This window comes from Podarcis filfolensis, assembly GCF_964270895.1.
Source record: "Podarcis filfolensis genome assembly, chromosome: 15".
Classification (NCBI taxonomy): domain Eukaryota; kingdom Metazoa; phylum Chordata; class Lepidosauria; order Squamata; family Lacertidae; genus Podarcis; species Podarcis filfolensis.
The window spans coordinates 21624839-21853855 of NC_139618.1; the positions used below are offsets into that span (position 1 = coordinate 21624839).

Here is a 229017-nt window from a genome sequence, read left to right on the forward strand (position 1 = left end):
TTATTATTATTATTATTACTACTATTTTTAAAAAATAATGCACAGTCTTTCTGACTCCAAATGCAAATATCTTCTGCTATCCAATAGAAATAAACTTTATTTATTTTTTAAAAATATTTTTATTAAGCAATTTCAACATAACAAATTATCAAATCATATAATCACATACATTATTTATCCCCTTTTCCCCCATCCCCTCTTCCATCCATTCTTCCCCCCCCCCCAAACCAGCGACTTCCCTCAGCTCCTCTCTCTGATTTCTCTGCACATATTATTCTCTGCATGTTATAAAATTATACATATCCTTGCATTGTCTATCTATCATGTTATCAACCAATAAATTTGTGTATGTTTATTCAAAACCTGCCAAGGAGTCCAGTTCATTTTGTTGTCCTTTTAGATAATTTGTAAAAAGTTCCCTTTCTTCCTTAAAGTAACAGTTGTCCTTGTCCCACAGTTTATATGTCAATTTAGCCAGTTCTGCCTAACTCATCAATTTTACTTGCCACTGTTCTTTTGTTGGGGTTTCCTCATTCTTCCATCCTTGTGCTATCAAGACTCTTGCAGCTGTTGTAGCATACATAAATAAATTCTTTGATTTTCTTGGTAGGTCTTGTCCTACAACGCCTAACAAAAACGCTTCTGGGTTTTTTTTACAAATGTCATTTTAAACTTTTTTTCAATTCATTATATATCATTTCCCAGAATTTTTAAACTTCTCTACATTCAGGAAGAAATAAACTTTAAAAATGCAAGAACGCCCTGAGCCCTGAGTTAGAAACTCTCTTCAGAATGAGTTTCAGAATGAGGGCTGCATTCCCTTCTAGGTAACCTTCTGAGGACCATATGCCAGTGGTGGCAGGGGTCGGAGACATAAAGTAGGTGGAACAGCAAATGTGAAATGTATCTTAGTACAGTAGGCTGCCTTCTATGCACACTAGCACACTCCTCTGTATCACCTTCCTAGGCAAGTGGGAGGCATCTTGAGAGCTCAGGGGCACATTCCAAAAACATTTGTGGGATGTATTCCACTGGGAGCAGTCAAGTACAACATTCCTTGTAATGCTAGAAAAGACATGCGAGGGAATGTTTGGTCCAGCCAGTCGAAAGCTCCTGTTCCTCCTGGTTGGAGCATCCTTCCTTTTGCATGTGATAGAAAGTGGCGTGACCTAACCTGTCCAGGTAACAAAAGGATGAGTCACGCAGCACCCCCCTCTCTTTTTCGCTTCCTTCTTCGTTTGACCAGCTTCCAGCTAGGACTGCTCTGCTAGCTCTCAGCTAGCAGAAGCACTGGAATTATTCCCCCATATGGGGTAGATCCACATGTACACATTTGTAACGAAGTCTGCCTCCAGGGGTCCAACTGTGAACTGATGTAAGTAAAGTTCTTTTATCGACTTTGAATAAAATTGTGGCGTCTTTATTCTTTTAAGAGGGATTCAAGGGAACTTACCAGGAACGTACAATTCAATCTGAGACCGATTGAATTGTATAATGGTCAGACGCTCACACGAGCCTGCAACTAGTTATCTGCTGTGCATGTAAAAAGGGGAATGTAAACTCTGCTGAGTAAAGGAACTTGCTAGCGCAAGTTAGGAAGGATATTAATAAACGATATATCATCTCCTTCCACCCTGAACATTCCCACATTTTTGAAGCAGAGCGAGTGAGGGGGGTGACCTGGGAAGACAGGCTTAGACAGCTGCATTTGGTCCCCAGTCCTAAGGTTCTCCATTCCTAACTTAGAGGCATCCTTTCTCTGCAGAGATATTTGTTATCACTAATAGACGTTAATATCCTCCATTGACTGTACTTCATACTGTTCAGAAAGCCTTATATATTGTTGCTGGGTCTTGTGACAGTGAGTTCCGTGAGTCAATTGTGCAAGTTCAGATTAGCTCTTGGATTCACTGAACAGACTGCAGTATTTACATTTCAGTTAAACATATCTCAGGGATTTGAAAAATATTGTTTAATTTGCATGAAGGAGCTGGTCATCATGTTTTTTAAAAAAGCTAGTATAAACTTCGCAAAATATTTGCTTCTAGTATGGATGGCGCTGTGGGTAAAACCTCAGTGCCTAGGACTTGCCGGTTGCATGGTCGGCGGTTCGAATCCCCGCGGCGGGGTGCGCTCCCGTCGTTCGGTCCCAGCGCCTGCCAACCTAGCAGTTCGAAAGCACCCCCGGGTGCAAGTAGATAAATAGGGACCGCTTACCAGCGGGAAGGTAAACGGCGTTCCGTTTGCTGCGCTGGCTCGCCAGATGCAGCTTGTCACGCTGGCCACGTGACCCGGAAGTGTCTGCGGACAGCGCTGGCTCCCGGCCTATAGAGTGAGATGAGCGCACAACCCTAGAGTCTGGCAAGACTGGCCCGTACGGGCAGGGGTACCTTTACCTTTTAGTATGGAAAATCATATGTTTTCTTTTTAAAAGAGCAAAAGTGTGACTCAGCATTTCAATTTTCTAGACTGGATGCAGGAATGTTAATAGGGCAATTAAGGAGATGATTTTCTGTATCACATCGTTGCCAAATATTTGCATGCCTGGAATATGGATCGATCAATCACCCTGCTTAGTTATTAAGCCATTTTATAATATTGCATTATTTAGAGCTGTATTCTGCATTTCTGACTGGAATTCATTCATTGCAGTGATATATTTTCATTTAGCATTATTTGTGACTCAGATATAGTGCACTTAATTTTTGTTTTTATGTTTTTAATCAAATACAAGATGGAGGAGAAAGAAAATAATTCATATTTCCCTGACTTTGCTGATTACTAATAGAAAGTGAAGCAGGACAATCACCCCTTACTGTGCTTCCATATCTTCACGCACACACTCTCTCTCACACACAAAACTATCACTGCACAGCCCCCATTGGTGGATCTGCAGTGCCTCCTCACAATCTTGGATTCGCATGAAGTCAGGGTGGGGAAAGGGCGCAAAAGAGAAGACAGGTTTTAAAATGGCAGGCACAAACAACAGAAGACGTTTGAATAAAAGAAACTAAGAGGGGGAAAGTGGTCAGGGACGGGCTTTGACCTTTCAAATTTCAGCAGTGCCCTGTGCGAGGCCAAAATTGGCACCCCTCCCCATCTCTTGTCTTCCGTTCTGCTCAATTCTCTATGCCATAGTTGCAATAATAATAATAATAATAATAATAATTTCTTTATATCCTGCCCATCTGGCTGGGCTTCCCTAGCCCATAGCTGTCAAAGTTTCCCGTTTTTTAAAGGGAAATTTCCTTATTCTGAATAGGATTCCTCACAAGAAAAGGGAAAAGTTGGCAGCTATGCCCCAGCCACTCTGGGCTGCTTCCAACAAAATCCTAAAATACAGTAATCCATCAAACATTAAAAGCTTTCCTAAACAGGGCTGCCTTCAGATGTCTTCTAAAAGTCTGGTAGTTGTTGTTCTCTTTGACATCTGGTGGGAGGGCGTTCCACAGGGCGGGCACCACTACCGAGAAGGCCCTCTGTCTGTCTCCCTGTAACTTCACTTCTCGCAGTGAGGGAACCGCCAGAAGGCCTTCGGCGCTGGACCTCAGTGTCCGGGCTGAATGATGGGGTTGGAGACGCTCTTTCAGGTATACTGGGAAGATGAAACAAGATAAGACTTGCAGGACAATATGGTTAAAAGTGCTGTAGAAATTGTGAATAATAATAATAGACTTCAGTGAGACCATAAATATCAACACAACTGATTTGTGGGTTTGGGTTTAAACAGAAAAATGAACTGCCCAGTGAGGACTACTGGGGAGGGAACAAGGTCCACTCAGAAGAACCTTAAGTCTTATATGTGTGTTGTGGGCGAAGCAGAGTAGATTGAAAAGCGTCAGAAGAAAGTGCCACATGCGACTCTTAACGCTAGAAGGAAACATTTGTGTTCCACAGTCCATTACTGGAAATGCATATTGACGTTTTGTTTTGATGCACTCAAAAGGGTCTTCGCATCCTGCCAGAGGTCAGTTATTTGGAGGTGTTATTAAAAAGTTGTTACCCTGATTGGAATAAATACTTAAATATGAAATAAATAAAAACAAAACGAAGGCTGTGGGCCTTAATGGATGGAGGCAAGGAAGGGCTGAACAGCGCGTAAGTGAACTCAGGCGTCCACTCTTGTCTACTGCATTAGATAGTCACAGCGACCGCCCCCCCTCTGCACTTTCCAATCACAACAGCTAAATTAGAAAAGATGGTCGCCCTTAATTCCCCCAAACAATCACTTAATGGGAGCCGCATTATTCCATGAAATAGGCGAATGGCGTACTGATCCATTTTATGGGCCATCAATAAGCGAAACCTTGCCTGCTTTTAAGATTAAGCCAAAAAGAGACATGGTAAAGTGTGTGTTGGTGGGGGTGGGGGGAGGAGATGGAAGGAAAGTGGAAGCAGGGAGGGGGAAGGGAAGGAGTATTTATCTTTACACAAAATTTGTGCGCCAGCAAAGTGCAGGCAGTGAGAGGAATTTCAATTATTTAATCAGAAGGAAAATGGAAGCGCCTTTAAGTGTTGTGATTGGAGCCAGAGAAATCTAATGTGGGCTGACACCGAATATGAGGGAAATGGGAAAGAAATTAAAGCTGCTCCTACTTAAATCATGGGGCTACAAATGATAAATTAGTTTCTCGATGCTTTCATTTAAGTGTTTAAGTGGAAGGTTTTATTCTTAATGTAGTGTTGTCACACGAAATAAAGCCCTTATCCGCCTCTGGGGCTGGCTGCTTTTCTCGCTCCCTCCTCTCTCTCTCTCTCTCTCTCTCTCTCTCTCTCTCTCTCTCTCTCTCTCTCTCTCTCTCTCTCCCTCCCTCTCCACACACACATACACACACTTTCCCCTCTGTGTTTGCTTGATTTGGAAGCCGGCGGGGAGCTGGGGTGGGGGGCGCAGTTGAAGAGCCACAGTAACATTTAGTATTCTTTTGTCGAAGCAACCCCTGCAATATGCTTTCACCACACGCTCATTAAGGTAATAGATGAATAATGACTATTAAAATGCACTAGGCTAAATGAATTTAATGTGCGGGTTGGGAAGGAGGGGGGGTTATTGAGGAGCACATGGGCAAAGCTCATTTGGAGACGATACGATATGCATTTCTAAATCAAAGCTGTGTTTTTGGGAGGTGCGTGTGCAGAAAAATAAAACCCAGGCAAGGTGGGCCTGTATGTTCAACCTGGTAGAGGAAACAAGTGGCAGTGTGCGAATTACCGTAAATCCAAGATCAGTTTTGTGTGAAAAATCCTTTGGTATACATGTTTCGCAGGTTCTACTTTTTACACTTGCTCAGCCAATCGATCAATCAATCACCCATCTTTGTTTAGTTACAGGGCTGAACCGACTTTAACAAGTGGCACACCTCTAGCGAAACAGCCTGTGCATTTGATATACAAGCAGTAAAAGAGCTTTTAATTTAGTATTCCAATAGAGTTTTTAGGCTACCCTTCAGAGGGGGAAAAACCACATTGAGTTAGATGATCTGACTCATTATATGGCAACTTCCAATGTCCCATGTATAACTATGGAAGGACCAGAGTTCAGTGGTACAGCATGTTCCTTGCTTGCAGAAGGCTCGTGATTCAACCCCTGGCATCTTCAGTTAGGACTGGATGAGACCGCAGCCCGACTCCTTAGAGACCCACTGCCAGTCAGGGTAGATGACACTGAACTAGGACCAATGACCTGACCAATAAGGCAGCTTTCCACTGGGGGTTGATCTGCTGGTGTCAGAGGAGAACCATTAGTGGGTTTTTTTTTGGGGGGTCCACTTTCTCGACCTGACCCTGGCATTAAGTAGAACCTTTGAGAGGATGCCATTTCAATCCGGGGAAATTTTGGAGGGGAAAGTGTTAACTCAAAGACACTTCCCTATTCAAGGTGTGAATTCCCACCTGTGGCTGCTTTAGTGATGCATCTCCTGGGTCAAACATGGGTCACTGCCCCAAATCAAGACAAGCAACAGTTCCCTCCCCCTTTTCTTTTACAACTCTCTTAAAAAACGCTTCAATCTCATTGTTTGCTGAGACTTGGGCAGAGAGAGTCTCTCAGTTTAACATATGGAGTATGTTGAAGTGATATTGGCTTAGATCAGAGGCCGTTTTTTTAAATGTCATGCAAGGTAATATTCCCGCCTTCCTCCCCATCTGGAGTACCTCCTCTTTGGAAATGTACAAAATGGCATTTGCCAAATGTAATCTCCAGTTTAAAAGCAGCATTTGAAGATCCATTTACCTGATGCAGAGGAGAAACCTGCCTTTCCACCCCGAAGACCTGTCATCCACTTCTGGAGTGCTTAAAACTGAGTGCCCAGATATGGAGCAAGTTGAAACAGTCAAGAAGCAATCTGAAACAAAAACAAAAACAAAAAGCCATGTGGGTAATGCAGGTTACTTAGATCTTTCTAAAATACATGCCTCCTGTAGCCTGCCCCCCCCCCCATTTCATTCTGAAGGTCATGGTACAGAAAAGTCCAGCTAATGGAACCTATATTTTGCTTTGATCCTCAAAATAAAGCTCACTCTTTTTCTTTTTAAAAGTAGCCTTGGTGCAGCCTAGATGGAGAAAACCAGATACCAAAGTGAGCTTTAATTGTTTGTTTGCTGATAAAAGAGCATCCCTTTCCCATTTTGGTGGGGAATAAATTGGTTAAAATTGCATAAAGCCTTGACCAGTTCTTTGTGACTGTGCATTATGATGGATAGATTGCAAAACAGTTTAATGCCCTTGAAAAACCACATAAAGGAGAGGAGAGCCATGATCCAAAGGGTCTGGGCATACCCAGTAGGAGTTCTGCCTCCTCTGTCTTGAACAGCCAGCCATCATGCCATAGAATAAACTGTTTTTTGAAAGTCTCCTATGTGGGAAAAGATGCTAATGGCACAGTCTTAGTCCACAGTTGAGTCCATGCCAGTTGAGTAGGCAGGATGAAGCAGTTGTTTATGGGTTTTTATTTATGCATTTTCACAGACTTAATATATACACCTTACAGTTTCTTTTGCTAATCTCATGTCAAAAGACTTCCACATTCACCCCATCATGGTTCCTTATTTATTTGGGTTTGTTTGCTGCATAGCCTTTTAGTACCATTTAGATAAATAGGTACCACTCTGGTGGGAAGGTAAATAGCATTTCTGTGCGCTGCTCTGGTTCGCCAGAAGCAGCTTAGTCATGCTGGCCACATGACCCGGAAGCTGTCTGCTGACAAACGCTGGCTCCCTCAGGCAGTAAAGCGAGATGAGCATCGCAACCCCAGAGTTGTCCGCGACTGGACCTAATGGTCAGGGGTCCCTTTACCTTTTTGTGGGTTTTTAAAACTGCATTTCCTCCAAGGAGCTCAACATGGCTTATGTGCTTCTCTTCCTTCCCATTTTATCCTCACAACAACCCTGTGAGGTAGGTTGGACTGAGAGACTGTGGCTGGCCCAGGGTCACCCAGGGAGATTCATGGCTGTGTGGGGATCTGAACCCTGGTCTCCCAGGTCTTAGTCCAAAACACTAACCATTACACCACCCTGGCTTTCAGATGTTCCATTGGCTTATCTGTTGCATATCTGCAACCCAGGGTAAATGTGACAGAAGGGATAGTCTGTCCCAACTTTGATATAACTGTGCACGGATATCTAATGTGTGCATAGAATTACAGTGGTACCTTGGGTTAAGTACTTAATTCATTCTGGAGGTCTGTTCTTAACCTGAAACTGTTCTTAACCTGGAGCACCACTTTAGCTAATGGGGCCTCCTGCTGCTGCCATGCCGCTGGAGCACAATTTCTGTTCTCATCCTGAAGCAAAGTTCTTAACCCAAGGTACTATTTCTGGGTTAGCAGAGTCTGTAACCTGAAGCGTATGTAACCCGAGGTACCAATGTATAGGTAACTGTTTTGCTGTTCCACTCATCAAAATACTTGGAATTTAAGTCATTCAGAGATAACATTCTGAATCCTTTTTTTTTCGCAGGAGATGGGATGGTGGATTTTTTCTTATATTTTAAAAGAAACTGGACATTTTTGGTGTTGTTGTTTGGACAGTGGATGGAGAAGAGAGAGCATGTCCTCTCTGGTTCTAACATCACACCCAGAAACTTCGGTAATAGAGCAAATACTTGGCTGTTGGTGAACTTGGTCAAACCACTTGAACTCTCTGTGTGCTTTCATTTCTTCCATTATATGAGGGAGGAGGATAATTCAATTTCTTCCTCTCATTTGAAAAGCATTTTGAGATCTTGAGTGCATTGATTTATTACATCACCCTGTTTGTGGACAACGTCTAATGTTTCTTTTACTCAGAGTACAAATTGAGCAGCAGTGACGGGGGAAGATATGTGGAAATGTAAGAAGACCTGAATTATTGTGTTGACACGAAGGTTGAAAGCGATCGCTCTTTCACACATTGCATATTACTAAGCCTGAGTTTGCTTCTGCACACAAACTAGAACCTCATGAGTGCTCTGAGTGCTCATGCGATGCTCATAATGAGTGCCTGAAGAAGTGAATTGGAATGATTAGGAAATGTGTTTTATGTGAGTTACATTCGCACATTACATGTTGTGGATATGCCTGAAATGCCGTAGGAATGCTCCCCTGACCTGCAACATGTGAATGTAAAATGTCTGCAAGATTCACAGAGGCTTATTAATTACTTACTGGGTTCCTGAGCCTGAAAAGCATTGCAGTCCCCAGCAGCAACCTATGAAGATAGCCAGGTCCAATATGGCAAATCACTTGAGGTAAGTGCAGAGGAACTTGTTGTGCAAAGTAGATTAAAGATTTGACTATGCTCTGATACAGAAAAATGTCAGAAAGAAAAGAAAGTATTTTTGTCCCCCACTCTTTGCATTGAGGATTAGAAAGGAATCAATTGGCTTATAATGCACTTCTAGAGCTTCTGATGTCATGTCCTGACCACAAGTGGAACTGGTAAGGGAAGATTTTTAAAGTTTTGTTTTGTTTATTATTACATTTCCTGTTGTCTTTGTCCATGAAGTGAAAGCTGGACCATAAAGAAGGCTGATCGCTGAAGAATGGATGCTTTTGAATTATGGTGCTGGAGGAGACTCTTGAGAGTCCCATGGACTGCAAGAAAATCAAACCTATCCATTCTTAAGGAAATCAGCCCTGAGTGCTCACTGGAAGGAAGCTGAGACGCCAATACTTTGGCCACCTCATGATAAGAGAAGACTCCCTGGAAAAGACCCTGATGTTGGGAAAGATGGAGGGCACAAGGAGAAGGGGACGACAGAGGACGAGATGGTTGGACAGTGTTCTCGAAGCTACCAGCATGAGTTTGACCAAACTGCGGGAGGCAGTGGAAGACAGAAGTGCCTGGCGTGCTCTGGTCCATGGGGTCACGAAGAGTCGGACATGACTAAACGACTAAACAACAACAACATTATTACATTTCAACCACACCTTTCTCCAAGGATCTCAGGGTGGTGTGCATGGTTCTCCCCCTCCCTTTCAACCTCACAACAACCCTGTGAGGTAGGCCAGGCTGCAAGACTGTGACTGGCCCAAGCATCGCCCAGTAAACTTCCAGGCAAGTGGAAATTTGGACCCTGGTCTCCCAGGTCCTAGTCCAACTCACACAGCAGTACTACTTAAACTATCTGATGTGGTGAATTGGCAAGTCTCTCCCCGCCCCCCAGTGTGCCATTGTCCAGTACCATATTTGGTCTCTGAAGTGTGGGAATGTTGAGGATAGTAGGAGAGGATATATTGATTAAATATTATCCTTCCTCACTCACGCTAGTGAGCTAGTAGCAGAGCACATTCCCTTGTACATTGCAGGAAGCTAGTTGATGGATTCATGAGAATCATTTCAATTAAGCGATCCAGTCTGGCTTGTCCAGATTGGATTGTTCCTGGTAAATCCCCTTTAGTTCCCTCTTGAAAACAATAATGACACAACAGTCTTCTTTTAAAAGGAATGATAAGGTTTACTTACGTTCAGTTCACAGGCAGACTTTAGCTTGTAGTTACAGTTACAGAGAAAAGCGTGGCTTCATCCTCTGTGAGGGATGAGCCCATGTGCTGCTGGCTGAGAGCCAACAGACAGCAAAAGAGCAGTAGCAAAAGAGAGGAAGATGGCTGCCTGACTAGCCCCTTTATAGGGTCTGCTAGGGTCACGCCCATCTACCTGGTCACACAAAGTGGGAGGATGCTCCAGACCAGGTGTGACAGGAAGTCCTCCTGGCTGGAGCAACATTCCCCTGTGTGTCCACTCTGGGCAAACAGGAAATGTTGTATTTGACTGTTTCAGTGATGCATCCCCACCCAATCTGGGCTGTGGTGGAGTTGCCGTGGACCAGTCATATAGGACCAAGCAGAGACCCAAAGGCTAATATCTTGCTCCAGCAAGTTCCAGAATCCAGCTCCTTCCATCCACCCACCTTTGAGGTGCAGAGAACTTAAAAAACAAAAGGGAGCAATCTCTCCTGGTCGCTTGCACATTATCGCCCTCCTGGTGCTTCCAGATGGGTTCATTGGCATCTTTGATGAGCACAGACAGGAGATTGCAAGACTCTCTGTGGAAGCTGCAGTACTGTGGTTTCTCAGCGGGTTCAGATGTTTGGATTCTAATTGTTGGGTTGGGGGGAGTCTGTCTACTATGCCCTGGGTCAGTACCATGGCCAGCTCCACTGCAGTCTGAGGTGTACAACCATAGAGGACTGCTAGGTAATGCTGGCTTGAAGGTATATAAAGTATCTTGTGGTTGCATTATTTGACCTTTCACTCTTTTTTCTGCTCCTGGTATCTTACTGTTAGATCTCTTTATGATGAACTGTTGAATGAATCACTTAATTTAGTCTCCATTTTATATTGACAACAATCCTGTAAGGTAGGCTAAGCTGAGGGATAGTTACTGATTTAGGGTCACCCAGTCAGAGATTAGAAAATGGAGGGTCAATGACTCTGGCACAGACAAAACTTCAGACACTCCTTCCCAAGAAACAGACATCTTATCAAAACCTGGGCTAATGTTCAGTTCCTTAAGGACTTGAGGCTCAGGACCACAGCACAAATTTGCATAGCATTTGCATATGCTAATAGATGCATAATTGGGTCTCTGAGCAAATTAAGACAGTGCGTGTTTAGTGCCTCATGGGTCCTGTGCTTTGCAGCTCTGTAAGATAAATAAAACTTTGTTTTAATAATGGGTGAGGAGATCTGGAGCCAGTGCAAAAGACTTCAGGTTCAAACTTCCAAGGTCACCCTCTAATATAGCCCCTGTACCTCAAATTCCTCATTTTGGCTCATTTAAAGCACCGTGCTATTACTTTAAATAGTCATGGCTTCCCCCAAAGAATTCTGGGAGCTGTAGTTTGTTCAGGGTGCTGAAAGTTGCTAGGAGACCCCAATTCCCCTTCAAGAGCTCCCGTTTTCAGAGTTCCTCATGATGAAGGATTGATTGTTAAACCGCTCTTGGAGGGGAGGAAACAGGGTCTCCTAAAAACTCTCTTTGAAGCGGTGTCATTGTGCTATGTTTAATATGGTGTGCATGAGGCCTGGAAGAGCGACATGGGACACTAGGGGGCTATCGAGTGCTGTCAGAGTGTGCAGCTGGAAGGCAGAGAGAAGATCCCTGCAGCTAGCAGCTGTGAATGAGGTTAGAGGTGTTGTTAGTGACCAGGTATTGTTAGTGACCACAGCAGTCTCTAAGGCAGAGGTCAGCAACAGAGCACCCACAGGTGCCAATGTGCCCATCTGGTACTTCTCACGGCACCCACAAAAGGTCTCAGAAAACATTCCTTCCAAAGTAGAAACCAAAGAGTCAAAAGAAAAGACACCTGTCTAAGATGTAATGGGAGGGAGCATTCCAAAGGGCAAGTGCCACAACACTAAAGACCCAAATCCTATATTGTGCGTAACAGACCTCCTGATAAGGCAGTATCTCCATCTGGTACGCAGGCTGAGACCCTATCTGCCCGCAGACTGTCTCACCAGTGTGGTGCATGCTCTGGTTATCTCCCGCTTGGACTACTGCAATGCACTCTACGTGGGACTACCTTTGAAGACGACCCGGAAACTACAACTAATCCAGAATGCGGCATCCAGACTGGCGACTGGGAGTGGCTGCCGACACCATATTACACTGGTCCTTAAAGACCTACATTGGCTCCCAGTACGTTTCCGAGCACAATTCGAAGTGTTGGTGATGACCTTTAAAGCCCTAAACGGCCTTGGTCCTGTATACCTGAAGGAGCGTCTCCACCCCCATTGTTCAGCCCGGACACTGAGGTCCAGCACCAAGGGCCTTCTGGCGGTTCCCTCACTGCGAGAAGCAAAGTTACAGGGAACCAGGCAGAGGGCCTTCTTGGTAGTGGCACCCACCCTGTGGAACACTCTCCCATCAAATGTCAAGGAAATAAACAACTATCTGACTTTTAGAAGACATCTGAAGGCAGCCCTGTTCAGGGAAGTTTTTTAATGTTTGAAGTTTCATTCTGTTTTTAGTTTTCTGTTGGGAGCCACCCAGAGTGGCTGGGTATAAATAAAATGATGATGATGATGATAAAATCATCATCATCATCTGCAGGAGGAACTCACCTGCAGAGTGCACTGATCAACTGGGAATATTTGGGCTGGAAAAATCTTTCAGGTATTCTGGTCCCAGATCATATATTCTAAAGCAGGGGTGTCCAGCTTCCAAGAGACTGTGATCTACTCCCACTATAATTAAACTGGCAGTGATCTACCCATTGGATTGCCCGGAGTTGTTGAGCTAGGACACGATCAGCCAAAGTGGGGGGGCAGGGCATCAGGGTCCCATGATCAGGGCCTTGCAGAGCCAGGCAGAGGCCCGGGCCAGGTAGATAATATGCCCCCCTTTTTTTACCCTGCGGATAACTGAAGTCTTATAAAGTAAGTGTGTGTGTGTGTGTGTGTGTGTGTGTGTGTGTGTGTGTGTGTGGCCCCCCCCTCTGTCTGGGCCTGCCCACAATTGATGAGGATCGACCAGGAACATCCATTGATTGACAGGTAGATTGCAACTGACCTGTTGGACACCCCTGTTCTAAAGTATGAATGAGGATCCTGTGGTCCCATCAGTCCCAGACATCATGTTCAATTGTTAGAGATTGTACTCCAAAACCTTTTGGAGGACCACAGGTTCCCCATCCCTATTCTAAAGAAAGTGCAGGTAGATATCCACTGGTTTAGACCTTTGGAGTTGCAATGGATGACTTTAAAATATATATATATCTTTCATTGCACCAGCATGTAACCCATCCCAGCACAGATGCAGGGCACAATGCCGAACGAAGGCAAAGAACAAAAGCTGGAGAAAGCCTGGAGAAGAGTTGCAATCAGCTACCGAAGTTGCAAACAATGACATGATTCTGTACGTCATTGAATGGAAGCTGGGAGGGTGCAAACAAAAAGCCCCGAGATGTGAATGAAGATGCGGGATGATGGCAAAATGACCTGAATGAAGGAAAATTAACCAAGTTAATGGGCTATGGCAACAATAGAATGGATCTATAAGAGAAGGGGGGATTAACCAGGATCTCAGCGCACACAGATGGGGTTTGGTTTAATAATTACATTGGTCTCCAGGGTACAACTGAGACCCACATGCATACCATGGTTGCTCCGGGATAATTAGTATGTGACCAAGTGAAGAAGAAACTTAATTGAAAAACAGGATTCCACGGAAACATCTGAGCTTCCCAATTCTGCCTCGACCAGCATCCTGTCTGAGGTGAACAATGAGGCACGTGTGACACAGTGAGGGTGGCCAGGTGATCTTGCTGCAACAGCAAGCATTTGGTATGGACAGTTCCCTTTCTTAGAAAGCCTTGAAAGAGCTCTGCCTTCCTCGCCATCTGATTTTCCGTGAAGCACCACCAGACAATATTCCTGATAATGTGGACGTTAGCCCCCCTCCAAGGAAAGGAAAAGTATAATTAAGGATTGGCCAAGTGGCATCAATGGCAAAGGACAATTAGTGCAGTTGAGCAGGAAAGGCAAGTGCCACCACTTATTTTGTTGATCCTGACACACTTTTAGTTATTTATTGACTTATTGATTCACTTATATCCCATTTTTATTCCCAGAAGCTCAAGGTGGTGTCAGTGGTTCTCCACCTCCTCAATATATCTCCACAACAACCCTGTGAGGTAAGTTAGGCTGAGAGTGAGAGGTCAGCTCAAAGTGCGCTTCATGACCCATTGGGGATTTGAACCCTGATCTCCCAGATCCTAGTCCAGGCATAGGCAAACTAGGCAAACAGGTCCTAGTCCAGGCATAGGCAAACCCTCCAGATGTTTCGAGACTACAATTCCCATCATCCCTGACCACTGGTCCTGTTAGCTAGGGATTATGGGAGTTGTAGTCCCAAAGCATCTGGAGGGGCAAGTTTGTCTACGCCTATCCTAGTTGAATGCTCTAGCCACTACAGCAAACTGACTCTATTTGCCAACCCTCTGCATGTGAAACAAATAAGCTTCTCCACCATCGCCACCAAATAAGCTGAGCACAGGAAGAGATTGGTTCCATTATTTATCACTTATTTAATTTAGAGCAGGCTTCCTCAAACTCGGCCCTCCAGATGTTTTGAGACTACAGTTCCCATCATCCCTGAACACCAGTCCTGCTAGCTAGGGATCATGGGAGTTGTAGGCCAAAAACATATGGAGGGCCGAGTTTGAGGAAGCCTGATTTAGAGCATTTGTACTCCACTTTTCAGCTAAAAAAATCTCCCATGGCATGCAATTAAGTAAAACAAGGCAGTTCCTTCCCAAAGGCTAACAAACTTAAAAAGAAAAAAGGCCATGACACACAAGGGGAAAGAGACAGGGTGGGAAGAGGGGAAAAACAAACTCAGGCACTGGTTCTTGAACAGCTGTTCTTATAATAACCAGCTGGCGCAGTTCAAAAGCAGGAGGTGGCTGGTGGAGCTGATCTTTTGGCCAAGCTGGTAGAATGAGCTCTGCATGAGCGTGAGTGGCAAAAGGTTAAGGAACCACTTCAATTTGAAAAATCCCAGCTTCTTTATTACAGGAGTGGGGATCCTTGGGTTTAAGGCTGGTATGGAGAACCTCAGGTCTGGGTGCCCTTATCTGGCCCTTAGGATTCTCCCCTGGCCACACCCCACACTAGCCACACCCCCTTGGCCCAGGACACGCCCCTTTCCACCCCTGCTTTGCTGAGTGCTTTTGCCTGGGAGAAATGTGTCCTTGAAGTCTCTGATACTTCTTGCTTTTTTGCCTGGATGGAGGATCTACAGAGCAGTGTGCGAGTGCTTTATAATCTGAAAAAAGAAGTTCTGAGCATCTCCCCATATATTATTATTGTCTTCTTGAACTAATCTTCACAAGGAGGACCAGAAACATGATTCTTATTTAAAGTGTGATTCTCGGGGGGGGGGGGATATTGACACAACAGTGCTACAAAGGCTTACTTTAAAAAAATCAACAGGCCTGTGATACAAGCTCTTTCCCATTCTCCCAATGCCTTCACTTTTCTGCTTCCCAGGCTACAAAAAAGGAAGTCCTTCCTTTCCTTTCCCCCTTTTCTGGACACAGGATTGATCTTTGAGCACTCACTGCCTTGTTCCTTTTAACCTTAGTCCTTCTGCTGTACATGCTTTCTCCTGCCCCACCCCCACCCTCCCCTCCAGCTTCTCTCCCACAACCCTCTAGGATTTGCTGAAGTCCCATTTCTTTAATCTTTGAATCTTCTTTGAAAAAGAAATATCGCTGATAGCTAAAAGAGGAGCTCCCTCCCTCCCTGAGAAGTAATTGCATTAGATGAAATGGGGAGGCAAGCCGCTTAGCTCTCTCTCCCTACCATGGCTGGCTCCATTAATAAGTTGGGTTTGTAAGCCTGTTCCATCACTATTAATTCATTTGCCTCCCCCGTTTGCTCCTAAGAGAACACTTGTTAGCCTGTTGGCTTTCTAACACATTGAGCCAAATCCTAAAGTGATGGAGGAGCTAGTTTTTCAAGGAAGGGGCAAAGATGGAAGAACTCCTCTCCTATTTGTTCTGTGGGCACAGGTGCCTATAGAATTCCACCCCAAATGAGACCAACTCTCTATGCATGGCTGGGTGGATAAAATACTTAACCATTTCTAATATTCAAAATATTGGTGCCTTCATCCTATTGCACTACAATGTATTTGCTTTTAGATTTTATGGGCTTAGATACTGTGATGATAGCCAAGTTGTTTGCTGGTGTTTGTTGTTTTCTGAAAAATAAGGGGGGATTCATACAGGGTCTTTTTTATAATCATTATCCATTATAGTTTGTGTGTCTGGTTTATCGGTGGCACTTTTCACTGCAGAATTTGCTCAGAAGTAGACCTATAATGTATGGCTGTATCCAACACTCTCTGTCCACTAGTGCAGCGACTCCTTCACTAGTAGGTGAGTGGGCTTTAATGTGCAATTTGTGGAATCTGGTGCAATAGCGTCTCCACTCCCATTGTTCAGCCCGGACACTGAGATCCAGCGCCAAGGGCCTTCTGGTGGTTCCCTCATTGTGAGAAGTGAGGTTACAGGGGACCAGGCAGAGGGCCTTCTCAGTAGTGGCACCTGCCCTGTGGAAGGCCCTCCCATCAGATGTCAAGGAAATAAATAACTAACTTTTAGAAGACATCTGAGGGCAACCCTGTTTAGGAAAGTTTTAATGTTTGACGTTTCATTCTGTTTTATCGTGTTTTTAATATTCTTTTGGGAGCTGCCCAGAGTGGCTGGGGAAACCCAGCCAGATGGGCAGGGTATAAATAATAAATTGTTGTTGTTGTTGTTGTTGTTGTTGTTGTTGTTGTTGTTATAGTATACAGAATCAATTGCACAACAAGTTACCAGTAACCTGCTCATTCATCGCTTGCATAATAATGTTTGATTGGCACAAAACATTTCACCAGCGGAGAAAGTATGCTGCTAAGTGATGTTAGCTTAGCTCTATACTTGATACAACCCATAATCTGTCTAGGACACTGTCACTTGCACACTACTAAACCATGTTCCCAGATTTCAGCTACTTACCATTTTTAATTTCCTTTCAGTACACTTAAAGCACCTGTGACCAAAAATCCCTAAGAAATGTATTGATTTTTGCCCCAATCAATGCTAATATATTGGGGTGGGGGGGAATCCCATGTGGTTTGTCAAACAACAACAAAAAAATGAATCAGAGAAGCAGACATATGTGGCCTTATTTGGACACAACACATGTTATTTGGGACATTTTACTACTCCAAGATGCATTGGATTTGCCTTAGGACAGTAAAATGTACCCCCCCCCAAAAAAGATCTATGTCAGTTTCTTAGTTCCCAAGAAGGGTTAGCTACCGTAAATGTAATTATATCCAATTGCAAGGTGTTGTGCCTGATTAAATAATATTAAGTCAAAGTGAGTTCTTATATCTCAGGAGGAGATATCAGCCATAGTCATAAAACTCACTGATACATGGAGTCATATAATTCCAGAGCAGGAAGGGAACCTTAAGAGTTCATCTCATTCAACCTCTGCTCAGTACAACCACCACATCTGTCAAAGATGGCTGTCCACTGTCTGCTGAAATGCCTCCATTGGAGGCCCATCATCTCCTGAGGTAGTCTGCTCCACTGACAAACAGTGAGGGTGGATTGGAGCTTCCCCATTGGGTGGAAGAGCATCTGCTTTGCATGCAGAAGGTCCCAGGTAAGGTCCAACTCCATCATCTCCAAGTAGGGCTGGAAGAAAACCCTGCCTGAAATCCTGGACAGCTCCTACCAGTCCGTGCAGAGGACACTGGACCAATGGTCTGGCTCAGTTAAAGGCAGCTTTCTATGTACCATTAAGAGGTTCTTCTTATTGTTTAGCCAACATTTGCTTCACAATATCTGCTCATTAGTTCTAGAGAAGCAGAGAACAAGTCTGCTCACTTTTCTATGAGTCAGCCCTTCAGATACTTGAAGGCTGTCATTGTGTCTCCCCTTAAACTTATTTTTGCCAGGTGAAACATGCACAGTCGTCCCCCCCCCCATCCTTTTTCATGGGACTTGGTTTTCTGACCCCTCACCAGCCTGGCTGTTCTTTGTACATGCTCCAGTTTGTAAACAACCTTCTAAAAAGGTGGTCTGAGAACAGGACAGATTATTCCAGGTCTATGTGTACAGAGGAAGGCATTGTCCCAGTGATAAACATGGAAGAGGCAACTACTATTAAAACCAAGGGGAGTATTACAACTAGGTCTGACTAGGGCAGGCATCCCCAAACTCAGCCCTCCAGATGTTTTGGGACTACAATTCCCATCATCCCTGACCACTGGTCTGTTAGCTAGGGATGATGGGAGTTGTAGTCCCAAAACATGTGGAGGGCCGAGTTTGGGGATGCCTCAACTAGGGGAACTGTTCCCCCTCCAGATGTTGCTGAACCAGAAATCCCATCAACCCCAGCAAGCATGGCCGATGGCTGGGGATGATGGGAGTTGTAGTTCAGCAGCATCTGGTGTACCAAAGTTCCCCCACACTTGGCCTGGGGACTAGGACCAATATATATTCTGCAGCTGAAATCCAAAAAGAGCTGCTTTAGGTGTCTCCAAAGGGTGTGTTTTGTTGTATTTATTTTACAGATAGATATCAAGTCCTTCCTCCAAAATGACTTGAGCATGCCCAGTGGGGTTTTCTTCACCTGCTGAACAGCAGACAAACCTATATGCAACCCCTTTCAGTGGAGGGTAGTGCATTAGGGCAAATGGGGCACTGCCCCACCAACCTCATCCTGCCCTCAGCCACCCCCACCCCCATCTGAAACCACAGAGCCTAGGACTTGCCGATCAGAAGGTCGGCAGTTCCAATCCCCGCGATGGGGTGAGCTCCTGTTGCTCAGTCCCTGCTCCTGACAACCTAGCAGTTCGAAAGCACATCAAAGTGCAAGTAGATAAATAGGTACCACTCCGGCGGGAAGGTAAATGGCGTTTCCGTGCGCTGTTCTGGTTCGTCAGAAGCGGCTTAGTCATGCTGGCCATATGACCCGGAAGCTGTACGCCGGCTCCCTCTGCCAATAAAGCGAGATGAGCCCCACAACCCCAGAATTGGCCACGACTGGACCTAATGGTCAGGGATCCCTTTACTTTTACCTTTACCATTAGGGCAAATGTGGCACTGCCCCACCAAACTCAGCCTGCCCTCAGCCACCCCCCCATCTGCCTGTCTTCTGACTTACAACCAGTCCAAGGAGTAGCCAAGCCTAACAGGTTCCTCCTCTTTGGCCTCAAGTGTTTCCTCTTGTGGAACTCAGCACGGAGCAGGGGTGTGTGTGTGTGGAACAGGAATTTGTCAGCTCTGCTCTGTCTCTCCCTCCTGTTGGGGTCCCTGCCTTGTGCTCTACCTGTTCCAATGGGCACCAACCACCAGTGACCCCATCTAAAATGAAAAGATGCACCTATCCAGTTTGGTGGAGCTGTGATGAGCATCCCAGGAAGGATGCACACCCAGATGATTTCTACTGCATCATCTTCCACAAACAGCAGCTCTCACTTGTTGGACCAGGGGAGACTGACTTTCTCACAAGCTTCTGGGCCCTCTTGTTTTTCTTTAGTTTTCGTTGCAGCAAAAGGAACATTAACAATCCAATAAAGCAGAGTGATGAAGTGATCTCTGGAACACCGAGACATGCTGCGGCCGTTATCTTCCCGAGGCCATTTTCATTATCCAGCAGACAAACATGTGGGAGTTAGGGTAACATTAACTCATGTTCTCTGAGTTGCAGGTTCATTAAACTATCATGATTGCCGTTTCTATTATTTTCGGGGTTTTGCCATTTATTTACCATTTACAAGCTCATCCATATGTATGGCATGGTTTACACTTCCTGGAGAACTGTACTTTTCAGCCTAATTGATTCTGGTAATTAATTTGTTCTACCTGCTAGATCAGATGGAGCTGCTGTCTGTGTGCCCAAGGATTACCACTTGTCTTTCTAACATCCCTCCTAATTATCTAATAGCATGGGTTGCGAGAATTCTGGCTCTATTAAAACATTTTGACTATTAACAGCCCCTGACTGGAATTGTGATGACAACTCGATTTTGACAAATTAGAGCTTAAAATCAGGAGATGAAGGAGGAGTGCCTTCTTTTAATTTCCCCGAATTTAACATCAATAATTAGAGCAATTTTCTGAGATGCGAGCCGAAATTATCTCGGCTATGATGTGGTGTATCACCCTAATTTTAGCAAATTGACTCTGGGGAAATGAATGTTACAGATAAGGAGGGGGTAAAAAAACAACATAACAAGCAGAGGGAGAGGCGAGGAAAAGCAGGGGAAGGTAATAAGGGGTGAGACATAAGATTAGAAGGCAAATGAGCTGGAGGAAAATCCCAACAGGATAATGTCTGGGAGGGGCAGAAGGAAGAAGTCAGAAAGAAAGATGTGATGGGAAAAAAATTGGTGGCCCTGCAATAATTCAACTTTGCGGGGAAGGAGAAGAGGGGAGGGAAGCTTCAGCTACAAGTTCCTTGTTTTGCTCTGAACATTTTTGGCTTAAAAAACACCTATTGCTCACAACCATTGTTGGAACACATCAGGGCAGTAGAACTAATGGAGCACAGCAGAGTAGACATCAAAGTTTACCTCCCTGCTCAGTTATGCTGCCCCCAAGCAAATTATATTGGTCTTGCCTACCTCACAGAGCCGCTGTGCAAAGAGATTTAAATTATGGTGGTTATCAGAATCACCACTGATTGATTGATTGATTGATTGATTGACTGACTGACTTCTAAATCACAATCTCAGGGTGATTTATACACAAGAGAATTAAAAACAGTTAAAAACAGCAAATAGCGTACTTTTCCATGTATAAGACCAGGGTTTTTTTTACTCAAAAATAATGTTTAAAAACATGGCTCATCTTATACACAGATAGTGAATGAAGGGGGGGGGATTTGGGAATTTGAGTCCCCCAAAATACATGGGGGCGTCTTATACATGGAAAATTATGGTACATTTAAAACAAGAGTAAAATGTGAACATGGGGGTACTCGTGGTAAAGACACATTTATCCAGCTGGGAAATCCTGTCAGAACAAAAAGAAAACTTCAGTTGTTTCTAGAAAGTGTAGGTAGCTTGTCGGATCTTGACAGAAATGGTTTCCTACAGAACAGGGGCAGCCGCCCTTAAAGCCCTGCTCTGAGTGACTGTGGAGCGGACTTCTTAGATCTTTGGAACTCATAGGAGAAACTCTCCCACAGACCACAGTGATCTACTGGGTTTATAAGGGGCAAGGCAGTCTCTCAAGTAAGCATCTCCAAAATATGACCGTCAGGCCTCTGCTTGAAAACCTTCAGCAAGGGAGCTTGGGTGTAGCCACAAGGGGGGCAGCTGACCCCACAATCAAGCAAATAAATAAAACATATTTAACTAAAAGTAGAAATAATCAGAATATTTGAAACTCAAAAGCTATCAATAGACTATGCTTATTGAGTATGCACACAAAAAAGTGCATCCAGCAAATCCAGGAAAACTTGTTTTAGCTTAGATTTTTTTAAAAAAATAAGATGGGAAAAGGTGTGTTCTTTATAATTTTGCAAAAATTGTTCTTTATAATTTTGCAAAATATACTTGTTAACCACATGAAAGGTACTCCCCGATGCTTTTTAAAAAAATTATCTTCCTAGCTTTCAAACAACTGAAGATTTTGACTTGGAGTCAAAAGAAAGTGATTTAAAACAACTGTTCTTGAGACATTTCATTCTGAATCTGCTAGACAGAGCCAGACAGAGGATGATGAGAGGTGGGTGTCCCCAACGTAAATCCTGGCTACGCCCATGCAAGGGAGAGCTCAGCCCCCCCCAAGGGAATTGATTCCATTGTCAATTGTCAAATTCTTCTTACCATCAAGAAGATTCTACTAAGGTTCCATCATGGAGGGCTATATCAGTGGCTTCTAACTTTGATGGCTATGTTCTACCTCCACTGTCACAGGCAAGATGCTTCCAGTTAATGGAAACCACAGGAGGGGAGAGTGCTCTCTTGTGCTCATGATGTCCTGCTTGCAGGCTTCCCGCAGAGATCTGTTAGGTCACTGGGAGAACAGGATGCTGAACTAGATGTGCCATTGGCCTGATCCAGCAGGTCCTTCTTATGTTCTTAAAATTTACTGACTTAGAACTTAAGCCCAATAGATTGAGTCCTTCCCACTAGGGCATCAGAGAATCAATCTTTGCCCTCTTCTGTGTGACAGCCCTTCAGGTGTTCTGAGAGTGCTGTCATATCCCCACATGATATCATCTTCTCTTTGCTAAACATACCCAGTTCCTTCAACCTTTCCTTCTAGGTTCCCTCCCCACTCACTACCCCCAATATCCCTGAGCATTTTTGATGCTTTCCTTTGACCCATTCTCAGTTTTTCTACATTCTGGAACCTGGAACTGGATACAGTGTTCCGGATGAGCCCTGACTAGTGCAGAATAAAGTGGAGAAACAAAGTTAAGACAGAAAGACCTCCTAAATGTGCATGCAGTCAAAGGCTGTTTGAACATCATTAGCTGAAAGCCACTCCTTTAAACTCATTTCCAGTTTCCATCAGATGCCATTTGGACATTTCTGTTGTTGTTAGATACATCACCACTTATATGACTTGTTGTTTTTGCTGGGAGATTAAGGTGCCGTTAAGTTACTCCTGTTGAAACCAATAGAACATAGAACCTGATTCTGGGTAAGTGAAGTCAGAAGTGATCCCCACTGGATTTAGCAAGGTTTGCTCCCGAGGAACTATGCATGGGATCACAGTTTTAGGCCTTAGGAATATTTGACTTTGGCCGACCAGGTCTCTTCTGCTGCTTCCAACACTGTTAATGATGCATTCTTAAGCACCCTTAGTAGGAAGCAAGTCCTATTGCATTCATGGGCAAATGTGCATAGGATTGGGCTGTTAGTGGCTTGGGACATTGTCCTAACCTAAACCATCATATAATCCCTCTCTGTGCCAGTGCAAACATGCAACTGTATCTCAGACAACCTGCACTTCTTTTTCACACAGAGGGATTCTTTCAGTTGTGATTTCTGATCATTTCTACCACACTTTATTGGTTTCAAGCATCTATATACTGCTTCGTGCCATACTTTCCAAGGCTCACTTTTAAAATGTACAAAGCATATTGCGTTCCTCAACTTGTTGGTTCTGGCTCTCACAGATGGAGAACTGAGACTGGGAGATTGTAGGGCCACCCCCCTCGGGCTCTGCAGCTGAGCTATCATTCCACCTCCTATTTTCCCAAGCCATCCCTCAAACCACAGAGCCACGCGGTCGACCAGGGATGCTCAAATAACCACCTTGAATTTGACACTGAAAGTACTTCTGTGTCTGAGAAAAAGAGTATGTGTTGTCCTGCATGATGATCACACATGCCTCGATTGCAGTGCATGTGCTCATGATGTGGCCACAGCAGGGGGCATCTATGGCCAATTGTGGCTTCTTGTTGCACCCAGGACGAAAACATTCCTGGCAGTCTAGAAAGTACACAGTGCCTGCATTTTCCATGGGAAGGTGTGGTGGCGCAGGTGGTAGGAGGGGCCTATCCCTCTGTATCCCCTGTCCCAAAGTGGACACCAATCCCTTCCCACGCCATCCCTTGGCGCTCCTGCTCACTGCCCCGCAAGCAGCGTCCCCTGCGCTCTTTTCAGCACCGCGGACAGCGTCTCCCTCCGTCGCCTACATTCGCCACTCCTGTGGGTGACATCGGGCAAAGCCGGTTTTTCCCTCCGCCCTGCTAACCCGCGATTGGCTCGCTGGAGATCCCCCTTCGGAGCGGCCCTCAAAGGCGCAAATCCTCTCCCTCCCCCCCACCCCCAGCTTCCGAAAGCCCTTGAAGGATCCACCTTGCTCTTCTCTCTTGGCTCCCTCCAAACCGTGAAGGGAGGAGGAGGAAGAGGAAGAAGGCGACTGAGAGAGAACCCTACTCCTGGTTGGCTTCAAAAGCAACAAAAAGACCCGGAGAGACAGAGGACAAGAGCCAGGGAGTTCCTTCGGCGCCTCCCAGCCCGGATCCGCGTCTCCAGAAGCGGGGAGATGAACCTCAACTTCACCTCGCACGCGGTGGCCCACTCGGTGTCTTCCCACAGGCCAACTTCCTTCTTCATCGAGGACATCCTGCTCCACAAGCCCAAGCCCCTTCGGGAAGTGGCCCCCGAGCACTTCCACAGCCCCCTGGCCTCTCGGGTCCCTCTGCTGGACTATGGGTACCCCCTGATGCCCCCGCCGACCATCCTGGCGCCTCACCCGCACCACCCGCTCCATAAGCCGGATCACCACCACCCTTATTTCTTGACCACTTCGGGTAAGCGCTCCTTCGCCGTCGCCTCTCTGCCTTTGGCTTGAGGAACCGCGCGAGTCTCTGTCGTGTGCGTTGCCTGGTACCCAAACTCGTGCCCGTGTGTGTCCGGTGCCACAGGTTGGCTATTGTTGGTGGGTGGGCTTTTTTCGGGGAGGGGAGGCTTTAAAAAGGAGAGGAAGCTGCCCCCTTTGCTGTCCAAGAAAAGGCAAAGCAAAAGTCCAATCAAGTCTAGCCGCGCTGCTGATGCGAACGGTTTAGTCGAAAACTCCCCAAATCCGATTTCATCCAGGTGGTTGCCAAACTTTCTTCTTTACGCACAAAATGACAAGACGCGGGTTGAGGCTTTTAAAAAAATTCAGAGCAGCGAGGGCATCGTTCGTCCCTGCTCTCTTTGATGAAAGAAAGGAGAGGTTTAATCAAAGAAGCGGGGAAAAGGCGCTGGAAGTTTGGGAATCAGCCTCTTGACGCAGAGATCCTCCGCTTGCGTCGAGGGCACGAAAATCCCTCAGTCTATATGAGTTTCAGTTCGTCCTTAAAAGAATCGGAAGCCCTTGGAAGTAAAGTCATATTGGTCTCTAACTTCCAAGGTTTCTGACTTCCGATGCTCAAAAATAAATCAAGCCAAACCTTAATAACTTTTCAGCAATGTCACGATTGAATCTGAAATTATAAAATAAAACGCGGTAGGGAACTTCTTTCCCACTGAATACAAATAAATAAATGAACTCACGAGGTTGCTGTTTTCCTTCAGACTTTTAAAGGGGCTTCTCTCGAAGAGGAAGAGAAGACAGATTAATATTTTGTGGAGCGACCAGTAGTTGAAACTATAATTTAATCATGAATCATTCTCAGTTTATAAACGAAAACGAATATTGGATTTATCTTCGAACCGAATTTATCCCACTATTTAGACTCCAGTATTTAGAATCTGTTAAAAAAAGGACGCTAATTAATTTAGAATAGAGACGGAACTAACTGTCCTTTTAACCAAAAGAAAAAGCATCAACCCGTTATCTTTTAGAATGTATAAGACTTATATATTTACAAAGGGATAGAAAAGGAAAGGGAAGAAAAGGCAAAATGTCAGACGAAAACTTAAAATTTATTTCCTTAAAATTTATTTAATTAGAAATTATAAGTAATATAAGGAAACGTTGCTTGAAATTGCACAGGATTGCAACCCAAAAGACTGGAAAGCTTTTCAAGAGTTGCCAAGCGCACAAGAATGTTTCCTTGATATGGTTTTATTCAACCCCGTTTTTCCAGTCATGAAAATGCAAAATCAAACAAAAATAATTTTTTTTAAAAAAAAAGTCGATAAAGGAAAACATCTTAGAAATAGGAAAACAGTTGTCGTGAAAAGAAACACACGAACCTTGCATCTTGCCTATGAGGAATGTAAACGACACTTAACGGTTATACGATTTAAAACGGGGAAGGTAACCCGTACAGAGTATCGCATATAGAAATAAGGAGCCGCAGTGAGCGCGTGTTTTTAAAGGCTGCAACTTAATCAGATGCATAGGTGTCGACTCCCTGCGGCCCTGGGTGCCCGAGCACCCACAAAATTCCCCATGAAGGGGCCGCGCACCCACAAATTTTGGCGCCAGGGCCATGCACGCTGCAGGGCACCCACGACCCCGGGCACCCACGGCCGCGGCCAAGCTGGCATTCCTGATCAGATGTGAAGTTAGGCTGGCGGGTGCAGACGGTCGCTCTTCCACATTCTGCTCCCACCCGCAGATCCACCTGAGATGTGATCAAATAAAATTCTCCTTAGGTCTCAGCAGGATGATAGGGAAATAAGTCTGTTTTGCCGGCCACCAGGGTGAACTGACACCCGGTAAAAGAATCTTCTGCAATGCATCCACTCTGGGACGTGGAATTACAGTCGCACGCCCAGAGGGTTTCTTTTTAAATGACGAACTTTTGCAGAGTCTCAAAAGCCAGAAAACAAAGGAGAAAAACTAGGATGGAAGCGGAAAGGGGCAATAGCTGCGGAGTTGGTCACAAATACTTAATGACCCATTTGGACTCACATTTGCATTTGGGAGATTGGGTGGAGGGTAGATCAACTCTAGGAAACCTTAGCAATGAAAGATGTCAGAGGAAGCGGTTGATACTGCCCTTAATGGCCTCCGGACTTGCAGGCTCCCTTTATTTTTCCAGGAAGGCAGAAATTCAGCAGGAAAACTCTTCCCGCCGCTGTGTTGGGGGTGGGGAAAGCTTCACCGACAGATTTTCTGCCTGTTACGAGGCAAAGTCAGAGGAGCTCTGCCATGGCTAAAGAAAAGTCCTCCTGAAATCCTCCCCACCCCCACCCCAACTGATGTAGTAGCTGACAGCGAAGAAGTCCTGAGTTCAAATTCTAGCTTGCGGGGTGAGGGTTAGGACTGCTGGCAGGATCCTGGCAGGGACACGCACGCAATTTTCTCCTAACGCAACCTTCTGCTTGTCCACTCAGAAGTCGGTCCTATTGACTTCAATCTACGAAAACGTGTAAATGTGTGAGGTTGTAGTCTTTCAGCTCTGCCTCTGAAGCCACCGCTACACTGAGCTGTTTTGGTCGGTAGACCTTTAGCAGAGACTGTTCCTTCCTTTACCCTGGAAGAAAGGGGAGGGGAGCTTTGTGTTTTCCAGGGAACTGGGGAAAGGAGGGGGGGGCTGGAAGAAGAACGTCCCACTTCTGTCATGATCGACGGGGGAGATTTTGGACCGGGCGCAGGAACTGGCTCAGGTGCTGAGCTAAGAAGACACCACCTCCCAGTTCCTTGAAAAAGCGCCCCGCAGCGTCCAGACTCCAAGCACTCCAGACCACGGAATGAGTTGCTCCGGGGCTCTTCAACCACCGTTTGTTTCTCTTAGAAACCCGCCCCAATTTTGAACCGTGCTCACTCACGTGCGTAAAAGAGAGGTTTGGGAACAGAAAAGCAGACCTCGCGCTTAATCCGTTTTAATTAATCCGGGCCAAACGGCAGAGGATTCTCTACCCTTTCGGGTGGCTGCCTCATGATCTGAATTCAAAGAAAGTGGAGTGCGGGGGTGGGAGGGAGACGGAGCCCCGGACTGGGTGGGAAAGGACACGTATTAAAACGAAGTCTAGTGAATAGGGGAAATAAGAGGTAAGTAGCCCCTGTCCAAAGATTAAGCGGGGAATATAGAATTCGGGAGCTCAGTGCTACTCCTAAGAGGCAGTGTGGTGGTGCTAGGTGTTGGGAATGGCAAAACAACAGCAACCACAACAACAACCCTACTCTGGCGGTTGCAATGCTACCTTTTTGGCCGCGGCTTCCCCATCCCGGGCTGCGTTCACATAAACGAGGCCGCACGGTGCTTTGCAGTCGATTTACTGTTGGGGCCTCTCGGCGGTTAGGCGCTGCGATGGCTACATGGAGCTTCCACGGGCAGGGGCAGTCTACCCCTGTTTGGCGGAGACCATGGCGCCTCCATTCCCAGTGCCTGGACTTCTTAGAGGGCATTGGCCTGGGACTGCGCGGACCTTTATCTCCCCTCTCCCACCAAGAATCCATATCTATCGATCTCTCCTTAAAGGTGGGCTGTGGGTTGTCGGTGGGGCGCCTGGCAGGCCCGCCACGGATCCGCTCGTGTCTTCCTTGCAGGGGTGCCGGTGCCCGCTCTCTTCCAGCCTCACCCGCACGCCGAGCTGCCGGGCAAGCACTGCCGCCGTCGGAAGGCCCGCACCGTCTTCTCGGACTCGCAGCTCTCCGGCCTGGAAAAGCGCTTCGAGATCCAGCGCTACCTTTCCACTCCTGAGCGCGTCGAACTGGCCACAGCGCTCAGCCTCTCGGAGACCCAGGTAGGGCCGGGCTGGAAGGATGCGGAGGAACGAAGCGCGGTGGGTGGGTGGGTGATTGGGTGCAGTCAGGCACCCCACAAAAGACCCCGGCCCCCAATGGGGGGGAGGAGAAAGCAGCTGTCTTAAAGGGAAGTGAGCCCCGGAACGTTTTCCTCCCTCTCTGGAGAGCCTTGGGAGGCCGGGTGACCGAGGCTGCGGTCCTCCTGCCTACGGCCTTACTCGAGAGTCGGTCCCATGGAGGACACGGGGGGGGGGGGCTTACTTCTCAGGAAACATGCGCAGGATGTTGCTTGCAGCTGTCATAAGACCTGGCTCAGTGTGTTGAGAGCCTTTCTGTGTGGTGGAGGCGAAAGGAGGAATTCAGGCGGCACAGAACGAATTTAAACAGTAACAGTAAAGCAAAATGGTCGTGTCGAATTACTTTTAATTGATTTGAGTTCTCGTCCTTTGAGTAACAGCCCTGGCCCACGGGGCAGCTTATGATATTTCAGTAAAACCAGAACAGTAAAATAATAGTAGTGGTAGTAGTAGAAGAATTAATAATAATAATAATAATAATAATAATAATAATAATAATAATAATATATTGTAGTGTTGGAAGGGATCCCGAGGGTCATCTAGTCCAACCCCCTACAATGCAGGAATAATAATAATAATAATAATAATATGATGCAATTGGGACAGAATTTAAAATCATAAATCAGCCCTCCCATAAATTCACCAGAGAGATGTCGGTTCTCAAATCTGCCACTCCGAGGAGCAAATGGAGCTTAGTCTGTGGTCTGAACCATCGCAAGTGAAGTGACCCAGAATTAACACAGAAGCTCAAAAGACCTGCCCTGAGACCCTACAGTTTGCATGCCAATAATGGGAGGGCAACGGTGAAGCTAGTGGGGCATGGAGATGAGCCGATGAAGTTTTGCTACAAAGTCGTGCAATGAAGCTAGCTTGTGCATGTTTACTCGGAATTAAGCCTTAAGAATCCCAGTAGGGTTTACTAGCAAATTAAGCCTACGTAGGATTGCAGCCTTAGGTTTCCTTTCCCTTGCGCAACTCCATGCACGCTTTACCTGGGAGTAAAACCCCGCTGAATTTATTTGCGAATAAAGAATGAGGCATCTGGCTTGAACCCAATCTGAAACCTACGGTGAATGGGGAGGGCAGTTTTTCTCTCCTCATTACGAAATCGCGCGCGCGCGCGCGCCCGCCCGCCGGTGTGTATGTCTCTCTCTGTCTGTGTGTGCAAGTGTAAGAGAAGGATGAGCTGACATTGCGGGGTGTTGAACAAGCCCCCCTTACACAACCACAGTTTCCCACCTGTCTAAGGCGCCCGCTTCTTCTCGGGAGTTATGGGCAGAACACTTTGCAAGCTTCCGTGAACCTTGGAGCGGCCACATGCTGTGTTTAATGGCAGCCGTGCGCTAGGATCCCCGTGAAACAGTCTAAGAAACCCAAAGAAAACTGGGCTCCTAAATAGTTGTCCAACGTGTTCACAATGCAGATGTGGACACACGGAGGCATTTCAAGTCCTCCCCGGACTTTCCACTTGCCCTAGAAAATGTAAACCGGTTCCGAATCCGGATCATCATTTCCCCGCTTTCTTTTTCTTTCAAACAAGGGAACTTTTGTCCACTCGGCAAATGTGCCTTTGCCATTCGGTCCCCTCCCTTCCACCCTTTTCCAGTGCCATCCCACCCACTCCTCAGGGATGGCGTTTGGGAGGAAGGGGTTCCGAATATCTCTCCCTTCTGACGTGCGCCCGAGCCAACCCTCGCCGCTTCTCCTTGCAGGTGAAAACGTGGTTCCAGAACCGTCGGATGAAGCACAAAAAGCAGCTGCGGAAGAGCCAGGACGACCCCAAGGCCCCCGGCGCGGAGGACAGCGCGGAGCAGGGGGCCAGCAGCGAGCCGGAGCAGGCGCAGCCAGACAAAACGGCGCCCGGCGCTTCTTCGGCCTCCTCCTCGGCCGAGCCCCGCAAGGGCGGCCACCCGCCGCCCTTCCTGCTAGAGGAGACCGAGGACGAGGTGGACATAATCGAAGGGGCGGAGCTTTGTGGCCCTCAGCACCTCATCTAGGGCGAGCTCGGACTCTGGGACTCAGCCAAGATGGGCTGGGGTGGGACTGGCCTGACGCGGGGAGGAGTGGGGTGGGCGGTCCGCTGCTAAAAGACTCCTGGGTCCACTTGAGGACAGGTGGCCGATGGATCTGACCCCAGACTCTGATCCGAGAAGACCAAACCCTGGACAGATGTGAGAGCACCCCACTGACCCATTCATCCATCCTCCTCCTCCCCGCTCCTTTTTAGGACTGGAAATCTCCACCAACATTTCCCCGCCCCGTCGAGTTAGGCAAAGGTTGTGGGAACAGGGCGGAGGAAACTGAGCGAGGCTCAGAATCCGGATCAGATCCATGCAGGTGATTTCAGCTGGAGGAGGGATTTGGACCATGGCATTTTTAAACAGCTGTATTTTTGCGCGCGGGGCTGAGTGGATTCCATCCCCCGCCCCCACCCCCAATTCCTAAGGTAAATGCAGAAATTAAATTGAAGTCGGGGGAATGAATGGCAGTTTCTCTGAATGCAAATATAAACCACGAACTCTTTGATCTCTGTTACGTGGAAGATGCAAAGAAGGTAACGTCAGTAAGGCCATTTAATAATACGCGTGAAAAACATATCATTTCTAGGAAATTTAATTCTCAGAATGCTTGAGATTCTATCTCCAAACAGCCCGATCCTATGGCGCGTGTTTGCTCAGAAGTAAATCTCTCCGCCTCCACTAAGACTTGCTCCCGAGTGAGCGTGCACAGCGTTGCTAACTTAGTAAGACCGTTGCAAGTAAAGGCCACGATCCATGCAAAGTTAGAAGCACTTTGCAGTCCCATTAGTTTCAAAATGGGAGTTAAAGCGCGCTTAGATCTTTCTCCTTGGGATAAATGGACTTTTAGGGTGCTTAATTATAAAGGGATTGTGTCTGAAATTTATTCCATGCTGTACATAGGATTTTTTTAAAAAGTCATTTTCTCTAGAAAGTTGGGCGTCTGCTCTCAAAAAGATTGCTATAATACAAATATAGCTATGGATTTTTTAAAAATGTGGACAAATTTAGCACTGGAAATTTTAAGAGACAATAGTCAGAATTAGGCATTTGCCTTCAATCGCTGTACTGAAAGGCGTGGAGCGGGGGAACGTTACCTCTACAGAAAGGTAAGGCATTTTCCTACCTGAAAAAAGGTAAGATTTGTACTTAGCCAGGCTGGATGCCCTCTGGAATGTTGTTGTCGCTGTGGACATTCTGCGAGGGCAAGGAGGCTGGACTAAATGACCTCTGAGGTCCTCTCCAGCTCTGAGAACCTAATGAAAAATAATACCCTCCCAAAGTATCCAGGAGGATTGATGGCTTGAAGAAGCCAATAAATAAAATCCGTTCCAAAGAGAGGGAAGACAGATGAAGCCGCAAAGATTCTCAAGCTATTTAAGCGTCTGGCTGTGTGGAAATTCTACCCTTTCGCCTTCTGCTGCTGCAAAACAACAGTCTGACGGGTCTTTAAAGACTGCAATCCTATGCTCACTTTCTTGGGACACTGTTACTTGGGAGGAAGCGCCGTTGAGTTCAACGGGAGGGACTTCTGAGCAAACACGCACAGGACAGTCGTGGGTATGTCTACTCGGAAGTAAGTCCTCCTGATTTCAGGCCGGTCTGCACAGAATCGCGCAATTCGTTGCGTGCTCATCCTCTAGAAGTAAGGCCTGTGGCATCCCATGTTACCCACCCAATAAGTGCGCGCAGGACTGAAGCCACAAACCCTGTTGTTCTTTGTAAAGTGCCTGAGAGCCCTCTCAGAAGAATCTCACCTCTTGAAGAAGAAAAAACTCACCCTGTGTAACGCAAAAGCTCTCAAGCTCATGACATTGTTGTTTTCCTGTCCTTATTAAACGCCCCCCCTCCAATAAACAGCTTTTAGGGTGGTTAGAAAAGAAGTCTGGTTGCAAGGACAGAGCAGAGCGCAGCGCCTTCCAAGAAAACTTTTTTTTGGAGGGGGAGGCGCGCGTAATTGACCAATTTGCAATTGGCAAGAGTAAAGAAGTATGTGTGAGAGAGACAGAGAGAGACACTCCTCTTAATTTCATCCTGCTATCCCCTATAACCGTGTCCAAATTCCAGTTAATTTCCTGCTTATTCTCTTCCACTAAGCTTTCTCCCATCGCCATTTGAGCAAGCCACACATTCCTCATACCATGTTAGAAAAGAAAACCTCCCTAGAATTGAACCCTTACAAAAGACCCTGGTGATGGATGTCTGCTGCCTGTAAGGAAAGGATTTTTCAATTACACCGTAGGACTAAAATTCCCTTCGGGTCTAGTTTACTTAGATCTTGCCTAAGCCTTCTGCAGAACGGGAGCATTTCGGGGTGCGTTTGAAAGAGAGACACAGCCCTTGTCTACTTTGCAGTGTGGAAGGACCCCTAAAGTCAAACTTCCCGCCCCTCGGAGCCTGTGGCCAGATTACAGCTTTGATCCTGTGTTTCGCTCGCCACTGTTTCCTTGTCCCTTTGGCCTTTCGAGGTCCCGATTTTTCATCCCCCCGATCTGATCCTTTCTCGAGTTTTCCCCAGCCAACATCGGACTTGTTCACTCATGTATACAAAAGTTAAACGCTTGAAATAATGTATGTTTCCCCCGTTTTCGTGGGTTTGGAGAATATTAGCGAAAATATACTACTACTACTAAAAATATAATTTTTACAAATCGCACGCAGGGAAACAAAATAAACATTCGAAGAATGGATGATTGTCATCTTGCGACTCTCTTGCGGTAACGAAACCAACCCAGATAAAAGATTCATCCATGCATATTTACTCCGAAGTAAGACCCTCGTGCTACGTTCGAGGAGACAGTCTTACTCCCAAGTAAGTGGTTGCAGCAGCCTTAATGGGTTGATGTGTAAGGAAGGATGGGGTTTATTTTCCCTATCCCTCCGTCCTCTCCAAAGTTAGCTCCCTGCCAGGATCTTGCAGAACTGTTCCGGCCACAGCAAAACGGGCCATTCCCTCTTAGTTCACCCCATAGAGTGAAATGGGAGCAAATGCATCGGCTCCTTCTGCTCTGAGGCTGCCGTCGAAACATGCAAGACTTGATTGAATGCCCCACTGAAATCACTGGGTCTCGCTTCTGGGCAAAGGATCAGTTTGCAGATGTGGCATTCAGAAAAGAAAGGATTTTTTTTTTAATTAAAAGAAAAGTGGGGTAGTGTTTCTCAAATTATAAAATATTTGTATCACGTCAAAAGGAGTAGCGTAGCCATTTGCAAGACCTAATAGGCAGCCTGCCTTTGCTGATTCGTGCTGCTGATTCAAATCAGCCTTTTTAAAAACCCATGGTTAGATAGTTTCAGAGAAATAACCCTGCTCTTTTGGAAGCAGTGGCGTAGCGTCGGTTGTCAGCACCCGGGGCAAGGCAAGTAATTTGCGCCCCCTAACCCGTGGATTTGCGCCCCCTAACCCGTGGATTTGCGCCCCCTAACCCATGGATTTGCCCTAACCCCAGATGTTGCGCCCGGTGCGGCCCGCCCCCCCTGCACCCCCCACGCTACGCCACTGTTTGGAAGGAATGCCAAGAGAAAAGTAGAAAGAAAGAAAGAAAGAAAGAAAGAAAGAAAGAAAGAAAGAAAGAAAGAAAGAAAGGAAGGAAGGAAGGAAGGAAGGAAGGAAGGAAGGAAGGAAGGAAGGAAACATCTCAGTCATTTTAACAGCTATGCTAATCTTATGACAAAGTCAGTAATTCAAATGGGGATTCCCCTTTCCCCAGTTAAGGACTGCAACCCAATCAATTGATTACAAACATTCACCGTGTAATCCTATATATGTCTATTCAGAACTAAATCTCACAGAGTTCAAAGGGACCCACTCTCAGGTAAAGGGGCACAAGAGTACAACCTTACTTGACTAAAATGGGGCCCTGATATATTGGCCAGATTTATTTATTTTTAAAATGTATTTTAATACCAATACATAGGGAAAGAGAGGATAGCCAGCACCGTTTTGGCAGAGGCACCACCCACTTCTCACACCCAGGATGGGAATATTTCCTTTATGGGGGACCTGTGACTTGCTGTATGTTCTTAGACTACAACCACCATCAGCTCTGCCCATTGGCCATGCTGGCTGAGGCTGATGGGAGCTAGAGTCCTATGTGCCTGCAGCAAGACAGACGTGTACTATCTGAAAATGAACAAAGTATGTTTCTTGATTCAGAACTACTGTGTTTACTCATATGAAAGTGTAAGCAAATGTAATCAGCAGCTTGATCAACTAATCAAATTAAACCTATATGATTACCGATAATCAATGGACATAACTTGAAGTGGCAGTGAGGGGGGGGCTGCCCAACTTCAGTCAAAGGAACATAGGGATGCATAGACAGATGGATGTTTGTGGGGGTAGAGGGATTAAAATCACACACTCTAAATGAATCAGAGTGGAATGTCCCCAAAGCACTATGTATTTATTTATTTTCCAAAATTTATATGCCACTGACTCCAGAACAACAGTCTAAAATAGTCATTAAAATTCCAATAAAAAGGCAAAATATTAGAAACAAGTTACATAAACATTTGAAAACATGAAATGAAATCAGTACATCAATTTTAAATCACTTACACTTCCTAAAACCACGTTGACAAAATTACGTGCCAAAATTCTATGGCTTGAACAAAGTGTTTTGCAGAGACCAAAAACAATACACTGAAGGCACCTGATTAAGGCAAATCTTAAAAAATGTAGTATAAACACCAACAATTGAGAAACACTGGCCTGCAAGTGCTCCAAGTGGAGAACAGCCTTTATCAAAGGTGTCACGGGCTTTGAAGACACTTGAACTCAGGGTTCTAGGGAGAAACATGCTAGGAGGAAGGCACTCTTGGCAAACCCTCACCATGATCAACTCCTCCCCAGAAATCTATGTCCCCACTGTGGAAGGACGTGTGGATCCAGAATTGGCCTCCACAGTCACTTACGGACTCACTGTTAAGACCGTGTTTATGGAAGACAATCTTACTCAGCTATGAGTGATCGCCCAAGATGTTAAACATACAATATCTTAGGAATTTCTAAAATGAACCTGTAAGGTAGGCCAGTATGTTTGTCCCCATATTACAGGTGGTGTATGTTTGTGTGCACTTATTTTGCAAGTATTGCATAAACAGCAGGGCTGAGCTTTGCGTCAGAGACTTCTGCTTAATAGTGCTGTGCCACTGACAGCTCCTTTTAGTGGGCCCACTTGTGGGAATGTTCAGTGTCACAGGAGAGGATATATTGTTTATTAATATCCTTCCTAACTTGCGCTAGCAAGTTTCTTTACTTAGCAGAGTTTACATTCCTCTTTTACATGCACAGCAGATAGCTGGTTGCAGGCTCGTGTGAGCTTCTCACTATTATACAATTCAGTCTGTCTCAGATTGAATTGTACGTTCCTGGTAAGTTCCCTTGAATCCCTCTTTAAAGAATAAAGACGCCACAATCTTAATCAAAGTTAATAAAAGAAGTTTACTTACATCAGTTCACAGTTGGATTCCTGAAGGCAGACTTAGTTTCAAATATGTACATGTGGATCTACCCCATACGGGGGAATAATCTCAGTGTTTCTGCTAGCTGAGAGCTAGCAGAACAGTCCTAGCTGGAAGCTGGTCAGATGAAGAAGGAGGTCAAAAAGGGAGCTGTGCTGCGTGACTCATCCTTTTGTAACCTGGACAGGTTTGGTCACACCCACCTTCTATCACATGCAAAAGGAAGGATGCTCCAGCCAGGAGGAACAGGAAGTTTCGACTGGCTGGACCAAACATTCCCTCGCATGTCTTCTCTAGCATTACAAGGAATGTTGTACTTGACTGCCTCTCATGGATCACATCTCATACCACTAAGATGGTTAAGGGTAGGCCCCACTTCTCCAAATCACTTCACCCCGTGATTTGTACCTATTGAAATGGGCTCAAGGCTGACACTGTTAGATGCAACCAAATGCTGAAAGACTGGGGGCTCTGGCTGTGTGATGAAGAGATCACACATTGGTTATCCCATTCTCTCTGAGGAGAAACAACCCACCCCCTTGACAGAAATCCAGTTTTCATTTGAGCCTCATCTCAACCCCCTTGTAAATGGGCTGGTGAACTTGCTGTAAAGATAAATGATGGTGGATTTCAAGCTTTCTGTCATCATGGAACACACTCAGTTTGCACAGGGACACCGCACCCCCCCAGTCACATGCTGCAGGAACACTGCTGATAGCCTAGTGCACACACTCAGTTCATAAACAGTTCTGGCCAAAACTCTGTTTGAACTGAGGCTACACACAAATGACCCACAAATTAGAATTGTGGGTTTGTTCCAGTCTTAGTCATCCTTTGGCTCATTGAGATCAATGGAACCCTAACAAGTACAGTATGACTAGGGCTGTACCCATAACCATGTCTGCTCAGAAAACAAGACCTATCTAATTCAATGAGGCTTACTCCCAGGTAAGCAGAGTTAGGATTGCAGCCTAAAGCTTCATATATATAATGCATTTAGGGCACTTGGGTTTCCCTAAAGAATCCTGGGAACTCTAGTTTGCCCTTCACAGGGGTACAATTCCCAGCACCCTTAAACTACAACTCCCAGGATTCTTTGGGGGAAGTCAGGTGCTTTGAATGTACAATGTGCACACAACCAGTGTCTTGATTCTATGGTTTCCCCCACTTCTGAGTCTGGATCTCCCCCCCACACTCCACTTCACATCTTTGCCCTATATTTGACAGATGTACTGGCCAGCCATTTGAATGTAGATCTTGTTCATTTGATCTGCACTTGCCCCTGTGCTTCAGACAAACTGCCTGCCTTTAAAGAAATATTCCCAAGGACTGAATGCATCCAATCAAACATGCACGGGTCTCTTAATCCTTAATAAGAGTACAACAATGTTGTCTAAATGCTGAAAAACTGCTCATTGATACAGAAAAAAGGCACACTGATATGAACGTTCAAAAAGGGCTTGTGGTGAGTTCATTGCGTCACTGGTTCTAGCCAACTGATGCTGTGTACAGACAGGTTCTGCTGAAAACATGCATAACTGTCTCTCCTCGAGCTTGATCCACAAGAGGACTGGTGATTGTACATTTGAACACACAGCAGTGGGTACATTTCCACATTGACTCCATCCGTCAAGTGCTGTACATAATGTAGAACATGATGTGCATTTCTCTGCAGCTATTCCATTGGTCTGACATGGTCGCTTGTGTGCTGTGATGGATAATTTCACCGAGTTACTCAAGATCTGTTTCTGAGGAACCCCTCAAGGTTCTCTGGAGCACAGTTTGAAAAACAACGTCTGCTGATTAATGCAAGCTTGAAGGTTAAACCATAAAGACTGTGCCTTTTAACCAAGGGAAACTCCTTTTCCTGACTGCACAGAAAGAAAATATTGTTGATCTGGAAGTTTAAAAGGGCAGTCTGACCTGTTCTTTTGGATAACAAGCTAAATTGAGCGCCCTCCACATTTCATTCTAATGACAGGATAGCAAAAAGCTATCATTCCGAAACAGGGGATCATGTTGTCTAGGATATAATATAAACACAGTCATTAAACATGGTTAGGAAGGTAAAATATTTGTATTCCAGAGTAGTCTACCTCTTGACACAAAGACAACACTTTATTTCTAATTTTACAACCCTCTTTTAAAAATCAAAATCCTCAAAGTGGTTGACAACCTAAGTAAAAACAAACATTTCCCCTTACTTGCTAGCATTTGCATTAAATCACTTCTGCTTGTCCTCTTCTTGCGACCATCTACTTATTAATTTTATTTTTCTCATGCCAGCCTGGCTAATATTCCTGTAAGACAGGGATCAGTGTTGTGACCTTCTACTTATTAATTTTATTTTTCTCATGCCAGCCTGACTAATATTCCTGCAAGAATATTATTCCAGTGGGGAAGCTTTGACCCTCCAGATGTTGCCATACTCCAACTCCCATCAGCCCCAGACAGCACAGCCAATGGTCAGTGATGATGTGAGCTGGCATCCAGAAACATCTGGAAGACCACAGACTCCCTATCCTTGATGTAAGGCAGTGTTTCCCAATCTTGGGTCTCCAGCTGTTGTTGGAACACAACTCCTAGCATCCCTAGCTAGCAGGACCAGTGGTAAGGGATGCTGGGAACTGTAGTCCAAAACCAGCTGGAGACCCAAGTTTGAGAAACCATGGAGGCTTAGAGCCCAAGCATGCTTACTAGAGAGTAAGCCCCATTGATCACCATGGGACTTGCATGCACTGTGCATCTTTCTCAAGCTGGGGACATGGTTACTTCTCAAGAACTCCTGGAATTTCAAAGCAACCCCATACAAGGAAGACATTACAGACATGCGTTGACTGACAAAAGTATTGCAAGGCCTCCCTGTCTTTTAATCACTGCTGTAAATAAATAATAAAAAAAAAAGCAACAGCCTCTAAATGTCTGGCCTCAAAGGATTCAAAAAAGAGAAGTCAGCACTCTTCAATGACCCTTTGGTAAGTTTTAGCCGCTCAACCTTTAGAGGACATTCACAACAAAGGAAGCTACCACCAAGTCAGACCACCTGGGTCCATACAGCTCAGTAGGTCAACACTGGCAGCAGCTCTCCACGGTTTCAGGCAGCTCTACCTAGAGATACCATTTGCATAGACTGCTCTATGCTCCACCACCCAACAATGGCTCTCTCCCCTTTTCCAACCATCCTGGCCAACAACAATTGAAACGTTGTTGTTGTTGTTTAGTCGTGTCCGACTCTTTGTGACCCCATGGACCAGAGCATGCCAGGCACTCCTGTCTTCCACTGCCTCCCGCAGTTTGGTCAAACTCATGCTGATAGCTTCGAGAACACTATCCAACCATCTCGCCCAACAATTGAAATACCACTCTGCAAAGAGAATAAGCTAAATATCCTAAGACGAAGATGGAGTTCTTCAAGGGAATTGAAAATGAAAGTATAAATATCTTCATTGATTGCCCAAGTTCACTGTTAAAAGAAGCGACAGAGCATTGTTAAAAGTTAAAGTGCTGTGCGTGTGTTTAGGGGATTAATGGGTACAATTTAGGGGTTTAATGGGTGCAATTTGAATGTCCCTAAAAGCTGAGGTTGTACCTGCCTTTCTCAATGGCGTCCTCATTTCCAGGTGATGTGGAAGATGTAAGGAAGGCGCAGACAGTACAGAAGGTGATCAATTAAGACATTAAGCATTTCCTAACACATGGCCTCATTTGCATTTTATCCTAATAACAAGGCCATCAGCTCATTTTCAAGGGAGCACGGGCTACTTCAGCTAAATCCTTGGATCAAAGCAAAAATGCCCGCTTGCATTTTCTAATCGGAAAAGGGAATGCTAATTTAGAGCCCTTAATGTGTGGTGGTAAGAGACTCCTTCAATTAACCAAATTCTATGGGCTCAGGAAAAAAATAATAATACTAATAAAAAATAGATACAAAGAGAGTCAGACTGGAAAGGCAGAAATGCTTATTAAATCAAAGAGGTCCAGCATTCATTACCTCCAGCATCTGGGGCCAAACACTAGGCGTGCAGCTCATCAAAGCAGTGTGTGTGTGTAATGGGTTAAATTGAGAATATAATCTAATTAAAATATTAGATGCGAGTAAATAGTTCTTTGATATCCCTCTGAAGCTTTCATTAAAAAATAGGTTCTCAAGCTTTGTATTTAGGGGGATTATCACATCTAATCAGAGAAACAAGTTTTGGGCCCTACTAAGAGATGCTTCAAAGTGTTACCATTTTGGGGTGGGATGATTATTATTTGTAGATAAGCAGTTCTTATGCAGTATGGAAATGTTACTCTGTCGCAGCATTATTTGGGAGACCTAAGTCAGGGCCAGTGCTATAATGAGGCTTGCTGAGGCAGCTGTCTCAGTGGCACTCTGGGGGAGAACGAACCTCCAGAACCTCCAGAACGAATTAAGTTCTTAACCAGAGGTACCACTGTATAAGGCAGCTTCCTAGGTGTGAAGGGGTCCAGAAACTGAGCCGCTTTCAAAATATGGGCCTGCTAAATGCTTTCTAGTTTGGCTTTCCAAAGGAGCAGTAGAGCCACATTCTTGGGCTGTGCAAGGTTCCACACTTTGCACAAGGTATGTAAGATTATTTATTATCTTATTTGTTAAAAAAAGGCCACTTCTGCATCTCAGCTTCGCAAAAAAGAAAATCAGAGCTGTTTACAATTGCACAATGAAGACCACATGCAAATTTACAGATCACCTGCTGACTGTTACAGGAAATATGTGGTCTGGGTAAGTCTGGCAGCACAGAAAGGTTTTCAGCAAACATTTAAAGGTTAATGTAGAAGATGCCTGCTGGATCTCCTTAGGAAGAGCATTCCACAGGACTGGTCCAAATGACACTGTTCACAATGCACCAGACCCCTGGAATTTGCCATGGCTTCTGAGTATTCACTTGAGGTTCTGTCAGACAGCCTTTGCATTGTGCATTCATGATGATTTGTGCTCAGGATGGTATCGGGGTGGTTATATTCATTTCCACTTTCAATACTATTTGTGCCTGCAAGCATTTTGGAGTGGATATGCTGCTCCATTTCCATACAGTGCATGTCCTATAGCTTCCCACTGAAATCCTGTAAATTTTCATACTGGGATCCCCCCCCCCTTGATTTTTCTTTTGTTGTGCTATCATGCAAGAGTTGCCCCTCCAGACAGCAATATTGTGGATAAGCTTGGGGAAGCATTACAGAATCCCTACTAAAGTGGTAGGATGTGTGGACTAGATACAGTATGAATCCACCACTGGTGTGCTATTTTTGTGTCAGTGATATGCTGCAGAGTATTTCTTCTTTCCTTCCATATGATGGTATACTGCTTAACTCTAAGGCAGTCTCTAAGCCATTTTCAAAATAAAAAGCACAATATGGGGATACACACACACACAATGAAACTGGAGAAACGTTGATTTGGGAATCGTTTCACACTGTGTAGAGTAAGGGCTAAGGAAGCCATATTGCTCACTTTGATTCCTGAATGTAATTTGTGGAGTCCTAGAAGGCACAGAAGGGACGTGGGTGGCGCTGTGGGTTAAACCACAGAGCCTAGGACTTGCCGATCCGAATGTCGGTGGTTCAAATCCCTGCGACGGGGTGAGCTCCTGTTGCTCGGTCCCTGCTCCTGCCAACCTAGCAGTTCGAAAGCACTCAGTGCAAGTAGATAAATAGGTACCGCTCCGGCGGGAAGGTAAACGGCGTTTCCGTGCGCTGCTCTGGTTTGCCAGAAGCTGTCTGCGGACAAACGCCAGCTCCCTCGGCCAATAAAGCGAAATGAGCGCCGGAACCCCAGAGTCGGTCATGACTGGACCTAATGGTCAGGGGTCCCTTTACCTTTTAGAAGGCACAGAAGGGTGACTTTTCCATGCCACTGTTTCTGCAAAATGAACGCCCAAGTAACTGAAACCATGATTTAGTTCAGTACAGGCAGCCCCCATTTACGTGCATTCAATATGTGCACATATGCGTCATGCTGAATCTGGAAGTGACCTGGAAATGTCATAAAGATGTCACTGAAACATCACTAAAAGGGTGGAATGGGGTGTTTGCAGGCTTTTTCATGGGTTTCAATTACACGTGATTTCACCAACACGTGAGCAGAGCTGGATTTAGGTTTGATGAGGCTCTAAGCTACTGAAGGGAATGGGGCCCTTTATATGTCCAGCTGTCCTTTGTCAACAACAAATTGTCACTGTTTTTCGTGTTGGATATATGCTATATAGTAATTCATAGACCTCATAGGTATCTAAAGCCACTTGCACATAACAAATAGGAGCCTACACAACACAAAACACTATTGCTGTATGTAGCTTTTATTTTATTTATTTTTTATCTTATATTTTGGAAATGTACATCGAGTTTTTTTCCTCTTTAGATTTTTTTGGGGGCCCCAAGAGAGTGGGGCCCTAAGGTATAGCTTCTTTAGCTTATATGTAAATCCGGCACTGCACGTGAGGTGCCTTGGGATGTAACTCCCACATAAACAGGTCTGGGCTGGGTGGGCTGCCTGTAGTTCATTAAGCTTTTAGTAGTTCAAGTTCCTGATCAAGTGTCATCTGCGACCCCTGGGGAAGGCACCAAAATTACACCTTGGCATAACTGTTGCTTGCAGTTTTTCTTTGAAACAAGCCACCCCAGAGCATTTCCAAAGGTACTTCAAGTCAGCTTGAGCATCTGACAGCATTTCAACACACATCATTAGCATAAAATCATATACAGTGGTACCTCGGGTTACATACGCTTCAGGTTACAGACTCCACTAACCCAGAAATAGTGCTTCAGGTTAAGAACTTTGCTTCAGGATAAGAACAGAAATCGTGCTCTGGCAGCACGGCGGCGGCAGGAGGCCCCATTAGCTAAAGTGGTGCTTCAGGTTAAGAACAGTTTCAGGTTAAGAACGGACCTCCGGAACGAATTAAGTACTTAACCTGAGGTACCACTGTATTTACTTTAGCTGACTTCTGCCTGACTGGAAAATAACAGTGTTCATACCACCCAACCACCCTCCAAAAACACAACCCCTCACCAACCTGTAGTGGCCCTAGGTGTAATATGACATTGGCCCAGCGAAGGATTTGGCAAGGAAATAATAAAAGGGGGAAAGGTGGTGTAAATAAATTAAGACCGTTCTAGAACATTACCTATCCAACTCTTTAATTAGCAACAATAAAATCTGACATAAAAAAAAATAAAAACAAGGGAGGGAGGGTGAATAAGGAGAGAAAAATACTTCACATCTTCAAAGTTCATTTTGTGATAGCAGAAACTCATAATTCAATGCCAGTCCTTGGGCATTTGGGGCGACCATCAAAAGAGCAGAGCAAAACGGTCCAGTTCTCTGCTGCCTCAGAAGGCCTGCAGTCCCTGTGACTTTGGGCTCAGTCTCATACAATATGAAGGGTTTTGAAAGCTGCAACGACTTGCTTCTCCTTTTCGTGCCTGTTCTGCAGGGATTCGAGAGATGAAATGGGAGGAAGATTCTCTCCGTTTAAGGTGCGCGCCAGGTTCTTTTCGTCCTTGGGCTCTTGTTCTGACGGCCTCGACACATATAGCTTGGGCTTGGGAATGGTCTTGGCGTACTCTAGGGCCTGAAGGAAGCAAATGAAAAAATGAATGAACACAGCAAGGGGGAACACTGCGCTTCCCAGGAAAGGGCACAGTTACACATCCAGCATCTACTTCTCACCTGGCAGTGCCAGTGGCTGGGTTCCGTTTTCAAGTGGAAAGCCATAGGCTGGAGGAGGGATGCTTAACCCTCCCCCTGGCTTCTGTTTCCACACAATGACCCCTCACCCACATCCCTCACACACTGTCCCTCCTCCCCAGCTGGGATTCCACATGCAAGTTTGGAATATGGGAGAAAAGTAACTAGGGTTGGGGAAATCTAAAAAATTGAGAAGTGGGTGGTGGACGGGTTAAGGATGCTTTACCATGCCTGCCATCTTCCCAGCCACTGGTCTGCTGAAATCACCTTCATGCTGCTTTAAGGGAGAAGCAGCAGGTGAACAGAGATAACCATTCATTAAGTGGTAATTTACCATGCGAACTGCATGTTTTACAGCACAGAGAGCCTCTGTGGGCATGTCCAAGTGGCAGTTTATCGACTTGGCGTTCCTCATGCGTAAAAGCTTTGCTTAGTGCCTGCACCACACCGTCTTTTCATCAAAAGGCCACCTCAAACCGTCTCCCCGCTTAATCTGGATTCAAAGTTTCCAGTGGAAAATCCATTATGTAAATAAAATCCTAGAGAAATGGCAAAAGTGGATTGAGCTGAGGTGCGAGAAGTGGGATGGCCTTTTGATGAGAATGGTGTTGCATGGATGATGCAAAAAACACACAAACCAACTGCATGTGATCAGTGGCGTAGCATGGGGGGTGCAGGGGGGGCCGGCCGCACCGGGCGCAACATCTGGGGGTTAGGGTTAGGGTGCGCAAATCCACGGGTTAGGGGGCGCAAATCCATGGGTTAGGGGGCACAAATTACTTGCCTTGCCCCGGGTGCTGAAAACCCACGCTACGCCACTGCATGTGATGCATGAGCAATAAACTGCCACATGGAAGCATCCTATATGCTGTTGACTCAAGGAAAGGGGCTGAGCCATCCAGTGCCTCTTATCCCTCTACTTGCTGAGTTTCTCTTTCTGGGAGCTGACTCACCTTCTGCCTGGACAGGGACGATTTGTTGTCGTGCCTTGGCTGCGGTTTCCGAGCGCTCGAGATGTTCTTCATGTTGTGTTCCTTAACCTGCTTGGCATATTCCTTCTGTTGCTTCATCTTTTCGGACTGTCAGGAGACAAATGGCAGTAGTGGAAGGACTGTTTAACAAGTCTGGGGCGGATACTGTAAGGATGCGGTGTGATGGTCGGTGATAAATTTCGAGACGAGAGCAGGGACTGTTGTTGGACTCCCAACTCCCCCGCCAAGCATGGCCAATGATCTGGGATGATGGGAGCTGTGGTTCAGAAATATCTGGAGGGCACTGTGTCAGCTGCTTCTGGAAGAGGATAGAGTGCTGGACTTCTTAATCCCAGGAGTACAAAGATCAGTGGGTGGTATTTGTCAAAGCATGGCCTCTCGCCCTAGCCTACATCACAGGAATGTTGTGAAGATGAAATGGGGTTTATGCCACCATAAACATCTTGAGGAACACACAGGATACAAACATGACTAATGACTTAAATTATCTTCTGTTCTCTTTTGTGTTTCTGATTGCGTGGTCAGCTCACCCAGCTTACTTTGAGGGTGTGGATAGGACACTTAAAGAGAAACCACTGAAAGTTTAGCTCACTTTTGGCTTCATAAATGACATGACATGGATATTCTATCAAGTTGAACAGGACTACCAGTGACCATTCCTGCCCCTCCTCTCATGTTCCAGGCAGGTTGTTCATCTTTTATGTTTTCAAAACAACAGAAACAGTTATACAGTGGTACCTCCGGTTACGAACTTAATCCATTCTGGAGATCCATTTGTAACCCAAAACCGCTCATAACATGAGGTGCGCTTTCGCTAATGCTGCCTCCCACTGCTGCCATGCTGCTGGCGCGCGACTTCCGCTCGCATCCCAGGGAAAAGGTCGCAACTGGGAGCATCTACTTCCGGGTTAGCGGAGCTCATAACCCACAGTTTTTGCAAGGGGGAAGGTACATAACACGAGGTTCCACTGTATATCCATCTGCCTTATTTCAACAATGGAGATATGTTCAAACTCAAGTTTATTTATGCATTAAATTTTTATAGCTACCCATCAATAAATAGCCCCTGGGTGGCTTACAAGCAATACAATATTAAAAATTTCAATATTTAACTACTGAAATTTATAGTAAGTGGGTGGGAATTTCCTTAGAAATGATTTTTCATCTTAGACGCCACTCGTGCCATTCCAGACATGTGTGGCGATGGATTAACCATGGTCTGGAGAAGCATGTGCTTAAATCTTTAAATCTTTATTTTATGGTTTAATATATTTTTTTATTTAAAAAATAAACTGGGAACAGTTGTGGACCACCGGTATGAAGTTTACGGCATGTAATGCCCTAAAGGAGAATATAATGAAAATGATTTACAGGTGGTACATGACCCCAGTTAAGCTTGCAAAAATTTATCACCTGCCTGATAATAAGTGTTGGAAATGCAAAGAAGCTTAGGGAACATTCTTTCATCTTTGGTGGACGTGCCCAAAGGTTAAGGCTTACTGGGAAATGATCTACAATGAATTAAAGAAAGTATTTAAATTTACCTTCCCTAAGAAACCAGAGGCCTTCCTTTTGGGCATAGTCGGCCAATTGGTGCCAAAGAAAGACAAAACATTTTTTATGTACGCAACAACAGCAGCAAGAATACTTCTCGCCAAATATTGGAAGACACAAGATTTGCCCACCGTGGAAGAATGGCAGATGCAAGTGATAGACTATATGGAGATGGCAGAAATGACCGGCAGAATCCGAGACCTGGGAGAAGAAATGATGGAAGAGGACTGGAAAAAGTTCAAAGATTATCTACAGAAACATTGTAAATTGTTTGAATGTTAAAATGATGTGGGATGTAAAGGTAACATGGCATTTGGGATATGGTTAAAGGAGATAGGAAAAAAAGGAGTTAAAAAAGAGGGGAAACTAGAGATTTAATAAGTGGGAGCCTATAATTATAAATGAAATTTGAAAGAGGGTTAGAATTTGCTGAATTTGACGGAATAAAGAGGAACACAAAAAAGGGAGATGTGAGGAGGTCAGGAAAGAGGAATACGAAATCTTGAAAGTTAAAAGTGGATTTTTTTTTCTTTTTTCTTTTTCTGTATTATGTGTGAATGTTTTTGTTTTTTGTTTTTTTCTGTGTTGGTATATGTAGTGTTTGATTTTTATGTTTTGTAAAACCCTAATAAACATTTATTAAAAAAAATAAAATAATAAAAAATCATATTGGGGCGAGCATATAACCTTTTCATTGCTGAGGGCTAACAACAACAACCACCACCACAACAAAAAATATTAAAAACACGATAAAACATCATTGTGGCCCTAGTCATACCAGAATGGCATGTTATGCTTGACACATAATTTTATGGAGAAACAAAACCTCATGGTTTCACAAAGGCTGTATGTGTAGCTATGGATCTCTGCATTTATTCCCATTTCAGCTGTACAATCTGCTTCATTTCACACACAAGGCCAAAGGAATCAAAGCAGCTTTTAAAGTACTCTGGACTGGTGCTGTCTGCTGAATTATTTCCCCCACTGCAACACCCCGCGGTGCTCTCCTAGACTGCAAATGCTATATGACTGTTGTCTTATCAGTAGGGTGGAAGGGCAGCCAGGATTATGTTCTCCCATCTATCTGCTCAGAGCATCTTGCAAAATCATCCACGGTAAAGGGGGAGAAAAGAGGCTTCTTTCAGGCCCTTTCTTGGATGATTGGCTCCATCTTCTTCTTTGGTCCAGCAACACCTGATGTTTCTTAACAGGGCCTAATGTGCATTCAGCTACTCTACGGCTGCATTTGCTCTGCTGTGTTTACTTTCATTTTCCTCCCTTCTGCAATAAAGCCAGGCCATCTGAATTCGCAAGGGCAGCTCAATTGCATTAAAGTAATGCACACTTGAACCAGCCGGAAGAGAATAAACTTGGGTGTACTTATCTGCAATTGGAATTCTCCGCAGGTGAGTATCGACTAATGGATACCTTTGCCAAAGGGCAAAGAAAACGGCAGATTGAAAATATGATCTATTTTGAATGCGCCTGGGTTTGGAGGACACAGTGTCCGCCCCTGCCCCCACCTCTGTTTCTTTGGGAGCAGATCATCTAGTCTAGATTCCCTCAGGCTGCACCCACCAAGATGTTTTGGGGACTCCAGTCCGCATCAGCCCCAGACATAATTGCCATTGATGAGGGGTTGATGGGAGTCCAAGTCTCCACACCATTCCCGACTTAAAAAACCTCCACTGCCCCCAATTTCAAATTCATTGTCCCTTAGGGATGCTGCTACATAACACAAAGAATTCATTTGGGGAACAGCCCCACACCACAAATTTGTGTACCATTTGCAGGTGCTAATTTAAAGGTATAGATGCCTCCAGGAAAATGAAGACAGTGGGGGTGGCTGGGGTCTCACCAGGACAGTGCTTCCTTGAAGGAAAAAAAAATGGGAAAGGGACAGCAGGCTCAGGCCCCTTAGGCCACCCCCCATCCCAATTTTTCTGATTGTAAATTGATTTAACTGATTTTAATACTGCATTTTTACATTGTTGTGACTTGCCCTGGGAGCAATAATTAATAATAATAATAATAATAATAATAATAATAATAATAATAATAATAATAATAATAATAATTTATTATTTATACCCCGCCCATCTGGTTGGGTCCCCCCAGCCACTCTGGGTGGCTTCCAACAAAACACTAAAATACAATAACCTATTAAACATTAAAAGCTTCCCTAAACAGGGCTGCCTTCAGATGTCTTCTAAAAGTTTGGTAGTTATTTTTCTCTTTGACATCTGGTGGGAGGGCGTTCCACAGGGCGGGCGCCACTACCGAGAAGGCCCTCTGCCTGGTTCCCTGTAACTTGGCTTCTCCCAGCGAGGGAACCGCCAGAAGGCCCTCGGCGCTGGACCTCAGTGTCAGGGCAGAACGATGGAGGAGCTAGTGGTGAAGCGCAGGTAACAAATCTAATAAATTAACAAATCAATTAAAAATATAGTAGTAGTAGTATCAGTAACAACAACAACAGCCTGTATCCAAAGTAGCACTGGTGGAGTTCTGCTGGCCCAGTAGCATTCGTGTTTCCTTTCGTCCCTCCAGAGCCGATTTTGGAAGCACACCAGAGGCTTCAGGGGAGAGGAGAGGCCCATTCTGATAGTGTACATCACTTGTTCTAGTGGAAGGGGAGCATTGGATACTGCCCAATATTAAATATATTAATATTAACAACAATAATATTGCACCTGTTGTTGTCCCCACTGCAGGGCAGTTGCAAGATGTGCAAAAGATTTTTTTAGTTTTTTAATTGCCATGCATGCTGCTTACTTTCTCTTTGATGGTTTCATAGTCAGGTCCAAGGCCTCCAAGCTTGAGGTCCATCTTCATGTAGCCTTTTGTCCTGGAACCCTAAGCAGAGAGTTGGGATGTTGGGATGAAGTTTTGCTTTCAGAGCAAAAGGCAAAGACCTCCACCATTCATTGTTAGAATACTTATTTAACCAGGACTGCAAGGATCAATAATGACCACAAGAAGAGCAGGAAAAACAACAACAACTGGAGAGGGGCCTTGAAGATATTCCCCATGACATTCAAACTCGTAAACTGTGGTTGGTTGAAACTCGAGTTAGTGAACAAGTGAGCACCTGAAACTTTGCTTTGATCCTGGTTTGCTTTCACTAACTAGAGCATAAACAAGCCGCAGTTCCTTGAGTTTGGGAACATCAAGAGAAACTGTGGTTTGTTCAGAACTGGAATAAAGCTTTCGATTTCCTCTGGCATGCACAAGAGGAGGACAAAGCATGACACATGAGCTCCTTGCCATAACTTGCTCCTGTATGGGAAACAGTGGCTTCCTGTGACAACTCAGCTGAGCCAAAGACAACACAAGCGTTGACAGGAAGGCTCTGAATTTGCTGCACAGGCCCAATTGCAAACTCAGGAACTGCAATAGGAATGGGGATCTTATTTTTAAGTTTTTTGGTGAGTGTGCCTGGGCTCTCACTTGCCCCACACAGCTTTAACCGCCGAGATACAAATTTCTGTTTGCTCTGAAGCATCCAGCATAATATCCCCAGAGAATTTGGCTGTGAGAGTCCCACCCACAGGCTGGGGGAAAAGGAAGACTTGGGCCAGCAGCTTGATAAGGAAAACTAGAATTAGAAACTGATATCCCTTTCTGTCAAGGATCATTCTCACAACTTGGTGTTGTTGTGGCTGTCTTTGAGAAAAATGTAAACATTTCCAGCAAGCAAGCAAAGAGAACTTCTCAAAAGTTGGGGGCCAGGTTGTATTATAAATGGCAACCCTCTGTGAAATTCTTCAGAAGCCTGTGTGCCTGTGTGTTAAGACCGTTATCCAAAAAAGGGAACAAAAGATGATAGTCTGGATATGGAGGAAGAGAAAGGGAAGGAAATCTGCCCTGCAGTTATGGTTCTAATCCAGCTAACCCCCTTCTTAGGGGCAGTGAAGCAGCAATCCACAAAGAGCCATCTGAGTCATCACTCATGGACAATTATTTCGGCTTAGCCTGTCTGCTCTGGGGCCAGAAGCCAGCTTCTTAAACATTACAATTTGTCATGGGTGCATGACGATATTTTTCAAAATCGTCCTGTCCCAGTTTCAGGATGTAATTGTTACTGCATGGAGTCTGGACATGCTGTTGAGAAAAGGAACCACAAAATCAAAGCTGTAGTGAACTGGGACCCTGGTTAAGTTTGTTGTGAGAATATCTGAGCTTCAGGAATCCTGTAGCATCCAATGGGTTTCGGTTTATTTTCCTTGGGAAGCGGGGTGGGTATATTGAGGAGCAAAATGGGCATGGCAAGGGTAATGGTTCCCTCTCGGACTTGCAGCCTGGCTTCCTGCTGATGTATATAAATGGCTGTGTTTGAAACCATTTTACGGATGCAACAGCTTAAAGGTGAAACTGCCCCCTGCATCCTTCCGTATGACAGATCTCATAATGCGGCGGCAGGAAGAAGTGGCAAATGGATTGGTAAGCACAGTGGTTTCCAAAGTTTTTTGGGGCCGCTGTCCCTTTGCGTCCATAAACTCCTCCTCAGTGCCTTCCACTAAGGAAGATACTAACTCAAAATTCAAAACAGTAATAATTTCCAATTAAAACTACCGTAGATTCTGGCGTATAAGACGACTTTTTAACCCCGGAAAACAGGTTAAAAAGTCAGGGGTCGTCTTATACACCGGGAGCCTGCTTTGGAAGCAGCAGCAGTGGGCGGTGGCCTCCGCGCCGGGAGGAAGCTGCCTGGCAAAGCTGCCCAGCAATGCTAAGCTGTCTTCACTGGGCGGCTTCCTCCTGGCGCGGAGCTGCCCAGCGTATTAGGCGACTGGGCTTATAAGACGAACCCCCAAATTGGCAGCTGCCAATTTGGGGGGTCGTCTAATACGCCCAGTCACCTAATACGCCGGAATCTACGGTATTTAGCTTTATGAATTAAACAAACAAACAACTGGTGTACTTGCTTTGGTAAAACCAGCTTCTCAACGCCTGGTAGTCATATATACATCCTGTGCTCCGCTAGGTAACTGCCTGCCCTCCACAGGGGTGCTACCACCTACTTAGGGAACCACTGATTAATTTATTTTGGGTAAGATTTTATTACAGCTTTTTTTTTCTTTTGGTAATGCAATAAGACAGAAGAAAGTAATCTAAATTAAAACAAAAACGGAGAAACAAAGAGAAAAGGAAACACAGAGTCCTCTCTTAAAGGTGGGAACCACTGATTTAGAAGGAGGTGATCGGGATCTTTTTCATTGTTGCTCAAGGAACTGAGAGCCAGAATTCCTTGCAGATCTATCACAAAACACTAGGAGACCACAGGCCTGCTTCCACCCACCCCTGCTCTGCTTGATGCTCTTCCTAGCTTACCTTCCTGTTCTCCTTCCTCTCCTTTTGCTTTTCCATCTGAATCAAGTAGCCTTCGGAATTGCTGCGGCTCAGAATGGGCTGGCGGGTCTGTTCACAGCTCTCCATGTTGAGTTGCGAGTCGCTCTCTCCCCTCTGTATAATGGGAGGAAACATGGCCGTGAACTGGCTCACAGCGAGGTGATCATCTGCCAGCTGAGAGATTTCTCGGTGATGCCGCTCTGCCGCCTGGATGAGCCGGGTGGCTGGGGAAAGGGCTCTTACAGGGGTGTGAGCAGGTGGATGGGACGGCCTCAAGGAAGAAGAGCAGGAAAAGGGAAGCAAAAGGAAACAAAGTAAAAAGGAAGAGCATGGAAAACAGCAGCGGGGTGAGAATCATTTTTAGACCTATCTAGGTAGTCATATAGGGATGTGGGTGGTGCTGTGGTCTAAACCACAGAACCTAGGGCTTGCTGATCAGAAGGTCGGCGGTTTGAATCCCCACGATGGGGTGAGCTCCCATTGTTTGGTCCCAGCTCCTGCCCACCTAGCAGTTTGAAAGCACATCAAAGTGCAAGTAGATAAATAGGTACCGCTCCGGCGGGAAGGTAAACGGTGTTTCCGTGCGCTGCTCTGGTTCACCAGAAGTGGCTTAGTCATGCTGGCCACATGACCCGTAAAAAACTGTCTGTGGATGAACGCTGGCTCCCTCGGCCTATAGAGCAAGATGAGCGTCACAACCCCAGAGTAGTCCGCGACTGGACCTAATGGTCAGGGGTACCTTTACCTTTACCTAGGTAGTCATATGCGTTGGGAGTTGGGTAAGGTATAGCAACAGTACCACCCTATTTTGCCTTTGTCAGACCCCATGCAGGGTACCTTGTCTAGTTCTGGGCACCACAGATTAAGAAATATATTGACAAGCTGGAACACGGGCAGAGGAGGGCAACCAAGATGACCAAGGGTCTGGAAACCAAGCCTTATGAGGAACAGTTGAGGGACTTGGGTATGTTTCGCCTGGAAAAGAGGAGTCTAAGAGAAGATATGATAACCATCTTCAACTATTTAAAGGCCTGTCATATGGAAGAACTTCCTGACAGTAAGAGCTGTTTGACAGTGAAACAGACTTCTTTAGAAGGTGGTGGACTCTCCTTCAATGGAGATTTTAAGACAGAGGTTGGATGGCCACCTGTCATGGATGCTTGAGTTAAGATTCCTGCACTGAAGGAGGTTGGACAAGGTGACCTCTGGGGTCCCTTCCAGCTCTAGGATTCTATGATTCCATGATATATATTGCAGTGGAGTGTGGAAATAAGCAGTCTGTTAAGACGACAGCTGGTTGGAAAAACAAAAAACTGCTATGAGTTGGGAGGTCAGTCTGGATGGAATCCCTTTCAGAACCTGCAATCCTGTATTTGGTGGGGTAGAATGTATAAGATCAAGCTTGCCAAACCAGTTCCTTTGTCAAGGTGACGGCTTTGGCTGGCTAGTTAAGTACCATGAGATAGCATAACCAAATAAGTTTCTCTGTGCTGTAAAACAAATGAGTGAGCCTTCCCCGCTACTCCACTCACTCCACTGGCTGCTAAGTGGGATAACAAAGCCTGTGTGTGTGTGTATGTGTGAAAGAGAGATGAAGATGCATGCTGAATGCTAGAAGCAGCACAACAAAATATATATTTTTTTAAAATGCTCTTACAGCGGATGAGAGGTATTGCAAGACAATTGTATAGGTAAAAACATGGGCAATACTGTGGAAAAGTTAGTATCTGTTATGTGCTAATTGGGGACCACAGTCCGTATTCATGGCAATTTCAGGCCCAAATCAAGAGAAAACGAGCGAGTACTAGCTATATATCCAGAGCCGTCTTTCCCATTGTTGTTAGGGGTTCGTTGCGCCAGGGCGCCAGCCTCTCAGGGGTGCCCTAGCGAGTGGGGGAGCTGCGCAGCTTTACCGGCAGCCTCCCCTTTCCCTGCATGCCCTCCAGCTGCGCCCTGCCAACTATATGGCTGGCGGGCATGCAGCTTCGTTCCCAAGCCTCCGCAGGAGGAGAGCGACCCCTGTAGGCTTAGGATGGAAGCTGTCTGCAGCTTCCCTCCCAAGCCTCTGCATCTGCTAAAGACTGCCCTGCTCCCTGTCGTGGTCCTCCTCCTGCTTCCTGGCAAAAGGTGGCGCACAGCCTTCCCGGGCTGCCTTCTCGGGTGCCCCAAAGCCAGAGAGCATGTCTGCCAGCACATTTTCCTGCTTAATCGCCGCTGCCACGGCAGGGATCGGGGCGGTGGGGAAGGCAGAGGACATTTTCTACCACCCCATCCCTTGTTTTGGAGTTGCCGGGGGGGGGGGGCACCAGAGGGATCTTTGCACCATGGTGCCAGATATGCTTAAGACGGCCCTGTATATATCTACAATGCTCTCCTGATTCTCTGACTCTTTTAATAATATTGATTATCCTGCATCCTTACTCTGAGTTACCAGAAACATAGCTGCCGAGGGTCTTCTTTGTATAAATCTGTCTGGGGTTCCAGGACAAAACTTCTCCGTTTACAGGCTGTTGAAGACCAGCATTGTAGGCATCCGAAAAGCTCTTGTGCCCTACGAGGTTCCAACACTTGCCATGTCTGGCGGTAGACCGAGGCTCTGAAACTGTACGCCTATAGGGATACTGGTGGCGGGACCCAGAAGCGTTTTCAGGATCACATTGGTATTTCTTCTTCTTTTCACCAGTACATGGTGAAGGAAACCCTGTGAGGTTCTGGTAGGAGCTCGGCTGAAGAGGATTCCTAGCAAAGGTCAAGTTCATGGAATTTTGCTTGCCATCCTGATGAACAACATAGGCCGAGTCTGGAGAGAACGGGCTGTCCTGACCAGACCTCTTGGCAGCTGAAGGAGCGGCAAATGGATTTGGATGCAACCTGTGATGCAACGGACGTCTGGTGTCCTGCTCCAAATCAGGCACTTCTCTATAAGAGCTGGAATCTGCACAAGCGTTCTCAAATTCTAACAGATTGTGACATCCACCATACTGGCTTCTTAGTTCTACTTGGGCTCCCAATGGATGCTGGAGAGAGCTTTCTTTTGGGGGTGCAGCTTGGCTCGGGTCTGTTCTGCCCGTCTCGGGCCATTGGTATGAGTGAGCCTAAAACAAGCAAACAAAGTTATCATGAAACTCAAGATATCCATCTTGCATTCATGAAGAATCACGTTTTGAAAATGCGGACAAGCAACACAAGCGACGCTTCTTTATTATGACATCTTTATCCCAGCCTCTCCAAGGGAGGGATTGCGATGTGAGTTAGGCTTAGAGAGCATGACTGATCCAGTGAAAACACCACAGCATAGTGGGGATTTGGAACCCAGTGCTAGTCCAACACACTAACTGCTATACCATGCAGGCTACCACACTATATGCAACACCTGCCCTAAACCTGGATGGCGATGGGTCCTTTTTGTGCATGTACCTATCAAATAAAATTTGATACCAATGTGTCGTAGTGGAGAGAGTTTTGGAATTGAGTCAGGGAGACCCGGGTCCAAATCTCTGGTCAGCTGAGAGGCTATTTGGATGGCTTTAGGGCAATCTACCATCTCTCAGGTTGTAGTAATGAAATGGGAGAAGCTCTTGAAGAGGATAAGTGAATAAAAAGAAATAGAATACAAATACAATGGTACCTCAGGTTAAGTACTTAATTCGTTCCGGAGGTCCGTTCTTAACCTGAAACTGTTCTTAACCTGAAGCACCACTTTAGCTAATGGGGTCTCCTGCTGCTGCCGTGCCGCCGGAGCACGATTTTTGTTCTCATCCTGAAGCAAAGTTCTTAACCTGAGGTACTATTTCTGGGTTAGTGGAGTCTGTAACCTGAAGTGTCTGTAACCAGAAGCGTCTGTAACCCGAGGTACCACTGTAGACGAAGACTCATATAAAACCATGCCTACCTGCTAGGATATGGGCAAAGAGGCTGTAATTGAATCCAAACAGGAATGAGGGGAAGGCTCATAGACCTTGTGACTGAGGTAGATAGGGAGAGTGGAATTCTATGACCTTAAACAAAGTTGAGGTGCTCAAGGACTCATTGCTTTGAAACATCAGGTCAAGAGCAGGCTTGGCCAACTTTACTACTGCCTGTTAAAATTTGGAATTGTGATAATACTGATGAACCCTCTCGCCCTAATATTCCTTGGTGCCTCAATCTTCAAAAGAGTTAGCATCATAGCTTATCAAGAATGCATGCTTTGCTCATGACCTTGGCTGCATCTGATCCAGAGTCAAAATGAAGGCATCCGCCTTCCCTCCAAGTACCATGTAAACAAGCTTTAACCGCTGTGTATACCTCAAGTATTACACAAGTAGTAAGCAATCAATGCATGGCATTTTTGCATCTAATGGTTCTGCACAGGAACATTTGCAAGATTATCAGTTCATGCGAACTACATATGTTACAAGCAGAAAACGATTACTTCATGAAAAAGAAGCAAATTAGATTTTGTTTGACCAGGACAAATTAAGTGTATGTGTGGTAAGTGGTCATCTTCTTAAAGTTCAAGGACTGCTCCCTTCCTGCCTGCCTTCCAGCGCAGTGCTTGCAGGATCAGGAAAAAATGTGAAATTGAAAAATAATAATAATTCAATTTCAGAAGAGTTTTATATTTTTTCTGCATCAGTCAATTGTGCTCTACTGCATCCTAAAATAAACAAGGCAGCAATGTGTTGGTACAATCTTCCGTAGAAACAAACACCCTCCTCCCTAAGGAGGCCTGACACTAAAATGAAGAAGACTTGGGTATAATTGTAAGTGCAAAAACACCAGTGTTAAAAAAATGAAGTCTTGGGGCACCCTGAAAAGTAACAAATCTATTATGCCAAAATTACCAAACAGCAACATTAGACCAAACAATGTTAGACTAATAAACTATTTTACTTCTTTCAAACTTAATTAATTAATCAGTCAGCAGATTCTTAATCCCCCTTTTTAGTAAATAATAATAATAATAATAATAATAATAATAATAATAATAATAATTTATTTATATCCTGCCATCCCCAGCCAAAGCCAGGCTCAGAGCAGCTAACAACAATAAAAATAGCAGAGTTTACATAAAATCACAGTCAATTAATTGAAATACATTCTAAAATCAATTCAGAATCAAATTAATGGCAACCATTATTAAATTAATGGCTAGAGTTCTATGAGGATTACAGAAGGAGGGGGGTCAGACTGTGCCTTGGCCAAAGGCCTGGTGGAACAGCTCTGTCTTGCAGGCCCTGCGGAAAGATGTCAAGTCCTGCAGGGCCCTAGTCTCTTGTGACAGAGCGTTCCACCAGATCGGGGCCACAGCAGAAAAAGCCCTGGCTCTGGTTGAGGCCAGCCTAACCTCCCTGTGGCCCAGGATCTCCAAGATGTTTTTATTTGAAGACCGTAATGTCCTCTGTGGGACATACCAGGAGAGGCAGTCCCGTAGGTATGAGGGTCCTAGGCTGTATAGGGCTTTAAAGGTTAAAACCAGCATCTTAAACCTGATCCTGTACTCCACCGTGAGCCAGTGCAGCTGGTATAGCACCGGGTGAATGTGCTCCCACGGCAAGGACCCCATGAAGAGTCTCACTGCGGCATTCTGCACCCGCTGGAGTTTCTGGGTCAGTCTCAAGGGCAGCCCCACGTAGAGTGAGTTACAATAATCAAGCCTGGAGGTGACCGTCGTGTGGATCACAGTGGTTAGGTCAGGGCGACCTAGCAGTTGTAAAACTGACAGATGGTCAGTGCCATGTTAAAAGGCAAATCTTTTTTTCTCAGAGATTTTTATTAAAGTTTTTCATCATACAATAAAATAGGAGCTACAAAAAATGCAAATAGAAAAAGTAAAGTACAGACTCCTCTTAGTAATTCTTAGCCCTTACCATCCACAGAGGGATAGCAGCTCCTCCCAGTTCTCAGCTGGGATCTTTCCTTTCCCTTCCCAGCCTCTCACCCTGGAAGATGTACTTTCCCCTGTCTTCTACCCAGGGCCCTCCATTAACCATCTAACACCCCCAGGAGTATGCAATCCCTGGACCTTAATAGAGGCTCCAGATAGAGGACTCCAAAGAAAAAGAAAAAGAGGGAAATTCTTCATATTCATCCATAAAAGAGAACACGCCTCTTTGAAGATGATGCTTACTAAATGACACATATGTGATCATCTAAAAATACGGCAGCAAGAATACTTATAGCAAAGCACTGGAAGACGCAAGATCTACCCACTCTGGAAGAATGGCAGATGAAGTTGATTGACTGTATGGGACTGGCAGAAATGACTGGCAGAATCCGCGACCAGGGAGAAGAGTCGGCAGAAGAAGATTGGAAGAAATTTAAGGACTATTTACAGAAACATTGCAAAATTAATGAACCTTGAAAGATGCTGGATTGAATTTATGTGGTCTCTAGCTGTTATGGTAAAAAGAATTGGTATAAATATTGTTTAAGTTACAAAATTTAAGAAGTTGATTGGAAAATAAGGTGTTAGTTAAATGGAATGTTAAGAGATTAGGATTTGCTGGATAAACAATTTGAACTAGAAAACAAGAAGGGGAGGCATGAAGAAGTCAAGGAAATATGTTATTGAAAATTGATATTGAAATTGATTTGTTTTTAATATTTTTTTTCTTTTTCTTTTTTGTTTGTATAAAATTGAAAACTCTAATAAATATTTATAAAAAAAGATCATTTAAAAATAAAGAAGGAAGCTGTTTCAGAACTCTTCATTTTGTCCATGTGCAAATTTAATCAGAGGAACATAGGGATTTGCCTTATAGTGAGTGAGACCAGTGGCCCACGCAGCTCAATATTGTCCACACTGACTGGCAGCCTTTCCCTGCCCTACCCTGAGATCTCACTGGTTGAATCTGGGACTTTCTGTATACAAGCGAATGCCTTACTACTGAGCTACAACCTGCCCTGGTATAACTGATGAGCCAAAGTTCCTTTAATTCTCCAACAGAAGAGATGTAACACTTGTGTTTAGAAAAGGCAACAAGATGAAGCAAATCGAGGACTGGCCTGAGGCATCGGGAGGAGGGCATGCTGCTTCTGCCACTGTGCCATGAAAATTAACGTGTGTTCTGTGTGTTCTTCATGCAAACGTCCACATTGGAAGAGTCTGAATCATATCAGCATTGTGCCTCCTCTGTCAAAGGCAGGATGCCTCTGAATATCAGCTGTTGCGCTCATGCCCCGTTTTCAGGTTCCCCACAGGCATCTGGTTGGCCACCAAGAGGACAGGATGCCTAGATGGGCCAGTGGCCTGATCCCGCAAGCTCACATTGTGTTCCTATCTTAAGCTCACCTTTTCCCCCCTAGGGGTAGAACTGCCTGATTTGGCCTTTGGGGGAATGGGCGTCTGTTCTGTGCCCACATCAAACATTGCTTTAGGTTTGTGGTGATGAGGGCGAAAGATCGATCGGCTACTTCTGGGGCTTGTCCAAGGTGTTTTGCTCCTCCATGTAAAGGACAGGATGGCACCTTCCCCCGTTTCCATGTACAAAAGCCAACCAGGCTGATTGGCAGATGAAGATGATGGACTTTTCGGAGCTAGCTGACCTGACTGGAAGAATCCGTGGACCAGAAAGAAGAGGAGTTCCAAGAGGACTGGAGGAAATTTAAGGACTATTTGAATAAATATTGTAACATAAAAAACTAGAAATTACTTGAAAGAAAACAACTAGGCCTAGGATTAAATTAAGCTATAATTAAATAAATGGGATTTAGAATGTTAAGAAAAGTGAATAAGATGGACTATAATTGGATATTGTTTTAGTTTAATAATGATATTGGAAAGCTGTTACTTTTAACTACAAGGAAACTCAGAAGGGAGGGACTTGAGGAAGTCAACTAAAATGCTTAAAAGGTTGGATTTGTGAAGAATTAAGTTTGTTGTTATTGTTTATCTGTTTATTGTTTTTTCCCCTTTTTTCTTTTTTCTGTTTTTGTATACCACTCTGCTTTGTGGTTTTTGCTACCATTGTGGAAAATCTAAAATAAATTTATATATATATATATATATATATATATATATATATATATATATATATATCTCCAACCAGGCTGGCAGGTGAATCTGACTTTGACAGTGGCAATAAAAGAGGGCCTCATTCAAGGGCAACAGGCAAGCGAAGGTAGACCGCAGGCAGGCTATGTAGCACACAAACAGCTCTCTTCACTCGCTGCCCCCTCTGCAACTGCCACCTGAGGCGCCTGACTCACTTTGCCTAATGGCAGCGCTGACCCTGGCTGAGTCAATGTCTGAATAGGAGCTAAGAGGTCTCCCTCGCCATTTTAAAGAACCATCAAACTCAAAATGGATTGCGGGGGGAAAAGTTAAAGCTTCATCAAGTTCCAGTTAAGGCCTCAGGTGCCACTCCTCATGAGGTGAGATGCTGGACTCCCCAGAGGTAACGCACAAAGCCCTTCTCAATCCATTTAATCTTTGTCTGCACTGAACTCCTCCATTTCATCCTCCAGCCTCCCCAGGGTTCCTTTGTGTCCAACACTTGCATTGGAGACAGAGTGTATGCACTCAGAATAACTGCTTAATGGTAGGTATTAAGTCACATATAGAGCAGAATGTTTTAGTGAAAGCTTTAGCACTAGGGAATCCCAGCTCCCGGTGACAAGACGATAACCTGTTAGCCAGACCTTTTCTCTAGTGATTAGTGTTTATATGCAGAGCCAAATCTTGCTTATAGCCCTACAGTCTCGGCGTGAGACGGAGGCAAGCGGTGAGCTGGCCATCGCTTTCCTGCTTGGGTGCATTGAGTGGCGTTGTAAAAAGAAAAAATTGGGGGAAATTAAAAATTCACTTTTCAGCAAAGAAAAACTTGCATCGCTTTACTGTCGCAGCGTAACATTCCTCCTTGGCTTGTCTCCTAAAGAGCGGGCAGCTGGAAACTCAAAACAGTATGTTCAAGAGGTTACAGCATAATCTCAAGCACACAATCCAACTAAAAAAAAAGAAAGAGAGAGAAATGGCCTTTCTCAAAGCCATCATATGAGGAGAGTCTTTGCCAGATACAGCTATACGTACAAGGGCTCTTGAAATACTGTTTTAAAAAATGTGGACAGATTAGGGGCAGAGCTCCCCTATACAATACCACTTGCCCCTATTGTATCCATCAGAACACTCACAGACCCTCCAAGTGTCCCTATTTTCCAATGGGTAAAACAACAACAACAGCAGCAGTAACAGCAGCAACAACATGTCCCTATTTTCATTGGAGAAATGTTGGAGGGTATGCACTCTGAAGAGACTTTCATGGGTGAAACTGACCCAGTTGAAAAGTACTGAATTTGAATGTTGATTCAAGAGTCAACAATTGCATGACCGCCTCTTCCCATATGAACCTACGCGGTCCCTGAGATCATTTTCTGAGGCCCTCCTTTGTGTGCCTCCTCCTTGAGAGGTTCAGAGGGTGGCAACATGAGAACGGGCCTTCTCTGCAGTGGCTCCCCCTCTACGGAATGCTCTCCCCAGGGAAGTTCGCCAGGCGCCTTCATTACACTCCTTTAGGTGGCAGGCAAAAAATTTCCTTTTTAACCAGGCCTTTGGTTGATCTTATTGACATCCAAACACCCTTTTAAAATGTGGCTTTTGGGGGGGGCAGTTATTGGGTTATTGCTTTTGGTTTGATTTTTATATGTTGTGGTCTTGTTGTGAACTGCCCTGAGACCTCCGCATATAGTGCGGTATATAAGTTGAATTAATAATAATAATATTCATAGAATCATAGAGTTGGAAGGAAAACTGAGAATCATCTAGTCCAATCCCCTGCAATTCAGGCATCTCAACTAAAGCATCCATGACAGATGACCAATCCTGTGATAGCTCTCCTTCACACATTCAACGTTTGCCCAAATATATGCATTTTTATACACGTTGTTTGGTTGGAGAACAGTGTTACAAAATTCAGTGAAGGGTGAACTGCAGAGGATAGCAGAGTTTCAGTCTGGGTACGGCTTCAGAAAGCGAGAATGATGCGGGTTTACCTCTGAAAGAGAACTGAACTGAATTTCTCCCCCATCTCTGATCTTAACTCCCTGCTTCCAAGGCTCTGTGCTGCATCTGCAAAATGGCCACTTAACAGTGGTAGGGATAGAGTCTGGGGCAGGCAGATGGATCCTGATCCCTGAGCCATCTCCATGCTGGCACAGTGCAGAGGTGGATTCAGGGGAGCACGGCTGGGTTGGTTGCACTGGGCACTGAGTCTCAGAGGTGCCACGGGGGGGGGGGCGCACAACTATGATGTAGAATGGAAGGAGAGAGGCAGCAGGGCACTGAATTTTAGCTTCGTACAGGGGGCCACTGAAATTTGAGACCCCCAAGGTCCACCGCTGCACAGTGATCAGGCCATAGCTGTCAACTTTCAGATTTGAAAATAAGGAATCAGCAGCCTCGAAAATAAGGGATCAGCAGCCTCACCTGCCCTGGAAACAGTCTACGGGATATCTAACAATCCGGGATAGCAGCAGGGAAACAGCGCTGGAATAAGGGAATTTCCCGTAAAAAAAAGGGAAGGTTGACAGCTATGGATCAGGCCCGGACTGTGTCTGATACTGGCCAGTGCCAGTTGTGAGACCAGCTCAGGACCCATCGGATTCTGAGCTGATGCAGTCCCATGCTAAGAACCCTCCATTTCAGGGCCTTCTGCCGGACTCCGCTGGCAGAGGTACTGCAAGCATGCCTCCTGCCCGTTCAAAAGCCAGCTGAGCTGGCAGAAGCAAGGGAAGGGATACTGTAAGGGGAAAGTGGTACAGCATCTGCTTTGCATGTAGAACTCATAGGCAGAAGTTATACGTGCTTCATTTATTTTTCGCTACTGCTGATACCAATCATATTTTGAAAATTTCCCAAACCGTTTTGTTTTTTTTAAAAAAATTAACTTTTACCAATAATTTTTAATGTTTTCTTTTATATTGTTGTAAACTGCTTAGAGGTTTGTTTGCTTTTTACAATCAGGCAATATATACATTTTGTTAAAAATAAAATAAACAGGTCTGGGAGAGACTCCTATCTGAAACCCTAAAAAGCAGCTGCCGGCTAGTGTAGACAATACTGAGCTTGGCCAATGGGCTTGGCTCAGTATAAAGGAGCTTCCTATTTTCCTATCCTGCCTCACAGCCCAGAAAAAGGGGGTGGGGTGGATTTCAACCTAAGAAGCAGCCCTTGTTTGCCCCCTTCTCCCTCCCGAGTCGCTTTTCCTTTTATGTCATGACTTTTAGGTTGTAAGGCTAAAGGTCAAGACTATTTCATCAGTGACATCTGTAAGCCTTTTTTTTTTGGCTGAAGAACAGGATGAAGATGCTTTAAACAAACAAACAATGCATGGGGAACAGACATTTGCCCCTTCTCTCCCCCCCCTTGTGAGGTGGTTTGGGCCACAATCTGTTTATCTACAGCATGAGTTGGCTGCTCCTTTAAACGTGCCCCTAATTATTAATCTTGCAAATCCTTACTCCTCTTTCAACTGCAGGCATTACCACTGCATTTCTCTTTTATTTTAAGAGCACGAGACCAAATGAGCCCTTTAAGCCTCGTATTGTTCCAATCCCTTTTTGCATTACACTCTAAGGAGGAGGCTAAATTAATTACAGTCCCCTGCCCCCCACCTCTCATTTAGGTCCTGCCTGAACTGTAGCTGTACAGTAATTATCGTGTTTGTGTCTGGATAAATAAGGAAGCTAGGTACAGCAAAACGCCCTTCCATGGTGCTGCCCTGAGAGAGTTCCATCCTCCAGATGTTGTCGGACTACAACCGCTGTTAACCCCTGACCCCTGGGCCAGGCTGGCTGGGGGCTGATGGGAGTTGCAGTTTGGCAATATCTGGAGGGCGCCCTGTTGGCTATTCCTGATATAAAGCATGCTCAGTGAGGTCCTGCTATGGGTAGAAATAATGTGCTGAGCAAACATAGCATGCAGCTGAGAATGACCCAAAAGGAGCAATGGCGCAGCCATTGGTGGCCTGACCCAGGAAGGCAGATAGCACTTTGCAGCTGGGTAGCCATATCAAACCAAGGGAAATTCAGAACCATAACTTTCAGGGGTCTTCAGCTCATGTAATTAATCCTCTCGCTGAGTCACATTGATCCAAGTACTAATTAATGGCTGAGCCTATCAGCCCTCACAGCACCACAGGGCAGTTTGGAAATATTGAGAAGCCACCCGAGAGCTCAGCTCTTCCAGAACAAACGGAGACAGACAGATTTTTGCCGCTGGGAGAAAAAATGTTTTGGTAGCGCCACAAGCCGCACGGTGCGCCGGGCAGGTAAGAGCATGCTTCTGCATCATCTCTTTGAAAGAAGAACAGGACAGAACTTCGACCCACTCTCCTTCCTTCTTCTTTTTTTTTTGGAAGCGAACTGTTCTATTAATGCCAATCAAATTGAGAAAATGATCAAATGAAATTGCATTTTGAGCATCATAAGCTGTGTAATGTCTATTCTGTTAAATTGAGGCCCGTAATTGCTTCTCTGCTGAAAAGATACAACAAAGGCAGCAATCACGAGATGTCATTATCCCGGACTAGAAAACCGGCCTTTGCAGGGAGGACTTCAAAGGCTTGTGGTTCTCGAATTGCATTTGGCTGCTATTGTTGGAGCGCAGGCAATCTTGATTAGGTGTTTACACGGAGGTAAGGCACAGTGCACAGAGAGTCTGAGTGCCTTGGTCTAGAGCCATTAAAAAATCGTACATTATGTTCCTCGCTTTGAAGTAAGGGGTTTACAGGGAGGAAAAGAAACTCGGTATGAGCACAGCTCAGCTAGATAGGCCCCGCTACTTCGCTCTCGTGCTCAAAGAAACTCATCATCGGGTTCTTAGGGAATCAGGCAGCACTGCAAAAGAAGTTGATGCTTTAGAAAATACGATCTGAACGAGGGAAACATTCACTTCAGCCCAGATTTGTATAGCCTGGCGCAGATGTATACCCATTTAACAACAACGGGAGTAGCAACAATAATTATAATTAGCATTTATATAGCTTTCCCCGCTAACTGTTCCAAGATAACCTAATCTTAAGGCTGCTTTGCACATTACATTCTTTTAGATGTGCATCTTTCAGGCGGACACTCAAGGTCAAATTACATGTGGTTTAATGTTGTGTTTATCTGCCCCCTCCCTGATGTAGATAGCAGCTGATGAAAGCCCAGATTTGGAGCAGAAGATGGATTAACCCTTTCCTCCCAGCAGGTCCAAAAGCAAGCAAGCAAACAAAAAACCCGCCCCCGCTCTGCAGCTGCAATTAACAAATTAAATAAGTTCCCATGAGTGTCGCCTTGGAAATAAGCCCCCAAAGGTTACTAAGGGTAGGATTTAATGTTGCGCCATGACAAACATTCCACCTGTGCAAGCATTTTGGCTTGCCAGTTAGGACAATTCCACCCTCTTCTCCCTGCCCACTGCTCTGGACACTCTCCCGACTCCCCCTAAAACCAATTTTGGGGGGTGCACAGGCAGAGGAAAGCCCGATTGCACAAGCGGAAGTCCTTGCGTAGGGCCTCTGCTTGATGGGGCTTGTTAGGAGAATCCTGCCCAACCCCCCCGCCCCCCCAAAATTGGTTCTAGTCTGCTAAGAGGCTAAATAGCCTTTGTTTTCAGGCTGGATGCAGAGGAGAGGGTGCGCAGGCTATTAACTTCTTAGAAGGCTAGTAAAATAAATTTATGCTAGCCTTTTACCAAGTTGGCTGAGGAGGGACCAAGCAATTTATATGTTCTCTGCTACCTATGCTCACTTTTCCATACGGAGTTCCAGGAGAGTGGTTAGAGGCAAAGATGTGTTAGTGCTATTGGAAGTATCCCTCGCAATGCAAATGGTAGGAGCTGAAGGCGGGTGGAGTTGTCTACTACAGTGGTCAGCAAACATTTTCAGAAGGGGGCTGGTCCACTGTCCCTCAGACCTTGTGGGGGGCCAGACTATATTTTGGCAAAAAAAATGAATGAATTCCTATGCCCCACAAATAATCCAGAGATGCATTTGAATTAAAAGGACACATTCTACTCATGTAAAAACAGACCGTCTGCGGGCCATATTTAGAAGGCAATTGGGCCGGATCCGGGCCCCGGGCGTTAGTTTGCCTACCCATGGTCTACTGTTTATAGTGTTCACAAAGGCAAGACCACAGACAACATCCATGGGACCCATAAACACCGAAAGAGGGAGTCAGTGCTGTTAATAGAAAGATCAGTGCAAAATATTTCAGCAAAATAGGACATAAAAATGCACCTGAAACTGAGTCGGGAAGAAACATGTGTGAAATAGACTCATATTGTAGCCAGATTACTATGAAAGAGGTTGAAAATACAAAATTCCCTTGTGAAGCTAATCTAAGATTTTATTTTAATTGTTTACATGTGTATTTATATTGTTTCATAAGGTAATACTTTTCTTAAGGGACACATAAGCTGCCAAGCATGAGAAATCCCTTATTTTTAAGTTGGCTTCGACAAACCGGTGAATCAAGATACAATCTGGAGATCTCGTCAACTGCTCTGCAGTAAATTCTTCTTAGATTCAGCTGTTTACGGGTTCTGCTGACTTTGTCTGCAGTTTGAGGGCTGCACAGAAACATGCCAAAGGAAAGCTCATTCTTTTAACTGCTACCTTTAACCAGCAAACAACAAATGTATTTCTTTAGAGTAGGTTTTGATGAAACTCTGTGCCAATTAAGGTGGTATTATGTTATGCCAAGGTTTAACTTCCAGAGGCTAACAGCATTAATCGCTTTGACATGCCAAGAAACATAGCTCCATTGAGTTGATTGCTAAATACGTACAAACCACAAAGTATTCAAGTGAAATCTGTTGGTGGGTAATTTCTCTCTCCCCACACCAACGCTTATCATCATTCCACATTGCCAGTTATTTACTTCTGGGTGATTTTCCCTCTGCATTAGATCAATAATTCAATTAACGCAGAAGAATTCAACCTACTCCTCCGTTTAAACCTCTGGAAGTATTTTAACCAAGAACTATTGAGAACGGGTGTAGGATGATGATGATGATGATGATGATTTATTACAAATCATTATAATGCAAAAGGAAGTGGGAAAGGAAGAAAGAAACCATAGCAATTTCACACCCTAATTCAATGATGGAGAACCTGTGGCCCTCCAGATAGAGGGACTACAACTCCCTTCAGTCTCAGCCAACATGGCCAGTGGCCCGGGATCATGGGAGTTGTAATCCAGAATCACCCACCCTGTCCTAATGCTTCATAAGCATAAAGAAACATTTGCACGCTTACTTGGCAGTATGGCTTACTGAATTCTGTGAGACTTACTTTAAAGTAAGCATGCATAGGATGGGGGCCATGAAAGACCAAATTACAAATGAAGTGGTCCCCGGGTTTGAATCCTGCCTCTGTTGTGAATTCACTAGGTGCCCTCAGGCAAGTCATTCTCACAGCCTCAGCTTCTCCCATCTGCAAAATGGCAATATTAATAATGGCCTACTAGGAGGTGCACCAATGAGAGCAAAAATAGTGGTGTTTCAAATGTGGGTCCTTCTTGCTATGGGAGATTATTCAGAAAAAGTGTTTTGTACATTTGAAATTTGCTGTGTAATTGCTCAAGCTGCAGCCCTAAACAGACTGAACCATATATCATAATCACTTTTCACATTTCAAAAATAAAGACCTGCTATACTGGAAACAGTGGCACATTCTTAAAGAAAAGATGGTGCTTAAAGTTAAAATCTGCGGGGTGGCATGACTTTAGGCTACAGCACACATATTCCTAATTCTGCAGCAGTGGCAAATATAGAAAAATCAACATATCAACACATCCTTTATCTTCCTTCATTCGAAGTGAGCAATATTTGCCACAGATGAATTCCATATGCAAAATCTGCATGTCCAAATACAGTGGTACCTCGGGTTACATACGCTTCAGGTTACAGACTCCCCTAACCCAGAAATATTACCTCGGGTTAAGAACTTTGCTTCAGGATGAGAACAGAAATCGTGCTCCGGCGGTGCAGTGGCAGCGGGAGGCCCTATTAGCTAAAGTGGTGCTTCAGGTTAAGAACAGTTTCAGGTTAAGAACAGACCTCCAGAACGAATTAAGTTCTTAACCCGAGGTACCACTGTATTGCTGTCAGGGAAAGGAATTGCCAGGACTCCAACTATCATTAAAGCATTCATTCAGTGCCCCCTAGTGTGTGAAGAAGTTTATGTCAAGCTCTGGAGATTAGGACTGATGTAATGTAGAGCATCCTTCAAGGAAATGTCTGATTTGGGAGTGGGTAGGGTAGAAGCATCGTCTGTGAAAAGGATTTCATTTTGTCTAGATTGTACCTTGATTTGTCAAATCCTTTTCACAGTCAATGGATGTTTTTTATATGCAAGCATATCTATGTCATCTGCCACATAAATCAAAACTGTGCCATCCTATACATGTCTACTCAAGAGCAAGTCACAATGAGTTCAACCGGATTTACTCCCAGGTAACCCCCATCTTAAAAATATGTTCATAACCCTGCACCCCATCTGGTGGAAGTCCTGGTGCTAATTTATTTATTGTATTTCTGTCTCACGTTTCTCCCAAGCTGGGACTCCAGGAGGCTTACAACATTCTAAAAACATTGTTTGAAACTCAGCCAGATGGGAAGGGTACAAATAAATTATTATTATTATTATTATTATTATTATTATTATTATTATTATTATTAAATACAAAGTGATAAAAATAAGCTGCTTAATGGGGCAACTTCATGGAACGCAAACCCTCGTTTTATTGGATGGTTTGCAAATATTGCATTGCACACAGCACAAATGAAAGAAAATAAAATCTGAGACATGAAGTGTTTTGAACACACTGACATGTAAATAATTGCTAAGTGCTGTCAGAATGTTCTGAGCAGAGGTCATTCACCTACCTCTTCTTCATGGTCTTCCCTTTGCTTTTTACCATGGCGCTGAAGATAAGAATTGTTCTCTTGGATCGCTAGTCCCAAAGTGAGCTTGTTCTTTTCGACAAAGTCCTTCTCAGGCCTTGGTTTAAACTCTTTCATCTGAGTAGAAGAACTGTCGCTGTGTATACTAGAACAGCTGTTATAATGGCAAAGAACTACTACTTCCTGTTCCTTGTTGTACAAACCACAAGATCCATTGCTGACCTTTGCAGGCTGATCGCAAGAGTTCAAGAGCTCCCTGTCAAACACAGGTGGTCTGTTTTGTGGTCTTTCTTGGTGCTGACGATGCCTGTATACGAATCTGAACTGGGAAGGGCTGCCATTTGAATCGAGGGTGAGAACGGGCAAGTCTTCGTCTCCCTCTGGGGGAGAGCCATCTAATTCGACAAAGCCTACTGCCTTTTTATTATTCTTCCAGTTGGGATTATATCTCAGCTCTGAATACCTGTCCACTGTTTCCTTTTCGTTACTAAAAGGAACAAACAAAAAGGAAGTTTTGATCAAGAAAAGCATCATTTTCAAAGGCTTCTTATTTTACAATCCCAGTCATGGGCCCTAACTATTACAGTGGTACCTTGGGTTACATACGCTTCAGGTTACATATGCTTTAGGTTACAGACCCCGCTAACCCAGAAATAGTACCTCGGGTTAAGAACTTTGCTTCAGTATGAGAACAGAAATTGTGCTCTGGCGGCGTGGCAGCAGCGGGAGGCCCCATTAGCTAAAGTGGTGCTTCAGGTTAAGAACGGACCTCCGGAACAAATTAAGTACTTAACCCGAGGTACCACTGTATAAGAATTTTAAGGTTCAGATGCAAGGAATATACCTGGGTGTTTTAGAGCTTACAATGGCAGGTTATGGTTTTTGTGACAACCAGAAAGCAACTTATCTACAGTCACTTGAAACAATTGCTCCATTTTTGTTAAACAGCAGACGGTGACCAGCAGACACTAAAAATTCACTTATTAGAAGGCACCGGTGATCTGTGTACATCTCAAATCTGTTGGTTTCTGCTTTCCTTCACTGTGCAGCGAAAGGGTTTGTCACGAGACAGGTGTTTACATTCCACAGTCTGTACTGTTGGAGTTTCTCACGGGAAAGGGAGACTGGATGTGACGTACACTGGTTTCCTGTTTTTCACTGTTCTTTGCAGTTTCATTTTGGTGATTCTCTCCGAGCTGTCGAGGAGAGAGGATGCATTTCTCTGCTCCGGCAGAGGCAAGATGTCTTTCTGTAATATAATCGCTTTGAACTTTAAATAAAGCAATATAGAGTATGCAGCACGTACTCCTCATCCTTCTGCTGTGCACGGGACTCTGCTTTAAACTAACACGTGGTTATGGGCCCAGAAGTCGAATCGGAGTGCCGGCAAGGGATCGGAATGCAGAGGGACAGATCGGATCAGAATCTGCTCTGCGTGTCAAGATGATTGATGAGGTATGTGCTACTGCTCCGGGCAGCCTGCCAGCTTCTAGAAAATGGCCTTATGGCTGGACTTTTAACTTTAAAGCCGTTTTGCTGGGAAGAGGCAAAAGGCTCCCAGGCACAAGTTACTATGCTGGGGAAATCGAAAGTAACTTTTAAGTGCGCTTTTGGAATAAGGCAGCTGCAGCAGTGACGCAGCAAGATTTAAAGCAGCATATATGACGCTGAAGGCTAATGCCAGAGTCATGATGGCCCTTCAGGATGCTTGTGGGATTCCAAAGCTCAATAAGAAGAATTACGCGGACTGGGTTCTGTATGCAGAGGCAATTCTGCGGAAAGAGGGTTTGTTTGAGGTGATTACAGACAACCCCCCAGCTCCAGTTACAGATGTATGGGCAGCTAAGGATTCCAAAGCAAGGGGAACTCTTACATTGATAGTATCCCCGGAAGAGCTCTGTCTGTTGCGTGATAAGACCTCAGCCAGAGAAATTTGGGACGCTTTGAGAGAGGCTCACTTAAGGACAGAAGCTGGATCCACTATGTTTTACTTCAACAAGCTGCATAATATGGCTCTTGCTGAAGGTGGAGATGTGCGTTTACATCTGATGGAGATGCAAAATCTGAGACATGAGCTGCAACAGAGAGGACTCAACTTTCCAGAGGCTGTGTATTCTTTCATGATACTACAATCTTTGGGTTCAGGTTGGGAGTCTGTTGCAACCCAGATTGCTGTGCAACCAACAGCTCAGCTAACAGTGGATTATGTTACTGCCGTGATTTTAAATGAAGCAGATCGCCGGGGTGCTAGCTGCATGGGCAAGGGGGAGTCTTCACAGACGACGTCCCATAGTGCAGTGGAACCACCAGATGGCGCCAAAGCTTTGAAGGCAGTGAAATGCTACTCGTGTGGACGTCTAGGCCATATGAAGAGGGAATGCAGATATCCCAGGGCCAAGACAGAGCAGCGCAGCGAAAGCTCATCGCGCGGAAAAGGCCGAGGCAAAGGCAAAGGTCCGGTGTCAAGGACAACGCAGCACAAGGCTATGGTTTCACGCTTCACTCCAAAGGTTGCAGAGGTCCAGAAGACGTCTAGATCTTTCTTCGTTGTTGATTCAGCGGCGACCCACCACATGTGCAACGATAAGAGACTGTTTGTGTCTTTTACACCGCAGGAAGGTGCGATTCACCAGGCGGATGACCACACAATTCCCAGTAAAGGCTACGGAACTGTTGTTCTTCACAGTTTGGACTTATCGATACAGAATGTATTCATGATTTTCATAGAAAATTTGGTCATTTGCATTTTGAGGCAGTATCTAAAATGCCTGCCTTGGTTGAAGGTATGACTATTAAACCCTGCAGGTACCACATGAAGTGCAAAGCATGCGCAGCAAACAAGGTAAGAATGGACTTGCGGAAAGGGCAAATCAGACATTGCTTCAAGGGTTAAAAACCTTGCTGCATGATGCCAATCTTCCAGAGAGTTATTGGGCCGAATCTCTCTCGTGTTTTGTTTACAGTTACAATCGCAGGTTATCTTCAGCGATTGGTTGTACCCCCTATGAGAAGATGTTTGGCAAGAAGCCATACATTAAACACATGAAAATTTTTGGTTCTGACATGTGGGTTCATTCACCACAAAATTCCAAGTTAGACAAGCGTGGATTGCATGGTATCTTTCTAGGTTATCAGAAAGGGTCTTACAGAATAATGATGACTGACTCTAAGGCAATTAAGCTCACGAGAAGTGTTGAGTACAATGCAAAGTGGGGGGAGAATGTGGGAATTTTCCAAAGTTATCCTGATGACGGTGATGAGACTGAGGAAAGTCAAAAGCAGCCACAACAACCCACACCCACTGATGAAGGTTCTGAGTCTGAATCTGAAACTGAATCGGGTGATTCAGAGGATTTCAAGAGTGCGAAAGCCTCTATGCGACCCTCTGAAAGCTCTGATCAAGAATTGGAGGAACCATTGTTCACAATAGGTCGTTTTTCTCCTAAGAAGGAAGAGGAGAGTGTTGAAGACTTAAGGCTAATTCGTAGGTCACAGAGAGCCACAAAAGGCAGACCTCCAAAGAGATTTGCTGATGAATTTGCTACGATAGCAGTAACAGCTGTTAAAAGCTCCAAGAAGGTATTTGAACCTTCTAGTTTCCAAGAAATCCAGGGTTTGGATTCAAAGGAAGCTGAGCCATGGTTAAATGCCATGAAGGCTGAACTTGATTCCTTAGAAAGGAACAAAACATGGGAGCTAGTTCCAGTAGTTCCAGGAATGAAACTGCTTGGAAGCAAATGGGTCTTCAAAGCGAAGACAGATCAAAATGGCAAGATAGTCAGACACAAAGCCAGATTGGTAGCCAGAGGTTTTGCACAGGTACCAGGTGAAGACTATCACGAGACCTACTCACCCACAGTGAGGTATGAAAGCATAAGGCTTATGCTCAAGCTAGCTGCAGAGGAAAATCTACACATTAGTCACCATGATATTAATACAGCTTTTCTGTACGGATCTCTAGATGAATCACTTTATATGCTTCCACCTGATGGCGTACAGGTAAAACAGGGATTTGTTTGTGCTCTGAAGAAATCCCTTTATGGTCTCAAACAAAGTGCACGGTGTTGGCACACAAAACTCACTGAAGTATTGTTTTCTCTAGGTTTTCAGCAAGGGAAAGCTGATCCATGTGTATTTGTCAAAGAGGAGGGGCAAAAGAAACTGTACTGTTTGTTTTATGTTGATGATTTATTATTCTTTTGGAAAGATGTCGCAATGTACAATAACGCCCTAGCTCAACTGAAAGAGCACTTTGACATGAAAGATCTTGGTGAGGTAAACAACTACCTATCTCTGGAAATAGAGAGAGATCAAGATGGTAACATTCTAGTACACCAGTCACGGAAAATTGCTGATGTGTTAAGCAAACTTAATCTGATGGATGCTAACCCTGTAGACACACCAATGACAACAGGTTATCAGATAGATGACACTGAAGAAGCATTTTCTGACACTACATTGTACAGAAGTGTGCTAGGCAAGCTAAACTTCATTGCCAGATGTTCAAGACCAGACATTGCTGTTAGCTGTAATTTGCTGAGCAGACAAGTCAACAATCCTAGTATCAAGGATTGGAAAGCTCTGAAACGCATAGCGCGGTATTTGAAAGGCACTATGCATTACAGACTGAGATTTAACAATCGAAAGTCTGGTGGTCTTGAGATATTTGCAGATGCAAGTTTTGGAAGTGACACTACAGACAAGAAAAGTACGTCTGGAGTTTGCTACATGTACAATCAGGGTCTGTTTGATTGGTCATGCAAGAAGCAAACAACAGTTAGCTTAAGTTCTTGTGAAGCCGAACTGAATGCACTGTCTTATTCACTTAAGGATTGTGAATGGTTAATACAATTGTGCAAAGATATGAAAATTCCTGTCAAATGTCCAATCCGGGTTTACCAGGACAACAAAGCATGTTTAGCTTTGCTGAAGTCTGAAGGTTGTAAGCAAAGCACAAAGCACTTGCAATTAAAGTTGCAGCATGCTAGGGAATGTATTCAGAAGGGACTCGTAACGGTGTCCTATATGCCAGGTAATGAAATTCCTGCTGATGTATTGTCCAAGATTGTATCCAGGGATCAACACTGTACCTATGTGCAAAAGTGGGGTTTGTACTGATATTGTACGAACACGCTGCCCAGTGATGTTCACAGAAAGGGGGAGGATGTTGGTTTCTGCTTTCCTTCACTGTGCAGCGAAAGGGTTTGTCACGAGACAGGTGTTTACATTCCACAGTCTGTACTGTTGGAGTTTCTCACGGGAAAGGGAGACTGGATGTGACGTACACTGGTTTCCTGTTTTTCACTGTTCTTTGCAGTTTCATTTTGGTGATTCTCTCCGAGCTGTCGAGGAGAGAGGATGCATATCTCTGCTCCGGCAGAGGCAAGATGTCTTTCTGTAATATAATCGCTTTGAACTTTAAATAAAGCAATATAGAGTATGCAGCACGTACTCCTCATCCTTCAGCTGTGCACGGGACTCTGCTTTAAACAAACTTAGAGCTTACAATGGCAGGTTATGGTTTTTGTGACAACCAGAAAGCAACTTATCTACAGTCACTTGAAACAATTGCTCCATTTTTGTTAAACAGCAGACGGTGACCAGCAGACACTAAAAATTCACTTATTAGAAGGCACCGGTGATCTGTGTACATCTCAAATCAAGGTCTCTGGCAGCTGGTCTCCAGTACCTTATGTCCTGTGCAGCTAGTACTGCTTTGAAGTTTTTAGGAAAGGAGACAGAAACTTAAGAAAGCTCTGCTGGATAAGAAAAGCTCTGCTGGATCAAGCCAACCATTGATGTAGAGCACAACCACCCTGGCTAGCAGCCTTTGATTTCCTTCCAAGTTGGTGACCATCACTACCTCTTGTGGAGAGAATTCCAAATTTTAATCATGTGCTGTGTGAAGCAGTATACTTTCTTTTGACTGTTCTGAAACTTAAACACAAATTAAAAAAATCCATATTACTGAGCGAGGGTGAGAAAAGGCTTGTGTATGGTCGCACAACTTCATGGCAGAGGTAAAATTTGAACCAGGAGCTTTCAGTGTCTGTTACCCAGGGATGTAGCCAGAGTTGGTCATACTCAGAGCAGACTCTCTGACACTAATCAGAGATGTGGCGTGGCATGGACAATGCAGAAGAGCTGAAGGCTGCTATTGAAGCTTCCTGGTCTTCCATAACACCTCAGCAGTCCCACAGGCTGATAGCATCCATGCCACGCTGTATTGAGGCAGTAAAAGGTAAAGGGACCCTTGACCATTAGGTCAAGTCGTGCCCAACTCTGGGGTTGCGGCGCTCATCTCGCTTTATTGGCCGAGGGAGCCGGCGTACAGCTTCCGGGTCATGTGGCCAGCATGACTAAGCTGCTTCTGGCAAACCAGAGCAGCGCATGGAAACACTGTTTACCTTCCCGCCAGAGAGGTACCTATTTATCTACTTGCACTTTGAAGTGCTTTTGAACTGCTAGGTGGGCAGGAGTGATTGATGCAAAAGGGGCCCAAACCAAGTACTAAGTACATGTGCATGCTTCTATTTCTCAGAGGTCCAATATTTCTCTATTTGCAGTCCTTGTTTTGTTGATTTTATTTAATATTCTAATTTTCTGAGATTGTTAATTCGGGGTTTTCATCAGCTATACGCCATGATCATCACAATTATAACAAATAAAGGCTTGACATATCTCGCTTTGCATGTCATGAGTTTATCTCATATATTAGTTTCACCTTTTAAGTTGAATTACTGAAATAAATGAACTTTTCCACGATGTTCTAATTTTCCGAGTTTCACCTGTATGTGGCACTGGCTTTCCAAATAAGAACCTGGGGTGGTGGATGTGAGACAATTTTTCAAACTGAAATGGGAGCTGGATGTCTTTCAGGAGGGAGTAAAATCAAAGCTACTTTGGCCAATGTCTATACAGGCCAAAAGCTTAACCCTAGGATCAACTGCAATCAGGGCTGGTGCCAAGGATTGGCATGGATGGGCCTCTGTCAAGGGTCCACATCTCAACAGGTGGCCCATGACAGAAGCCTCCCCTGGGTCTGCTCCTCTTTTTCACCATTACAACCTGAACGCCATTTGTCATTCGACCTCTTGCTCTGGCGACCACTAGGAGGAGGAGCTGCCACTTCCTGCTTGCTCAGTGGCTCCCCCTACCTGGGAAGCAAGTAGGTGGCAATGGGAGTGAGGAAGTAAACTCACTGAGGGTGGCCCATGGAGAGTGTCTTGCTTGGCCAGGAGCCCTCGAAAGCCTGGAGACACCAACCATGTACAGTGGTACCTCGGGTTAAGTACTTAATTCGTTCTGGAGGTCCGTACTTAACCTGAAACTGTTCTTAACCTGAAGCACCATTTTAGCTAATGGGGCCTCTTGCTGCCACCGCACCGCTGGAGCCCGATTTCTGTTCTTATCCTGAAGCAAAGTTCTTAACCTGAAGCACTATTTCTAGGTTAGTGGAGTCTGTAACCTGAAGCGTATGTAACCTGAAGCATATGTAACCCGAGGTACCACTGTAAATTATCCAGTGAACTGTAAATTATCCAGTGAGAGCTAGTGTGGTGTAGTGATTAAGAGCGGTAGTCTCATAATCTGGGGAACCGGGTTCGCGTCCCCGCTCCTCCACATGCAGCTGCTGGGTGACCTTGGGCCAGTCACACTTCTCTGAAGTCTCTCAGCCCCACTCACCTCACAGAGTGTTTGTTGTGGGGGAGGAAGGGAAAGGAGAATGTTAGCTGCTTTGAGACTCCTTCGGGTAGTGATAAAGTGGGATATCAAATCCAAAATCCAAACTTCAGCCATAGGAGCCAATTCCATACAATATTTCAGAGGGATGGGCCCCTCCAAAGTTGATGGGGATTGCCATTCAAATTGTGTGTGCACTGTGTCATTTCATCAATTATGTGGGGCGGGGCTTACCTGCCCCCCCCCATATTTTATTCAAGTTGGCACCCCTGACTTCAGCTAATGCCTGCAGCTGGCTAGGCTAGGGACCGGAACACATTATTAATGTCCCTGCAGGTTTATCCGGAGGGTGGTCCAAAACCAGCCATGATTATTCATGAATGCAAATGATATGCACACAGGAGAGCTTTTCTGAAGTGGCATAAGCCCAGAAATATGTCACACTGGGCTTAAAACAATGGAAATGCTTCTAACAACAGAGTGTGATCCTTGCCAAGGCTCATTGTACTGAAATCCAAGAGCATGAGCTCTGCTGCGCCGTGCTGTCTAGGGTCAACCTGGTGAATCCAAACGGGGGTGAATAGATTCATCTTCAAAACAAGACAAAAAGAGGGTCTCTGTCTCTGCCACTCTCTCTCTCAGTAATCCTGTGCCCTGCTTTCTCTGCTGAATAAGGGTTATATGGACTCTCTCTGGAACAACAGATGTAGGGGTTCCACTTCAAATTCCGAGCTCAGAATAGAGGCAGATAGGAAGCATCGCAGGCACAGGGAATGATATTTGTCTCCATTAATGGACTCCATCTGAGCACGTACTGCGATAATTTGGAAGAACATCACATCAAATTTCCATTGAATGAAGAGCTTTGTGCTCTGTCAGAATCCCCCTCCCCACAAAGGCTGGAGCATGTTTCCTACACAATTAACATCCTTTCCCACTTGCAATAAAATGTTCAATAACTAGCCACTTTGCCCATTGAGGAGGTGCATGAAAGCGCACTGTTAATAATTTAACCCTCTTTCCTTTTTGCCATGTTTGTTTCTAAGCGGAGCATGAAAATGGATTGTGTTTATCGTTTTTTGATTCAGGCTTAATTTAATCCTTTTAAACAACAATTATTTTGCATTTACGCAGCATTAAGCCTTCAGTGCACGCAACAAATCCAATTTCTATTTGCACAGAATGGGGAAGTTAATGCACCTCTCAAGGTAAGCAGGGAAAACAAATAACCACTCTGGAATTTTTTAATTTGGCATTTATGCAGTTATTGAATAAAAAAGGCAACTATTTCATTGGCACATCCTCAAAAGTCCTTTAAAATTTATAGAGCCTTCTAGCATAAGCAGATACATTTAAAAATGTGATTGAAGGACTGTATACACACTTGAAACCAATAGAATTTATGCCCATTTTACAGCTGGTAACTTGCCAGTGAGTGCAAGTAGTCTTGTAAGCAGACTGTTTGCATTGCCCAGCCAAGAGATGACCAGAATGTGATTTAAAAATATAAAGGAGGGCAGCACAAGTCTTCAGGCCAGAGAAATAAAATAAGAATGTTGTATGTATTTGCAGAACAAGTTTCCAATACAGCAGGGTCTTTGTCAAGCACAGCTAAAAATCAATTCAATACATCATGCAAACAAATGTATTATGGGAAAGAAACTCAGGATCCTCCTTGTGTTGTTGAAATTCAACTCAACTCCCATCAGCCCTAGACAGAATGGCTAATAGTCAGGGATGATGGGAGTTGTAGTCCAACAACATCTGGAAGGCCACAGGTTAGGGACCCCTGTGATAAAGATTGTGACACACTGTGTTGTTTAGGCTACAATCCTCTACATGTTTACCTGGGAGGAAGACTTATCATTGACTTCAATAAACTTAATTCTTATGTCATAGGACTGCACTGTTAAAAGCATTGTTTTGAAGATAGCACTGTGATCTTAAAGTTAACAAATATGTAGAACAATATTCTTAAAAAAATATTTAAATCTCACTGTTCTATTAGTATCTACAGTTACTGGATTATGATAAGAAATAAGTGTGTCAACTCTGTTTCTATTACAGTCATACCTTGGATCCTGAACGCCTTGGTACTTGGACGTTTTGGCTCCTGAATGCCGCAAACTGTTCCCGTTTGCAAACGTTATTTGGAACCCAAACGTCTGACAGGGCTTCCACAGCTTCCGATTGGTTGCAGGAGCTTTGTGCAGCCAATTGGAAGCCGCGTTTTGGTTTCCGCATGTTTTGGAAGTTGAACGGACTTCCAGAATGGATTCCATTCGACTTGCAAGGTACGACTATATTTGATAACACAAGAGAATGTTCTACTTAGAACATATTGGTCACTAGAAGAAAGTGGAATGCTTCTGCAAACAAATACAGCAATTTTCTTCAGCACTTTTAATTTCCTGGAAGTATTTGTATACCACTGTTTAGGTTCCTAGGCTGATCCCCGTTAAAATAAAATGGGAATAAAATAAACAAAAAATCAAGTTCATATGTAAAACAAAGGACCAGGTAAATGAAAACTGGCAGATTAAAGGTAATCAAAACTTTGAGGTTCATCTCTATGGGTGCTTTTAGACCATCACTATTTTTGTGTGGAATTTAGTCACATGCCAGCAAAATTCAGGCTGTGCAATTAAAGCTGATTTGGAGCTCTTGCGCAACAAATTCTCTTTCCCCTCCCCAAATTGGACCTTTTATGAAGAAGAGAAGTGACAGAAAATTGTACTGGAAAGTATAGCATAACATTTGCTTGACTGCATTGCCTAACTTTGATCCTGCAAAGAAATCAGGATCAATGCACAATAAATAGATGATATAATCTAACTTCCCCGCAAACTTTGAGCAAACAAACCAGGCTAAATGTTCAACGAACAGTAATCAAGAAGCAATCTTTGATTTTTCACTTCTGCACGTAAACAGAATTGCATGCAAGCAGTAGAATCATCTCCACCACTTAGCAAGAAAACAACAACCAGCTTACCAAGAAATCACATGTATACCGTGATAACTTATTACTTGGTAAATGACCGTCTTGTCATTCACTCTTCTCAGTATATGTGATTAAAATCAGGCTGAGACAAATAAAGGAGAATAGGTCTCTGCAGCCACTAGCCATGAAAGCTAAATGGAACGTCCACATAAAAACAGAGTATACCTCAGGAGACAGGAGGGTTGCTACCTTCATGGTCTGCTTGTAGTCAATACCAGATACAGGTCTCTGGACTAGACAGATCTTTGCCTGATCCTGTAGGGCACAATTAGGTTTGTCCTTATATTTTTAACATGTCCTGACCGAAAACAGAAGTGCAGGAATGCCTGTATATTAAAATGCAAATGCTTTACCTTGCATGGCTGCAGTTTTCCTTTCCAGAACCGCTTCTGCTTGGAACTTGTGTTTCTTCTCCATCAGAGACTTCTTCTCCTCCTCCACTCAGACATTTTTCCTCCAGGCTGTCTTCATCTAAGCTGTTTTCGTCTAAGCTGTCTTCTTCCAGCTCACCACCAGACTGGCCCACCAGCACTTCACTTTTGTGGATCCGCTTCTGAAGTTCAAGCTGATACTGAATCTCCTGAGCAAGGCTTTCAGAATCAGAGTCACTCTGTGACAATCCTTCAGATGCCGTTTCCAAAAAGGAGTAATGGACGTGCGGCCGAACTAAACCATTTTGGGATAATGGGCTCTTTGCGTTCATGGTGCAGCGGGGAAAAAAAGTTCAGAATGAGCAGAAAAATCCACTTCACGTGTGTGACCCTTCTGTAAAACAAAGTAAGCAATATCCTAATTATTGCTGTCTGCTCTGTTTCTGAGATGGCTTACAATTATATGGAAAAGAGGTGTGTGTGGACCATATGATCCCCAAAGACCATTTCAACTCTTCAAATTTCCAATGAAAGAAAAGCCAGCATTTAAAAATAAGTAAGTTTAGCGTTTTCAAGATTTTACATTGAAAGCTCAGAACCCCCTGGAATCCTCAAGGTTAAAAACACACACCCAAGAATAGCCATTTTTAATTTTTTAAAAATGTTTTCAAGCTTAAATGTGGAAGGTCTGAAAATCTGAAAGTTGCATGAAAAATGATCAAGCCTTCTAACGCAACTTGCAATAACAATTAAATCATTGTGTATATTCAAGTCATGTAAACACTGCATGTAAAAAAGGGCATTACAGTCTTGATCTGTGTTTTGTGTTTGCAGCAATGGGCCTGAACTGTTTTTGTGGGCAAAGACTCCTCAGCAATCCCAATGGCCTTAAGCACAAGTGATAAAATGTTACTATTGCTTTATCTAAGGCTGTCTATAACCCCCTCTGCATCCATTACATGTTCCATCACTGGTTTTGGAAGCATCATACACATCAGGGGTGCCATCTCACCCTCAGGATTGTGGGTGCTCACGTGTGGGTGATGTCTCATGTCCACGGTGTTGTAGCGACTCCTCTGCCTTCTCCTCCTTTCTGCAGCCACCGAGGCACCCTTTTCTGTGGGGAGGGGCTCAGGCTCAAAAAAAGGGTGCCTCCCCCTGACAGGATGGCTCAGTTGGTTAGAGTGTGGTGCTGATAATGCCAAGGTTGCAGGTTTGATCCCTGTACGGGACATCTGCGTATTCCTGCATTGCAGAGGGTTGGACTAGATGATCTGCAGGGTCCCTTCCAATTCTATGATTCTATGGCTTGCTGGCTGCAGAGGGCGGAGCTGGACCGCTTCTGTCTCGGAGGCAGCGCCACTCCCGCCTGCCAGCTTTTTCCATTGACTTTGTGGGTTCCCGGCCCCCACAATTATATGATTGTGGGTGCCCAAGCACCCACAGCCCCCTGGAGTTGGCTCCTACTGTACACGTCTTAGCCGCAATCCATATCTATCCCGCATCTATCCTGTTGTTCCTTGTGAAATTCTGCCTTCTGATGCATTTCCGCCCAAACCAGCTTCAATTAGAATTGAGAAAAGAATGACCTGGCTGAACTTTAAGCTAGTAATATGCAAACAGCCTAAGGCTGGCACACCTAGGCCTATGTACGTAATCCCCATTCTGCAACATAGGAGTTAGTATTCCTGCATAAGGACCACTCTGTACTTTCTGGAGTGTAAACAAAAGGAAAGCAGTATGTGGTTCTGACCACATTCTTCTCTTTTTCGATGTGGGGCGGGGGAGCAATACCATTAGATCAGAAGCAGCCGTGTAAATTGATCAACCTAATTGAGCAACCTAAGGCCCAATCGCCTTCGAAATCCAGCCCGCGGATGGTCCGGGAATCAGCGTGTTTTTACATGAGTAGAATGTGTCTTTTTATTTAAAATGCATCTCTGGGTTATTTATGGGGCATAAGAATTCGTTCATCCCCCCCCCCAAAAAAATATAGTCCAGCCCACCACATGCTCTGAGGGACGGTGGACCGGCCCATGGCTGAAAAACGTTGCTGACCCCTGTCGTAAGGTCTCCTTGCCTGGAAAAAGGGTACTAAAGATCTATTTGGTCTCAGGGCACAACACAAATGGAATAAAGAAGACATCTCATATGTGGGGTCAGGATGAGAAGGGGTAGTCTATAGCCAAGCCTTTGCTTATTGCAACCATTTAGGCAGCTGGTATCATAAGTTATAACAACAAATTTAAATATATTGATATCTATTTATTACTACTAACTGTGTGCCTTAAGCACACCAGTCTTCCAGGGCAGCTAGCTCAACAAGGCAAAACAGCAATAGCCCAATACAAGCCACCACTGCAAAACCATAAGCACAGACAAACTTTTATACACACATTTTTCTCCCTGCGGATCTGTGATAAACCCTTTGAGTCAAGCTGGTCCCTCCAAACTTGGAGGGGTGGGTGTCCTCTGAGCTGCTCATCGCCCTCCTCCCACCTCTAGGTTCATTTTATAGCTGCATGACTGGCAGAAATTCAACCGGGGAAGCGTTTTCCGCCGCTGCATCCAGGAGAAGCTGCTGCACCTGTTGGACTCTCTGCACCTCCGGCAGCTGGCCAAAGGGAGCAGGACTTCGGAAGAGGTGCAGCTCTTGTTCCCCACTGGCATCATGATGAAAAATGCCCACCCCCCCTTTCCTTCCTGTCTTCTCTCAAGTGATACCTGCTTGCTTCCCCCCACCCCACCCGAACCCCTTTCCCTTTCTGCTCCCCAACTACCTTTCAGCCGCGACGCCGCAGGCTATTCACAGAGCTACTCTCCGCAGCTCCCGCTGCGCCACTAGCGCCACGTCTCCATAGCAACGGTACACAGATACACAGACCTTCGCCGCCCCGCCCTCTCTGCTCTTTCTGGGAAGCTACCAATCCTCCGTAACGGGGGGGGGGGGGGAGAGACCAACGTGGTCGGGGCGGAATGGTACCTTCCGGCCCAAGACTGCGGAGGACGCTCAGCTGGCTATTGGGCGACTTTTTTCTCTGCGGATCAAGATAAGCTGATGGCAGCGGAGAATTTTAAACACCTGGCTACTGAAAATTGAAATAAGCACCCACGATGATGCATTCTATGTTTTAAATTGGATAGTTTTTAATTTTCGTCTGCTTGTGATTATATATATATGTATGCGTTTTGTGCACAAACCCTTATAGTTGGCAGCGGATACAGATATCTGTCTTGACAGAAATGGAAATGGCAGGAGCGGTTCCCTTTCCTCTCTCACAATAGGGAAAAGCCTCGTTTAAAACCCGCGTGGTGCACGGCAGACTGGGCTAGTCCAAGATATTTTGCTGCCTGAGGCAGAACAGCAAACGGTGCCCCTTTTCCAAGTCAAAGCGTTCTCCCACCCAGATTTAGCAGCTGAGAACAGAAAACCCTGCAAGTGCCTCTCGTTGGGGTTAAAAAGAAAATAGCAATACATTAAATAGCTTAGCAATTTTTGCCCCTTCATGACACCCAATGTCAGCTACCTTTGTCACCCACCTCATTCTGCCTAACAATAGTGCTGGCCCCAGAGGCAATGTACAATGCTTTTGTAGTGGGCTGTGTTCCCGCCACAACCCATTGGGCTCGGAGGGGGAGTGACTGGCCCAAGGTCACCCAGGGCTTCCAACAAACTCAAACCACAGCCAGACACCAGATAAGTCACTTCAGGTCTTCCCATCTGCAATATGGGGATAATTATTCTGACCTGTACTGCATTGTTGGGAGGGTTTACTGGGGAAATGTGTGAACTGGCAGCTTGTATGCTCCAAAGTGCTAAGTATTGTATTTATTGAGATGCTGCCTTCGTCATAACATATACAAGCTGCAGATTCTCAACAGCTTTTGCGGTATGGTTGTCTTTTTATTTACAACACAATTAGCCCAGCTTGAACCCCGCGTTTATGAATCAGTTGTTTCCGCTGGTTTGAAATCCTGTTGAAAATGTTGATTTTGAAGTGTTTTTCACAGAAAGGTGAATATTTAGCCACAGGCTAAATAAAGTGAATGCCGTCCTGCGCCATTGTACATAGTCCAATACTGTCAGTAGGGAGTGATGCTCACAGGTCAGTTTCCTTAACGGAAGGCAAATGTTTTTCAAAGACTGATGAATCTTGACTCCCCTCTGAATTCTTCACTGTCCTTGTGCACGATCCTCCAATTACATATTTCTTACTGATCTTCCAAGGGATAACTGGATAAAAAAATAAAACAAATATGTATTGCTCTTGCCCATCATACAGAGTGCTTATTTTGCCATGTAATATGACATGACGTTATCTCTGTCAGCCATTACTGAAATCAGAACCTATTCATATATTTTGAAGCAATCTGGGACCTAAAATTGTATTTATTATTATTTCTTGCAGTTACGTCCCAACTTTTTCTCCGAGCAGCTGAAGGTGGTGGATAAGGCTTTCTCCATTCTCATTTAATCCTTGCAACAACAACCCTGTAAGGTAGATTAGACTGGCCCAAGGTCACCCGGTCAGTTTATTGGCTCCGTTGGAGATTCAAACCCTGGTTTCCCAGGTCCCAGTCCAACACTGTGACCACTACACTGACCTTGCCACATGAGTTGTCAGGTGCCAAGGACCTTTTCACATCAGGAAGATTCCCTCCCTTGAGAATGCCATTTCGTCCCCTCTCTCTTGCTGCCTTCAGATGAACCCTCCCCCTTTTTTATTCTTTTAAACTTTTGTTGATTTTACTGATGGCTGTACTGATGCTGTTTTAAAAATACAGTCGTACCTTGGAAGTCGAACAGAATCCTTTCTGGAAGTCCGTTTGACTTCCAAAACTCCTGCAGCCAATCGGAAGCCACAGAAGCAGCGCCGGATGTTCGGCTTCTGAAAATCGTTCAAAAACCGGAACATTCACTCCCGGGTTTTGATCGTTTGGGAGCCAATTTGTTTGGGAGCCAAGGCGTTCAGGATCCAAGGTATGACTGTATTGGAATTTATTTCATCGTATCATTTATTCCATCTCCCTTTTAAAATTGTAACCCCTTTTTGTACACACTTTCTTTGTGTCCTTTCTGGACATAGGCCTTGAATTGTGGGGTTTGTGGTACAACTTTGTTTTCATGGATCCATTGCTTTGGAACACTTGTATAAACTGAGAACAAAAATACGATTAGACTTTAATCCCTAGTTGATCCATCAGCTATTACCTTGGTTGCATTTCTTAATTCAGATCATTCCCTCTGCCCCCATCCACACAAACACAAAAAATTTCCATGCTTACCATTTCTATTCTTCTCCTGCCCACGGTTCTCTTCATTTGGCCGAGATTTGTTACTTTCAAGCGTCTGATCCGAAACTTCAGTTTCTACATAGGTGACATTTGGAAAGGAAAATAATGAGCAGCAGCAGTGTGTGGGGTGTGTGTGTGTGTGTGTGTGTGTGTGTGACATTTCTTCACAAAGAGGCAGGGGTCAATTGCAATCTGAAGCCCCACTGAATTCATTGGGATTTACTACCAGGTAAGTGTGCATAAAGGGACGCGGGTGGCACTGTGAGTTAAACCACAGAGCCTAGGGCTTCCTGATCAGAAGGTTGGCGGTTCAAATTCCCGCAACTGGGTGAGCTCCCATTGCTCAGTCCCTGCTCCTGCCAACTTAGCAGTTCAAAAGCACGAAGTGCAAGTAGATAAATAGGTACCACTGCGACGGGAAGGTAAATGGTGTTTCCGTGCACTGCTCTGGTTTCGCCAGAAGCGGCTTAGTCATGCTGGCCACGCTGTACGCCGGCTCCCTCGGCCAGTAAAGCGAGATGAGCGCTGCAACCCCAGAGTCATCCACAACTGGACCTAATGGTCAGGGGTCCCTTTACCTTAAGTGTGCATAATGACAGTCCTACCCCCTGCACTGCTTTTGGGAGGGGAGGGGTTGTCAAAGCATCCAAAATGCACACTCTGTTCATTTGTTTGTCCTCTCTAACCTTTTTTCCATTCTCTGTGTGCCTTCCACAGTTTCACCACAAAAAGCAGGACAATGATGAAGAGAGCAGAAAGTAACACCGTCACAAGGATGGGAAGCAAAAGGCTTGCTCGTTTCACAATTCCTTCATGTGTAAGGTTTGTTCCTGTTAACAAACAAACAAAAGAAAACAAAAGAAAAAATGTGAGCTTTCATGCCTTTGGTACATTGTCCTCTGAGTGTTGTGGAAACATCATATTTCTGTAACAGCCATGGTTCCTTTAGGGGCAATATCTGATGGATCCCCACCAGCAAACAAATTAACAACAGTGCACTGGGTTGGTTGCAAAGTTTCTCTTCAGCAGGTAGAATGAGTTTTTGGTCACTTCCAGATGACCCGTCTATTGAGTGTTTCCAAAAAGTTTAGATGTTTTTATTGAGCATTCATTCCAGATGTTGGACTACAACTCCCATAATTCCTGACCATTGGCCATGCTGGATTGGGTGATGGGAACCGGAGTCCAAAACATATGTAGGGCACCACACTGACTACCTGTACATCAGGATGTTAACTTTTCACTAACTTACCAATTGTTCTCTGAGAAGTCAGAGTTGCTGGGTCAGAACCTGGATACGGTGTTTGTGTACTAGAATTTCCTTCTGTCACATTGGATATTTTATCTGATCCTGCTGAATTGAAAAAAAGAAGGTTTATTCCTTTCACATCCTGAGAGGAGTGAATATAGCAATGCTGACATTACAGTGAATAGCTTGAAATAACCTGTATATTTAAGGATTAGCAGCAGAAGTTAATTCCATTTTTCCATTTGGAAACGATTATTTTAATATTATTTCAGCATACCTTTAGTGGCATAAGAATTCAGGGTTGCTGCTCCCCCAGTTGGAGACAGAGTTGGTATACTAAGGTTTTCTTCTGTCGCATTTAATATTTTTTCTGAACCTGGAGAAAATGAAAAGAGAAGTGTTGTTCCTTTAATTCCCAAGCAAAAATTTAAGAACTCATAAAGAATCCTACTAGCTCAGCCTCAGACCAGTGCTCCAGCTAGGTCAGCATCCTGTTACCATGATGGCCACTGGATGCCTCTGGAAATAATAGAATTGTAGAGTTGGAAGGGACCACAAGGGTCATCTATGCCAACCCCCTGCAATGCAGGAAACTTTTGCCTAACATGGGACTCAAACCCACAACCCTGAGATTAAGAACCTCATGCCCACAAGCAGGTCATAAAGGCTTCTCCTGCTGTTGCTTTGTGCTGGTATACTGCCTCTGAACTGGGAGGTTCTATTTAACTATCTGAACAAATAGGCACCAATAGCTTCAGCCTCCATGAATTTGCCTAATCCACTTTTCAAGACGTCTAGACTGGTAACTATCACCACATCTAAAAGCAACGAACTATCCAATGTTCGGACACGGGTGGCGCTGTGGATTAAACCACAGAGCCTAGGACTTGCCGATCAGAAGGTCGGCGGTTTGAATCCCCCCCCCCAACGGGGTGAGCTCCCGTTGCTCGGTCCCTGCTCCTGCCAACCTAGCAGTTCGAAAGCACGTCAAAGTGCAAGTAGATAAATAGGTACCGCTCCGGCAGGAAGGTAAACGGCGTTTCTGTGCGCTGCTCTGGTTCTCCAGAAGCGGCTTAGTCATGCTGGCCACATGACCTGGAAGCTGTACGCCGGCTCCTTCAGCCAATAAAGCGAGATGAGAGCCGCAACCCCAGAGTCGGCCACGACTGGACCTAATGGTCAGGGGTCCCTTTACCCTTTACCTTTACCCAATGTTCTGCATCAAGCAAAAGAGTCATTTCTTTTGGTGACCCGAATGTAAAATGCTGCAATACTGATATTCCAGGAGATGAAGTAAGCTGCATGTGGTTGGGTTATCATCGGAAATCAACTTCATTTTTTAACGTCAGGAAATAATTGTTAAACTGCTTCATCATACCATTGGTAGCAATAGAATTCAGAGTTGCTGCTGCAGCGCTTGTGTGTGGTGTTTGTGTCCCAGGGCTTCCTTCTGTAATATTTAATGCTTCGCCTGGCCCTGTTGAAATAATAAAAAAGAATTTTTAAAAAGTCTTCTTCCCCCTTTTCTTACCCCAGGACCATGGGGGGGGGGGCTGGTGCCCATTGGGACTGGTTGGGCAGAAGGCTGGGAGGCTGACAGTAGGGGGAGCCAGAGCTAATGACAGTCACAGCAAACCCATTCTAGCTTTGTCCCAAACCTCCTCCTTACTGAGTTTTATATGGTCAGTAGTAAGACTAAGGGCTTCTCCATACTGCCTCTTGTCCCACTGCTTCCCCCCAGGGAATAGCGCTCTTTAGTGCTCAGTCGGAGCAAACAGCAATTCAGGTTTTCTCTGATTTAGCTCTAAGGTGTGGGCTTTTCCTATGAAAGGAGGGAGGCAAGGGGAAAACCACTCAGACCTGTGCTTTCTAGGCTTGGGACAAGCAGAAGAGTGGGTGAATCCTAAGGAGGAGGAAGTGGATGTCCAGTGCCACCCTCTAGACTGGTTGAATCATTGGAAATCCTAATAACATCTCTGAATGAGTTTTCAAAACAACAATTCACAGTGTGAAAACAACCCAGGGAGCCCTTTGCTGCAACCTGGTTTCATAAGGAATGCAGAGATCTCAAAGCACACATCTGGAATATCTTCCACCCACACCGTAAGGAAGAAGCCACCGCCCAGAATATTTCAGGTCCCAAAACTTACTGCAGCACCTTATTTTTTAAAAAGACGAAGATCTGAACATACCAACAAACAACAGGAACAACTCCACTACATATGCCATAACCTCAAACGATAAAAGGAGATTCTGGCCCTTAGTTTCTGGGGCATTTAACACTAATGACTTATCCTCTCCACCTGTTCCACCTAATGGTTGGTACCACCACTTTTCAAGTGTTTTGCATGAGGATCATTCCAATGGGACAGCTTGTTATCATTCTATGCAAATCGATGCCCCCAAGTGGCCCCCAGTTTCATCAGATGAAATAAAAATCTTAATAGGCCAGCAACAGAAAGTCACTGGCCCAGATGGCATAGGTCCCAATGTTCTTAAACTAGACCCTGACTGGTGGGCTCCCTTGCTGGCCAACCTATTCACAAGGGTAGATAGGACTGGACTTTTTATGCCAGAGGCATGGACAGGCGTAATCATTCCAATATACAAAAAGGAAGAGCGCACATTACCATCCAACTACGGACCAATAAGCCTCCTCTCCATAGTGGGGAAGCTATGTGCTAAACATCTTCTGGGAAAGCTTACCCAGGGGATGATTGATTGATTGATTGATTGATTGATTAACTGGTTGCAAATAAGAAGTCAGGTAGTTGGGGGCAGACTGAAGTTGGTGGGGCACCCTAACAGACCAGCCTCCACTGTGCAGGATGAATGTCAGAAAAGCCCTGACAGATCAGATCAGAAGTTCCACCTAAGCCAGAACCCTCTTTTGCACAGTGACGCACTGGACCCTCCATGGGGACCACAGGCAAAGCTTGAAGAAGCAATGGCCTCCCCCTCCTCCTTTTGTTTCCCATTGGCTAATGCAGCCATCGACAGACCTATCCCCTTCAAATTGCCCAATGCCCTTTGAAAGCCACCAGTTCCCTCTAATAATGAACACAAGTAGTGAGCACCTATAGGATTAGGACTAAAATGGAGCCATGGGAAAAGGAGTTGGCTGTATCAGCATGCTCTGGAGAACCCCGACATTTGCAGAAGTATAAAAAGCAAAGTTTAAAAAACCAAGCTCTCAAAATAAAACAACTCATTGCAGACTGAACAGATCCGATTGTCCATGTACAGTGGTACTTCAGTTCTCAAACGTAATCTGTTCCGGAAGACTGTTCAACTTCCGAAACGTTCGAAAACCAAGGCGCAAAGGGCTGGCTGCAAGTTCAATTGAGAAAATTGAAAAACATACAGCGGAAGCCGTTCAACTTCTGAAAATGGAAAATGGAAGCATTTACTTCTGGGTTTTCAGCGTTCGAAAACCAAAACATTCAGCTTCCAAGATGCCCGAAAACCAAGGTACCACTCCAGGTGGAAAAATCAAAACTGGAGACAGAACTATTAGAATCCAAAACTAAGAATTTGTCAAAAATGTATAACTTGCTGCTGGAATGGAATACACAGGATGAAATAGTTAAATCAGCTATGATCAAGTGGGCACAAGATATTGGTCATAACATTATGTTTGAGGGCTGGGAACGGTTGTGGACCACCGGTATGAAATTTACGGCATGTAACGCCTTGAAAGAAAATATTATGAAAATGATTTATAGGTGGTACATGACTCCAGTCAAGCTCGCAAAAATTTACCACTTGCCTGATAATAAGTCTTGGAAATGTAAAGAGACTGAAGGTACATTCTTTCACCTTTGGTGGACTTGCGCAAGGATTAAGGCTTTCTGGGAAATGATTTATAATGAAATGAAAAAGGTATTTAAATATACCTTCCTGAAGAAACCAGAGGCCTTTCTCCTGGGTATGGTCGGCCAATTGGTGCCAAAGAAGGACAGAACATTTTTTATGTATGCTACAACAGCAGCAAGAATACTCATTGCAAAGTATTGGAAGACACAAGATCTACCCACCGTGGAAGAATGGCAGATGAAAGTGATAGACTATATGGGACTGGCAGAAATGACCGGCAGAGTCCGAGACCAGGGAAAAGAGACGGCGGAAGAAGATTGGAAGAAATTTAAGGACTATCTTAAGAAACATTGCAAAATTATTGAAGGCTAGAACGATGTTGATTCAGAAATTAAGGAGTTAAAAGCTGTAATGATTATGTGATTAAGAAAAGAAAGGTTAAAAAGTATATAGAAATTAGGGAAAGGATTTGCTGAATTGACTTAATTAGAGAATGGAATACAGAAAGGGGAGGTATGAGGAGGTCGGGAAAGTAAGTTTTATGAATATAAGGGATGGAAACTATACCTGTTTTGTATGTGTGTTCTTTCTTATTGTTTTTGTTTTTATTGTTCTGTTTATTCTGTTTTATATAAATTCCTAAACTTTAATAAATATAAAAAAAGAAAAGAAAACCAAGGTACCACTGCACTGGATTTGGGTGGGAAGGCAGGAAGTAGCATTGGATGACAAGAATGTAGTGAGTACATCACACCCCACAAAATGGTGGCGGCGTATTTTACCTTTATAATGGGGAAGGTTTTCTGGAGTTATCGTACTAACTGCAAGTGTTGTTGGGGTGAAGTCTGTGGTAGGCTCTGGAAAAGAGAAACATAATCATTCAGAATTTTCCTCATTTCCTCCATGTATGGTTGTGGTGCATATATTGTCGGATTCCCAACTGCCACCAGCATGGTTGAGGATTAGAAGTCATGATGGGAGCTGCAGTCCAACAAAGTCTGGAGGGACGCAGATTCCCCATCCCTGATGCACGGCATCAGAGCATCAACTGTACCTCCAATGGTGAAGGACACAGAACAAGGCCACCCCTCTTCTGCTCTCACATAATATTCAAACTCAGGGTCATTTATAGAACTCACTTTCACAAGAAATGGCAAGGGCACTTTCGTTGCCTTTAAAAGAGGGTTAGCAGAGATTAGGAATGGCACAACCTTCACTAGCTATTGCGTGGCAAGTCCCCTCCCCCCATGAGAAATGAAGACACTGGACACATTATTTAAGGTTAATGGGCATAAAAAGGCCACAACTTTATTGATTACAGAATTGAAAGGTATTGGCCTTAGGCATTGGCTCCTATCGTCTACCCGGCATGGAGACCGGGAAGGGTTGTCCACAAGCCGTGGGAGTCCTGTTGAAGTACGCCAACTAGGATCCCACGGGTGTCACCGCTCGGGGGCGTGCCGGGGGCCCTTACCTCCCTAGGTTTCGGACAAGGCAACGCCCCCCGGAGTCCTCTACCGGACTACCCTTTCCATTGGGGAAGGTGATGGCGCTTCCTTCCCCCCATTCATTTGCATAACAATTAACCCCTGCCAATGCCTAACCGCCAATACCATGGAAGTTGTGACGTTTGCTACGAGGTAGGCGAAAAAACCAAAAGGCTTGAAGTGTGCCAACTTGGAAAAATTCCTACCAGGCCCCTTGCGGCGACCAACCAAAGTCCATAGCAAGGTCATAGCTAGCTAATCCTAAAGGGTGGGTGGGATGGGAAAACCGCTCGGCTGGGAAAGGGAAAAGAGGGCAGTCCCCGGGCGTGCCTGGCCTTAAATGGGCGAGGCCCCGCCTCCCCGGCCCGCCGATTGGCAGACGGGGTGGAAGGCACGCCCGGGGATTCCCTGTCCACGCGGGGGCAAGATCCCGCCCCCGCGTGTGTGGGTGGAGGGTTTAGCCCGCAACCCCCTCTCCTCCCAGGAGGAAATGGCTTTGCGTGGCAAGTCCCCTCCCCCCATGAGAAATGAAGACACTGGACACATTATTTAAGGTTAATGGGCATAAAAAGGCCACAACTTTATTGATTACAGAATTGAAAGGTATTGGCCTTAGGCATTGGCTCCTATCGTCTACCTGGCATGGAGACCGGGAAGGGTTGTCCACAAGCCGTGGGAGTCCTGTTGAAGTACGCCAACTAGGATCCCACGGGTGTCACCGCTCGGGGGCGTGCCGGGGGCCCTTACCTCCCTAGGTTTCGGACAAGGCAACGCCCCCCGGAGTCCTCTACCGGACTACCCTTTCCATTGGGGAAGGTGATGGCGCTTCCTTCCCCCCATTCATTTGCATAACAATTAACCCCTGCCAATGCCTAACCGCCACTCGAGCAAGGCTCGCCGCCAATACCTTCAAACCTGCAACCAATTCCTAATCCCTGCTATGATTCTGCACAATAGCTAAATGGAGACTCTAGTTTCGCTGGTTGTCTAGCTCCTTGCACCTAGGCTAGGGAGCAAAAATGGAAGAAGGGCTATTTTCTTCACAACTTCCTGGAGTTATCCTGGAGGTTTCTGGTTGGCTATAGAAAGAAATAGAATGCTGGAAAAGTTGGGCCTTTGGTTTGAGATTCAGCTGAGCTATTATTACGCTCTCATGTTCTTCTGTTCTTAGTAAGCAACGAGGTTAGCATGGGGCCTGGCAAAATTCTGCCCTGGTTTTACTAATCTAGATTAATAGAATTGTAGAATTGGAAGGGATCCTGAGCACCATCTAGTCCAATAGCAGGAATATGCAGCTGTCCCGTATGAGGATCGAACCTGCAAGTTGGGCATTATCAGCACCCTGCTCTAACCAACTGAGCTAACTTGCTGCCATAATGTGGCAGCCCTTCCTTTTTAAAGCAGACTGCCACAATCTGTGCTATTGATTTGCCATTGAATGTATTTTGATGTGAAGAGGACAGAATTTGTGCCTTCTCTCCTCTCGGTATTGCTCGGTCTTGAACACTGATGCACAGAGCCATCTCAGCAACACTGCACATTTGGCACTTACCATTGTGCCCAAGGTGTAAATTTGCTGTTAAATTTCCTCCTCGGAGAGCTTTGTGATGAATAACACAAGTAACGCCAGACTTCTGGGTGTAGGTGTGGACTGTGAGGGTGCTAGTTGAATTCCATTTCTTCTCTTCCAGCTGGTGTTTAGTATCACCTAAAATGCATTTGGGATTACAAGGAAGGAAATAATTCCTATGGATGGTTTTAAGAAAAGGAACGGCAAGCAATTAAAACTTTTTGAACTTTAGTTGACAGCTAGAGACCTGCCAATTCTCTGTTTTCCTTTCTCCCTCCAACTCCTTCCTGTTGCCTTTTCTCCCCCTCCTTCTTCTCTCAGAACACTCCTGTCTCCAAGCTTGCTTTATTTGGAGCCCCTTATAATTTGATCCCTCCTTTGCTGGGTTCTTCCCGCGTTGCCCTTTCGGAGAATCACCATAACGAAAACAATCACTGCCAGAAAGCCCTTTCAAATTGGCCATCTGTAACAGGCAGGCAGGCAAGCCAGTCACTCTGTGTCAGGGAACTGTCATCTGAGACGAAGGAGGTGAAAGGGCTCATGGAGGGTGAGAGAGACCACTCAGCGGAGGAGGGGACCAGCAGGGGGAGAAGTGGAGTTACAAGGGAAAGTGAGTCGGAGGGAGAGCTCAGAGATACTTCAAGCGGGAACAGTGGAGAGGTTTCAGGACCTCCCGTAGGCACACCCACTCCTCGGCGGAAACTGTCACGCCGAGAGTCCAGAAGACGCGTTTCCGTCAAGGAGCTTTTATGCTGGAAGAAGTTCCGTAAACGCCCACTGTCCGATGCAACGAGCGATTGATGGAGCCATGCTTAAGGAGCTCCATCACAGACAGAGGTTTGGGAACTTAGCCAAGCTCTGAGGGATCAGGATTTTACGCACAAGCAGCTCACCATCCCATCACACTCTGAGAGTCTCTGGTCCTGACTGGACCACCACAAAATCCCTTATAGTGCCTTACCATATTGATCTATTCAGAATGAATGGGACATTTGAAATTCTAAACCTGTCTCAGGCACAGTATCTAGAACAGGGACGGGGAACATTTTTTAGCCCAAGGGTCACACTCCCTTGTGGGTATCCCTTCAGGGGCAGCATCACAGTAGTGTGTAGGGGCAGTGCCAAAAGTGGGGGAACCACTTGGTACACAGTAGGCTACATTCCGGCTGTGCAAAAGGTGGCATTATCCAGAGTTCGAGGACATATTCCATCCAGGCAGAAGCATCAGAAAAAACAGGAAGAACTGTTTGACAGTGGAATGTTCTCCCTCAGAAGGTTGTGGACTCTCCTTCCTTGGAGGTTTTTAAGCAGAGGTTGGATGGCCATCTGTCATGGATGCTTTAGCTGAGATTTCTGCATTGCAGGGGGTGGGTGGGCTAGGTGATCCATGAGGTCCTTTCCAACTCTACAATTCCATGATTCTATGATTCACTCAAGAGAGGGGTGGTGTGAAGTGAGCCCAGGGACAGTGCATGGCCTGAGGGAGTGCTGAGGGCCAGACACAGATGCCTACACAACCACATTTGGCCCCAAATCCAGATGATCCTTATCCTTGATCTGGATTGTTAATTTCAACACAAACTCTACCAGCATTTGCTTCTAAAAAAATTATGAAGACCTGGGAGGAAAGTCTTTAAAAATGTATTTGGAAGAGAAAGGGAAACCAGAAAGGGGGAAAAGATTCCTGCATTGCAGGGGGTTAGATTAGATGACCCTCGTGGTCCCATCCAAATCTACAATTCTATGATTAGTGTATCCGAACGCAGTTACTAAAAGGTGATTTTATGGAATAAAATTTGGTTATTGTGCATGCAAATTTGCTTCAGCGAGACAAGGGCCAACCCATCATTCCTGACCAATGGAACCATCTGGTTCTAGAACGGCTTTTAAAAGACAAAATATACTCCACAAAGAAAGCAAGTGGAAAGCAAGTTCATACCAAAGAGTTCCATCCCATTGTCCAGCAGCCACGTAATTTGAGGAGAGGGTTTAGCACCCCAGGTGGAGCACCTTAACACCATCTTTTCCTCTTGATCGTGAACTCTGACCCTTGATGCTTCCAGCAGAGGTCTGGAAGGAGCAGCTGTAAGAAGACAGAATCAGATTTGAAGGTGACAGTCTCCCCACCACAACTTCATTATGGCAAAGAATGAAGGGTTTGCTTCAAATTTTTCAACATCTGCAGATAAGAGATGTTTTCCTAGGGAACAAGCCAAGGATCACAAGTCAACAACAAGCCATGGTTTCTGACTGGCTGGCAATCCTGATTATGAGGGTGCAACAAACCATAACCCCCAGCAACAGAAAGCCAAGCTTAATTTCAGCTTCCTGGTTAGTTTCTTAATTGACATTGTAAGAGAACTAGGGAGGTGTTCATGTTGAGTTCTGACACCTCTTTTTCTAGAAAAATAGCACTGCTTAGAGGTTTTCTGAAAACTGTGTTATTTAGACAGGCCTTTGAAGTGTGAATTTTCTTTCAACCAAGCCAAATTTATGGGTTTTAATACTGATGTTTTCTAGATGCTTTTCATACCACTGCAACTTGCGTGTGCAGCCACACTGCCTTGTTGCATTTCTTATGAGTGTGAGCTGTATAAACATTTAAACAAAGAAACAAATACATTTTAAACTTTTTGCTATTACTTTTAATTTGGCTGTTTTAACCTTTCTTTATCTCTTACTGTTAATTTCAATTAGCTTTTGATGTTTTCAGTTGCTTTTTAACGGATAATATCAATATTCCTTGTAAACTGGTTTCACTACAAACAAGTGGCATACAATTTTTGTCAAATAAATGAAATGCTGCTCATGCAAAATGAACCGGGATCAGCCAGCAACTCTGGCATCTTTGGAAGTGCAAATGCAGCCTCTGGTTTTCAGCTCCTGTCTTTGATCCCGAGATAGACAAGGAGTTCGTGGCTCCTGCTCAGCAGCTGTTGGCGGTTCCACTCTGACATCCCCCTTCCCATCACTGCGTCATCCACTGAAAGCCTGGAGGCTCACCTAAGACATTGACGTTCACCTGCTTCCTTCCGGTTGGTACCATGTAGTGGAGGCATGTATAGACTCCTTCATCGCGCACCGTGACGTTGGAGAGACGGACAGAGAAGTCAGCTCCTGAATGATGGACAAGTGTATACCTTGGATCTCTTATGCCTGCAAGAGAGATAAACAATGGGGGCAAGTCAGTAAAAGATTGCATAGCAGTGCATTAGGTTCTGCCTCATTATGAAGGGGAGTAATGGGCTGTGTTGCAGGGATAAGGGGGCAGAGGGAAGCATGCCTCCACTTTTAATCCAGGAAACCCTGTGCCCCAAGAATCAAAAGTATAGGCAAAACACTCCTGTAAAGTGGCATCTTTAAATACCTACCTATTGATTGATTGACTGCATTTACCGTACATTTTCTCCAAGGTGCTCAGGATGGTAGACATGGTTCTCCCTCTCCTCATTTAATCCTCAAAACAACCCTGTAAGGTAGGCTAAGCCAGGAGGCAGTGACTGGCCCAAGGTGAGCTTCATGGCCCAGTGGGAATCTGAACCCTGGTCTCCCAGGTCCTAGTTCAGCGCTCTAACCACTGCACCACACTTGTGGCACATGTTAGAGCCCACCTGAATGAACCGATCGTTGGAAAGAGTGGTGGGCTTTTTTTCCGTTCCTTTTGCAAATGTAGGGGTGGCATAATCAACCCGTTGGAAGGAATTGCTGTATTCACACATCCTAACCACTGCAAAGGGGGCCTTCATTGCATTGACTTCCTGCAGGAGTGTGGCTGTGAGTGAACCTGTCAAAACTGACTTGTGTTGGTGTGTGTGACTCATATCGCTGTTCCACGGGAAATCTCACTTGTTTCCTCTTTCCAGTGGAAATGTTATGGGGTCCCTGCCTTCCCCCAGCACCTACCTCGCTGGGTGTTCCTGAAGAAAATCACAAACCCACGTGGGTTTTTCCACTCCACGGCAGATCCGATGTCCCCAGCAACAGCGCAGCGTAGATCCAGATTTCCCCCCTCCACTACAGTTACGTTTTCAATGGGAGCTTCTTGAAAAGACCCTGCAAAAGGAAATGGATTTGTGAAGGGTCACTCCGAGCCGACAGCTCACTTTGGAGTGAGATAGAACAGCCCTCTCCTGTTTTAAAGAGCTGATATTTCACTTCAGCCACACACCTTTAAACAGGTGTTTATTTTCCACATCTGTGCACACAGCACAATGGCGAACTCAGGTGGTGAGTGCCACCAGCATTATAGCCAAACTGGGCCAAATGATTATGCTCAGGGGGGACTCTGAGGTTAAGTGCAATGAAAACAAAAAAACACACTCAAGAACCACCACCACAATTGCAGTGTAATGAGGGGAGAGCCTGTTTATTTGCCACAGAAAAATGAGTTGCAGCTGTAAAACAAAAAAACCCTGAAATAAGTGGTGAGCCCTATGTTGCAATTCACCATTTCAAGCCTTCTGTGACAAAGGTACACAACTTAGGTTGGGTTAGATAAAGGAGCATGCTTTATTTGCACTGAATTAGCCAGGCTGTCTCCTGACCAACACAACCAACGAACATCAGTTCTGCACTGTCTGGGTTAAGTCTGATTCTCAACCTGATTTATCTCACATGGTTGTGGTGACTACTAAAGGAGGCTGCCTTGAGGGATATGATATCTGACAGGGAAACAAGTAGGACTGCAACAAAATGGTGCAGCATTGAATGTTCCTGTTCAGAGTTCTAACCTTCTATGCTCCTTCCAGGATACTCCTCCTGTCCTCTCCCTACCCCAGCCATTCATTGCATTTATGTGGCACCTCCAGGCAATTTTCATAGATAAGAAAATGCAAAATACAATTAAAATGCAAGCCCTTAAGACAATAAATAAATAAACCACACAGCAGAAACTTAGCATGAAACTTAGCAGCTCAAACCATTAGCTAGTGTCCCATGAGCAGAGCAGACCACAAACCTTGCTCAATTCCTCACTGGACTGTTGTGTGTGTGTGGGGGGGGTGTTTCTTACCATTATTATGTTTTTTCTTTCTCTAAAGATTGCTTGTGCTTCTGCAAACCTTGGTGCTTTCCCCAAGCCTGCTGATTCCTCCCCCGCTTTGTGAGGAAGGTCCTGTTTTGGATGCATAAGGATTGCCGCTCATATAATTAAATTGTTAGGGTACATGAGAACCTTCTGAAGCTCTGACTTTAAAGGAAAACATTGCAAAGTTCACTGTATCAAGGCGGAGAAAGCTGTGCTTGTGGTTTTCTATGGGACCTTTCTATAACTTCACTGCTTCCTGCCACTAGCACCAGTGGGGGCAAAAATATATGCGTTCAAAAGCTTGAAACTAAAAGACAAAGGAAGCTTATGTGTGAGTGCACACAGCTTAGATTCATTGGTGCAAAAAACCCCAAAACTTTCCCATGTGAGGCATTAGAAAATCCAGGGTTACGACAGGCAACCCTAAGTGCCGTGTATATGGCCTAGACCATCAGGGTGCCATCAGTCTTCAGCTGGCTGGTTTGAAGGAACCTGCAGCTTGGTCGTAGCTTGATCTAAAGTGGATCACAGCAGTACTACCATACCAATGCATGGTAAAAAAAAAACTTGAGAAGTGGGGTCCCCAAGGTTTGTTTGGGTTCAAGGCAGTTCCAGTTAACACCCATGTAGTCATGTTTTTGTCTTTGTAGAAACACCCAGAGCAATGACAAACCTAGACAGCAATTTGAAAAGCAGAGACATCACCTTGTCAACAAAGGTCCGTATAGTTAAAGCTATGGTTTTCCCGTGGAAGTGAGAGCTGGACCATAAAGAAGGCTGATTGCCAAAGAATTGATGCTTTTGAATTATGGTGCTGGAGGAGACTCTTGAGAGTCCCATGGACTGCAAGAAGATCAAACCTATCCATTCTTAAGGAAATCAGCCCTGAGTGCTCACTGGAAGGACAGATCGTGAAGTTGAGGCTCCAATACTTTGGCCACCTCATGAGAAGAGAAGACTCCCTGGAAAAGACCCTGATGTTGGGAAAGATGGAGGGCACAAGGAGAAGGGGATGACAGAGGATGAGATGGGTGGACAGTGTTCTCGAAGATACCAGTATGAGTTTGACCAAACTGTGGGAGGCAGTGGAAGACAGGAGTGCCTGGCGTGCTCTGGTCCATGGGGTCATGAAGAGTCGGACACGACTAAACAGCAACAACAACAGAAACACCCAGAGCTGCTTCACAGCCCATTCCCCACCACAAACCGAGCTAGGTTCTGCATAGGCTTGGGAGAATAAGAGGTGGCAGTTGTCGGTTCGGCTCCCCAATTGGAAGCCTTTTGGTGATGCCTGGATCCTGTCCTCACACATCCAGCCATACCAGACTTACTGGAAAGACAATGCCTTCCCACCCCATTTCCTGAAAGGAGTGTGACTTGCCAAGCTGTTCAGCCTGGGGATCTAGTGTTTCCCTGTACAAGCTAATAGGAGGATAAAGCAAGGCTACTATGGGGAAGGTAGAGATGGCTTCTAACAAGCAGTCCAGGCACACAGTGAGGGAGGCAAGTGAGGGGCTATCCCAGCATGGCCTCGCCTGGTCCTCTTCTCTGCAGGCATCAGTGGGATACGCCTGGCAAGGGCCATGTCAGCTGACTGGGCTCCTCCCTGTGCGGGTGGGCAGGTGGTGCAGTGCAATCCTGCTTGGGTCCAGTGAGGGCGGGAGCGCTCCAGTGGCATCAGCAGCTTGCCTGCCCTGGGTACAAGCAACCCACGCTATGCCACTACAGGCAGGTGAGGCCAGGCTGAGATTGGTGGGGCAGTGGGACTACACACGTGAAATGGATTCTGTATTTATAAGATGTAACAGAGCCGCTGTTTGTAAGGATGAAAAAAGCAGTCAGCTGGAAGAACACTTTAACGGCAAGTGAAGGACGACAAGTGGACACTAAATAAGAAATGATGCAGTTATGGGAGGAAATGATCATTGTTTGCAACAGGAGCGGGAAACCTGATTTGAAGAAATTGTATTGAATTGAAGTAATTTGGTTTGATTTGTAATCATTTGGAAAATTAATAAAAATAATAATTTGAGATTGGTGGGGCAGGGCACTGTTTGCCCTGATGCACCAGACTCTGCTGCTCAAATTATCTTTGGGTAAAGGTGAGTATGGGTCTGAAAAAGTTGAAGTGTGTCACCCTAGACCATTTCCCAGAATCTTCTGGGTGTCCCGGTGCAGGGATGGCTCTCCCTGAACTTGGCAAGTTTGAACATCACCCAAATGAGCTCAGAGAGCTATTGGTGGTGTAGTGGTTAGAGCACTGGACCAGGACCTGGGAGACCTCAGCCATGAAGCTCACTGGATGACCGTAGGCCAGCCTCTCGCTCTCAGCCTACCTCACAGGGTTCTTGTGAGGATAAGATGGGGAGAACTACGTACATCACTTGGAGCTGCCCAGAAGAAAAGTGGGATACAAATGCAGTAAATAATAATAAATAGCTGTTGTGACCTACCTTGTAGCAGCTGCAGCAGCAAAGCCAGCTCAAAGAGTGCCGGGACGAGGGACATGTTGAGATGGTGACTGTTTCAAAGGCAGCCCCCAAGTTGCTACCAAAGAAACTTCCTCTTTGCTTCTGAAGTCAGGGGCCTGCAGCTGGCTCCTCCTTTTCAACAGGCTACCAAGTGCATGTGCCATGACCTCAGCAGTGACAGGATCTGCCCCATTTCCTCTCTCCCTTCACATCTTTCAGACGGGGGACACTTTCCTCTGCGGCTGAAGTCAAGAAAAGTTGTAGCCACTTGTTAGGCTGCTCTAAAATTAACTTTCTATGTGGGCAGTGCTGACATCAGACACCTCTGCTGATTCGTCTCTGAAGGCCAACATGTACTTCATCTTTCCTTGCTGCTTCATGTATGGAAAAGGCAAAACTATCTCACGCAATTTCCAGTTCAGCTTGTTCATTAAGGTGGTTGTGCATACTTGTGTTTACAGCGGTACTTCGGGTTACATATGCTTCAGGTTACATATGCTTCAGGTTACAGACTCTGCTAACCCAGAAATAGTGCTTCAGGTTAAGAACTTTGCTTCAGGACAAGAACAGAAATTGGGCTCCGGTGGTGCAGCAGCAGTGGGAGGCCCCATTAGCTAAAGTGGTGCTTCAGGTTAAGAACAGTTTCAGGTTAAGAACGGACCTCCAGAACGAATTAAGTACTTAACCCGAGGTACCACTCTATTTACCAAGCTGTGTTGGCCCGTTGGGATTCCCCCCCCCCAAGCTGCTTTATCAGAACTCCATATGGTAGGGTATCTCACAGAAAAGGGATGGTGAGAAATTAGGTTTGGATTTTCACAGGAGGAACCCCTCTCGTTTGCACTTCCTGAAATAACATGTGAATCGGAGAAAAAAGCACCGTCCTTTGAAACCCACGCTTCTCCAAATTTTGTGGTGCAGTTCCTCAGCCAAAAAGGGTGAGCAAAAATGCATCTAGTAAGAGGAAGCATGCTTAAAAATGCACATGTTCATGAAAATAACACACAAACAATGCATAATGCTGCAGAAATGTGACAAACAAGACGGGAGAAAAAGGGAAACCAAGAGAAACGGAAAGGAATAGATGCATTTGGCCATCCCAAGTTATGTAATGAAATACACTGGAGAGACAGTGTGGTGTAGTGGTTAGTGTCAGACTAGGACCTGGCAGAACAGAGTTCCAATCTCCACCCAGCCATGAAACTCTCTTGGTGACTTTGGCCAGTCACCAACTCTAGTCTACCTCACAGGATTGTTGTGAGGATAAAAATGGTGAGGAACAGAACCATGGACACCACTTTGAGCTCCTTGGAGGAAAGGTAAGATAGGAAACGTCATGATGTATAAATGACTAATGCCCTGCCTGTCTTGATCCTGCTACCAGTCAACACTACTGGCTGACTCACAGCAAAATCCTGAACATGCTTGCACAGAAGTAAAGTCCTACAGAGCTCAAGGGGGCTTTACACTCCAGTATGCGCACTTAAGATTGCAACTCCATAGTTTGGATATTATGAGAGGGGTTGAAGAATGTGTCTGTGTCTTGCACTTCCATCTTTTCCACAAAAATGTATCAAGCCTCCCTTAGTTTTAAGAACATAAAAGAACAGCCCTCTTAGATCAGGACAAAGATTAATCTAGTCCAGCATCCTGTTCTCACAGAACTCAACCAGACCCCATATGGGAAGCCCGAAAGAAGGGCCTGAATGCAAGAACACTCTCCCCACTTGTGATTCCCAGGCAAATGTCATTCCGAGGCACACCGCCTCCGACATTTCTCTAAATTGGAAGGTTTCCAATTTAGAGAAGTTTGGGAAAGTTTTTAATATTTAATGCTGTACTGTTTTTAACATTTGAATGGGAGCCGCCCAGAGTGGCTGGGGAAACTCAGCCAGATGGGTGGAGTATAAATAATAATAATAATAATAATAATAATAATAATAATAATAATAATAATAATAATTCCAGTGCTTCTATTTTTCCTTGCAGGGAAGGTTCTGCTCCACCTTTTGTCAACACACTCACCCCCTTTTCTGCAATCTTCCTGCCACCTGCTCCAAAACAGAAATTTGGTGGGAGAACACAACACTTTTGCAGAAGAAACAGCATGATTCAACACTTTCAAGCTTTGTGATTGTGAGAAACTCAGACGGAATACTTTTTATTATTATTGAAATCAATAATTTTCTAGTGGCAAAAACATGGAAGATGAGCAGTAACACAAAACATAAGCAGCAATTTTCCCTCTTCTTGTTTTTTTTTTTAAAGCATCCTAATGAAATCTTCTGGAGGAGGCAAAAGGTTTTCCCTTGGTATTGTAAAGCGCTTCTATAATTGGAAGTGTGTTGCCTTATTAGCACCAATTCCTCTAATGCAAAATCTTTCTCCACTCTGAAAATACTGGAAGTGCCAGTGGTATGGGTGTTATTTTTTTTTTTAGAAACCCAACATCTGAGAAGGAAAAGAAAAATCTTTAACATCCAAAAATATACTTTTGTACTGTACAATAGTCTTCCTCCCTCTTTGTCCATTTTCTGGAATTGAATTGGCTTTTTAAAATACACACTCTTCTGCATGCTTTCCCCAGAAGTAAATCCTATGATTTTCAGAGGTGCCTACTCCCATGTTAAGTGTGCATAGGACTGCAACCTAAATAGCCAAGAGAGCAAAAATGTGCACTGATCCAATCATTCCACAGGGAATGGGTCTCGTTTGATGTTATCAATAACATTCCGACAAGACCAGGGAACAAAATGTTCCGTTCGCGGCAGCATCTTGATGCATTTTGGACCATTGTATGCTGTTCAAACATACTTTTGTACAGTACATAATTAAGAGTTAACGACTCGCAAGCTATCAGTGCAAAGAACAACAACTGTCCCACCCTGGCAAGCTATCCCGCCCCCAGAATGAAATATACACCAGTAACCAACATTTTGGTCATGATTGTCATTCAGTTCATTAAAACTCTTCCTCAGAAAGCAGATCTGAAGAAGCCACAAACCAATTCATCCTCAGAATGTCTGTACATAGCCAAAAATAGTTTAAATTACATATGCATATATAGATATATAGATATATGTATTCCCAAAAATACCAGCAGCTAATAACAACTGCAAACAACACAGTTTGCTTTCCTGCTGTCATGTAACTTTTATCTCCCCGACTTTTCACTATACATCCCTGGTAAAAAATAATGCATTTGAGAATGTCCTGTGGCATTTTACATGTTAAATGTACACGTTGCGAGTTAAGGAAATATACATATTGCACTCAAACAGCATTCTGCCAACTCTGGTTTCAGTTTAGCGCCTTCTGTTCACTCTTTGAAAAAGCTCCCTATGGGAGCGGATTCTGTCCTGTATGTAAGATCAAATGCGACTTGAATTAATCCCAGCTGAAGCTGGCTGTGTGGCAAAGCTGTTGGCTGATTGGTCTGCCACTCATTCAGATCACCCAATCAGTATACACGGGGGGGTGTAGTTTTTTTTTTAAAAAAGCAAGTATGCATGGGTGGCAAGCTGAGGGAATGAAAGAAAGCAAACAGCTTGGTTAAAAAAGATCAGCAAATGTAGGGGGGACCTGTGGCCTTTCGGATGGGAGGTATGACTGACTATAACTTCCATTGTTCCTGAGCACTGGCTGTGTTGGGCAGAGCTAATGAGAACTGTGGTCCAAGGTGACACCAGGTTGGGAAAGTCTGCTTTAAATTATCATAGGAATGGAGATCTTGGGGCTCAGGGATGAAGCAAGTTGCAGTCTAAAACTACCAGAGCCCTACAGGTTCTCCACCATTGCCTTGAGCCACCTGCATCAAAGAAGGTTTTAAATGACATTAGTGGTTCCTCAAAGAAATAATTTGGTCAACAAATCTCAATGACACATCCGTCACTTCAGGGTAATACTCCAGGTAGCATTTGACAAACAGAGCTTTCATTATCCGAATTTGTTACTCAGTTTTTTTCCTATGTACTTGGGTTTGTCTTCCAGGAGAACTTATGGTAATGTTACCTCATGTAAACAGCAGGCCTATTTCACAGAGTTTCTGGTTCCCATAATGTTTTGGGTGCTCCTTAGAGATCACTGCATGTGGTAATCACATTATGAGGTGTAGCTACAGGCTTGTCAAGGCTCCAGGTTTGAGGGGATCCTTTAAGGCGCACTCTGGTAGGCCCCCTGCTGGGGTTACCTGGCAATGGCAGCAAATGAGGGCAGTGGCTGTAATGGTCCAATAGCTTTCCGGCAACATCTGGGTGTCTGGAAGCCACCATTTTAATTTCCCATAATGCTTTGGAATGTTTCTACAACGGGAGCATTGTGGAACATAAAAATGGTGGCCTGGAACTGGGCAAAAAAAGGTCTAATAGTTTCCCATGGCAGGTGTCAGTAGTGGGCCTTGTGGGGCACTGGGCCTCCAGAAGCTTCCCAGGGTTGCCAAATGGTGCCACTGGGCTTGACGACATGTACACAACAGCTCCCTCTTCCACACTTGCCAGGGCACATCTGATGAAACCAATGACTAACTCAGATTAATGTGATTTGCTGACTTGACTAAAGCACCCCAGTGGTCCTTTTGAAGACAGAGCTCACTTGCCAAGAGTGTTTTCTTACACTGCAAGTTTGGGAGTGCAAACTTCACAAAAATATAGGCTACGGTAATGTGAGAGTGTGCCCTGAGCAATAACGATAACAACAAACTCTCGGCTAATACTGGTCATTACTTTAAAAACTGGTTGTCTGCTAGGGTGGCCCTTTGTTCCTACTTTACGGAGTGTAGTCTTCTGTTTGAAGGGCTGTCCAGTCCAAATCCATTTTAATGATAAAAAATGCTAAGAAGGGAGAGCAGCTGAGGGGCCTTGAAGTTGCCCATCTACTGATAGCACCCGGACAGGAGATGGAAGAGGCACCCAGATCCCCTGGTCACAGTCTTCCCCATCATGGTGAGATGTACTTAATTTCTATTTCTCAACGTGCATCTATACATATAAATAAACAGATGCAAAGATTATGCAAATCAGTGCCCACTTTTGTCCTCTCTCCTTTTTTGGGGGGGGTGTGTGTCATGCATTTCTACTTTTTTTTGGCTCTATGAGTCCGAAAGGTGGCTTCTCTGGAATGGCGTGGCATTTGGATTCGGGCCTATTACAGAAAGGAATCGTCATATTGCAAGTAAAAAATGCAAATGGGGGAGAGGCATGCCCTTAACAGCCCTTGTCCAAGGGACTGGTCATCGTGCAAAAGACAAGGAAACATGGAAATAACCTGTAAACATGGGAAGCTGTCAGACCTATTGGGGTTACAGAAAGGTAGCCGTGTTGGTCTGCCATAGTCAAAACAAAAAAAATTTTTTTCTTTCCAGTAGCACCTTAAAGACCAACTAAGTTAGTTCTTGGTATGAGCTTTCGTGTGCATGCACACTTCGTCAGATACACGAAGTATCTGACGAAGTGTGCATGCACACGAAAGCTCATACCAAGAACTAACTTAGTTGGTCTTTAAGGTGCTACTGGAAAGAAAAAAAATTTTTTTGTTTAGACCTATTGGGGGAATGCCAACAGAGTTCGCACCACCAGCCTTGGCCGGCACTGCTGAGCATGCATGTTCGTCACAAGAGACACTTTACCTGTGTGAGAAAGCCATCAATGTTTAAACACCAGAGATGAAACTTCCATATGACCTCTAAACACGATGCTCAAAACAGAAGGCCGCCTTGTTGAGAGTCACCTAGAACTGGGAGACCAAAGCGATGTGAGAATGAGCCCTTCCTCATAACAGTTCTGTCCCCACCAAGATCCCTTGGGCTCATTTCAAAGATATCTGAAATATTTACAATGCTCCAATGGTGGCAGTAAACTAGCTATGCTATGGTGTTTTTTTTTAAAAAAACAGATCCTCCAATTGCACAAATCCCCATCAGACACCCCACGTTAAAAAAGCGAGCACAACGGATACTTGGCTCTTTGCGGTCACCCTGTATCAGTGGTGGTTTCTCCACACAGGTTTCTGAATCTATTCTGATATTTTCAGGTCTGCTGAACTCTCAACAGATCTACTGAAATGTATACTGATCTACAGATTGTCAGAAAAAACACACACCTTCAAACAAGACATGGCTACTGACGTTTGGGCTTTTAACATGAATTCCACAATGGAGAATCCATAAACCCTGCAGAAGTTGCTCCTTCAAGCCAGGCAACTCAGTGGATTAAAAGCAGAGTCAAATTGGCAGCTGTGTTTAGCAAACGGCAGGATGGTCCACTCGGCCCCCTCTGCCAGAATATTTTGTATTGTCTGCAGAATCAAGTTGCTAACCAATGAAGCTTTTTCCGAGGGTTTCTGGGTGGTCCGTTTCAGACTCAGTCCAGTCCTTTGACTGGTCTGGCCAATCTGAAAGACCTGATTAGGAGATGGAGGGGTTTAGTGAGCTGAGCCAAAAGCAATCAATAAGTTAGTAGTTCTCTGGACTGGCTCAGTAAGTGGATCTCGTCAGCATCTCACACCCATCTGAAGTTCTCTCTCTGTCTCTTGTGTTGGGGGTGGGGTGGGGGAAGGGAAATTGTGTGCAGCTTTCCTCCAAGAAAGCAAAAAGCAAAACTATTTTCGCCGATTCGATATTGGGCATTAAGTGTGTGGACAGCATGCTCTCCAAGGCTTTGAGGGACAAGGTCAAATTCTCTGCAGGGTCGCCAAATTACAAGAGCGCTGCTCCGATCCTTGCCTGCCAGATTTCATAATGCCAATGTTGAGGGGCTCGTACGTGCAAGTGCTGTGTTCAAAAGGAAAAGCAGGGCCTGACCATCTGTGGAAACAGAAAACTTATACCTACATTCATTATAGTAAGCCACCGTTGGCTGAGTGGGACACCAGACTAGCTATTTTGCATTAGGTGCAGAAGAAGGAACATAGGGTGCGAGACAGGCCTAAGGTGCAAAACCAGGAATACCTTAAGGGCATTTACAACAAAGTGTTACCTGCCTGAAGATGAAGTAGAGGAGCTTCTGGCCCAAATGATGAAAATGTAATGTGGTTTGGGCAGTTTAAGAACAGAAACTGAGCACATTCTACCCTTAAGTAATTTGTGCGCACACACTTTCCTTGACAGCGCCTGTCATTCAAATGCTTAAGAAACACATACACCTAATGTGTCCCGCTTTCACCCCATTTTCCAAGTACACATCATCAGCTTTCCAACTACACATTTTTCATTCAACTGCACGTTTTTTTTAAACACACACAAAAAAACCAAACCCCTGAGGCACATAATTCTACACTAGTTCTGATCGGGGGAGCCATTCCACTTCCTTCTGTCAAATGTTTTGGGGGGAATCTTGTGGAATGTAGATGTGGCACATAGAATAACTTAGCAAAATACGGTGTGGGGTGTACTTTACCCGAAATGGCTTGGAATGAAACGGCAAAGGTCAATCCTGTGAAAAATTAAAAATCTAACAAACAACAAAACAGAGAAGTCCACAATTTAGAACACAGTCCTAATTGTCACTAACGTTATACAGAAGGCAGTGAAAACTGGTTCTCCTCCCTGGAGCTTAATTCTTTTTTTTTTTTTAAAAAATTATATATTAAAGCTCAGTAGCTTACGTCACAAAGACATTTCTGCTGGACAGAAGCCTGAAGAGAGAACGAGAGAGTGTTTGAGTACACATATATTGTTCCACAATCCAAGCATACGTCTATATTGAGCTATTTTTCTAGACGCACGAATGCCACTCTGTGGAAGATATGCTAGAGTGTTATTTTTTAAAATCCATCTAAAAGGTTATGAGTAATTTTCTCCATCATCAGTAATTAGAAGGGGGAGAGGGTGAGGAGTTCCAATATATGAGACATTCTCCAGTCTTTTGAAAGGCCAGCTCTTATTCTTGTAGCAAAGTTTCTCTCCAGTTAAAGCCGCCGGTTGGTCCATGAGTGAGAGGGAGGATGGGTGGGTCAGTAAGTTGCCAGAGACCCGTCTCTCCAAGTTCTTCACAGCAACAGAAACCCAAGTATGGAATCTGCGGTTCATAAAAGAGATGGATTAAAAACCAGAAGGAGTGGGAGAGAGGAGAGGGAAACTACAGCGGAATAATTATTATAGTGCAGCATTTCTCAACCTGTGGGTCCCCAGATGTTGTTGAACTACAACTCCCATCAGCCCTAGCTAGCAAGGCCAGAGCTCAGGGATGATGGGAGTTGTAGTCAAACAACATCTGGGGACCCACAGGTTGAGAACCACTGTATGCAGCACGGAATTAGCACTCAATTCCGTATTATTTGCAAACAGATTCTTTTTCTGGAAGCAAATAACTCAGAAATGAGCATTAAACTTGCAGAAGTGTCTTTTATGCCATGCAGAAGCTCAAATATACATATACAGCTAGGGGAAAAGTCACAAAAATGGAACAGAGCCATTAATTCTCTGGCTTTCTGGAGCTCAGACAATAGGATACGATGATCTTTGTACAGTCGTACCTTGGATCTCAAACGCCTTGGCTCCCGAACAAATTGGATCCCGAATGATCAAAACCTGGAAGTGAGTGTTCCGGTTTTCAAACGTTCTTTTGGGAGTCGGATGTCCGACAGGGCTTCTGCAGCTTCTGATTGGCTGCAGGAGCTTCCTGCAGTCAATCGGAAGCTGCACTTTGGTTTCTGAATGCTTTGGAAGTCGAACGAACTTCTGGAACGGATTCCATTCGACTTCCAGAGTACAACTGTACTTGGAAGATTTTTCACTTGGGGGCAACAGAGGGTCCACCTCGCTATACATCTAAAGATCTTTCCATTACTGGTGGGTTCCCATTACCTTTCTGACCATCTGTACAAAGTCCTTGGAATTCTGAGGAGACAGTCCTTGCAGTTGGCAAGTACAGGCTTCCAGGGAGGATGCATGGGCCACTATCAAAATGTTATTCCCTGCAGGGAGAGAACATAAAGAAATTGACACATCACAGCCACCTGTTTGTGATGAAGTTTATAATGCAAAACCAACCTCAGGAGCCTCTGATTTCGAGTGGGGAAGTGGTGGGAAGGGTAGAGTGCTTAACCCTCCCCCCTTCCGACTATTTTCACTCCTTGAAGTCACCTTCTAAATGGGGTTCCTAATTGGACAAGGAGCCCCCGTGAGCCAAGGGGGCTTCCTGCTTTCAGAGGTTGACCCTCTCACTTGTGGAGGGTTGTAAGTAAAGGGGGGGTCATGTATTTGAGGGGGCAGGGCTTCCTCCCCATACCTCCTCACATGACCTCCACTCAGTTATGTGCTTCTGCAGTGATGTGCCTCCAACTTGGGTGGCCATCGTGTCTAGTAGGCAAATTCATGGAGGAGAAAGCTCTTGATGGCTACTAGACATGATGGCTATGCTCTGCCTCCACATTCAGAGTTCTAGTTACAGGTAGGTAGCCATGTTGGTCTGCTGTAGTCGAAACAAAAATTTAAAAATCCTTCCAGTAGCACCTTAGGTAAAGGGACCCCTGACCATTAGGTCCAGTCATGGCTGACTCTGGGGTTGCGGCGCTCATCTCGCTTTATTGGCCGAGGGAGCCGGCGTACAGCTTCCGGGTCATGTGGCCAGCATGACTAAGCTGCTTCTGGTGAACCAGAGCAGCGCACGGAAACGCCGTTTACCTTCCTGCCGGAGCGGTACCTATTTATCTACTTGAACTTTGACATGCTTTCGAACTGCTAGGTTGGCAGGAGCAGGGACCGAGCAACGGAAGCTCACCCCGTTGCGGGGATTCGAACCGTCGACCTTCTGATCGGCAAGTCCTAGGCTCTGTGGTTTAACCCACAGCGCCACCCGTGTCCAATTTCGTGCATGCACACAAAAGCTCATACCAATAACAAACTTAGTTGATCTCTAAGGTGCTACTGGAAGGATTTTTTTTATTTTGTTTTGTCCACATTCAGAGGCAGCAAAGCTTCTGAATACCAGTTGCTGGATGTCATAGGAGGGGAGAATGCTCTTGTGCTTGGGTCCTGAGTGTATCTGGCAAGCATCTGGTTAGCCACTGTGAAAACTGGACGCTGGACGAAATGGGTCACTGGCCTGATCCAGCACGACTCTTCTGTTCTTAAATGTGTGAAGGGCAAAAAGGCCTGAGCAGGGCTAGCAAAAAGGCCAATTTACACATGAACATTCATCATTAGGTAGCTGCAAAAATGCTCTTGGGATTACTTTTAATACAGACAATTGGGCTCCTCAACAAAATGCTGCTGTGATTCCATTCTATTCTATTCCATTCCATTCCCTGTCCCTTTTCAATTTCCCCAGTCTGCCAGTCAGGGAGCATTCCATGCTCAGTCATCACTGGGCTAGCTTTTTTTGGGTCCCTTTGAATTTTTCTTACGATGTATATATATATATTTTTGGTACTACTACAAATCTTGCTGATCACCAAAAGCAGCTTATTGTTGTGCATGAATGCTGCAATTTGGTTACATGAGCAATGATGCTCTGACCATTGGAATTAGATAGAATGATCTCTCACTCCACCTTGGGGACACTCCCTGCTGCTTTCTGTGGTTTAGCTGCACGATCCTTTCAACCTCCCTTAGATGTATACGTGACACTACAAAGCGACTTCTTGAGGATGCAATTCTGTACACCCCTGGCTTGGGAGTTAGCCCAACTTAACTAAGCAAATCCTTGACTGCAAGGTGGGGTTTTACTTGCCTTTGGCTTTGCATTCACTTAGGATCTCTTTTGTTACTTGGTAGCTTCTGCTGATGTATGTATCATATGACTCTGAAATGCCTAATTTGCTCACCGGTATATGAGGTCTGTGGACAGAAAAATAGAAGTGTAGAAGAAAAGCAGGAGCGGGAGAGGAGAAGCAGCAGAAGAGGAGGTGGTGGTCCACCTGTAATAATGCCTTGTGGGGTTGGGGGAGGCCAGGATCCAACCTTCCACCTCCGCATGAATTCAACAAACCCAACGACAATCCCAGGGATCCTCCCACTCAGCCTCCACTTCTTCAAATGCAAGATGGTTGGGATGAGAAGAAAAGCTAGAAGGAAGCCGAACTCTTTGCCAGAATAAAAATGGCTAGGCTTCTACCATGTGTTCATGGAGTGCAAACACACACACACACACACAGACACACACACAGTGGAAGGGTCTCCCTCGGAAGGTGGTGGACTCTCCTTCCTTGGAGGTTTTTAAGCAGAGGTTGGAGGGACATCTGTCATGGGTGCTTTAGCTGAGTTTCCTACATTGCAGGGGGTTGGACTAGATGACCCGGGGGTCTCTTCCAGCTCCATGATTCTATGTTCCTATTTTAAAAATGTGTCTGTGGTCTAAAACATTTTACATAAATACATCTAGCATTCTACAGTTCAACATGGCTACTAGTCACGGCGGCTATGCTCTTCCATCACAGATGGAATCAGTCATGCTTCTGAATACCAGTTATCAATGCCAGTTATCAATTAATACCAGTTATCATCTGAAGGCAGCCCTGTTTAGGGAAGTTTTTTAATGTTTGATCGCATTCTTCTTCTTCTTCTTTTCCTTTTCCCCCAAATAGCCACAAACTACAGTTCATAACTCATCTGGCTCCTAACACGAGGAGCTTGCTCTCCGCCTTTTACTTCAGGCATCATGCCTCCCCCCTCCTCTTGCAAAACATCTGTCTGGCTCCCTAACCCTCCATCTTCATTCTCCAGATGCAGAGATGCTTACAGAGCATCACCTTCCACGCTTCAATTCAGCTCCCTGGCAGTCGGCTCTTTCCTGCCGTAAATCCCATTGGCCTGAGTAGGCTGCTGATGAAATGCACCACGGATGAGCTGGTTGGGCTTTTCAGCGTGCAGAACCATTACCCTCAACCTGTTGCCCTCCTCCAGAAGTTTTGAACTACAGAGGAAACCGCCCTATACTCCGACAGATTATTGGCCGACCATGCCAGCACTATGTCTACCCTGACTGGTAGTGGCTTGTCAGGATTTCAGATGGGAGCTTGTCCATCCCTACTTGGAGATGCCCAGGATTGAACTGTGGATCTTCTTCATTCAAAGCATGCACACTGCTACCACTGGGCCACGATCCTTTCCCATCAAAAGGGGAGAATTTCTCCAGATCACCTCTCATCAACCCCCGCCAGAATGGGCCATGGTCTGGGATGATGGGAGATGTAGCCCAAAACATTTGGAAGGCATTAGTCTGGGTAAGGGTGGGGTAGAGGAACACAAGCTCCCTGTGTTCCAGCTTCACAAGGTCCCAAACAAACAAAAAATGCACCACATTGGCTTCTCTTACCTATAAGTTGTATCCACACTCAAACTGGCTGCCGCTAAGTCCACTGGAGGTATCCAGGCAGGCAGGGAGCTCCCAGCGACCCATTTCGTCCACTCGAATAAGCCCGGCTCTACACGAATCTTCAGATTATTTTCCTGCTGCAAGCCTGGGAGTTGAACAGTAAAAAATAGGGCGCTCTGAATAAGAAACACATTACAAGTCCGGGACAGGGACATAAATAGGACACTCCAAGGCATTTTCTCATTCCTGATTTTGCAAATATTTTGGGAGCCCTTAACTAAAAATCCACTATTTTTCATCCCCTTTGGGGGATGGAGCATCAGAAGCTGCAGGTATGCAAAGTAACCGTAGGTTTTGTCCCGCTATGGGTTTTTTGGGGGGAGGGAATTTTCACTCCAGGACATCTGTGCCTCCCCTTGCATATAAATTCCTCCACCCACCCCCCTCAGTTATAGCTATCAAAATGAGACATCACCCCTGTTTGCAGAAAGGACCATCAGAGTTTCAAAGGAAGGAAGGAAGGAAGGAAGGAAGGAAGGAAGGAAGGAAGGAAGGAAGGAAGACAATATGAACAAAGCATGAAGGCAGCCCTGTATCAGGAAGTTTTTAAGGTTTGATGTTTTAGTATGCTCTTATATATATGCCCAGAGTGGCTGGGGACACCCAATCGGATGAGTGGGGGTATAAATAATAATAATAATAAATTATGATTATTATTTAATCCAGCTACCTTGCTGCCATCTTCTTACCTTTCAAAATATAGTGTGCAGTCTGTACGCAGCGCAGTGACGGCGAACAGTAGATGTGGTGGATGACTGTGTTACTTTCAAGGAGGGCCTCACCTGTTTGAAGACACATGCTCAAAATAAGAGTGCATTCAGACCTGGGGAATATTGCATCAGTTTTCCTGAATGCTACAGATTCTTTCTAATTATCCCACCTTCTTTCTCCCAAACTCAAGGTGGTGTACATAGTTCTCTTCCTTCCCATTTTACCCGCACAACAACCCTGTGGAGTAGGTTAGCTTGAGAGGTCATGGTGAGCTTCATGGCAAGAGTGGGGATTTGAACCTTGTTCTCCCAGCTCCTACTCCAGCTCTCTAACCACTACCCCATACTGTCCCGGCTCCTGCTTGCTGGTTTCCTATGGCCATCTGGCTGGCCACTGTGAGAACAGGAGGCTGCATGAGATGGGTCATCGGCTTGATCCAGCAGGCTCGTCTTTTGTTCATATATTCTTAAAGGTAAAGGTAAAGGGACCCCTGACCATTAGGTCCAGTCGTGACCAACTCTGGGGTTGCGGTGCGCATCTCGCTTTATTGGCCGAAGGAGCTGGCGTTTGTCCACAGACAGTTTGTCATGTGGCCAGCATGACTAAGCAGCTTCTGGCAAACCAGAGCAGCGCACAGAAACGCCATTTACCTTCCCGCTGGAGCGGTACCTATTTATCTACTTGCACTTTGACGTGCTTTCGAACTGCTAGGTTGGCAGGAGGAAGAACCGAGCAACGGGAGCTCACCCCGTTGCGGGGATTCGAACCGCCGACCTTCTGATCGGCAAGTCCTAGGCTCTGTGGTTTAACCCACAGCACTACCCAAGTCCCATCTTCATATATTCTTAGCCAGCTATTATTATTATTGCTCTGGGTCGGTTTGCTCCCGATCAATAGTCATTTCCTGTTTAAAGCAGGGCTTTTGCCGCTGGGGCCACAGCAGTTCCTTCGATATCTGGCAGATAACCATTCCAGTCTTAAAACAAACACAGCACAGTTTGGTGGCAAAGCTAGACTCATTTTCCACCTGCAGGGGGCAGCCACATTGCATTTGCCAACTCTTACAATCCTGGTAGAAAAAACTGACAGATTTCACTGTGACTTCCCATCTGCTTTGAGCAAAGAATCTTGCACTCTGTATGAATACAGGGCAGACATTATTTGAGCATCCCAGGTGATCCGTTCTGCTGTAAGCTGGGAACACTTCTGGCTGTAATTGTCCTCTTCCTGCAGCCCACCGAAACTAACAAAACAATGGGGTAGGCTTCAGGGAGACTACCCCTTCATTATTTTAAGGACTGCTTGTGTTCAGAGAACACTTAATAAAATAGGAAAATCGTTTGTCCATATAGTGCTGTTGTTGCAACCAGTTATTTCTCTTATAAGAAAGAAAGATTGTAGCTCAGTGGTAGAACACATCCTTTGCACGCAGAAGGTCCAAAGTTGAATTCCCAGCACCGCCAGTTAAAAAATATTAGGTAGTGGGTTAGAATCATGGAGCTGGAAGGGACACCCCAGGTCATCTAGTCCAACCCCCCGTAATGCATGAATCACAGCTAAAGCATCCATGACAGATGGCCATCCAACCCCTGCTTAAAAACCTCAAAGGAAGGAGAACCAACCACCTTCCAAGGGAGTCAGGTCTGTGTCAGGACTATGCCAGAGATGACAATAATGAACTAAATGGACAAACCTGTCTGGTCTGGTATAAGGCAACTTTGTACTTTTGGTCAATTAAATCAATTGATTCATCCTCTCTCAATCTAAGGCAGGGCACTCCAACACATGCTTGAGGGCTTCTTTGGAGGCCCTTGGAAACATTTGATGCCCCCTGCAGCCCTTGCCCTGCCTTCCCAAAGCTAGGTAAGCAAGGTGCTGGGCTTTGGGAAGGAGGGGTGAGGGTTCTGACATGGTCCTGGAGTCCTCCTACCTCCTTCCCAAAGCCTAGTTTGCACTTTCCCAGCTTCGGGAAGGAGGTGGGAGGGCTCTAGGACCCTGCCAGCCTCACGCCTCCATCCCAAAGCCTGGTGCCTCGCTTAGCTGCCTTTGGGAACATGGGAAGGGGGTGCCAAATCCTGGTCTTGTGCCTCATCCTGCGCGACAAGGCAGTGTGTGGCCCTCTTGGTATGAAAAGTAGGACCGTCCTGATCCAAGCCATAAGGATTCCTAACTGGTGCCAAATCTACTGCCTTGATTTTTCTCCCCACAACTTCTGATTGCCAACCCACAGATAAAGGAGAGGTCCTCTAGCAACATGAAGACTCCCTAGCAGGCCAGTTTAGAGGGGCATGGCTGGAGCCTGCCCCCTTCCTACCTTCTCAAGAGACTCCCTCCTGAACACACACCCTCCTATTGCAAATGCAGCACAACTTATATCAACATCATGCCACTTAAATCAAACATTTCTAGACAGGAACATTTCTTTCTGCATCTAATTATTACCCTGACCTTTGACACCTGAGATGCACATTTTCAGGGTATCACCCTCTTCCTGAAACTGTAATCGGTTTTAACTGTTTTATAAGACTGAATTTCAAATGGTCGTAACCTGATGGTGAAAGGCGGAACAATGAATTTAATAATAATGATACCAGAGCAACAATTCTATTGTGCTCACAATAAGGTCCTGAGGCTTCTACACACAGAGATGGGTAACTGGACTGCCCACAGTTTGCTGGGCGAGAAAGCAGGCAACTCTCAGGGTTGTGAGTGATTGTTACAGCCAACAATTCCACACGTGCTAAAATAATGCTTTGTCCCCTGCTGTATGACTAGGTGTCGAATGTCTTGCTTCCCTGAGATATTTTGCACGGAAGAAGCAAGGAGCCGGCCTTCTCACGCAGTGCTTGGAGAATCTCAGCATTGGGAAGCTTCCCTAGCGACTCGTTCCATTTCTCAAACAGGCACTCAAATCGATGTGTCACTACAGCAGCTCATGGATTTGCAGCCAAATGTGTTTTCGCTGCTGAGCTGACAGTTATGTGCAAATAGAGATCACAGCTTAAGTCGTCACCTCCAAAGTCACCCCGACAATGGCTGCTGCTCGTCTCGCACAGGAACTGGCACAAATGGCAGCACAGAAGGGCAGCAGGGCCACCAGGCAAGCCTTGGAAACTGCTGTGCTCATGCAGAATGTAGGAAAATTGCAACAGCTCTCTGTCTAAACCAGCCTTTGCCAACCTGGTGCCCTCTAAATATGCTTGACTACGTGCTGGCTGGGGCTGAGGCGTTTGAAGCCCAAAACCTCTTTAGAGCACCAGGGTTGCAAAGCCTGGCTTAAACCAACCAACCAAAGAGACTTGCAACAATCCTAGGCTCAAGGTCCATTCAGGGGCGTAGCTAGCTGCTCCGGAACCAGAGTGGTGGGGGCGGGGCGATTCGCCCATGGGGCTGCGATGGTAATCCGCGCACAGGGGTGCCGCCAATGGGGGGTGTGCCACGGCGAGCTGCCCACGGAGTCCGCCTGGCGGACACAAGCCCCACGCTGCTGTTTCGGGCAGTGCGGGGCCGCGAGCCACCGTGTCACTCCCAGGAGAGACAGATGGCTTGGGTGGGCTGCAGGCCAGGCCCCGCGGTAAGTGCCGCCCCCCACGGTGTGCCATTTTGTCACCCCCTCAAGGATGACACCCAGGGCGGACTGCACACCCCGCACACACCCTTTCTACGCCCCTGGGTCCATTCTCCCAATGGCTGCCGCTGCTGAATAAGATTAACCCTTGGCAGTAATAGCCGTGTTTTCCACCTCTTTCTCTTCTCTCCCCTTCACCACACTTGGAGTATTTGGTTCAGAGCCAATACAAAATTGGTTCCCTGCCAGTTAATGACTTACAACAATAGACAGGGCGCCCAAGTGCAAACGATGTCAGTGTAAAGGAAATAATTTCTCTGAACATAAGAGCATGTGGAGAGCCTCATCTAGTTCTTACAGCGGCCAACCAGATGCCTGTGGGAAACCTGCAAAAAGGACCAAAGCACAGGAGCCCTTTCCCCTCTTGTGGTTTCCAGCAACTGCTTTTTCAGAACCATTACTGCCTCTGGAAGCAGAGAGCATAGCCGTTGTGGCTCGTAGCCACTGATAGCCCTTCTCCTCCATGACTTTGCCCAATCCTCTTTTAAATCCATCCACATTATTGGCCATCACTGCCTCCTGTGGCAGTGAGTTCCACAGTTTAACTATATGTTGCGTAAAGAACTTCAGCTTGTATAGCAAGCTGCACCAGCTGAAATCCCAGCTTCCGCTGCTAGTGCGTCTAGATGCAAAAACAAAGGGCAGGTCACCTGCACATTTAATGGAAGAGGGCATTTCGCCAAATGTAGTTTGTCATCTAAGCTGAAATTATCTTTTTTTAAAAGTCTTTTATCTTCTCTTGGTATTTCTTCACCTATTAAACCTAAAAGAAGGACTTTTTATCTATGTAATGATGGCAGCGAGAATGCTACTAACTCAAAAATGGAAAGAAGAAGAACTACCAACAAAGGAAAAATGGCAGACAAAATTGATGAAATATGCGGAAAGTGTGAAACTGACGGGGAAGATCAGAAACCAAGAGGATCAAGTATTTGCTAGAGACTGGAGTAAAATTGTGGTTTATTTTTTAAAAAAAACACTTTAAAAAGTTAAAATCATTGGTAGCGTAATGACATTTGTAATGTGAAATTGATTATGATAATCAGAGATATAGAATAGTTGGACAAAGCATAAGATGCAGAAAACTTAACCTTTTAATATAACAATCAATGGATCAATGGGAGGGAGGGGAGGGAGTCTGAAGGTTCAGAGAACCTTGTAATCTAATGTTTGAATTAGAGATAAAGTGTATAAAAATGTGAAAATCTAATTTAAAAAATATGTTTTAAAAATGAAATTCTCTTTTTTTACAAAGCTATTAAAAGTGCAGGAGCCCCCCCCCCCTTTGCACCCAGGCACTCTAGCAGTCAAGCACAACTAACGGGGTGGTCCTCCAGATCTTGTTGGGTCTCCACTCCTAGTCGGCATGGCCGACAGCCAGGGATAATGGGAGTCATAGTGCAGCAACACCTGCAAGGCGCCACACTGGCTACCCCAGGAGTAGAGGATCATGGGAAGAGGTGAGCAGGAGGGACATGGTGAGGAATGGGGTTTTTCTTTCACTGAGAATGAAATCTGAGCCAGAAGAAGAATTGGGAAGTTGTAATTTGAGGTGAGCATGACCAGCCCCTGAGGCTCATATTTCTTAACCTAGAAAATCTAGACTCTGAGACATCTCTGATTTCCAGCTCATAACGGCTTCTTTGCAGTGGGCCTAATGCACTTTAATTCAAGGTGATGGCAAGTAGGAAAAGCCACCCCTCCATTGGTACCTCTCGTCCCCTAATGCCCAAGAGCCAGAGTAGTTTTGGAAGAGTTGCAAGACAGAGCAAGCAGGCCTGATTTTATTATTATTACTATCGTGGTCGATGTGCTATAACTGTTCATGTTGTGGTTGGATGTTTGACAGACAAGGATCCGTTAAGAGAGCAAGAGAGACTAGGACCCAAAACTCTCAAGGCGAAACCAAAGCAGCGCACGGAAACGCCGTTTACCTTCCCGCCGGAGCAGTACCTATCTATCTACTTCCACTCTGACGTGCTTTCAAACTGCTAGGTTGGCAGGAGCTGGGACTGAGAAACGGGAGCTCACCCCCTTGCGGGGATTCGAACCGCCGACCTTCTAATCGGCAAGCCCAAGAGGCTCAGTGGTTTAGACCACAGCGCCACCTCTAATAGAAAAAGAAAAATACTGTTCCCCAAGTGGGGAGCTTACCCACAAGCCGTGCTTGAGTGCAGCCAAACACGGTGATGGGGGCATCCTTTTCATAATCCCTGAAACCACCACTCCGTTGAGGTAGGCTGTGAGGCATATTCAGGTTTGTCCGCATGTACCTTCCTGTCAGGAGACACAGAGAGCAAGGAGGCAAAAATTTAGGTGATTCCCCCAGGTGTATGTCCTTCAGGTAGCAGTCCTCAAATTGTAATGTGAGTTCCCCCAGCCACCCAAGAGAGGCAACAAAACATTTGGAAGATTATGTGACGTTCCAGAGAGGGAGAAGATCCTGCAGTAGGGAGTCCCAAGGTGTTTACTTGAGGGCAGCTAGATCCCCACCCCAATATAGTTCCTCCTAAGAGTGAGAGAATGTCAATACATCTTGTCGTTCCCAAGCAGAGCTGCTCTCCATGCATTCAAAGTGTGCAGAGGTCAAAAGCCCTATGCAACAGCCACTTGGGTTGGGGGGCAACTGAAAAGCAAACACCCTACTCTACAACTTTAAAAGAAAAAAATATGGGTGTGGGGAATGGAGGCAGCGTGCATCCCTTGAACTTGTAATGGAATCTACCAGACGGTAGATTCTGAAGACGAAGATTGGTCTGACTGGATCTGTGGAGTCCACTTTGAAATTTCAGTAGTGGAGGAGGAGTTTGGATTTGATATCCTGCTTTATCACTACCCTGAGGAGTTTCAAAGTGGCTAACAATCTCCTTTCCCTTCCTCCACCACAACAAACACTCTGTGAGGTGAGTGAGGCTGAGAGACTTCAGAGAAGCGTGACTAGCCCAAGGTCACCCAGCAGCTGCATGTGGAGGAGCGGGGAAGCGAACCCAGTTCACCAGATTATGAATCCACCGCTCTTAACCACTACACCACGCTGTGCAGATTCCTCCTCTATTCCCAGTGAACTAATGTCTGCTCTGATGGCATTGGATGTCTCCCAATAAAAAAAGTAAAACACTGTGATAGAAACAAACTCACCTTTGGCATCAAAACACTGTGAGAGCCAGTATTTTCCAAACACAACGTCCATCCTTTCGCCATGTCGGCAAACGAAAAGGCACCTCTTCTGTGGCCCAGGTGAGTTGGCGATCCTTAAGGGCTGAGGATGAGGTTAAAAAAGCAACACCTTAGTATAATAAATAAACAGCCTTCCTTTCCCCCCTTCTGGTGTTTCAGCCTGCCTTGGAGGCAGGTAAAGGTGCAGATGAACCTTACCTGCATGCTCTGGCAGAAGATTGTGAGGGGCCCAGTATCCCCTGGTCCTTGGTCTTCCTGCAACCTTCGATCCATCACTCCGTCAGTGAACATCAGGAGGGAGGGGGACGGAGTGGCGTTCAGAATGGAATATGACCTGCCAAAACAGGCACAGGTGGTTTGTGGATGCTGACGCACATTTCATCTATTTAATGATGTACAGCCCACTTTCCCCCATAATAAAGTATGTACAAGGCATCTTACAAAAGGACTGGGCAGGCTCTGAGTGAGATGATCAGCCAGGATTAATGGGTTGCAGTTTACTAATTTCTTTTTTTTTCTTTGGAAATAATTTTTATTAAATATTTTCTTGAATTACAAAAGAATGCGCAATGTCTCTTTCTCTCTCTCTTTTTGAGATCATAGAGTCTCTGAGTTATGTTCAACGTTAGACAATTCTCTATCTAGTACAGGATTGAAGGGAAAGAGAGGTGGGAGGAGAGAGTGGCTCGTAAATTTACATATTATTTTTCCTTTTTTCAAAATTGGTTTATGTGTGAGGTTTTTGTGGCAGCGTCACTTGAGCAGGTTCTCTTTCTATTCGTTCGCTGGTTTACATTGGCAGTGAGAGAAGACCCATTTAAATGAATGAACCATCGTTAGATAGGTGCATGAATGTCAAAGGACTGAATCTGACTAGGGAGATATAAATAAATACAGTAACCATAATCATAGTCAATAATTGATGCCCGAACCAAAAATGACTTGTTTCTTCCTCATCCATGAGTCAGCTTGAGCTTCCCTACCACCACGCTGTGACCTTCTAGTGGCAGACTCATCCACAATAAAAGCCCTTGCCACCCATGCAAGCAGGATCAGACCTCTTACCCATGGAACACCCATGTGCCGCACTCGTCTGCTTTGGTGATGTAATTCTCGGGCAGCAGCCCAGAGCACCCTGTTGCCAGCGAAGTGCCGTAAATCCAGCCTTCGCTGGTGGTGACTTGCTCCACGGGAGACATGAAGATGAAGTCCCCCGGGACCAGCTCCAGCTCGTCATCGTTCTGTGGGGTGTATGGGTAGATCACCTGGAGGGTCTGCAAGGGGTGGAGAAGGAGAAAGCCTTAAGCCAACGGTGAATGAGCAGAAGAACATCAGAAACTGCCTTGTTGCAAGTCACTGGTCTATCCAGCTCAGATTGCCCACAATGCCTAGAAGTGGACCTCCAGATTTTCAGAAAGGGGACATCTGCAGCCCGACCTGGAGATGTTCGGGACTGAACTAGGAGACCTTGTTTATGAAGAGCACATGCTAAGCAATGGCTCCTCCCCAACCAACCAACCAAAAATAAATCTCTTTCCCCAGTAGCAACTGCCCTCCCTACCCTAGTGCTCCTACATCTTATGTGGATGGGCACTGGGTTGAGACAGAACAGACCTTGTGATCTGGATTAAACCCTTGGAGCCACAACTTGCCTGTGCCTTCTTTATATTAAAGCAGACATGGATCTTCCTGCAAGAAGCCTGGGAGCCTACCCTCACTGCGTGTTTTGAATCAAACGCAGCAACCGCCTTCATTTCCCCTAAGGGGAACAAGGAGTCCCACGCTTACCTCATGATTGGCAAATCTAATATCCCGGGAGAATATTGCAGCCACCCAGTCGCAGCCCAGCTTGACGTCTATGCTCTGAGCTAACTTCTCGAGCATCGGCAAGTGGCTGGCTTGGAAGTGATAGGCCAGGGTGACGTGGAGCTGCTTCTTGTGGGGTTCCACGTGGACATCTGCAAATTGGAAATCTGTGGTCAGTTGGGAGCCACTGGGACGATGGGTGAATTGGATATCAGCCAGGTTAGCCTAGCTCAGAGCTGGTGAGTCAGGTGCTTCTGGGATGTTTTTGTTGTCTTTTCAACCCCTATTGAAGACATTCCTTATTTTTTTATGTAAAAAATAAGGCTTGTAAGAGATGATTAAGGCCCCATTTGCACTATGCATTTAGTACAATATCATGTCCCCTCAAACAGTCATGGCTACCCCACAAGGAATCCTGGGAAGTGTTATCTGTTGGGAGTTTTCTGGAAACTTCCATTCCCCTCACAGACCTGAGAGGCCAGATTCCTACTCGGCCATGAAGCTCAGGGGGCTATTGACTGCTTCTCAGTCTACCCCCACCTCACAGGGTTGTTGTGGGGATTCGATAGATAAATAAAAATCTCTCTACACAGGGGACTATGGGAATGGTAATTCTGTGTGCAATTCACCAGCATTTTAGCGCAAATCTCTCCTAATGTACACATTTGCACATCCCACTCCCCCCCCCCCAGCATACACATTTTGCAAAGCAATTTTCCCTAATAGTGAATATGAAATACAAAAATGCATTCTAATATATATATATGCATTTTAATGTATATTTTAGGCTGTGCATTTCTGGATGCATGGCTATACTGAAGAGCTGCGTTGCAAAATTTCAGGAATGTGCAAATTCCAAAGCATGGCTGAGTTTCGGTCTGCCTGTTGTTTCAGAAGGTGCTAATGAGAGAACTTTGCCTTTCAATGCAAACTTTCATCATTCTGCCCGGACACTGAGGTCCAGTGCCGAGGGCCTTCTGGCAGTTCCCTCGCTACGAGAAGCCAAGTTACAGGGAACCAGGCAGAGGGCCTTCTCGGTAGTGGCGCCCTCCCTGTGGAACGCCCTCCCACCAGATGTCAAAGAGAAAAATAACTACCAGACTTTTAGAAGACATCTGAAGGCAGCCCTGTTTAGGGAAGCTTTTAATGTTTAATAGGTTATTGTATTTTAGTGTTTTGTTGGAAGTCGCCCAGAGTGGCTGGGGAAACCCAGCCAGATGGGTGGGGTATAAATAATAATAAATTATTATTATTATTATTATTATTATTATTATTATTATTATTATTATTATTAAACTGAATGGTGCTTCTCCCCCATCTCTTGCCCATCAACGAAAAGGTTTTGTTTACAGGCATCTTGAGACACCGAGAGGATGCAGGAAACACCAGCACTGCAAGCACAGAACAAACACGCATCTGTCAGAAAGGTTAAAGAACTGCCGAAATGTCAGCTTCCTTCTCAGGAGATAATGAATCAGAGGAAGTATAGATTCTGTTTTTCTTTTGAAGCAATGAGAGTGGGAGGGCTGAGGTAGAACACAGTGGGGCACCTCTCTCTTAGCTCAAGAACGAAAGTTCAGATCTCCAGGAGCTCAAAAAAAGAGAAGGAAAAAGGGTCTGTTCTCTCAGGACTGACTCTTGATATTTTGCATCGCAAAGTGTTGGAAAATAGAAAGAGCCACACAAGGCACGTCCAGAGACTGGAAGCCCCATTGTACAATCTGTTTATTTTTTTGGATTGTGAATATTATTTATTTTTGTGTAGCTGAAGCAATTACAGAAATGGAAAAAAAACCCCGCCAAAAAAATACAGTGCATAAAACAGAATATATATATATTAAACAGTTAAAATATCTTGTGCTCCTACATAATCTCAGCAAATGCAGAAACTTCACTGCATGTAAACCACCCTAGGCAATCTACAGAGCAAATGAACTGCCAGAAGTGGAGGAAGTGGGGGATTGGATCCAGCAGAGGGCTCCAGCAAGTGAGCCAAACTGCATATTGAAAACATGGTGAAGGTGGGAATAATGGCAAACTGGTCATATGTCAGGAAGATAAAAAGCCCTTTACTTGTGTTACGAATGGCATATTATACAGCATGGAGTCTGGAGCCTCTGTAACTAAAAGACTGCCACCCACTATAAGAAGCTGCCCTCCACCAGGTGTCCTTGCACCTTCAGAAAGTTAGGCAAGCACTTCCAAAGACAGGGCCTTTTTTGTGGTGGCATCCTGGTGGTCAGACTTTATTCCAATACCTCACCTGGCACCATGGATCTCTCGGCACCAGCGTTGGCTACAGTGTTCTGGGACAGCATGAGGACAGCAGCAAAGTCAGGATAGTCTAGTAGACACACCATTGAGAGCACTGGTATATTGCTGTCAGCAGGCCAGGTCTGCAGTTCTGCCCCTCCCTACCAGCCACTCTTGCAACAAACTGAGTTTAAAGACCTGGATATGTAAAACATTTCAGCCTGGTGCAGAAAGATCGTAAGTGTGAGCAACCAGCTTACAGAACTAAGAATGTTCTATGAGTGGGTGCCAACACAGAAAAGGCCCCGCTCTCTGTTCACTACCCATCTGCTCTTAACACCGAACGATCACTGAATGATCTTAGAAGTAAGTAGGTGGTGGGAAACTTTAGTCTTCCAGATGTTGCTGAACTACAACTCCCATCAGCCCCAGCAACTATGCTCAATGACCAGGGGTGGTGGGAATTGTAGTTCAGCGACTTCTGGAGGGTTAAAAGTGCCCCACACCAGTCTTAAGAGCATGGAGAGGTTCATATGGGAGCAAGCAGTCCTTGAGATACCTTGGCCCCAAACTTTATAGGGGCTTTCCCAACTTTGTAAAAAACCCTGGGAGGCTTTTAAAATCATAAATACAAAGAAGTCTACATGGTGGAACAGAAACATCTTGCATTAAAGAAATAAAATATAAAAGTTAAAGAAGTTGCATCCTGTCCTGAGCACCCACCGGCTTTAGAAGTGGCTTCCATAGCAAAGTCCGCGGCAAATTTCTTGAGGACCTCGGCGCTGTCCTCCTTGACAAAGAGCCCAATGAAGTTGGACGAGGTGTAGAGCTCCAGGGGCAAAGGGACGGGGAACTTGCACCGCCACCGGGTCACAGTAGCATGGAGAGCTTCACAGAGTGCCTCGACTTTGCTGTCTTCGCACTGCCAAGAGACTGTGGTCAGTTTAGAGGCCATGATCCGATGCACCATGAGCACTGGAAACGTGTACCTTTTAAACCCCCAAATCAGTTGGATTGTCCCAAGATTCTGTAGCCCAAGGGTAGCCGACACAGTTTCCTCCAGATGTTGTTGGACTAGAGCTCCTGTTACACTTGCCTTATTTCCCCACATATCTTTCAGTTAGCAACCCACTCACTGCATCGCCACGGCATGCAAACCAAAATGCAGTGGTCTACCAGGTGAAGTTTCCATAGTTGTTACTTTCATACCGACACCCGGACGTGCATGAGAACAATACCAAAAAAAAAGTATAAAGTTCAGAGAACTTTATCTAGGTTGTGTTTTTCAATATTTCCTGTAGGTGGAAGGTAATTAAAAGATGCACAAAGAAGCAAGTCCTATTTGCCCTACCCATTTCTTCTAGAGATGCAAAATGTCCTTTCTTGGTGGAAAGTCAGGGAAACCTATTCAGATGACAGCTCAGTGTGGACTAACCAATTGCTGTCGCAAGCAACTGGAGTCTTCAAAAGCTGAATGTTCCACTTTGGCCAAGATCTGCCAGCTACTTTGTAAACTGGACAGTAGCATCGTCTCAGAAAGCCTGCCTTAAGCAGTTTGGTACAACTTATTGTAGCTTTAAGAACATAAGGAGAGTCTGCTTGATCAGGCCAATGGCCCATCTAGTCCACCGTCCTGTTCTCACAGTGGCCAAGCAGATGCCTGCGAGAAACCCTCAAGACGACGCAGGGACACCCTGCAAAGAAATCAGGAGGAATACTCATTGTTGTATAACCTCCTTGGGAAGAACAAAGGCTCAGTGAAGACCAGGCGTGGTCTAACCTCCTCAGAAGCTTTGTGTAAGTCAGTGAGGATGAGTGCTCCATAAACAGGACATCTGGAAGTACTTTGGCCAACAGATCAATGCAGGCTGAGTGGCTTCATCCCTTCACAGCATCACGGGTCAGTTTCGCCCTTAGAATTCAACCAGATGCAGAAGAGGATGGAGACAGCAAAGAAGGGGAAAGGACCAACTCACCATAAAGAACTGGCAGAGCGTGATGTGGGGGAAGATATTGTGAGCTTTGTTCTTCCCGCACAGCTGCTTCGACTGCTGCCAGAAGTCGGAGAGCTTCTGCGCTAAGGGGCCGGTGGGACGCAGGTAGAGGACGTACTCCCGAGGCAGGGGGTCATCGAGAAAGGGGTCGCATACGTGTGAAAACAGCCTGTAAGGGAAAACAGGGGGAAATGAACAGCTGTTGCAAGAGAGGAGAAGAGAACAAACAAGTCTGGCAAATGAATGCAGTCAGAAAGGATGACCAATACAGAGGCCGTGATGCAAAAAATATCAGTCTGTAGCGAGAAAGAAACAGTCAAGAATCTAAGAGTCTTGCATGCCTTCCTGGGAAGAAAGGAGGATGCTTTATACAAGGTCAGACTAAGGATCCATTTAAAGGGAAAGCTGTCTGCGGAGAAACACCGGTTCCCTTGGCCTGAAGAGCAAGATGAGCACCAAAATGCCACAGTCGCCTTTGGCTGGCCTTCACCATCCAGGGGTCCCTTACCTTTTTAATAAATAATAATATATGGCTCCATTTACTTTAGTTTTGGCCACACTGGCTTGCTGCAATGACTCTCCAGGATTTCAGTCATGTAAGTTAGCAAAAGCTTTATGGGAAATGATGTATAATGAGTTGAAAAAAATGCTGAAGATAACTTTTGTGATAAAACCAAAAGCTTTTCTTCTAGGTATAACTGGTGGAGAGGTACCCAATGAACAGAAAAAATCTGTTTATGTACACTACCACAGCTGTCCAAATGATTTATGCTGAAAGATGGAAAGAACAAACAGTTCCAACAAAAGGGGATTGGCAACTAAAATTGATGGAGTACATAGAAATGACAAAGCTTACTGGAAGAATAAGAAATCAAGATGAGAGACTTTTTAAAAGCAGAATGGGGAAAATTTATTGATTATTTGAAGATACATTATAAACAAATTAAAACGTTAGCAGGGTTGATATAAGCATGTGCGGTAAGAGATAATTAAAGGGGAAGACGAAGGAAAATTAGTAAACAGGTTTGAATTGGATATGCAGTAATAAAAAGATATAAATTAAACAACCACAGAAAGGAGGGGAGGGAAGTTGTGGGAAATGCAAATTAAATTTGTAAAGGTTCTGTTTTTCTTGTTAAACGTGGTAAAATGTGAAAATGGAAAATAAAATTAATTTTTTTGAAAGGATTTCAGGCAGGGATCTCTCCCAGCTCTGCTTGGAGATGCTGGGAATTAAACCTAGGACTTTCTGCCTGCAAAGGAAATGTTCAACCACTGAGCTCCAGCCTTTCATAGAGCACCAGAGCTCTCCAGACTCTTTGTCCTGAGGACAGCTCTTGGTGATATTTCAGAAGTTCTCCTTGCCAGCTTTCTAGAACAGATTTCAGGGGGTGCAGTGGGAAAGGTGGTGGTGGTTCAGGAGCTCTGGGTTGTGGGTGAAAATCTCCCATACCCAGATGGAAACTCTGCCCACGGCTGTTTGGCTGCAGCTCTTGATGTGGGGGCAGACCATGCGCCTCCATGTATGGAAACAGCATTCCAATTGCCATGACTGACAGCGCTGCAGTGCAAGGGCAGCACACCATATGCTCCCCAGTGTGCCTGTTTACAAGGGATAGGACACCCCCCGCCCCCAGTTTCTGGAACATGACCCCGGGAAAATGCCATCTCCTAGTCTGTCCCTCCTGTTTGCCCTTGTGAAATGCCTTGTGAAAACTGGGTTACAGTGAGATCTAGGCTGCATCAACAGAAGTATACCGTCCAGATCAAGGGAAGTAATGGTAACTCTATTCTGCCTTCGTCAGGCCCACACCTGGAGGGCTGTGTCCAGTTCTAGGCACCACAACTTAAGGAGGATATTGACAAGCTGGAACGTGTGCAGAGGAGGGTGACCAATTTGCACTGGGAGCTCCTGTAGTTCAGCAGCAGAGCATGCAGGGCACCCCAGGATCAACCCCCAGCATCGCCAGGTAGGATGGGGTGGGGGAAAAGAAAACAAAAAGGGTCCCTTCTGGAGACACTGGATAACTGCTGATGGTCAGTGTGAGCAATGATGAAGCCCACAGTCTGATACAAGGCATCTTAAAGGTAAAGGTAAAGGGACCCCTGACCATTAGGTCCAGTCGTGACCGACTCTGGGGTTGTGGCGCTCATCTCGCTTTATTGGCCGAGGGAGCTGGCGTACAGCTTCCGGGTCATGTGGCCAGCATGACTAAGCTGCTTCTGGCGAACCAGAGCAGTGCACGGAAACGCCGTTTACCTTCCCGCCGGAGCGGTACCTATTTATCTACTTTCACTTTGACGTGCTTTCGAACTGCTAGGTGGGCAAGAGCAGGGACCGAGCAACGGGAGCTCACCCCGTTGCGGGGATTCGAACCGCCGACCTTCTGATCGGCAAGCCCTAGGCTCTGTGGTTTAACCCACAGTGCCACCCATGTCCCTTGATGTGCACTCCTATTCCATGTACTTTCTCCTGATACGGATATCAAAAATTAGATTTTGCAAGAGTGTAGAAGGTCATAATTCATACCAACCAGTCACAAGCCGCCTGGACGCTTCGGCCTCCTGTAGATGCCAGAGCTTTCTGCCTGCAGGAAAGGAAGGAAAGAAAGAAAGAAAGACCCGCTGTCAGCGCTCTCGGCTAGCACTAGATGGCAATCGCAGGGTGAAGTTGCTGCCGTTCCTTTGAACAAGTTAGCAACGGCTAGGGGTGAAAGTTTGCCACCCTGATCCATTTCTTGCACCGAGATTCTCCCTCGGATTATTTAAAATTTACCATCTTCAACCTATTTTCATTCCCTGATAAAGCAGAAGGAAAAAAAAGAGACATTTACGCTGCTTTCAACGGAATGTCCACTCTCCCTTGGAAACTTTCGCTTGCGCTGAGATTCCTGACTGATTAACTGGGGAAGGCGAGTCCAGAAAGACTGAGAAACAGCTCGTGCAGAAGTCTGCAGCTGCAGTTTAATGGCAGCACAGAGTTTTCGCTGGCTGGACTGTCACAACGCCAGCAACTCTTACGGGAGGGGTAAGGGTAAAAAGGCAGCAGCGGGCGGCGTGTGGAGAACTCTGAGACCAATTTCCATTTTCCCAATTATTTTCCAGCTGCTGACTTTCTCTAAAAACAAAAACGGCCTTTGTTTTTGTTTTGTTTTTGTTTTTGCAGTCAACACCGCAGGCCGTTTCAGAACTATTTTGCTGGCTGGTAATAGCAGCCATTTACTCTTTTATAGGGTCTCGCCTGAAGCCTGAACTAGCTGCGGTTGATTTATAAGACCACCTTTCCTTGAAGGAGCTCAAGGTGGTGTGCATTGTCATATTCCAACCACCGCCCCTGCAATTTGTATCCTTGCAAGAGTGAAACAAATATCTCAAATTCCTGCTCAGCCATAGGTGGCCTTAGGACCAACACTCTCTCAGCCTAAGCTAGATACCAGAGTTGTTGTGAAGTTAAAATGAGACAAAGGCAATAACTACACGTACTGCCTCAGCACTGAGCTCCTTGGAGGAACAGGAGAATATAAAAAGTATAACAACAAAGAAACAAACAGCCCCAAACACTTGCAGCTGTGTGTATGTGTATTTCAGTCAAGAATGAAAATGGAAAGGGATTAATCTTCCCTTGCTCTCTTTATCACAGTCCTGATCTAAATCTAAATCAAACCCCCAGATTCTATTTAATTTAAGGAAGAAAAAACCGTAGAAGATCATGGATTGAATTCAAGTAGGTTCTACTCAGAGTAAAGGTAAAGGTAAAGGTAAAGGGACCCCTGACCATTAGGTCCAGCCATGGCTGACTCTGGGGTTGTGGCGCTCATCTCACTTTATTGGCCGAGGGAGCCGGCGTACAGCTTCCAGGTCATGTGGCCAGCATGACTAAGCTGCTTCTGGCGAACCAGAGCAGCGCACGGAAACGCCGTTTACCTTCCCGCCGGAGTGGTACCTATTTATCTACTTGTAGTCTGACGTGCTTTCGAACTGCTAGGTTGGCAGGAGCTGGGACCGAGCAACGGGAGCTCACCCTGTCACAGGGATTCGAACCGCCAACCTTCTGATCCGCAAGCCCTAGGCTCTGTGGTTTAACCCACAGCGCCACCTGCGTCCCTCTACTCAGAGTAGGCTCACTGAAATTAATGAACCTACTACACACGGTACTTCTATTTTGCATCTAGTTGGGCCCTCAATGATGGCACCGTGGTGTGAACACAAAGGCCACATTCACACCATGCATTTAAAGTGCTATGACACCACTTTTGGCAGGTATGGCTTCCCCCCAACAAATTCTAAGAAGTGTAGTTTGTTCAGGGTCCTGACAGCTGTTAGGAGACCCCTCCCCATTCCCCCACCCCACCCCACTCCAGAGCTGCAATTCTCCAAGTGGTTTAAGAGTCAAATCCCTCTTCCCAGGCAACTCTGGGAGTTGTAGCTCTGCGACAGTAGCAGGGGTCTCCTAAGAACTTTCAGCACCCTCAACACAACTACAGCTCCCTGGGTTATTTGGGGGAAGCTGTGACTGTTCAAAGTGTTATCATACTGCTTTAAATTTATGGTGTGAAGGTGAGCAATCTCTCTCTCTCTCCAAAGAGAGATGCAGCAACCCCCCCTCTAAGATTTGCAAGTTATAGGCCTCTTCTTAGCCTCCACACTGACGTCCTTTGCATTTATTTATTCGTAAGATCTTTCCATATCTCCACACACACACCCTTTTTTATAGCTTACACATATGTAAGGCAAACCCCACCCACTCTCTCCAGCAAACAATGCTCCCTCTCTCTCTGTGGCATTGAGCATCTATTTGCATTAAAATTTTATTTCCGCCGAAGACCTTCCTGGCTTTAGCACATGCCAGTAATAGCATCACTAGGCGCAAACTAAGGGGAGTCAGGTAGGAGTTGGCTGCTTATTCTTTTTGACAGCCACCAGCCGCTAACCAGCCCCCTCCCGTCTCCCAGCACTGAGTTGTACATGACAGAGCAGGAAAGACCTGCCACCTCCACTCACCCACACTTTTTGCTGACTCACTCCATTGAAAAAGAGAAAATTCCTTGGGGAAACCCTGCCTTGCGCTCCCTGCTTTCCAGAGCAGTGGGAACATGCGACGGGTAGCAGTTTACTAAGCCTGCTTTCTTGCCAGGAAACAGTATGGGAGCTAGGTAGCGCCTATTATAATTGTTTATATAAATTATTTGGTTATATAAATTATTTATATAATTTTATATCATATACATTATTTATATAATATAAATTGTGTATATAAATTATTATTGTTTATTAAATTTTTATTGCACTCTTGCTCCGAGGATCACAGGGCGGTACACTGTACGAAACCACAAAAATACATAACAATACAAACAAACCAATAATCCCCACCCCTCACCGAAACCACACACAGTTTAAAAGGCCATAAATTGTTTAAGTAACCAAAGGTCTGGGAGAAGAGGGTTTTTTTCTTTTCACCTGGCACCTAAAGATATGTAATGATATCTTTTCCAATACATGTGTCATTATCAGATACCCAAACTCTTGTTTAGGCTTTTTTTTGCCCTCAAAATAGTAGACACACACACACAAAACAGCAGATACATGAAGATACAGTCATGGTTCCCTCCCCATAATTCTGGGAGCTGTTGTTTTGTTGGGGTGCTGAGAGTTCCTAAGAGACTCTTGCTCCCCTCCCAGAGTGGTTTTGACATTCAATTCCTCTTACAGGGAACTCTGGAAGGGGAATGGGGGTCTCTCCTAAAAGCTCTCAGCACCCTTAACAAACTACAACTCCCAAACTCTTCGCAGGAAACCATGGCTGTTTAAAGTAGCAACATAGTTCTTTAAATGCATGGTGTGAATGTGGCCGCTCTCTGTTTTTAATTTTCTTAACATTGAATACAGTGGTACCTTGGGTTACAGACGCTTCAGGTTACAGACTCCGCTAACCCAGAAATAATACCTCAGGTTAAGAACTTTGCTTCAGGATGAGAACAGAAATCGTGCTCCGGCGGTGTGGCGGCAGCGGGAGGCCCCATTAGCTAAAGTGGTGCTTCAGGTTAAGAACAGTTTCAGGTTAAGAATGGACCTCCGGAACGAATTAAGTTCTTAACCAGAGGTACCACTGTATATCAAACCATTTCATACACCAGGTTTGCTTTTGCTGGTTTGGAATAATTTATTTTATTTTCAGCTCAATCTTTTCCCCCATCACTTCTTTGGTATGTTGGGAGTTAAGGGATACAGGAAACACTGACTCCTTGCTCAGCAAAAGCTGTAATGCAGTTCGCATCATTGATATGAGAGAGAGAGAGAGAGAGAGAGAGAGAGAGAGAGAGAGAGAGAAAGAAATGGCTTCACTTGAGGCTTCTTGGCCCTAACCAATACTTGGGTGGGTGGGAGGCAACCTGCATACTCTGATCTCCCTGGAGAAAAGGGCAAGGCACACCCACAAACCCTCTGGCGTTGGGCACCCCCCATTCCTTGCAAACCCACTTGCTCCTAAGGCAGGTGCCAGACGCTTCCAGCTCTCTGCATAAACCTCCAATGGAAAAAGCACATCCCCCTCGCACTATGTAATGTTCACGGCCACATAAAGGTTTTAGCTTCCCATACAGTCCATTACGGAGAGTAAGCAGTAACCGCAAAGGATGTCCATTCAATACAGAGGTGCATGTCAATAAATGTGAAGGTATAATGGCGACATTTCCATTTACTTGAGAGGAAGCTATTGCAATAGGAAATGAGGCATTAGCTCTTAAGAAAAGCAACCAGACTGAATAGCTTCTCTGAATAAGTGGCATGACTCTTTACTGGAATGGTTATTAGTCTATTAGAATAACATGAATGAATGTGTGTGTGTATATATACACATAGACACATACACACATGCATAAGTACGCAAATTTGTAGAATTTCTCATGTTATTTCCCCTAATGCATGCACACTTTCCCTTTTATATATGCATTATTATATACGTATTTTGTTTGGAGAACTGCATTTCCAAATCTGGAGAAGTGGCAAATATTGAAGGATAACTTCTTTTTGGGCTATATATTGCTTGGGGGGGGGAGAGGACGCGAAGTCCTCCAAATGTTGATAGACTACAACTCCCATCATTGCTTGCCAGTGGCCATGCTGACTGGGTCTGATGGGAGTTGGAGTCCAAAATATCTGGAAGGCATCAGGTTGGGGAAAGCCAGAGGAGACTAACTTAGTTAATAACTAAAGCAATAAAAACATAAGAAGAGCCCTGCTGGATAAAGCAAATTAAGTTGTTAACCAGGTGCCTTTGGAAGGAGTGAGCAAAAGAGCCCTCTTCCCTCCTGTGTTTTCCAGCAACTGGTATTGAGAAGAATTACTCCATCTGCCTCCATCTGTGGTGGAAGAACATCGCTATTGTGGCTGGAGAACCCACTCATGGTCTTTACCTCCATGGATTTGTATAATCAACTTAAGTTTCAATAGGTCTAATCTAAGCACGACTGAATCTGGATCCAACCTGCTATGTGTGGTGATGGATGCCTTTTTAATTTTTGTTTGCATTTTATTGTTTTCAAATATCCATAAAGAAAACAACAACAACCAACTCTCCCACCCGCCCCTGACAGAAGCACCGAGTTTCAGCACATCAATCATTTCAAGTCATTCCATGAAATAAAACTACTGTTCCACAAGTCACCGTGTGCCGCCGGAGGCCTATAAGAACATAAGCAGAGCCTGCTGGATCAGGCCAATGGCCATCTAGTTCTGCATCCTGTTCTCACTGTGGCCAACCGGATGCATTTGGAAAACGCACAAGCACGATTCAAGCACAAGAGCTCTTTCCCCTCCTACGGTTTCCAGCAACTGGTATTAAGAAACATTGCTTCCTCCGACCACGGAGGCAGAGTATAGCCTTCATGACTAGCAGAGACTGATAGCTTTCTCCTCCATGAGTTTGTCTAATCCTCTTTTAAAGCCACCAGTTTGGTGTTCCTCACTGGTTCCTGCAGGAGTGACTTCCATAGTTTAACTACCTCCTTGTTTCTGTCCTGAATTTGCTGACGTCAAGCTTCGTTGGGTGTATTCTATCATGCCACCTTTTACTCACCTCTTTTCTAAAAGATAAAGTCCCAAATGTGACCAGCTTTCCTCATAAGGGAGTCATTCCAGCCCCTTAATCACTTTGGTTGCCCTTTGCTGAACATTTTCAAATTCTATGGTAGCCTATAGTCATGTTCTATTGATGCTACATATAAAATAAAGTTATGCCGAGCTGAATGAGAAGCATTAGATCTCTTGCCCAGTTCTCAGGAACATGCGTCGTCAACTTGTCCCCTGATATTAAATCCCACAGTTGTGAAATACAGACTTCAAATAGATCTGGATGTAAAGTCCTCCAAAGTCTTGCACTGGTAAGCCTTGCCACAGTCATTAGTTAAGCAATAAGATCTTTACGAGAAAGGTCTTGAGCAATAGCTGTGTGGTACAATAAAAGTTTGGGGCCTGAGTGTGCTTTGCAGGCACTCACCCCAGCATATCAAAAACCCTTGTCCATGGTTCTGCAGATGCTGTCAGCCTGCACGAAACTGGCTTGTACATGAGGCACTGTAAACATCACATGACATACTGGAGGCAGTAAGGAGGATTGCCCCAAAGGCATTCCTATGCATCTCTGGACCATGTCCAAACATAGCAGCCAGTGTGGTGTAGTGGTTAGGATGTTGGACTACGATCTGGGAGACAAGGGTTCAAATCCCTGCTTGGCCATGAAGCTCAATGGGTGACCTTGAGTCAGTCAATGCCAATCAGCCTAACCTACAACACAGGGTTGTTGTGGGGATTAAACAAGGAGGGGGAGAACCGTATATGCCGCCTTGAGCTCCTTGGAGGAAAAGGTGGGATATAAATACAACAAAGAAATCAATAAACAAACAAGCTGTGAAAGGCTGAATTTTACACACTCTAGAAAAGGCTGAATTTTACACACTCTAGAACAGCGGTTCTCAACCTGTGGGTCCCCAGATGTTGTTGGACTACAACTCCCATCATCCCTGAGCTCTGGCCTTGCTAACTAGGGGTGATGGGAGTTGTAGTTCAACAACATCTGGGGACCCACAGGTTGAGAAAGGCTGCTCTAGAAACTGCATTTAATGGTGTTGTGGGTTGCCTTATGATGGAAGGTACTTGAGTTCCCTACTCAGCCATGAAAGCAATTGGGTGACCTGGGGTAGTTTCCCTCTCTCCCCCTCTCTTTCAGCCTAGCTGAGGATCTACTGAAGGGTAGAAGAACAGCCACATACACTGCCTTGGAGGAAAAGCACAATAAATTAGGCTTTGTTCCCAGGATATGGTCTGAAGACGCACGGGGTGTATTGCACAAGGATTTCTGTTTGCACAATGGGACCATCTCCTCCCCCTGTGCGCAACCTGTATCCTCCCCTACAACTGTTCCAGAGGGTTGAGGGAATTCATGGAACAGATTTAGAGGGCGCATGGAAGGAGGAAGAGGGGGAGAATGTTCCATTGTGCAAGCAGAACTCCTTATGCTGACAGTCATGTGCCACTACAATGCCTGCAATCCATGACGTCACAACTTTGCTGCAGTTAAGCAGGTCTGGGGTTTAGTGAGTGCCTGGGAGGGAGACCATGTGGTGCTGCTTTGAAGATAGGTGGGACAGACCATGGAAGTGGAACGGGGAAGTGTTTCCTCTTGCAGCTTTCAGAGGCTACTACCCTCTTTCTTAATTATTATTTTTTTAAAAAGCAAGATTTGCAAATATAGCAACAAAAACAAAACAAAACCCCAAACTAAAACACATAATAAGAATGCCATATGTGCAAGAAGACTAAAAAATACAAGGTAAAAAAGAAGCATAAGAAAGAATGAATAGTGTAAGACATATTCCATGGTGGGATACAAAGTTTGTATTTATACAAAATATATCAAGTATTCATAAACACTGCCATGAAAAAAACCCATATTTAATAGGAATGCACCAACCATGAGATTGTAAATCACAAACAGTCCCCAAACAGATGCAAAATCTGAGAGGTCTGCATGGCCCCTGGCGGCACGTATATTATGGATCAGTTTTTCAGAGATTGCAATAAAATGACTTTTTAAACCACAGAATGCATCCCTTCCATCCTTGAGCAATCACAAAATGACTGGCGATGAGCAGATATGTAATTAATCACTGACAAATAAGATCAGCATTAGCACCCACCACAAATGGGTAGACGTCATAACTTGGGGTCTAACGTGACCTATTTCAAGAGACACAAACCCACACCCAAGAAAGAGAAAAAACAAACAAACATGGAGCTCTCTTCTTCGCCAAAGATGCTCCAGCAGCAATGCACAAGCTGGAGAAGCAATGGAAAGAGAGAGAGAGAGATGTTGGGGGAGGACTATAGGATATGTTGACTCTGCTGGGCACTCAATATTTCGGTTACGTAACCTCTTGCAGGCTGAAGATCGCTGTGTCTGCTGCAGAGGCTCCCTGTCTCCTCCGCACATGTGTGCCAGCCTTTAATCTCCTGCTTGGCTGGCTCCTTAAATCAAAAGCGTGGATGGGAAGCACAGCGGTCTCATTTAAAGGAGAAAAATGCAATGGGAAAGATAACCAGAAAAATGTGCTGTCTGGTTTGCCCCGCCGCCCGCCCCCCTCTCAAAGGGGTCTGTTGCTGCTGCCTGACATGAGATCATTAACCCACATGGCCTTGAGGAACAGGCAGGGGACATTCTAAGAATACAGATAATCAGAAGTTTGGATAAAACTAGAAGGCTGCTTTGAGAGCTTCAAGGACACGGAATTACAGGGGCAGGGGAAATGCGCCATCAATTAGCACAGAGATGGATAAACTCACTCCCCTTCCCCCAGCTCAGGTCTCAGAAGTGCCGATTTGCTACAGACCACATGGAATCCATGTGGGTCATGGCATAGGGGCTGTTCCAAGGGGGACAGCAGCCATTTGGGCTCCCTGTGTGAGGCACATGCTGACTTCTTTAAAATGATCTCAGCGTGTTTTTTTAAACCAACATTAATATTGCATATATATTACATATATATTTGAATTCACAGACTGCATTGTTAGGAGCACACTTATAAACAGAAGACAGAATATGCTGAGGGGCTCCTCACTTCCATTGCAGGGATGTAAGGCAAAGAAGGGGCCACTAGGAAGGCGCTGTTTTTGTAATTAAAATAAAACGAAAGGAAAATAAAGAAAGGAGAGAGTGGGAATGCAGTTGGAGGTTTCAAATACGCCTGCAAATGCACCATCTGGAGCTGCAGTGATAGCCAGGAAAGGAAAGGAAATGGCTGTCGTGTTGATTTGAAATAAATAAGTTTCTCTCCCCATGTTGGAAGACAAATAGGATATGCACACGCCCTGCTCCCCTCCTGTTTTCTACGCAAAAGCGGGAGGGAGGCTGGAATCAAAACCTCTCTTTCTGTTCTGTGAAGCCACAAATGGTGGGAAGTTCTCAAAAAAAATTCTCATTAAGGTCTCTTTTGGGTCACGGGTAGTGATGGGGCACTTGCTCACTCCTGAGTAAGATGAACAATGGATCAATCATCCACCATAAGGGGAACCCCGCTGGATGAGGCCAATGCCCCACCTAGTCCAACATCCTGTTCTCAAAGTGGCCCACCGTATACCTGTGGGAAACCTGTAAGCAGGACCTGAGCAGAAGAGGAGCACTCTGCCCTTCTGTTGCTTCCTGCAGCTGATACTCAGAAGCGACTATGGAAGAGACCATGACAGATCAGGCTCCTCCCTACCACATTCCTCCTTTAACTGTCTACATAAGAAGAGCCCAGCTGGACCAGACCAATGACACACCCAATACAACACCCTGTTTTCACAGTGGCCAAGCAGATGCGCAATAGGAAGATCCAAAGAGGACTATTTCAGTTCTGTTTCTGATATCTCCAGTCAAGATTGTTATTTCTTTTCTTTTTTCAAAAAAAACTTCTTCAATACAAACACATCACATCAACCCAATAAGGGACACGTTTCGTCCTAAAAATGGTGGTGTTAAGATTTTCTCCCCTCTCGTGGTTTTAAAAATGGATGTCTGGGGGCTGGTACTGGTTGCCCAACAAGCCAGAGACCTGCCGTTCTGGGGAACTTGGTTGCACGGCTCTCCTTGGGTCATTCTCCCAAATTATAAGCAGAGATCTTGACACACTGTATGGCTGCACCAAGCAGCAGCCCAGTGGCTTCAGTGAGGTCTGAACCATCCTGCCCAACACGTTTCTGAGACTCTACCTTCAGTTCATACAAGGAGGAAGAGGCTGCCATGGCTTAAAGGGGAAGGTGCTGGTGGCGATAAAAAGAGACTGCTCACATTTCATCCACACATCACTTTAAACCAGGCCCATCCAACTCCCAAGAGACTGCGATCTACTCCCAGTATATATATATATAAAAAACTGGCAGTGATCTGTCATTGAGGATTGACCAGACTTGTTGAGCTTTTTTGGGGGGGGAGGGATTGAGCAAAGCTGTTTTTAAGGGGGGATGGCAAAAGCGCTCACCTAAAACTCCATCGCTAACAAACACACACAGCGCTAAAGCCAACCATCATATTCCCAATCGCCAACATGAAATGCCAAACACCGCCCACTTGATGCGTCGGAGGGACAGAGAGAGGGGAGCATTGATTTAATCCCACGATTGATAAGGATCCCAAGATCGACCAGGATCACCCGGGGTCTACCTGTCAATCGTGGTCGACCTGTTGAACATGTCTGCTTTAAACCTTAGGTAAGGCAAACCATGGTTTAAATGCAGCAGGATAGTGCACGCTGCTGAAACCATGGGGCCTGGGCTCCAGCCTTGCTATTAGCTGCAGTGAACCTCAGAAAACCAGTTGCTGGGAATTGCAGCAGGGCAGTGTGTTGGTTGTGCTCATGTCCTGCTTGTGGTCTCCCCACAGGGATCTGGTTGGCCAATCTGAGAACAGGAAGCTGGACAAGATGGCCACTGGCCTCATCCTGCAGCCTCTTCTTTATTTATGAGTTAAGCCATGGTTTGGTTTAGTGCAGGGGTCCCATGGACCCCAGTGGCCCACTTGGTCAGTTCCTGTGCACCATGCTAAACCGGTGCGGAGCAAAGCGGGGACCGCCTTCTGCAACACTGGCCGGCTTCCCATTGGCTGCAGGAAGCTCCTGCAGCCAATAGGAAGCTGCACATGCCTCCTCCGCACCAGAAGGAGCGGCAGAAATAACATTTGCGCATGCGTGCATGCACACGCGCACACACACTCCGGCCCACCGCGGCGTCTGCCAGACCGTAAACCAGCCCAAGCCACAAAAGACTGCTGACCCCTGGTTTAGTGCAATGTCCAAACCTGGGCTTGTAGTTTGTTTCTCTCTCTATAAAACAAAAAATGAAACATCACAAGCTGTAACCAAGGTTCATTCTTGGTTTTCTGCTCATGGTTGGCATGGAGAAAAACAAACCACGAGCCTAGGTTCAGGTGTAATGCTAAGCTCATCCATAGCTAAACTCCCAGCAGCAGGAGCAGGGGAGGAGCGCAATGCCCACAATTTCAGCTGGGTGCACAACCACGCACCTTTAAACCATTGTTTGGTTTAGTTATTGTTTAAAGTGCCATGCGAACAAGGCCTTTAAACGTCTTGGCACTATGGACTGTGAATGGCAGGTGTGAGTGCTTAAGCAGAGGCCCACTCATTCAAGAACATGCATATCCTGCCTCCCCAACCATTTGATGCCATTTACAAAACACTCTTAACATTCATAAAAGTAAAAGCGGGGCAGTGGAAGCTGGGTGAGAAAAGGCATATTTCGGGTTATAATGACAGCTCAGATTGCAACAGCTTGCCTAAACAAAGAGTCAAACTGCAAGGGTGGAGAAAGGGGGTGTGGGGAAGAGATCTCTATCTTTTCCTCTTACACAAATGTGTGTGGGGAGGAGGGGGGAGTGATTTTGAAAGGGAAAATCCCAAGCTTCCGCCATTCCTCTTTACAGCCTCCAATGGCTGTTTATTCAGTACGTGCCTTTTTGTATCACCATCATATTGTACTGAGTTGTATCCTGCCTCTTCCCCAGACAAGGACTCAAGGCAGCTTACACAAATTAAGACAACACAGATGAAAACACAAGATAGCTAAAAACATAAAAAGGCAATAGCTTAAAAGTAATCAAACTATAATAGAATTAAAACAATACAGTGGTACCTCGGGTTAAGAACTTAATTCGTTCCGGAGGTCTGTTCTTAACCTAAAACTGTTCTTTTTTTTTTTTTTATAAAATTTTTATTAGATTTTAAACACATAATAAAAGACAATACAAGACAATACATAGACAAACAAACATATAAACACGTATACTTTCTTAACATTTTTTCCTTGGCCTTCTTTCGGCGACTTCCCCATACCTCCCCTTTCTGCATCCCTGTTATCAATCTTTTCAGCATCCCCTAATTTCCATATAAGACTTTCTTTAGATCTTGTTTCTCATATCCAATTGCTAGTCGCTGCAATTCTGTTTTGCATTACCCAAAACATTTTAGCATTCATTAATTTTACAACAGTTCTTAAGATAGATTTTAAACTTCTTCCAATCTTCTTCCGCCGTCTCTTTCCCTTGGTCACGGATTCTGCCGGTCATCTCAGCCAGTCCCATATAGTCTATTACCTTAGTCTGCCATTCTTCCAGTGTGGGTAGTTCTTGTGTCTTCCAATACTTTGCTAATAATACTCTTGCTGCTGTTGTAGCGTACATAAAAAACGTCCTGTCTTTCCTTGACACCAATTGGCCTACCATACCCAGGAGGAAGGCTTCTGGTTTCTTCACGAACGTGCATTTAAGCACCTTTTTCATTTCATTATAAATCATTTCCCAGAAGACCTTGATCCTTGGGCACGTCCACCAAAGGTGGTAGAAAGTACCTTCCGTTTCCTTACATTTCCAACATTTATTATTGGGCATATGATAGATTTTTGCAAGCTTGACTGGGGTCATGTACCACCTGTAGATCATTTTCATAATGTTCTCTCTTAAGGCATTACATGCCGTAAACTTTATACCGGTGGTCCATAACTGTTCCCAGTCAGCAAACATAATGTTATGACCAATGTCTTGTGCCCATTTAATCATAACTGATTTGACCGTCTCATCCTGTGTATTCCATTTCAACAGCAAGTTATACATTCTTGACAGATTCTTAGTATTGGGTTCCAAAAGCTCTGTTTCTAATTTTGACCTCTCCACCTGGAAGCCAATTTTCCTGTCCTGTTTGAAAACTTCATTTATCTGGTGGTAATGTAGCCAGTCTCTTACTTTAGACTTCAACTTCTCATAACTCTGCAATTTCACTTTCCCCTCCTCATGTTCTATAATTTCCCAATACTTTGGCCATTTGGATTCCATATTAAGTTTTTTCACTTCCTTAGCTTCCATTGGTGACAACCACCTGGGGGTTTTGTTTTCCAGCAAATCTTTGTATCGAGTCCAAACCTTATACAATGCTTTCCTAACAATATGGTTCTTAAAACCTTGATGGATTTTTACCTTGTCATACCATATGTATGCATGCCAGCCAAATCTGTTGTTAAACCCTTCCAAATCCAAAATGTCTGTGTTTTCAAGAAGCAGCCAACTTTTCAGCCAGCAAAACGCCGCTGATTCATAGTACAGCTTTAAGTCCGGCAGGGCAAACCCCCCTCTTTCTTTTGCATCAGTTAATATCTTAAACTTTATTCTGGGCTTTTTGCCCTGCCAGACAAATCTAGATATGTCTTTTTGCCACTTCTTGAAACAATCCATTTTGTCTAAAATCTGCAATGTTTGAAACAAAAACAACATTCTAGGCAGGACATTCATCTTAATAACAGCAATACGGCCTAACAAGGAAAGTCTCAAATTTGACCATACTTCTAGGTCTTTCTTAATTTCTGTCCAGCATTTCTCATAGTTATCTTTAAATAGATTCACATTCTTAGATGTCAAATTAATCCCCAGGTATTTCACCTTCTTTGCTATCATTAAACCAGTTTCACTCTGGAACTTTTCCCTTTCAACAGCTGTTAGATTTTTGTCCAGTACTTTCGTTTTCTGTTTGTTCAACTTAAAACCTGCTACTTGACCAAATACTTGTATTAGTTCTAAAACTCTTTTCGTACTAGTGTCTGGCTCTTGTAAAGTTAAAACTAAGTCATCTGCAAATGCTCTCAGTTTGTACTGTTTAGCTCCGACCTGAATCCCTTTAACCAGCTGATCCTCTCTAATCATATTTAATAGAACCTCCAGGACAGATATGAAAAGTAGTGGGGATATTGGGCATCCCTGTCGTGTCCCTTTTTCAATAGCAAATTCTTCAGTAACCACATTATTTACAATCAGTTTTGCTTTTTGCTCAGAATAAATTGCACTTATACCATTTTCAAAACCTTGGCCTACCCCCATCCCTTGGAGATTCTTTTTCATAAAACTCCAAGAAATGTTGTCAAAGGCTTTCTCCGCATCCACAAATATTAATACTGCCTTAGTATTGATATTAACTTCCAATAACTCCATAATGTCTATTATATTTCTCACATTATCTGACAAATGTCTTCCTGGAAGAAAGCCCGCTTGGTCTTTATGAATCTCCCCCACCAAAACTCTTTTCAGTCTTTTTGCCAAAATGTCTGCAAAGATTTTGTAATCCACATTGAGTAATGATATAGGGCGGTAGTTCTTGACCTGGTTCTTCTCAGTCTCTGTCTTTGGTATAAGCGTAATATATGCTTCTTTCCACGAATCAGGTGCCTTTTTCCCCTCCAAAATTTCGTTACAGACCTCCTTCAACGGTTGCATAAGCCATTCTTTCAAAGCTTTGTAGTATCTGGAGGTCAGTCCATCCGGTCCTGGAGATTTTCCCAATTGCATATTTTGAATGGCTCCCTCAATTTCTTGGTCAGTTATCTTCTGATTCAAAATCACTTTATCTTGTTCCGAAATTTTTTGTAATCCATATTTTTTAAGAAATTCTTCAATTTCTTTGTCGTTCACTGGCCCTTGTGCATAAAGTCTCCTGAAATAGCTCTGAAAACAGTTTCTAATCTCATTAGGTTTATAAATGTTTTTTCCCTCAACTTCTAAGTTGGTAACCGTATTCTGCTTTTGTCTCTTCTTCAGCTGCCATGCCAAAAGTTTCCCACATTTGTCTGCCGATTCGAATGTCTTTTGTCTCATTTGTTTTATTTTCCATTCTATCTCTTGATTCATCAATTCCATATATTGTCTCTGATAAAACTTGATTTCCCTCAGGATTTCATGAGACTTTGGTTTAGATCTCAGTCTTTTTTCTCCTTCTTTTATCTTATCCATGATCTTGTCCTTTCTCTCATTCTGTCTCTTCCTTTTTACGGCATTCTGTTGTATTAAAAATCCTCTCATGACAGCTTTACTTGCGTCCCAAACCACTCTTTTTTCCACTTCTGTTCTCAGATTTATCTCAAAGTAGTCTTTAACTGCCTTCTGGGCCTTTTTATATACCTCTTCATCTCTAAATAGGGAGTCATTCATCCTCCATCTAAAGGAACCAGCTGTTGTTGAGTTCATTTCCATCTTTACAGCGTTATGGTCGGAGCAAGTCTTTGGGCAGATTTCCACTTTCTTGACCTTTGATGCCATCCCACTAGTTATCCATATTTGGTCGATTCTTGTCCATGTCATTTTTGCTTCAGAGAAGAAGGTTCCCTCTCTCTCTAGAGGGTTCCTTGTTCTCCAAATGTCAATCAGATTTATATTGTCAGTCATTTCAAAGAATGTCTTAGGTAATCTCCCGTCCTTGGAGATCACCTGTTTTTGTGCTTTGTCCATATTTGTAGAGACCACTCCATTCATATCTCCCATTAAAATTACATTGTAATCCAGAAAGTCTGTTAATGTCTCATGCAGTTTCTTAAAAAATTCCGACTTCCCTTCGTTTGGTGCATAGACTCCTATTATCAATAATTTTTCTCCTTGTACTCGGATTTCAATTGCTATATACCTTCCTTGTTCATCTTTGAATATTAATTTCGGGGCCAACTTCTCCTTTGCATAAATCACCACTCCTCTTTTCTTCACTTTATCCGATGAGATAAATTCTTGTCCTAATCTTTTGTTGATAAGTAATTTTCGGTGTAACCTAGTCACATGGGTTTCCTGTAAACAAATCAAGTCCAATTGTTCTTTTTTCAGAATGTGGAAGACTTCTCGTCTCTTCCTAGGAAGGTTCAAACCATTACAATTCCAACTTAAGAATTTCAAAGACATCTTGTTATTTATTCAGTTGCCCCTCCAACGGCTCCAAGGAGATCTTCTGTTGATTTTCTAGCTCCAAAAGATAAATTCGAAATGTCTGGTAGGTTTTCTAGGTCCGTAGGTTCCGCCGTTTCCTTAAGAAGGTCCTCCTCGTTTCTTGTCAGGAACTGTTCTTTGTCTTGCACTGTCTTTATCTTAATTTTCTTTCCTTTGTAGTTAAAAGACAGACCTTGTGGGAACTCCCATCTAAATAGTATGGTGTTCTTTCTCAATAGGGTGACCAAGTCCTTATAGTGGGTCCTCGCTTCCAAAATATTTTTAGGAATGTCTTTAAAAATCTGCACACGTGAGTCTCCAATTTCAAGGGCTGTATGGAAATGCAAATTCAATATCTTATCTCTCTCCTCCTGAGATCTCAGAGTTATAAGGCAATCTCTTGGGCTCTTTCTGTTCTGTCTCCTTCCCAGTCTGAAAGCAGTTGTTATCTTAAATTCCTCCTCTTTCAAGCTGTCCTGCCAAAATTCCAGAAATTCTTTTGTCAAATATTCTATCAAGTTATCCTTTTCATTTTCTGGAATCGATCTCAGTCTTAAATTTTTATTTTTTCTCTGTAGTTCCAGTAGAGACAGAGCAGCCTCATGTTCTTCCAGCTTTTTACAGACTGGTACTATCTGTTCCTGTGTATTTCCTGCAGAAAGTTTTGCTTCCTCTGCCGAAACTTTTGCCTCCTCTGCAATCTTTCTAGTTATCTCGTTCTCTTGAACTAATTTATTTATAGTCTCTGTATTCAAATCCAATTTTGTTGATAATTGATTCAGCTGTTTGGAGTTTTCAGTGCTCTGCTTTGTTAGCACTTCTAGGGTTTCATTTATTTTGACTAATGCTTTGGTTATTGTTACTGTATCCATGGAAGGAGCTGCAGGTGGTACAATTGAGCCTCTTCTTTTTTGTTCAGCTTTGCTTTTGGCCCTTGTTGTTCTCTCCTCTATTGGGCCACTCATATCCCAAGGTCTTTCCCACGGGAATCACTTTCAGGTGGAAAATTCCACAAGTCTGTTTCTTACAGTAAATAGTAGTAGTTATTTCCCTTTAGCCTCTAGATGGAGCAGTTCAGAATTTCCAGTGCAAAGTAACAAAGTTCCCTTCCCAAGCAAACAAAGGTAGCAACCAAATGTCCTATATTCTTCTGAGTAGCCAAGTTGTATCTTTCCAAAGTATCTTTCCAAAATTCCAAACTTCTGTCAAATCAAGTCTTTAGTTGTAATCCAGCAGAACACCTACTTTGTAGCAAGTCTCAAATGACAGCTCTCAGTCCCGGTAGCTCACTCCCAGGCAGTCCTCCCCAAGGGTTTAAAGCGGCAGAACTTTCCCTTCCAAGCCTCTTTCGTGCAGGCAAAACAGTTCATAAATCTTCCCCCCCTGCCCCTGCTTGCTAAGGGGGGAGCTGGGTCCGATGCCTGGGTCCTTCACTTTTAAAGCCTTTCTGACAATTGCAGCTTCCTATTTCGATGCTTTATTTACATGCAGTCCGGAGAAGGCAGACTTCCTTATTTTAAACCTTCTCCGCTTTCAGCCAATTTACGATTATTTCCTTGTAAATTTGTTGCTCAGTCTTACTCACGGTAGTCCAATTTGTAATCCAAATGTCAGGAAGAAGTCGGCGCTCTCCGTCAATGGCGACGCGGCTTCACTTCACGGGCTGGGTAGCGGCTCTCAGCCCAGCGCTCCCCCGCTGCCACTCCGGAGCCTTTAAAAAGGCTCCCTTGCGATAAAGAGGGGCGCTTTAGGTGCCCACCGAGCCTCCTTGCTCTCAGGCTCTGTGCCTGAGATTTTAGGGGTCCCCGCTTCGCCGTAGCGGTCGGACCCGAACCCGTGAAGAGCCTCCCCGAGCGGAGCTCAGCGAGAGGCGGCCATTAGCGCTGGCGCCAACCGGAAGTCCAACCTAAAACTGTTCTTAACCTGAAGCACCACTTTAGCTAATGGGGCCTCCCGCTGCCGCCACGCCACCGGAGCACAATTTCTGTTCTCATCCTGAAGCAAAGTTTTTAACCTGAAGCACTATTTCTGGGTTAGCAGAATCTGTAACCTGAAGAGTCTGTAACTGAAGCGTCTTGTAACCCGAGGTACCACTGTATAAGAAACAGATCTATTAATATACAGGTAGTAAAAACAGCACAGCGCTATTTAAAAGCCCATTCCTTTAAAAAAGCAAAAACAAACAAACCAATCCCCAAAGTCCTGTCGGAATAAAATAGGCGTCACCTACGAGAAGAAGGTCAATGAGGAGGAAGCCAGTCCAGCTTCTCTACAGAGAGAATTTCAAAGTCTGGGAGCAGCCACCAAGAAGTGAGCCTTTAAATTTATTGTTTAAAGGGGGGCGGGTTTAAGCTGCCACATCTCTTCTGGAATCTGAATCTACAGTCCTGGGGGTGCTATGGAAGAGACCCTGTTTCTTCACACCATCCTCCTGATCTCCCTGGATGATGGAGTTCTGAACATCTACCTGATGTCTTCATTAGATACAGTGGGGTGTTCAAGCAAAGAGCAGCATCATCTAGTCACATCAGCTGGTCATGTAAACTCATGCACACCATGCACAGTTGGTGCATACGATTCTCTCACTGCTTAAACTGAGATACAGTTTCGTACCGTGTTTATAGCAAAGCATGGAGTTTCAGCTGGAGATATAAAACCGGAGGATTAAAAACAAAGGATCAGTGCACTCTGCCTGGAAGCAGAAGACCAGAGTGGAATTTGGGTGAGAGAAGCCCCTGCTGATGAGCCACTCCCAACAGGTGGTAGAGGGAGAAGGACCATGCCCACAGGCCCTGATCCCAACACCTCTGCCCCACTGGATATGCGGTATTGCAGACCGCATGGAAGCCCCCATCCCAGAAGTGCCATCTTCTTAAGGGGATTGAGGGGGCCCATGTGGGCCAAAACTGCCTCAGCCCCTAGGAGATGGTGTACCTGCCCCATCCACAGAGACTCCCTTCAGCAAACATGCAGATGTGGTACCCAATAGATTCAAGAGACATAAGAAGGCCTCATCTACACAGCCCCCAAGAGATTACAGAACTCGTCTTAATCAAAAGAATTCCAGTCAAAATCCTTGACACTGATGTGCAGTCAGATTGAGTCTAGGGTGACCACATTTGGTAAAAATGTCCCAGAGGGAAGTTAGAGATCGGCTGCTGAAAAGGCAAAGCTGAGAGACTGGGTGGGTGGGAAAGGGAAGTGTTCACACAGCAAGAAGGAAGTAGAAGATCTGAGGAATGAGGAAGGAAGGTAATTGTACAAATGTTGCTATGACCAAGAGTAATACATGGTTTGTCCTGGTGGAACCTTTCAGCTTCATGGTGCTTTTGGTTCCCCCAGATCTCCTATTCATGAAGCTGTCATCTGTGCATGTGCAACGACTGAACAGCACCATTTGAATTGACATGGACTGTGGCTAATGTGGTATTGAATGTGGCTTCGAAAAGTAGAAGTGGAGAACGCTGGATGCAGAGGAAGCAGTAATGGGAACAAACCCTGACTTAGGACGCTCTTGGGTGACCTTGCGGATGAAGCCACCTTAATGCCAAGGCAGCCCACCTGTTCATACGGTTCAGGAATGGGGAACCTGTGGTCCTCCAGTTGGTGGTGGACTCCAACTCCCATCAGCCCTGGCCAGCATGACCAAGAGTCAGGAACTTGTAGTCCAATGCCACCAGGAGAGCCACAAGTCCTCCATCTCTGATCCAGTTGCTCCTGGAAGCAGGTCTCTGGGGTCTCTAGTAGATGTCCTGTTAGCCAAGACCACTGTAGCTGGAGATGACAAAGAGTGGTCCCAGGGTCACACATACCACCACACCAGCACTGCAGACCCTCCCCAGGAGAGACTCTCTCAGACTGTGCAAGCTAACAGCAGGCTAGCCAGGCTGGCATATGGAACAGAGCACTTTGAAGCAATGGTGGTGCAGGAAGTGGTCTGGGGATGATTCAGTGTCGAGCCTAATTCTTACCCTGACTCACAGCTGAATCGTTTGCCCCTGTTATAAAGATTCAAGGTGGGGGGCAGAATCAGGAACTATCTTGCTAGGAGGAAGTTCTGTTCTCTGGAAGAGTCACAAAAGCAAGGCCAAAATGATTACACATCATGCTTTTCTGGAACTTATTTAAAGGACTTGGCATCACAGCAGGGATGGGGAGCCTGTGGTCCTCCAGATACTGCTGTGAAATGAGGCACATGGTCACCCAAACAGTCAGCCAGCCAAGATCCAAAGGATGGAAAAGAAGAAGAAGAAGAAGAGGAGGAGGAGGAGGAGTTTGGATTTGATATCCCGCTTTACAGACCCGAAGGAGTCTCAAAGCGGCTAACATTCTCCTTTCCCTTCCTCACCCACAACAAACACTCTGTGAGGTGAGTGGGGCTGAGAGACTTCAGAGAAGTGTGACTAGCCCAAGGTCACCCAGCAGCTGCATGTAGAAGAGCAGAGACGCAAACCCAGTTCACCAGATTACGAGTCTACTGCTCTTAACCACTACACCACACCACACCACACCACACTGGCTCTCTTAGTTAGCGGGACAGCCATGCTGAAGCCATTCAGACCAGACTGAATTCAAATAACAGCAAACAAATAACAGCAAAAGAATGATGTTAGGGAAAACTGGGGGGTGTATTAAAGGAGAAATGCGCACAAAACTATGCAGGAATTGTCATGCCTATTATTATTTTTTTAAAAAAGATGCAAACTATGCAGAAATGGGGATGAACTGAATTAAACATTGGAAAAATGCGGAACTGAAACTGACATCCATCGATCTCAAATTGCAAGATGAGTGAAGATGTTCAGTCCTTAGCTGTACTAGGCAGATTAAATGGCCATAGTTGCAAACAGCTCAAACTTGCAGACAATGAGGGAGGGCAGACCTGCACCATATATTTAAATTCAGGTAGCAGCCATGTTGGTCTGACGCAGTCAAAATATATATAAAAAATTGTCCAGTAGCACCTTAGAGACCAACTAAGTTTGTTCTTGGTATAAGCCTTTGTGTGCATGCACATACCATGCACACGAAAGCTTATACCAAGAACAAACTTAGTTGGTCTCTAAGGTGCTACTGGACAATATATCGACCATATAGTTAAAGTACATTCAGTGCATATCTAAAGCACATGATTTCCCCAAAGATTGCTGTGAACTGTAGTTTCCCCCTCACAGAGCCCCAATTCCTAGCACTGGTAACAAACTACACTTCCCAGAATAAGGGCTGAGCTTCTGCACTCATCTGTTATTAACATTCCATGTAGTTTTAATTGTATGGTTTTATGTACTGTCATTGTAAACAGCTTTGGGGGCTTTTTTCCCTACGAAAAGTGAAAGATAGACATTTTTTAATAAATAAATAAAAGGAATAAGAATCTTTCAATGAGAGATGGGCGGCTGTCAATTTCAGTTCCTCATCCCCCCCCCCTGCAATCTTAAATTGATGTGCAGATCAGGCTTCCTGCAGAAAACCAGAGATTTCCCAAACATACTGCATGCCACTTAATTCACAGTTCTGCGGCTGCATCCTATAGTCCTCCTACTTGGGCCTTATTTATACAAGTCCTTTCACAAACACTGTAAAGACACACTTAATATGATTTCACTTCCCACTGATAATGCTGCAAATGAATTATATATTTTAAGAAAGAAAGCTGTGGGGGAATCTAAAAGCAAAGTAAAGAAATGAGAACAGGAGGTGAACCTTGAAAAACACTGAGATGGAGCAAAGATTGCCATAAGAAAGGTCACTGAGCGATGCATTCTCAGCCAAGTGCTTTTCTGGTCTCATTAAAACCAGGAGGCGAGACTTAAATTGGGAGGGATGTGCTAATTGCTTACTCACGTGTCATCTTGTTGATATGAGAAGGGATGACTCACCCAGTAGTAAGGACTGTTCCAGGAGTCAGCAAAAAGCAGACAAAGTCAAGCTCTGATTCAGAAGCAGGTTCTTCATTCACCAAGAGCATGGGTAGGCAAACTAAGGCCCGGGGCCTGGATCCGGCCCAATCGCCTTCTAAATCAGGCCCACGGACGGTCCAGGAACCAGTGTGTTTTTACATGAGCAGAATGTGTCCTTTTATTTAAAATGCATCTCTGGGGTATTTGTGGGGCATAGGAATTTGTTCATCCCCCCCCAAATAGTTCACCCCCCCAAGTTCTGAGGGACAGTGGACCGGCCCCCTGTTGAAAAAGTTTGCTGACCCCTGACCAAGAGGGCTTGGATGAAATAATGGACAACAGAGCCTCGTCCATATGAATGTGAAAGCTTTAAGGAGGGCAAATCCAGAAGCAACTCACCCTCTGGGTCAGAACCACACTGCTAGCCTCCTGGTGTGCTTGCGCCGAACTGATCTCCCCACCACCTTACCCCCCCCTTCCCGATAAGCGACAGTGACCCACCTGCTGAGAAGCTAGCTAGCAGCTTCACCCCATCCAGAGAGCATCTCTTTGCACCATCCTAACTGCAAGGGGACGCGGGTGGCGCTGTGGTCTAAACCACTGAGCCTCTTGGGCTTGCCAACCGGAAGGTCGGTGGTTCGAATCCCCACGACGGGGTGAGCTCCTGTTGCTCAGTCCCTGCTCCTGCCAACCTAGCAGTTTGAAAGCACGTCAAACTGCAAGTAGATAAATAGGTACCGCTACGGCGGGAAGGTAAACGACGTTTCCATGCGCTGCTCTGGTTTTGCCAGAAGCGGCTTAGTCATGCTGGCCACATGACCCGGAAAAACCGTCTGCGGACAAACGTCGGCTCCCTCGGCCTGTAAAGAGAGATGAGCGCCACAACCCCAGAGTCGTTCACGACTGGACTTAACTGTCAGGGGTCTTTTACCTTTACCTTTTTAACTGCATCCACAGAAGGGAGTGGAGCAGACAAATGGCTGTGCCAGCCTGGAGCTGGCAGAGTGATCAGGCTCAGTGCTGTCATATTGACAGTGGTGGTGCTGATTTTGGATGCAATGGATCCAGGGCCAGTTCAGCCCCTCAGCCTCGCTGCCCTGTAATGCTCAGTGTTGGAGCATCTGCCACCCACACATTCAGCGGCCAGAAAGGAGAGCTTTATACCAGCAGGATGATACTGGCATCATTCCACAGGTGTGAAGTAACTCATTATTGTTAACTATACGGCCTCGGGTCCTGTATACCTGAAGGAGCGTCTCCACCCCCATCGTTCAGCCCGGACACTGAGATCCAGCGCCGAGGGCCTTCTGGCGGTTCCCTCATTGCGAGAAGTGAGGTTACAGGGAACCAGACAGAGGGCCTTCTCAGTGGTGGCACCCACCCTGTGGAACACCCTCCCTTCAGATGTGAAGGAAATAAGCAGCTATCCATCCTATCTTTAAAAGACATCTGAAGACAGCCCTGTTCAGGGAAGTTTTTAATATTTAACGCTGTACTGTTTTTAACATTTGATTGGGAGCCACCCAGAGTGGCTGGGGAAACTCAGCCAGATGGGCGGGGTATAAATAATAAATTATTTATTATTATTATTATTATTATTATTATTATTATTATTATTATTACTACTACTAAATGAAACGCCTGCCGTTACTACTGGTAATACAATACTGAAACAGTTAAAATAAGTTACAGTCCAAAGAACTAAGTGGGGCTTAATATATTTCTCTCTCTCAGGTGTTTCTCAGCATACCATGCAAACTACAAAATGTAGGTGCCAGACACAGCTCTGTGGGGCGGGAATTCCACAGCCTGGGGGGCTGTCCTAATAATGTGTTGGAAAGAAGTATTTGTTTCCTTCAATTCATTTCCTAATTTCAATAGATTTGTATCCTACTTTGCTAAACAAAGCAGCTCGTTGAAATTAGAAGCAGTAAAATGCAACACACCCACTCACCCCCATGATATCCAAACACAGAAACAAACACAGCATTGATAGATTATTATTTTAAAAATCCAGCAACAGAGGCCAAGTGCTTGCTGTAAAAAGCAGGCAGTAACTGCCTGCCAACCAAGCAAGCAACCAAGCAACCAACCAACCATCCATCAAAGAAGGAACCTGGGAGGCATCTGCACATGCTCCGTGGCCACCACAAAAAAGGCCCTGTCCATTTGCACCCATCTAACGCAGCCTTCCCCAACTGAGTGCCCTCAGGGTGTTTTGGACCACGACTGCCAACAGCCCCGTAAAGGGTTCTAATGTTGATCTTAATGCTCAGGCATGTTCAGATAAGACATTTCTTAAGGTCCTTTGCACCTATCCATTTTTAGTAATTTATTTATTGCTTTTTGCAGCTCACTACGGGATTGAGCTACAAATTTGTATTTGGCAAGTAAACCTTGGGCATTACTGGGGGCTATGCAATTGCCACACATCCCCTCTCTTTTTCAGAATAAAATATGTGAATGAATGAATCAGTGTGCATGCTGCAGGAGCGAAGCAATTAATGCAGACATTTCCACAGAAATAGATTCATTTTTATTTTTTTAAGGAAAGAGAGATAAGCCCTCAAACGGCAGGGTATGTAATAACGCATTCTGAATCAGGCATGTTTTTTAAAAAATAAAAAGCAGTACCTTTAGGGATACAGGCAGAGGGAGATGTAATTTGGTTGTCATAGTACACTTCCTTTTTGCTCTGCAACAGAGGATGATGGCAGAAAGGTTTTTCTGTCTAAAATTATTCATGATGCAGACGGCTTTATGGAGCAAATCAGAACTTGTTTCCATGTAGCCTTGAGATGTCACCATCTACAGCTCTCTAAGAAGTGTAATTTCTTCCTTGTGTGGAAATGCAGGCTCTGAGGAAATACACACAAAGAATCCTGTGCTATGCCTACTCATCATTTCCTGTACATGCAAACCAAGGTTTCTAATCTATAGGTATTTGGATCAGATAAGTGCAGGTATTCTGGCTCAGTTTACACACAGTTCTAAATAAAAACCATGGCTCAGTGTGAAGCAGGAAATAAACCAACCATGGTTTAGTGCAGACAAGGAAATGTGTGGGCTCCTGAAGAAGAGATCACAGCTGCATTGCTCCTCTCTGGTTATTTTGCTGCTGGGCTGTACTGAGATAAACCATGGCTTGGCTTAGTCTGTCGTCTAAACCTTGGCTCATGATTTAGCTCTCCCAAACAAACCAGGAGTTGCGAACCATAGATGAAACCTTGGTAACCGCTCATGGTTTGTCTGAAGAGAGAATGGCCTATGAGCCTAGATGTGGATGACATGCTAATCAAAAATGTGGCTTAGTTCAGTGTGACACAGCAGCAGAACGACCAGGGAGGAGAAAAGTGGCCCTAATACTCTCCAGCAGACCAAACCTTTGCTTGTGCACACTAAACCATGGTTTGGTTTCATGTGGGTAAGAATCAATTAGAAGGAGAGAGATCATGAATATCTTAGCATAGCCAATCCTCAGGTTATGAGTGCTGTGAGTTGTTAGGAGACTCTTCCAGAGCTACAATTCCCAGCACAAAACTATAGTTCCCGTGACTCTTCTGGGGAAGCCACAACTGTGATGTAGGAGCGTTTGACATGTATGGTGTGCATGTGCCCAATATCCTCTGCAACCATCTCAAGAGTCAAAATATTTAAGTCAACGAACACTAGTAAACACATGCAAACTGAATCAATGAAAAAGTTTCTCCTCCTACCAAATAGGCTTTTAAAAGTTATTATTATTTAAAGTCTGCTTCTTCTTTTTTAAATGCAAACTAGGGAAGCCAACTCAACAGGGTCAAAAGCTGGAGAAGGAGGAGAAGGAAGCATTTGCATTGTATGCACGGAAACTTGTTGCTCTGGAGAAACTTGTGTGGTGGAGATAAGAATGCTTGCTTGACGCGATAAATCTGGAGGACTGTCTCAAATTTGGCATGAAGCAGCAGGAAGGCAGCGCTGGTGGAGAGGAGAAAACAAGAGCCCCATTCAGGGTGCCACTCAACACCATATCCTTAAACAAGATTCATGTCCTTCCCAAACGTTCTGCCAACAAACACACCTCTTCTTCCCTGGCGGTAAATCTGTTTGGGGTGCCCAGGTGGCAGACAGTAAGCGCTGGTGATGTTAACCCAACTAATTACTGCCAACATTATTTCATCGGCACTTTGAGCCCAGCCTTGCGCATGCAAGTGCGCGATATTCAGCCGGGCTGCTGGGCCAGTGGAATTTCGAATTTGCAAGGCGTTATCAGTGAGGATGAACTTTAGGAATGGGGCCATCAGCAGTTCCATATTTAAAGAGGTGGCGGCAGCAGGAATCTAGTCTATTCAAGGATACTTTGGTGTTAACGTCGAAGCGCTGAATCTGAAAGCGGAGTCTGGGAGGTAGATGGCGAAGAAACCTCCCTATAGCCAAGCAGGTTCAAGTCCAGTCAATGCCTGAAGGGGACTCCACCAAGAAATCCTATGCAAGTGAACCTTTGATTCATGCCAGGAAATCCTAAATACTAACCTTCCCTAACCTGGGGCTCTCTGGATGTTTTGGGGAACAACTCCCGCCACCCCCAAACAGCAGGGCCAATGGTTAAGTGTGATGGGAGATGTCCAAAACATCTGGAAGGATCCAGGAAGATTTATTCTCAAAGTACGGATCCTCATGTAGCCCCTTAGAACATTATCCTGGAATGCGAGGAGTGTGTTCAGCCTCATTTGCAGAAATGCAAAATCCCCGCAACCCTAAACATCTCCACGAAGGCTGGGCATGCTTAGCAGGCACAATGAGCATTTGAAATTTGCCAGGCGCATTTTGCACTGGGGGTCCTTGGATCTTGACTGTTTTCACAGACTATCAACACATTCTGTAGAATTCTTTCTGTTATATTCTATCTGCACAAGCAGAATGAATTTCAGGAACCAAAAAAACTGTGCCGAAAAATAGGACGTTAGAGCTGTCTGGCCCCCAAACGGCAACAAGGCATTCTGTTTTGGCAACTGAAACCATGGCTCCTTAAACCAGGGTTACAGTTGCCAAAATGGTGTGAAAGCTATATTTTTCAGTACGGCATTTTGGTTCCTGAAATTCATTCCAATTGTGCAGATAGACTATCAAAGGCAGAATTCTACAGGATGTGTTGAAAGCAGTCAAGATCCAAAGATCCCCAGGCAAGCAGCTCCAGATGGTGGAAGCGTCAGGTGCCATCCTGGCTCCTGAGCATCTTCACTTGGTCGCAAGTGACTGATAGACAGGTGCAAAATGTGCCTGGCACCTGGTGAATTTTGAATGCTGCTCCCAGCCCTGCTCCCAGAGGTTCATCCCACATGTGAGCTTTGCAGTCAGGGACACTGCAATGTGGGGCACCTGATCACATGATCCCAAGCTGCCTGCCAATTCAGTTAAACAGTTGAGAAAAGGTTCGGTATCCCATCCAAGTACTAACCAGGCCCGACCCTGCTTAACTTCCGAGATCGGACGGGATCGGGTGCATTCAGGGTGGTGTGGCATTTCCTCTCATCTAAGTCCACATTCGACATTCAGCAATGGAAATAAACATGTCTCAAGGAAAGGAAGGGGGGGGGAACCAAAGGAAAAACAAGCTTCTGTTAAATTTCATCACTTCCGTAATAAACAAAACATTATTCTCTTTCAGTCTTTGCTTGGGTGCCAAGTTCTGCTTTTGCAACACAATAGCTACATTGTTCTTCTAAACCGGCAGCCTGGTATGTATTTTGGTTACGGCAGCTCTTTGTCGTGCCATTCTCCAGTGACAATTATTTTAGTGTATCGTTAACTCATTACGAGAGCTGCTTTGCCCGGGTACAATACCTCTGGATAGGAACATAGGGCTGTACCTGATGTTCTCTGTCTGCTAGCACAAGAGTGGGTGAGTTTGAACGTAGCACAACAGAGGAGTCCAGTGCAACAGATGTGCTTGTGGAAACTCGCTGCACAACAGATCGTGCAATCTACTGCACAACAGAGTAACTAGCGAACTGCTTATGCATTCTCTCCTGCAACAATGTCCTCTTGGCGCAAAACCATTTTGCTAGTGAAATAACCCTAAGTGACTTTCACTCGGTGCTGCATTGGATCTTAATGGAGCTACAACGGATATTGTGTACTTTAATATGCAGTTCAGTTCATAATGCATATTTTCAAGTGCTGAGTTTAATAATATTTTGAATTCCTTTTAAGCCAATTCGTTTTTAACAACCAAGAGGTTTTTGTTAACCCTCTGCCTTTGTCTCCCTGCTTACTTAGCAGTGGCTGGTGCCTGTTGGGGGGAAAGGCAGGGAGGCCAACAGTAGGCGGTGCCAGAGCTAATGACAGGCAGAAGAGCCAACTAACTCTACTTTTGTCCTCATCCACTTCCTCCCTGCTGAGTTCTATAAGGACAACACTGAGACAGATAGGACTCAGATAACAAGTGCTGCATGCTGGACTGGAGGTAAGTAAGAATATGGGCTGGTTGATGGAAGACTGACATTGGTGGGGCAGGGCCCCATTTACCCTTAATGGACTATCTATAGAAGAAATGTTTCTCTCTCTTTCTGTGTGTGAGAATGTGAGTGAGAGAGAGAGACTGAGTGCATGTGTGAGAGATCCCCCCCCCAACAATAAAAAGCTGTAACAAAAAACCAAACCAAACAAATGACAAAGCAAAGGCCTCTCTGTAAGCAGCAACTTTGGCTCCCGTCCACCTCCCACACACAGCTGGAAATAACTTAGTTTCAGTAATTTACCCAAATACATGTATATTGCAATTAAGCACTGAACAGACTAAGAAAGGGCAGCATTCCAAAACCTGGGGCAGCCTGTCAACCGGTTTTCTTTCTTTCTTTTCTTTGTCTTTTAATTCCTCCAGGTTCATAGCAACTGTGGAGGTTTCATCTTTGTGGGCGCCTCTCAATCATCCCACAGACTGGACTGAGTTCAGAAGAGCAAGACGGATACAGCCCAAAGACTGAGCAGTGGGAGAGGCTGCCGGCAGCTACAAGTCCCATCATCACTGGCCATCCTTGCTGGGGGATGATGGGAGCAACATCTGAAGGGCCACATGTTCTCCACCTCTACAAACGGGAATTATTGGAAAGTGGTAGATCACACATGTTTTGCATGCAGGATGACACAAGTTCAGTCCTTGATATATCCAGGGTTTATATTATTTAAAGGCTCAGGTAGCAAATATTGCAAAATGATTCTGTCCCAGAACCTGGATAATTGATGCCAGTTCAGGGTAGACAAATTTTGAGCTAGATGGACAATATAAGGCATTTTTTTACGTCCCTTTACGCATTTTAGCTACTTTCTTCTAAGGCAGGATACAGCCAAATGTTCTCTAGGGTCCCTTTTGATGAGGACGGTGATGGATGCCGTCAGAATGGCTCAGTGGTAGAGCATCTCCTTCTCCTGGAGAAGATGAAGTGGGAGGATCACAGTTATTGATCCCCAGCCCTCTACCAATTGCAGTTTCCCTGTGATAAGGAAGCGGCCCTAGGAACCTGGAAGAGTGTGTGTTTTGTTTCCATTCTGGATGGCTTTTGGAGCCTATAAAGACCTAGGCAAGCACTGAGGAGTGGGACCCCAAGGGTGATGATGCCAGGGAGACACAGCCAGAGGACCCTGCTACTTGGGCAAGCCTCTTTGGCAAAGAGTAAGGCTGTGAAGAAGGGTGGTTTGTCGCCCATTTTGCTGACATCGTTCTTCACTGTGACCACTTAAGGCAGTGAACCTTCATTTAAATTCAGCACCTATTAATATCAATCCATATTGAACTGGTTTGCATCTCCTAAACCAACAGGTAGGCCTTCCTTTGGAATGTGGACGTCTCAGAATTTTGCAATACAGCTAAAAAGATTATCGAAGTGTGTTAAAAAAATATTTTTTAAAGATAACATGCATTTAAGAATCCGTGCACTGAGATAAAAATGCTTACAGTTGTACCTCTGGTTACGTACTTAATTCGTTCCGGAGGTCCGTTCTTAACCTGAAACTGTTCTTTACCTGAAGCACCACTTTAGCTAATGGGGCTTCCCAATGCAGCTGTGCCGCCGCCATGTGATTTCTGTTCTCATCCTGAAGCAAAGTTCTTAACCCAAGGTACTATTTCTAGGTTAGCAGAGTCTGTAACTTGAAGCGTATGTAACCCGAGGTACCACTGTATTTAAATTTGTTTTCTGTGACAAAATACATTATCCACATGTGAATTTTTATTTTTTATTTATTGCATTGATATCCCACCTCTTTCTCCAAGGAGCTCAAGGTGCCATACATGGTTCTCCCCCTCACATAATCCTCACAATAAGCCTGTGAGGTAGGTTAAGCTGAGAGAGTTCACTCAGTGAGCTTCATGGCCGAGTGAGGATTTGAACCCTGGTCTCCTAGGTTCTAGTCTGATACTCTTAAATGCTACACCCCACGGGCTCACTTGGGGAAAAGAGACAGAATGGACTTAGCATCGAACACGTACAAAATGGATGTGGGCCAGAGACTGACTGATTTGACCATTCCAAGCATAAGTACAGTCCAGCCTTACCTCTTTCCCAGTTCATACAAACCAGACCCATCACAGAAAGTCCTCAGGGGGAGGTTTGCTAAAGCACGCGCCATCTTCTCCTGCAATTTAGTGAACAACAAAAGCCACCCAATCTTTTAAAGACAATTTTCCCTCTTTGATAAACACACATGCTAATTATAGCCTCCTTCCCTTGAGGCTGACAATTACCAATGACACAAAATAACCCCCAATGACAGGCAACTGCTGCTGCTCATTATCAAGGGGTTCTAAGCCACATTTCCTTTCTTCCTTTGACGGCTTCGCTGGCCCAAAAAAATACACAGGCACTGCCACACTGAATCAATTCATTTCTGGGACGAACCAATCTTGTTATGGGTGGTATGGAGAAACCATCCCCAACACATTCTCAAATAGTACTAGAGCTTAGGATCTTCCGATGAAACTGGTTGGCAGGTTGGTTGCCTATTCGCCCTTCTTTATAGAGGACAGTCCTCTGTTTGAATGGTCATCTGGTCTACGTTAAGTCTAATAATAAGATGGAAGAAATGGAGAGGTTTAGAAATTGCCCATTGATGGCCAGCACCTGCATAGAGGAATGAGGAGACCTGCAGGTCAACTGTTCCTAGTACTCGCCATTATGGGGAGAATGAACATAAGAACATAACAGCAGCCCTGTTGGGTCAGGTCAATGGCCCATCTAGTCCAGGATCCTGTTCTCATAGTTGCCAACCAGATGCCCCTAATAGGAAACCCTCCAGCAGGATCTGAGCACAAGAGAACTCTCCCCTCCAGCGGTCTCTAGGAACTGGTTTTCAGAAGCATTCCTGCCTCCATTTGTGGAGGCGAAGCACAACTTTCACGGCTAGCAGCCAATGAGAGCCTTCTTCTCCATGGCAATAGCCTTCTTCTCCAGGTATTACATCTCTATTTGAATAGCTATTTCTAAAGTTGTATCTATGCGTCCAAATTAACATTAGGAGGAAGGGTCGTTGCGAAGGCTTGGAGCATCTGCTGTGCCTGCACATTCAATCCCTGGCACCTCCAGGCAGGGCTCGGAGAGAAACTTCTCTGAAATCCTGGAGCACCACTGCCAGCCAGTGTAGATAGAGCTGAGCTAGATGAAACAACGGTCTGACTTATTTTAAGGCAACATCTTATGTTCAAATGTAAAGGTAAAGGGACCCCTGACCATTAGGTCCAGTCGTGACCGACTCTGGGGTTGCGGCGCTCATCTTGCTTTATTGGCCGAGGGAACCGGTGTACAGCTTCTGGGTCATGTGGCCAGCATGACTAAGCCACTTCTGGCGAACCAGAGCAGCACACGGAAACACCGTTTACCTTCTCGCTGGAGCGGTACCTATTTATCTACTTGCACTTTGACATGCTTTTGAACTGCTAGGTTGGTAGGAGCAGGGACTGAGCAACAGGAGCTCACCCCATTGTGGGGATTCGAACCGCCAACCTTCTGATCGGCAAGCCCTAGGCTCTGTGGTTTAACCCACAGCACCACCCACATCCCTTCAATGTTCAAATGTAACTGATGCCAATCTTACACAAATCTGTGTCCCCTTTGTTTGGTGAAGTGCAAGCGGTCATGAGGACAGCACACAATTTACCTATGCATGTTGCTGCCACGTGATGTGGGCATGGACATTGAGAGCTTTAAAAGATAATTTGGCAAGTTCATGGAGGGGGGAAAGCCCTATAGCTGCTCCTCCCCCCAATGATGTCTGCATGCACTGCTATGGGTTTGGGGGCAGCATGACACTGACTGCTACTCGCTGGAGAGTCAGGGCAGGTTAGGGATCATTATGCCCAGTTTGTGGGTGTCCCAGAAACATCTGGTTGGCCACTGTAGGAACAGGATGCTGGACCCGATAGGCCTTTGCTTGGATCCAGCAAGGTCCTTCTTACTAGTGGCATGCAGTCAGTGGACTAGCGGGACTAGGCTATTCCCCTAAATGTTCCCAGTAAAGCAGAGTATTAAAGTATTAAAGCCTGAGGCCTCCTTCCCAAAGCTTGGGAAACTTCTGCTCGGCTTAGGATGCTCACATGCCCCCCACATTGCCCTCACAAGCTGGCACCTCTGGCCCTAACTGTTCCCCTATGAAAATATTCACTGCACGCCACTGACTTCTTATGTTTTTATGTCAACCTCCAAGATGGTTGTATGAATGGAAGGATTTAAAATGTACTTGTTTTTAGAACATGTAACTGTTTTAGAGTGTTTTTGCTTTGTTTTTAAATTGTATCTATGCTTGCCCCTTTAGGCTGCTTAGAGATGAAGGGTAGGATATAAATTCAATTAAATAATAAAATAATAATAATAATAATAATAATAATAATAATAATAATAATAATAAATGGGTTCACACCTCTGCTGCAAATTGCTGGGAAAGAGCATAAATCAACCCTGTCTCTGTAGCAACACCAACCTTTCAGCTCCTTATTTTACTCCCTGCACCACATAAACAGCCCTGGGCCTCTACGCAGAAGTGTTTGGCTGCAAGGCAAGCCAGCCAGGATATTAATGCTGATTCTGAATAATCTGCACATTAAATGCAGGGATCTGGGCACACCCCACTGGAAAACACTCAGATGGGTGGGGGAAGGAGCCTAAAGCTCTAATTAGCAAGCCCAGAAAGCTCTAATTAACAACCCCAGATGTAAACCTATCTGGCTAGAAGATAAGGTTGTGTACACTTCCTGCGAATTCAAGGAGCCACAAAGCACATAACAAATATTTATTGGTGCAATTAATCTTTGAAAAAAACGAGAGTGGGGTTATCAAAGACAGGAAGATCACTCCCTGCACTGTGTTGGCTTCTTTTGCACAGCAACCATATTTGCACATGGAGTGATCAAGATTCGGCAAATCTTTTGGATGCCGAAGGTCCCAGGTTCCTCTACGTCTCTTAGTAGGGATTGGAAGAGAGATGGGCGAGAAATCTGCCAAAATCACATTCCTAAGTAGACTCACATGATTTAATCCAGGCAGATTGCTACCCAGATTGAATCATGGGACCAGTTCAGTACACACAGCCCTGGGGATTCCTTTGGGAGAGGGTCCGAAGGCTGCAGCAGAACTGCCTCTGTTTCCTGGAAATATATTTTATTTGAACACACATTTGTTTTCAGGATTTCCCATTAAAAGTCCTTGCAGGGATGGGATGGGGCAGATTTAGTTCTGCCTCCTTGCAGAACTGGGATGGATTGGACAAATAAAATTAGCTATCCTGTCTTGGTATAGTGCAACTTCCTATGCTGCTATCTGGCCTGCCAAGCAACTCAAACATTATGCTATCTACCTTTAACACGGTAAAGTTTAGATGTGCATATCAGTGAAACCTCAAAAAGGATGCCCTTTGAACACTGAAAAAAGCCCAAGTAGCTTACAATTTAAATAAACAAAAAAGGCAGACCATTTTTGGAAGGAAAGCTCACCTTAAATATGTTCATTTTGCCTGCCATTATAAAAGCACACCAGAAAACCTCCCCTACACAAATGCACCCAAAACTAATTAATATTGCTGCCACGGATTAATCGGCAACATCTTAGTACATTATTCTACCAGTTTAAATGTTTGTGGTCTTCCTGAGCCAGGCTGGGGTTGTGGGTGGATCTCCATCTTTGACTCGCTCAGATGAAGGCAAGAAATCCTTTGCACCAGAATTCTTCCTCCCTCAAATGTCAACTGAAATATGGGCCAGTCGCTTTCAGGAGAACTTCGCTGAAAAGGGCAAAAGAGGAAGCGGGGCAGACAGTCAGCGCTGACTACTGCTCTCCTAACCAGGAAAGAGAGTGTCACACCAAAAAACAGGTGAGTCAAAACCTACACATGCAGGAGTGGTCTACCTCTGACATGGAAGGCCCTCCCTTGTCTCCATTATCACCCATCTGTGGTCCTCTGAAGGCCATCTATCTGGTAACTCGCGGGCAGGGAAGACTACTGAAGTAGATGGGGTCCTGGCCCAACCCAGGCATCTCCTTGTGCTCTTTTAAGCACCATCTCTGCCCAATTAGGCACAGAAGGGTCCAGAGAACAAGTTCCACCTGTGGAACCAGAGTAGGAGCTGTCACAGCCAGACACCAGTGGGAAACCTGCAAGCAAAACCCAAGCACAAGAGCCCTCTCCCCTCCTGCAATTTCTAGAAACTGGTAAAGGTAAAGGGACACCTGACAATTAAGTCCAGTCGCGAACGACTCTGGGATTGCGGCGCTCATCTCGCTTTAAAGGCCGAGGGAGCTGGTGTTTGTCCACTTCCACAGACAGTTTTTCCGGGTCATGTGGCCAGCATGACGAAGCCGCTTCTGGCAAAACTAGAGCAGCGCACGGAAACGCCGTTTACCTTCCCGCCGGAGCAGTACCTATCTATCTACTTGCACTTTGATGTGCTTTCGAACTGCTAGGTTGGCAGGAGCTGGGACCGAGCAACAGGAGCTCACTCCATTGTGGGGATTTGAACCGCCAACCTTTCGATCGGCAAGCCCAAGCGGCACAGTGGTAATCAAAAACATTACTGCCTCTGACCATGGAGACTGAGCATAGCCCTTGTAGCTAGTAGCGATTTGCAGACTTATCCTCCACAAATTTGTCCAATCCTCTTTTAAAGTCATCCAAGTTGGTGGCCACCACTGCCTTTTGGGGCGAGCAAGTTTGCAGTGTAAATGAGACCAACACGGCTACCTATCTGTAAGTGTAAATGAGTACTACTACTACTACTACTACTACTACTACTACTACTTTATTATTTATACCCCACCCATCTGGCTGGGTTTCCCCAGCCACTCTGGGTGGCTTTCAACAGAATATTAAAATACAATCGTCTATTAAACATTAAAAGCTTCCCTAAACAGGGCTGCCTTCATATGTCTTCTAAAAGTGTGGTAGTTGTTTTTCTCTTTGACGTCTGATGGGAGGGCGTTCCACAGGGCGGGTGCCACTACCGAGAAGGCCCTCTGCCTGGTTCCCTGTAACTTGGCTTCTCACAGCAAGGGAACCGCCAGAAGGCCCTCAACACTGGACCTCAGTGTCCGGGCAGAACGATGGGGGTGGAGACGTTTCTTCTACTACTTTCTTGTATCTGTCCCAAACCTTTCAACATTTTGCTTCATTGGATGTCCATAGGCTTCCTGTGTTGTGAGAGAGGGAGATAAACTTCTCTAGATCCACTTTCACCATGCCAAGCTTATTTTTTTATATATAAACTTCTTTTGTGTCACCTTTTATTTGCCTTTTCTCTGAACTAAGAAGTCCCAAATGCTGCAACCTTTCCTCATTGGGGAGTCACTCCATTTCTTTGATCGTTTTGGTTTCTCCTCTTTGAACATTAATGCAGATCTAAATTATCTTGGACAGAGTTAGATGCCAAGTAGTTTGTAGGTATTAACCAGTCCTATTGGGACAAAGAGATGGCAATAGCTGCTCCCCTATGAACTTAATTCATTTTAAAGAAAATGTGTATATTCCATCCCACAGTTCCAAAATAAAAATATAATAAATAATAATAATAAACAAACAAACCTTAGTAAAAGAGCTGGCAGCTAATGAACTGTTTGTGATGATAATGAAAAATGAATGCTGCACTATCAATTTTCCAAAAGTCACAAGAGTCAGCAATGATGGACCTTAGCAAATGACCTTCAGTAAGAATTTGCTCTTTTCAAATCTATACTGACAAACCAGCCAAGGTCCATCACAGTTTCCGCTGGCCTACTCACATCCATTGTACGAGAGGCTAAATTTGGATCTCTGGTGGATTCAAGACTCTTTCGTTTCGTTTCCTCCCCTCGTTTCTGCTCGACAAGGGACTGCTTTGGTATGCACCCTGCATCCTGTTCTTTAGAAAAATCTCCCCAATTTCGGTTATTTGTTTGCTGTACTATTTACAGTAGCAATCATCTGCTCAGTGGCAACTCCCTTTTGCTGGGGTGCAGGCAGTGACCCTCCAGATATTGTGGAACTCCCAACTTCCATCAGTCCTGGCCAGCAAGGCCCATAGCCAGGGATGATGAGAGGCATCTAGAGGTCTCTCCATCCGAGTTTCTCAGGCCAAGTTGGGGAAGCCAGTGAGTAAAATGGTATCTCATCACTTGGACAAGGAAGCATGCAGCTGGAAGCTGGCAGGTTAAGTTAGGCTCAATGAATTTATGCATTGCTTCTCACAAAAAAGCGATTTATAATGAGAATAGAGTGCAATTAAAAATACCGTACATAAACTATAAACATAGTTAGAATAAAAGCATGCCCAGAAAACAAATGTCTGGGGCTGCCTGACACCGTAGTGATGACAAAGGCCTCCTCCACACTGTATATTAAAGCAGCAACAGCTGTTACCTGCATTAATAAACTCCAGTTCCCAGGATTCTTTGGGGGAAGCCCTGACTGCTTAAAGTGGTAGGATACTGCCAAAGCTGGTGGCCAGTGGGAGAATATTCCTCAGACAAGGAGCTATTACAGAAAGTGCTACTTGAAATGTGCAATGCCTTGGGATATTTCTCAAAGCCCTGTAGAGAAGATTCTGCTCACCATTAGTGGATTTCAGACACACTTCCTTTGACGTCACATTCCCCCACTACTCACAAGGCAGCCTGATGGGGGAAAACATGGAATCATGCACTGGAATACATAGAGCTGGGCTGTGTTTGTGCCGGGGCCCCATCACTGGGTGGAGACTCTATACTAGCTTCCTGGAAGGCAGATCCCTCTTCCTTAGTGGGAGGGAGATGAGGAGGGGTAAGACAGCAGGGAGGTCGATGAAGTTCAAATGCACTGGCAGGAGTGCCAAACTGGCTCCACAGCAACCTCCACACCACCTCGTCCTTCCCCAGCGGTGCATAAGCTTGGGGTTGGAGACCGGTTTTGGCAGCAAGGTGCCTGTCTCCAGCATCCTAGAGTCGCCCAATCAGCAGGAAAGAAGAGCTTTTGAACCACTGCGAAGAAGTATTTTCACCTTTTTCTGCTGACAGCAGCCAATCAGAGTGAAAAGAGGCGAGTCAGCCAACGAGGATCACTCTGGAGAAGGCACTTGGGAAACATACCAAGTTGTCCTGTATTCTCCAAAGCTAAGTTTTGGGAGACATTGAAAACACAAGGCGCTCCAGTTTCAAGAGAACGGTGCATATGCTTTGTTACATACAACAGCACTGCACAGACAACATAACCTACGACGATACCAGGTCACTCCAAAACACCCACCCATCTACGTGCACAGAAAACAGCAGGTGAAAGGCAACACATGGAGATCTGCATAGTTCATTGCAATACATCCCCAGTTGTGATGATGATATAATCATACAATGACTGCATTATTAGAATGCGGTATAAACTTAGAAGGGGGCATGGCTGAGAGGGTGTGTGGCTGCAACTGTCATGAAGGGGCCCTGCACTTCTGAATTTGCCACTACACTACTATGCCCTCCTGATACACAATGGCGATCCAACTGCCAGGAAGCCAGCACAGTGGCTCCATCCCAGCTGGCAAGCTGCTTCTGGACCAGAGAGCCATGAAAGGGCAGAAGGGACACACCTGGCCCACAGCCAGACAACATTCACTCAGAGGTACAGCATCTAAGATCTAGCACCTCTCTGCCCATGGCTGTACACAGAACAGTCGGCATGGTGGAACTGTATTATTTACAACAAATCGTTGCCTAATAAACCTAGTCCTCTAGGCAATGCAACACAGAAATCTAATAATACAATAAAACATCAAAAGTTAACACCTGCACACAAAGGCCTCTGTCAACGCACAAAGAGGGCGACATTAATCCTGCAAGGATAAAAATAAAACGCTTCTTTCAAGCTTCTGTGATTCTGCAAATGAGTTATATAATTTGGGGCAGTTGCCGAGATACAGAGATAAATGAATAAATCACACTTATTTATTTAGCATTGCCATCCTGCCTTTCTGCCGCCAGAACACCACTTGAAGCTGTGTGTACAAGCTACAAACAAAATAAAAACATATTTTTGTTAACTTTTAGAAACACACACACACACACACACACACACACGAGTAAAGCTCAAAATGCAGTGGGGGTGGAGGCGGTGCTAACTGATGGAATCCACAGTCACAGGATGTGGTGATGGCAACTAGTCTCAACGGCTGGGCAAATCAATGGAAGAGGCAGAGATGCTCATCAGCAGCTGTTAGTCACAGCAGCTATGTAGGACCCCTAAATATAAAACGTCAGGAAACAACTTTGAGGCAGGACAATGGTGTCCAAACCTTGCCTCTCAGAAGCATCTGGCTTGGCCACTGGGAAGCGGAATGCTGGATGAGAAGATGGACCCTTTCCAGCTAGGTCCAGCAGGGCTTTTCCTATCTTCTTAAAACACCATTTGCACCATATTGCAGTCAACAACTGAGATCTGGGGGAGCACTGTTAGTGGTCCGCCATGACTCAGATTAATCAATGAGAAGTAGTGTCTTCAGTGCTTTGGGCCCAACTCTGCCAAACTCCCAGACAATAGAAGTCAGACAGGCATTGTCCCTGCTAAATTTCAGGTGCCTGGTTTGAAACCGTTTTTATTTCATGAGGCTTTTGCATCACGAATGCTTCCCTTGAAAATGTTCTGGTGCTCTATGTTTACATTTCTGAGGTTTCATTTAGGTTCTAAATTTTGTATAGCATAGACTTTTGACTGTTGCCAGCTGCTTTGAGACCTAGACGGCTAAAAGTGGGATTTACATTTCAATCAATCCATCAGCATGAAACCAAATCAAGGAACCTTCCATCAGCACTAAAATCCCTCTTCCTCTGGCTGCTAAAAACCAAAGAGAGATAACTTATGGTAATTTGGGCAGAGTGAGTATCACCACATAGCTACATCCCTGTGCATTTAATAGGGGTGATCACTAAAGACAAGGATCCCTGTGGTTGAGCAGAAAGGCAGCAAATGGAGGTGAGGGAGATGCAGGAGGGAGGGTAATGGAGATGAGAAGGTTTCTCTCTCTTAAGCAGTCTACTTCACCTGTCTTAATGGCTCGCTGCCTCTTCCTTTACTAATGCAATTACGTGCAACCTAATCAACCAGTTTCACAGGAGGAAAACCCCAACAACAATCACTCAAACATTTTTTAGAAAACCATTTTAAAGGAAATAGATTGCACGAGAAGCACAATATTCAGCACAAGCTCCTAATTTTCGTTTTCTGTTCCAATGTGAATAGCCCATGCGATGCGTCACTCCCCATAGACACACACAAAATCACCGCTACTTCTGGACTTCGGGAGAACTTTGGGTCATTTTTATTACTTCAAGCTTCCTGCAATCTGCAATTTGGAGCTCAGTGGAAAAAATCACTGATCAAGGACCCGTTTTCCCCACCAAGTTGTCACAAAAGCAACAGAGGCTTGCAGAACCTGAAATGCTGAAGGTGTCCACTTTGGTACAACAGACCAGCAGCACAACTTACAACGTTATGAGTTCTTACAAATTCTCAATTATCTCAATGGTAGCCTCTTGCTTGCAAAAAGATCTCCAGCTTCACAAAGGACAGCACTTCCATCTCATTGTTTATGAAACAAGGAAATGTTACTGAAGGTTTCATTTTAGAGGACACAGGGCAAAAAGCAGGGTGCTGTCCAGGACGAAGTGGGTGGATATTTACATCAAGGGCCTGGCTACCTGCTTGATTATTGGGATGCCCTGGCGCAGAAAAGGAACTTTCAGCAAATGCTAGGGCTGGGCGATACATCGGCCAAAACTGGTTTGAAGTCCATACCGTGATATTGGTTTCCTAATTTTTGACCTGGCAATATACTGCAAATCATGATGTGTGTGTGCCATGCAAAAATCACAATGTGGGAAAAACCGTGAAGCCAGGCAACACCTCTCTCGATTCCTGCAGCCCCTGATAACTTTGCCTGCTCAGCTGTCGCCTGCCTCATGCAAGGGGCAGCAAATCACAATAGAAGGCACCAGCAAAAATCACGATAAAGGGAAAAACCATGAAGCCAGCCAATGCTTCTACATAGCTCCATTCTTATTTCAGACATTTTGATATTCAGTGGTACCTCGGGTTACATACGCTTCAGGTTACATATGCTTCAGGTTACAGACTCCACTAACCCAGAAATAGTACCACGGGTTAAGAACTTTGCTTTAGGATGAGAACAGAAATCGCACGGTGGCGCCGCGGCAGCAGCGGGAGGCCCCATTAGCTAAAGTGGTGCTTCAGGTTAAGAACAGTTTCAGGTTAAGAATGGACCTCCAGAACGAATTAAGTACGTAACCAGAGGTACCACTGTATCAGTATATCGCAATGTTTAACTGCCGATATATCATGATGTTGAAAACCAGGTATCACCCAGCCCCAGCAAACGCTGTAGTCAGATGCACTAGATGGCATTGTAAGTGGGAATGCAGAGGATGAGATCAGGAGGGTGAGTTTTCAGGAGCAACCCAGAGGTAGCAACAGAGAAGGAAGTTATCAGTCAGTTTCAAAACCTGGCATGCTCCTAACTTGTGAAAAGGGCTGAGTGAGCCTGTCAATTTCAGTTTCACTTCATTTCTCATTTTCCCCAGTCTTAAGTTCAGTCAGCCACATTCCATATTAGTTTCCTTTTCTATTTTAAGTCCTCATGAAAGTTCACCAGCAGTTTAATGCAAACTTTTCCTAACACACTCTTTTTGGTAGGCAATTTCCCTTAACACGCGTATCTTCTCTTGCAAAGCATCTTTTCCTAATTATAATGCCTTTGATATAGTTATTTTCACTTACATATGCATTTTTATGCACACTTTACCCTAACAGATGCGTTTTTGTACTCATTACTTGACAGGAGAACTGCACTGCAAAATTTGGGAGATGTGCAAATTTCAAAAGATGCGTTTAAGGTTGAGTACTGTTTCGGAAAGTATGAATTAGGTAGGTTTGCCTTTAAATGGGAGCCAAACTGAGTTCCTCCCACATGAATGAAATCCAGAAAGCCTGGATGTGCTGCAAGCTCCTTCTGCTACCCAAAGGGGCTTCTTCGCTGGAAAATAAGGAGTGTATCCAATGCAGCGCTGGGGAGCACATTCCTTTAGTTCAAGGATTTGTGTTTGAGCAACGGAACCTCCTTCTGCATGCCCCTAAAACCTGTTTTGGCAGCTTCTCCAGAACAGATTTGGGAAGGGTGCAAGGCATGCAGAGGGGAAGTTCTGTTGTGCAAACAAAAATCCACACACTATTGTAATGAGTGCATCGAGTACCTTCCTGAAGTTTGGCAAGTCAACCAAAGCAAACCTCCCACTCCATGCTGAGGGTTAAGGAGGCCTGATGCAGTCGGAGAACCGCTGACAAAGGGAGCTAAAGGGGAGGGGTGTGTGCCCCTGGATGTATCCTGGGCTGCCAAACCCGGAAAAGAGGCTGTGACTAAGACCTGTGAGGTGTAGCAACATCCTCTGCCAGCCCTTTTCTCCTACCCTTGCTATGTCACTCTGCTTCCCAGAGGTGGCTGTACTGCGCACGGAGTCTGTAATTTGTAAATCATTCTGGTCTGAAGCACCCTCTAATACACAAGATATTCTTGGAAACACTCCCTTACCCTGTAATCTGTGGTCAGGAGGACACATTAGAGGTCAGCCCAAGCCTGCAATGTTGTAAGACAAATTGGGCTTGTAAAACCAGAACCTTCCCACACATTCCTTCAGTTGTATCAATCACTAAATACCACTTAGGGTCACCCCTTATGTACCGTTCCAAAAGAGAAAATGCATCATCATCATTTTCAGAAAAAGAAAAAGAGGATCCAGATTTGTATATGTGAAATTTATATGTAATAGATGCAAATTTAGAAATAATGACTATAATTTCAAACGGAAACGCAATGTAACTCACCAAAGGGGTGAAGACAGTCCAACTGTGTCTGCTTGGGAAAATGCGTATTTTAGGTAAAATGACACATAGGAGTGTGTCTGTTAGGAGAGATGAACACTAAACTGCTGACCAATTTTTGTAAGGACCTAAAATAAATAAAACGAATTTGCAAGTTGATTTGAAAATGTGGTGAGCTAGGCTTCAGATTGCAAAAATGAGAAATGAAAACTGACCAAGTCATCCACCGCTGCCCCCTGAACACAACCAACTCACAAAGCGAAGGGCCCCTTTTGCTGGTAAATAATCACACAGAGATAGCCATCTCTTGTGCAGCTGACTAGGAATCCTTTAACACTCTCCGGCTCGGAGACATCTGGCCACGTTTCTTGGAGTTTCATGCGATGTGACACTCGTTAGAAGGTCAGTGGAAAAAAACTGTCAGACAGGAAGTCAGCCTGTCAGTGTCAGCACACCAGGCGCTGTGTAAGAAGTAACGGGAGCATGCCGCAAGCCCTGGTCTCAAACCACCAGGCATTTGCCAATCAGGACTATGTGATGCCAAAGGACAAAACTCGCAATGCAAAAAACACACGCTCCTGAAATATTCTTTAGCTGGGCCTTTTATTGCAGCGGGGGTCTCCTTCCTTGCCAAGAAAAAAAAACACAAGGCTTATCAAACGGGGAAAGCAGGCATCGCCACCGCACAGAAACAGCGGGCAATGCTCAGTCTTGCTGGAGTATCATGTTTTCATTTCATATATCCGTATCTCTCATCTGTGTGGCTGAGTCTACAGTTCCTGCAGGACATGAGAAAAGCCCTGCTGCATCAGACCAAAGGCCCATCTGGGCCAAGGTCCTGTTTCCCACAGTGGCCATCAGAAAACTCTGGAGAAACCCACAGCCAGGACATGAGCGCAACAGAACTCTCCCATTGTTCCGCTCCAGCAAATGACAGTCAGTGAAACATTGGCTCTGAACCTGAAGGTCCCATCTATCTGTCGTCCCATCTATCTAAACCTCTCGTGGTCTTCCACCACCAATTTGTCCTAGCCTCTCTTAAAGCCATCTCGGCTGGTTTCCATCATCACAGCTTGGGGCAATGAGTCCCACAGATTAAAGTGTTGTATGAAGAATTCGTTCTCTCACTTGTCCTGAATCTCTTGCTAGTTGGCTCCACTGGGTGTCCCAGACTCTTTGACTGAGGGACCACTATCTCCACACTGTGCATGGTTTTATAAACCGCAATCATCCCCCCCCTTCCTTTAATCAGCCAAGCAACAAATTGTTAAGCAAATTCATGGCGGAGAAAGCTATCAGTGGCTACCAGCCACAATGGCCACGCTCTTCCTCCATAGTCAAGAGGCAGAATGCTGTTGAATGCAAGTTGCTGGGAATCACAGATGGGAAGGGAACCACTCCTGCACTCAGACCTTGCCTTCAGACTTTCTGCAGGCATCTGGTCCACCACTGTGAGAACAGGATCCCTTGGACCAATCTGGTAGGCTCTTCTTTACGTCCTTGCATAAAGGGCAAGACTAGATTTCATAGGGTAGATCTTGGTTGCACATTAGGACAAACTTTTAAAAGGAACTTTTTGACAATGGAACCAATTGCCGGGGGTGGGGGTGAATTTGCTTTTGCTGAATGGCTTCAGAGAGGAAAGCAGGCAGCTGTCTGCTCAGGTTGTTCCATCACTGGGCTTGCCATCTCAAGCAGAAGCTTGTTCCAGGTGACCTACAAAGCCCCTTCCCCCATTGCAAGGCTGCCTCCTCTGTCAGATGGGGGTCACATGGCAGCCTAGCCAAATGCAGAAAGTGGTCCCTGAAGCATCCAAAAACTCCTATGCAGGCAGAGAGTCGTCTCTAGACTAAAAGAGCAGTTGTAAAAAAATGTCTAGGTTGACATAATGTATGTGACACACAGAGAGTGTGTGTGTTTCATGCCTTCCTATTAAGAACATTTGAAAGACAGCTAATTTCCGGAGGATGGGTCAATTACAGTTCCTTATGTGGAACGACACCTTCTCAGCCCCCGAATGAACGACTCCAAATGGTAACTTCCCTTGCCAGTGTTTTCTTCCCCATACAGCTGCTATTGCAATTGCTGAATCTTTGTTCGATTGCAACATTTGATTCTCCCAGCCCTTCAGCTCTCCCCCTCTTTGGGCTCATTTCCAAACCAGATGCGCAGCACTCCTCAGCCACTGCCACAGAAGAGGGATAGAGAAAAAAGCTGATCTCAGATCCTGCTCTCCAAGCCAGTACCTACAGCAAGCAGACAGGTAATGATGCTAGTCGAGAAGTGATGGGCAAAAGGCTGCTTTTGCAACAAAACAGACCCAACAGCTTTGCTTAAGGAGTGGGCAGGAAAAGTGGCAGAGTGACATTTACAACTCCTTTTGCAACCCGGGCCTAAAAAGAATTTCCTACTGAGTTAACTGGGAAAGTTCTTTCAGGTGTACAAAGTAATATAAATCACAATAATTATACGTATTTGTAATGTTCAAAGCACTTGGCTCTTTTGCGTATGCCAGCACTGTAAAGGAGGACAGCATTAGTACCCCCATTCTGCAGGTAAGGTGTCAAGGCTAAGAAGAACAACTTGAATAAAGGCCACTTTTAATAATGTCATTAGTCCTTCCTTTGAGGAAAAGGGTGAACAGGATTAAAATTGTGACCCCACCACAGTTCTGATCTGAATCAGAGGGGCCTACGCCTTGTGTGGCTTTATTTTGGAGTAAGTTGCACTGCAAAGAGTGCACAGGATTGCAATGGCAGCAGTTCAAGTTGCTATTTCAAGTTCACACATTTTTACACATGATTGTTCCTAATTGTAGAACAGAGGAGAGAGTGTGTGCGCATGTGGGGAAGATACTTTAAAACAGAAAACCAAGAGAGCTCGCAGAGGGGACAGATTTGTTTTTCTTTTCTTTTGTTTTTAAAGAAACAAGGAGCGCAGTCTCTCAAATATTTATTGCAAGCTACTTAGGAGACCAAATATGACTCACTTGTCTTTGTATAATAAATGGCACAGAGAGCCATTCTAGACCCCCAAGCCCAATTCCTCTTTAATGCTAAGTTTAATTTTGGCCGTCTTGTTTGCAGAAGGCTCCGGAGGCTTTTGCAAAACAACAGGACTTTGTGTTTGTGTCTATTCCTCCCAAGATCACCCCAATCTCCTAGGAGAACACCTGACAAAAGGCATGTTTGGCCTCCCACCCAGCTGCCCGCTTTCTCCTTTCACGCCAGACATTCTCAACATTTTCTTACTGAGGAAGAAAAGGCGCCCTGTTGCCTTCAAGGCTTCTGTCGGTTTGTGGATTTTGCAGAACAAGCAACTGCTGATGTTTGGCACACCAATACCTTGATGATGACGATGATTCATGAAACCTGAATCCCTCCCTTCCTCCCAAAAGTAGTACAGGGCTGCAGGCACCTCAGGGATAAAACAATACAATTAAAAATAAAAACGTACTTAAACCAATTAGGGGTGTAGTCAATCCTACTCCTACTTAAGAGTAGACCTGTTGACATTAATGGAGATGATTAACCTAGGTCCATTAATTTAAATAGGTCTGTAGAATAGAACTTAGCTGGGTACAACCCTTAAAAACAATCACAAACTCTTAAAGTTAATAATTTTCAAGGTCACTGGGGCAGTATTTTGCAGCCATCAAATGCTTGGGTGGAATCATAGAATTGCAGAGTTGGAAGGGAACCCCAAGGATCTAGTCCAAGGTTACTTCATCACTGTACTCTCATAGATTCCCAGATATTCTACATTTACTCATCTGCTGAAACAGAGGCAAAAAGGCAAATTGAAGGAACTCAAAACACACAATCCAGGTCCAGTAGTGGAGCTAAAAGCCCCTCTCAGCAACCTTTTTCTCTGCCAGCACTAGGAAAACACAAGCCTATTCTCTTGTCCATGATATTTCTGGATGGTACATAAGGTTCTTTTTAAAAGAAAAAAAATAATAATGCACATTACTTTTAAAAAAATGAAATAGTTGTATTCTCCTAGTCCTCATGGTGGCAGGAGGAAGTTGAATATGGTCAACATGTGCTGAAAACCTAGGAGGAAAATGGAAGAAACCCCTCTGCTCTCTGGCAGCGGTGTGACTTGGCCACAGAAGGGCCACTTGGATTTTGCTGCCTAAGGCAGCTACCTCAGTCTGCCTCATGGACAGGCCAGTCACATAGCCCAGTAACATTCAAAGGGTCACAGGTTTCTGATCCCTGCCATAGGGCACTGACCAGTCATCAGATTAGGTCCTCATCTTGCATGAGGTCTGCAGAGATGATTTTGGACACTGCTGTTGGACTTCAGAGGTGCCACCTCTGGGCAATTCCAAGATGGCAGCCAAGTGGTTCTCAGAGGACTAGCCTGTGAGACTTTCTTACCACCACCACAAACAAACTATCCTTGCTTCCTTTAAAAAAAACACACACACCCAGAAAATCATAAAATGAGTGAAACTTCATAGCTGAGTACAAGCCAGACTCTTGCTGGCATAGAAGTGGGAGATCAATAGAAAGTCTTTTTTCAGAATTGCACAGAGGCGGTGAGAGAGTCAAAGCTTAGAGGTGAATGAGGAATTAAAGACAGCTCTGGAGAAATGCAGAACTTTAAACCATGGAGGTGGAAGGAAGTTAAAAGCCACTGGATCCAAGCCCAGCTCTGACACAGGACTACTATAAGACTGAGCAGCCAGTTATTATTTAAGGGGAGGCGGGAGATCAGGGCCAAGGAATGGAGTGAAGAACACATCACAGCATACTTGATCCAGGTAGAATAGTGTCCAGGCAAAAAGCCCAAACAGGATGCTTTTTTTAAACAGCCTTTCTGGTCTAGGTCACTGCTGTCCAGTTATTATGTGGAGCAGCAAAAGGAGATCAAATCACCTTTGGACGAATGCATCGCCTGCCCATGAGCTACAAGGCTCAATTCAGGCATTAGCAGAGGGGTTGGCAACACAGCACCCATGGGTGTAATGTTGCCCTTGAGTATTTCCCTAGCATCTGTGAACCCCACCCACTGCCACTTACTCACTGCCTTTTTGGCCACGAATTAGTGAACGTAGCTACCTTTCTCATCCCTTGAGAAGTGCATATTGCTAAAGGAGGAAGTTATTAGTTAGCTAATTAATAGTATTTATAACCCGCCCTTCACCCGAGGTTCCCTGGGCGGGATTACACTCTTCCCCTCTTCCTCTTTCAGCTCAGTGTGCTTTCCAAGGCTCAAATTAAATTGTACTGGCTCCAATTCCCACCCCATCCCCAATCACTTGAGAAAACTGGTGTATGTGTGCGTGCACACTTCTGTGTCTTGTGGTAGACAGGGACTGATCTGTGGGAGGAGGAAGCCAGAGGGATGTGGAAAGAACAACCCTTGCTCAAAAATCCAAATGTGCCCATAGGCCTACAAAAGGCTGGTGGCCTCCTGAGTTAATGCTACTGTACAAAACCCTAAATGGCTTGGGAGTCAAGGGCTAAAAGGAGCACCTCCACCTGTATCTTGCGACCTGTCATTTGGAAGGTCCTGATGGTAGTTCCATCTGTAGGACTAGTATGAAGAACAGGGACTTCTTGGTGGCAGCACCTTGGTTATGGCATACCCTCCTGAGGGAAATCAGGCAGTCCACCTTTTCACCTACAACCAGTAAGCACACAATGACTGCAAAATTTATTTATCCAGGCGCTTGGTCAAGAGTTTTAGGACTTCTTACACTTCTGGATTTGACCTTTTGTCTGTAGTATGTTGCAATGCAGCTGTATATAAAAAGATGATTCATGCAAATCATTCTAGGCTCCCTTTGGGAGTAAGGGTGAGTTATAAAATATAAATAAATAACAATAAAATTACATAGGAGGCCCCAGTGGCCAGTCTAGGTGGGCAAATCAATCCAGTGCTTGCGATTACATCACTGCTCTGTCCTGCAGTACTCTGACTTGCCAGATGGATGGATCTGTACACAAAAGCAAGGGTTCCTGGAAACCCTACGTTTCACCCCACAAGTCCCACCACGTATCAGCTTACCTACACCAGATCATAGTGTGATATAGACAGAGAACATGGCATAGGAGCTCAAAACAACCCAAGCAAGGCAGCCAAGCAACAAGCAGCAGGATAGGAAAAAGCATCCTGGGATCACTGAATAGCCTCCCCAGGTTCAAGACTGAGCCAAACCCCTTTAACAGAGGCCTGATTCACACATTTATGCACATTGTGTGATTTCTCCACTTTCCACAACCAATAAGTGAGCACCGAGAATGTAAGAGGAGCCCTGCAGTTGGATCAGCCCCAACGCCCATCTGGACCAGTACCTGGCTTTCATAGTGGCCACCCAAATGCCCACAACTGCAGTTCCCCCACCTGAAAGCCCCAGAAACTAACATTTACTGAAGATGGAACATAAATCACTGTGGCAAAGCTATTGATACTGGCTCCATCGCAAAGCATTGCATTTGAGGATGATGGAAGACAATGTGAATATTCTACCTGGGGGTGTTGTGCCTTGTGCTAGTGAGAGCATTTTGCTCATGCTGGCTGGTTGAAGATATGCCTCAAAGCACATGGGAAACATCGGCTGAGATCAGGAGTCAAAAAGGGTAGGCTGAACAAGATTTGCAGAAGTTATGGAAGCAACTTCGTGCCCCTCCCCTCTCCCTCTCACAGCTAGCAAAACCATAATCATGTAAGAAGCGTGCTTAAGTTACGCAACTCACAAAAACCGAGTATCCCGTCCCCCCCCCCCCACAATAGGCTTTGGGTTGCCATGGAGCTCAGCGTAGTACACACAGTCTTGGTTGGAACCAAGAGGCACTGAAGTACGATGGGAGTCAACTTTGATTACGGGTGGGAAAGGAAGAGCTGGAATTCACAACCGTAAGAGATGCTACAATTAAAAAAAAAAAGAGTCCTCTATAAAGTCATAGGGCCATACCTCTTTCACAAGCGCACAACAGCAGCAGCACAACAGACTGAAGCGCAAGACACTTGCACACCTCTGTGACAATGTCTGGAGGGTGGGGGGAGGATTGGGAAAACTTGCTTGGATACACAGAGGTGATCCTCTCTGAACCCAACAAGCTGAGAAAAAATATTACATCCAATTGTTCTCTCCGTATAGACCAGCTCTAGGAAAAGCATATTACAGTTTACTTTAATTGTTCATATCCAGATAGCATCTGGGTAGGGAAACGAGCCTCCCTTAACCTGGGGATGTTTGGAGGCCGGCTAAATCTCCTTGGCTGTCCCTTCCTGCAAAAAAGCAACTCACATTTGGCTTCTAATTATAAATGCCTTTGCTTCATTAGCTTTCTGCAGTCTCATCAGCACATTAATTAACTTCTTCCCCAATGTGACCTCATTGGAACACCTCCTATTGTGAAAAGCAGTGTTTTAAGGTGAGAGATGGGACACTTGCTCCAAACACCTTATTTGTAGTTGTGACAACACAATTGGCTTCCGTTTCAGATCTTCAAACACCAAGGCATAGAAGCAGATATAGCTGTGCACTCTCAGTTGAAATTTGAATCCAGATATAGCCAGGGTGTTCAAATATGGATAAGTACCAGCCATGCAAATTGTAATCCCACATCTCTGCAGTGAGCAATGGCAGGCCACTGTATTCCCATCTGAGCCCATAGTCCTTCCTTTCTCAGCCAAAGCAATTTGCAAATGCTGCATTTCAGCAGTAGATCTCAGCATCTATATCTGGCTCTTCATCATTGACATACATAAAGATAAGGAAGTAGGGCAGTGGGTGGGGTGAGGTTGCTGAAACACATCTCACAACCATGGGGGTACAAAGGAAGGGGTGTTGCTGGGGTGAGGGGTGTTCATGGGGCACAGACTCTGAACTTTCCCCCCTGGTATCTCTGGGTAGGTAATGAATTCAGGAGGTATTGAATTTAGAGAGTGGGTGGGTGCGATTGGGACATTACTTTATGGAAATCAATTACTATAAAATGACCTTATCTAGAGATGATTTGAGGGGGTAATGAATGAGGGCGTAATTAAAGAGAAATTGAACAGCTATATAATCTGTTGGGAAATTAATCGGGGGTAAAGTGAACTGAAGAGGAACTGGTTTGGAGTGATTTGGGGGTGGGGGGCAATTTGCAAATGCATTGATTTGAGATTATTTGGATGGGAAATTAGCTGGCCTGTGACATTCAAATTCTAAAGCACACCTATGCATATAAAATATAGTATATGGTAACATCACACATTTTCATTTTCATTTATGTAAGAGGTGCAGAATCTCTTAAATACCCAGCAATGCAACACCATTCCCCTTCCCACTGCCCCATCCAAAGGCCATTCAGTAGTGCTGCATAGCCAGGGGCCATGGAAGAAGAAATTTTGGCTGCAACAAAACTAGCCAAGTGCTGAGAGGTGCTTGATATTTTGTTATGCCTTCCATAGGGCTGAGTCTGGAAAAAAAAATGATAGCACTTGAGGGGGAAAAAATCCAAGCCTGCACTGAGCCATGGTGTTCCATTGATGATTTAAAAATAGACCCACATTTAATATGCTGGTTAGAAAAAGTGAAGCCTGTGTGCATTAGTTCACGATAGATTGACTATAGAAGGAAAAGCTAAGCAGATCAAAACTGCCATGACCGACCTGGCCCAACACCTTTCTAGTTCAATTTCATCCTAAATCTAATAATCCCACATATTGGACATACTGTCCAACACATATATGGAGAGAGATAGAGAGAGATTGCTTAAGGAAAGCACAAGCTCTAGGATTACAAAGCTTTATGTTTCTGAATAATCTAGTTTGAACGACTTCCGACACACATGACACTCATTGCTTCCCCAGTTATTAAAGTCGCTGGAACAACAGCACATGTGATAATGATTTCAAGGCCAGTAAGTTGGTCATTTCTTTAAGAATGCTTTTTGCTGTGCTCCTGTGCTTTTGACAGCAGCCCCAGCATGCAAATAGCAAAGCAAAGCTTTGATTGATATGGAGGTGAGTGTTGCAAAAAGCTTTAATTGCTTGCATTTCTGTGTGTCCGTCTGCTGGTTAAAGGTGCTGGATTATTACATAGTTGTAGCCAACATCCATGTAGGAAGCTGCCACTAGTAGCCACAATGACGGTGTTTTACCTGCCAGAGAAAGCATGCTACTGAATACCAGTTGCTGGGAATCTCAGAGGGATGTTGTCCTCACATTTGGGCATCTGACTGCCCCTTGTGAGAAGATACTGGACTTGATAGACTATTGGCCTGATCCAGTAGGCTCTCATTACATTCTTATGCCTCGTCAGAGCATTGGTCCACGTAGCTTAGGAAAGAATCACAGAATTCTAGAGTGGGAAGGGTTATCTAGTCCAACATTCTGCAGCACAGTGATGACAGCATGGTCTACTGGGGTGGTAGACATGGTGCCCTCCATCTCTGTGTTGTTGGACTCCAACTCCCAACAGCCCCAGGCCTCACAGCCAAAGGCAAGGATGATAGGATCTGTGCTGTGACTTGGGTACCAGGCAGCTTCCTTTGTGGATATCTCTCCCCACCAATGATCATTTTCTGAATATGGGTGGGGGGCAACATCTGTTAGCCAGGCAGCATCCACCAGAGTCGTGGGCCTGCTGTCTCCAAGAACAGCCTGCAGCTCTCAGTGGGAGAGCATCTGCATTGAACACAGAAGGGCCCAGCGACAATCCTCAGCATCGGAACTGAGAGACACCCTTGTGATGGCCTGAGACTGGTGGCAGTTGCCCAAGGTCCTCAGTCCTGAAAGTGGTGAATCAGTGGGTCCGACTGCGTGCATAAAGAAAGCTTCCTATATTCCTGTGGGGACTCTTTCCTCCATTCCTGAGAAGATGAAGAAGCCAGAGTCTGGAAGATGCCCTACCTGTCTGCTTCCCAGATGCCAAGCTCTGCCAGATACCCTGGAGAACAATGGCTTTACTACAAGGAGGCCTTGCAAGGAGGAGGCTGGATGCGGCCACCTTCCTGGAACTAGCAGCCTTCGCAAGCTGTTGTTTAGAAGCCAAGGGCTTCACCAGAAAAATAAGAGGAAGGCAGGGACTCAAGCGTCCGCTGGGCGATTCCGTTCCTCCTTTAAACTGGGAGAGGAGGAAGGAGGCAGCACTCTCGCCACCGTCTGCATCGCCGCTGAAGCTGCTGGCTAGCGCCTTCGGAAGAAACGTGCCGTCTACCTCCCCGCACCCGCCCCACCAATAAATGCACATGACACTGCAGTGCGTGTGTATGTGTGTATGTATGCGAGGGTGCGCGCGCCAGGCAGATCGGCCTCTCTGCCTACTCGCTGCAGAGCGGGATCGAGGAGCCCGATGCACAAATGCAAACGCGCGCGAGAGAGAGCGCGCAGCACCCGCTTTAAACCCCCCTGGACGCGCGTCCCACAGGACAGCTCCGGCAAGATGTCAGCAGCGCTCCTGCACGCGCGGCAGCGCGGACACGCCGTCCCGGAGCGGCATCGCTTCTCCCGCCATCGCATCGGCGCACACGCTGGGGCAACAAACCACACAGGCTGCCAAATCGCTGCCATTCATCCTCCTCCTCTTTTCCTCTGCATTCCTCTCCGGGTGGAAATGCAGATCCGATTTTGGAAAGCAATCAATCCATTAATTAATTAATTAGCGTGGCTCCGCCTTCTCGGTTCTCTCGGAGGAAAAGGGATGACTCAACCACTCTTTCCCCCAGACGCACAAAACAACAGATCGGGATTTTTTTTCTTAAAACAATAAATAATGGGGTGGTACCGTGTGGCGCCCCCTCCAACCCACCCGCCGCTGGTTTTTTAAATTATTATTATTCCGGCCTAACTCACGCTCTGGCTTTGGGGAAACCCATGGAAAGGAGGATATCCAGGGAAGAGCCGTGCTTGATGGTCCCCGTGCGCGGCTGCCTGTTCCTCCGGGGGGTGACTTTGCTGTACAGGTCTTCCTTCGCGGCCATGGTGCGCGGCGTGGCGAGCTGGTGCCGAGCGATCATCCGGCCATCGCGAACACACACAGGGCAGGCGGACTGGTGGATTCAGCGGCAATAGCAGCAGCGGCAGCAGCTCCTCCTCAAAGAGGCTCCACGCGAGGAGTGGCGCGCCTGGCGCTGCGCGTAAAAGAAAAGGCTTCTCGGCTCCCGGGGCGGCGGCGGCGACGGCGACTTCCTGGGTCGCCGGCGAGCTTTCTTCCCGAAGTCACTCGGCCGCCTCTCGCCGCTCCGGCTGCTTTTGCAAAGGTGCTGCGCGCCGCTGACGCCTCCCGCCCTGCCCGCCCCTCCCCTCGGCCGCACGTGCGCCCCAAACGAGAGCCATCCAATCCGCGCGCGGCCTCCGCCGCCTTCCGGAAGAGGCTGGCCCCCTCCCCTTTTGTTTTCCTTTCGCAATCAGGAATTTCTGAATGGATCAAAGAGGAGCACCAAAATAATAATCCGGGCATGGGCAGGCGCGAGCGAGCGAGCGCGCGCTCTCCCCGCCGCTCTCTCTCGTCTTCTCCCTCCCCCGCACCTCTTGCCAACAAAGCCCCGCCCCCTCTTTTAAAGAGGCAGCCGCAGCCCCTGTCACCGAAACAGGCGCGTCCAAGAGCATGGGAAGTCTTGCTGAGGCCGAGCTTCCGCTTTCTGCAAGAGGGGAACTGGACCTCCCGAGATCCGGAACCTCTTGCTGATACTAGTATCCCGCCCGCATCCACAAGACGTGGAGGAAAGAGGCACGATTGGCAATATTCATTCATTTGGGAGGTTGGTCCTTCTTATCAGCTCCAGCTCCCCATCTGTCAGAGAGACCAGGGTCCTGGGGGGTGACTACTGCTTTGCCCCATAGTTGGACCCATAGTTTGCCCCATAGTTAAGAACCAAGGCAGCCCCTTTTCGCATAGCCCTGTCCTGAGTGAATGCCTTTAAATGCGCTTGGGTCAGGGTTTCTTAAAACCGTCTCAGCGTCCACGCAGAGAGATGAGTTGCTTTTCCAACTTTCCGTGGTTTTTGTGTTATTTGTGAGAACAGCTAAAGCCAATTCTGAGGCCGCCCCCGCCCCGTTGTACGTATGTGGTGGTGGCTGAACACACCACGCATACATGCATTTAAGCGTCTCCATCCTACGCGGTAGGAAAGTCGAGACACTTTCACAGATGCTGAGCTCCTTCTCTGCGATCTAACGAAAATGACCAGGCTGGAATAAGACTCAACGCACATGGAGAGCCTTCTCGGTTTCAGCATTGCCGGCTCCTACCCACCCCCACCATCAATGAACACGGAGGAGAGCCGTGTGAATTTCAGCAATGCTGACTCTTCACAGTATTTTTCTCCCCAGAGTTTGTCAGGTTCACTGGAGAGCAAAGTGGAAGCTGCGAAGGAAATGGGAGGTTGCCCTGGAGGTTGCAGGTGGGTTTCACCTCAGCGTGGCCAAGAACTTGGGGCAGACACATAGGAAGGAGCAGTTTGCGGGGGATTTTCTTCCACACTGTTGGGGAAAAGGTAAATTTGGGGTGTAATTGCAATCATGAACATTCACTGAAGTGCCTTTCCGGTACTGAATTAGAATGCTTTCAAAAAGGGGTGGGGAATCTGTGGCCTGCCAGATGTTTGTTTGTCTGTTGATGAATTTCTCATCTGTGCTTTCATGAAAATGAAGCAAGGTAAGAGTACAGTGGTACCTCGGGTTAAGAACTTAATTCGTTCTGGAGGTCCGTTTTTAACCTGAAACTGTTCTTAACCTGAAGCACCACTTAAGCTAATGGGGCCTCCTGCTGCTGCCGCGCCGCCGCATGATTTCTGTTCTCATCCTGAAGCAAAGTTCTTAACCCGAGGTACAGAGGTACGGAGTCTGTAACCTGAAGCGTATGTAACCTGAAGCGTATGTAACCCGAGGTACCACTGTACAAGTTTTAAGGATAAAATCAACGAAAGGTCCATGAAAAAATCATTAAAAGCATCAGTAAATACCAACTGCTTTTTTAAAAAAGAGAGAGAAAGAGAGAAAGAATCATGCTGTAAATGCATGTCTAAATAAATAAAATAAATCAAAAGATGTCACATAGAATGGAGATATGGTTCCTGATGAACTTCTACTGGCAGGGAGTTCCACAGGGCAGGGCGTGCCACACTAAAGGCTCAGTCTCCAAGGCCAGTTGACCCTCAGGGTGTGAGGAACCACCAGAAGTCCCCCTTCTGAGAATTCCAGCAATTGAGGTGGCACCAGGAATCAGGGAGTCCCTGAGGTATTGGAGGCCCAACTTTTTTTGGGCTTTGTTCATTAACTCAACTACCTTTAACCTGGCCCAGTTGATGGAGAACTGCTCCCATCATCCCTGACCATTGGCCAAGCTGGCTGAGGCTGATGGGAGTCCAACAACAGCTGGAGGGCCGCAGGTAGCCATCTCTGCTTCAACCAATGCACCTATGATTTCAGTCTTAAGTGTTCAGCTACCTAGCATTGTTTTCCTGCTATGGTGGAACCTACACAGAATTTTCTTCTCTAGGCCAAGGATGAGGGCTAAAGTGATTATTTGTTCCTGTATCTGGAGTTCCCAGTTCCTTCTTTGGTTTGACGGTGATGATGCAACCTAAATATGGAATTGGGAGGATGAAGCCCTCAACTTACACAGGGGTTACGCTCCAGGGATTGCTCCTAAAGCCAAAATCATATAGAATCAAAACCCATTGGATTCAATGGCAGGTGGGATTGTGAAAGTCATTTCCCCTGGAATCTGCCCCCTCCTCCATATATTACCACACACCTAAATCTGAATGTGCATAAGTTAAATGCATGCAATTTTCAGGCTTACTGTGTTCTCCACCACCAAACCAGCTTTGTTCATGCACAGTCATGTGTTCAACACCACTGGAAGAGGATCTGGCCCAAGAGGTTGCTTTAGCACATCGTTTTCAAGCAAAGTGGCCCCAGGAATCCCACGGGTTTCTTTATATATATATATACATTTCCAATAATAAAGGATTTGAATATGTCTCTGCTGCAAAATAAACTTTGGACGACCACAAGCCATATTTCCATATCACGTCACAACCAGGTCTATGAGATGCTGTTAAACCACAACCTCCCAACACTATCTAACCATGCTTGACTGCTAAATCTTATCTTTATGGCAATTGCACTGCCCTCCCCAGTAAGGAGGTGGAGAATAACTGTTATCAATGGAAGGAGTGATTCATACATCACCAGATCCACTGATCTGATGAAGTCTGATTAGTTGGATTCCACTTTTGAGATGCCTTGCTTACTCACTTGGTATATAATGCCTCGGCTCACTCATCCCCCCACACCGCAAACTTGAGTGGGCTGAAACCATGAGCCCATCCCAATTATTGAGGGAGACCTGTTATACTGAAACTTCCCTGTGCTGTAGTTTTGATGGGACTTATTTGCCTGGCTAACACAGGAAACCTGCATACAAAAACATAAGAAGAGCCTGTTGGATCAGGCCCAAGGCCCATCTAGTCCCATATTGTGTTCTCACAGTTGTCAGCTAGATGCCTGTGGGAAACCTGCAAGCAGGATTTGAATGCAAGGGCACTCACCACCTCCTGCAGGTTCCAGCAGCTGGTATTCAGAAGCATCACTGCCCCTGAGCATGGAAGCAGAGCATAGGCATTGTAGCTAGTAGCTATAGATGGCCTTCCCCTCCATGAATTTGTCCAATCGTCTTTTAAAACCATCCAAGTTGTTGACCGTCACTGCCTCCTGTGTGCATGAGTTCCATAGTTTAACTATGAACTGTGTAAAGGAGCACTCCTTTTTGTTTGTCCAACATTCAGCTTCACCGAATGCCCATGAGCTGGCTTCACACATACACATTTTCAGGCTTTGGCTCTGTTGTGAGTCATTATGGGCTTTGACTTTGCAATTCCAAGTTCTCAAACTGCTCCTGCCTGGAACCCGTTGTCCAAAGCAAGACCTGTGCATTCCACAGTTTAACTACGTGAATCAGTACCGTATTTTTCGCTCTATAAGATGCACCAGACCATAAGACGCACCTAGTTTTTGGAGGAGGAAAACAAGAAAATAATATTCTGAATCTCAGAAGCCCTCTTGCTGTTCTGGCTTCTGGGATAGCCGCGGGAAGCCTCTTCAGGGCAGGGAGAGCGTTCCTCCTGCTGACCTGAAGAGGCTTCACACAGCAATCCCAGAAGCCAGAACAGCAAGAGGGACTGCTGCGCAGCGATCCCTCTTGCTGTTCTGGCTTCTGGGTTAGCTGTGCAGCCTGTATCCACTCCATAAGACACACACACATTTCCCCTTACTTTTGGGGAGGGAAAAAGTGAGTCTTATTGAGCAAAAAATACGGTACTTTATTTTATCTGTCCTGAATTTTCAGATGGGTAGGAGTTGGGGTGTGTGTGAGAGAGGCAGGCACAAGGAAACAAACACAGTAATGTGCACCAGTCAAATATATTACTCTATGTGGTGTGTACAGCAACCTAAAAATGCAACTTAAAACACAGCAGAGGAAAACAACTTTACTGCCTCATCTTTTAAGCTGCATGTGGGAACTAGACATGCCGTGTGATGACACCAGGCCTGCTCTTAGCTTTTCTGAATATTTGCAAGAGCAAGAGACAGGCTCGTGGTAGCTCCCCCCACCCCACCCTGAGCTTAATTCTGCTTCCTTTTGCCCCATATGAAGCTTTCTATAGGCTAACAATAGCAATAGCATTGTGAAATAAGAACAAAGAGGAGGAAATGCAAAGGGTTTCCGTGGCTCAGCTCTGGGTTGCTGCCTGCAGAAAAGGACTCCAGTGTTTCCAGGAAATGCTCTTGCAAGAGTTTACTTGTTTCAAACCATGTTGCAAAATTGAACAACGGTGGCCAGGATCCAAAAAGCTACTTGAAAGCACTTGCTTTTGCAAGTCTGCTTTCAGAAGTCAGCCTCACTATTCAGGCTGTGATCCTACTTGAACTCTAGAACTCGCTTCTAAGAAGGAATGTCTAGGACTGGGTTGCTTGTTAACTTTTTTAATTGTTTCTTATCTCCCTTGCATAAGCACTTATCTCAGCAGAGCAAATCCTGCCATTCAAGCAGGCAATCAAAAGCTGTTTGGCAACATTCCTGGAACTGACATCAACATACCTTTGCTTACTTCTCGGGAACATCTGGGATGTTGCAAAGATACCAGAGTAATATGTGCTGTCATTGCTCATGAAGATAGCTTGCTTTCTCGTAATGTGTCCATGTGACCACAGCCGGTCCACCTGTGAGGCAAGTTGAGGCATCTGCTTCAGCCTTCAGGATCCACAGGGGCAGCAGATCCTGATGTAAGTTATTACCTCCTTTGTTACTGATGCAGATCTTCACTCACCCCTTCTTGGGTTGGCCCTGTTTGTGTCAACAAGGACACCAAATGTTTAGAAGGTAAAAGATAAAGGACCACTGAACAGTTAAGTCTCATCTAATTCAAATACGGGGTGTGGCGCTCATCTCCACTTTCAGGCCGAGGGAGCCAGCATTTGTCCACAGACAGCTTTCCGGGTCATGTGGCCAACAGGACTAAACCGCTTTTGATGCGACGGAACACCGTGATGGAAGCCAGAGTGCATGAAAACATTGTTTACCTTCTCGCTGCAGCGGTACCTATTTATCTACTTGCACTGGTATGCTTTCGAACTGCTAGGTTGGCGGAAGCTGGGACAGAGCAACAGGAACTTACCGCATTGTGCAGATTCGAACTGCCAACACTGCGATTGGCAAGCCCAAGAGACTCGGTGGTTGAGACCACAGCGCCACCCGCTGTGTTCAGAACACAATATTGGCTAAGGGTTTTCATGTGGTGCATTGTGAAAATGACCAGTTTATTCTGAAGAGAAAGTAATTTCATGTTCTTAAAAAAAATCTGAGGACCACTCCACACACAATACCTTCCCCTCCCCAGATATGTGTACCTGAGATAAGTGTGTACCTAAAAAGGTGAACGTAGGAAGCACACATTTCCAATCTCACACAAGGTACATATATTGGCGACCAGGGTGGACTGGATCTTAGTATCATAGAATCATAGAACTGTAGGGTTGTAAGGGACCCAAACCCCCTTCAACGCAGGGGTCATAACTAAAGAATCCTTGATAGATGGCCACTCCATCTCTGTTTACAAATCTCCAATGAAGGAGAGTCCACCACCTTCTGAGGTACCCTTCTGTCTGGAGGCACCCACAGTACTGGTCTGATTCAAGGTTATAATTTCAGAGTTGCTGTAGGCCGCCCCCCCCCCCCGAGATGCATTTGTCATGGGCAAAAGTCTTCTTCTGCGGCCTCCTCCTCCTCCTCCTGCTGCTGTTATACTGAGGTTGTCTTCCTCCCCCTTTCTTTGATCTGCTGCTTTTTGGCGTCTTGAGGAGGGGGAGACTTAACTATGCAGCTGTTTTTGTTTTTACTACTGTTTGCTTTTTATCCTGTGGTTTTGATGGGGACCAGAGCTTATTGCTGCAATATGATTTCATTTTGCTGCTCTAAGCTCCTCTGGTTTCTTCTTTTGAAGAAAAGTAGGCTATTTGCATTTCTTACGATAAACAATTACTCGGAGCTACTAACAACCCAAGTCTGCACACATCCAAGGAATTCTGGGACGCTGCAGTCATATCCCCTTTCTGATGCTCACTTAATCGTTCCCAGATCACCAGTGTCTTTATGAGCCGCACTCATGACCTTCAGTGCTGCTGTGTATTTATCTCATCCCACCTTTCCCCACACTCCCTTGTCCGTGTGAGCCAGAGATCATCATCTTGTGAGCCAGAGGCTGGTAGTGGGAAATCGGGTATTTTTCTGTAATAACCCCCAGATCCATGGAATGTTCTCTCCAGGGAGACCCTCCTGGTGCCAGCTTTGCCATTGTTTCAGTACCAGGCAAAGCCCTTTTTGTTTTCCTGGGTATTTGGAAATTATCAACGGGATGTTTTTAATTTGACTATGTTTTTTTAACAAGCATTTTTAGTATTGCACATTTACTCTAGCTCAGGGGTTGGCAAGGCTTACCAGGCATGGGCCAGATCACTCCCGCAGAGATCCTCTGTGCGCCAGACCGGTGCAGCATGATGCCAGAAATCACGTCTGCGCATGCCCAGACACCGAACATCGCGCCTGCACAGAAGCAATTTCCGGCATCTGGGCATGCGCAGAAGCAATTTCTGGAGTTGCGGAAGAGAGTCCCCGCGCTGCGCAGCAGCGGTTTAGCGCAGCGCCCGGAGACTCACCAAGCAGGCAGCTCAATTTGGGGGTGGCCTTAGGTTGCTGACCCCTGCTCTAGCTGTAAATAACTTCCGAATTTCTTTGTAGTAAAAATAATAATACAATAAACAATGGTGTACTGCTGTAACTCACTAGAAAAGCATTTGCTTAGCATGCAGAATGTCCTAGGTTCAGTCCCCAGCATGTGCAGAAACTTTGGAGAGCTGCTGCCAGTCAGTGTAGACACTACTGAGCTAGATGGATCATTGACCTGACTCAATATAAGGCAGCTTCTTATGTTACCTAACCTAGCCTGACCTAACCTAACCTAACCTAACCTAACCTAACCTAAGAGCATCTCAATCCCCATCATTTAGCCTAGACACTGAGATCCAGCTCCGAGGGCCTTCTAGTGATTCCCTCACTGTGAGAAGTAAAGTTACATGGAACCAGGCTTAGGGCCTACTTGGCCAGTTGCTATTTCCCCTTCGATGAATATCTGTGTGTTGAGGTTATTTTTTTCCTGTGTGCATTCTGCCCATCCTTTAGTTTTATTTTAATATTAGTTTTCACAATATTATAAACAAACAAACACACACACACACACACACACACACACACGACAAACAAACATAAATCATAGCCTTATTGAAAATTACAGTTATTAACTTTCTTAAGTGACTTCCTCGCTTCCCCCTGGTTGAATTTCATTGCATGTCTTTTTAACGGTTTTCCAAATCCCAATTTTTATGAAATTTAACTTAAACATTAACATCCTTAGATCTTCACCTTATGGAATTAAACATATTAATTCATCGCTTAACATTAATAAAATCCTAAGCCCATTAAGTATCAGCAAGCTATTTTCAGTTAGTTTAATTTAACAGATTTAACTAAATGATCATTAAATTTATTCCACTCTTCCTGATACTCCTCCTCCTTCTGGTTGCGGACTCTTCCGATTAGGTTGGCTAGCTCCGAAAAATCCATCATCTTCATCTGCCATTCTTCTATTGTTGGTAATTCTTGGGTTTTCCACTTTTTAGCTAACAAAATACGGACAGCAGTTGTGGCATACAAAAATAATTTAACATCTTTCTTGGGCAATTACAAACCTGTTATTCCAAGAAGAAAGGCCTCTGGTTTCTTTATAAATGTATATTTCAACATTTTTTTCAATTCATTATAAATCTTTTCCCAGAAGTCTTTCACCTTGGGACAGGTCCACCACATATGATAAAAGGTTCCTTCCTTTTCTTTACATTTCCAACATATATTGTCACAATTATGATATATCTTTGCTAATTTTACATTCTGCCCATCCTTGAAGCAGCATACAGGAAAGTTCCCAGTGGTCCGTCTCAGACATGGAACACAAAACCAGGTTATCAGATGCAATGGAACCACACTGGACCAGCCCAGCCAAATCTCTGTGTTTACATTCTTGTTGGTTAGCTAAGTTTGGGCTGGGAAGCTGGCTGTTCTTCAAAATAGTGAGATGATCTTTCAGGTGATTATCAGGAGGAATATCATAAGGTTGCCATATTTCAAAAAACTTGCCTAAGATCCAGGACAAAGCACCCCCTTGCGGCATGTTTTTGGGGGGAGGGGACAAGGAAGAGGGCTTTCTCTGTGGCTTCTCCCAAACCCGCTTCCTAGTGAAGCTAGACTGGCTTTTTCTTTGTTGTCCTTCCACTGCTGCATTCTACCTTCATTTTATAGTAAGCTACTTCGCGTATTTTTAATAGAAAATGTGGGGGTGATATGTTCCAGTATGGTGTAGTGTTACAGCAGGCATCCCCAAACTTGGACCTCCAGATGTTTTGGGACTACAATTCCCATCATCCCTGACCACTGGTCCTGTTAGCTAGGGATGATGAGAGCTGGAGTCCCAAAACATCTGGAGGGCTGAGTTTGGGGATGCCTCTGTTAGAGTGCTGGACTAAGACCTGAGTGACCAAGGTTCAAATCCTTACTCAGCCATGAAGCTCAATGGTTGGCCTTGGGTCCATCACTATCCTGCACCTCCACAGGGCTGTGGAGAAGACAAAGTATGGAGGAGATCCATGGTTGCCAGCTTGACCTCTTTGCAGGAAAGATGGGATGCAAATGTAATAAATAAATAATAGAATTGTAGAGTTGGAAGGTACCTCAAGAGTCGTCTAGTCCAACCCCTTGCAATCCATGAATCACAGCTAAAGAATTCCTGACAGGTGGCCATCCAACCTCTGTTAAAAAGAAGGAGAGACCACGACCTTCCAAGGTGGTCTATTCCACTGTCCAACAGCTCTTACTGTTAGAGAGCTATTCCTAAATGAGGAGAGGAGCCAATCTTTTACAAAAATGTAACTGCTGGGACCCCATTGAGAACATTCCAGAAGTTCCTCAATGAGAATGTCAGAGAAGCTTCTCTAAGAGACAAATCACCCATCACTGTGTTCCAGGCCATACGTCAGACAGACGTACACCCAGGGGCGCCAGCTCATGGGGGCTGAGTTGTTTTGGGGTCTCCAATAGCCTTTGGGAGAGGGAGGAAGAGGCCAAGTACAGCATGGCTTCAGTGGCCAGCTCCTCCTCCCACCATGGAAGGAGGCCAAACACAAGAGAGGAGGAGCTGGCAGCCATTGAAGCTGCGCTGTGCTTGGTTCCGTGCTTGGCCTCCTCCTGACAATGTGACATCACACAGGTGACATCACACGCACGTGTCATGTATGTGACATCACACACGTAAAGCCAGGCCCCCTCAAGCTTCAGCGCAAGCTGGCACCTCTGTCTACACCATACATTTGAAGGCACATCCAATGCATATTGTAAGCAAATAACTTTCCTAAAGAATCATGGGAACTGTTGTTTGAGGAAACTCCTGTGCTTTTGATATGCACTGGAATGTGCTTTAAATGCATGTTGAGATAGAATTTCTCTGCCCTCTTGTGGAGAGGAGAGTTGGTGCACTCAGCATCGCTAGAACATGAAGCAAAGGAAGAATTCTCAGTGATAGGCACTGCTGACATTTGATATAGGAGAGAAAATTTGCTAGACAGGGGTCAGCACACTTTTTCAGCAGGGGGTCAGTCCACTGTCCCTCAGACCTTGTGGGGGGGCTGGACTATATTTTTTTGGAGGAATGAATGAATTCCTATGCCCCACAAATAACCCAGAGATGCATTTTAAATAAAAGGACACATTCTACTCATGTAAAAACACGCTGATTCCCAGACCATCCATGGGCCGGATTGAGAAGGCGATTGGGCCGGATCCAGCCCTGGGGCCTTAGTTTGCCTACCCATGTGCTAGAAGGTACACAGATTATATAAACCAGGAGACTCAAGCTTGATTTCTAAAGCTGGAGAAATAACTGCTGCTGTTTCGCCTTATGTGTTTTTTAAAGCTTCAGGAAAAATAAAAACTGGTTTAGGATGCCATTGATGCTACATTTATTCCACTTTCATCCCACCCTCCTCTAAAGAGCTCAGGATGGCTCAAACTTTTTTAACCTAATGACAGCCTCACATGCCTGTGAATCTGATCTTGAGGGCAGCAGCATTCTCAGCTGGGACCTTTTCCTCATCTTGCACACTGAGCCAGACTCTCTTAACTTTTCTGCCATTTGTTTAATGACAGCGAACCTGCCAATTGTTTAATTTTCAAAGGCCAGGATCATCAGCAACTGACAAAAGCATCTCCCTGGGGAAGGAGACCCACGTTCTTGGGGCCATCACCAAGAAGACCCTCTCGCAAGCCCTCCCCCCCCCAATCAGGAAGAGCTTTGTATTCAAGTAAGAAGTCCTTAAAAATAGATGGACTTGCTACTTTTCTGAGTGGCGGCTTCTGCCCTGAGGCCAATTGCAGGTTTAGGGGTGGGGGGGTTGGACCACAGAATGGAAAAAAATTACCGTATTTTCCGCTCTATAAGACGCACCTAGTTTTTGGAGGAGGAAAACAAGAAAAAAAATATTCTGAATCTCAGAAGCCAGAACAACAAGAGGGATCGCTGCGCAGTGAAAGCAGCGATCCCTCATACTGTTCTGGCTTCTGGGATAGCTGCGCAGCCTGCATTCAGTCCATAAGACGCACACACATTTCCCCTTACTTTTTAGGAGGGAAAAAGTGAGTCTTATAAAGCAAAAAATATGGTAACTGGCCCCTCATCATATGGTGCAGTCCTAATCCATTTTGGGCCTTCTTGCATCTTCCACTTATCTTTTAAAAGCAGCAGCTGCAAATTTGCAATTTTCAGGGATGGGTTCACCATCTAGTTTGTCCCAGAAGTTCTCTCTGAAACCAGACAGGGAGAAATAAGCATAGGAACCCACTTTTCATGTGAACAGAATGGTAGCAATTTCAAGTTCACATTTATTGGAGCAGTTGGAAGGCAGGGGAACTCAGTGGCATAAAGGAAAGAACATCCAGTGGCGGTGCTGAGCCCCATCGACGGCATTAAGCATTCGTATCCATGGTGCTGGATGAATCTCCAGAGCCTGTGCCTCAGACGATCGACATGGGAAACATAAGGCCAGCCTGATAAAGGGCCTATTGTGAGCTCCAAATTCTTGCGCCCCCAAAGAAAAAAGAAAACAAGATGTTTTAGTCGTCCCCTGGGGAGAGCAACCGTCTGACGGGATGAAGGCCATACAGTCACTTCCCCAGGGGGTACCATGAAAGGCGTTTGTGCTCATACAATGGGGTAACTTCTATTGGTTTGCTATACCCACCCCCCTAAAACTTTACTTGCAGTGGTTTTTATTTTCCTGCACAGAGAGAACTAGATCCTGGAATGGAAAACAAGCTCCAAATTTGGGTGCAATGCACCTGCATTTTTTTGAGGGGGGGCATAAAACATTTATGTGCTGTTTTCCCAAAATGCTTTACATGGATTGAACGGGGGGAGGTGGGGGGAAGCTGCCAAAGTATGAAAAATAACCTCCAAATGTTTTGCTGGTTTTCAACAGCTAGAAACACCACCAGCCCATCAAGATGAATCAAATGAGACAGGGAAGGCTTGCAGAGCTTAACCAAAAAAGTGGAAAAGAAGAGAATCTTCTAATGCAGGGGTTGGGTGGGGCTATGGCTCTCTCCAGATGTTGATGAACAACAACTCCTATCATTGCTGACCATTGGCCATGGGGCTGATGAGAATTGGAGTCCAACAACATTCAAAAGGCACCAGGTTATCCCTCCCCTGCTTTAGGGCATCAATAGGCCCACCAGCTGAACCAATCTGGCTTCCTCCAAAGAACCTTTGGAATAGGAGTTTGGTGATCATGTTGCGATTTCAGTCTCTTCAATCTCTAGCTTTTCTTTCTTTCTTTTTTTTAATAAATTTTATTCAAAATTATAACAAAACATATTTTCCAAAAACATATCCTTATTTTCCCCCCATTTTTCCTCCCCCCATAAAACCCATCCCCCCACCCCACCCCCCGACTTCCCTCACTTCCAGTCTTTGATTTCTCCAGTAATGCTATTTTCTGCATGTTACAGAGTTGTATAGATCCTCCAACTATTTAGCTTATTATTATCAGTAAAAAAATTGTGAATGTTTATTCAAAACCTGCCAAGGAGTCCAGTTCGTTTTGTTGCATCTTCAAATACTTTGTGAAAGGTTCCCATTCATCCTTAAAGTCACAGTTATCCTTATTTCGTAGTTTATGTGTCAGTTTTGCCAGTTCTGCATAGTCCATCAATTTTTCTTGCCATGGTTCTTTAGTCGGAGTTTCTTCAGTCTTCCATCCTTGTGCTACCAGAACTCTTGCGGCCATTGTCGCATACATGAAGATGTTTTTCAACTTTTTTGGCAGGTCTTTCCCTACAATCCCCAACAAAAATGCCTTGGGTTTTTAAACAAATGTTAAATGGAACATTTTCTTCAATTCATTGTATATCATTTTTTTAATTACTTTACAATCCCACCACATATGATAAAATGTTCCCTCCTTTTCCTTACACTTCCAACATCTATTTGAACTAGTTTTGTACATTTTCCCTAACTGCACTGGTGTTGTGTACCATCTGTACATCATCTTCATGTAATTCTCCTTCAATAGGGAACAATCTGTAAATTTTAAGTCAGTTTTCCATAATTTAACCCAATCTTCCATCATAATGTTGTGACCTACATCTTGTGCCCATTTAATCATAACTGATTTTACCTCTTCATCTTTCGTCTCCCATTCTAATAGTATGCTATATGCGGCCTTCAGTAGTTTCACTTTCCCTTCAATCACTTCCATTTGAAACTTAGATCTAGTATAACTAAATCCTTTCTTACAGTCTTCTTTATATGTTTCATGTAGTTGTCGATAATGCAACCAACTCTGAAAGTGGTCTTTGATCTCATCATAATCTCTTAATTTCCATTTTCCATCTCTAGCTTTTCTCACAGATTTGCAGACCTCTCTGGGGCTAATTAGCCCCTTCCCTCAATGCCCTCTTTATTGTGCATTCATGACGATTGTGCTTATGATGGGGGCAGTTATACATGATCCCTCTTTTAATACTCTTTGCACCCACAAATGTCCTGTTTCCACCTGCTTCGTTTCCAATTGACACATGCCTCAGGACTTCCTCCTGAAATCGTGTAACTTTTCATACCACAAAGGTTCCACGTTGTACTAGAGCACAAGAGAGTCTCTCCAGGTGGCAATTATGTGATAACACTGGAGAAGCATTTCAGAACAATTAATAAAGTTGCATGGTCCTGTATAAATCCACCACTAATGCACTATTATTGTGTTAATGACAGATTGCAGTCCAGAAATGTACGTATCCCCAGTTGTATATCCTAATCTGGAAACCTGTTTATGGTGATGTCCCAGGTGGAAAAGTTTGTTGAAGTTAAAAGTTTAACATGCATTAAATATAATGTTTGCATGCACTGAAGTCCAAACTTACGTAGAAGTTTGCATTTGCAGAGCTGATAGGTTTACATTAAGGGTGGATCTACACAGATAAAAAAAGTTATAAATAAACTAGGAATTAAATCGTTGTAACGAAAGAAAAAAAGCTATGGAAAATAGCAAAGAATTTTTTTTGCTCTCCATCGCCATCTGGTGTCGCATGTTTATAACGCATTCAAAACACTGTTTTTTGACTAATGTAGCTGAGAGGTTCCACTGTAGGTGAAAGCGGAAGCCAGCCTGGTGTTTCTCCTTTTCATAGGGTTTAGGCTACCTGATAACTCACTGCTGGAAACCTGAGCTGCAGATCTCTCACAGCAGGAAAGGAGAAGTCAGGGGTGGCTAGTTTTAAGTTAGTACACTTTGAAACTAAATTTTGGGGTGGAAAGTGCATTTATTTCTACACAAAGTCCAGATAAGGGATTCCACTGAACAACTGTAACAAGGTAGCAAGCTTCCCTCTTGCCATTTTCAGGAGCAGCTGGCTCTATGCACAGCTCCCCTTGGTGGTGAACCTTTGAACTGAAGCTGGTCCCTTCCCTACGAAGTACTTCCAAGTTTTGGACTGATTCTGCCCACCCAGGTTGGTCATTGGATCTTCCTGGGCAGTAAGGGGTATTAAAGCCTTCTTGTTTCAGTCGAGTCTTGCTGGAGCAACATAGGTTTGGTGCGTTCCTGTATCACAGTCTGCCCTTCAGTCTTGACTTCTGCCTTGATCATAAGAAAACCTCTAAGCGGCTTACAAAAAATATAACATAAAGCAATGGAAGTACAGTGGTACCTCTGGATGCAAACGGGATCTGTTCCGGAGCCCCGTTTGCATCCAGAAGCAAACACAACCCGCGTCCGCACGTCTGCGCATGCACGGGTCACAATTTGCCACTTCTGTGCATGTGCGTGATGTCGTTTTGACCATCTGTGCGTGCGCGAACGGCGAAACACAGAAGTAACATGCTCTGTTATTTCCAGGGTGCCGCAGCGCGCAATCCGAAAATACTTATCCTGAAGCTACTTTAACCCGAGGTATGACTGTAAAGATTTAAGAAGCAGTTAAATGCAGGCATTTAAAAAATATTGGAAACATTATTAAAACCAACAGTAGCTAAAAAGAAACAAATGTCTGGATAGACTTGCCTAAACAACAACAACAAAACCGTGAAAGCAGCTGCCTGGTGTCAATAGGCAGGGAGTTCCAAAGTGTAGGTGGGGCAGCACTAAAAATATAAGTATGAGGATTATATGGCAACTATAACAAAGCTAGTTCCACTGGTCTATCAGGCATATATGGGATAAGGTGATTCTGCAGGCAAACTGGTTCCAAGCTATTAAGGGTCTTATATACTAAGAGCAACACCTGGAAACCAGTGTAGATCTCTGAGCAGGTGTGTTATATGCTGACAGGGCTTCACTCCTCTTAGCAACCATGCTGCAGCATTCTGCACCCACTGCAGCTTCCGGATCAAGTGCAAGGGATGCCCCACAAACAGTGCATTGCAGTAATCCAGCCTCGACCAATTTGCCCCTCCCTAGCCTTGTGAGCAAGAAAGAAGCAAGACACCTCCCAGCCAGTGCTTCAGTCAAGAGACAGGTGGAGGTGTGTGCCTGATCTGTCACAGCACTCTTTCTGCTCCCTCCCTCATCACCTTCTCTTCCTTTTTTCTTGCTTGCAAAGAAACAAACAAAGAGGAAGTGTTTGACATGGTATTTAAAAACAAGGCCTGCCTCCTGGGCGTTGCTGACAGCTGCGGTAGGAATATGGGAGAGAAAATATGATTCCTTAATTATAGTGCACTGTATTTCTTCATTTCTTAGCTGTCTTTCAGCACACCCCCTTTCCATCACTAATGCCTGTGTTTTGGCGGCTGTGCAATGACGCTTACTTTGGTGGTCCGAGCATCACCGGCATTAAGATTTTAGCCAGTGGCGATGAGATGCAAAGCAGACTTCTCACTGGCCAATCAAATTGGAGGCTTTACATGCCCCTTGATAGACACCCAGGTTTGATGCAGCAACCATCGAGACGCCAAGTGCATTATTATTCTTTGCAACAACTTGCAGTGCAATCCTAATCATGTCTACTCAGAAGTAAATCCTAGCAAATTTAATGGACTTTACTCCCAGCTAAGTGAGGTTAGGATTGCAGCCTAAGAGCTGCTTGCAAATTAAAGGAGAAATTCAGGGTATAGGCTGAGCGGCTCTTTCGAAACCTACTGTGTTTTCAACGAATCTACGCTTGTGGCCTGACACACATGTGCTCAGATCACTTGATTGAACACACATGTCCATAACTCAGTGCCTCCAGCATGAAAGAGCCTTGCAGTCTATCACCTCTGCTTATTCTTCATAGGTCCTTTGGATCTCTTCAACCTTGCAATCATTTTAATATCTTCTCTGTTGAGCTCCATAGGCTTGGGGGATTTCCCCACCATCAAGTGGATCATGCTGAGGTCCTGCTTGTGGGTTTCCCACAGGAACATGGTTGGTGGTGCTGGATTTCCAAATAGGCAAAGTAGGCACTGGCCTATGGGCCCCATGCCTTTTAGGGGCCCCATACCTTTTAGGGGCCCTGTAACAATGGATCAAAATAATATTGATTTGATCTTGAAAGAAAATTACTGACTTCTGTAGAATGAAAGTACAGTGGACACTCGGGTTGTGAACGTGATCTGTGCCAGAGGCACATTCACAACCCGCAGCATCCGCAACCCACAGCGCCGCGTTTGAACACGCGTGGGTTGCGATCTGGCGCTTCTGCGTATGTGCAAAGCACGATTTAGTGTTTCTGCGCATGCGCGAGCACCGAAACCTGGAAGTAACCCATTCTGGTACTTCCAGGTTTTGGTGCGTCCATATCCCGAAAACGCGCAACCTGAAGCGTCTGTAACCCAAGGTATGACTGTATTAATTTTACTGCATGCAGTGCACTTAAAGCAAATGTGATGAAAATGATGTATAGATGGTATTTAACACCAACTAAACTTGCTAAAATGTATAGGACAAGAACTAAGGAGTGCTGGAAATGTAAAGGAAAAGAAGGGAGTTTTTCTCACATGTGGTGGACTTGTAAAGAGGTAAAAGCTTACTGGGAAATGATACATAATGAGTTTTTTAAAAGTATAAAAATACTTTTGTCAAAAAACCGAAGCATTTTTACTGGGCATAGTTGGGGAAGAGATACCAAAGGGAGATTAAAAAAAAACCCCACCTATTTATGTATGCAACAACTGCAGTAAGAATTCTTTCAGCCCAAAAATGGAAACAAGAAGAAATACCAATGAAAGAAGAGTGGCAGATGAAGATGATGGAGTTTGTGGAACTGGGGAAGCTGATGGAGGAAATCCGAAACCAGTGTGATCAAGCATTCCAAAAAGACTGGAGTAAATTTATACAATATTTGAAGGACCATTGTAAGCAATTAACTAGCAGGGTTGTAAGAAGACTTGTAATGATAACTGTTCTTACCTTTTTACATTTACTTAAAAATGGTGATATTCTGATTGAGTGAAACGTAAATTTGAAAAATGTATAAATGCTACGATATAAAGATTAACTCTGGAAACCAAGAGGCAGGAGGGAGGGAAGTCGATAAGCTCGTAAGAGCAAAAGAAGTTAAGTGGATAACGAGAATGTGTATAAATACTGTATAATGGAAACACAATTAAAATTATTATATAAAAAAGAAAATTTTACTAAAATGTATTAGGAGATCATTTGCGAGGGCCCCACCCTGAGATTTTGACTGCCTAGGGGCCTCCACAGGCTTTAATCTGGCACTGCTGGTTGGCCACTGTGAGAACAGGATGCTGGACTAGATGGGCCACTGGCCTGATCAAGCAGGGCTCTTATATTCTAATGATGCAACTGACTCCTCTGCTTTTTCATTGCCCTTTTCCATCGTGGTTCTTTTCTCCCTCCCCCGCAACGATCTTTACTGAAACTTAACATACAGTGGTACCTCAGGTTACAGACACTTCAGGTTACAAACTCTGCTAACCCAGAAATAGTACCTCACGTTAAGAACTTTGCTGCAGGATGAGAACAGAAATTGTGCAGCGGCAGCGTGGTGGCAGCAGGAGGCCTCAATAGCTAAAGAGGTACCTCAAGTTAAGAACAGTTTCAGGTTAAGAACAGACCTCCAGAACGAATTAAGGTCTTAACCCGAGGTACCACTGTATATACATAATAACCAAAATTCCCAGTGATACCCTCACATAAAATATCTAAATTACAACAGCTCCATAATTATACACTTAATTATAAAACCCACCACCCACCCTCTACTTCCCTCCACAGCAATTCGATTTCTTTATATTTCTTTCTACCTTCCCCCCCCCTGCATTCTATAATAAATTATTTTTGTTAAAATTTTCCTTCTTTCTTTATTGGTTTTGTTATTGCTTACATTTTTTATTCTAAGCCTATTAGCATGTCGTTTTTAGAACAATATTTTGACATACAATCTTCGAAATACTTCCACTCCATTCTTAACTTTTGATTTGATTATCTTATAATTGAAGTTAATTTTGCCAATTCTATATACTCTATATACGCTCCTTCTTGCTTTTTTCTGACTGAAATTCACTTGACACGTTACGTCCCTTCTTTCATTGCCTCTCCCTTTCGTTTTGCTAGACTTGTTCGCCTTTTTTTGTACAGTGATGGATAAATTAGTGATGGGTGTGGCATAAATAACAGAAGATGAAGTTGGCGTGTGTGTCACAGACAGAACTGTCATACTGCCTCAAAAACAAAAACAAAAAACCCTGTTTTCTGTGGTGTCTATTTACATCTTCAGCTGCCTCAGTCCTCTAGAGTATAACATCTATGTAGCAACAATAAGGGACCTTGGGGAAAGTTTGTAAATCAGTGACAGGCTTTGCATGCAGAAGGTCCCAGGCTCAATCCCTGGCATTTCCAGATGCGGCTGGGAAGGACTCGCATTCAAAACCCAGGAGAACCTCTGCCAGTCAGTGCAGACAGTACTGGCAGCTGGATGGACCAAGTGCTTTGATGCAATAGAAGGCACCTACCTGGGACACAGGTGGCACTGTGGTCTAAACCACAGAGCCTAGGGCTTGCCAATCAGAAGGTTGGCAGTTCGAATCCCCACGACGGGGTGATCTCCCGTTGCTTGGTCCCTTCTCCTGGCAACCTAGCAGTTTGAAAGCACGGCAAAGTGCAAGTAGATAAATAGGTACCGCTCCGGCGGGAAGGTAAACGGCGTTTCCATGCGCTGCTCCGGTTTGCCAGAAGCGGCTTAGTCATGCTGGCCACATGACCCGGAAGCTGTACGCCATCTTCCTCGGCCAATAAAGCGAGATGAGTGCCGCAAACCCAGAGTCGGCCACAACTGGACTTAATGGTCAGGGGTCCCTTTACATTTACCTTTTTACCTGTGTACCTAAGACCATTTAGTTGCTATAAATAGCAAAGTTGCTGGGGGAACTTTATCACTTCAGATCCCTGGTGTGCAATCCCGGGAACTATAGTTTGCTACAGGTGCTGAGAGCTGCTAGAAGACCCCTACCACCCAAAAAAAACCTAAAATCCCCAGAGTGTCCTCAGAAGAGGGATTGCATGTCAAACCACTCTGTAAATTGTAGCTCAGTGTGGGGAATAGTGGCCTGCAAACAATTCTCAGAAGCATTCATAAACTACAGCTCCCAGGATTCTGTGGAGGAAGCCATTGCTGTTTTAAGTGGTATGATTCTGGATAGGGAAAACAAAAAGAATCAAGCTCCAATTTCAACCTCTGGGCTGCTGTCTTAGAATTCTGGCCACTAGGTGCCACTATTGCATTGCACTTGTGGGTTGTGCTGCACGGGCTTTCCACACTAGAACATTTCCGAGGCTTCGGAAGGATGTGAAGGGCTCCTAACTCTGCAAACAGGTAAACAAACAAATAAATCTGCAGCTGTTCAGAGTTTTTGTTGACCCTTGTTAGGGGTCTTTCTCTCTTTTCTTCACTGCGTGGTCCCAGCCAATCAGGGATCACAGACTGAAAGTGATGATGTCATGACATGATGCAGCCAAGCAAATTTTGGTTTTCTGTGGACATGAAGGCAAATAAAGCCTTCTGAATGTGAAGAAGATGGAAGACATTGCCACTGCCAAGGCTATCAGGCCAAGGCTTTTTGTCCTGTATACCTGAAGCTGCGTCTCTACCCCCGTCGTTCAACCTGGACACTGAGGTTCAGTGCCGAGGGCCTTCTGGAAGTTCCCTCACTGTGAGAAGTGAGGTTACAGGGAACCAGGCAGAGGGCCTTCTCGGTAGTGGCGCCTGCCCTGTGGAATGCCCTCCCAGCAGGTGTCAAGGCAATAAACAACTATTTTATTTTTAAAAGACAACTGAAGGCGGCCCTGTTTAGGGAAGTTTTTTATGTCTGACGCTGTATTGTTTTTAATATTTGGTTGGAAGCTGCCCAGAGTGGCTGGGGAAACCCAGCCAGATGGGCGGGGTATGTATAAATAAATAAATAAATAAATATTATTATTATTATTATTATTATTATTATTATTTATTATTATTATTATTATTATTATTATTATTATTATTATTATTATTGCTGCAATGTGCTGGTAGTGGCTCCCAGCACAATGACCAGCAAAATGCCGGCCCTGTAGCAAGTAGGTATGCATGAATAGTTGTGGTGGCCCATTTTTGCTCCACCAGATTCCATGAAATTCACATGCAATCAGGTGCCTTTGCCTACTCTAACTTGCCTGTTCTGCGCAAGCGGATTAGGGCAAGAGAGTGTTGCCCAGTTGTGTTGGCAATGGGGCCACATTCCCTCTTTCTCCCCAGCTAGCTTGCACCTTGTGAACACTTCCATATCATTTTGTAACAGGACAAGAAACAATGCCCACAATGGGAGTTGCTTCTTGAAGGGCTGGCGGGAGACTTCCCTGACAGGCGACGTGTTGCGTAGAATCCCTCTTTGGTTCAGGACTTCTTCTCACATTTAATTCACTATTATCCCACTTGGACAAGCATAGCTTCCTCCAAAGGATCATGAGAACTGTAGTTTGTCAAGGGTTCTGGGAACTGTAGCACTATGAGGAGTCTCCTAACTACTCCAGGCACTCTGAACAAGCTACAGTTCCCAGAATTCTTTAAGGGAACGTCATGACTGTTATATCACAGGGCTTCAGATGTGTGGTGTGGATGCTACCAAAGTTTTTTTTTTTTACCTTGCAGTGAGAACAAGGAGTTACCCTAATTTTAATACAGGACTATACAGTGGTACCTCGGGTTACAGATGCTTCAGGTTACAGATGCTTCAGGTTACAGCCTCCACTAACCCAGAAATAGTACCTCAGGTTAAGAACTGAAGAAACCCCAACTAAAGAATCATGGCAAGAAAAACTGATGGACTATGCAGAACTGGCAAAACTGACATATAAGCTACAGGACAAGGATAACTGTGACTTTAAAGATGAATGGGAACCCTTTACAAAGTATTTGAAGACACAACAAAGCGAACTGGACTCATTGGCTGGCTTTGAATAAACATTCATGAACTTTTTATTGATAATAATCAGCTCAATAGTTTGAGGATCTATACAACTGTGTAACATGCAGAAAACAGCATTTTTAGAGAAATCAAAGACTGGAACTGAGGGAAGCCGGGGGTGGGTGGGTTTTGTTTGGGAGGGTGGGGGGAGGGAGGACAAATGGGGGGGAAAATAAGGATGATATGTTTCTGGATAATATGTTTTGTTTTAATTTTGAATTAAAAAAGTTTTTTTTAAAAAGAACTTTGCTTCAGGATGAGAACAGAAATCACACGGCGGCAGCGGGAGGCCCCATTAGCTAAAGTGATACCTCAGGTTAAGAACAGTTTCAGGTTAAGAACGCAACTCCAGAACGAATTAAGTTCTTAACCGGAGGTACCACTGTATATCCTATTTTCCTGGAGAGAGATGCTAAGGGCAGTATCTAATGCTCTTGTTCCATTATCATTAGCAGGGCTTTGTTTTCAGCTGGAACTTACCAGAACTCAGTTTTGGTGCCTATCTTTCTAGAAAAACAGCACTGATCACTAGGTTCCATGCTTGCACAGCATCCTTCCCCAAATCTGCTCCAGAAGGTTGAAGGAACCCCTAGATCAGATTTAGGGAGGGGAAAGTTCTATTGTGCAAGCAGAAATCCTTGGAGCAATGGAAGGAGTGACTTAAACACAAACCTCTAGTTTTCTTTTTAAAGCTTTAAACATTAATATAACAATATGGCAAAATGGAAAGAGAGGAATAGACTCAACTGAGCTCAGTGTCACCAGCAATGCTAACAGAGAATTTACTTACTTGTTTCTGAAAGTGAGATTATAGCTATGAGGTGGCATTAAGTCTGAAAATGTGAATTTCACCAACAAGCTGGTTAAGAATGCAAGAGGGGCACTGCTTGATCTGAGGGCCCATCTAGTCCAGCACCTTGCTCTCACTGGGCCCAAACAGATTTCCTACAGGAAGTCCACAAGCAGTACATGAGGGCAACAGCAACACTCTCCCCACATGTGCTCCCCAGCAACCAGTATTCAGAGACTTACCTTCTCCATCAGTGGAGGTAGAACATAGCCCCCATGACAAGTAGCTATTGATAACATGATCCTTCATAAAATTGTTTAATCCTCCTCTAAAGCCACCCAAGTTGGTGGCCATCGCTGCCTCCTTTGAGAGCAGGGTCCATAGCTCAGTATGTGCTGCATGAAGAATCCCTTCCTTTGGTCCTACACTAAGCTTTGTTGGGTGTCCCTGAGTATTATGAGAGAAAGTGAGAAACACCTCTCTTTTCCACTTTCTCCACACCACGTATATTTTACACACATCAACAATGTCTTTTTTTAAAGTTGCCATTCCCCCCCCCCAAAAAAAAAAAAATTGAAAAAGCCCCAAATGTTGTAGCTGGTCCTCATTGGGGAGTTGCTCCAGCCCCTTGATCATTTGGGCTGCCCTTTGCAGCACCTTTTTGATATGGTTTCCATACTGGATGTCTTGGGGAGAAATGAGCTCTTCCTCTCAGTTCCGGCTTTGTCTGGTTGTACTTCAGACAGAGTTAATTTGTACCAGCGGGCAGCCCCCGACATCTGTTTCCAATGCCAGGACCGGGGACTGGAATGTATGACATAAGACTAGCTGAATGCTCCTAAGCAGGTGCAGGGCGGGCTTCCCCTCACCTCTGAGGAACAACAGAAAACCCCCACATATCAGAGTTCATAGGGAAGAGCTCTTTCATTAGAGCATGGCTTTCTCTTCCTCTAGAAACACACCTTCTGTCCCAAGAGCTGTGCATTATTATTTTATTTATTATCTATATCCCACAGTTCCTCCAAGGAACTCAAGGTGGTATACATGGTTCTCCCACTCCCCATTTTACCTTCACAACAATCCTGCAAGGTAGGTTAGGCAGAGAGATGATGACTGGCCCAAGGTCGCCCAGTGAGTGCATCTCCTCCCCACCAGACCTGCTCCCTCCTCCTATGCCTCCCAGATAAATCCAGGTGGTATAGGAGCCAACTCTTAGGGGCCAAGGTCCCTTCAGGCCCCCCAAAGTTCATAGGCATTGCCATTCAACTGGTGTGTATGCACTGCGTCTTGTGATCAATTTTGCGGGGTGGGGTTTACCTGTCCTCCCTCCAAATTTCATTCAAGTTGGCACCCCTGCTGAGTGGACCCTGTCCAATCCAGGGTGTTCTGGGCTGCCTCAGTCCAATCCAGCCCAATTCCAGGTTCACCCAAGCTGGCCCAGTTTGGTTTGGGCTCTGGCCAGGTCCTGCGCACAGCCCTGGCTTTAAGCTGCTTTGAGAATTCTTTGATGAAGCAGTATACAAATTTTGGTACTTACATCAATAATAAATGGGTAATGTTACTGCCTTCAGGATTTATATGGGTGCATCTCAGGCAGCATCTGAAATTCCAAAGGGAATGTGATATTTGATGAAATTATGAAGCAAGGAGTCTTGACATAAGAATTTAGTGTGCTTGGTATACAGTCGTACCTTGTAAGTTGAACGGAATCCATTCCGGAAGTCCGTTTGACTTCCAAAACATTCGGAAACCTAGGCACGGCTTTTGATTGGCTGCAGGACGCTCCTGCAGCCAATCGGAAGCTGCGTTGGACGTTCGGGTTCCAAAGAATGTTCGCAAACCCAACACTCACTTCCAGCGTTCGGGAACCAAAACATTCGGCTCGCAAGGTGTTCAGGATCCAAGGTACGACTGTACTTGAACCGATTGCAACATGTTAGACAGTCTTCAGACTTGAGGGTGTCTCTGCATTTCTCCTCATTTTATCCCACGGTGAATCACAGGTGCATTTGCCCTCTAGGTACGTGGACCTCCAGACTTTAGAAAGACCTTTCTTGAAATGGAGGCACAACTGACATGTTGACCCTTTCCGGATCACCCGGGGCATGTGCCGTGATTAGTAAGAGTGTGGGAGTTTAAAAATAACCTGTGGAGGAGGCGCTTTAATGAGCAATTATCATTCCTTTCCATTGACTTCTGTGGCATGGATCTCTGTGTGCCTTGTCTTCCTCAAAAGAGAGAAAGAGAAACCTTGCCAGATGTTAGACTAAGCGACTCGTTAGGTTCCGGAATATTCTTCCTACTGGTGCACTGAACCATTGTCGACTATTAAAATAATTGGGCTCTGAATATTCTGACCTGATAATGTGCGAGAATCTTGGCAGGCTTTGCTGCGGACTGCGATTGTGGAAGAAGAGGAGGGGCTGGGAGCCTTTGCGGGAACAAAGAAACACAACATTCTGTATGCAAAAGCTCACCTCCAACTTAATCCTAGGGGGGGGGCGGATCATGTGGCCTGAGAAATTGGGCCTCAAAGGAAGGAGAGGAGGGGGAGAGAACCCCTGACTTTTGTATTTCAACATCCTGAACTGTTCCTCTTTAAGGAAGCTTTCCCCACCCCCTTCACACACAGGCAATGTTCTTCTCCCAAAAGAAGTAGCATTTTAGAAATCATTGGCAACGAGGCCGAAGGTGACCACCACCACACCAAGAGATGAGAAGTGTAAGGAGTTCTCCAGCACACATTCTGGCAATGGGGGTGGGGCAGTCTCCCCTCCTGCTCAGCCCAGGATGAAGTGGATTGAAGAAGAAAAACCCCCACAAAGCACTACACTGGGAAATTAGGTGGCAAGGATACTCTCCTTGTGGGTGGTTCTCCCCCGTTTTGTCACATTGATCAAACTCAATGAATTGCATCGCCTCTGTTTTCCTTTCGTCTTTTGGTGTCCCTCGGTTGGAGCTCATTAAGCTCCGAGGGGCTGCACTGGGGGACTAGCACGTCTAGGAGTTTTGACTTTGATCTGAAGAAGCCGGAGAAGAAAAGGACGGAAATTGTAGCGGACTGTGGAGTGGCTTGATTAGAAGGCCCAAACTGATATGTATATATAATTCCACCTGGTTTGGAGGGAACGGGCTCTTTGGAAGAAGCTCTGTAACAAAACAGCTTTGTAGCTGTGTGTTCCCATTGCCCCTCATTATTATCCTGCTCTTGGATGGCTGAAATGAACCTTGAACTCCAAGGGTCCTTTGAGGGGGAGATAGATGGGCTCCAAGAAGTCAACAAATAATTTCCCAGGCAGTCCATTTCTCCATGCCCTCTCTAATACGACCCTTTTAAGCTGATGTGTTTCAGCATAAGCTTTTGGTGTTTTGCTGCTGGCCGTGGGGGAACATTGAAAAGAATCCACTCAATATGCCTCTGGGGCAATCCTGTGGCAAAATCTGTCAGGATCAGCACCTTAGGAGGCAGCAGATCTCCAGCTCAGCTTGCTGATTCCTGGGCTGAACCAAAGATGCCCTGGCATAACTTACTTATCCTGGCTCAGCCTGAGTGCAGCCGGCTGAACCTAAGCTGGGCTGAGCCAAGGCCAGTGTAAAGGGGTATTCTGGGTGTATGGCAGGGCCAAAACCAAAGGGGGTGGGGTTGAGACGGGATCCTAAGCCCAGACAGCTTGGTCATGTGCCCAGCATAGAACACTACAGTGGTACCTTGGGTTACATACTCTTCAGGTTACATACACTTCAGGTTACCGACTCCGCTAACCCAGAAATAGTACCTGGGGTTAAGAACTTTGCTTCAGGATGAGAACAGAAATCATGCTCCGGCGGCGCGGCGGCAGCGGGAGGCCCCATTAGCTAAAGTGGTGCTTCAGGTTAAGAACAGTTTCAGGTTAAGAACGGACCTCCGGAACAAATTAACCCGAGGTACCACTGTATTTAAAAAACTTGATTTCCCTCTGCCAGGCTTATGCTGTGCAATAAGAGCAACTGAATATGGTTTGGATCTGGGGTAACTTTATACAGTGGTACCTCGGGTTAAGTACTTAATTCATTCCGGAGGTCCGTACTTAACCTGAAACTGTTCTTAACCTGAAGCACCACTTTAGCTAATGGGGCCTCCTGCTGCTGCCACGCCGTCAGAGCACGATTTCTGTTCTAATCCTGAAGCAAAGTTCTTAACCTGAAGCACTATTTCTGGGTTAGTGGAGTCTGTAACCTCAAGCGTATGTAATCTGAAGCATATGTAACCCGAGGTACCACTGTACTGACTTAACGCACACCAGCTTATTCAATGCCAGCTTCTTGTGCATAGGATCGCTCGCTAAACCTAACACATCCTAAAACTCTGCAGCTAAAAGCATTAAAACTTCATTGAACACAGCGGGGGGGGGGGGGAGGCAGGACTTGGTATGAAAACTAAAGCATCCAATAGATTGTAATTAACAGGTTTTTGAAGAACAGGAAGGCATTCACTTGGTGCCCAAAAAATCATGGCGTAAGTGCCAGGTGAGCCTTTTTTCTTTTGGTAAGTTGCTTTGTTTAGGGTTTTAAACACCAGTGTAAATGCCTAGGTACTGTAGGTGACTACCTGGGAGTCACGTGTTGCTGCCTTAGGCTTTATGATGGAAGGAAGGCAGGATATAAATATAAGCGAATAAATGAATTAGATGGCTTTAGATAGGCTGAAAAAAGAAGGGCACCCCACCCCTACTCTGGCATTTATGAACCACTGTAACAAATTGACTCTCGGTCATTTGTCCCGCCTGTGAGTCTGAACACACAAAAACAATCACAATAGGGTTTTTTCCCTTTTCAATTAAGTCACTTCATCAAATTCTTCCAACTCTTCTCATTTCTCTCTCTCTCCCTGTCTCTCTCCTGCACCAATATTCTTTCTCTGGTAAACTCCTTTGCTAGAGTATCACACATTGTTGTTGGAGTTGCGGGGGTTTCTTGTGATAGGGAGTGATTTTTATTTTATTTTTTGCAATAAGAAACACATGACATGGTCCCAAATCAAAGGTGCTGCGCACATTTGCTTTTCAGGAAGTCGCCTGTATTATGTTTTGATGAAGCAGACCCCCTGGAAGGGAGAGGGGAATCTTTGAAAAGGAGTGAATGTGCACAAAGCATATTCACTGTTTGTCAGATGCAGTTGTTAAAACAAGGTTACTTCTGCAACTTGAACAGGAAGGTTGCAATTGGGATTGCACAGGAAATTCCCAGGTTTTAGGGGAAGCTGTAGGGGAAGATTGTGTATTTTCAAGAGATATAGTTTCATTTTCATTGTGATGTGGTCACTTGTACACTGCTTAGAAGCGATTGTAATTCAGTGGTATATAAGTTGTTGAAACAAATACTAAATCTACTATCCGTTTTGGAAAGTGGTCTGTTTGTCTGTCTTGTATAGGTTCGGCTTCACAAGGTGAAGGGTTCACAAGGTGAGTGCAGCAGTTTTCACTAATGTTGGGACACCAGTCGCCATTTTGAATCAAGATGGTGAATGAAAGCGTGACTAGCCCAAAGTCACCCCAGTGAGCTCCATGGTGGCGTGAGGATTTGAACTCTGGTCTCCCAGGCCTTGGTCCAACACCCTAACTCCTATACCACACTGAGAAATAGGGAGCTGCCTCACAAACTCCAGTGTGCACTCAGCCCGCCTCCATCTGCCTGCTATCTCACTTACAACAAATCCAAGGGGTGGCACTGCCTGATAGCTCCTTCCTCCTCCTTACTCTCAGTGTTGCCCTTGTAGAGTTCAGCAAGGAGGAGGATGGAGAAGAAGACTAGTATTTGGTCGGCTCCCTCTGTTACTGGCTTGGGCTCCATTCACTGCGGGTCTCCCTGCCTTACACCCTACCAGCCTCAATGGGCACCAGCTGCTCCTGTAGAGTGGGTGTGCATATCCTAGATATCAAGGCAGAGATGAGCTTATTCCAAAAGGAACTGCCAGTTTTATATTCACTGTGCTACGCCAGCAACAGTTCCTCCTACTCAAAAGGTCCTCTTCCTTTGCTGTTTTTTTTTTGCTCCATCACTGCCCAGTTTCCCAATTACTAGCTTTTTAATCTCCCCCCTCCCCCTCTTTCCTTTACTCCTTTGCAATTAGATAAGTTTTAAACTCACTCTCCTCTCCCTTGCACAGATACACTGTGCTCTACAGCCATTGCAAAGAAAATGAATGGTCTTGCTGGCTTTTGGGAAATGCTTCGTGATTCCATCACACTTGGACACATGGGCATAGCCAGGATTTTTTTTCCGGGGGGGGGGGGATCAGGCTTTTTGTTGGGGGGCAGGCCTTTTGCTGGGAGGGGGCAGAAGCTCAGTTAGCTAGGTACAGTCATACCTCGTGCTGCGTTAGGTTCATGTTGCGTCCTTTCGGCTTGCGAACGTGCCAAACCCGGAAGTGTATACTTTCGGGTTTCGCTGTGCGTGTGTGCGCAGAAGTGTTCTGTGCACTTTGCGCATGTGCAGAAGCTCTCTATTGTGCCATGCACATGCACAGAAGCAGCGCTCTAGTTACAGACTTTTTGGGGTGAGAACGGCATCCCGGAACGGATCAAGTCCGTAACTAGAGGTACCACTGTATTTTTATTTAGGGGAGCAGCTGCTCCTCCTTGCCTCCCCCGACTATGCCCATGCCTGGACAATGCCCAGACCCTTCTGAAAAGAGACGCCTAGGTGTACAGCCCTAAAACAGACCCTCCCTTGCCACCACAAGGACAGGGTATGGCGTGCCAATCTCCCTTATCTCCATCACCGCGCTCCAGACCAAAAAGCTTTGTTGAACCAGATTTTGTCCCACTTCTTGTGAAATTGAATGATCCAGGCAGCTATATATAGTGAGTGGGGGGGGGGGGAACCAGGGCATTGTGGAACTGTGAAAGTAGGCCAGTGGGCGTCAGGAAACAAGAACGATAAAAACAGGAGCATGTCATGATGCAAGGGCTCCACAAGGAGGATATCCAAGCCCAGGAATACTCTTCTCGCAGAACAGCAGTGGATCAGAAGGAATAGGGTTGAAAGGCTGGTTGGTAACATGCTCCCATGGGTTTAGGGTTCTGGGGAAAAGGCTGTAGCGCAGTGGAAGGGCTTCTGCTTTCTGTGGGGAAGCACTGGCTGGCAGTGGCTCCGCAGGAGTTCAAGCAAGGAGTCTTTTCCAGCCCTACCTGGAGATGCCAGGGATCAAGCCGTAGACCTTTAACATGCAAAGCCAATGCTTTTCCATTGAGCCACAGTCCCACTTAATTTAAGGGAGGTGACAAAGCAGAGTGGATGGCAGAGTATTAGACCTGAATCTGAAAACCTGGATTCAAATCCCACTTGGGAAGAAAGCTTGAGTTTCTTTGGCAGGAGGGTGGGGCAGAGGACACCGGCAAAGGAAAGGGGGTATAGTGGGTGTGGTCTGCCTCGGGTGTCATCCCTGAGGGGGGTGACATCACCATGTTGCCCCCCTGGAACGCTCGATGTGGGCGACGCCCCCCTGGGATGCTCACCCTGCCCAACGGGCAGCTCGCCCTGCCCCTGGGTGCACGGGATGTGCACCACTCTGGGTGCCAGAGCAGCTAGCTCTGCCTCTGCCAGAGGACAGTAAAGGTAAAGGTAAAGGGACCCCTGACCATTAGGTCCAGTTGTGACTGGCTCTGGGGTTGCGGCACTCATCTCGCTTTATTGGCCGAGGGAGCCGGCATACAGCTTCCAGGTCATGTGGCCAGCATGACTAAGCCACTTCTGGAGAACCAGAGCACAGAAAAGCCATTTACCTTCCTGCTGGAGCGGTACCTATTTATCTACTTGCACTTTGACGTGCTTTCGAACTGCTAGGTTAGCAGGAGCAGGGACCGAGCAACGGGAGCTCACCCCGGCGCGGGGATTCAAACTGCCGACCTTCTGATCGGCAAGTCCTAGGCTCTGTGGTTTAACCCACAGTGCCACCCGCATACGTAATTTTATTTGCATGAGGTTTCGAATCAGTTTTCCTTGACAAGCCCCATCTGCCCCATCTGCCCCGCACTTCCCTCTACAGCACACACAGAAATCGCCTTCTTAACGGTAGGACCAACTGTTGGTCTCATCCGCTCAATCCGCCAGAGCCTGTCTTTGAATGCAGGGCATGTTCCTAACTCACTGAGAGTCTGAGACCCATTGGCTGCCCTCACCTGCTTTAGCTGGCTGGTCAAAGGCTGCTGTCACATGCCAACAGCTTCTACATGCCACAGGTGACAGCTGAGTGCAGCAGAGGGGGATCAGTGGTGGATTAACTACCCAGAAGGAACATGATGTCTCCTCTATCAGTGGTATTGCCCCTCCCCTAACACTCCGTAACAAAATTAGTCATAAAAATATATATATAAAACATTAAAAAAATACATAGCCAAACAGAACAATTCCCACATAAATCACAAGAAGATCTGAAATAAAGATACCAATCATCCTCTTCCTCATCAGCAACAACTTCCCCTGCTAACAAAACACACCAGCCCCAAAGTCTGATCCGCAGCCACAGCTTTTGTAGATTAAGTCAATCAGGGCTCCCACCCTCTCAGGCCAGGTGCAAAACACTTGCAAAGCAGGGAGTAGTTCTTCCAGGACTCACAGCCAAGATGGTCAGTAAGGTAGGAAATGATTTTTTTTAAATAAATAAATAAAAACAGCACTAAGTGGCCTTGGATCAGTTGCCACCTCTCAGGGGTTAACTTTGTGTGTGTGTGTTTATTTCAGCTGTAGCCAAATCCTGTTAGAAGCATTGTGTTTATGTGGTGGGACAGGGAGTGTGGTTTTGAAGATCTGTCCTCATGTTTTGTTTCTTCCGCAAGCATAATCTACCTCGCAGGGTGGTTGTGAAAATAAAATGAGATATATTCCTGGTACCCCACACATAATAAATAACACCAAGAAACTAACTGGGTTCAGATAATTGTCTACAAGTGCATAAATATTAGAAGACCAAGCCCACTTAATTACTTAATTTCTATTTTGTTTGGCTGTAAAACTTAATTTTTATGTGAGTTCACTTTCTCCATTAAACAAGATAGTATGAGGAGAAGGAAAAGTTTAAATAAATGCATTGTTTTCCTTTTCTTTTTTTTTGATGTTTTCTGCCCCCCTTTTTTGTTGAGCTTTAGGTTCAAGTTACACAACGTGAGAGTTTATGTTGAGTTAACTTTGCTAATAGAAGCTATGAAAAAAATACTGCATATCCCAACTAGACATTTAATAAAGAGTTTTATAATACCAGGGAAACTCTTGCTATCCCAGCAATGCTAACGCCTTGTGACTATATTGCAGATATTATGATCTAGAACAGGGTTGACAATGGTGGCTGATCTACACCAGTCTTTCCCAACCTGATTCTCTCTAATTGGTTTGGACTTCAGCTCCCTTTAGCCCTTTCTGGCATGTGCAATGTTAAGGGATGATGGGAACTGTAGTTCAACAACACCTGAAGGGCACCGGGTTGGGGGAAGGCTGATCTGGACTCTGCCTGAGTTAACAGATGTTCCATGTAGGCTTGACATCATTATCATTATCATTAATTTTATTTATATCCCACCCACTCTGGGTGGCTTACATCATATCTAAAAACATAATAAAAACATTAAGCATTAAAAACCTTCCGATACAGAGCTGCTTTCAAATGTCTTCTAAATGTTGTGTAATTCTTTATCTCCTTGACATCTGGTGGGAGGGCGTTCCACAGGGAGGGCATCACTACCAAGAAGGTCCTCTGCCTGGTTCCCTGTAACTTCACTTCTCACAGTGAGGGAACCAGCAGAAGACCCTCGGAGGAGGACCTCAGTGTCCGCGCTGAACGATGGGGCTGGAGATGCTCCTTCAGGTATACCGGGCCGAGGCTGTTTAGGACTTTAAAGGCCAGCACCAACACTTTGAATTGTGCTCAGAAAGGTACTGGGAGCCAGTGAAGATCCTTTAGGACCAGTGTTATATAGTCCCGGTGGCCACTCCCAATCACCAGTCTAGCTGCAGCATTCTGGATTAGTTGCAGTTTCTGAGTCATCTTCACAGGTAGTCCCACGTAGAACACATTGCTATAGTCCAAGCAGGAGGTAACCAGGGCATGCACCACTCTGTCGAGACAGTCTGCAGGCAGGTAGGGTCTCAGCCTGCATAGCAAATGGAGCTGGTAGACATCTTTGAGTCCAAAATGACTCCCAGGCTGTGCACAGTTAACCTGTTCAGGACCAGCGAGTCCCCCACACCCACCTGCCCCCTGCCTCCCAAGAACAGTACTTCTGTCTTGTCAGGATTCAACCTCAATCTGTTAGCCACCATTGATCTGCCAACCGCTTTTAGATGCTCAAACAGGACCTTGACTGCCCTCACTGGTTCTGATCTGAAGGAGAGGTAGAGCTGGGCATCATCTGCATACTGGTGGACACCCAGCCCAAACTCCCTGATGATCTCTCCCAGTGGCTTCATGTAGATGTTAAAAAGCATGGGGAAGAGGATGGAGCCATGAGGCACCCCACAAGTGAGAGCCCAACACCACTTTCTGGACATGGTCCAGGAGGAAGGAGCGGATCCACTGCATAATAGTGCCCCCAGCTCCCATGAAAATAACTGTTTCATTCTGTAATGTAAATCAATAACAACAGCAGGTTTTAAAAAATCAAGACAGTTGCTCAGTGTTGAATTAACAGCCATTCTAAATAAATGTTCTTGGTTTTTTATTATAGTTTCACTGACTACAATAGGTTTCCACTAGCTTGCTTTTTCTAACTTTCATATATCAATATTGGGACGTGGCTCTGAATTAGCTAGGTTCCATGATGTCATGATTTTGGTGTCTAAAACCAGGCGTAGCTGAACTCCGGCCCTCCAGATGTTTGGGACTACAATTCCCATCATTCCTGACCACTGGTCCTGTTAGCTAGGGATGATGAGAATTGTAGTCCCAAACATCTGGAGGGCCGGAGTTTGCCTATGTCTGTCTAAAACAGTCTCCCTCTCCTGTGCTTAATGCTGTGCTGCTGTAGCCTGCACAATCAGCATCTCACCTGCACTTTTAAATCACAGTTCCTGCAACCAACAAGAGCTCATCATTCTCCCTAGGGCTCTCATTGGTTATTGGAGCAGCTGAGCGTATGGGAGCAGAAGAGGTTTACAGACAGCTGATTGGCTTACAGAAACCCTGTCTGGAGGGCTAGGCTTCCTGTAGATCTGAAAGAATGGCAAGGAGGTAATTTTAACAAGCCCCTCTCTGCTTAATAATAATAATAATAATAATTTTATACTCCACCCATCTGGCTGGGTTTCCCAAGCCACTCTGGGCGGCTTCCAACAAAATATTAAAATACAATACACTATTAAACATTAATAGCTTCCCTAAACAGGGCTACCTTCAGATGTCTTCTAAAAGTCTGGTAGTTGTTTTTCTCTTTGACCTCTAGTGGGAGGGCGTTCCACAGAGTGGGTGCCACTACTGAGAAGGCCCTCTGCCTGTTTGCCTGTAACTTGGCTTCTCACAGCGAGGGAACCGCCAGAAGGCCCTTGGCAGTGGACCGCAGTGGGGGGCTCTTTCAGATATACTGGACCAAGGCCGTTTAGGACTTTAAAGGTCAGCACCAACACTTTGAATTGTGCTCGGAAACGTACTGGGAGCCAATGTAGGTCTTTCAAGACCCATATGTGGTCTCAGCTGCTGCTCCCAGTTACCAGTCTAGCTGCCACATTCTGGATTAGTTGTAGTTTCCAGGTCACCTTCAAAGGTAGCCCCACATAGAGCACATTGCAGTAGTCCAAGTGGGAAATAACTAGAGCATGCACCACTCTGGCAAGACAGTCTGCGGACAGGTAGGCCTGTGTACCAGACAAAATAGTGCGCTCTCTCTCTGCTGCTAACAAAGAAAACTGAGACTCACTCATAATCTCTTATGAAACAGATTTGAATGGCAACATTAGGTTTGAGCACACGCATAAGGGTCAGACAAAGAGGGGAGACTTTTGCTTCAAGAATCCAAGGCATAACTTTGCTTGCTAGGATAAGTATCCCCCAAATGGTTTAGTATGCAGCCCTTTCTCATAGAATCATGTTTACACATAAGGAAACAAGCACATCTGAAAGCATTCAGAGGCTCAGAAATTGGAAGATTGTATCTAGGGTCCAACTGATATTTTATTTGAGGACTGGGCTGGATATGAAGAAGTGGCTTAGGAAGCTCACTCATTTTAGATGGGTATTGGATTTCTGAATTAATTCACTAACAAAATCCAGGCCCCAAAGAACTGTGCAGCTAGGTCATTGTGGCCTTCCAGATGTTGGAGGGCCTTCAGTTTTCTCATCCCTGACCTAGGTCCAACATGCCCTCAATGAGCCTTTGTGGCTGACTTTGGGCATATCTAATATAAGGTGAGAGATTTTACTTTCTTGGGCTCCATGATCACTGCAGATGGTGACAGCAGTCACGAAATTAAAAGACGCCTGCTCCTTGGGAGAAAGGTGATGGCAAACCTAGACAGCATCTTAAAAAGCAGAGACATCACCTTGCCAACAAAGGTCTGTATAGTTAAAGCCATGGTTTTCCCAGTAGTGATGTATGGAAGTGAGAGCTGGACCATAAAGAAGGCTGATCGCCGAAGAATAGATGCTTTTGAATTATGGTGCTGGAGGAGACTCTTGAGAGTCCCATGGACTGCAAGAAGATGAAACGCATCCATTCTTAAGGAAATCAGCCCTGAGTGGTCACTGGAAGGACAGATCATGAAGCTGAGGCTCCAATACTTTGGCCACCTCATGAGAAGAGAAGACTCCCTGGAAAAGACCCTGATGTTGGGAAAGATTGAGGGCACAAGGAGAAGGGGACGACAGAGGACGAGATGGTTGGACAGTGTTCTCGAAGCCACAAACATGAGTCTGACCAAACTGCGGGAGGCAGTGGAAGATAGGAGTGCCTGGCGTTCTCTGGTCCATGGGGTCACGAAGAGTCGGACACGACTAAACGACTAAACAACAACAATATAAGGTTACCAGATTTTTTTCAATGAATCTGGGGACACTTTTCAACTTCCTACAAAATAGATGGATTTCGTCAGGGGAATGATTTGTAAATCCGGGGACTGTCCCCGGAAAATGGGGACGTCTGGTAACCTTAATCTAATAGTCCTTCAGATTCTGTTCAACATCTCTACCCCTTCTCAGTTGCAACATTATCCTCTCTCCCATGGAATAATGACAACACTTTGTGGGAGGTTGTCTACACAACTTCAGTTTGGGCAACGGAGGCAGTCCAAAAGTGACTTTCCTACAAGCACTGGAGTGGGTCGCACAGTGTGCTTGAATTATAGAGGGAAAAATGGATGGGCGGGCTAAAAGAAATATGTCAACTCAGTGCATTCCCCTCAGTGTCAGCCAAATCACACCCACCCACAGCCTTCTAAAGAAGAGCAGCTAAAAGGGCCATCACAAAACACAAGGCAGGTGTGTCTAACCTGCAAGGCCACAGCTTAGCCACTATTTACATTAAATGTTGGGCCCAGTAGCATAGTGGCAAAGTACAGGGGGTCTTCATGAAAATTACAGCCACACCCCTTCTAAGATTATATAATAATCTTATATTTCTTTAACAGTAATAGTAATAATAGTAGTAATAATATTAATGGACGCATTGCAATGATCAGTGCTGATCTCCATGTGTTGACTTTCAGCTAGATCTACTGTTTTCTATGCACGCACATAGGCCTATGATTTGGAGTGCTCCAGTCTCTTAAGCTGTGCTTTCCTTGAAGTTTCATTGTGTGTAACAGAACTTGCATGTCATTCTTTTGAAAAGGAAGCACCTTATGTTTTCAGTGTTCCTCAGTGCTTAGCTCTGGAGCATAAAGAACAGCTCCTCAGTTTTCTACCCATGTTTCTTCTTCAGAGTGACCCTAGGAGCCAGTCCCCAGTGGCCGACTCGCCTCCTTTCATTCTGATTGGCTCTGATCAGCACAATGGATGAGAAGACTTTTCAGTGACTGATCATTTGGCTCTAGGATGCAGGAGACAGGGACCCTGCAGCAGAAATAGGAATGGCTCTTCAACCCTCCCCATGACTCTGAACCATTTTGTCTTTAGTTAGGCCTTCAGCAATTTCCACGCTGGACCCATGACTGGGCAGGGATTTCAATTCATTCCATGCTTGATATACAATTCCTTGACTGCACAGGGTCCTGGGTTAGTCTGCTTATTGCTAGATTTCTACTCTGCCTTTGTAGCCCTAAATGTTCTCTGTGCCCTTTGTATTGACAGCAAAGGAGGACATTAAAAAGCTAGACACTATCCACTTGTAAAAGGTACATTTAAACACTGCCTAGTCTTATTGATCATTAGGACTGGATGAGGAACTTTAGGACCTCCAGATAATGGAGGACTCCAACTCCCATCAGCCCTTGCCAGCATGGTCAGTGTTCAAGAAATATGGGAGCTGTAGACCAGCAATATCTGGCAGGCCACAGGTAGTCCCCATCCCTGCTTTTTGATGAGTCTAGAACAGAGGATGTAGCAGTTAGTTGCTCTGGAATAATGAGGCATCAATCTTGCATTTGTGTGTCTGTGTGGACACCCTGATGTCCTGCTAGCAGGGGTTCCTTTGCCCGATGAACTTCATCCAACAGTGTGGGGTTCACACACACACCCCTACTGCAGCAAGCTAGGGGCTTGGAAAGGAGAACCTCACAAAGGTCTTTATGCTCCCACAAAGGGCTTCACAATGCAGAAGAGTGAAGGACCTCTCTCAAGGAACCTTCTGCTCCCATTGACAGTTTCATAGCAGCCTTGCCTGGTTTATACTGCCTCGTCTACCAGAATAAGGAGGGGAGGCGGGTGGAAGGAAGGAAAAGCACCAATTGCTTGTCCTACAAAAATGATTTGTTAGAGAGGTACAGCAAGAGCTGAGCTGAGGGTTGGAGATGAAGTGTGTGTGTGTGTGTGTGTGTGTGTGTGTGTGTGTGTGGAGAAGCGAGCCTTGGAATGGATTCAAGAATGACTGATGAGCCTGGCTGGCCATTTCACCCGCCTGGAGGAGGAGAGTGGGAGGTTAGCTTCTGCAGTGCCATTTATGCTTTTTAAAAAAATTCCGTCCTTGAATGCAAAATCGATTGCCAATAGATAACGCGATAAAATGAATGGAGCGTGCATATCTTTCTCTCTGTCTCTCTTTCCTTCTCTCTCTCTCTCTCTCTCTCTCTCTCTCTCTCTTTGCACCCCAAACAAAGGATAGTGAGATTTATACAGGAAACAATGAATGGGCTTTACTCCCTCCCCACCCCCCCTCATGCATTCATCCTTTATTAGAGGACGAAAGAAAGAAAGAAAGAAAGAAAGAAAGAAAGAAAGAAAGAAAGAAAGAAAGAAAGAAAGATCTGGGCAAAGGAGATGAATTAAAATGGTGACCTTGAACAGCGATAGCTGCCTCCCTTGAGTTGAGACGGATTCAAGTTCAGGCTCTCAGTCTGTGGGGGGGAACGGGGAACAGACAGACAGGCAGACAGTGGGATTCCAGAATTGTTCCTGCCTCCTTGCAAAGAACATTGTGCATAATCCCGGGCGATGTCCTCCCTTCATCTCTTCTTTCTTCACCTTCATCCTTTTCCTTCACTACTTCTCTCCACATGCCCCCCCCAATCCTCCTCCTCCTTCTCTGCAGCTCAAGCTCCCTCCCTCCCCCCCCCACATACTTTAGCCTTTCCTTTCATCTCTGGAATGACCTGGAATGACCTTTTGCCTGGCTTTAGACGTGACTCAACTGATAATAGTGAATACTTTGGGGCCCCCAAGTGATGGAAAGTCTGAGCACGTAGTGGAGGGGTGAGGAGGAGAAGGAGGAGGAGACAACCTTCTTCTTCTTTTTTAATGCACTTCTAAAGTTTTAAAAAAGAAAACACAAACTCAAACATACACCACTAACCACTGACTGTTTCCTCCAAGGCTGCTATGAATGACACCTCATGCTACCTGGAAGAATGCTTCCGAAAGAATCCTCAGCTATTCGGTTTGTTTCGCTGTAGGAAGATACTTATTTCCAACAAAAGTGTGTGTGCGTTGGGAAGAAAATTCTACGTGGCCTGCACATCAGGACTCTGCCCAAGCATTTTATTTTGCAAAACTATCAGTTGCACTTTGAACATTGGATTCATTTAAATAAATCTGCATGTCACCCAATCCTTAGTTGAAGGCCACTCTTCTTTTCCTGGAGATCATTTTTGTTTATAAAATTGGAATGTGGGATCTATTTCTGGAAGGAGAGACTGTACCTGATACTGTTCTTCTTCCATCTCCTATTCTGGTACAGTGGTACCTCGGGTTGCATACGCTTCAGGTTACATACGTTTCAGGTTACAGACTCCGCTAACCCAGAAATAGTACCTCGGGTTAAGAACTTTGCTTCAGGATGAGAACAGAAATCGTGCTCCGCCGGCGCGGCGGCAGCAGGAGGCCCCATTAGCTAAAGTGGTGCTTCAGGTTAAGAACAGTTTCAGGTTAAGAACGGACCTCTGGAACGAATTAAGTACTTTACCTGAGGTACCACTGTAATGCCCTGGCAACAAGGATGCCCTAATTTTAAAGCCCTACAAATAATATTTCACCTCTGCTGTTAATAAATGACAGGGTTAGGCTGTGATTCTATACACACTTAGCTGGGCGTAAGTCCCACTGAACCTAACAGGCGATCATTCATTCATTCATATTTCACCTTTTCCACCAAGGGGCTCAAGGTGCTGTATATGGCTCACCCCTCCTCACTGAATCCCCACAACAACCCTTCAAGGTAGGTTCGGTTGAGAAGCAGTGACTGGCCTAAGGTCACCCAGTGAGCTTCATGGCTGAGTGGCGATTTGAACCCTGACCTCCCAGCTTCTACTCTGGCACTCTAACCACTACAACACACTGGCTCTCTGAGTAAGACCCATGTAGGACTGATTCAATTTGTTAATTCAGACTATATGTTCAACCTACACTCAGGGTTTGCAACGTCACCTTAGGCCCAATTCAAATGTCATTGTGATGGGATGATGGCTGCTTAAAAGCTTCCCTACATGGCTGAGGTTCTAGAGCAGAGCTGTGATGTCTGTAGAGATGTAACTGGGTGGCAGAGCACTTGCCTGGCATGCACAAGGTGCCAGGTTCAATCCTGGGCATCTCCAGGTAGGGTTGGGAGAAACCCCCTGTCAGAAACCCTGGAAAGAGGCTGCCAGTAAGGAAATGGTGCAGTCACTACTGAGCTAGATGGACTCAATGGTTGGCTTTCGTATAAGCAGTGGCAGACGTTGAGCTCTCAAGTTTCAGTGGCACAATGTGTGATGCTAAAAACATGCGCCCCTTGACTCTCATGCTCCGTTCCATGGCACTGTTGTGCTGTAGCCGCACTAGTCTCACTACCCAAAGACCGCCTCCAGTATAAGACAGCTTCCTGTGTCCTGGAAATGGTTTCCTGCTCAGCTCAGCAGAATCTCCTGAAGTGTCTCCAAACACAAAGGTCTCAGGGAGGGAGGAGACCACCATGGGAATATCACACGGAGCGACAAGATTATCTGAAGCTTTTCGGATGGAAGTAGATAGGGGTGGAAACCACCTCAGCAGCTAATGTAAAATGGTTAGACTGCACCTGCTATTGTTATCTTCATCATATGCAAAGAATCATAGAGCTGAAGAGGGGCTCGGAGGCCACTGAATCAGCGGTGGCTGATGCCCAAACCACAGGAGGGGAGAGTGCTCTTGTATTTGGGTCCTCCTTGAGGGTTTCCTGCAGGTATCTGGGTGGTCACTGTGAGAACAGGATGCTGGACTAGATGGGCCATTGGCCTGATTCAGCAGGCTCATCTTATGTTAACATACATACATACATACATACATACATACATATAAATACATGATGCCTTTGTAATGTTTATCTTTTCTTCCTTGTGATCTTTCAATCAACATGTTAAATTTTCATTTGCCTTGTCATTTCTGTTGTTAATAATGCAAAAACTGCCGCCTAACCCTTTGATGCACAAGCACAGGCTACCATACTACCATAATCAGTGTGTTATGTCCAGTACCTTGACAGAGAAACTGCCAGTCAAAGGGGACCAGGCATTGGAAACCTGTGGCCCTCTAAATGTTGCTGAACTAGTACTCCCATCACGAAACTAGGCTTTATTTCACCCAGGTTGTGAATGTTTGATACTGACCATAGGTGACTCTTCACATTCACTGGTCAATCTCCATATTTTTCTAACATTCTTTGGATGCATGCGGCATTCTCAGTGTTTCCATATTTTGGTTACAGAAGATGGCATAACATTTATTAAGGGCATTCAGTAAATAAATGGTGCATTCTGCCATCATTTCTGGAATAACTTAAAATGCTTTCTTCCAAAGCCTTTGTAACACAGAGACATCTTGGATACATTTTTTGTTTTAATCTTTTGAATAACAGTGTGCTAATACTCATGGAGCATTTCACCCGTGAAAAGAGGTTCAAGCTCTGCTCTTATTAATTACCTGGGTTTCCATCTCTTCCTTCTAGAAGACACTCACTAAACCGACTCAAGTGGATTAAAATTGCCGCAGTGGGTGAAGGACAAGGCACATCAGGGTTTATTGCCTGAAAGGCTGAAGTGATGATTGTATATTCCCAAGCTCGTTAAATTGTTCGCTGTCTGTATGCCTGCCACTAAATGGAAAGCGCTAGCTGGCGAGTCTTATTGAATATAGGACACCCACATTTTTAGGCCTTCATACATGGTGCTGAATGCAGCTCACCATCCTTGCAGTGTGCCTTGCCCACTTCTCAGTGACCTCCCTCCCCCCCCCCCAGTGCTTCAACAGTGGCAAATATAAGCATTTTCTCAATCCCTTGATGGGCCACCACATGCCCCTTATTGTGCAGTATTTGGCTGGGAATGTGGCTCTCAGATGTGGCTCCTGTACACCTGATGGTGGACCTGATGGTGGTGGAGAGAGGTGAAGTGGCCTGCAAGAGCATTCTTCCCAGTTGCTCCAACCTTGGAGCAAGCTAGACTCAGGAGCTTGGATATGGGGTCACCTGCCAACTCTGCCCAAAGGAGAAAAGCAGTCACACAAATTGGGAGACCAGTTTACACAAACCAGAGAACTCTTATTACGATTGGGGGTGGCGGGGGGGGGGGGGGGAAGAATCCCAGAACAGCACTTCTGCTGATAGAACAATCATATTAGTGCCATGCTGAAGCCCACTCCCAAAATTTTATCCAAGCCCTACTGAGAGTAGGCCCATTGAAATCAATACGTCTAAGTTAGCCATGTCCCTTTATTTTCAGTGCTTCTATTTTGACCCATTAGTTGGATACAACCTTTAATTCTGGCTTTTTCTGACAAGGCTTATTCTGATCTATGGCAGACCAATAGAATTTTCTGGGTACAGCAAATTGGGGTCTCCATCCCACCTGCAATGTATTGACAAGAACGGCAGATTATGTGCATGTTAAAACTAAGACAAGTCTTTGGCAGTGTCTAACATGACTTCTCCCCTGTCTCCACCTCACTACAGAAGGACAAATCTGTCAATGTTGGTTTCTCTCCATCTCTCATTTGTCCATTCTTAAATTCGCATTTCCATATTGGGGTGGGTGTGTTAAAAAAAATAAAAAATCCAATACCTTTTTAGTGCTATACATATCTTTGTATTCAGCTTTCCCATAGCAAGCAATTTCTCCATATCCAATGCATATTATACATTATAATATTATATATACTGTATTACACACACACACACACACACACACACACACACTTGTATGCACACATTTCCCCAATCCATGAGCACATTTTCTTCGTTGGAGAACTGCACTGTGAAATTTGCATCGAGTGAATTTCGAAGGGTTGCTACACTTCAGTTTTGGTAGGGAAAGTGCAAAATTAGAAAAGTTCACATCATTCATTCATATGTGAACAGAACTGAATGTGTCTCCCATCCCTAATCCACATACCACCCTTTCCCTCTCCACCCTGCTATTGCATGTTGCAAATTGCAATGGCTGGACACGGGGGTCTCACCAGGAAGGTGCATTGCAATAATCCAAGCCCCCCCCATCAGAGTTTTAAAAACAATTTTATTTTCAAAAAGTGGGGAGGGGTGGGTGGATGTAAAGACAAGCAAATCTGACAATTATGGTTTCTCTTCCCTCAATCTTAAACTCAGTTCTCTACATTTCCATACCAATTTGTGATATATATATTTTTGAAAATTCCCCTGCATTTTGGACTGAATTTCTTTCCATCCCTAGGCAGATATTATGGAGGCCCAGCATGACAGACATGAGGCTTGGGCCCTCTAGGCACCCCCTAACCAAGCCCTGCAAAAGAGAATTTTTGGGTGCTTCTATGAAACTGCACCTTCCCTTGAAGATTTGCCCAGCTCTGAGCATGAACGGTTGAGGGAAGTGGGTATGTTCAGCCTGGAAAAGAAGAGACTGAGAGGAGATATGATAGTCACCTTCAAATATCTCAAGGGCTGTCTCCAGAGGGTAGGATCCACATCAATAGCTTCAAGTTACAAGAAAGGAGATTCCGACTGAACATCAGGAAGAACTTTTGGACAGTAAGAGCTGTTAGACAATGGAATGGACTCCCTCAGGAGGTGGTGGACTTCCCTTCATTGAAGGTTTTCAAGCAGTTGTTAAGTGGCCATCTGTTGTGTAAAATTCCTGGATTACAGGGGCTTGGGCTGGATGACCCTCTGAGCTGCTTGTAACTCTACAAGTCTATGCTTCTATAATTCTATGACTTCCCAGACTCACTTGCTTATAAGCAGACATTGGCCATCTGTCGTGTGTGATCTAGTTGAGATTCCGGCATCTCAGTGTGGTCAACTCAATGACCCTTGGGATCCCTTCCAACTCTACAATTCTATCTTTTCTAGAAGTGTCAAACAATGTTTTCATTTGCGCTGGGATTTTAATGCTGGGGGTAACATGAGTTGGTTTGACTTCAGATTCTGTATTGTTGGTTTTTAATAGGCATCTTGTGGTTTGCTTGTTTAATTAAGCCTTTAAAAGTCACCCTCTTGTGATGGGTTAGGTGGTCTATTTCCGCAGTCTCCTGGTGTGGCAAAGGGTCACACTGTGAAAGGAATGCTTCCTCAGACAGAAAACCCCTTCAACATCCTCACTTTTAATCATCTCTGGAGCATTTATTTGTTTGTTTTTTATGTATTTATTAGTTTTTTCACTCACTTTCCCTCCAAGGAGCTCAAGGTGGCTGCACACATGGTTTCCCCTCTTCCTATTTTATGTGAGGTAGGTTAGGCTAAGGGACAGTGATCGACCTGAGCTTTGTGACTAAGTGTGGATTTCAATTCTGGTGTCCCAAGCCTCCTAGGCCTTCCAAGTGTCCCTAGTTTCTAGGAACAGTGCCAGATTAGCAGAAACCATCCCAGTTTCTGATTTGATCTTGGAATGTTCCGCTTTTCCTTAGGACATTCTTATTTGCATCGGATAAATGTTGGAGGGTATGGCCTCCTAGTCCTACACTCTAACCCAGGCTTCTTCAACCTCATCCCTCCAGATGTTTTTGGCCTACAACTCCCATGATCCCTAGCTAGCAGGACCAGTGGTCAGGGATGATGGGAATTGTAGTCTCAAAACATCTGGAGCGCCGAGTTTGAGGAAGCCTGCTCTAACCCTTATACCACATGGCACATATTACTGTCAGGCTTTGGCGACTCGGCTCCCCCCTCCCCGACCATAGATAAGCAGGACAAAGCGAAAAGAGTCATTTACTGTTTAAAGAGTCTTTAATGCAAAAGAACAAAGCAGCAAAAGAACAAAAGCAAAAGAACAAAGCAGCCATTCTAGAAATGACGGTGTTCCCAATTAAGGTTTCCACCCACTTCCCCCCAGTCACTTCCGCCTCTTGCAACCTGATCTCACAACCACTGTGCTTTTTGTGTAGACACCTTATCTGCTCTACGTGACCTTGGACTGTTAGGCTGGACACTTTCTAGCAAGAGAGAGTCTGTTAGCTCTCTCTCTTCCAGTTCTTCTTGACTTTGCTGTTCACCCCCCAGTTTGCCCCAACTTTTGTCTTCATAACTGTGCCCCTCTTTAAACCATTGTTCCAAACCTATACCGCTCAACTACTCCTGGGCAGCTTCAGGATCCTGGTAAGGAGCAGGGGGGGGGAGAGGGGGAGGCACCCACCATTCCTCGTCAGAGCAGTACTCCTCGGCCTGGTCTCTGACATCTACGTAGGATGTGCACATAAATTGAAGTCAAAAGAATGGCAATGTTTAGCTTCACTCGTAGGAATCTCTTTGAAAGGAGAAAAGGTGAAGCATAGTTGCTGCCTGAATCGACACCATTGCATCCTTGATGGCTCCCAGACCTGAAACTGCATCATCACAAGGGGGCGGTGGCCTATTGTGAAAAACAGATAGAATTAGAGTGCCAGTTCTGGCTTCCCAGTGCTTTGAGGCCATGTGATGGCACCATATGGCAAGACTGGCATGTTTGATGGTGCCCTGCTGCTTGTCTGCGATGAGCAAAAAACACAAGGAAAACAGGTTTTATCTCGTATGGGCAAAAACGATCCTGTCAAGGCTTTGGCGAAATCTCTGGGCAAAACAGTTCATTTTGACTGGGATCTGTTTAATTCACAAACTGAGCAAAGGGGTGTGGAGTCTAAGGAAAGGATGTGGCGTTTGGGGCTTATAAGTTTAGAGAAAAGGTGAATGAGAGAGGAAATGATAGAAGCAGATAAAATGATGCATGGCATGGAGAAAAGGGATCAAGAAACATTTTCTCCATTTCTCCTAAGACTAGATCTTGTGGCCATCCAATGAAGCTGAATGCTGGGAGACAGATAAAAGAAAGTCCTTCACACAGCTCATAGTTAAACTACGGGACTCACTCCCACAGGAGGCAACAACGATGAGTGACTCAGATAGCTTTAAAATAAAGACAGACAAATTCATAGAGGAGAAGGCTCTCAGTGGATACCAGTCAGGACGGCTATGCTGTGCATCCGTGTTTGGAGACAGGAATGCTTCTGAATGTCCATTGCTGGAAACCACCAGAGAAGAGAGTGTTCTTCTTGTATTTGGGTCCTACTTGAGGGTTTCCCACAGGCATTTGGGTGGCCTCTGGGAGAACAGAACAGGATCCTAGACCAGATGGGCCATTGGCCACAACCATTAGGCTGTTACGGATTGGAGAGACACATGGAAAGCAGAGAGAGAGAGAGAGTTCCTCACCACATACCATCGCCTTGGTTTTATTAGGAAACTCCTGGCTTTATGTACCATATTATTCCGTGTATAAGACGATGCTTTTTGCTAAAAAAGAAATACAAAAATTTGGTGTTGCCTTATACACGGATAGTGAATGCAGAGGGGGGTCGTGCGATTAATGGCAGCAGCAAGCAGGAGATTGGCAACCGCGATTGGGTGGGTGATTGGTGGCAGTGGCAAGGCCTGCTGGCGATTGGCTGTGGCAATTGGGCAGGCGATTGACAGCTGTAGCAAGGTGGGCAGACGATTGGAGGCTGTGGTGAGTGGGCGAGTGGGCAGACAATTGGCGGCTGCAGTGAGGTGTGTCATCGGCAGTGGCTGTGGAAAGTGATCAGCAGCGCTGGGCAGGCGGGTGAGCAATTGGTGGAAGTGACCTCCCCCACCCCCCAAAAGAGCTAAACAACTTAATTTCTTAATTTTGGGTTTAAAAAAATAGGGGTTGTTTTATACATGGGGGCGTCTTATACACGAAAAAATACAGTATGTTGGGGAAAACTGGATTGCATCTACTTCCTTCAGGTCTAGTTTTTCACCTTCAGGCTGTCCACAAGGTAGGCCAATGCTTGCTTTTGTTTTAATTGCTTATTGCGCATGAAGGCAAGTCTGACAGGGACTCAAGGCAGCTTACAGCTATAATTCTATTTCATTCCATTTATCTGTTGAAAGTGTTGTACACGATCCCTTCCCTCGCAGATTTTTTTCTTCACAACAATCCTGTGAGGTAGGTTAGGCTGAGAGGTTGTAATTGGCTCAAGGTCACAAATGTACATCAAATGCGGGAGAAGTTTCCTGTTGTGGAATAAAATGTCCCTATTTTCATTTGAGAAATGTTGGAGGGTATCCAGTCATGGCTTCCCTCAAACAATCCTGGGAGCTATAGTTTGTCAAGGGTGCTGAAAGATGTTAAATGACACTCCCCTCACAGTGCTACATTTCTACCAATTGTGAGACCCACAGAAATTCAACAGGTACAGGGCAGAAATGACGAGCAGAATCCGAAACCAGGGAAGAGAAGCAGCGCAAGAAGAATGGAAAAAATTCAAGGACTATTAAAGAAATATCACAAAGTTAATGAAAGTTAGAATGATGTTGGACTGGAAAGTAAATGGTTACTATTAGCAATGGTTAAGACAAGGAAAATAAGGAAGAATAGTCTAAATTTAAATTAAAATAAGGGAAGATTTGCTGAACAATCGATAAGAATTTGGAATACAGAAAGGGGAGGCATGAGGAAGTCGGGGAAGATAGGATATGAAATTAGGATATGAAATGATACATGTTTTTTGTTTTGTTTTTGTTTTTTGTATGTTTATGTTTGTTGTATTGTGTTTATATGGAAAAATAAAAATATTTAAAAAAAAAAAAAGAAATTCAACAGGTACAGCTTCACCCAGCATGAAGGTGCAGCGATAGGGGCTCTTTCACCTATTTAATTCCTGTCTTTCATACAGCTATTGAAGGTGGCTAATATCCTTTTGCTACTTCCTGACAGCATTCATTCCCTCAGGCACACAAACTCACTTGCTGCTTTCATCTGGGGACCACAATTCCCATGATTCTCCTGGGTGGTCACGATCTCCCTTGGGCGTGATTTAAAATAACAATAAATCATAGAGCAAAGTTCCCTTTCCCACTCAATATCTTAAAGATATCAAAATGCCTTTTGGCTTGTTATAGCTTATATAGCGAAGCCATTCTAAAAAATATTATTATAGACTTATTTATCAATGCATTACACAGCTTAGGTCATTTTTAAAAGTGTTTTAATGTGAGAAACGATAACCTGGGTGAAGCTTTTAAAAACGATCCTTCTGAAGCAGTTTTGAATTAATTAACATAATTCATGCAAATGTTTTCTATTGCTTTTTGCTTTGCAACTTGCCTCCCCTAATACATAAAACAGGGCCCCCCAAACTCTTCCTTTCTTAAGACGCAGAATAAA

The 229017-nt window shown here is 45.2% G+C and overlaps 4 protein-coding genes across 7 annotated transcripts; 1 reads left to right on the forward strand and 3 right to left on the reverse strand.

Moving 5' to 3' along the window:
• Positions 1-23951: 23951 nt before the first annotated feature.
• Positions 23952-30158, forward strand: BSX (brain specific homeobox; the record flags this gene model as incomplete). The annotated part of the gene is made up of 3 exons (XM_083587226.1): positions 23952-24269; positions 27887-28083; positions 29874-30158. Exons 1-3 carry the CDS (start codon positions 24002-24004, stop codon positions 30156-30158), a joined length of 750 nt encoding a protein of 249 aa, XP_083443352.1. The 5' UTR covers positions 23952-24001.
• Positions 30159-42786: 12628 nt separating this feature from the next.
• On the reverse strand, positions 42787-82075 carry JHY (junctional cadherin complex regulator). Of its 3 annotated transcripts, none has more exons than XM_083588575.1 (8): positions 81957-82075; positions 79159-79570; positions 68104-68608; positions 53670-54343; positions 51231-51519; positions 48672-48752; positions 44307-44432; positions 42787-43237 (listed from the first exon to the last, which is right to left on the reverse strand). In XM_083588575.1, the coding sequence occupies exons 2-8, from the start codon at positions 79506-79508 to the stop codon at positions 43034-43036; spliced, it is 2229 nt and encodes a 742-aa protein (XP_083444701.1). In that variant the 5' UTR covers positions 79509-79570; positions 81957-82075; the 3' UTR covers positions 42787-43033. The 3 variants fall into 3 exon arrangements, with proteins under 3 accessions (XP_083444701.1, XP_083444702.1, XP_083444703.1); XM_083588576.1 differs by lacking the exon at positions 81957-82075 and adding an exon at positions 81573-81884; XM_083588577.1 differs by lacking the exon at positions 81957-82075 and adding an exon at positions 81764-81883.
• Positions 82076-83059: 984 nt separating this feature from the next.
• CRTAM (cytotoxic and regulatory T cell molecule) lies at positions 83060-100745 on the reverse strand. Of its 2 annotated transcripts, none has more exons than XM_083588822.1 (12): positions 100073-100745; positions 96497-96646; positions 95597-95749; positions 94533-94676; positions 92576-92731; positions 90319-90393; positions 87099-87197; positions 85998-86096; positions 85724-85822; positions 85158-85301; positions 84463-84546; positions 83060-83410 (listed from the first exon to the last, which is right to left on the reverse strand). In XM_083588822.1, the coding sequence occupies exons 1-12, from the start codon at positions 100125-100127 to the stop codon at positions 83277-83279; spliced, it is 1392 nt and encodes a 463-aa protein (XP_083444948.1). In that variant the 5' UTR covers positions 100128-100745; the 3' UTR covers positions 83060-83276. The 2 variants fall into 2 exon arrangements, with proteins under 2 accessions (XP_083444948.1, XP_083444947.1); XM_083588821.1 differs by having other exon boundaries at positions 85724-85825; positions 100073-100744.
• Positions 100746-102217: 1472 nt separating this feature from the next.
• UBASH3B (ubiquitin associated and SH3 domain containing B) lies at positions 102218-181953 on the reverse strand. Its single transcript, XM_083588619.1, has 15 exons — positions 181285-181953; positions 128505-128558; positions 125953-126139; positions 124700-124898; positions 121706-121875; positions 120983-121191; positions 120116-120251; positions 119879-119999; positions 118895-119017; positions 113091-113183; positions 112342-112486; positions 110758-110864; positions 108891-109000; positions 105628-108102; positions 102218-105377 (listed from the first exon to the last, which is right to left on the reverse strand). The coding sequence occupies exons 1-14, from the start codon at positions 181446-181448 to the stop codon at positions 107965-107967; spliced, it is 1956 nt and encodes a 651-aa protein (XP_083444745.1). The 5' UTR covers positions 181449-181953; the 3' UTR covers positions 102218-105377; positions 105628-107964.
• Positions 181954-229017: the final 47064 nt, after the last annotated feature.

Bases quoted from the DNA above. Each gene is read 5' to 3' on its own strand.
- JHY (XM_083588575.1), bottom strand. From the start codon at position 79,508: ATGAACGCAAAGAGCCCATTATCCCAAAATGGTTTAGTTCGGCCGCAC. The intron at 54,344-68,103 runs GTAGGTGAATGA...TGCTTGTTTTAG, and splicing joins GGGAAGACCATGAAGAAGAG to GCTCACTCATACCAATGGCC. The intron at 48,753-51,230 runs GTAAGCTAGGAA...CTCTCTGCTTAG, and splicing joins AGAGGAAGGAGAACAGGAAG to GGTTCCAGGACAAAAGGCTA.
- CRTAM (XM_083588821.1), bottom strand. From the start codon at position 100,127: ATGTCCCTCGTCCCGGCACTCTTTGAGCTGGCTTTGCTGCTGCAGCTG. The intron at 96,647-100,072 runs GTAGGTCACAAC...TTCCTTTTGCAG, and splicing joins GCTGCTGCAGCTGCTACAAG to GGTCTTTTCAAGAAGCTCCC. The intron at 85,302-85,723 runs GTAAGTTAGTGA...GTTTGTTAACAG, and splicing joins GACTTCTCAGAGAACAATTG to GAACAAACCTTACACATGAA.
- UBASH3B (XM_083588619.1), bottom strand. From the start codon at position 181,448: ATGATCGCTCGGCACCAGCTCGCCACGCCGCGCACCATGGCCGCGAAG. The intron at 121,192-121,705 runs GTAAGCGTGGGA...CACCCCTTGCAG, and splicing joins TTAGATTTGCCAATCATGAG to ACCCTCCAGGTGATCTACCC. The intron at 109,001-110,757 runs GCAAGTAAAACC...CTCTCCCTGCAG, and splicing joins AAGTGAATGCAAAGCCAAAG to GGAATAACATTTTGATAGTG.